The following is a 280,441-nucleotide window of genomic DNA, read 5'->3' as shown; positions in this document are numbered from 1 at the left end:
CGGGAGCTCAGCTCATTGGACAGCGCCACGGCAAACAGGGCGGAGCCCAGACTCTAGCCCCGCCCCAGACCGACAGCGGGACAAGAGCGCGGATGATTAGGCGGCGCGACGGGAAATGGGGCGGGACCTGGCCGCTAGCGGATCGCGGATCGCCGGGGGCAGGCACGATACCGAGGCTTATGGATTGGACGGCGAGACGAGAAACGAGGCGGGGCCTGGCCGCTGGCCCCGCCCCTAGCACGACCGCGGAACGCCTCGGGGAGGGAACAGGAGCGCGGCTAGAAAACCTTACGCGAAACGGGGCGGGACCTAGACTCTGGCCCCGCCCCCAGGTTGATCAGGGAATGCCGGGGGCGGGACGGGGCGGGAACGGGAGCGCGGCTGATTGGACGGCGCGACGGGAAATGGGGCGTGGCCTTACCGGTGACCCCCGCCCCCGACGCCTCGCCACCTCGCCTCTCCGCCTCACCGTGTCGGACTCACGCGCCAGGCCGCTCAGTGCGCACGCGCGGGCTTCTTGCGCGCTCTTTTTCTCCTTTTCCGTCAGGCCTGCCGGGCCTCCTGGTGAGCACTGCCCGGCTCTTTCCAGGACGCATGCGCGGGCTCCCTGCGAGCTCTTTTTCTCTCCTTTTGCGTCAGGCCTGCCGGGCCTCCTGGTGAGGAAGCAAGGGAGGAGGAAGGAAGGAAGGGTCCTGTGGGGGGGAGCAAACTCCGAAGCCGAGCAGCACTCCTGCAAAGCGAAAGAGAGAGTCTGAGTTCCTTTGGCTGCGTGCAACAAGTGCTAAAGTTTGTGGCCATGGAGCAAAGAAAACTTCCTGTAAAACTTCGAGGAAGCTGTTTTCCTCCACACGGTAATGCAGGAAATCCAAGAAAACGCGTCCCTGCTCACTCATGCCTTCCCTTGCACACTCGTGCTCATGCTAGCATTGTGCGCGCGCGCACACACACACACACACACACACACACATACACACACCTTGCTTTCACGTACATATATGTACCCTTTCCTTTGTACACCACTTTGTACAATATTAACATGCAAAAAATCCATTGTTTTTCCATATACAAATAATGAGAGATATTTAAAAAATCCCATTCACAGTTGTGCCTCAGAAAATTAAGTACCGTGGAATCAACTAACCAGGGATGGCGAACAAGTTCAACACCAAGACCCAACATTTTAAACTGAGAGTCAGAGAGCCACACCACGCAGTGGCCTGCCAAAACAGACAAACACTCACACAAAAGCATCTCATTTCAACAAGAATCTATTCAACACATACTGCATTTTGCACTTTTGAGTAAGGGTAAAAGTCCCGCAGTGGTGGTGAGGGTGTGCTGCGTCCTCCACACTAAGAGCTAACGTTAAGCAAGATGTGACCCAACAAGTGACACACGGTCGTGTGCCCCACCCCCACCCCGCTCGCTGGCCCGTGCAGTTGTTTTCGAGGGATGGGAGACAGCGAGTCGGTTCTGCTAGTTCTGAAACGTCTAGAACTCCAGAGAAGAACAGTGTGAGGTACTTGTCTAGACCATGTCGCCCTTTGGGGAGCTGGAAAGAGTAGATAGGGTAGGGCACTTGCCTTGCACCCAGATGACCTGGGTTCCATCCAAACTTCACCAGAAGTGAGCTCAAGGGAGAACGGTTTTTGATGTGGCCCCAAAATCAATTTTAAAAAAAGTATGGCCATTTATATTAAAAGCAAGCTGCCTGCATGAACTGTTGTTTTATTGAGAACATAGACCACCCCCATGGGGGGGATAAGGACAGATAGTTCATAACTAAAATATGAAAGCTAAAGTTCTTATAAACAGAGGCTGGAATAAATAAAATGTAGTTAGAAAATGTAGTACAATCATATAATGGAACAATTTACAAATATAAATAAGATGGAATTTTGCCATCAACAACAGAATTGCTATTAACATTAGAATAATACAAAACAAAATCAGAAGAAAAAATGTTGGATTATTTCATCTATGTGTACAATAAAAGGACATGAATTGATAACAGACCCACAAAAACCCATAAGCCCTAAATTTATAGACAAATTAACAGATAAGCCAAAAGACAATAATAAAACGATCTGCCAGAGAAGAACATGATTGGAGGGTATTGGTAGGAACTTTTTTATTAAAAAGAAAAAAAGGAAAAGGAAGAAATATATATATATTTCTTCTATTATATATAGATGACTTTAAACTTAATGGAAAAATAATTACTAAAACAGGGAACAAAAGAAAAACTACTGTTTATCATTTTACTGGAATAACAAGAAATGAATGTAGGTAAAATATAACTCTTTAGAAAATATTGGTTATATAGAAAAGCAAATCATTTAAAAAATAATAATAAATTGAAGCCAGTTTGAATCGAGCTATGGTGTGTGAGCCCAGCAGAGAGGGGAGAGAGAGAGAGAGAGAGAGAGAGAGAGAGAGAGAGAGAGAGAGAGAGAGAGAGAGAGAGAGAGAGAGAGAGAGAGAGAGAGAGAGAGAGAGAGAGAGAGAGAAAGGGAGGAAGGAAGAAGGAAGGAAAGGAAGGAAGGAAGGAAGAAGGAAGGAAGGAAGGAAGGAAGGAAGGAAGGAAGGAAGGAAGGAAGGAAGGAAGGAAGGAAGGAAGGAAGGAAGGAAGGAGGAAGGAAGGAAGGAAGGAGAAACACTATTTGGAATTTAGAATTAAACTGATGTGTATGAGCTCATCAGCAGAATCTTTTAGGCTATGGGTAGAGTTCAGACTAAAAAAAAAACCTCCAGTTTGAATTGATCTGAGCTTGTCATGTGTGCTGTGTGCCAAGTTTCAACTAAAAGAATAAGCCAGTTTGAATTGAACTGATGTATGTGAACCCAGTGGAAGCATCTATGGGCTGTGGCAGTGTTTGGATTTAAAAAAAAAAAAAAACTAGTTTGTATTGAGCTGAGGTATGGGCCCAGCAGCAGTAGCTGTGAGCTTTGCCAGAGTTTGGACTTTAAAAAGTGCCAGTTAGAATTGAACTGAGGAGTGTGAGCCCAGTGACAGCAGCTGGGGACTGTAGCTGGAGTTTGGACTTAGAAAGAGCAGCAGTTTGAATTGAAACTGAAGTATGTGAGCACAGCAGCGGCAGCTTGAGGGCAGTGGGCAGAGTTTGTACTAAACAAAAACAAAAACAAAAAACGAAACACCACTTTGAATTGAGCTTGAATTGAGTGAGCTGAGATATGTGATCACAGCAGCAGTGGCTGAAAGCTGTGGCCAGAGTGTAGGCTTGAAAAAGTAGCATATGGAATTTAACTGAGGTGTGAGAGCTCAGCAAGGGCATGATGCTCCACTTCACACCATCACTGCTTATTTCTTCTAGTCAAGGAGACCCACCACAACAAATAAAAAACAGCACCACACTGCAAAGGTCACAAGGAAAAACAACTCAGAATACCACAGCACCTGTGACTAATGGATCTCGTTCTGAAGGCCTATCCAAATTTAGCCACCTACATAACCCTTCTTTTGTTTTTGTTTTTGGGTCACATCTGGCAGCCTGGCTCTGCACTCAGAAATCATTCCTGGCAGTTCAGGGGACCATATGGGATGCTGGGAATCGAACCAGGGTTCGTCTTGGGTTGGGCAAGTGCAAGGCAAATGCCCTACTGTGCTATCTCTCCAGCCCCTACTTGACCCTTTTAATCAGGACTATAGAGAGGAAATGTTAAAGCTGTTTAGAGAACTCAAGGAAACCATGTAACAGCCTGTGAGACTCAACAGGATGTGAGGGCAGCGATGAAAAAACTTCAAAGAAAAATATGAGTTGAAAAACATGATAGGTGACATGTAAACTTCACTAGAAAAACTCAGCAGAGTAATACCTGCTGAGGAAAGAATCAGTGAGCTTGAAGGTGAACTGAATAATACCTCCAAACAGCGTAAGAGGCTGAAAAAGAGCCTTAAAATAAATGCTCAGGGTCCCGGAGAGATAACACAGTTGCTTTGCCTTGCAAGCAGCTGATCCAGGACCTAAGGTGGTTGGTTCGAATCCCGGTGTCCCATACGGTCCTCCGTGCCTGCCAGGAGCTATTTCTGAGTAGACAGCCAGGAGTAACCCCTGAGCACCGCCGGTTGTGCCCAAAAACCAAAATAAATAAATAAATAAATAAATGCTCAGAAGATGAAAAAAAATTCCCAAAGAAAGCAAGCAGATAACAACAGAAATCTGGAATAATCCCAGCAGAAACAACATAAGAATCATTGTGGTCCCTCTAGGGGTAGCTATGACATTTTTCAAAGAAGTGGAATCAACACTGCTAAAATACATTTGAACAATAAACATCCATGAATAGTTAAAGCAATCCTTGGGGAAAAGAATATGGAGGCATCACTTTCCCCACTTAAAATTGTACTATAAAGCAATAGTCACTGAAGCAGCATGGTATTGGAAAAAAGACAGACACTCAGATAAATAGAATATACTACAGTATTCTGAAACTGACTGCCCAGGTTTACAACCAATTAATCTTTGATAAAAGGGAAAGGAAAAATAAGGTGGAGCAAGTAAAGTCTCTTCAACAAGAAAATACATCTAATCTTATAAAAAATGCAGAGAAGAAATGGGCACTTCCTCAAAGAAAAAATATAGATGGACAAAAGTTACATGAAAAAAATTGTTCCACACTATTAACCATCAGGGGTTTGCAAATAAAAACAAGTTATCACACACCAACAGAGTCTGGCATACATCACAATGAACAAGAACAACCAGTGCTGTCTCGGAAGTGGAGGAAAACGTACTCATTCATTGCTAGTGGAAATACCTTCTAGTACAGTATTCTTGGAAAACAATGTGGTTATTCCTTAAAAAACTGAAAGTTGAGCTTCCTTATGATCCAGCAGTAACATTCCTAGGGGTATACCTAGAAACATATAAACACAATACAAAAATTCCCTTTGCATTTATCATAGCACTATTTACAATAGCCAGAAACTGGGAGCAACCCAGGTATCTGACAACAGATGAGTACCTGAAGAAATGTGGTATATCTACACAATGGAATAATATGCAGCCATTAGTAAATATGAAGTCATGAAATATGCTTATATGTGAATGGACATGGAGTTTATTTTTTGAGTGAAATGAGTCAGAGGTAGATAAATAATAATAGAATCATATCACTCATCTGTGAGACATAGGAAAATAAAAGACAATGTGGTGATGATATCCAGAGACTATAGAGATGAGGATTAGGAGGACCAGTCATGGTAGGAAGCTTGCCACAAAAATCAGAGAATGCAGGTAGAGAAGGGTCTCTTATGTAAGGGACATGCCTGGCACTCTTCATCACCAGTAGTGCAAACCATAGTGGGGGAGGGGTGGAGAGTGAGAAAGAGACAGTAGAAGTAAAATGCTTGCCCCAAAGGCAGGTGGAGGAGGGCAGGTGGCAGGGAGGGGCCATTAAGAAGAGTGAGAGGAAACGACATTTATGGCAGGAAATGCACACTGGTGACGTTTGTTGTACATTGTATGACTGTAACTCATTAATGAACAACTTGATAGTTAAAAGAACTGTATTATGAACAACCTTGTAATCATGGTTAACTACAAAAAATAAAACTCCAGAAAAAGAAAAAAATTAGATAAATATCAGGGTCTGAGCGCTAGCACAATGGATAGGGTGTTTGTCTGGCCCATGGTTGACCCAGCATCCTCTAGTATCTCCCAAGCCTGCCAGGAAAATTTTCTGAGCACTGAGTCAGGAGTAATTCCTGAGCACCACTAGTTGTGGCCAAAGAAAACCAAAAAAAACTTAGTGAAATACAGATACATCTTTATTTATATTTTAAATGACAAGAAAAGTTAGAAGAGTTTATTAAAAAAATTGAAAATGTTATTTGTGGATTTGGCAGGCCTCCGCCATGCCGGAGGCCTTCTTAACCAGGCCTAGTGGGGGTGCGGGACTTGGGTAACCCCAGCACCCCTCTACCGCCTTGCTCCAGATCTCCAGGGCTTCCCCGGGCCACGTGCCTGGGCAAGCCGGTGAGTTGGGTCCCTTGGTGGAGCTTGAAGTTACCCTAGGCTTTCCCCCATTATCCATTCAGCTCCTTAGGGAGGGTCTGGGTGGGGCTCTGAACTTCTGGCCTCCCAGTTTCTTGAAGTCACTGGTAATCTCTGTCCAGTCTATATTTTCAAAATCGCATGGAGGCTATTGCCCCCGCGATCACAAGAAACATTAATAGTACTCACTATCATTGAATTATGTTTTTATGTATGCAGAATGTCCATTTTGTACTCTGCCCTTTTGCATACCCCTTCATAAGATCATATTTCTCTTTAATTTCCTTAACTCCTATCATCATTACTCCTCATTTACCCTTTCTAACTTAAGTACTGTAGAGTCCTAAGTCACATACCAAAGTTGTGCCCTGGAGTTAACACCCACCCAACTATCTTAAAAGGCATAAAGGACATTTATATCTTTTCAACATTTTATGGGTGTTTTCTTTTTTTTTTTTTTTTTTTTTTTTTTTTTTGGTTTTTGGGCCACACCCGGTGACGCTCAGGGGTTACTCCTGGCTATGCGCTCAGAAGTCGCTCCTGGCTTGGGGGACCATATGGGACGCCGGGGGATCGAACCGCGGTCCGTCTCCTAGGCTAGCGCAGGTAAGGCAGGCACCTTACCTCGAGCGCCACCGCCCGGCCCCAATGGGTGTTTTCTTTGATGGCTATAAACTTTTGCTGAATATTTTCTTATACAGTGACGATCCCCCCCCCCATGTTTTTTATCTTCTTTTTGTGAACTGCTCAATATGGAATTTGGTGTGAAAGAATCCCTCAGTTTAATGCTTACGTTTGAACCAAGTCATGGGTATTGTTGGAAATGTTCTTACGCCCCATATATCTGATAGCACCACCTGGCTTTATTTCTTGTTTGCTTAGGCACACTAAAATGGGAAAATACTATACATACCAATAAGTTCTTATCTAATAGAGATGGGAACGCACAAATCTTGTAGTGCAATGAGACCTTACACCCTGAACATTGACATAAAGACCTGGCACAGGCCTCAGAAGAATGGGCATTCTAAATTCACCCCTGATCTACAGAAGACATTTACAAAACATCCAAGGTTGTATATAACATCACCTGGATTCCTCTACCAGGGAAGACCCTACAGCTGCTCTGACATCGATCTACTCAAAAGAGACTTCCCTTAACACTGAGAAGACTTAACAAGAACAATGACCTGCTTACTGGACATGGCTTACTGTATTGCCCCTTAATTGTGAGGTTTGTCTATAACATCACCTGGAAGCAATCCTCTACCACGGAAGACCTTACTACTGCTCAGACAGGAAGACCCTACCACTGCTCAGATATCGTCCTGCTCAAAAGAGACTTCCCTTAACACTGAGAAGACTTAACAACAACAACCTGCTTACAGGACAGGGCTTCCTGCATTGCCCTTTCATGGTGAGGTGAAACGAGAAGACACTCCACATCATGACTTCAATAGGATATGCAGATTCCAGAATCTTTAATACAGAAACATGATACCAACAACAGAGACTGTGTGAAAAGTGTGTTGGCACTACGGACAATGTCTTGGATCAGACAATAACTTGCCTGAAGCCTAGAGCTGGTCTTATGCCAGGAAACTTCCGGGGTAGGATCTCTTTGTATTGAGGCCAAGGTTATTCCTTTCCATGCCTCTCATATTTTGGTGGGCCTACGCAAACAACAATTGCCACTCTAACACCGTTTTTACTGTGCTCCTTTGACTCTAATCCTTAAAACGCACCCACTTAAAACTTGAGGTTAACTTAAGCTAATATGCATGTACATGGAAATGTAAAAAATACTATGCCTCTAATGTTTAAGGAGTTACGTAAGTTTTATGGCTTTAGATTGCCTTGTGTGCTGTTAAGAAATATTATAATGTGCTACAATCTGGAGACTTGAGGGACAAAGTAATTGCACATGGATTCTGTTTTATTTATCTTAACGTTCTTTGGCTGAAAGTTCAAAGTTAAGTTATCAGCAAGGGGACTTCTTCTGAGAATTATGTTATGGGTGATTGTCCTTCCACTGTAACTTTACCTTGTCCTCTTTCTTTGCATCTTTTGTTCTCATAATTCAAAATAAAAAAATTAAAAAATATTTTTATTGCAGTGTCACTGAATCATGACATTACATATATTTTAGGCATGTACCTGAAATGCATCATAAACCAACATGCATATATGACACATACATTTACCACTGAAATTACAAGTCAACCAACCACCGTAGAGTTGACCCATTTCTTTATCCACCCTTCACCTTCTTTCTGGTCCCAACCACTTATAATCTAAAAGTCTATAAAATCAATACTTGTAGTCTAAAAGTTAATATCATTTTATTTGATGTTATATTATGGAGGTTTTCTTGAAGCTAATAATCTGGTGCACCCAACCTACCCTGGCCCTTCTACAACCCATCCCCATTGGTAACATTTGACTTAGGGCTTTGTTTGTCTGGCTTCCTAACATATTCCCAGTGCTTATTTCGTCAATATATATTGCTCAACTCACAAGAACAGGATTTCTGTTTAGCACAAGGAGACCTACTGATATGCCTACTAAACTATTAACAGTGTCTACTAGACTACTAGACCACTGACATGATTTCTTTTTAGCCACAAGGAGACCACTGACATGTCTAGTAGATTACTGAGATCTCAAGTTGAGTGAAGTGAAGGCAGGCAATTTTCTTGGGTCTGACCACAAGGTAATACTGGGATTATTAATTTTATGTTTGTTTTGCTTCTGATTCATTTTTCTTTCCTCAACTATATGCATTTCAAAAGGTAAAGCTACTTTAATTTCTTTTGTAAATAGGTCTGTTATCAAATCATGTTCCTACAAATAAAATCTAGGAAACAATCTTGGGAAAAAAGAAAATGTTATTTGTCTGAGTAGTGGTATTAGATAGTTTTAAGTAAACAGTATGGTCAAGCTAATAAGAACATTAAATTCAATGGAGAAGAACTACAATGCTAATAGACTATCTTGCAATAGTTTCCAACTGATGCACCAATACTAATTAATGATGGTAAAACTATTTTTTTTCACAGTATTATGTTCTCTGAAAGGTCTGTTAGGTTGTTGGCACAGATTGGGCATATTGGGTTAAATATATCCAAGTATAACAGAAATACTTTAATGTCCATTTTCTCATAAAGACATAGGAGAATATGAGTGTATAGATTCTGTGTGCAGATAAAAGAACGCTGTTTAGAACAACCCTGCAAACTAAGAACTACAGGGTTTAGTTTAGGGGACTTGGTTCAGCAGGAGCCCAACACAACATTGGCAAAATCCCTGAACCTCACAATCCGCACCTGACGAGCCCCCCCCCCAATAAGTGAAGAAAAGGGAACATGAAATGTTCCCATTAAATATAGTGATAATATTAATATTAATAGATATATGCACTAATTTGCACCACAAATATAAACACATTCTTTTGGGGAGTGGCAGATACATTCTGAGCACTAATAGAGGTTACTCCTGGAACTGTTCTCAGGAATTATTCCTCACAGGCTTGCTGAACCATATGGGATGTTGGAGATTGAACCTGGTTTGGCCATTTGCAAGGCAAACACCATTCAAAAAAAATTTTTTTTTTATCAGGGCCCGGAGAGATAGCACAGTGGTGTTTGCCTTGCAAGCAGCCGATCCAGGACCGAAGGTGGTTGGTTTGAATCCCGGTGTTCCATATGGTCCCCCGTGCCTGCCAGGGGCTATTTCTGAGCAGACAGCCAGGAGTGACCCCTGTGGCCCAAAAACCAAAAAAAAAAAAAAAAAAAAAAAATCAATCCACACATTCTTTTTTTTTTTTTGGTTTTTGGGTCACACCTGGCAGTGCTTAGGGGTTACTCCTGGCTGTCTGCTCAGAAATAGTTCCTGGCAGGCACGGGGGATCATATGGGACACCGGGATTCGAACCAACCACCTTTGGTCCTGGATAGGCTGCTTGCAAGGCAAACGCCGCTGTGCTATCTCTCCGGGCCTTTTTTTTTTTTTTTTTTTTTTGGCAATCCACACATTCTTAAGCAGAAAGATCTTTCTCAATCAGAGATCATAGATTGGGATACAAATAATACCTTAACAGATATGTCAAAATTTAACTCATATAAGCAAATAAGCAATTTCTGTTTAGAATGATATGCAGCCAGAAATCAGTAATATCAAATAGGAAACAATGGTCAAACATGCAGAAAGAAAATAACATTAATCAGAAAAATCTTTCAAAGAAGAATTCAAGGAAATAACAGTACCAAAACTGTCTATATGCAACATATAAATAGCTAAAGTAAAATAATTTTTATTAATATATTTATCTAAGTACCATGATTGTAGTTGGTTTTTAGTCATATAAAGTACACCTCCCTTCACTAGTGCAACCTTCCCACCATCAATGCCCCCATTTCTTTCTTTCCCCACTCCTTGCCTGTCTTTAAGACAAGCATTCTATTTCTCTAACTACCATTGCCATGATAATAATATAGTTATTTATCTATCTGCGCTTACCAATTTTGTGGAAGCTTCATATATGGACTAGTCTTTTCAAACCTCATCTCTATTGTCTATGGGTATTATTACCATATTATCATTTATTTTTTATAAAGCATACAAATGAGTGATACTATTCCATGCCTGTCTCTCTCCCTCTGACTCATTTCACTCAACATAATATTTTCCATGTTCATGAATAGTTAGGAAACTTTTATGACTTCATTTTCCTGACAGCTGCATAGTATTCCATTGTATATATGTAGCAGTTTCTTTAGCCAATCATCTATTGTTGGGCATCTGGGTTGTTTCCAGATTCTGGCTATTGTAAATAGAGCTTCAATGAATGGAAGCATGCAAAGGGCATTTTTGTATTGTGTTTTTGTGTTCATAGGATATATCTCCATATTGTTTTCCATAAAGGCTAGACTAGTTAGCATTCCCACCAGTAGTAAATGAGAGTTCCTTTCTCCCCACATCCCCTTCAGCATTGATCCTGTTCTTTGTGAAGTGTGCCAAGTCCCTATGGTGTGAGGTGGTACCTCATTGTTTTTTGATTTGCATCTCCCTGGTGATTAGTGATGTGGAGCATTATTTTTCATATGCCTTTTGGCCATCTGTATTTATTCTTTGAGGAATTGTTCATTTCTACTCACCATTTTTTATGGTGTTAGATTTTTTGGTTAAGTTCTGTCAGTACCTTGTATGTCTTAGGTGTTAGCCCCTTATCTAATGAGTTATTGGGTGAATAGTTTCTCCTACTCTGTGGGTGATTGCTAGTCACTATTTTCTTAGAGGTGCAGAAGCTTTTCAGTTTAATGTAGTCCCATTAGCTTCTCTGCTTCCACTTGTTTGGACAGTGGTTTGTCCTCCTTGAAAATGTCTATAGTCACAATCATGGAGTGGGTTTTTTGTTGTTGTTTTTTGGATCACACCTTGTGGTGTTCAAGGGTTACTACAGGCTCCATGCTCAGAAATTGCTCCTGGCAGGTATGGGGGACCATATGGGATGCTGGGATTGGCTGTATGCAAGGCAAATGTCCTACCACTGTGCTATCTCTCAGGCCCCCAGTCATGGAGTGTTTATGTTTAACCTACGTGTTGTTCTATATACCTTATGGTTTCTTGTCTGATATCAGGTGTTTACTCCATTTGGATTTAATCTTTGTGCATGATGTTAGATTGAGGTCTGAGTTTACTTTTTTGTATATGGGAAAGGCTTTCCTTTTTTCCATTTTTTCCATTTTTCCTTTTACTCCATTTTGTGTTTCTTGCCATCTTATCAAAGATTAATTGTATGTCTTGGGAACATTTTCATAATACTCCAATATATTCCATTTGATGTGAGGGTCTATCTTTATTCCAGTACCATGCTCTTTTAATGATTATTACTTTGTAATACAATTTTTTATTTTAATTGGGCCATACCCAGTAATGCTCAGAGATTACTTCTGGCTCTGCACTAGGAAATAGGTTCTGACAGGGTTGAAGGACCATATGGATGCCAGTGATCAAATATGGTTCAGTCCTAGGTTGGCACATGCAAGGCAAACACCCTATCACTGTGCTATTACTCCAGTCCCTGTAATCCAAGTTAAAGTTGGGGGAATCGTGCCTCCAATATTCTTTTTTTGTAAGAGTTGCCTTAGCTATTCATGGGTCTTTATTGCTCCAAATGAATATCAGGAGTGTTTTGTTTACTTCTTTGAAGAATGTCATGGGTATCCTTAGAGGAATTTCATTAAATCTGTACAATGCTTTGTGTATTATTGCCTTTTTAATTATGTTAATCCTTCAATTTCATGAACAGTGTATGTGTCTTCATTTTCTTGTGTCCTCTTTTATTTCATGAAGCAGGGTTTTGTAGTTTTATGTGTATAGGTCCTTCACCTCTTTAAGTTTATTTCAAGATGTTTGAGTTTCTATAGCACGACTATGTATGGAATTGTTAAGGTTAATTTCTTCTCTATCATTATTTGTGTATAAGAAGGCTATTGTTTTTGCATGTAAATTTTGTAGCCTGACACTTTGTTATATAAATCTGTTGTTTCTAGAAACTTTTTGGTAGAATCTTTAGGGTTTTCTAAATATAGTATCATGTCATAGGCAAACAGTGAGAGCTTGACTTCTTCTTTTCCTATATTATGTCTTGATATCTTTTTCTTGCCATATTACTATGGCAAGTACTTCCAGTACTATGTTAAATAGGAGTGGTGAGAAGCGGCAGCCTTGTCTTGTACCAGATTTTAGAGAAAAGGCTTTTAGTTTGTCTACATTAAGTATAATATTTGCCATGGGCTTGTGTTAAATGGCCTTGACTATATTGAGAAAAGTTCCTTCCATTTCCATCTTGTTGAGAGGTTGGTGGTATTTTTATATTTATCATAATTGGGTGTTGAACCTTATCAAATGCTTTCTCTGCATCTATTGATATGATCATATGTTTTTTTCTTTTGTTAATATGGTGTATTGTTTTGATTGATTTATGTATGTTAAACCATCCTTGAATACCTGCAATAAAACCTACTGGATCATGATGTATTCTTCATAGATAGTGGTCTGTAGTTTTATTTCTTTTTTCTTTTCTTTTCTCTTTGTCTTTCTTTTTTTTTTTTTCAGCATCTCTGTCTGGTTTGGTAACAGGGTGATATTAGCTTCATTAACCTTATCTGGGAGTGTTTCTGTTTCTTCAATGTCCTGGAAAAGCCTGCAAAGTATAGGCAGTATGTCCTCTTGGAAGGTTTAAAAGAATTTGTGACTGAATATATCTGGGCCTTGGTTTTTGTTTTGGGGAATACTTTCAATTACCATTTTAATTTCCTCAATAGTTATGAGTCTGTTTAGATATGTTAGATCATCCTGGTTCAACCATCAAAGATTATGAGTCCAAGAATTTATCCATTTCTTCCACTTTCTCATGTTTTGTGACATAAAGTTTTTCAAAGTCTCTGCTGTTTGAATATCTTTAGAATCTGTGTGATCTCCCTATTTTATTATTTTTTTGGGGGGAAGGCACACCTGTTGACACTCAGAAGTTACTCCTGGCTATGCGCTCAGAAATTGCTCATGGCTTGGGGTACCATATGGGACACCAGGGGATCGAAACGCATATGTCCTATGTTAGCACATTCAAGGCAGATGCCCTACCACTTGCACCACCGCTCTGGCCTCCTCTTTTTATTTTTAATCTGGTTTATTAAGTATCTCTCTCCCTTTCTTTGTGAGTTTTACTAGTGGTTTATCGATCATGCTTAATTTTTCAAAGAACCAATTTTTGCTTTCATTGATTCTTTTAGAATGATTTTTGGATTTCAACTTTATTAATTTATGCTCTAATTCTTGTTATTTCCTTTTGCCTACTCATTTTGTTCATTTTGTTGAACACTTTCTAATTTTATAAGCTGTGTCATTATTTATATAGGCCCCTTCTTTCCTGATATGTGCTTGCAAAGCTATAAATTTTCCTCTTAGTACCACTTTTGCTATATCCCATAAATTCTGATAATTTGTGTCTCCACTGGCATTTATTTTCAGGAATGTCTTGATTTACTCTTTGATTTCATCCCTGACCCACTGGTTGTTCAGTAGTTAGCTATTTATGTCTGTTTTTCTTTTATGTCCCTCTGTAGTTCACTTCTAATTTCAGTGCATTGTGACCTGAAAAGTTTAATCCATACAATTTCTATCCTCTTGATTTTAAGAAAGTATGTTTTATGGACAAGCATAGGTTATATTCTGGAGAATGTCCTATGTGTATTGGAGAGAAATATGTATCTAGTTTTCTGGGAATTAAGTGCCCTGTATATATCTATTAGGCCATTTTCTTACATTTCTACTTTCAGAGCAGTATATTCTTGTTTTTATTCTAGTTGTCCTATCAAGGGTTAACAAGGTTGTGTTGAGGTCCCCACTATTATTGTGTTGCTATTGATGTTTACTTTTAGTTCTGTCAACAGTTTTATTAAATATTTTGCTGGTCCCTCATTGGTATGTTTATGTTTAGGAGGAGTGTGACTTCTTCCTTTTGTACAAATTACTTATTATGAAATGTCAATCTTTGTTTCTTATAATATTTTTAAATTTTGTGTCATCTGATATTAATATGACCACTCCAGCTTTTTTAAGGAAGTTTTTTGCTTGGATGATTGTTCTCCAACCTTTGATTTTGAGTCTAGTTTTCTTCTGACTATTCAAATATTTTTCTTGTAGGCGGCAGAATATTGGATTCAGCTTTTTGACCCATTTTTGTCACTGTATGTCTCTTAACTGGTGCATTTAGTTCATTGACGTTAAGAGAGATCATTGTCATGGAATTTAGTTTTATCTTTATGTAGGACTTTGGTGTGTCTCTTTGTTTGTCTTAACATAGACCTTTCAGTTTTTCTTTTAAGGCTGGTTTAGAGTATCTAAAGATTTGAGATGTTGTTTGTCCATGAAGCTATGTATGCTTTCTTCAAACCTGAATATGAGCTTGGCTGGGTACAGTATTCTTACCAAAGTACTCATTTCATTGAGTTTTTTCACTATATCCCACCTCTACCTTCTGCCCTTGAGGGTTTCTTGTGATAGGTCTATTGTAAATCTTAAGAATTCTCCTTTGGATGTAATTTCCCCTTTTGATCTTGCTGCTTTCAGTATTCTATCCCTATTTGTGTGACTCATCATTGTGACTAGGATGTGTCTTGAGGTGCTTTTCCTCAGGTCGCTTTTGGCTGGTACTTTTGGGGCATGCAGGATTTGGTTGCATGCAGTCTTTAACTCTGGGAGTTCCTCTGTAATGAAGTCCTTGACTGTTTATTTTTCCTGGGGATTTTCTTCCTTGTCTCTGGTACTCCAATGATTCTTAAGCTATTTCTGTTGAGTTTATCAAAGACTTATGTTTTTATCTATTCACATTCTTTGAGGAATTTTCCTTTGTTAGATCATTTGTTTTAAGGTTCTTTTCCAATCTTCTGTTGTAAGTTGTTTTGTATCTCATCTTCCAGCTCACTGATTTTGTCCTTAACTATTGTTACTCATTGGAGAGGCTTTCCAGTGAGGTTTTTTTCTTCTTTCCTTTTTTCTCTTCTTTCTCTTTCTTTCTTTTTCTCTTTCTTTCTTTCTTTCTTTTTCTTTCTTTCTGCTTTCTTTCTCCTTTCTTCCTTCCTTTCTTTCTTTCTTTCTTTCTTTCTTCTTTCTTCTTCTTTCTTTCTCTTTCTTTTCTTTCTTTCTTTCTTTCTTTGTTTCTTTCTTTCTTTGTTTGTTTGTTTCTTCCTTCCTTACTTCTTTCTTTCTTTCTTTCCTTTTTTTCTTTTTTTCTTTGTTTCTTCTTTCTTTCTTTCTTTCTTTCTTTCTTTCTTTCTTTCTTTCTTTCTTTCTTTCTTTCTTTCTTTCTTTCTTTCTCTTTCTTTCTTTCTTTGCTTACTTTCTTTTCTTTCTTTTTCTTTCTTTGCTTTCTTTCTTTTCTTTCTTTCTTTGCTTTCTTTCTTCTTTCTTTCTTTCTTTCGTCTTTCTTTCTTCTTTCTTTCTTTCTCTCTCTTTCTTTCTTTCTTTCTCCCTCTCTCTTTCTTTCTTTCTCTCTCTCTCTTTCTTTCTTTCATTTTTTGGGTCACACCTGGCTCTATGATCAGAAATCTATCTATCTATCTATCTATCTATCTATCTATCTATCTATCTTTCTTTCTTTCTTTCTTTCTTTCTTTCTTTCTTTCTTTCTTTCTTTCTATCTATCTATCTATCTATCTATCTTTCTTTCTTTCTTTCTTTCTTTCTTTCTTTCTTTCTTTCTTTCTTTCTTTCTTTCTTTCTTTCTTTCATTTTTTGTGTCACACCCAGCTCTATGATCAGAAATCTCTCCTGGCAGGCTTGGGGAACCATATGGGATGCTGGGGTTCGAACGACCATCTTTCTGCATGCAAGACAAACGCCTTGCCTCCATGCTATCTCTCCAGCCCCTCCAGTGAGGTTTTCATTTCGCCTACCAACTTTTTCAATTTTGTTATTTCAGTTTTGAGTGTTTTTGTTCCTATTTTTTTTATATCTCTTTATTCTTAATTGTAGGTTTTTAGCTTGTTATCTGCTTTCTTTGAGTTCTATGAGGATCCTCCATATTGCTTCTCTAAACTCTTTATTTGAGTAGCTAAATAAGTGGTCGGCACTTTTCACTTATCACAACTACCATCTTCATTTTCTTTCATGGTGGAGGCCTGCATTGTTCTACCATCATCACGCTTGTAGTATGGTGTTTTCTACATGTTGTTCTACATGTTGTTTCTACATGTTCTGGTGTTCATTGGCTAGGAGATGTGTGAAGCAAAACAGAGCAGCCAGGCTTCTTTGGCTCCAACATTCATGGTTGCAGACAGCTCACCTCTGTTAACAAATCGTCAGGAGCTGTTTTGCGTGGAATGATTCAAGGCTGCAGCAGAGTCAGTTCAAAATGGCCACTATGTGCAGGCACACATGGCTGGCATCAGCAAGTAAATTTTTAACAAATAAATTAATAATATATTAAATATATTTACTACATATTAAATATATATTTATAGATATTATTCATTATATATTATTTATTCATATATTACATTATTTATATGTATATTATTTATTATATTTAAATATATTTATATATTATACATTTTAATAAATAAAATTTTTTTCCTGGCTCTACTTTGGTTGTCTAGGGATACTCTGATTCAAACTTTGGTTGTCAAGGGCGTCTTTGGTTGTCAAGGGAGCATTATTAGATAGAATATTCTGAGCTCACTCGACCACTAGTTCCTCATTCTTCAAGGGCACCAACTTTGGTGTTATTTCTGAGATAACTCTGCTTAACCTGTCTCAAGAAAGAACTACTTCACTGGGGTAACTGATTGAACCCAGGGAATCTTGGTTCTTACATTGCTTGAGTCTTCCTCTGGTTCCTGAACTCCCACCTAGCTCCTGGATTGCTCTTATGTAACCCACCACTTCTTCCTGGTGGCTGAGGAACTAGAGACACTGATATTACTTTTCCCGTCTCCCCACAGGTATGTCTCCTGTGTGCTTGGATGCTCCTACAAAGTGAAGATCTCCCCAGCTAAAGTAGCTGAGGTGTGTGTACATTCTGGGGCAGGCCCTCACTAGGAGCAGCTCCCTTTTTTGCTCTGAGTGCACATTTCCTCCTGTCACCCTTTCTTCATGGGTCACTGAATTCATTTGTTCCTGGCCTCTGTGAGCATTGCCCAGCCTCTGCTCGAGGCAATCCAGCCACAAGCCTGGCATGGAGACTCTGAAGCCCCTGCCCTCAAGCTTAGGATCCAGACTTAGGATTCAGTTTTTAGCCTGGCCAGTGAATAGGTGAAAACTCTGGGAAGGGGGGCTCATCACCCTGGGTTCCCCACAGCTACTGTGCTGGTTAGCTTGGCCCTGCCTTCACAGAAGTTGAGCAGCTGTTTGTTCTCAGCACCACTATGAGTCTGGTGATATTCTTTATCTCACCCAGCACCTGATTTACCTCCAAAGCCCACTTGCTGTTCCCAATCTACACAACCTTCCCTAAGGAGAGTAGTGAGCTAGTAAGCACTTTATAAGAGTGGTGCCATCCCTCTGTCACCTCCAGTCCTCATCACATTCCTAAGGCTCACTTCTGTCTTCTCAGGTCAGACATGGGTACTCAAAAAAGTTTAGTCCTTTCTGGCAGAGCTGGGAACTTAATCTAGAATCATTATATCCCCGATCCCATCTTTCTGTCCATGACTCCTGATGATGTGACAGGTTCATTCTCACACAGGTGCCTGTGACCCTTGCATAGGCCAAGGACTCCTGAACTTCAGGGATCTTATATCTTCTGTGTAGCTTCTTGTTTCCAGGTCTCCAAGAAGTTGTACTCAAATGGGCTGCTATGAGATCTTGCTGGGTGACACCATCGGCGTAGGCACACCTGGCATCATGAAGGACATGCTGTCTGCAGTTATGCAGGATGTGCCATTGACTGCCCATGCTGTGCACTGCCATGATACCTATGGCCAGGCCCTGCAGATAATTGGAAAAGCCCTAGGACAAAGGCCTATTTTTCCAGAATATCTGGCAACAGGACAATTAAGTTTGTTTTGGTCTTTTTTTTATAATTCATATTTCTTTTTTTAAGTTTATTGTCTAGCATTTTATATATTAAAAAAAAAAACCCTTCACCAGTGCAACATTCCCATCACCAATGTCCCAAGTATCCCTCCTCTCCACCCCACACCGGCCTGTACTCTAGGCAGGCTTTCTACTTCCCTCATTCAGTTATATTTTGTTATGATGGTTCTCAGTGTAATTATGTCTGTGACTGCACCCAACAATCTCTGTGATGAGCTTCATGTCATGAGCTGGACCTTCCAGTTCTCCTCTCTTTTGTCTCTGAGACAATAAGTAATTTTAATAAATACTTAAGTAAATAATTTATTTTTTTTGGTTTTTGGGTCACATCTGGTGACATTCAGGTATTACTCCTGGCTATGTGTTCAGAAATCGCTCCTGGCTTGGGGGACCATATGGGATGCTGGGGGATTGAACCGCACGCAGTCTGTCCTAGGTCAGCACATGCAAGGCACTTGCGCCACCTCTCTAGCCCCTAAATAAATAACTTTTCAAAAATAAAAGCTAATTTCGAAATTTGATGGAATTATGAAATATACCAGAGAGATGAATGAGAAAATGTTTACGAGTGGTATTTTTTCCTTGAAATGACACTGGGACATTGGTGGAGTGTCTTATAAGTCTAAAAACATATAGAAAAGTTAAACTATATGCCCATAATTCTATTTTGGTTTCTCTTCAATGCCACCAATAAATTCTAGTAATTCTTAGGGGATCACTCATCACTATGCACTTAGGTATAACTCCTGACAGTTCTTATATAGACATTTAGGGGATGCTGGGTATCAAACCTAGTTGAGCCACGTGTACTTGCCTTATCTTTTGTACTATCTCTCTGAACCCTCTATATGCCTAAAATCTATAGATGTATGAACCAATGAAAATAGAGAAGCTACATCTCAAGAAAGTCAAGCTCTTTCATATTAAAAAGATATAATTTCAGCTATCATTTATACTATAAGTGTGAAATTATCTCTGCCACCCAATTTCTAAGGGAATCAGGGTATTGAGGCTAGAACAAGGGATTGTTCTGAGCAGGAAAGGCAGGCCTCAATTTATCCAACCTTTCCCAGGACTATTACCTTGCATCATAGCAAAGAACTTCAGGAGGAGACAAATAGAAAAGTAAGACAGTTTTTAGAGATTATAAGGAAGGAAAGAAAGAATAATGCACCCAAGGAAAACTAAGAGCTCTAGGAACCACAGGAGATACTGTGAATTTAACCCAGGTTCACTGCATGCATGACAAGTACACACACACACACATCCGTAGGTTCTCTGGTCCTCATATTGGTTTTATAACATCCCCAAAACTCAAGACTAGCTAGCTCTTCTCCCATATCTACCTGAATGCTTCACTGCTTCATTATTTTTGTTTGTTTGTTTTGGGGCCACACTCAATGGCCTCAGGAAAAATTCCTGGTGGTGCTCAAGGAATCATAGGGATGCTGAAGCTTGAACCTAGGTCAGTCCCATGCAAGGGAAGCACCCCATACACCCACTGCAGCCCTGCTTTATTGTTTTAAATGATTGTTTAAAGAATATTATATACCTCTCAGGAGGAGAACATTTTTATTCTGGGCCACGACTAAATGACTGCAGCCCAGAAATCACCTTTCCACTGGAGCCTTGAAGAATGTTTCACCTGCTGACATTAGAAAAAGGCTGAAAATGGCAATGCCCCATGTTGTTTTTCTATGATTTAATGCATCCAAATTATGATTCTTAGCGAGTTCATTTCTAAAAACAAAGAAACATAAACCCCAAACACTGGCCACTGAGGGAGGCCAGTCCGTTTTTGAAATCTCTTGTGTTTTCCGACATTTATTCCTTACTCTATGATGGCAGCTCTTGGTGTGAGACAGTACAGCTCGTGAAACAATAGAGACCTACAAATATAGCAACTAGCCTTGAACAAAGACAATTCTGGTGGGATAGCCAGACTAAGAGCCCGCCAAAAATTAGACCGCTACAGTAGAAGAAAACATGATGCATGGCAGTAGCTTCTAAGGCTATTCTAACCACTGCGTTTCCTTCTGCACATCTGCTTTGCTTCAGATATGGTAGGAATGTGGACTTGTCGCCCACAGCCTGTGTAAGGAAGACTATATAATGTCTACGTGAAGGAAGCTCTGTCTATATATGTCTATATCTATCTATTTATCTATCATCATCTACCTATCTACCTACCTATCTATCCATCTACCTATCAATCTATCTAATCTATCAATCGATCATCTATTTATGTATCATCTATTATCTATCATTTATCCTATCATCTATCTACCTACCTACCTATTTACTTATCTATCCATCTAATGTGTGGATATATGTCTCTCAGAGTCACTCTGGCTCGAGGATCCTCAGCGCTGAGCTCTACAAACTTTCTTTAGTTTCACTTACTTCTGTTTTTGGAGTTTGTGTTAAACAACGGCCTAAGGCTGGATCCTCAGCGCTGAGCTCTACAAACTTTCTTTAGTTTCACTTATTTCTGTTTTTGGAGTTTGTGTTAAGCAACGGCCTAAGGCTGGATCGCAGGAGCTCTCCGGAATGTCTCCCAGGCTCTCCTGCAGATTCCCTCATAAATCACGAATTCCTTCTGGAGGTTTTCCGGCTCGGTTTGGGTCAAGGGTCCAAAACCGTGTCCAGGGCCGGGTTCCAGCCAGTCCAGGGTTCAACTGAGCCAAACCTAAGGACCAGCCAAGAAAGGCGCTGGGGCTTGTGGGAAATGTAGTCCTCCTGGTCCGTGCTCTGAACAGTCACGCTGGGAAGTGTAGTCCAACCTGACCGCGCTCCCGCAGCCCGTGCTGGGAAATGTAGTCCGTCCTGGCAGGGTTCCCATAGCGGAATCCATGTAGGCGTATTCCGATAAGGCAGCTGCTCCACCACGGAGCCACATTCTGGCCCCTCAACTGGCTTTATTTTATCTTTATTTATTTTGGGGTACACCCTGCATATCAGGGCTTATTCCTAGTTTTTTTTGGTACAGGGAACACTCCTAGTAGGGTTCAGAAGACCCTTGGTTCCTACAATGTAAGCAGCACAGAGATCTTTTGTTCTTACTTTATATCAAATTTATTTTGCACAGGATGTGACCACTCAGATCACTGTTCTTTTCTTTTCTTTTCTTTTCTTTTCTTTTCTTTTCTTTTCTTTTCTTTTCTTTTCTTTTCTTTTCTTCCTTCCTTCCTTTTTCTTTCTTTCTTTCTTTCTTTCTTTCTTTCTTTCTTTCTTTCTTTCTTTCTTTCTTTCTTTCTTTCTTTCTTTCTTTCTTTCTTTCTTTCTTTCTTTCTTTCTTTCTTTCTTTCTTTCTTTTTTTGTCACTGAAAAGCATATTCTGCAATCTAGTTGAAGTAATAAATACTTGCTTTTCTTAGTAAGCATAAAAAAAACAAGAAAAGAAAAAGAAGACCCTAGAAATGTTCATGAACTATAAAGCATGGGCCTCTCCCGCTAGTCAATCCCGCTAATCTATAGCTCTGGCCCTAAAACAAAAGAAATTCTAAAGGAGAAGCCTTTGGGGCTAAGTCCTAGGACGGAGGTTTGCACGCCAGATTCCCGGGTTCCATTCGCGGCATCATCATTTCCAAGACCCCCAAGAGTGACAGAAGAGAAAAAATTTCTCAGAACTTTTTGTCCCTAGAATCTTTGATTGCTAGATTAAAACCACTGGGAGTGGGAAATCATGCTCAAGATTTGTGGCGGGCCGCCCTCGTGTGGCCATCGCTGGGCAGTGCACTCACGCAGTTCTCAGCACCTATGGAGAAAATTCCAGTACCCGGTCTCTCTCTGTGAAGCCTCACTTGGCCACCTTCAGCTGCACACAAAGGGGTAGGACGCTGAGCTTCCTGGGACTGTCCTCCTGTTGGAAGCCATAAGACTTAGAGAGCAAAATGGAGTCTCTGATGCCTGAGAAACCAGAGGCCTGTGTACCTGACAGGCTGTACTGTGGCATTTCCCCCATGGGCCTAAAGGAAAGAACAGCCACATAGTTCAGTTAGCAATAGCCACAAGATGCTCCAATAAACCTTCTGAGTTGATAAGATATAGATCACATCCTGTTAAGCTACCACTGTGAAAGAATGTCTGTATGATCTAAGGGTATGCTGTAAAACTGGAAAGTCTGTCCTGTACGACCCCCCCTACTTTTCTATAGCCACCATGGAAAAGTACTGACTGTTACTTCCGTATTTTGCTTAACTATAAAAGCTAGCCCCCTTTCAATAAACCTTAGCTCTTGATCAGCTCCGTTTGACTTGAGCTCATTTCTTTCTCAGCCTCTTTCCTCCATTTCAGGTCGGATCCCGCTCGTGACCCACGAATTACTTCGTGATCCTCATTCTCACACCCCCGCGGGTCGGGGGTCCCCCATCGGGGGTCACAAGTGGCGCCCATACGAGGGGCACGAGACACGGACCACCGACCGGACGGCAATGCGTGAGAGAATCTCGAGAGCCTGATCGTAAGACACTGGTAAGACCCAAATTTGGGCGGAGTGCAGATAGGTTAGCCTAACAGTTGCAACTAAACAGAGCCGTCCCACAGTCCCAGAAAAATGGGGACCACTATAAGTAAAGATATATATAGTCCCTTTGAAGATAGGGACCACTATAAGTAAAGAGGAAGCCTTTGTAGAAAACATTAAAAAGGCACTGGCTGAAAGAAATGTTAAAATCAAAAAGAAAGATCTCATAAAATTTTGGTAAAGAATTAGCAGAATATTTTGAAAAATATGGAAAAGAAGAGGATAAGAAGGTCATGCAGTTCTATTGGAATATTTTAGGACAAATAATCACTGATGCAGATTCTGACCCCTTTAAAAAATATATATATATAATTCAAAAAATAGAGGCACATATTGAGGCTGCATCATGAAGCCAGTCCAGTGCAGGTAGCCTAGCAGAAATAGACCCTAAAAAAGAATCTCCTAATAATCTCTTATTGGATAATTGTCAGGACTCCAAAAGCCTTTCCAAAGGTTTCTACCCCATTCTTGCTAATGCCTTTCCCGCTGATGATCACAGGCAGTACCCTGCTAGGGCAGCCCCTCCTACCTACAATGAGGATTTGACCCCTAAACTCCCCAAAAATATTCATGTCCACCATCCAATATAGACCTTGATCAAAAACAAACAAAACAAAAAAATATAGGAGTTGGAGGATCTCCTGCTAAAACTAAAAACAATCAAGAAACTAGATTTTCAAGTCTCCCAGCTTCAAGCTGGCCTAAAGGGTTGTAAGCTCCAATTCCCAATGTTTGCTTCCCAGGCACCAGTCCCCCCAGGTGAACAGGCTGCAGCTGGTGCCACAGGCAACTCGGCTGGGGAAGCCTAAATGGCTAATCCCCCAAACCCAGATAACAGACCCATAATGAGAGCAATTCTCTTTCATGCTCTACGAACTTATGGCATCCAAGCTCCTTTCACCTTGTCCTGCCTTGATGCAGTCAGGATGGGAGAACTGCTCCCACATGAATGGAGAGAAATTGCTAAAGCCACCCTCTCCCTTTCTAATATCCCTTTACATTGGGCCGACTCCTGCCGATCTAAGACAGACATTGCTGGCAACCCCCTTCCACCCTCACAGGGAAACGGGGGAGGGCCCAGCCCCGGGGCCCGACTATGAACAGACAAATGAGGGACACTCGGATGGCACAGCCCTTTGTGGCTCCTGCCCAAAGCCAACCAAACGCCTAGCCCAAGCACTCCCGCTCCCTCTTAACAGCACTCTTCCAGCACTGTCAGCTACTAGAGGTGCCTCCTCCCCTGGGTCCTCTGAAGTTTTTTGGATAAAAGCCATTAGTAAAATTAGACCTTCACTAACTATTACTATCAATGGTCAATCTTTTACTGGATTATTGGATTCTGGGGCTGATACTACATGTATGAGTCCCCAATTTTGGCCCAACTCCTGGCCAGCCCATCCGACCTTAGACAGTGTTTCTGGAGTAGCAGGCACCGTTAAACAGGTCCTTTTAAGCTCTCAACCATTAACCTGGGTAGATATGGAAGGAGACACGGAAACCATAACCCCATACATAATACCTGACCTCCTCATTAACTTATGGGGAAGAGATCTCATGGAACAGATGGGTCTTTATCTAATAAAATGCAAAAACCCTGAAGTACTACAACAAATGGTAGCTCAAGGCTATGATTTACACAAAGGATTAGGAAAATCGTTACAAGGCAGAATTGAGCCTATAAAAACCAAACCCAAATTAGACAGGCATGGATTAGCATTTTCTCCAGAAAAATTACCTTCAAAAATTCACCTTTTTAGTGGCGACCACTTGCACTCCTGCTACCCAAGCGGACAAAATAAACTGGATTTCTAACACTCCCGTATGGGTTGGCCAGTGGCCGCTTTCCTTGGAAAAACTCACTGCTGCCCGACAGTTAGTGCAGGAGCAGTTGGCAGCTAGACACTTAAAGCCCTCCAATTCTCCCTGAAACACACCTATTTTTGTTATTAAAAAGTAGTCAGAAAAATGGAGATTGTTGCATGACCTTAGATATGTAGCATAGGTAATAAATTTTGTAAAAAATATTTTGAAAATAAACCTAATTATCCTATTCAACCTTAAAATAAAACAGCATATTAATTGGCTGATGCAAAATACAAATAATTGGCCTTTGGCATGTGCCTCTTTTAAGGAAAAAATTGATATTCATTATCCAGCAAATAAGTTTATACAGTTTTTTAAAAAGATGCATGTGAAGAGAAAAAGAGTCGTAAGCCAGTGACAACAACAACAACAACAACAACAAAAAGAGCTATCTCCAGCGGAGAAGGTACCCCCTACCTCCAGGTCTTAAAAGTTCTCGTTTTGAATATCAAAACCTCAGGTCAACACAAACAGAGAAAGATAAAGTCCTGGCCCCCCAAGGGAAGGGCCATATACCCCCAACTCACTCAAGGTCTATTTTTCTTTAAGATCCCTTAGGGTAGGAATGCAGCCCTAACTTTCCTTAGGTTTTTATGGTTGTCTCTCTGTTGTGACAAATGTTCCTTTCTCCTGAGTTAGGATGCCTGAGTTAAAATGTTTTTCTAAGATAAAGGCCACAGTTGGTAAAATTATGAGGTTTTAAAAGTGTTCAAAAATATCATAATAAGCCCTTTAATCTATGCAGAGGTAGTGTATATGTGGCATATTCTATACCTGTATTTGAGACAGTAAATTTCTGTGTAGTCAAAATGCAGACAAAAATTTTGGAGGAAAAAATATCACTTCTCGGGGCCGGGCTGTGGCGCTAGAGGTAAGGTGCCTGCCTTACCTGCGCTAGCCTTGGACGGACCGCGGTTCGATCCCCCGGCATCCCATATGGTCCCCCAAGCCAGGAGCAACTTCTGAGCACATAGCCAGGAGTAACCCCTGAGCGTCACTGGGTGTGGCCCAAAAAACAAAAACAAAAAAAAATATCACTTCTCTCAAAGTTTTTGTGTAATTAAGTTTTGTGCATTGGGTGTTGTAAAGTAATTATTAAAACATTGAAAATTAGAAAACCTTTTAAGTTCAGGTCTGTAAGGGTTAAAAAAAATTCTATAAACAGAAAAAGCAACAGGGAAGTAAATGCACTAAACTTTCCTTGTTTATGCCTCAGGAATTTTTAAGCAAGATAACAACTCTATCACTTGATCAAAAAACAAAACAAAACAAAACAAAACAAAAAAAACAACTTTTGGTGTTTTAAAATTCCAAAGGACACAAAAATGTTAAGAATTTGAATCTTTTATATTTATTAGAAAATTATTTTTGATCTTAAGAGTATTATATGGAAAATGTTGTGGTTAGCCTTTTTAAAATAATATTGTTAATTAATATTATAAAAGTAACTAAATTTTATAAGCAGGACAACTAGCATCAAATATAATTTTGGTCTTAAGCTCTAGGTGTGGAAATGCATCACATGTCTTTAACTATATTTTATAATGATCTAAACATTTTGTTGATTTGGTATATAATATTTTTTACAAATTATTCACTTGAAGTCTTCAAATTAGGAACAGTTGTTTGTTTTTTTTTAAAGTCAGTTTTTTATACCTTTAATAATCATAGTTCATGCTCTTGTGTTTGATCATAAAAATTTTAACACTTTATTGCAGCTGTCTTACTGTTTTCTGTGAAACTAATTTAAAGAAAACCTGTTCATTTACAACAAATGATATCATTCGTCAGAGTGTAGACTCCTTCTACAGTGCTCATTAACCATTTTACTTAACAATTTTTTAACTGCTTACATTTTACTTAATGTTTTAAACTTCAAATTAGAATTGTTTTAAAAATGTTTTGTGTTAAATCTAAACCTTAAAATTTATTTTCAGCAAAGTTCCACTCCAGCTACATTAAGTACTTCTAAAAATTAAAAGTTTTTCTACAAAAATTTTTTTTCTTACAAACATGCTGGCTAAATATTTAAAAGTGCTTGTCAATTTTTCTAATGCAAGTTTTAAGTCAATCCTTTTGTCTGTTCATGTGTGTGTTGTGATGTGGCCACAATGTTGTGTTTAGTGTTGTTTTGTTTTGTCTGTTTATTTGTTATTTCTACATTTCATGATAAATACAATTTTTAAAGCCTTATCCATTTTTGAAATTTCAATTAATTTTTTTTCAACCTGGTTCAATCTGGTCATCTGACAGACTGTGACATCCTGCTAATAATCATGTGTTAAAAATTATGTGTTAATGGGCCCGGAGAGATAGCACAGCGGCGTTTGCCTTGCATGCAGCTGATCCAGGACCAAAGGTGGTTGGTTCGAATCCCGGTGTCCCATATGGTCCCCCTGTGCCTGCCAGGGGCTATTTCTGAGTAGACAGCCAGGAGTAACCCCTGAGCACTGCCGGGTGTCACCCAAAAACTAAAAAAAAAAAAAAAAAAAAAAAATTATGTGTTAAGCTAGCTTTGTCCTTCTGAGAACATGGCAGAAGGTGTAGGGGATGGTAAACCCCACATTTCTCAATGGCCATCGGGGATTATTTTTCCCTGGAGACTTTCTGGACTTTGCAATCACCCAGCTTTTCTGCTATGTGTAAGTTAAGGCCAAAAGAATATGGATATGTGGCTAGAGAAAGAAGCATCTAGCTTTAAGATAATAACTAAGAAGTTTAAGAAAAATCATTTAGGTTCAGTTTTAAAGTTTTTGAAAAATTGGCGATTGTTAATTATAAAATTTTTTGAATGCTGAAGTCTGACAGAAGTCAGGAGGCATTCCCGTGGCATTCAAAAATAACCATTTTGCCTCCTGCCAAGCAGTTTCCTTAAGAGCCTGTCACCCCTCCTGCTAGCCCACCATTCCTGCCGGACCTGTTTCTGACTGACTCTGCCTAAGGGGAATGCTGGATGATACTCTGCCTGGCAGCCCTTCTATAAACCTTCAGCATGCCCACTGCTACCAACGACCCTGCTGACCTCCACTGGGGAGCTGAGACTCATCAAGGCATACCTTTGACACAGGTCATGGGCGTGGGACCTTGCTTACTCGGACCATATATGTGCCCCCCTGTCCAACTTTCAGACATTTGCAATCAAACCATTGTGGTTAACAACACTTCCATCTTCATTGAAGCCCCCAACTCCACTGGACATTCTCCCCATATTGCTACTGAAAGGTTTCTTGCTTATCATGACTATTAGCTTTGTTAATGCCTAGATTAACCATCAAACCTGTTGGTCCAGTTTCCACCTCGAACCTCATCCTGCAGATGGTCAACGCCTCCACTGTCACTGACCCTGCCTATCTGCTATTCATCTCAACCGCCCTTCTGCTTTGGCGACCCCCTGCCTGTCTCTGACCCCTTATCTCTGCGATGCAGCCCCGAGCCTCACTTCGGCATCACCTTGGGACAGGTGGTGGGACTTGGACTTTGCCTTTTGGTACCCAATATGCTTCCCCCTATTCCCCTTATTAAAAATTGTAATCAAACGCTTGTTGTTAATTCCTCCTTTCAGTTTATAATTGCCCCCAATTTGACGTTTTTTGCCTGTTTTACTGGTTTATCTCCCCACATTGTTTCACATTTGTTTCTTGAGTCCAAGGACTACTGTGTTTTGGTTGTTTTAATGCCTAAATTGACTGTTAAACCAGTCACTGCTCTTACCCTAGCCTTATTGTTAGGCCTGGGTGTTACTGGGTGGGCACAGGAATTTATTCATTGGTGCATACTCAAAAATCTGTTAATGCCTTAACTAGAACTGTTGTTAGAGATGTTGAGGAACTTAAGAGAGGTTTAGATTATTTGGAACAAACTGTTGGCTCTTTAGAAAAGGTAGTACAGCAAAATTGCTGTGGCTTAAATCTTGCCTTTCTGCGGGAGGGGGGTATGTGCTTTATAGGAAGAATGTTGCTTTTTTAAAGATAAATTAGGTTTAGTCAGAGATACTATTAAAAGAGTAGAACAAAGCTTGGAAGAAACAAAAAGAAAGATAGATAAAGATGAATCTTGGTACAAAAACTGGTTTTCAACCTCTCCCTAGTTGTCAACATTGTTGCCTAGTTTGCTGGGACCGTTTGTAGTATTTCTCTTGCTCATTTCTTTTGGTTCATGGGCGTTTTGCCATTTTACCAGTTTTGTTAAAAATCAGGTGGACGAGGCTACTAAACGCTCGGTCAGAGTCCACTATCAACAGCTCACCCAGCATGAACCCCACTCTTTAGAATACGATCCTCTAGGAGATGGTGAATTCCACCACCTAGACTTTAAGGAGTTTGAGCACATTGCTAAACGCAAAAAGTTGCTCCTCTCTCGGCTGTGGAAGTGCTTAAGACGGGGATAGCTTGGCGCCCAGTGTTTGGGGTCAAACATGACCTACTGATTTATTCATTGGTTCATACCTTGTCATGTCCAAACCTGGAGGCACGTCAAGCAACCTAAGACAGGCACCCCACCCATCCTCTTCTTTTGTCTATTTTAGAGAAACGGGGGAATTGTTGGAAGCCATAAGACTTAGAGAGCAAAATGGAGTCTCTGATGCCTGAGAAACCAGAGGCCTGTGTACCTGACAGGCTGTACTGTGGCATTTCCCCCATGGGCCTAAAGGAAAGAACAGCCACATAGTTCAGTTAGCAATAGCCACAAGATGCTCCAATAAACCTTCTGAGTTGATAAGATATAGATCACATCCTGTTAAGCTACCACTGTGAAAGAATGTCTGTATGATCTAAGGGTATGCTGTAAAACTGGAAAGTCTGTCCTGTACGACCCCCCCCTACTTTTCTATAGCCACCATGGAAAAGTACTGACTGTTACTTCCGTATTTTGCTTAACTATAAAAGCTAGCCCCCTTTCAATAAACCTTAGCTCTTGATCAGCCCCGTTTGACTTAAGCTCATTTCTTTCTCAGCCTCTTTCCTCCATTTCAGGTCGGATCCCGCTCGTGACCCATGAATTACTTCGTGATCCTCATTCTCACACCCCGGCGGGTCGGGGGTCCCCCATCGGGGGTCACATCCTCCCTTGTGATGACTCGATCCTGGTTTACAAAAGGTTTTGTTTTATTTAAACACCACGGTTGCAAGGTGGTTTAGACTATAGTTACTTTTTCGCAAATGAAGTTGTTCAGTATTGAGTTACAGTCATACAATGTACAACAACGGTCACCAGTGCCTATTTTATACCACCATGTCAACAGTTTCCTCTCATTTTTTGACATTGTGGGTTGCACTACTGTTAATGAAGGGGTTCTAGACATGTCCCTTTTTATAGGAGACCCTTCTCTTCATTCATTGTGGCAAGCTTCCTATCATGATCCTCTTAACCTTTATCATCATTATCTCTGGATATCATCACCACACAGTCTTTTATTTTCCTTATATCCCACAAATGAGTGAGATTATTCTGTTTATCCCTCTCCCTCTGACTTATTTTACTCATCATAATAATTTCCATGTCCATCTTTATATAAGCGAATTTTATTACTTCAATTTTCCTAATGGCTGCATAGCATTCCATTGTATACCACAGGTTTCTTTAGCCACTCATCTGTTGTTGGGCACATGGATACTGGTTATTGTAAATAGTAAAGCGATGAACATAGGAATGCAGTGTTAGGGTCCAGAGTCGAAGGACTAAACCACACAATTGAAATAAATTAAAACAAGGTTTTATTCCATCTACCAGCAAGCCCGAAACTGACTGGTCAGGGTCATCTTTCACAGGAAGTGACCGCCCCATAGGATAGAGACCAGCTGACATAGATTTTTAAACAAATAGCTACTTGATTCTGTTATCCTTTATACTGATTGGCTAATATTAAGGGGACTTTCTAAAGTTCCTGCTATCTAACAAGAAATCTGCTAAGGCCAGGTGTCCTGGGATAGTATGTGTGGTTTCTAACAGCCTTAAGAGCACTGAGAGAGAGCTGTGATTATTTTTCAAATGGAAATTTAACCTTGTTGGCCTAACATTGGGTCAACAAAATGAATTCCCTTCTGCTCTAGGCTTCACACATAGGACATTTTTGCACTGTATTTTTGTGTTCTTATGTTACATCACTAGGAGTTGAATGCTGGGATGTTTTTATTGCTATAAGTTCTGTCAGTACTTTATATATCCTAGATATTAACCTTTCTCAGATGGGTTACATAAATGGTTTCTCCCATTTTGTTGGTAGATTTTGAAGTGCAGAAGCTTCTCAGTTTAATGTACTCCCTTTTTTCTAAAATCTCTGTTTCCACTTGCTTGGACAATGGTTTTTTCTACTTGAAGATTCCTTTAGTCTCAATGTCATGGAGTTTTTGGCTATATTTTTCTTTATGTGACCTATGGTTTCAAATCTAATATCAAGTCTTTAACCCATTTTGATTTGTGAGCTCTTTCAACTATGGCTTGTCGGGGGCTGTAAAGATAGCACAGTGGTAGAAAGTTTGCCTTGCAAGCAGATGGCCCAGAAAGGACCTGGGTTCAATTTCTGGCATATCATATGGTCCCCCAAGCCTGCCAGGAGCTATTTCTGAGCACAGAGCCTGAAGTAACCCCTGAGCACTGGTGGGTGTGGCCCCAAAAGAATCAACTATGGATTATCCTTGCAGATTATATAAATGTTAGTGATATGTTTGATTTGTCATTTTTTAAAAGTGATTGAACAATTTTACTGGTGTAGGCTGGGCCATTGTCTATCTTTATGGATCGGGAGATGCCCATAACAGAAAAGCACTGAAGAATGAAGGTGCAAACTGCTTTAGCTTGTCTGAAGTCATTGGAACTCCCCATATAAAGTGAGAATATGTATCTACCACTATAAGAAGATAGGGTTTCTTTGAAAAAAAAAGTCAATATGTGTAACCTCTATTTGCCACAGTTCATTAGTCTGTAACCCCCAAAGGTTGGTCTCAGCTATATGTGATCTTTTATTCAAGAGTACACAAATTGTACATGTATTGACTATGTATATGGCCTGCTTCTAGGGAATATGATAGTTGATAGAAATGATGGCTATTTATATGAAGAGCTACATGTTTTTTCTGCAGGTGACTTAAATGTTGGCATGGCCAAATAATCAGCAGTTTCATTCACTAAAGCCCTGAGAGGCCAGAGTGGGCTTTTATGTGAATGATAAATATTGGCTCAGAACGTTTTTGCAGAAGGGCTTGTAATTACTGCAGCAAATCTTGAACTACTTGGTTATGTGCATTTAAAGTGGCAGTTACTATGCCTGGGAACAATCCTATTATATAAGCTTAATCACTTACTAAGTTGCACAGCTATGAAACATGTGATAATAAATAATTTAAAGTATCAAGTTCCACTTGTTGTGCAGACTTGCAATTAGAGTGCATTATTGTGGTCAGAGGAGGGCCATTAATACCACCTTTTCCTGATGAAGACCTATCAACACAAGGGCATCAGAAGTTATAGGGGTGAAGCAGATAACAGATGAGATCAGAAACTATGTCCTCTTAAAGAAGTGTTAGGTTTTTCCAGCAGAATAATGGGAGGAAACTTCTCCTTAATAATCAGATAGTGCTCATTGAAGTCTTTGGGCTTATAATAAAGCCACTGTAGGAATTGTTGGCTTATTATCTTGTCCTTAGGCCCCAATAGTATCCTATGGCACCATTCCTTTTTCATGGATGCATTAAAAATATTAGAAACTAAGAGGAGTCATTATCTATTAGGGATGAGGACTCAATAATTTCTTGCTACAGGGGGCCTTTCATCCTGAACATTTGTCTTGGTGATTTAACTTAGACATATGTAGTTTACCCCTAAACCTTAGGTCTAGCACGATTCTCTGCATCTACACCAGAAATCAATCATCTACCAGTACAGACCTTGGATCTGCATTGATTGGCCACAGCCTGGTTTCACCTCTCAGTATTTCTCTCTTCTCAGAATAGTTCTGGAGACTGTAGTCTCTCCCAATCTTGAAGAGGGATGAGACAGACCCCCTTCTAACAAGACACTCATACAGAGGAGTAAAGGCCCAAGGGCACTTTTTGGCTCCTCATTTTGATTTGACTTTTGCATCTTTAAATCGGTCAAGCCAAGGTAATCTAGACATTACAGGGAGAGCTTAAAGTAGATTGGCCTAGGATTGAAGATCATCTAGAAATGAATGGAACTATCTTGGCACTTACTTACTCCAGGATGGGCTAACCTGCTAACCTACAGCAAAAATGTGTTTAAGGAGAACTTTTGCTGAGACCTTGAAGAGAGACTATGGGGTTAGACAAGTTAGTGGGCCTGTAGCCTGTAGGTGGTTTTAAAGCAGGATACTTCATAGGTAGGGATATCCTGTTTTTTAGACCAAAAGTTTTTCTTTATATTTTCCTAACTTTTTCTGTGCCTATGCAAAATATTGGCAACCTTTACCTTTATCTTTAGAGGCATCTGTCCTAATCTTAGAACCATGGGGTGTGAATTATTTGTTTTTCTATAAAGTCAATTAGGGGAGTTTGCTGGATTACTAGTCCTACCCTAATCAATATTCATAATCCACCCTAGGATCTGATATGGTAATGGGATTATTGGATTGTTCCCTATTCTTCTCCCACCCTAGAAGGTGACCTGGTTTTTGTCAATAAAAGCAAAGGTCTAAGGGAGGCAGGTGCTCATTCTTCAGTCTTCCTGCACTAAGCTGCACTAGCAGCTATATTTTCCTCTAGCAGCAAAGGAAGATATATTTTATATATAATATATAAAATAATAATATAATATATAATATATAATCTTATATATATATATCTTCCTCCACTAGCAGATGTTGTTGGCAGGTAATGTGGACTGGTAAAGAATGGTGTTTATTGTATGACTGAAACTCAATCATGAACAATTTTGTAACCACAATGAAAAAGCAGATCACATGCAGTGCCAGGATGAATCATACTAGCTGATCTCCCAGAGAGAGTTTTGTTCCTACATGGCTCACTTTCAGACTAAAGGCTTAAAACTCATATATAGGTTTATCTTCGTTTAATTTTTTTGTTTGTTTTTTGGGCCACACCCATTTGACGCTCAGGGGTTACTCCTGGCTTGGGGGGACCATATGGAACACCAGGGGATCGAACCGTGGTCGGTCCTTACACTAGTGCTTGCAAGGCAGACACCTTACCTATAGCGCCACCTTCCCGGCCCCAATTCGTTGAATATTTATTATTCTATTATTATTCTAGAGTATTAATTTATGGGGTAGTTAAGAGATGACTCTGTTCAATATGCCATGTAGACCTAACTTAGACTCCATGTGATTAGACAGTGACCATCCAACCATGAACCCTAGATTTCAGACAGAACCAACACAGTTCTCCGCAACAGCTCCAGGAACAAAACTCTCTCTGGGAATTCTTAATACTGCTCTGACACCAATATGCACCAGTTTTGATATGACATCCTGACAATGAGGAAATGGCAACAACTTGATCTAAGAGCAGGTTGTCTTATCTCATCACCTAATGATAAGATGAAGTCAGAAGACACATAATCCTTTGATCTGTGCAAAAACCAAGATCGCTAACTATGGAAGACTGTCTGTGACAATCATGACTGGGCAGAACTTATCTTGGGACCAATAAGAAAGACCCTAGCCTAGGCTTTGGCCTACGATCTGCACAACAACCAAGATCTCTAATTCCAGAGGTCTGACTGAGACAACTGCAACTGAGCAGAACTCCTGGAAACATAATGAAAGACTCTATCCTAGGCTTCATCCTAGGATTGGTGCAAAACCAAGGCCACCAATTACAGAAGACTGATTAAAACAACAGTGATGAAATAGAATTTCTAGAACTGTAAAGAAAGACTATCGAGGCTCCATCCTATGACCTGTGCAAATACCAAGATCTCTAGTTACAGAGGCCTAATTTGATCATCCACGACAGAGCAGAAAGTTTCCAGACACTACAAAAAGAGTAAAAGAGCGTGTACGGAGTCTGTAGTTATTCCCATGACAGTATACTTCAATGGTGGAGAAACCCTGTATTTCTTAGGCCAAGGAAACTCCCTTTCTAATCTCCCCAATATTTACTGTGCCTATGCAAAGAAAGAAAAAAAAAGGAAGCACAATTTTTTTTTCTTTTTATTTCAGGCTCGTCATTATTGCTGTGTCTATATTGCAGTAGGGTTTTTTTTTGTTTATTTTATTTTTTGTCATTGTAGTTTTGGTGATTTTGTTTGTTCTCTTGTTTGTTCTTTTTTTGTACATTTTGTTATTTTTTTTTTCATTTTTCCCTTTCTTCTCTTAAATTGATATTTATAACCCTCCCGTTTTTTTTGCTTGCTTGTTTTTTGTTTTTTACTTTTTTTTCTTTTCCTTCAAACAAAACCACATAACTTGAATCATCTTGTTCTGCCTCATAAATTGAGGGGGGAAATGGATGGTACCAAGACCAAACAGTTGTATGAATATTGAGTAGAAATTTAAAAAAATGCTCAGACTTAAACACCAAATACAAAGCCAATGACAACAGAATTGATACCCAATCTACAACAAGCTAGACACTTGTACTAGCAGACATTTATACAATTAATACACTTATACAGTATTTGTGTACACTTGTACACTAGCTAGACACTTGTACAAGATCGACACTTATACTAGCAGCCCAGGGGGCAAAGGAGAAGAATATAGAATGCATGCTGAAAGTAGGGGTAGAGGGAGGACATCACTCGTGGAAGGAATGTCCCTGATTCATGCCACTATGTAACTAAAATATTACTGTGAAAGATTTGTAATTCACTTTGGTCACAATAAAAATTATTAACAAAAAACCACCACCACCACCAACAACAACAACAAAAGAGATGACTCTGTTTATAGGGAATGAGGTTAGTGAACCAAGGAGAGTTTTTTGTAGAAATCATCTGAATTAGAATGCAGGTAGGGACTGAGTCTGAGGCCCTCTTCAACAGCCTCCTTTCAACAATTGGACCATTAGAGGTACACAATGGTGCAAAATCCTGCAACTCAAAGGCGGCAATGAACACTATCTGCACCTTTGTCTGGAACCTCTGCACTTGGCATACAGTTGAAGGGCAAAGAAGAGTGCAGAAAGAAGACAAATGGTAGAGAGGCCCTTCCCTAAAGCTAACTTTTTCTTTAGATAAATTCAAAAACCTCATAGGACTGTAAGTTTGGGGGGTTGCCTTCATACTATTTCCAGAAAAGAAACCTTTTACTTAATAAAACCACAGGGCTGGAGAGATAGCATGGAGATAAGGGTTTTGTTTGCCTTGCATGCAGGACGGTGGTTTGAATCCCGGCATCCTATATGGTCCCCCGAGCCTGCCAGGGGCGATTTCTGAGCGTAGAGCCAGGAGTATCCCTTGAGCACTGCCGGCGTGACCCAAAAATCAAAAAATAAAATAAAATAAAAACACAAAAAATCCTCGCATGGAGGAGCAGTGACTCACCAGTTACTGGCACAAAAGGGTCTGGGCAGCTTGGTTTAATCGTGAATTGACACCTCATTTCTTGGGGCACCAGATCCATGTGCAAAAACTCCTGTAGGCTGTTAATTGGGGTGTCTTTCAAGCCCTGAACCATGATGCTAGCCTGAATGTGATTCATTTGTATCGAATACGGACATTCATGGCCTAGACAGAAAAAGCAGAATGGAGACTTCAGGCTGACTGGTGCTGGATGCAGGACACTGCAGTATACTAGGATGTCCTCCAGACCGTCAGCCACTCATCACTAGCTCCATTCAAGTGACTCTAAAGCAGCTTTAGGTGAGAAGGGGGAGTAAAAGCAAAGAGAAAGGAAGTGTTGCCTGGAACATATTTTTCCTATGTTGGTATTAAAAAGTAGTCTAGTTTCTCCTTTGATATCAATCAAGAATACCTATACCTCAAATTCGTGTCACTCTATCTCAAATTTATGCTTTAATAGAACTTACCCCTATTATCACATGGTATTATGAAGGTCAAACTACCAAATCTTAATGAGTCATCTTACTTAATAAGGGAAAAGAACATACATTTTGGTTAAAGATTATTTTAATTCTGCAAAATATTTCTGAAAGTCTGAAAATGGAAGAGAAAAATCCACATTTATCTTCTCAACTATATTAGGTGCTTGAGAGATTATATGATGACCGCACAGGAAATGCTTGAGAGGTAGTTAAGCTTGGGGCTCTGTGGCCAATTCTGAGCTCTTTGAAATGTTCAAAACTTCAATTTTATCTCATATTTTTTTGAAACTTACCTATTAATGGGTAAGGTGCCAGTTTTCTCCCAGAAGAGTCCCACAGTTAGTACTCTGATTCTGAGACCTCGGAGATTAAAAAAAAAGAGATACTTTTGATAATTGAATGAGGCCATTTTCATGCATCCCACCACCAAAGGCACAATATTAATTTTAGTCAGGTTCCTAAGGGGAGCTTGCAGTTTCTGCCTTTGCAAAGCCAAAAGTACTGCTTCTTATACCCTTTCTGCTGTGCCTGAGAGGCCTCAGGAATGATGCCATTTTTTCCTATGTGATGATTAGGAATCCATGAACTGTGATGTCATCAGGGCCTTACTACTGCAGGTAACAGACAAAAAAAATGACATCATGTGTATTTTTTCAAAGAAAGGAATGTCTTGGTTTTCTATATGGTTACTTTGTAGTGTCCTAACTTCTCTGTCTCTTTCCAGCTATCTCTGAGAATACTGAACTTAAACTCCAACAAGCCCATACCTGAGCTGTTTGTTATCCAGGGAGCTACAACGTTTGTGCAGAGACAGGAACATTTCAGAGGCTGGTTATCAGCCTTAATTACTACTTTGCAGATGAAGAATGACTGACAGACTTTGAGGAGTAAGGAAACTGCCACAGAATCTATATTTGTTTCATTCTGGACAAGTCCAGGACCAAAATTCTGTCTGGAGAATAGGCCTCGTCATGAAAATCAATGAAATCGTTCACTACCAACATCATAATCCGACAGTATTAAAAATCAGAATCAAAAGAAAGGAGGATTAGGTGTATTCTGAGAAAATAAAACAATGTTTTAAGTGGCATTTAAATAGACTGATAATAGTTTATACTCTCACCTTGACCTTTTGATTTAAAAAATTTGATATTTGAAAATTTTGAAATTTGAAAAATTTCCTTGAATGGTTATGAAGAATTAATCCTTACCAAATGATAATTTCCTTCTCCATCCTCACCAAACATTTTTGTTGCAAGTAGGAAGAACAAACTAATAAAAAGTCTTCTATTTTATGGAATGTTTAAAAACATTCAATAATCCCTAAGACTATTATAGCCAAATAGCCTAAATTCCAAATTAATTGAATTGCAATATTCAGTAATCTATTTTTTTTTTTGGTTCTTTGGCCACACCCAATGATGCTCAGGGGTTACTCCTGAATATGTGCTCAGAAATCACTGCTGGCTTGGGGGACCATATGGGACGCCAGGGATTGAATTGTGGTCCGACCTAGGTCAGCGCAAGCAAGGCAAATGTCCTATCGCTTGTGCCACTGCTCTGGCCCCCAGAAATATTTTTTTTGTTTTTTTGTTTTTTTTGGTTTTTGGGCCACACCTGGCAGTGCTCAGGGGTTATTCCTGGCTGTCTGCTCAGAAATAGCTCCTGGCAGGCACAGGGGACCATATGGGACACTGGGATTCGAACCAACCTCCTTTGGTCCTGGATCGGCTGCTTGTAAGGCAAATGCCGCTGTGCTATCTCTCTGGGCCCCCAGAAATATTTTTAATTATATTTAGTCTATTATGACTTCTGTAATTGATAACTTTATGCATGTAGAAGCATAAATAAGAAACTGAGTCAAGATTAATCTGCCTTGTTTTGTCTTCACTAACTTACTTTAATTACTTAATTACTAAGATGTAATGATTATTGATTTAAAAATTCAACGCGGAAAAAAAAATCAATGCGGACACACCTACTTTACCCACTACTATAAACATAAATTACATTGAATTAGATTAATACTAAACTTTATCAAATTTTCCTATTCTAAGTTTTGTTTATACCCTCATTGTTTATTTGTTGTACAAGCAAATTTAATTACAATAAAATGAGCACTTATCTTAAATATGTCACATCTTTGTAACAACATTGTTTTCACATTTATAAAGAATCTCACTCAATAACTGGTGATGTTCAAGAGTTTTATTTATTTATTTATTTATTTATTTATTTATTTATTTAGGTTTTGGGCCACACCTGGTGGTGCTCAGAGGTTACTCCTGACTCTGCACTCAGAAATCGCTCCTTGGAGGCTCAGGGGACCATATGGGATGCCAGTAATCAAACCTGGGTCAGCCCCAGGTTGGCCTTTAGCAAGACAAATGCCCTACCACTGTGCTATTGCTCTGGTCCCTCTAATGCTTTCTTTTATTTCTATCCTTCTGAAAGTCACACAAACTATGGGGTGGCATTTACAGGTAGAAGAGCCAGGGGTAAGAAATACAAATCTTGTACCTGGTAAAGGAGTTTCGACAGCTTAGAGTAAATTCAGAGCTGATAGAAAAAATTGTCTGGGTGCTGAAAATTTTCCGGGCAAAGAGAATTTAATTGAGGCTATATTTTGGCCTCTAAATACACAAGGGAGAATAGACCAACTGTATGTGAAAAAATATAATGTCTGAACCATAACATGAATCTCAAAAATATCTCTATGGAATTTCTCCAACTCTCCACTCTCTGTTTCCACAGCGGGCCTTTTGGTGAAGATCTATGATGGTAAACAGCCATCCATGCTAGAGATGACTTCTAGTGGGCCTTCTGTCTGTCCCCCTAATAGAAATGTAGAAATTCATATCAATGATGCAGACACATCCCAATTTCTGAATCCACTCACAAAACTGATCTGACATCTACCACCAGGACTTTCTTTCCAGTCATGTCGTGTGACAGCTGTCTATCATAATTAGACCAAGGCTGCTAAGCACAACACTGACATACCAGTGCTGATAGGGCTACTTCTGTTGCCAGTTGGAAGTTTCTATGTAAAACTATGCTAGGTATGGAACATGAGACTGAAAGCAAATTATAAATGATCTGGTTTGTGCTATCTTTACCCTCCTTTACTGGTAGCTGACAAAGGCAGTTTCCTTGCCACCTTTCCTGTTTCCCATACTGAGGCGAAGCAGGGCAGAGGAACAAAGGCTGAAGTTGCCACCAGAAGTTGAAGTTTCACCCTGCAGGTTTCTGTCTGCATTAGACACTGAGACACCAACACAGAGAGCCAGAGAACAATCTTTCCTCAAAGTTACTTTAGACGGTGTCTCAGGGATAGAATAGAAAAATAACAGTCTGAGGAAGGCAGACATTTGTTTCTCAATGTCTGAAGACAGGGAAGTCCCAGAGCAAGGTGTGAGCAGATTTAGTTTATGGTGAGGACCTTCCTCCAGACTGGCAGACAGCTTCAGTCCTGTTAGCTTATCAGAGGACAGAATGGAGCCATCCAGCCCTTTGCTCCCTGGAGAGCACCATTCCCATAACAATAAGTTACTTCAGGACCTCATTTCAACCTTTTTCTCTCCCAAGATCACCCTATTCTCAAACGCTGCTAAAATGGGTGGCTATACCTTCAAAACATTCATTCTACTAGGAAGATTTATTTACATTAAATGCTGCAGAGACATAGGCTATGAGGAGAGAACTATGCAAGAATAGCAAATATATATATAAAATTATATAACATATATAATATAAATATATATACTTCAAATCACTGTATACTCATTAAGATTTTTATTCACAGAGGTGTGTATCCATTTATATGTGTATATATGCACACACTGATATAGTATTCCTGTTTATTTTCTGACAATAATTTATTCCATTTGTAAGGTGATTAAGTTGGAACGTAATGATTTCAGTTGCTGATACTTTCTAGGAAGGCAAATTTTTATATTAATTATTTTGTTAGATTGCTGTACATCAGGCCCGGAGAAATAGGTGTTTGCCTTGCAAGCAGCCGATCCAGAACCAAAGGTGGTTGGTTCAAATCTCGGTGTCCCATATGGTCCCCCATGCCTGCCAGGAGCTATTTCTGAGCAGATAGCCAGGCGTAACTCCTGAGCACCGCCGGGTGTGGCCCAAAAAACAAAAAAAAACAAAAAAAAAAAAAAGAAAATTGCTATACATCTTGGATAATGGGATGAAACTGTGAAAGATATGACTGAAATTGTGAGACTTTGTTTCCTGGAGGTGCCCATTCTCTATCTTCTTCCCAGTCTACTGAACAAGTCTCACCTTGGTCTTGCAGACATTTTACCCTTTCACAGCACAGGAGAGACTGAAAAGTTCGGACGACCCGACCCCCCCAGTTGCCCAGCACAGAATAGTGAAAAAGGCACGTGCTCAGCAAATTGCAGGCAAGTTCCAATTTTAATCTGATCGATCAGAGTTTTGAAACGTGCTCAGAGCAGAGCAGAGGTTGCGAACCCCAAGGTCTGAAATCAGGGGGTTTTTATACAGTTTTCAGGTGGGCTGTGTTATTTTTACAGAGGAAACAGGAATGGGCTTTGATATGGGGGAATCCGGAGGTTTTGGGGTAGGTGTGAGTAGGGTCCAGACTTCAAGTCTCCAAGTGAGCGGGATTCAGACATTAAGTCTCCAAGATGTCTTCAGGACGATTAATGCAGGGTCTGTAAAACCATGGGGAGCCAGCAAATGGATCAGCACCTGTAACTCAGTAGATAAGAGACAAGCAGGTAGTTAACACAGAGGGGACTGTGAGGGGGGAACATTGCATTGCATGAGAAAGAGACAGACAACTCCCATCAGGAATGTGTAGGGGAAAATATGTTTTTCACTTCTTTCATTTCCCACTCCTTCTTGTTAATAATTCTAATCTTAGAATTAACACAGAAGTAACCGAAGTAACCACTGCTAGCCAAGAACATTGAAGGGATTTTGGGCAGACGGTTTCTCTTCTGTAACTACTTCCTGCTGAGGTGGGGCGGAGTTGGTTTCAGGGGTTAAGTTCAAGGTGCAGCAAGTGGTTACTCAGAGTTTTGTGGGTACTTCCTGATATTGCTGTCTTAGCACCATTAGCTTAACTTCCCCCACTTGAGTGCGGATAAAAGTTACAACTCTGTTTACGATACAGGGTCCTACTGCAACTACTAAGAGTACACTTAGCAGTGGACCAAGTAGAGGCAGGAGGTAGGGGAGGATTCCTCCCCATAGAGACCATAACGGTTGATCATAGAGTTCCTCCCTTCGCTTTGCTAATTCTTCCTGGTGTTTCTTTATTCTGTCTCATACTATTCCGGATTTATTAACATAAAAGCAACATTCTTCTTGTAAAGCTACACACAATCCTCCTTTCTCGGCTAGGATTAAGTCTAGTCCCCTCCGATTTTGCAGGACCACCCGGGCGAGTGAGTCATGCTGGTCTTGTAGGTCCTGGATAGACTTGTAAACCTGCCGGATGTCTGAGGCCAGTCGATCAGATAACTTATTATACCGGTCCAATGAAACTCCTAACCCTGCAGCTCCCATTCCTAATCCTCCGACCACCCCTTACGCAGCCAGCAGGGGTAGTAATACTACAGCCCTACGAGTTCGGTGTCCTCCCAGGAGGTCTATGCTGGGAAGAGGGACTGGTTCAGTTCCTGGGAGAACATCAATGTTGGGTAGCAGGAAGGCAGGTGCACAAATGCCTGTGCTATTTCTGGGTAACACTGGATAAGCCAAATTTCCTCCACAGACCCAGACCTGTCCTGGGGGGAGGCATCCCAAGTCCAATGAGACTTCGAAGATGTTAGAGCACCTTGTTGTTGGTACTTGCCCTAAATCTATGGTTAGTGAGTAATTTCTAACATAGCAAGTGGAGGAGTCAAATTCCTGAGGGATTACTTTAAAGGGCTTGGTATAGGTGCAGTTTGAAAAGCTACTTATATTTGGTTTAGGCACAGGTATTGCTAATGGCCAATCGTTACTCATTTTCATGCATAGCCAGCAGTCAGCCGCTAAGCTTGGGTTGGTTTGATTTAAGAGCTTGTGAGTGTACTTTAGAATGTCGTGTATATTTGAATCCAGATCCTCATTTAGCACCCTAGCTTGAAGGGAGGGGTGCTTGGGCCAGTTTGGCATTAGGTTATAAACTTCCTTTTCGGCCCATTTTATGGCTTCCTTTTCTTTTTCTTGATCTGTGGGCCCTCCCCCATCTGATATATGTAAAGGGGCTTTTAGAGGCCAGCAGACCACATCTCCAATATTTGTTAGACAATGTGCTGCCCCGTATGGAGTTTTAAAAGTTTCAGGACCCCACTCACCTCCCGTGCTCCCCTTGTAGGTATCAGTTAGTTTCGCCACCAGGTAGAGTTGGCCATTTTTAACGCACTGCTGATAGGTTTTATAGCACCGTGAGTGTACCTGAGTTAGCTCTACACATCCTGGGGGGCAGGTTCCTTTCGTGTCCGGGGGAAGGGGTTGGGGTTTTTGCTTACATACCCACTGAGCCTTGATTTCACCTGTGGAAGCTGATGGCTTGAGCTGGAGATAGGCCGTTTTAGTGCCACAGTTGACTGCCTGTGTAGCTCGGTACTCAGGTTTGAACTGATGACCTCCGGGGCAGTCACAGGGGTTACCGTAGAGAGTCCTTAACAGCTTTTGGTGTTCCACTGGCCGATCAAACCCCCCTAAGACTGGGGGCATTAGAAGTAACCACAGGAGTTGAGGCAGGAGGAGCAGTTTGCTGGCGTTTAAGCCGGATCTTGAGCGGGTTTTCTGCTCGCTCCACTGCCCACTCATTCTGATTAATTCTATTGGTGCTGGCTTTAAATGTGAGGCGTGTATCCATGCCGCAATACCGTCTACCTTAACTGCAGTAGGGGTCGTGAGGAGGACAACATACGGTCCCTTCCACCTGGGTTCTAGTGTTAGAGCACGATGTCGCCGCACGAGGACTGAGTCTCCTGGCTTGTAGTTGTGTGGTACTGTCAGGTCCCCGGGCTCGTATGCTTGCTGAAGATTTTTCCAGATGCACTTTTGCAGCGTGGTGACAGCAGCCAGTCGGGCAGTCAAGGGGGAAGAGGAAGCAAGAGAAGGTTCATAAGTATCAGTTATAACTTTTACTGGGGGAGGAGCCCCATATAGGATTTCAAAATGGGTTAAACTACACTGGGAGGGGAGAGGGGTGTTTCGAGCCTGGAAAAGGGCTGAAGGGAGGAGGGAAATCCAGTCACTTACGCCAGTCTCTAGAGATAATTTAGTTAAAGTCTCCTTAATAGTTCTATTCATACGCTCTACCTGTCCTGAGCTGTGGGGATGATAGGCACAATGTAGCTTCCAATTAATTCCCAGAGCCCTGGCCAATCCCTGACTTACCTGGGCCACGAAAGCAGGTCCGTTATCGGACCCGATTACCTGGGGAAGTCCGAACCTGGGGAAAATATCATCCAGAATTTTCTTAGATACCATTTGCGCAGTTTCATTTTTACAGGGGTAGGCTTCTACCCAGCCGGAAAAAGTGTCCACAAAAACTAATAGGTATTTCAGTCCATATTTGGTGGGCTTGATCTCGGTGAAGTCAATCTCCCAGTGCTGTCCAGGTCGTGTTCCTCTTAATTGTTTTCCCATTTTGATTCTTCCAGGGTAGGCATTTACCAGCTGACATGGCTGGCACGACTTAACAACTTGTTCTGCAAGTCTTTTTATTTCCTCGGGGCGCGTGCCCCCCAGCCAGTCTCTTGCAATTTCTAACATTTTCCTGGGCCCTAGGTGGGTGAGGCGATGGAGTGTTTTTAGGTACTCTTGAATTCTTGAAGTTTTCTCTTGTCTAGGTACTTCCTTGAGTGGCAACAACCTTCTTGCCTCTGGGTCAGGCTCTTCTATTTCTTCCGGATCTAGTCCAGCAATTTTTGTAGTTTTCTACTCTGGCTTGAGTGGAGGTATAGGGATGTCTTCTCTGACCCATACTAATGCCTCCTCCTGAAGTGGCCTTGGTCCTGCGACGGGGCAGGGCAGTAGTCCCTCAGCTGCAGCCTTTGCCTCTGCATCTGCTTTTCGGTTCCCTGCTGCTACTGCTCCATTTCCTTTTTGATGTCCGGGGCAGTGAACGATGGCCAGTTCTTTGGGGAGTTGAAGGGCAGATAATAATTCCAGTATTTCCTTTTTATTTTTAATGTCCTTTCCCGCTGAAGTCAGCAGCCCTCGTCTTTGATAAATTATGCCATGGACGTGGGCGGTTCCAAAAGCATACCGACTATCTGTGTAGATGGTGGCTTTCTTCCCCTTTGCTAATTTTAAAGCTTTGGTTAATGCAATTAGTTCTGCCCGCTGAGCAGAAGTTCCATCTGGCAGCCGTTGGGCCCAAACCACTTTATGATTGCTTACTACTGCTGCTCCGGCTCTTCTTTCTCCTCCTTTTACAAAACTGCTTCCGTCTGTAAACCATATCACATCTGACTGCTTTAACGGCTGGTCCTGGAGGTCTTTTCTGGTACTGCTTTCCTCAGCCAGTATGTCTTGGCATTTGTGCAGTACCGGCTCTGCTTCTTCTTCAGGCAGCAGAGTGGCCAGGTTTAAGGTGGCAGGTACTCCGATATGAATTCTGTCTTTGTCTAGCAGAATACTTTGATAGTGTGTAATTCTTGCGTTTGAGAGCCACCGGTCCGGAGGCTGGCGGATGATGCTTTCCAGTGCATGTGGGGCTACTATAGTTAGCTTTTGCCCAAGGGAGATCTTGTCAGCATCTTTTACCAAAAGGGCCGCGGCTGCAATTGCCCTAAGGCACTTGGGCCAGCCACTGGCTACTGTGTCCAATTTCTTTGATAAGTAGGCAACTGGTCTTTTCCATGGCCCGAGTGTTTGGGTTAAGACGCCTCTGGCCACCCCGCCTCTTTCTTCCAGAAATAAAGTGAATGGCTTACTCACATCAGGTAGAGCCAGCGCTGGGGCGGACAGCAGGGCCGTCTTGATTGCATTGAAGGCTTGTTGGCAATCAGGAGTCCATTCAAATGCTGCATCTCCCTTTGTGAGATGGTATAGAGGTGCTGCCAGGTTGGCGAAACCCGGAATCCATAAACGGCAAAACCCTGCTGTTCCCAGGAACTCACGCAGCTGACGCCGTGTTGTTGGTGGCGGGATTTGGGCAACTACTTTTTTCCGAGCCTCCGTCAGCCATCGTTTGCCATCACGTAGGGTGTATCCTAGGAACGTTACCTCCTGTCTGCATAATTGGGCCTTCTTGGCAGAGGCCCGGTATCCCAGCTGGGCTAGCTCTTGTAGCAAATCTAGAGTGGCTTGCCTGCAACTGCCCTTGGTTTCGGCAGCGATCAACAAGTCATCGACATACTGCAACAGAGTTATCTGTGGGTGTTGTTCGCGAAAAGCACTTAGGTCCTGATGCAAAGCTTCATCAAAAATGGTGGGGGAGTTTTTAAATCCTTGCGGGAGTCGTGTCCATGTCAGCTGGCCTGAGATGCCGGCCTCCGTTTCTGTCCACTCGAAAGCAAACAACGGCTGGCTAGCTGGGTGCAAGGGTAAGCAGAAGAAGGCATCTTTCAAATCCAACACAGTGTACCAAGTTCTGTCTGGACTGAGGGTACTAAGCAGATTGTAGGGGTTGGGCACCGTAGGGTGAATGTCTTCCACCCGGGCATTAACTGCCCTCAAGTCCTGTACTGGTCTATAGTCCCCGAAGCTAGGTTTCTTGACAGGGAGGAGTGGAGTATTCCATTGGGACTGGCATTTTACCAGAATTCCTTGCTTAAAGAGCTTTCTGATGTGGGGAGTTATTCCCTGCTTTGCTTCTTGACTCATGGGGTATTGCCTGATTCTTACAGGGGTTGCGGTTGCCTTTAATTCCACCACTACTGGTGCCTGTAGTTTCGCCAGCCCTAGTCCAGCAGTCTCGGCCCATGCTGCTGGTGCTATTTCTAACCACCAGTCCAGATCTGTTTTGGAGGTATGGATTTCTTCCTCAAATATTCTATACTCGTCTTCAGCTCTCATGGTTAAAATGGATGTTCCAATAGGTTGGACTTTTGGATTCCTAAAAATTACCTCAGGGCCTGTTTCCTCAAAAGTAATTTGTGCCCTTAATTTAGTTAATAGGTCTCGACCCATTAAAGGTGAAGGACAGTCTGGAATGACCAGGAAGGAGTGCTTTATTTCTCCTCTCCCCAGATCCATTGTACGACTAGTAGTCCAGGGTCTGTACTTGCTTCCATTTGCTCCCTGTACTAAAGTTAGTTTGTTTGCCAATGGCCCTAGTGGTTTCTTCAGGACTGAATATACTGCTCCTGAATCTAACTCAAAATCCACGGGAGTCCCCTCCACTTTAAACTTAGCCCTGAGCTCCGGGAGGGGATTGGAGCCCCGACCCCCTCATTCGGAGTCTATTGCTAGGGTCTTTGTTGAGCGAGGTTTCGGGGGTTGGGAGCACTCCCGTGCCCAGTGCCCTATCTGTCCACATCGAACACACTGGTCCTTCTCGAGCTTGCGCGGCTTCCGTCGTGATCCTAAATCACGACGCGGGCCTGAGCTCCATTCCGGGTTCTTACGTGGGCCCAGGTCCCTGTCTGCCCTTTCTGCACTGAGTGCTACGGCCAGGGCTCTTGCTATTTCCTTAGTTCTCCTGTAATCTCTCCAATCTTCCTTCCGCTCTCTCTCTAATCTTTCTTTCTCTTCCTCTTCCTTCTTACGCTTTTCTCTCTCTTCTTCCCACTCTCTACGTTCCTTTTCTAACCTTTCTTCTCTCTCTTCTTTTGTTTCTCTTTTCTCATATATCTTTTCTGCCTCTTTTAACACATCCTGCAAATTTTTGCCTTGTATGTTTTCTAGCCGCTGTAACTTCCTTCTAATATCTGTTGCTGACTGTCCTACAAAAGCCATGATTACTGATGCCTGATGGACCTCAGAAGCAGGGTCAAATGGGGTATATCGCCTATATGCCTCCATTAGTCTTTCTAGGAAGACAGCTGGTGGCTCCTCTGGCCCTTGTATTATTTCTTTTACCTTGGCTAAATTTGTGGGCTTTCTAGCAGCTTCCCGGAGACCTCTCATGAGTGTCTGGCGATAAGTGGACAGATGTTCCCTACCTCCAGGAGCGTTGGGGTCCCAGTCAGGTCTGCACAAAGGAAAGATGTCATCTATTTCATCAGGCCTGTCGGTGATTAGACCACCATTCCCAATCACATTTTTCCGTGCTGCGGCCAGGATTCTATTTTGTTCCTCAGTAGTAAAGAGGGTTTTTATCAGTTGCTGGCAATCATCCCAGGTTGGTTGATGAGTGTTCATTAGGGAGTCAAAAAGGTTGATTAATTTAGTAGGGTCCTCTGAAAAAGAAGGATGATTTAGCTTCCAATTGTACAAATCAGAGGAGGGAAAAGGCCAGTACTGTAAGGTAGGCATATTTCCATCATGCCCATCGGGCAAAGGAACGTTGGGGACCACTGGTCTTAGTGGCATGATAGATGCTGCAAGAGGGGCAGAGCTTTGTCCTCTTAGCTGGCTCCGGGTCCCTGCAGCTGGTCCTGTGTGTCCATCCCCTCCCTCTGAGTCAGGGGGGGAGGGTGGATAGTATGATTCCTGTCCGTCTGTTGTTAAAACAGAAGGCAGGCAAGGGGCCCGGTCATGCCCCTTGGTTAGTTGTGGTGGTGGTGGCTGGGGAGGGGCAGTGGGAGCTGACAGTGTGGACGGTTCCCCTCTCCCAAATGCAGGCGCTGCAGTGAGCCGCCGCGTCCCCTGGTCTGCACTTCCTGCATTCCCGCAGATCGAGGCAGGAGCTGGGGTGGGCTGTTCCCCTCTTCCTAGTGCAGGCGCTGGGGTGACCCACCACGCCCCCTGGTCTGCCCTTCCCTTCTCCGAACTTTCGCAAGTTGAGGGAGACGCAGGGGGGGCAGACGCTCCCCGCTCTGCAGACCCGGGAAGCAGCCACGCCCCCTGACCTGCTCCCTGCTTCTCCACGCCCTTACAGGAAGACGCAAGGGGGACAGATGCCTCCCGTTGTGTGGATGCGGGCAGGGCGAATCTCCGTTCTGTGGGCCTGTAAGGGGGGGGGGCTCGAAAAGAAGAAGATCAGTTGTATCTGGATAAATGTTGGGGAACTGTGGTGGGCATAGAGGTGAGCCGGGAGGGGCTGGCTTCGTTATCTCCTCCGGGGCGCCTCCTTCTTGGGTTCTTACGGGAAGAATGCTATGGTTAATAGGTGAAGGTAAGGAAGAGTGCTCAGGGTCAGGCGGCAAGGCGACCAGGCTGTCGGGAGCTGTTGGAAACAGAAAGGGGCGCATCCATTCCGGGGGGTTTTCACACAAATCTTCCCAGACAAGAATATAGGACTCCTGTTCTGGGTGTCCCTCGGGTTTGGCGTGGTAGATAACGCTTTTTACTTTTCGTACGGATGGCAAATGAAAAGAGCCTCCCTGAGGCCACCCTACACCAAAGGAGGGCCATTCGGAAGAGCAAAATGCCTGCCATTTTCTCTTCTTTATAACCCAAGACTGTTTCTTTGCCCTTTTGTTAACTTCTTTCCAGTGCTCTAGTGTAAGAGCAAGTGGTGTGGATTGTACTTGTCCCATTGCTGCCTGGTCTCACCAGCCTTATGCACAAGCAGCTGTTACCAAGCCTCTCTTTCACACAGAATACTTGACAGCAATATATCAAGCCCTCTTTCCACACCTAACAGTGTAACAACCAGCAAGGAATAAAAAAAACACAATACAGAGTCCGATTTGAAACACGAAAACAAGGGTAGGGTGTTCCGTAGAGAGAAAACAACAAACTGGGATGAGTGTACCAGAATACGAGGCTGGATCAGCCCAGTTACAGGTAGAAGGACAGAGAGAATTAGTTGCAGAAGACATAGAAAGTTTTTCGGCTCGACAGTCAATGGACGAGCCCCAAGGGACTCACAATAGAGAAACACAATGACGATATCAGAATTGCCAGATATTCAACTCAAATCGCAAGCCAATATTCCAACAACAGTTTCAAATCCAATAATAGCGGCGGAAAGCAAACCTACACAGACAAAGACAGACCTCCTTCCTGCAATCAGGGAATGTCTCCCCTGTTGCTTTAAATCGCCTCCTAGGCCCCCTGGTGCGCGCGTCCAGGGATGTGACTTTGCGTTGGAGTTCGTCAACTCTTGCTTGCCACTCGGTATACACGTCGAGTGGGAATCTCAATCTGGGATTCCAAAGCCACACTTCCACGACTAAGCCTCCTTAGTCGAATTACCAGGTCTGTTTACAATAGCAATGCAAAATGGCGCTTCCCACAGATAAACCCAGAGCAAAGCACACGGGGAACTAGAGAGTGAGCTAGAGGGAGGAGGAGGGAGAAGGGATCCCAGGGGAACTTACCAAGCAGACCTTGTTCACTCGTCCGGCTCAGGCGGGGTGTGTAAGGGTCTCCTGGTGGCTCGCCAAAAATGAAAAGTTCGGACGACCCGACCCCCCCAGTTGCCCAGCACAGAATAGTGAAAAAGGCTCGTGCTCAGCAAATTGCAGGCAAGTTCCAATTTTAATCTGATCGATCAGAGGTTCGAAACGTGCTCAGAGCAGAGCAGAGGTTGCGAACCCCGAGGTCTGAAATCAGGGGGTTTTTATACAGTTTTCAGGTGGGCTGTGTTATTTTTACAGAGGAAACAGGAATGGGCTTTGATATGGGGGAATCCGGAGGTTTTGGGGTAGGTGTGAGTAGGGTCCAGACTTCAAGTCTCCAAGTGAGCGGGATTCAGACATTAAGTCTCCAAGATGTCTTCAGGACGATTAATGCAGGGTCTGTAAAACCATGGGGAGCCAGCAAATGGATCAGCACCTGTAACTCAGTAGATAAGAGACAAGCAGGTAGTTAACACAGAGGGGACTGTGAGGGGGGAACATTGCATTGCATGAGAAAGAGACAGACAACTCCCATCAGGAATGTGTAGGGGAAAATATGTTTTTCACTTCTTTCAAGACAACACATCTCAGATTATGACAGTACAACCATACTAAACAAGTAGCTGTGACTGAGACTTTGTGGTCTGGAAGATATAATTTTTCCCCCAACTTGGAGAAAGAAACTTTCTAAATTTAAGAAAAATGTGTTGAAAATAAGATTGCTATTATGTTAAAAAATCATATTAGCCTTGCTCTCACATGAATTTTAGAGTCACAGAATAATGACTCTTCTGTAGTCAGTAATACAGAAACTATGAAACCAAGAATTTTCCCCTATCCCCTGGATAGAGTCATGTTATTAAGATTGACTAAATTGAGGAGGTTTCAACTGAGTTTCATACACTGTGGTTTTCCACAGTGAACTCACCTGAGGTATAGGGTCTGGTGCACCTATACAGAACTTTAGAATATAGTTCTGTAAGTTGGAGGCTTTGGCAAGGCTTCCAGCATCTAGTAAAGCATTAGCCTGGAAAGCAGGTTTGACTGAAGATGCAGGAGCCTTAGATAAAATGTTGAAACGAACTGAAAGCCAGGATATATTTTCTGTATTAAGAGTAAAATAAAGCTTTCATATTAAAATGTTTCATGTAGACCCTACTAACGCACACTTATACACACACAGTGAGCTGTTGGGGATCATGTACCATGGGCAAATGAAGAAATTTGGACCCAGAGAATAAAAATAAAAGACAAAGGATGCATATATAAAGGCAACTGCTACCTTTGAAAAATAGTGGTGTTATTTTAGAATCCTTTTCTGTGGCTATCAAGATTTATTCCTTATCCTAAACCCGTTCTGTCCTTTCCATTTTTAGCAACATTGTCATTGCACAAGGGTCACTCCCGGTAATACACAGGAGACTAGACAGTGCTGAGGTTCAAAGTAGGGACCCTCCACATGCAAGGAAACCGCTATACCCCTGGACTATCATCTCTTGGGCCCCCATCCATCATCAAGTGTCTCCAACTCATGCATTGGTTAGATTGCTTCATATAAGCCATCACTAACTGAAAGGGGTATCTCTCAGTTAAATTTCCACTTCAGTGAGGTTGGTCCAAATGTGTGTAACTGGAAGGATGAAGTTTCCATAATTCTACTGGGAATGCAGTGTCTAGCAGCTTTTTCTAGCCTCTTAGAAGTTACTGTACAAATATGTTGTCTCTTTTTAAACATTTTTAAAACACTGTGATCTACCAAAGTTATTCAATCATAGTTGTTTTAGACATACAATGTTCGAGTACTGCTCCCACCACCAGTGTCAACTTTCCAAGGGGACTTCAGGGTGGACCAGGTCCCAGGCGGCCAGGCAGAGGGGAACATAGATCGGGCTCTGACAGAGAAGACAATGACAGCAGCCAGAAGCGAGACCCAGCCCCCCATCTGGCCCTAAGCTCCAACCCCTGGCCCCAAGAACCCCCCCACCCATCGGGGCCCTGAAGTGACCTGGTTGCCTGCTAATACCCACTGCTTTCTACTGATCTTTGCCCTCCATCTCCTCTCGGCACCATCGGCATGTCCTTGGAAGGACAGAATGTGACTCAATACACTGGGAGGTTCCACGTTCCGCCACGAGGCTTCAAGGCACAGCTGGTCAGAGCCTGGGTGCATCAGGGAATTCAGGCATCTGGCTGATGGGGAAGGAAGGCTACAGCACCAAGGGGTGCTGGAGCAGATCGCATAGGGGTGCCCAGAGCCTATCTAGCTTGTGGCAAGTTGTAAAGTACGTCCCATGAATTGAGAGATCAGCCCACGGAACCTATTTCTATCCCCACGCAGATGGGTCTGAAGAAGCAGGGTGGTGGCAAAAGATGGCAAAAGATGACTAGGTGAGATTCTAGGAGTTAGTGGTTTCTTTGTGCTTAACATCCTCTATTCAAACCTGGAGGCAGAAGGTCAGGAGGTCAGGAAGGAGACAAAGGTCTTTCTAGGTGGGCTTTTACATATCAAAGGGGAGATTGAACTGAAAGAGGAAGATGGGGGAGGCCTTAGTTTTGGACTAATAGCGAGGTGTCATCTTACAGCAAATTATGTTTTAGGGCAAAAAAATCATTTAATTTAATTAAAAAATTGGAGGGAGGGGATTTGAAGTCCACGGGGTCAACTGAAGCGGATGATTCTTGAGGTGAATGTGTCTTCTCTTTGAGTCAAGATAACAGAGACTGGAGTAGTCACACCACTCTGTAACACTAGGATGGGAGGGATTTTTGTGTGTGATGAGGGAAAAAAATCCAAACTTAGCACCGCAGGCTTTAAATTATTTAAATTTAATTATAAATTAAATTATACTGGCCTGCTACTAGAATAGCCTATTCTGGCTCTGTCAGGAGATGAGATTCAAACACACACTGCTACCACCCTTAAACCTCAGGGACCATATCTGGTTCATCTTTAAATTTTCAGTAATCTCTAAGATTTCAAATAATTTACTTACTCAGACAGTTTAGTCTTCCAGAAGTCAAATATCTTTATTTTGATTTTTGTTCATTGTTCTATTCCAAATGCCTGGAGCAATGTTTGTTGGTTAGATAAATGAGACACAAAAAGTGTCAGGCAACCTAGAGGGCCAAACTGGAGCTAGTTCTTTCACCAGTTCCAAGTGCTTCTTGGCAAGATCAGTATTGTACACCCCAACTATGTATAGTATTTTACCCCAGGTTCACAAGCTTTCCTTATTTGAATCTCTGGAAAGCTTTCACCATTCTTGATGTCCTTTGAATATTACTGATAACATGGTTGTAGGCCAGAACACAACCACGTCAGTCACAATAGTATAATCTGCAAGGGTGGATCCCAGGCAGCATTATTTTTCATGTTTGTTCAAGTGATGCCAGCATAAAATCCACTTTGAAAAATCATCGCTTTATACAACATTCTAGGAAAATTTATGTTCATGGTTTTTCCTGGCTTAATTTGTCACTGCCTTAATTTCCAAATTCTTTGGTTTTAATTTGCACAGAAATCCATCCTGTGCTTTTCCTACAAGTTATGAGGCAGCAGGTCTCATTTCCAAACAAAATTTGAGTTGGTCTGGCAACATATTGTCATATGGGCAAGACATCAAGTCCTCTCCAAGGTGACTGTGAGCCTGTTTCAAATATCTCCAACCCCAGGTGAATGAGTCTGAATTAGGTTGTGAATGAAATAATCCAAACCAGGTTGAGGATAAATAATCTGGCAGTCTTCTGGAGAGCCTACTGCCTGCCAGAACTACTGTTTTTATTGACCATAAAGGCCATCCCAAGGTGGGGCAGCTATCTTGAGTCTGTTCCACCCAGGTTTACATATAAGACAATCTTTGTTTTGGTGAAACCAAGTTGTAAACAAAAATACTAAGAACTTCGTTTTGGGTAAAATAAGGTGTAACCCAACAACTACCCCCTCTGTTCAAAAAATTGAAAAGGATACATAGGTCGTGTTTTATTATTTTCTGCAAGAGGCAGGAACCCCAGATCAGAATTTAGAGTAGTGGCTGCCTTTTTGCATAGGCACAGTAAAAGTTGGTTGTAATAGCATAAAGTTTAAACTGTACACATTATTCTCAAAACAATCAGCTTTTTACATGTTTGTCTTATACATCTCACAACACTTTTTCATAGACTTCTCTGAACAAAAACAGGACTTTCTATAGATATACTTAATTAAAAAAATTCTTAAACATACTTTTAATGTAACACATTGTAATATGTCTAGAATATCCAAGTTCCTATCCAAAACTTCTCTAGAAAAGTCACAAGGTCATTTCTACAGAGAATAGTTTGAAAATAAGTTACTACATAATATACACAATAAAATATCATAACAATTGGGAAACATCCACTAGAATAGCTAAGAACTTTTAAAACTAACAACCTTATGCATTTCCCCAGAATTGTGCAAACTAATTTTAAACCACTAAAGTAAGATATAAAATTTTCTATTTTCAATGGGGCTTAAAACAAAACAGTAAGATCCATACATATAAAGCATATTTGGACCACAAGATAATGACCAATGCAAATAGGGTCAAGAAATTAACCTGAAAGTAACACAGTTAAGATGCAGGAGGTTCTGAAAAAACCTCAGTTCTCCTCAGTTGAACTTCAGATGGGCTTGTGTTTGCAATCTCCTACTTCTGCTGTGTTAGGCTGCTGGCGTCTCCTCGATAAGCTGCTGAGGGTCAGTGGGTCCTGGTCCTGGCAAAAACCACCTTTGGTAGGAGAAAGGCTGTGGGTCTCAGCCTCTGGAGGGCATTCCAAGTTTTCAGCTCTTCCCCTTTCACCATCTGCTCTACCGCCTGAAGTTGTCTCCACCATGTTCAGAATAGGCACCACGTGGGCCAATATCCTGGGCTCGCCATTCTCCATCCAGGTCAAGAAAGCTGAGATTACCCACCAAAAAAATCAAGGCACTCGCCATCGCTGAGGTCTTCTTGGATTCTCAGGTTCTGTGTCTGTGTTCTAGTGCCAATTATTGATTTAATATAAAATATAATGTCTAATGTCCACATATCTGGGTGAGGCCTTACTCGGCACAGCAGGGCGCCTGTAACTTCTTCTGCTAATGGGTCTGAAGACACAGGATAACAATGGAGAAATAATCACAAGCAATCAGTTAAAGTTTCATTGGAAATAGCTTGGTTTATTCTATGGCCCTATCCACCATGTGAAGACTCTGCACCATATATGCCTAACTCTTCTCTTTCTCTCAGGAGCTCTCTGTCCCTTTCAGCTACTCTCCATGCTTCCTCATTTCAAGATCAGATAGAGGATTTGCTTGCTTTTCCTTTGTTCAGTATCTTCCTTAAAGAACATAATCATAGTTCTACAAGTGGAAGCTTCTGAAATGAGGGGAGGATGAAAAGAGAGAGGATGGTAGGAGCTGACTCTGCAAAAAGTTCTAGGGTGTCGGATTATGAAGGATTTTGAATGACATGGTCATAAGAATGAACATGAATCTTTATGGCAAGCATTAAGAAGAAAACTGGCATTAACTGAGTGTCTGCAATGTGTTAGGTATCGTATATTTCATAGAGTAGCTTCATAGCCAAAGACATGGTTAAAGTCTCAAGAAACAAAACAAGCAAAAATAAAAAAGGGAGGGAGAAGGGAGGGAGGTTACTTGTACATATGAAGATAAACACTAAGAATTATACTATTAAGGAAATGTGTCTACAGAAGCATACAAAGAAAATATAGATATCCCCATTAAGTTTTTTGAGATAGTTTAAGTGGGGAATAAGATCCAGGGCACATTTTCATCCTGCACCTTGGTCTTGTGGAGTCTGAGAAATGGTTTGCAGCAGTCAGGGATCAGGTATTGTATGATAGCTGGGGGTCCCCTTGGAGCTGAATATGGTAGGAAGCAACAGTCCACATTGAGGGGAGGTGTGAGAAAAAGGGCATCATAGAGTGAGTCATTAGGAGCAGTGACTACAGCTTCTTGTTGAGACTAGAGATGAGGTGTTAAGAGGGTGTCCTTTGAGAGCCAAGTGGCAGCTTGCTAGGACAGGGGAAGGTCCTAGTTCCTGAGAAGTTAAGAACTGAGGAGGAGGAGGAGGAGGGGCTTCTGGCCTGCAGTGGCTGGAGACACAGACCCAACTGAATATTTTTTAGTGAGTTGAATTTAAAGCATCCTAAAAATGATAATCAACAAATATATTTGTGCATTTAAAGTGTTTCCCTTATGAAATTATCTGAAAGAACAGAAATGTATGCAGGTGATTATTAAATATGATAATGAGTACACTGGGCAATAAATTTAAATATTTTATTTAACATATCTTCTTAGTTTATATTGAGTTAAGTATAAAGACCCAGTTAATGAACTCATTGATTGGCCAAGGCAAGACACTTGAACTACACGAGGATTGAAAAAGTGGTTGGTCTTTTAGTAGTTCTCTGGTATTCTATATCCAGAGTACTCTACCAATTTGTGTGCATGCACGCACACACACACACACACACACACACACACACACACACACAAATTGTTAGAGTACTCTGGATATAGAATTCCTGCCCCCATATTCTTGTTCAATGCAATGTTCACCATCTATAGTGGGACATGACCAAATTGAGATGTCTGATAAACTCTTATAAAGTTACTTGATAACTTTAATTATATTCCCAAAAAGATTGGTTCTAAACTACCTCCTTCCTCTGGTGCTCCAGGGCTTTTCCTGGCCACATGGCTGGGCAAGCCAGCGAGGTGTGTCCCTTGGAGGAGTTTATTAGTTTTCCTAGGCTTTCCCCCATTTCCCTCCCGGCTCCAAAGGGAGGGTCTGGGGGTGGGGGCTCTGATCTTCCGGCCTTCTAGCTTGGGAAGGATATCCTTCCTTCCTGGGAGCCAGGAGGACTAGCAGCACAATAGGTTCTGGCAATAGGACTTACCAGGGAAGTTTCCTTATTAAACCTATGCATTGTGAAACTGCGCAGGGGCTCTATGACAAATATATGGATATCATTGTGTTTCATTGCTTGTCATTATCTGAACGCCATCCAGGAGTTCGTTTTATTCCTTTACTCCTTCACTCCCATCTCTTGTTACCCCACATTTAACCATTTTTTGTACTAATGATTTTTATTTTGGCAAGGTGGATTACATATCTTTCACAGTAATTTTTGGGTGGAGTCTGAAGCTTCAACTGGCAATGCGTCATGGCAAGGTTTCATGCTGTAGGCTTTTTGGCCAAGATAAGTTGAAGGTGCAGCCTCAGCTGCCCTCCACAGCTTTCTCTCTCCTTCCTCCCCGCCCCCAGGGTTATTTCTGGACACCTGCTCAGGGTCCCAGCAAGTGGGTTCCAGTGAGGTGCAATTTAAAAGAGACCCCAGGCTTCCTTGCTCCTGCAAGGGGCTGGGAGGGGACTGGTGAACTTTCAACTTCCAGCAATTAGGAAGCAAACACCTCTTGAGGAGTCGGAAGCTTCAGCAGGCAACAAGGGGAGGACATGACTCCATATTCTCTTCACTTGTCCAAATCACAGACCTAAGTGGTGTCTGGGAAATACCCCCCTCCCTCTTTACTATTTCTAAAACACAAAAGGGACACGTGTATCTCCTTTGTAAATCTCAGATGTATTCCCTTAACATCTATAACTCTTTTTGAACATCCTCATATAGTGACAATTTTGTCCACTGGATTTGTTATTTGATTATTTGATTTTCCTCCTTTGAGATCTGTTTTATAAGCAATACTGGTAGAAGAGTTATCTCTGTATAGATTTCATGTTTGAACCAAGTTACGGGGAATGTTAGACTTTATTCGTTGGCACCCAGATGCACCAACAATATCTTGTGACATTGCTTCTCTTTTGCATAGGCACATTAAAATGGGAAAATAATACATATGCAAACAAGTTCTTATCTAATAGAGATGGGAACACAAATTTGGTAATGTAATTAGGCCTTTTACCTTGAACATTGGCATAATGATTTGGCTTAGGCCTCAGAAGAATAGGCATTGCCCACACACACCTGAACAATGGATACCATCTATGGAAACAACCACAATTGTCTATAACATTACCAGGATCCAAGCCTCTATCAGGGAAGACCTACCACTGCTTTGGCATTGACTTACTCCAAAGAGTGCTCCCAACACCCAGGCGACTCAGCAACAGTCTGCATGCAGGGCAGATCGCTCCGCATTTAATGGTATGCTGAAACTAGAGGATGCTCCACATCAGCCTGACATCAATGAAAGAAATGCACAGAATCCAGAGTCTTTAAATATAAGAATCTGATACCAACAATAGCTAAAGTGTGAAAAAGTTTCACCAGGACCTTGAAAATAACTCGAGTTGGACAGACTGGTATGCCTGGAACCCAGAGTCAGTCTTAATGCCAATAAACTTCTGGGATGAGGCTTTTTTGTAATCAGGTCAAGGATTTTTTTCCATTTTCCCATTTTTCTGGACCTATGCAAACAACGGCGATTACCACTACCGCACTTTTACTATATATTTTTTACTCTTATCCTTTAAGGAAAAAAAAAAAAAACCTTACTGAACTTAAAAACAAATAACTGTAGTAGAATGCCTGTCTCAAATACAGGTAGGGAATGGTGAAGGGGGGTGTTCTGGTTATGACTGTAACCTAACTATGATCATGTTATTTAAATTAAAAATATATTAAAAATTCATATAAAATTACAGCAGATTTAAATAGACAACTTTCAAAATAAAATATAAATGTAACTATTTTACTTTCTAAAATATGACTAAAAAATAAAAGGTACAAGTAGTAATGTCATATTTTAAAATCTATTAGCTGAGGGCCCGGAGAGATAGCACAGCGGCGTTTGCCTTGCAAGCAGCCGATCCAGGACCAAAGGTGGTTGGTTTAAATCCCGGTGTCCCATATGGTCCCCTGTGCCTGCCAGGAGCTATTTCTGAGCAGACAGCCAGGAGTAACCCCTGAGCACTGCCGGGTGTGGCCCAAAAACAAAAAAAAAAAAAACAAAAAAAAACAAAAACAAGAAAAAATCTATTAGCTGAGTAGATTTGGGGAAGGAAAAAAAAAAACAGCCATACAGTATTATGGCATGGATGCTGCCACCAGGAAAGCAGCAGATGCTTCATCTTAATGGAGACAGCCATGATAGCCACCCTACACAATCTCAACAACTAGTAAACTCTATATCTCACAGTGATTAAAAAACCTTTAAAAGCAACAACTTTCTGAATTATTCAAACAAAAAAGTGGCAGAAATGGTATCTGAATTCAGACCTGATGAGCCCAAAAGGTCAAATATTTGATGCGAACAATGGTATTGTGAATGGAACATTGAGAGTTCTCTTGGAAGGATAAGAGACACAGATGTAGAAGTTAAGCTCTGTGCTATTGAAGCACTTTATACACCAAATCCATAGTCTTTGGTTTAATTTGTGTTGTATATCTATGCTTCAGTCTGAATTGAGATTATGTTTCTTGTGTCTGATGAGTGCAAGGACCAGACTCAGACTATACACGACAACATTGGCCAGTACAAAAAGAATCTCCTTTTTGATACAGAAACCACGAATTATGTATTAATTTCATATGAAATCTAACTAGATATGACCCCAAACTCTTCTACTTAGTCTACGGTCAGCTAAAACCCTAAAAAAGAGAGAAAAAGAGAGAGAGAGAAAGAGAGAGAGAGAGAAAGAGAAAGAGAAAGAGAGAGAGAGAAGAGAGAGATGTTTTGCTTTTCATCAAAGTTTAGATTGCTTCTTGAGGCAAACTACAAATTAACAACTCATTTTTATGCTTCATCACTGGCTTCATGCTCCTGCCTATTCTTCATGGGCAAGTTAAGTCTCTTGACACTTTTCTCCTCCACAATAATGTTTCTTTTTTGTCTCACTGAAGCATTTCAATTGACTGCATGTTTTAAGTGTATTCCACTCCCTTTGTGTGTATGTGTGTGTTTATTGTCCTCTAAAGAGATGTGAAAAATTGCCCCATTAATTATACTCCTCATTCACTAATACTACCATTATGCAAGATTACTCAGCTAATAAGTTCTAAAACAATATTCCAGTCCAATTCTGACCCTCAGAAGTATGTGACTTCAATTCTCTTAAATCATATTCAAATTATAAAGAAAATAATGTGTACATGTGTAGGGGTGGGGAGGGAGAGAGGGGGAGAGGAAGAATGTGTATGCAGGAGTTACAGTATGTGTCTTGCATGCTGCTAATACCAGTTTGATATATGGCACCTGAGCACTGCCAATGCAATTCTGGAGGCCGATAGTAGTCCCTAGGTGGCTTGTTTTGACGCTATAGGATCTGAACACCACCACATCCATAAGCCCTTGCATCAGACTGCTGGCCTGGTTGGCTGATAATTACTGGCAGAGGACTTTAGGCCTTCTCAGCAATATTCTGAGAGACTTCCTGCCTCCAAACAAACCAACTAACAGAAAATACAGCTTTCACATTTATAAGAGAAAATGACAGAAAAAATGATACTTATAATTAAAACTTGACTTATGTTTTAAAAATGATGTCTGTCAAAGAAAAATAAGGAGACTAAAGAAGCAGTGTAGGGTAAGGTACTTGCCATGGATAGGGCCAATTTTACTTCAGTCCCTAGCACTGAAGATGGTTCCTCTACCCTCAGATAGGAGAGATCCCTGAGTATAGAGCCAGGAGTAAGCCCTGAGCACATGCCAAGGCTTATCTATAAAAAAGCAATGGTTTACAAAGTTTTTAATAATTGATTTTTAAGCAAACACTATTTTGACACTGATCCCACCATCAGCATTAGTTTCCCTCCACCAGTGCTCCCATGCTTCCTCTTGTACCCCCTCCCCATACCTTGTCTTTTTGACTTGCAATTCCCTAACACAAAATAAGGACTGTCTTTACATGAACTTGCTAGCCATAGGTATGCTTTCTTTGGACTGGATTCAGTTGCTCTGCCCATTTTGATTAGGTTGTTTTCACTGTTGCTGAGCTGTTTGGGGGTTTAATAAAATTTAGGCCTCATCTTTTGGGGCAAGTAGATACTCCCCAGCAGTGCACAAGAAGTCCAGGAGCCATTTCCAGAGCTACATAGCCAATGAAGCAGATCATTGCTAGGAACCACCTGGCATCTGTTACTGCTCAGGCCCTTGGTGCCTGGGCCCCCAGAGTCATATTAGAAGTGCTAGGGATGATGTGCAGTGCCAGGTACTGACTTGCAAGACCACCACATGTGTCCTTAAATAACCTCCCAGCCCTACAATTTGGATATGAATGCATGTTCATATTGATTTCAAGTGTTTTTTTTTCATTCAGTGAAATACTTTATATTTTGAAATTAGTTTACTTGTCCATACTGAAGGTTTTTCGTTTGTTTGATGCTTGCTATAGTCCTGTCACAATTTTTTAAAACTTTTTTGTTTGTTTTTATTTCTCTTGCTGATAGAAAAGTTTCCAATGATATCTCTAAGGCTGCTATTAAAGAGCATCTTGCCATAGTAATATTTTTGCTCAAGTTGACTTTATAATTCAGTCTCCATGCAAGGTAGGTCTAACTGGGAGCCCTTTGCTAGGCTGATTCCTGGAAGGCAGACATGCTACCCTGAGCTAACATAGAAAGGGTCAGATATCAGCTATTGCTCTGTTCTTTGGATGCAGAGAAGCAGCATTAAGGGTTAAAGATATTTATTAGTTCTCTTTGTAGGGTGGTTCAAAAGGACTTGTAAAATAATCACTTGACTATCTTAAGGGAATGAAGTGCAAGAAAGAGGGTGCCATAGGATTGAAGTGCAAACAAGAGGAAGAGGCAGAGCTCTGTTCGCTGGGCTGGAGTGGAGGAAAGACATTTATAATACTGTATACTCACTGGTAAGTTCTGGGAGTCTTTTGTGAATGGTGGTTCAAAACATTTGAAGAATGTAAAGAGTTCTTAACATCTGAAGGAGCCATTTTGCTTAAGGAATTAGGAACTAAAATTTTTCTGCCACCACATGAAATACCCTCTGGGTACAACTATTGCTGGAGCTAGTCAACTTTCTCTCAGCCTGCTTACAAGTGTAGTCTTCACTCTACTATTCCTTAAAACTATTCAGAGAAAATATGGTCTTAGAAGAACAGCATAAAGGACCTGGCACAGGCCTCAGAAAAATGGGCATTCTCCATTCATCCCTGAACCAGGGAAGCTATCTATGAAACATCCAATGATGTTTTTTATAACATCACCTGGAAGCAATCCTCTACCAGGGAAGACCCTACCGCTGCTCTGACATCGACCTGCTCAAAAGAGACTTCCCTTAACACTAAGAAGACTTGACAACAACAATGACCTGCTTACAGAACGTGGCTCTCTGCATTGCCCTTTAATTGTGAGGTGAAACTAGAGGACGCTCCACATCCTGACTTCAATGTAGGATATGCAGATTCCAGGATCTTCAGTACAGAAACATGATACCAACAACAGAGACTGTGAAAAATAAAAGTGTGTTGGCACTACAGACAATGATTTGGATTGGACAAACTAGTTTGCCTGGAGCCTAGAGTTGGTCTTATGCCAGGAAACTTCAGAGGTAGGGTCTCCTTATATTTAGGCCAAGGCTTTTCCTTTCCATGTACCTCATATTTTGTTGGGCCTATGCAAATGATAATTGCCACTCTAACACCGATTTTTTTTTGTTTGTTTTTGGGCCACACCCTGTGATGCTCAGGGGTTACTCCTGGCTATGCGCTCAGAAGTCGCTCCTGGCTTGGGGGACCATATGGGACGCCGGGGGATCGAACCGCGGTCCGTCTCCTAGGCTAGCGCAGGTAAGGCAGGCACCTTACCTCGAGCGCCACCGCCCGGCCCCTCTAACACCGATTTTTACTGTGCTTTTTTGACTCTAATCCTTAAAAAAACCCACTTAAACTTTTTAGGTTAACTTAAACCAATATGCATGTGCATGGAAATGTAAAAAAAATACTATGCCTTTAATGTTTAAGGAGTTATATAAGTTTTATAGCTTTAGATTGCTTTGTGTGCTGCTAAGAAATATTATAATGTATTACAATCTGGGGACTTGAGGGACAAAGTAATTGTACATGGGTTCTGTTTTATTTATCTTAATGCTCTTTGGCTGAAAGTTCAAAATTAAGATATCATCAAGGGGACTCCTTCTGAGAATTCTGTTTATGGGTGGTTGTCCTTCCATTGTAACTTTACCTTGTCCTCTTTGCATCTTTGTTCTCATAATTAAAAATAAAAAATTAAAAAAGAAAACAGCATAAAGGTAGACAAAGATGGATGTGTAAGGATGTTCAATACACTCTTGTCCATAAATATAAAAAATGGATGAAATCCTGATAGTATAATTGTTTATCAATAAGATAAAGTGTGAGACAATCATATAACAAATGTTACGTGTCCTTAGAAGTCGTGTTTTTATGTATTCACTGGCACACAATGAGCTTTTCATACTACGAAGTCATGTTTTGACCACAAATTTCCCATTTATAGCAGGATTATGTTTCTATAAAATGTTAAATACACTTACCACATGCATATTTCTCCAAAGAGCAGTGTCACAAAGAATGAGTTCATGATGTTCAAACTTATGTGATATTTTAGAAAGTCTTTCACTTTTTTTGGGGGGGTGGGCCACAACTGGTGGTGCTCAGGGGATACTCATGGCTCTGCTCTCAGAAATAGCTCCTAGCAGTCTTGGGAGACTATATGGGATGTCAGGGATTGAACTCAGTCTGTCCTGGGTTGGCTGCATGCAAAGCAAACACCCTACTACTGTGCTATCTCTCCAGCCCCAAGAATATTTCACTTTTTAAAATACTTTATTACACATTTGGTATAATAAACAACCTTTGTTGTTAGGAGAAATAGATTGCTTTTATTTACTGAAGTGCATTGAAGTGGGGGGGGCATAAAAGGAAAGGAAGCCTTTAAATGGTCATAAATGTTAGTTTTAATTATAGCTGCCCTGTCTCTTAGATGTCCCCACATCCCAGTCTTCGCACCCCGAGGCCCCCACATCCTATAGACTTTACCCCCAAAGTCCCTGCTTTCATGTGTCTGCACCCAGAGATTTCTACGTCCCAGTAATTGCAACCTGAGGACCCCATGTCCTAGTGTTGATATGCCACAGCACTCGCATCACTGAGTCTGCACACAAGGACTTGTACATCAAGTTGTCTGCAGGCATGGCCCTGGCATCCCTATGACTGTAGGCCGTGGTCCCAAAGTCTCATCACCTGCTGGGTTTTGGGGGGAGGGGGGCTCTGCGGGTGTGTCTGGTGCAGGGACGGGGTCTGATGGTTTCCATCCTGCAATTGTTTCCCAACCAGATGCTCCTCATCAGACTCTGAGTGTGTCCTGAAGACACTGAGCTGATAGTTCAGGGAAAGATGCGTGTGCATGTTTCTCTCAACTTCTCTCAGTAGGTGCGCACAGAGCACCAGAGCAGAGGATGTTTCATAACGAAGTTTGGGAACTGGATGCTTCCATCCTTGCAAGAGGCTAATTCTGATTGGGATCCTGGCACAGGATTTATCTTCCTTGATCACCTCCAGGGGTCACTGCTGAGCACAGAGCTAAGAGTGGCCTCTGAGTATCACCAGGTAGGACCCAAATACCAACCCCCTCAAAAACAAAAATGCAAAACGGATACCAAGTTTCAGTTTTTTTCTCAGCATCAGAAAAGATGGGCTGGAGAAGGTGAGGAGGGGATAGTACTTGGTGCCACACCTCTGCTCTCACCTCCCAGCCTGGTTTGTTCAGGTTTTACCTCATCTCATTCTGTTTCTAAGACTTTGCCATTTTATTAATTTTCCTTCCTGTTTTAGATACATTTCTTTGGGCAAACATATATACATATATATACAGAAATATATAATGCAAAAATGTACATATATTATATAATACATTTTTGTATTGTGTTTACATATAAATTTGGTTGTATGTGCAGAAGATAATAACTGAGCCTTGAAATGAGAGCTAGAGGAGACTTAGGTCTCTGTGCATTAAATTAGATCCTGTGTAAAAATTCAAAGCAGAGTTTAGGGGTCATAGGAACTTTGGGTTCAATCAGTTCAAAGCACCCAGAAGGTCTTTAGAACTACATGGGAACACATTAGTGGTGGGTTTTTATTTCTTCCCCTGCCACTTGTGGGGAGGATGAGGAATACGACAGTCTCTGGCATCATATAGGGATCCTGCCCTAAATGAGTGGTTAACAGAGACCATGAATGCAGAGTGCTGTCTTCCCTCTGGGAGAGTTGCTGAGGCTAACATCACCTTTTTCAGGCATCACTTCAGAATATGCTCTTGATTTTAGTGAGTCCAATCGATGGTCTTGGTGGAAACCAGGAAGGTGAACTTAGTCCCTCAGTACAGGCAAGGTAGCCTTTGGGAGTGAGACTTCAACAGCATAGGAGCTAAGAAGAGAATTCTCTTCCTTTTAGGGTTACACTAATTGCTTTCAGGAGCCTAATAAGCATACTAAATGGGCAGGAAGTAACAGAAAATACAGAGTGTGGGGAGAAAAAGCAGAGGGAAGGTACATCTGGAAAGGAAGAAGATTAGAACCATTTTCTAGAGCTTTCTAGAGCTCAGCCAGTCATGGCTCTGGGGTGAGACAAAGAGAAAACCACCAGGTATAGGAGATGGTTTTCCTCAAGAACATTTTTTGAGTAGTCATCACAGGCAGAAACAGATTCCTGTAGCAAGCAGATGGACCTTATTCACATTCTCACAGATTGGTGCTTCCGGGCCCACTAAATGTGTGCTTATTTGGGAAGACTCTCTGGTGGCCATAGGATAAGTCTAGTTGAGAGGGGGCATCTCTTGCCTCTCTCAGTCAAGGAGAAACTCAAGGTACATATAAATCTTCACTTTTCCAGAATGAGTCCTGCTCCAGAACTGTTTCTAAGCAGCTGAGTGGTTGTATTTTCAAAGACATGCATCCATTATTCACCCATTATCTGTTCATCTTTGATCCATTCATCCATCATCCACCCATCATTTGTCCATCATTCATGTATCCCTCCATCATCCACCTCTCCTCCATCCATCCACCCACCCATTCATCCATCCACTATTCATCATCTACCCATCATCTAATCATCGCCCATTCATCATCTACTCATTGTTGTGTATATAAATATTTTAGGGGATTACTATGTTACTCACCCTAACCTGATTGGTGATTGTGCCCTACCCTAGGGTGTGACCTGGCATTCTGCCCCCACCCTAGGGTAATGCCTGATTCTGCTTCCACCATTGGTTGGTATCTGATCCCACCATTGGGTGGTACCTAATTCTGGGGGATAAAAACAAGGGTCTGTGGAAGGCGAGGGGCTTTTTTGCTGGAACTGAGGCTGAGTCTTTGGACTTCAGTCTTGTCCACCGAATAAAGCTAATATTTCCACAAGCCTGACTGCGAGCTGTTTTCCTGCCGTTTCACCTCAGAACCATCGGCTAGACAGGGTGGCAGACGTGTGCTCTGAGCTGGAAGAGAAAGGCCTCATCCTCCATCCCTCCATCAGTCAACCTCTTCAGAGACTGACTTGCAACACTCATAATCCAATCACCTACCATTCACTCGTCATCCATCCATCCATTCAACAGTCATCAATCCATCCATTCACCCACAATCATTCATCCATCAATTTATCCATCATACATCCATAATCCATATATTCATTTATTCATCTATCATCATCCATTGTAACTTTCCAAGTACACAAAACTGATTTTAACACAGATGACTTGTCTAAAATTTCCTTTTCTTTACTCTTCTTTGAATGATCCACATAAGTCACCTACATACTTAAAACGTTATGATGGGGAGGAACACACCTAATGGTGTTAAGGGATCACTCCTGGGGACCATTTGTGGGATATATAGGGGATCAAACTTGGGGCAGTTGGAAGACATGAGCAAGAGATGCAACCTACATGAGTACTAGCTCTCTGACCCTGTAACATTTTTAACAGAGATTTGAAATTTATTTTCAGTGTGTTTTTATTCAGACCACCAATTTACTAACTGCCCTTTTAAGTATAAATTATGTCCAAGAAACTGTCTTAAGATGGAAAAGGGTAGAAAGGTTTTTACAAAAAACAACAGGATCACTGTTCTAGCAATATCTTAGGATGTTCATATCTGACTAACAACTTATGATGTCTTGCCTGCAAACATAAAAGTTTAAAAGTAGCAAACAAAACAATGTCAGATCACTTCCAATGGTTGGTTGGCTTGGTCATCACTCTGCTAAGATCCTTTGCTGCAAATAAAATCTGCTACCAATATGCCTACCCTTCATTCCTGGCTTCAGATGTCATTAACAAACAACCCGTTTTCACAATGGTACCAGGGGTCTCAAACTTTTTAAACAGGGGGCCAGTTCACCGTCCCTCAGACCATTGGAGGGTCTGACTATAGCAAAAACAAAACTTATGACCAAATTCTTATGCACACTGCATATATCTTATTTTGCAATGAAGAATCAAAACAGATACAATATGTGGCCCGCGGGCCATAGTTTGAGGACCACTGGATCCACAGAACTTATTTTAAAAGGGCAGATGTGGAGACCATTTTTGTCTAGCAGAATTGTGACATGTTTTTCCCCAAAGAACCCTAACATTAGATTCTTAGTATTAACTAAAAATGTGCCAAGGTTTTTAAATAATCTTTTTTTGTAAATAAGTCCATCGCCCTCAACGTGCTGGTGTAAAGTTGAACCAGAAGCTAAACTGTTCACTGTTACTGATGCTTAAAGCGGCAGCACAGATTGGTCCTGGCAAAGTTGAACAAGCTCTGCAAACAGTTGCCACCTCCTCAGGCCCTGGTACTCTCACAGTCAGGAGTAACAAATGGAAGGTAAAAAACGTCTGGTGGATTTCAAGGAAAGAAACACTCGCACTATCATATCTACAGTAGGTTCCTGTATCTTTTTTTTGTTTGTTTGTTTGTTTTGGGGGGCCACACCCATTTGACGCTCAGGGGTTACTCCTGGCTATGCGCTCAGAAATCAACCCTGGCTTGGGGGGGGGGCATATGGGACGCTGGGGTATCGAACCGTGGTCCTTTCCTTGGCTAGCGCTTGCAAGGCAGACACCTTACCTCTAGTGCCACCTTCCCGGCCCAAGGTTCCTGTATCTTTAAGACTTGCTTTCTACATCATTGATATTATAAATCTAAAAACCTAAAATCTAGAAATCTTTGATTGCTAATCAAAAGCCCTCTGCACACTAAGGATGATCGCTGCCTAGGAGGAAGTGGGGAGATGCTGCCCGCAGGAAAAGTTGGAATAACTGGAGACAATATAGACACAACATCAGGGGAATACTACTGACATCTAGTGGGCAGAGAGGCCAGGCCTGCCAGGTGCATTTCAGCCCATAGCACAGTTCCAAACACTAGACCAGGGGTCTTCAAACTACGGCCGCAGGCCACATGCGGCCCGCAGAGGAGTCTGATCCGGCCCACCAGCAGTGAACGCTGTTTGGTTGCCAAGATACCTGCCAGCATATACACTCAGTGTCACGGTTTCTCAGGGATGATGTCAACCGCCTCTGCCCACGGCATGTTGTGTGCTGGGAGGGTGGGCGTGAAGGCAGTGTTGAGAGGGACACTGATGCACCCTTGTGCCTGGCGCTTGGCACCTGCATTGCTGATGACGTCACTGGAGGGTGCCGGACGCAGTGTGGCGAGGAGTACCACATGTGGGTGACTATATGATGTAAAAAGGCGCCTGTTCCACCCCCAGGCAACGTGGTGTCTGTGTGCTGTGCCTGCCTGTCAGTGAGGTTTTCCTCCACTCCCTCCACTGCCAAAGGTCAGTCAAAAGTGCCATAGAAATAAATTTTTGCCAGATGGGAGGTTCTGCCTGATTGGGCTGTGGATGACTCATATGAAAATTCCCCTTTGGGGGTGGTGAGGCGTTCAGTGCTGAAATCAAAGTTAGGGGGTGGGCGGTGGTTGGGAGGTTAGGGGTTCAGTGCTGAATTGCCCATGTGGAAAATTAGGGGTTCGATGCTGAAGCATTTTAAAGGGGTTACATTGAAAATTTTATATGCATTTTGCAATTCCTTTTCAGTGTTCACATGCTGATTCCGAACATATCAATTTGGGCATTATATAGGGAGATATAACTGAACTATCAGGAACTGAGCTGGTCTGCTTAGAAAAGCCTGCAAGGGGTAAGTGTTTACATCAGGGACTAATGGGGGTTCATATACTGTGTGTATATATACACACATATTTGTATTTCACTAATATCAGTTTGGAATCCCTAGGAAACAATGATGTCAAGAAAAAGAAAAATTGACAGCGAATGTAGGATATTCAAAGAACAGTGGACTTACGATTACTTTTTTATGTGGTACAAAGAAAAAGCTGTGTGTCTGATATGCCAGAATATAGTTGCTGTATTCAAAGAATACAATTTGCGATGCCACTATCAAACTCAACATAAAGATAAATATGATTGGTTGGAGAAGTGAGAAAAGATAAAATATTACAACTGAAACATACACTGACGACTCAGCAAAATACTTTTGTGAAGCAGAAGCAGTTAAATACTTCCTCACTGCGGGCAAGTTTTCAAGTTGCCAAGCTAATAGCGCACAATGGCAAACCATTTGTGGAGGGAGAATTTGTTAAAGAATGCCTTATTTTTGTTGCCAAAGAGATGTGTCCAGAGAAGGCCGATTTATTTAGTTCAGTAAGCCTTTCAGGAGTTACAATGACACGAAGGATTGAAGAAATGGGAGAAAGTTTGCTGCACCATTTGCAAAACTCTGCAAAGAAACTTTGCTATATTTCCTTGGCACTCGATGAAAGCAATGATGTTCATGATTCCGCCCAACTTCTCATTTATATGCTTGGGACAAATGAATATTTTGAAGTCACAGAAGAGCTTGCTGCACTGCAAAGTATCAAAGGTACAACCACAGGAGTGGATATATTGAAAAGGTTTGCCAAACTATGAATGGTTTGGAGCTGGACTGGGTTAAACTAGTCAGTGTAACAACTGATGGTGCTCCTAGCATGGTGGGGTCTAAGAGAGGAGTAATTGCTCACATTACACAAGAGATGGACAAACATAACCATCTTCATCCAATTGCCGTACACTGCCTCATCCACCAACAAGCGCTGTGTTGTAAATCACTGAAGTGGGACTCTGTTATGAAAATTGTGGTATCTTGTGTTAATTACATTAGAACTCATGCACTAAACCACAGACAATTTCAGGAATTTCTATCTGAGGTAAATCTTGCCATGAAGATGTTCTGTACCACACAGAAGTCTGTTGGCTGAGTAGAAGGAGAGTTTGAAACATTTCTATGACTTACTTCTACAAATTACAGCTTTTCTACTTTCAAAAAACCAAGAAGTACCAGCGCTCAATGATGCAGAATGGAAATGGCACCTTGCCTTTCTGACAGATATAACAGAGCTACTCAACAGTTTCAATCTGCAACTTCAAGGCAAGGAGAAGCTCATCTGTGATATGGCATCGCATGTGAAAGCATTTGAAGTAAAATTAGGCCTTCTCATCAAACAAGTACAGGAGGAAAACTTCAGTCATCTCCCAACAACTCAAAACCTGTCAGTGGACAAACCATTGGTTGCATTCCCAAAGGAAACATGTCTGGCTTCACTAGAATTGTTGCAAAAGGAGTTTCAATTTAGATTCAAAGAGCTTCATCTCCATGAACAGGACATATAGCTTTTTTGTAATCCATTTTCTGTTGAGATCGAAAATGTCTTTACAATTTACCAAATGGAACTGGCTGAACTGCAGAATTGTGACTCTCTGAAAGACGCATTTAAGTCAAGTAACCTTTTGAATTTCTATGCATCTCTCCCCTCTGAGACATATCCAAATATCAGGAACCATGCACTCAAAATGGTAACCATCTTTGGTAGCACTTATGCCTGTGAACAGATTTTTTCAAGAATGAAACATCTGAAATCTCCAGATCAAGATTAACTGATGCCCACTTGCATCACTTGTTATGGCTGTCAGTGACAAATATGGAACCAGACATTGACCATCTCATTAGCCAAAAGCAGGCCCACAGTTCCCATTGAAATACTGGTGCGTAATTTGTTTATTTATAAATGCTTTTCATTTTATTTATATAAGATAAGTGCAGTGTGAGTAAGAATTAGTAGCTCATATAGTCCGGCCCTCCAGCTCTCTAAGGGACCGTAGTCTGGCCCCCACTTTAAAAAATTTGAAGACCCCTGCACTAGACAGTGGACCCTGAAGGAGATGTAAGATGCTCTGGGAGAACCTGCAATGGTTTAAAACAAAAGAGATTCACTGTACATGGTTTTGGCTGACAAGTATAAGGCAATGACTACTTAAGCCAAAGCCGCTGCCCTTGTTGAGCTTATGCGCTAGTTATAGTACTCCTGCTCATCAAATCCCCCAGACTCCCAAAGACACAAGTTGTAGATCCTATTTTATAGGCTTGGTAGAAAACTACATACTATGACTACCCTGAGGAAGAGATAAAGCCAAGCTACAGAGCATGACAGAAGCACAGAATTAGGATCTGTTTGCATTCTACCTGAATCTGTTGTCATCATTTTTTTTCTTTCTTTAAAAAAATTTAAAAAGCTTTTTATAGCCACATTCAACCAAAGCTCATATTCCTTCTGGTTCTGCACTCAGGACTTACTCCTCGTAGTGCTCAGGAGAACCTATAGGATGCTGGAGATCAAGCCCTGCTTGGCTACATGCAATACAAACACCCTATCCATTGTATTGCCACTCTTGTTCCTAAAATAAAGATTTATTTGTCACTACACAACTTTCACTACTACAGAGCTCATGAAACCACCCAGGCTGAACATGTTTGTATTGGCTTCACACTCAGCAGTGCTCAGACACCTACCCTCCCTCCCTCCTTCCATCCCTCCATCCCTTTCTTATTTCCTTCTCACCTAAATTCAGTGTTCTTCATAAAGTTATATTGAATGTTCACAATAAAAATGAGAAAATATCTAGAGAAGAGCGACCTACAGTGAAGGGGTCAAGAATGAGGATCTCTGGACTTGATTTCTGGGAAGAAGAAAGTTATCAACTGAGCCAGGGAAAGAGGAATGGTCTGTTCAGGAAAAGATGTGCTTTCCCTCTGGGGACTCTCCTCTCTTCCACACTAGACATTGGCATTCCAGATCTCCATGTTGGGGAGAGCATGGCAGGTGGAGAGTGTCTCACATATCTATACAGTCACGTGACACACAGGTGGTGGTGGGGCTCAGTCCCCATTGTGATGTCATCATCACACTGACATGGAGGTAGGGTTCAGAGCTCGAGCAGGGTTCTGGATTTCTCACTGACCAATGAGATTGGAGACAGTGAGCTCTGCCCATGAGCTGACATATAAATTGCATGTTCCATTTCTGTGGTAACGTCGTTGTGAAGGATCCTGGTGGACAACATGCACCCCAATCCCCCTCCTCGAGGAGCTCCTAGAAGAAAAGTGGCAAATGGAACCGAATGGGGCCAAAAAAAAAAAAGTAAAAATTAGATTGCTGGGCTGGATGGCTGGGCAAGCCTAAGTGCTGTCATGGCCCCAGGGGTCAGTGTGTGTGGCCAGTGCCTCTGGATTGAGCCCCATGGCATCTTAGAATCCTGCCTGAGTTTTCCACCAGTCCTTTCCAACTGCTTCTGCCCTCAACCAGTACAGCCCAGGAAACTAGGCTGGTGACCCCCAAGTATCCCCTCTACTGCATATACCATGGATTTGCCCCATAATTTGGAGGTAAGAAAAGCAAGTTAAATTACTTAAATGCATCCCCACTCCCCATTCAATTTAATTGATATTCATTGGGATTATATCACCTGGCATGTCAGTGTTCTTTACATGGGCAATTAGAAAAGAACTTTTAGAATAGGATGTCAAAAAGGAGATGAGGAGTATCATACTGCCTTGCTTTTCTGCAGCTCAAAGTATGAAAGAGAAAATGATTACATCCCTGGCAAGAGGTGCAAGAAAAATAGCAGAGGTGGTGGCCAGGACTGCCAGAAGTCCAAAGGAATAAGTCTTTCCCTGAATGGCTTTCCAGGAAGTGGGGAGGGAATTGTACCTAGAGGAATCACTGGTCCCCACATGACAATAAAATGTTTTGCTCAGCCTGATATGGGAAAAACTGCCTCTGTGTGTTTCCTGTTTCTCGGGTGCTTTTGTCCTTTGGCACTGAGTTAGGACCAGATGGGCAGGAGTGTCCTCTGACCACCTGCTTGGTGGGCAACCTAAAGAAACTAGGCTCTTTTCTCTTTTAGTCTGTCATACACAATATTGGATTATATTGTGACCTGTCAGATGAACAATTCAGCAGTGGCACTTCTGTTTAAGCAACCCCCTTCATTGGAAATATGGTTTGATTCCAAAAATGGATATATTTGGAGAGGGTGTATTGAGCCCTTCTGGAGTCCTATCATCCTCCTGGGCCTAATGAGTCCCTAATGAGAGGGACTTGAGAGCCCAATGATCTTCAACATGGTAAGAGAATCTTAGAGGCAAGGCCGCACCTGGTGCTGCTGATGGGTCTCTTCAGGATGCACTCCTTGTTTTCACCTTGCTTTCTGATGTAATGAAGATGTCTGCCCTTTGTTATATACCCAAGTATGACCTCAGGGCTCCTGGTCTCTCATATTGTCCTCATTCTCCCTTGTCTGCTCTGCCATTCTCATCTCCTTGATGCACCCGACCTGCTTTGTTGGGGCAGTGCTCTCTCCATTGGGTCAGTGACTGGGTATAGGTATCCCCTCCCCCAACTTATTTATACTACCTGAATGATCAGAACTGCCCACACCTGGAATGAGTGGGTAAAGGAGGTTGATTTGTGGGGAGAGAGGTATTAAGAAGAATTAGAGGTAGACGTGCGGTAGAAGTGTGAATCAACAGCAAGATTCAACAGACTTAGTATCAGCAATTCTGCAATAGTAGCATCAGCAAATGGAGTTAGTTAGCTGGAAACCAGTTAGGAAGCCTGGAAAAAGCAGCTGAAAGGGAGACAGAGGCTGAGAGAGCCAGACGTAGAGAAGTAACTGCTAGGAAAAGGTCTAGCATAGAGGCCATGTGAGAAGGTACATGGCAGTAGGGACTGTGAAATCAAGCTGGCTGACTCCTGGAACTTCATCTGACTGCTTTGTGAATCTCTTTGCCCTCACCCTGCACCCTTCAGACCTGTCAGGCCACAGGAGCTGCAGGAGCCGGGTCGAGTCTAGAAAGGCCTCACCATCCCCACACCAACTCTAGGATTCTTTATTAATATACTAGAACAACAACTGGGGAGGTAATGCTGCCTCCAGTGCCATCCTTGTCCAGCTCTAATGCCCTTCAGGTTGAATTCCCAATTTTGTGTTGTGGCTTTTGTTCCTCTGTTTTGCTGCCTTCTGCACTGCTTCCTTGAGTAAGAGATTTGGTTTACCTACCTCTCCCTATTCCAAGAGGAAAGAGACAGAAGAGCAAAGAGCCTTATTCGCACAATAAGAACGAGTCCACCAAGGAGGGTCTGTTGAGGTGATGACTGGCCCACCTGTGTCTTTCAGTGTGAAGGGAATGTCCAAGAACTGATGGCAGCAAAAGTTGCATCGCTGCAGGAAGTGCTGGTGGATATAAAGAAGGTAACTCCTACTCCAGCATGGCAGGAGGAGGGAGGTACCATTGAGGGACTGAAACGACGCGCTCCTGGGGTCTAGCACAAGAGTGAGAACTAAGGCAGTTCTATCAGAAAATGAAGAGTGGAGATGCCAGGGTCTCTATGACAAAGGCCTGGAATTAATGGTCAAGAATGAGGCAGCAGGGGAGATACTGAAAAGTGATGGAGGGATGATATCAGCCATGTGCTAACATGGACTTTATCACACACAGTTCACACAGCAGCTCTGAGACTCAAAAGCCTTAAACCCGGGTGGAGGTTCCCAGGAGGTGGGAGAATGATGGATGAAGAGTGGCCTTGAGATAGACCTTAGTCCAATCACTTAGGTCTTGGAACCTCATCACGACTGGCACAGGGAACTGATAGCTCCATGTTCTATCTGCCTTGAACTTGTGAGTGGCCTCGCACATCCAAACTCTGCATCATACTATAACTGCTGCTCATCATTTCCAGCATTATGCCCACAGATGCAAGAGCAGGACCTGCAGGCTCTGAATCTCTGCCAGCATCAGGACAACAATCTCCAGGAGTTTCAGCAGTGCATGGCTGGATTTCAGGATCACCTGGCCTGCTAGCATGAACTGAGAGCACAGAATAGCAGCTGCAGCAACAGAGCAAAGTCCTAGATGACATGCAGCAACAGAAAGTAAAGGACAAATAATTATCAAGCTGCTGGAAAAGGAGCTCAGCAAGGCCCAAGTGACAGAGAGAGGCCCTGCACTGTTGAGAGCAGGATTTTGTTTTCAAACAAAGTAACTTCTAACATCGAAAAAATTATTTCCTTTCTCCTGTAGTTTATGATTAAACTGATTTAGATGTGAAGTAACATCACCATGAAATACAGTTTTTGAATCCACTGATCGTTTGTTAATTCTGGATAGTGAACACCCTTCTCAAGGAAAAATGCTTTGATTTCTGATAATAAGTAAGCAAAACATTTCAAAACGTTTCCTCTTGATAACCAAAATGTGCTGAAAATTTGAAACCCTACAATATGGAGATGAAAAAGGTAAAAGAGAAAAACCTTTTAACAATCTTTAAAAGCAAGGACAGTGCTCCAGAGAAAAGTAATGATTTCACTGAAAGGAAAAAAATCTATTGACACTTTAGTGTGTGCTGCAAGAAACCAAACTAAAATACACACAAAAACGGCACTTCGTTAACAGCATATGATATCATATCATAAAGGAATTATGATAGAGTACCTGAAACATTATAAAAATAATTTTTACTTAAGCATATTTGTTACAAAATTATTCATACTTGAGTTTCAATCATAGAATGTACACTACCCTTCACCAGTGCACTTTCCCCACCACCAATGTCCCTTGTTTCCTTCCCCTTCATCCTCCTCTGCCTATGTCAGGGGCAAGCATTTTGCTTTTTTCTATCTCTCTTTTCCTTTATGACACTAGGTTTACAAAATTTCCCTTATGACACCGTGGTTTGCAATATTGTTAAAGGGTACCATGCATGCCCCTTATCCATTTTCAGCATCCAGTTCTTGTCCAACGACATGTTGGACATGATATGTTCCAACGATCAATGTCATAATGTACCTTTCTCTATTCTAACTGAACTCACCACTTTTATGGCAAGCTTCCTATCATGGACTAGTCCTCCTGTCCCTGATCCCCATTTTTTCTAGATATTATTACCATATTGCCATTTATTATTCTTATAAGCCACAAATGATTATTCTGTGTCTACATCTCTCCTTCTGACTCATTTCACTCAGAATAATCTGATGTGTTGATGTATGTACAGATGATGCACTGTGCATGGCTCAGTGTTTTTGTGTAGTCACAAGAAACAGAAGTTGCACACCTGTACATTGTATCCACTCATTGTATGATAGACAGGATTCAAAAAAAAAAACAACTCCCTGTTGAACTAAACTCTGTAACAGATGACACAGTAAAGATAATTTGTGAAATTCACAATTGTGATCAAATCCAGGCTATTCACCACCCTGGGTGAGAGTATAGATGCCCACTCCTAGCATCTTCTCCATGAGGAAGTGAAGTGGCTGTTCAGGGGAAGGGTGCTCTCTCGCCTTGTTGGCAAGAACGGAAGAAGTAGTGCAGTTCCTGTGAGAGCAGAACTCTGACTTTGTACAGCCCCAGTTGGACAAAGAATGAATAGCTAATCTTGTGTATTTGGCAGACATTGTTCATTTTCTCTATGAATTTAATATTTCTCTGCAGGGGAGTTTCACAAGTAGTTTTTAAAGTGAGACATAAGATGGATGTGTTCAAAAAAGAATCTGATTCTAGGATAGCTGTGTCTGAGAAGGAGATATTGAAATGATTCCACTCTTGCAAAAAAATTTCTGATTGGCACTTACATTATGCAGAAAGTAATAATCAATATGAAAAACAGCATTTAAGGGCATTGGCTCACAACTTTAATCATGAGTACTCTGCCCATGAGAATCCACGGAAAAGAAAACTCTGGGTTGAGAATCCCTTCATGGAAGATGCCCACTCTTGTGCAAAATAAAATATGTGTTTTAAGATCACTCCAGACACTGTATTTCTAAACCCCAGCCAACCTGGTCTGAAGAAGCAGGGTAGCAGGAAAGAAATAATAAACCAAGTTAGCAGGAAAGGATGATCATGGAGTCCATGGCCTTTTACCTTGTACTCTCTGCTTTGAGCCCAAAAAGCTAGAACACTTCTTTCTTTATTAAAACCAATTCCCAATACCAGGAGGCTTCAGGTCAAGAGAGAGAGAGACAAAAGTACATATTCAGTGGACTTTTACATATCAAAGGAAGAGGTTTAAGAAAGGATGATGTTGAGGGAACACCACCTTTGTTTAGGGTTGATACTGGGCATCATCTTACACTCTTGGAGCCAGCCTCCGGGGCTGCACACAGGGCGCACACTGACAGAGGCTAGGAACAGAGTCCTGACTCCTGGAGTGGCTGCCCAGCACACAGAAGAGCCAAGTTAAAAGTGTAAAGAGCCACATGTGGCTCGGGAGCCACAGGTTGCGGATCACTGTCCTAGGGCATATCCCTAGGAGTGATATAGCTGGATCATATGGGAGCTCAATTTCCAGTTTTTTGAGGGATATCCATATTGTTTTTCCATATAGGCTGTATTAGACGGCATTCCCACCAGCAGTGAATGAGAATTCCTTTCTCCCCACATCCCCACCAGAACTGATTGTTCTGTACTTTTTGATGTGTGCCAGTTTCTGTGGCATGAGATGGTACTTCATTGTTTTGATTTCCCTAATTATTAGTCACTAAACATAAGCATACTTATTAAAAAAAGAATTAAACACACTCAGGATCTTCAAAGTATTTTAAATATTTATCAGTACATAAAAATGACACATAAAATAAGTTACATAAAAAGTTAACCATTATATTTGTAAGGAACAATTTATTAGTTTATACAATTTGTCCCCTTGTTGCTGAACTCTAACAAATTATTTAAATGTTTTCCATAAAATAATCAAATGTGTTCTAAGTTTAATGAAAAGTAGAAGACAGTCTCCTTTCTTTGACACCTACATTTACAGCTAAACACATTATCAAAAATGATAATATAAGTAAAATATGGTATGTTTGTCTGCTTTTTATTGGTCTTTACTATATGAGCACATGTAACTTTGTTAGAATTTTATTAGTTAATAAAACTCTCCTTTAAAAATTTAATTTTAAAAATAGCTCCTAAAACATTACTTAAATTTTAATTTTCAGTGCTAAAATGTTCTATCTACTTTGCACCTTTGTTTCTTTCCTTCTTTACCCCATATGCATTATTTCTTGAAAATGCTAATAGAAATAAAATGTGGCATGTGCTTTGCCCCTTGCATTGAAATCGTATTCCAGTATAAAAATTTGAATTTTTACAGGTTCCCAAATATAATCTACTTAGTAGAATTCCACTAATGAACAGAACTAATTATTTTTCTTATCTCACATGTAGAGGCAAAACCCTTTTAAGGCAATATAAAACTCCAAGATACTTTGAAGTAGATGCACACTAAAATACTATAGATGTAACATACTTAATACCAAGGAGATAAAACAATGCTTAACTTTGCATTTGGAAACAGTATCAAAGATGACCTTACTATTGGGCAGGTTTTAAATTGGGTGGCAGACTTAGAAAATGCAATTTTCTATCCAACCCCAATATAAATGACATAAAAGGTAAGTTATTACAAAAATGGGGCTGGAAAGACATTCAGTGAGCTAAATTATTTTATTTTAATCATTCACAAGATCTAGCACTATAATCTTACTATAATCGTACTTGGTAAATTTAGCTAGACTTTCTTGTTCTGTTTAATCCCCAATTTGGTTTTATACCATGACATTTGTTACCTGAACATTAAAAGAATTATATAGGTTATATAGACTAATTATATATAGATGATATAGATTAATTATCTAGATTAATCTTACATTTAGATTCAGAACTAACCAGTAGTAAATTATTTAATTGGGCAAATGAATTTCAAGATATTCAACACAAAATATATGTTGTTTAGAAAAATAATTGTCATGTTATAAAATTAGTTACTAAAAAGACATTAAAGATCATTCCTGCGGACAACTAAAAGCAAAAGGGCCTTAACAGACTGTTGGTTATAAACAGAAAGTCTCCTCATAGAGGTAAAGATGTTGTGACAAATATTATACAAAAACTACTGTATTCTAAGTGATTCTGAGAGTCCAAGCCACTCATTTTGGTACTACAGAAAGTCTGAAGGAATTCACCTAGAAGGACTTACCGATTGCTGATTTTTAAATTCCTCTGTTCTTTTACATATATTTTCTTTAAGACAGCATGTATTTATACAATTGGAAATAATTTAATCATTTATGACATGAAGGTTTCTAGTCAATGAAAAACACTAAAATGATTTTGCTCTTTGGTAATTAGGAAACTTGATGTAAGTCTTAATATCTTATTCTTAAATGTCCCTTATAAAACTTGTGAATTTTATTAGTGTATGCAAGCCCCAAAGTGATTGCTTTACACACATTTCTCTATACCACAGTGTAATGGATAGACTCATGGTGCGTTAACCTTCAATACTCTGTACACGCTATTCTGAAAAACTGTGGTGAAGTAAGGCTTTGCATCACTGAGCAAGATACTGCATAAGGGAGGATGAGCAGCATTGGAAGGATCTTCCAGATCCCAAATCTCAAGCATACTGCAACCAGGTCTGAAAAAACAAACAAACAAACAAACAAACATACATACATATATATTCATTTGAAATGCATTCAAATATGAAGGAAATTGATAACAAAGTCTATCCCAGACTTTTAGAAACTATTGAATAAAAATTTGTAAGCATCATTTCAGCAAAACTTTTAACATTTAGAGATGATACATATAAAATTACTTCATGGCATCTTTATATCCCATATGACAAAATAATGAAATGTGTGCTAGTAAAGTCTCAATAGTCATTCATATATATGAAAATGTTTCAGATATTCAAAACTATTCTATATATTTATATATTATATATGTATAAAGTTCATTTCTTGTGCCACAAACTGGGCTCTTTTTAGCCCAATTTTCCTGAGGTGCTGAGGGCCCTCACAACTGTGCCTGGTGATAATGGAGCTTTAAAAATGCTGCCTCTCTCCTTCTAAGAAATTTGGAAGATTAAGACTCAGACATGCAGGGTAGGGGTTGAAAAAAAAAAAAAAAAAAAAAAAAGAAAGCCTGTCTAGAGTACAGGTGGGGATTGGGTGGGGAGGAGGGAGATTTGGGACATTGGTGATGGGAATGTTGCACTGGTGATGGGTGGTGTTCTTTACATGACTGAAACCCAAACACAATCATGTATGTAATCAAGGTGTTTAAATAAAACATATAAAAAATATATAGCCTCCACTGGAGCCTTCAGAAAGGAAGGAAACTCTAGTAACATGGAATTCTAACTCCCTTAGACCTATGTCAGACTTCTGACACTTAGAACTTCACATAAATAATACAGAGGGATAAGAAAAATACCACCTGATGTATAAAAGAAAGGCAAAGTAGTATGCAGTGTCCAGTGAAAATAAATTCTTAAAGTCTGACCATACAATGGAAGTTACTTAAGAGAAATAGAGGAAATGGACAGGAAGGGTTCAGTGGATAGTAGTAGAATGATTTGGTACCTGTGGGGCTACATGTATAAGTAAGTGATTTTGGATTGCCATATAATAAAATCTGCTGTCAAAGTCACTAAAAAACAAAACAAAACAAAAACAAACAAACAAAAAAAAACCAACAAAACCTCAAGGGCCCGAAGAGATAGCACAGCAGCGTTTGCCTTGCAAGCAGCCGATCCAGGACCAAAGGTGGTTGGTTCGAATCCCAGTGTCCCATATGGTCCCCCGTGCCTGCCAGGAGCTATTTCTGAGCAGAACCAGGAGTAACCCCTGAGCACCGCCAGGTGTGGCCCAAAAAAAACCAAAAAAAAAAAAAAAAAAAAAAAAAAAGAAAAAGATTCAAACATGCAAGTCAAGTGATGTATAGGGGCAAGATCCAAAATATAAAATTACTTAAATACAAATGTATTGGGTTTAATTTATCCTAGTTATAGACCATAGTAACATTTCTACCTGTTTAAATAAATCTATTATAAAAATAGGTATAAAAATAACATTTCTATTAATATTTTATTTTCAAAATATGATAAATGTACTTTATAGATTAGGTCATCATTCAAACACAATGTTCAGTATTAGTAGACTAAGACAATAGTAGTAGTAGGTAGTAGTATAAGATAAAGGAAACCATTTAGTTCCTGGTATATTTTCTCTTTTAGTTTATACAGCTTCGGTTAGCATGAAAATACATAGAGCAATGCAGGGAAGGGAAACTCTTATGCTCTTTAGCCTTCTGTCCATTTACTTAGTTGGGTGGCCCCAAGACTACACTGAGATAATGATAGATTAGAGATGGTTTCCTCTGTTTTTTGAGACTCATTAAGAAATCAAGCAATACCAGTTTCTAGGTTTAACTGAAGTGCAACAACATCTATCAATTTATTGTATCAACTTTGAGAAGCTCAGCAAGCAACTCCACATAAGTGTGTAACTGCTCTGCATGAAATAGAGAGCATGCCTACAAGCCAACAAGTCCCTTATCCCACATGGCAACCATGGATCCATTTCTGCCTATGGCTTGCTTTGCCTGTGTTCAAATGCTGCAGGGATTCAGACACAGCCATTTCAGAGCTCATTTACTCATATGTTGGCAGTTCTATCATTTCACCTGCAAGCAGTAAACACTTGAACTTTGCACTTTGCGCTCAAGCCACCAATTTCTGCCTTTTGACAGATGTATTTGGTCTCCATACACTTTTGTAATGATGTACCTGTTTTCACTAATACATGCCATTTTCTCTATTTTAAATGTTTTGACTTTTTATGTAAAGCTATATTTTATTATATCATTTAAATTACTGATCTATTAATTGCATTATTTATTATTACATTACTTTGATGCTTGCTCTAAGGATTACGACAGACATCTACCACATATCACAATTTACTAAAATCGGATTATAGCCAGTAAATCATACATTTTATTTCTTGTTTTTTGTTTGTTTTGTTTTGTTTTTGCTTTTGGGTCACACCCGGCAGCGCTCAGGGATTACTCCTGGCTCTATGCTCAGAAATTGCTCCTGGCAGGCTTGGGGGATCATATGGGATGCCAGGATTCAAACCACCGTCCTTCTGCATGCAAGGCAAACAAACGCCTTACCTCCATGCTATCTCTCCGGCCCACATTTTATTTCTTGAAACTTCCTTTACCTATGCTATTTTTTATGATTATTAAGGATGTTTACATAATAGACTTCAAAAACAATAACATTACCTTTACTCAAATAGGATAAAGATTTCCAATGAAGAAATATGCATAAAAGTAATATAGATCCAAATATTTTCTATTTCCAATGTATTTTAGTACATTGGTATATCTGCATTACTATCTTGTACCAAATACCATAAGTTTAAAGGATTCTATTCTATCTTAAACTGTTAAGTCTATAAGCTACATGTTTCTTAGATTTTTGTTTTAAATGTTTATTGACATTTATCCTAAAAAGATAGTTTCACTGGATATATAATTTATGGTTAATATTTTTCCTTGAATATTTTGAATTATCCAATTATTAATTACTAGCTTATTGTTTAATAAATTAACACAAATTGCCTAATAACTAGTAGTAGTTATATGACTATATGCAACAATTATCAAATTATTCCAAAACTGCTGGATCCTTTATTATTCTGAAGAAATCAGACATTTTAGTACAAGTGTATCACATTTTCTCCTTACTTTGAATACTTTCTCTTTTGTCTTTGTTTTTCACTATGTTGTGCCTTAATGTGATTTTCCTTCAAATATTTTTCATTCTTGTTCTTAAGATTTAATCTGTTATCAAATTTACCAGTTGTCTTTTGCTATCATTTCAGATTTTTTGTTAAATATATTCAAACAATTTTTATTTCATTTATATTTTTAGTTACACAATTTCCATTTTTCTAAGGTTGGCATTTTATTTTTCTATTGAGGTTCTATATCTCAACATGTAAAAATATTTTCTGGGTGGGACCTCCTACACAGTGCCTAGGGGTAACCCTAGGCAATACTTGGTCTACCTAGTCAGTAGTTCAAATCAAGGGCCTGATTTTGCAGTGCTGTGAAGATCATCAGTAAAAAGGTTCACTGGGCATCCAAGGCCACAGCCAGTTATTCAGGTTGGAGGTACATACTGGTGGTGGGTATCTCAAGTCCCTCAATCACTTTTATATACCAAGTTTTCCTTTAGTTATTTGAGGTTAACAACTTTGTAATAATGCCTTTACAAATGCTAGCTGCTAAATCCAATATTGGAATCAGTTGAATCCATTTCTACAAATACCTTTTCCCCCTGAGAATTGGTCATATGTGCCCATTTTTATTTAGGCCTGCTATTCTTTTTTGGGGGGAGGGGGCACATCCGGTAGTATTCAGGGGTTACTCTTGGCTCTGGACTCAGAAATCACCCCTGGCAAGCTTGGGGGACGATATGGGATGCCGGAAATAGAACCCAGGTTGACTATGTGCAAGGCAAATGCCCTACCACCTTACCATTGTGCTATAGCTGAACCAAAGCCTGATAAAATTTAGTTTAAAACAGTAGTTAATACATCATAGCAATTCTGAAGCATTTTAAAATTTGTTGTTACTCTACAATGGAATTTAAATATGGAATCCTTGTCATATACAGTAACTATTTCTATATCATACTTTTAGATTACTGTTACCTCCTTTGTAGAATCTGTTTTTAAAGATTTGAACATAACTATGATCAAATATGAAGGCCCTTCTCTATTTCCTTCAATTCTCTGTTTTTCTTTTCTTTTTTAAGGCCACATCTGGCGGTGCTCAGAGGTGACTCCTGGCTTTACACTCAGAAATCATTCTTGGCAAGCTCAGGGGTCCATGTGGAGTGCCGAGGATCGAACCTGGATCAGTCCTGGGTTGGCCACGTGTAAGGCAAATGTCCTATCCACTGTACTATTACTCTAGCCCATATTTCTCTCAATTCTTGAGAAGTTCTGCCTGAATGTATATATGTTCCACTATACCTGACTGTTTTCTGACTTCTTGTGCCAGTAGTCATGATTCTGCTTTCTGATACATGGATGTGTGCAAGTTTGGAAATGTGCCAAAGTCTAAGAACTCTGAAAATTTCCCTACAAATCTTTTTGTTTAGTTTTGTTTTGTCTGGGGGCCACACCCGGCAGCGCTCTGGGGTTACTCCTGGCTCTACGCTCAGAAATCGCTTCTGGCAGGCTTAGTGGATCATATGGGATGCCAGGATTCGAACCACTGTCCTTTTGCATGCAAGGCAAATGCCCTACCTCCATGCTATCTCTCCGGCCCAAGTTAAGTCTTTTGAGAATAAACTCTTCATGCTAGGAATGAACTTCCCTTAACTCAGGTCCCCTTGGAATTACCCCACAGATATATGTAGAATTATGGATTTCACTTTCCAATCTTATTTTAGATATCTAGTAAAATTAATTCAAATCTATATTTAATAAAAACATTAGATGCTATAATTATTTCAAAAGATAAATTTATGATTTTAAATGAAATCAGAATACTACTATAATTATTTGAAAATATATTCTACTTAACTATTTTAACTTTATTTTTCTACATGAAATAAATATTAATATAGTGCCAGGGATATAACTTAGTGAAATTTATTTAGAATAAAATGTTTTAAAATAATATCTATTATAATAAAACATCTCACTTAATATACCTTTATCATACTTACTTAGTTCTCACAACACACCATGCCTCTTCAAAAACATAATAATTCACATATAAATCCTTAAGTTTATCTCTCACTTCTTTTGCAGACTTTCGACTATATGTGGAATAAACTATTTTTGTCCGAGCCCTTTAAATTCAAATGAGAGTTTTAAAAAAATTAAATGAAAGCAGTAGAAACAAAAATAGTATAATTCAAAATATAAAGCCTATTTTGAATAATAATATAATTAATAGCATAAATAATCTGCTCATGGAACACATTCAGCTAGAGGCTGAACATAATGAACATAGATTTGCAAAGGCAATTTTATCTCTAGAATCTCTAAAAAGTAAAGAAGTTGTAGGGCCAGCTCAGTGGCGCTAGAGGTAAGGTATCTGCCTTGCCAGCTAGCCTAGGATGGACCGCGGTTCCATCCCCCAGAATCCCATATGGTCCCCCAAGCCAGGAGTGACTTCTGAGCTTATAGCCAGGAGTAACCCCTGAGCGTCACAGGGTGTGGCCCAAAAACAAACAAACAAACAAAAAAAAAGAAGTTGTGACTGATTGTAGAAAATAGAATGTTAAAGATAGTAAGCTGTGGGGAGGGGATTAGACGCTTGAAAAGCAGAAATGTTCAATAAAATATGACAACATAGAAGATCTGACCTTACATGAGAATTTTTATATAATTCTGAAAAAATTACATTTATACATTTTGTTTCTGGACCACACCCAGAAGCACACAGGGGTTACTCCTGGCTCTGAACTCAGAAATCAATCCTGGTAGGCTCAGAAGACCATATCTGGGAATTGCCACATGTAAAGTAAATGCTCTATCTGCTGTGCTATTATTACTCTGGCTACACTGTTTATATATATTTTTCTTTTTTTTTTATTTTGGGTCACACCCGGCAGTGCTCAGGGGTTACTCCTGGCTCTATGCTCAGAAATCGCCCCTGGGAGCCATAGGGGACCATATGGAATGCCGGGATTCAAACCACCATCCTTTTGCATGAAAGGCAAATGCCCCACCTCCATGCTATCTCTCCAGCCCACTGTTTATACTTTTAACCTTAGAATATCTATCATATAGAATTTTCAACAACCAGCCTTAAAATTTAAATAATTAAAATATTACCTATAATGACTGACCATAAAAAGATTACCCTGGCAATTATCAGAAAAAGATTTTCTAGAGGGTGAGCCACATCTAGCAGTGCTTCAGGCCTACTCGTAGTTCTACACTCATAGTTGTGCTTGAGGGATCACACATGGTGCCAAGGAGCAGACCCAGGTTAGCTGTATGCGTAACTAGCACCATAATCCCTCCCTCTCTATCCAGCTCCAAGAATTAAAATATTTTAATTCAGCCATTTAAGGAAACCTGAACTTGAACACCTTAATGAAAAAAAATTATTTTGATCAGTAAAAAACACTTTTCAAAATGCATGCAATATAGCACATTTTAAGTACTATTCTTATTTGTTAAAAGTGTAGGTAAACAGTGGAACTGCATAGTTATAGCCTGAGTTAGCTACTGGAATTATGGCCACTAGCCAAATCTACCATACTCTTACTACTTAGGACCTATTATATTGGAACACACACACACACACACACACACACACACACACACACACACACACACACACACTCACACACACAGATATACACACTATTGTGTTCGCAAACCTGTCAACAATTTATCTTTAGAAAATGATATTTGAGTATTTATTTTCAAATGTCTATTAAGCTTGCTTTAGAAGCCTCTTGTTCAATATCTAAGAGTTGGATAGATAGCCATTTTTTAATATCTTCCAATACAAGGGTAGGAGACTATTGTGCTGTATGATTTTCTCCTCTATTTCTAAGAGTTACTAAAATTCCCAAGTATGGCTGACTGAAATATTCAATCAGTTACCAACCTTAAGTCTGCATCCTCATAATGTGGGTGATTCACAATTGGGCGAAGAGTAGAGAGCTTGATGCTTGCCATTGTAGGCATGGCACCAGCAAAAACAGCATCTGGAAAACAAGATAATATTCCCTGAAACATCTTTTACAAAAGCTCTATCTATAATATTTGAGCCCAAATTAGAAGGATATTAAAGCATTTGCTACTTGCAAGTATGGGCAGTGGAGCCATGGCTATGTGTTGTTTGCCCATGCTTTCCTGTATTTGTGAAATATATAATAAACAAAGTAAACAAAATAATTTCTAAACAACCATTTTTCTCTCCACTCAATGTTGACTGTTCACAAGTGCCAGCTGTTGTTAAATGCTAGTTACCTTGAAGCCAGGGATTGTGCTAAATATAGTATTGGAATTTGCTTTCTTAGATGGGTTCTATGTTACTCTATTTTAGAAAGTAACATAGCCACTGAGACACAGCAAAGTTGAGAGACTTGAGTAGTTAGAAAACATCAGCATTCTATCTCCTTTCCCCACCTAAGCCATTTTATAGCTTCACAGCTTCTGGTCAGGTTTAAACATTATGACTTGAATAATAGCGAAGCAGTAGGCTTTACAGCAGGGGTCTCAAACTCAATTTACCTGGGGGCCGCAGGAGGCAAAGTCGGGGTGAGGCAGGGCTGCATAAGGGATTTCGCTTACCGAATATTTGCAATAAAAAATCGCATTAGTAAGAAAAAAAACGCGTTCGGGGTATGCGAATGTTTAATGCGATATTTTTCTTACTAATGCGATTTTTATTGCGATTATTCGGTAAGCGAATAATCGTGAATACTGTGATATTTGAAGGCCGGCTGCGGGCCACAAAATGTTGTACGGAGGGCCGCAAACGGCGCGTGGGCCGCGGGTTTGAGACCCCTGTTTTACAGGTTCCATCCCCAGCACCACAAAGCCCCACCAGGAGTGATTTTTTGAGAGCGAAGCCAGGCATAAACTGGCTTACAAAATTAAACAAAAACAAAAAAGAAACACTATGAGAGTATGAAAAGATACCTAGGAATAGAATAACCTACAGTTTTTATAGTTCATTCTAATTCACAATTCTAAGAACTAAATATTTTAAAAAACAAGTATCATAGTACACTTTGTAGACTATGAGCAGTAGTCCTAAAATTTTGCCAGAGGAAAACTTTGTTCTTTCCTCAAATATCTTTACATATATATTTTAGTTTTTGTTTGACTTTATAAAATTTATGCATTTCATGAAGTTATTTCATTATCTGCTAATAATTCTTCAGAGGTAAATGACAGTTATAAAGCTATTTATGGTAGGAATATACCAAAATCTACTAGCCAGATTACATTTCTGTTTTAACTTAATTTTCTCTCTCAAATAAGACTAAATGCTTATTTTTGGATAATAAATTATTACATAATTTTAATTGTACCCAATAAATACACTATGAACAGGACGTTAACCAGTTTTATTGTAAATAACAGGATATTTATTTTGAGAAGCTATAAGCATTTTCTATAGCAATTCTAAGTAAAGCTTTACATTTCTCAAATTTAAAATATAAGTCACCAGAATATAAATGGCTTTACTGCAAAATTCCATGATTAATGATAAAAAAAACTCCTAGGCCAGATCAATGATTCTCAACTAGGTATGATTTTATTTACTACAAACATTAATGACTCTGGGAACATATCTGGTTGGGTCCAACCTGAAATAGGTCAGGCAGGGATCCATTGCATCTAGAGAATAATGAGAAATGCGATTTTTACATAGTCTACAAAACACAAAATATACAGTGCCATGTAAAGAACTCTGGGTTCAAGGATCCTAAACCCAAAGGCAGTGCCATACTGAAGAGACCAGGAAGGTCTGTTCATAGAGAGCTGAAAACATGAGGCAAAAACATGTATGGCAGAGACAGGCAGAAACAAAATCTATACAGTTGTCTTTCCTCTTGGTGGTAAGATAAATGACTATAACATGGAAGAAGTAAGGTATTTTCTTATAAATATACTTAATAGTCACTTAGTCTACTAGAAAAAACTGGGTAACTTCCAAACACATGACTTTGTAAGCAGACCAACCGGTGATTTCAGTGCCTGTCTTCTCAATGAAGCATCTTTGTGTAGTGCACAAACTACACAGTTGTACCTTGTGGGCCTTGGTATAAGAACAGTGATCTCACATGTTTTGTGAGTCATTAACTCCTGATGTTAATTAAAATTGTCCTGACAAGTATCTAGTATGATCAGTTTTGAGAGAGATAAAATTGGTTTTATGACAAGTTGATTTTGTGGGGAGTGCAGAGTATGCTCAAAATCTGTGAGAGTGGGGCCAGAGAGATAGCATTTGCTTGCATGTAGCTGATTCAGGACAGACAGTGGTTCAAATCTCGGCATTCCATATGATCCCCCGAGTCTTCCAGGAGCGATTTCTGAGTGTAGAGCCATGAATAACTCCCTGAGTGCCACCAGGTGTGACCAGAAAACCAAAAAAAAAAAAAAAAAAAAAAAAATCTGTGAATATAAAAGTGCATGCATTTTAAAATTATTCATACATATAAAGTGATAATCTTTATCACTTTATACACATGTCTGTATATATACAACAGAATGCTGTATTACCTTGTCTGGTATTGTATTTTATCCATTGTATCAGCTCTTCCTGAGGCAAATTACTGAATTCTCCCATTATGGTCCATTGATTATGGAGGTTTGCACACCCTTGTATTGACATCAATACAAGAACGCCAAAGATAATATTCTCAAAACGAAATTTGCTAAAAAGCCATCCAAAGAGCTAAAATAAAAGAAGCCATTTATTTGTAATTCATAAAGAGTTCTACTTCAGCTAAGTAGGTTTTCATTGATACTAACAGTATACTAAAACAGAAATATCACCGATTATTCAAAAAATATTTAGGAATTACAGGACTCAATTAGAAATGGATTTTTCCTTTTTTCTCACAATAATTAAGAATATGTGATCTGTTAAGTGTTGATTTGCTACTAGAAATTAAGCTGAGCAAGTCACAATTTTGAAACTAAAACCTTTTACCTTTTATGAACATATTACAAAATTTAGAGAAACTCCATAAATGCTAGCATGTAAATTCCTCTCAGGAAAATAAGCATTCTGATACTATGATAAGAAATTATAAACAGGGCTGGAGAGATAGCACAGAGGTAGGGTATTTGCCTTGCATGCAGAAGGACGGTGGTTCGAATCCTGGCATCCCGTATTGTCCCTGGAGCCTATTGGGAGCAATTTCTGAACATAGAGCCAGGAGTAACCCCTGAGCGCAGCTGGGTGTGACCCCCAAAACAAACAAACAAACAAAAAAGAAACTATAAACAAAACTAAATAAGGTACCTCTAGAAATGCCCTAGTCTCCAAATTTAGCAAGTTAGTTATTTGTATTTAATATAATGATGGCACTGAATTGATAACTTTTTCTAAGGATTCTCTAAGCCAAATAATATAAGGACAACTTAGAGTATATACTTTTAGTCTTTGATGAGCATTTTGTGATATAATTTTAATGGATCAAGAAACTCAAGCCAAACCCTACCACTCCAGCACCCATACTTTTTCTTGTTTTGTTTTGATTTGTTAGTTTTTGACTTTATTTTCCTTCTCTTTTTTCTTCCACTTTTCTCATTCTTTTTCACTCTTGTGGTTATTATTTAGAGATTAAGTTTTATTTTTATTTGCTGGGTCCATTTTTTTCTTTTTTCTTCTATTTTTCTTTTCTTTTTTTCTCTCTCTCTTCTTTCTTTTTTTGGTAATTGTCACCAAATTTTTCCCTCCCCTTTTCCTTATCCTTTTTATCTCCAATGACCGTGGAATAGATGCTCAATCTACAACAAGCTGTAAAGTGGAGACCAGTTGCACTAGCATACTAGGGGGTAGAGGAGGGAGATATGGGATGCATACTAGGAACAGGGGCGGAGGGAGGACAGCACTGGTGGTGGGAATGCCCCTCACTCATTGTCACTATGTACCATAAATGATGCAGTGAAAGATTGAGTTGACAGGGCTGTTTTAAGGCCAGCAGTTTTAATTTGACAAGTTTTTCTGAGTTGACATATTGATGACCCAGGTTTGATGCCCGATGCTTATATGGACCCCCAAGCCCTGTCAAGCGAGATGCCTTGCACCCAAAACCAGATATAAACCCTGGTAACTATTGGGTGTGTCCCAAAAATCAAAAAAGGGGGAAAAAGAAACTAAGTAAAAAGCTATGTTTTTCAGGGGCCCTTAGTATTCAAAGGGCTGAAGTTCATGCTTTATATGTGAGTCCCAGCTTGGACTGCTGGGACCAAACTGGGAATTGTCTCTGAGTGCAGCCAAATATGGGCCACAGAATAAATAACAAAACAAAAATGGGATAATACCAAACTAATTGAGTGACCATAAAAATAGCAGTTAAAATTCAGTCATGGGAATTGCACTGTAGGTGCTATAGTTGTTAATAAGGTAGTTACATTACAAGAAAAAACTTACCTGTTGAGAGCAAAACAAGGAAGCCACAATGCACATGTGTGGTGTCAAAAACAGCTTCATTCTCAAAATTAAAATGGCAATGATGGTAAACGATATCAACTGCAACAGGTGAAACGTTAGCTATAAAACAAGCAAAACGACTTTCACTTCATAGATTTATAAATGAAAATAAAATATTAGATTCATTAGGATCTTTTAACGTAGTACTAAGTCTTTATTCCACAAAAATTGATCAAATCTTAGTATATGTAAGATACTGCTCTTATATATATCTATATATATTAGTATCTGTACTGTAGATACAACAGTAAATAAACAATAATTTATATGAGTTTTTACAGCATTTGGTCTATGTTGTTGAAAAGAATTATGGAACTGAAGAGGTAACAAGGGAGAGAGCATTATCCATACACAAAGTGGACTTGGAATTGATCCCTAATAATGTATTTGATCCCCGAACACTGCCAGTAGTGATTGCTGAGCACAGCATAAGCCCTAAAACAGCTAAATTGAACTAACAAGCAAATTAACAGAAGCATAAAAAGTCATGAGTCTTTTATAAGGACTATATGAAATCTGTAATCGCTTTGTAGGATTGGCATTTTAGAAAAATGAGCCTTGGAATACAGGATCAGGGTCTGTGTTTCCAATTTCTTGTGTCTCTCTCCTTTTCCTTCTTCAGAAGTGATTCAAAGTTTCCATTGTATGAGTCTTGCATTTCTTTTGTTAGGCTCACTCTAAAAGTACTACGTTTTATGAGGCATAATTTTGAAAAATAGGCATTTTATTTCTGTGTCATTTATTTCATTGATGGCATTAATGAATACAATGAAATTTTGTTGATTTTATAGCCTGTCATGTGACTGCACTAATATTTTTAGATTTATTTCAAGAATATCTAGGATTTTCTTAATATGCAACATTAAGAAAATATCACTTCATATGCAAATAGCAATAGTTTGATTTCCTCTTTATGAATCTGGGTGCATTTAATATCTTTTTCTTGGCTACTTTCTATGACAAGTATTACTGATACTATGTTTTTTTTGTTTTGGTTTCTCGGGTCACACCCGTTTGATGCTCAGAAATTGCCCTGGCTTGGGGGGACCCTATGGGATGCCGGGGGATCGAACCGTGGTTGCGGTCCTTCCTTGGCTAGCGCTTGCAAGGCAGACACCTTACCTCTAGCGCGCCACCTCGCCGGCCCCGAAATAATAGTGGTGAGAGTGGACAACTTATCTCATGGCTGGTATTAAAGGAAAGCTTAGTATTTTCCTGTTGGATACTAGCTGTGAATCTGGAGTGTCATGCTAAGTGAAGTTAGTCAGGGACAGAGAAGATGACTTTTCAAATATGAGGTATATAAAGAAAAACAATAGGGGCACAAACAAAAGCCCACAACAGAAACAGACAACTAGTCATCAGTAGGAAGCTTACCATGAGTGGTAGGAATGGAGGAGGGACTATAATTTCTGGGGCATGAGGAAGATTGACACTGGGACAATGGTAGAAGGAAAAGAACACTCTGAATGAGGGAGTGGTGTTAATACTATAATTAGTAGTATTGCAAACCATACTGCCTAAAATAAAGTAATAAATGACTGATAATCACAGTCACATATAACAGAAGCACTCAAAAGCAGATACTTTACTGTCAACAGTGTGAAAATATCTAAAACTCAGATCAGACCCTTATCCACAAAGTTCCTCATGAAGACCAGATTCTTTGCATATAGTTATTTCACTGAACTGGTTTAGTTTTCTCATTTTCTGCTATTTTTTTGACCTTTTTTAAGGCACCAATAATATGAAGAAATCACACATCTAAACATATATGTACCCAATGATAGGCCAGCAAAGTACATAAATCAACTGCTGCATTATTTGAAGAAAGACATCAGTAGCAACGTAATAATAATGGGAGACTTCAACATAGCCTTGTCACCACTTGATAGGCCAACCAGGCTAAAACTTAACAAAAACATACAGGCTCTAAAGGAAGAAATAGAAGACAGTGGTCTAATAGATAGGTATAGGGCTCTTCATCATTAGAAAACTGGATAAACATTCTTCTCCAATGCACATGGGTAATTCTCCAAGATAGGCCTCATACTGGGTCATAAAACAGACATCCATAAATTTGACAGGATAGAAATAATTTCTGCAATCTTCTCAGACAATAAAATACTGAAGATATATGTAATTCTACAAGCAGATATGGAGATACTACTTTAAAATCTGTCAATTAAACAGTTCACTACTGAACAGCCAGTGAGTCAAGAGACAAAATCCAGTAATAAATTGAAAGATTCCTGGAAAATGAGAATAAAGACATGAATTATCAGAGTCTGTGGGACACAACAAAAGTATCAATATCAAGAAAAAATTTATAGCATTACAAGCATTCATCAGAAAGGAAAAAAGACCTACATATATAACAAGACACATCTAAATATACTGTAAAATGACCAACAAAATGAGCTGAAAATAGCAGGTGGAAGGAAATAATAAAACTAAGAGCAGAAATTAATAAACTGGACATCAAAGAAACAATCCAAAATATCAATGAAAGCAAGAACTTGTTCTCTAAAAAATAAACAAGATTAATAAACCATTAGCAAGATTTATCAAGAAAGAGATAAAGAGAAATTTAATATGCAGAATCATATATGAAAAGGGAGAAGTCACTGCAGACACTACAGAAATTCAAAGGGTAATCAGAAACTACTTTGAGAAACTCTATGCCATAAAACAAGAGAACCTGGAAGAAATGGATGAGTCTTTGGACTCTTACAACCTTCCAAGGTTCTAGAATATGTAAATACAACTATCATTATGGAGTAAATTGAAAAGGTAATCAAAAGGGTTCCCAAAATCAGAAGCCCAGATCCAGATGGATTCACTAGTGAATTCTATCAAATCATTAATGAAGATCCACTGCCAATCCTCTTCAAGCTCTTCCAGGAAATTGAAGAAACATAGTTTCTATGAAGCCAAAATAAACCTGATACCAAAATTAGACAAAAATACCACAAAAAGAGAATTATAGGCCATATCCTTGTTAAACATGGATGCAAAGACCCTCAACAAAGTACTAGCAAACAGAATCCAACAATTCATCGAGAAACTTGTACACCATGACAAAACAGGATTCAATGTCAGAATGCAAGGATGGTTTATGCAAGTCAATAAATATAATAAACTATATCAATTAAATAAAAATAAAAAACATATGATATCAATAGACATAGAAAAAGCATTTGACAAGGTCTATCACCCATTAAAGACAAAAATTCTCAATAATATAGGAATTGAAGGAACTTTCCTCAATATTGTAAAGCCAATAAACCCAATTATCCACTGCAAACATTATACTCAATAGGGAAAAACTAAAAGCTTTTCCACTAAGATCTAGCACAGTGCAAGGTTGAGCACTCTCGACAGACACTTCTATTCAATACTGGAAGTACTTGCCATAGCAATTAGGCAAGAAAAATTCCTCAAGGGCATCCACACAGGAAAGAAAGAAGTGAACTCTCATTGTTTGCAGTTGACATACCTTATCTAGAAAATTCTAAAATCTCTACAGAAAAGCTTTTTAAAACAATAGACTTGTAAAACGGCAAGCAACAAAGTTAATACACAAAAATCCATGGCTTCCCTATACATAAATAATGAAAGAGGAAAAAAGATATTAAAACAATCCCATTCACAATTGTGCCTCAGAAAATCAAGTACTTTGAAGTCAATTTATCTAAAAAGGTGAAAGAATATATAAAGAAACTACAAAAGACCCGCTTCAAGAAATAAAAGAGGATATCAGAAAATGTAGATATATACCCTGATCCTGGATTGGGAGAATGAACATCACTAAAATGCCAATGCTTCCTAAAGCATGTTACAGATTTAATCTGATCCCTAGATAAATCCCCATGACATTTTTCAAAGAAGATCAAAAGAGCTCCTGAAATTAATACAGAGACAGAAATATGCACAAATAGCTAAAGCAATCCTTGACAAAAAATACAATGGGAGGAATCACTTTCCCCAACTTTAAACTATAAAGCAGTATTATAAACTTTAAACTATAAAGCAGTATTATAAAGCAGTAGCTATTAAAGCAACACTGTAATGGATGATATGAGATATGATATGGAGATAGACCTTCCTGTTTATAAACAATTTTTCATAAAGCATCAAAAAAAAAACCCACAAAGTGACACCAGGCTTGCTAATAACACATCAGCACCTATGTGTTTCTGGTATAATTAAGATCTTGTCTGAGAGAGCTCTAAAAAGGAAATCACCAACCTAAATTAAGCTTTCCTAGCAAAAAAATTTTGCACATAGTTCTTCAAGAAACCTTTGATAATCTTATTACTGGGGACATATGAACACAACACATTGAATGACGGGAAGGGCTTATTCCAGTTTGGGTACTGATTGGGGATTTATTGTGATGACACACTGCTGAGTCTTGGCCCTATAAATTTTGTAGTAGATTACTGTTTATCTTTTTTTTCTGGCCACACCCATTTGATGCTCAGGGGTTACTCCTGGCTAAGTGCTCAGAAATTGCCCCTGGCTCGGGGGGACCACATGGGACGCCGGGGATCGAACCGCGTCCTTCCTTGGCTAGCGCTTGCAAGGCAGACACCTTACCTCTAGCGCCACCTCGCCAGCCCCGGATTACTGTTAATCTTAACTAAAGAATGACAGATCTCTTATTTTGTGGTTGCTTTTTAATGTGTAGTGAAGTGACTTATAGAAATCAAACAGCAGCTATTAAAATGTCAGATGCAAACTTGATGCTCTTTACAAGTTTGGCTTCTGGAGTTTAATAAACTGTGAGCAAACAGACTTGAATTTGTCTTTTATTCCACTCTATAGCTTGCAACAGAAACATTCATCTTAATGCAACTGGAATAATGTTTTACTGAAATCAACACACAAATAATACGTGTGCCTAACAGTTGTAGACGTTAATGATAGTGATAAAGCATGAAGTAATAATATCCTCGTTGATGAAAAAAAGAAATGTAGATGAACTCTCATGTTGTTTGTATATGATAAATGACAATATGATGTTTGATATGACAATCTTTTTCTGTCAAACACTGAGTTATTCCAACAATATTTTAAAAGACAAAAAACTTATTTATCTACTAAAAAATATAAACACAAATTGGAATAAGAAAAGCCTTTTCAACAAGAAGTACTGGGAAAACTGGTCAACTACATGTAAAAAAAAAAATGAACTAAGACCTCTCCTTAACACCAAGCACAGGGTTAAGTTAAAATGGATTAAAGACCTCAATATCAAGAAAAAATAGATTCATATAGCAAAGTGGCAGGTTACAAAATTAACATGCAAAAATTAATGTCCAATAATTTATACACCAATAATGATAGAGAAGAAATGAAAATTAAAAAACAATTTCATTCACATTATTGTCATACAAATTCAAATACGTTGGAGTCAACTTAATTAAAGAGATGAACACCGATACAAAGAAACTATAAAACACTGTCTCAAGAAATAAAAGAGGACACATGGAAATGGAGACATATATCCTGCCCATGGATTGGGAGGATTAACATAATTAAAATGGCAATACTCCCCAAAGCAGGGGACGGAGAGATAGCACAGTGGTGTTTGCCTTGCAAGCAGCCAACCCAGGGCCTAAGGTTGTTGGTTCGAATCCCGGCGTCGAATCCCCCCCCGTACCTGCCAAGAGCTATTTCTGAACACCGCCGGGTGTGGCCCACCCTCCCCCCCCCAATATTCCCCAAAGCATTGTACAGATTTAATGCAATAATCCAAGGATACCCATAACATTCTTCAAAGAATTGGATCAAACACTCCTGAAATTCATTTGAAACAATTACCCATGAATAGCTAGAGCTATTCATTAGGTAAAGGAATATGGGAGGCATCACTTTCCCCAACTTTAAATTGTGTTACAAAGCAATTGTCATTAATACAGTATAGTATTGGAATAAAGACAGACTTTCAGATCAAAGAAATAGACTTTAGTATTCAGAGAATATTTCCCAGACACACAATCAATTAATCTTTGATAAAGTGGTAATAAATACAAAATGGAGCAAGGAAAGCCTCTTCAACAAGTGGTGCTGGAACAAAAACATGCAAAAACATGAACTCAGACCTCAATCTAACACCATGCACAAAGGTCAAATCCAAATGGATTAAAGACCTTGATATCAGATCCCAAACCATAAGGTATATAGAACAACATGTGGGTAAAATACTCCATGGCATAGAGACTAAAGACATCTTCAAGGAGGAAACATCACTCCTCAAACAAGTCAAAGCAGAGATACACAGATGGGACTACATTAATCTGAGAAGCTTCTACACCCCAAAGGAAAAGTAATTAGGATACAAAAGCCACTCACAAAATGGGAGAAATTATTCACCCAATACCCATTAGATAAGGGGCTAAGATCTAAGATATTCAAGGTACTGACAACTTAACAAAAATATCTAACCCCATTAAAAATATGGAGAAGAAATGAACAGCCACTTTCTCAAAGAAGAAATACAAGTGGCCAAAAGATACATAAAAAATGCACCACACATCACTAAGTATCAGGAAGATGTAAATCAATAAAACACTGAGGTACCATATCTCATGCCACAAAGACTGGCACACATCACAAAGAAGAACAACAATAAGTGCTGGCAAGGATGTGAAGAGAAAGGAACTCTCGTCTCATTCATTGCTGGTGGGACTGGCATCTAGTCCAGCTTTTATGAAAAAAAAAAACAAAAAACAATAAGGAGACTCCTTAAAAAACTGGAAATAGAGCTCCCAGATGATCTATATGGATTTTATATATATATATATATATATATATATATATATATGCATATATATATATATACCATTCCTAGGGATATGCTTTAGGAACACAAAAACACAATAGAAAAATTCTTTCTGCACACCTATATTTATTCAGCACTATTTACCGTAGTCAGAATCTGGAAACAACCAAGATGCCTTTCAACGATGAATGTCCTCAAACTTTTTAAACAGGGGGCCAGCTTACTGTCCTTCAGATTGTTGGAGGGCCAGATTATAGTAAAAAAAAATTATGAACAAATTTCTATGCACACTGCATATATCTTATTTAGAAGTGAAGAAACAAAATGGGAATAAATACAATATGTGGCCTGCGGGTCATAGTTTGAAGACCCCTGGAAGAAACTGTGGTGCATATACACGATGGAATATTATGCAGCCATCAGGAGAGATGAAGTCATAAAATTTTCCTATACATGAATGGACATGGAAACTGAGTGAAGTAAGTCAAAGGGAGAGAGACACACAGAATAGTAACACTCACCTATGGGTTTTAAGAAAAATAAACATTATTGTAATAATGCCCAGAGACAACAGAGATGAGGGCTGGAAGGACCATAATGTGAAGCTCACCACAACAGTGGTGAGAGCAGTTATAGAAATAACTACACTAACAAATATCATGACAATGTTAATGAGAGAAGTAGAATGTTTGTCTCGAATACAGGCAGTGGGTGGGGGAGGTAGGGGTTGGGGTTTTTGGTCGTGGGAATGTTGTAAGGGGTTTTCTTTTTATGACTGAAGCCCAATCACAAACATGTTTGTAATCATGGTGCTTGAATAAATAAATCACTCAAACAAATACCAAAAAATAACATTGATATCAGACCAGAAACCATAAGATACATAGAGGAAAACATAGGCAGTAATAGTCTATGACACTGAAGCTAAAGGCATATTCAAGGATGAACCACCACTGGCCAACCAATGCAAGCAAAGATAAACAAATGGATTAAACTCAGATGCTTTTGTACCTCAACAGAAATAGTGACTAGGTAACAAAGGCCACTCTTTGTTTGGAAGAAACTATTCACACAATACCCACAAGGGGTTAATATCTAATATATACAAGGCTCTTACTAAACTTTACAAGACAAAATCTAAACCCATCAAAAATGAGAAGAAAAAATAAACATTTCCTCAAGGAAGAAATACTGATGGCCAAAAAGCACATGAAAAAATGTTCTAGATCAGTAATCATCAGAGAGATGAGATGCAAATCAAAACAACAATGATATATCATCTCACACCACAGAGACTAGCAAATGTCACAAAAACAAGAACAACCAGGGCTGGAAGAAAAGGGCTCTGATTCACTGTTGATGGGAATTCAGGCTGCTCCAGCTGTTTTGAAAAAGAATATGAAAATTTCTTAAAAAGCTAGCAATTGAGCTTCCATATTACCCAATAATACCATTCCTAGAGTTATACCCTGGGAACACAAAAACACAATGCAAAAATAACCTCTGCACTCCTCTTTTCAGCATAGCACTATAGACTATAATAGCCAGAATCTGGAAACAACTAGGTGCCTGACAATAAATGAGTAGCTGAAGAAACCATGGTACATCTACACAATGGAATATTATGCAGCCATTAGGAAAAATGGAAGTTGTGAAATTTTCTTATACTTGGATGGACATTGGAGGCTATTATGCTGAGTAAAGGAGCCAAACAGAAAGGTATACACATAGAATAATCTATCTCATTTGTGGAACATAAGAAAACAAAGAGATTATATGATAATATTACCCAGAGACAATAGAGATAAAGGTCAGGAGGTCCAGCTCAGGGTAGAAAGCTTTCCACAAAGAGCAGTTAGTGTAGATAGAGTAGTAAAGAGTTTACTAGGACAATAATAATTGGAACTGATCACTCTGACAAGAACTCAATGCTGAAACCTTGCCCAACAGGCAATGCACCTCTCCATTAACAATAGTGTAAACCACAGTGTCAAAAAAGGAAAGTGAGAGAGAGGAAGAGAAAGAGAGAAGCAATTTTCCTGATCTAGAGGAAGTCAGGGGTTGGGGTGGGGAGTGGGAGGAAAATGGGAGGTATCCGTGATGGTGATGGGAAGAGTGATGATGAGAAATGTGTACATTGTATGACTTAAATCCAACAATGAACAATTTTGTAACTATGGTGTTAAATAATTAAAAAAAAGTATATATAAAAAGAAATATAATTTCTTCTATTTTTCAAATATTTTCCACAAATTTTTTTTTGTTTTTGTTTTTGGGTCACACCCATTTGACGCTCAGGGGTTACTCCTGGCTATGCGCTCAGAAATCGCTCCTGGCTTGGGGGAACCATATGGGATGCTGGGGGATCGAACAGCAGTCTGTTCTACACTAGCGCTTGCAAGGCAGACACCTTACCTCTAGCGCCACCTATCCGGCCCTTCCACAAATATTTTTATGAAAATAAAAATTATAACAAAAATATTTAAAAAGATACACCCTGCTTAATATTATTTAATAATAAACTATTAATAGTTTAATAGACACATATCAGAGATGAAAATAAAAGCTTTACCTCACCATGTTCAAGGAGATGTTTTCTGTAATAAAACAAAAATATTCCCTATTTAATGAATGTACATTATACTATATCACATATAAATAAAAACAGATTGGTTCTTAGATTTTAAATTGTTCTAATTGGTGAGCATTATTTAGCACCCAATTTATAAGCATAAACTATTAAAGGTCACTAAAAATCTCAACAGCTTAAAACAAATAATTTATATGATTCTGAAATATACTATTTGTGGTAGATAAGAAGTTAATTCTTTAGATGAAATAGGTTTTGCTGATGACTAAAGGGTTGAACTTCTAAAAAAATAAATAAGAATTTATATTAAATATTCAATCATTTGCTTAACATGCAAGGTAATCAATGAACTTATCATTTATTTTTATTTCCACAATTACAATAGCATATGTATCTCATACAAAAATCTCTGTAACCATCATTGAGTATATCCTATGACAAATGTCTAGAAGAAAAGTTGCTGGATAAACTAAAGTATCTAATGTACTCTGGTACTTGTTGGACAGCACATTTGTCAAGCATCCCTTGAAGATCAGTACAAATCTAGAGTATATAAAATATATATTTTGATGCTAGCCTCAAAGAGTTTATATGTATAAAAAGAGAAATTTATAAAATACTGTCTTATAAGATACAGAAACCTTCTAAATAAATTTTAGGATAAAAAAGTAGATAGTTTAAAAAGTAAGCAAATTAAAAAATGCAGAGATCCATATCATTTTTTGATTCTTATGATATTTTTCATTTATCTATTTAATAAACACATACCATATGTACTCAATAAACATATACAAGCTTACTTTAATCACTATTAGTTCAATAAAATTATAGGCCATAAAATTATAATAGAGTAAATTACTCTTCAATATACATTTAAATTTATTAACTTTAATTTTTAATTACTATAGTTTAGGTCACATGTTTACAATTGTTAAAATAGAAAATACTTTGCTACATTTTTTTTAAATTATATGTCTCTGTGTACATGAAATCTATGTAATTTTTGTGTGTCAGCTATATCCAGTGAGCGATGCTCAGGTCTTACTTCTGGCTCTGTGCTAAGGGATCACTCCTTCAGTGCTCAGATGACCATATACAGTTCCAAGAACGGAAGAAGGATCAGCCACAGAAGAGGCAGTGTGTCTTAAGGCCCCTCCGCTTTTTCCACAGCCCTGAATATGTGTTTTGGGAAAAGCAACCAAATCACAGGCAATAAAAAAATTTAAAGTGGGGCCCGGAGATATAGCACAGCGGTGTTTGCCTTGCAAGCAGCCAATCCAGGACCTAAGGTGGTTGGTTGGAATCCCGGTGTCCCATATGGTCCCCCTGCCTGCCAGGAGCTATTTCTGAGCAGACAGCCAGGAGTAACCCCTGAGCAACGCCGCGTGTGGCCCAAAAACCAAAAAAAAAAAAAATTTTTTTTAAGTGAAACTACATTATAATTTAAAAAGCTTCAGCCCAACTAACAATAACATTAAAGGAAATTTAGAGCATAGGAGAAATTATAAACTATTATTAGATGTAAGGGGTTACATGAAGTGGTGATTCCAGAACTTATATGACATTCCATATTCTTTTTAGAAAAGAAAAAGTATCCAGAATGCCTCTGAAAAAATCTACCGTAAGAAACAGAAAGTACCCCTTACACCAAGTGTAACCAAAGCATCACCACCCCTAAGGCATCACTAGAAGCAGTGTTGCCTAATTTGGCAAAGATCAATTTAAATTATGGAAGAAACACCTACAATGTAATGGTTAAATAGCAAAACAGGACTGTGCTTTCATTACTTAGTCATTTGGGTCATTCCCATCACCAGTGCTTGGGGACCATTAGGATCATACCATGTGGTACTTGGAGGACCACACAGTTCAAAACCCAGGCTTTGCACAAGCAAGTCATATGTTCTACTGAGTGAGTTACAGTCTGACCACTTAAACTGATTTAAAAGTGATTAAAGAAGGACTGGAGAGAAAAATCAAGAAGCAGAGGAGCATCCAGCATGTGCCAGACCTGAGTTTCATCCCTGGTAAAATGCACAGAAGAATCCCAGAGAACAGGTGCAGGCATCCCTGGAAGTCCTGGCCACTACTGGCAAGAACAGCCTGCATTACTCTGGACAATCTCAGAGACCACTGGGCACACCTAGGTGTGTGCTATCGCCCATCACCAGCTGCTGAGTGTGAACCCTATAAAAGTTTATAAAAATTACATTTTCAAAGATCCCTGGGTACAAGAGAATGTGCTCAATAGCACCAATAGTTAGATATTATCTGATACTTCAAGACTTGAACAAATTATTACCTTGAGTTTTATAAGGATGATTCATAAAAAACAACAATGATAAATGTTGAGGAAGATATAAAGATATAAAAAAGTGAGGCAACAATATACAATGCAACAGTATATAAGTTCTCCAAAAAATAAAATTGTCATATAATTCAGCCCTCTCACATTTGAGAATTTATCCAAAGAATCTGAAATAGGTATCTCAAAAAGATATTGTATTTACTGAAGCATTATTCATAGTAGCCAATACATGGAAATATATCTATAGATAGATGAATTAATAAAGAGATAAACATTTAGCAATATGGAAAAGAAATTCAACAAATTGTACAATATAAATGAACTGGGATGGCACTGAGTATAGAATGACAGTTGCCAATAGCTAAGGAGCAAAGTTAATGAGAAGACGCTCAACATATTGACTTTTAGGTATGAGATGAAGTTCTGAAGAACAGCACTGTGACTATTATTAATCTAATTATATGTGCACTTATATATGTATTTAGGTTCTGCATTAATGTAATTATATTAATAAAAGATGTCATATCTAAGAGCCATACTATTAAAAAGATGATTGGGAGGTTATATATGCTATTTCACAATACCTATGTGCATCAAATCATACTGGATACTGTAAGGGCATACTATTAACATGACCAAAAAAGCATGAAAGAAAATAAAGAGTACAATTTTAATAATTCTGATGTGGGGAAGTGTTTTATTTGAGTAATGAATACATATATAGTTTGTAAAAATTTGTAACATAAGGGGGCCGGAGTGGTGGCGCAAGCGGAAGATGTCTACCTTGCCCAAGCTAGCCTAGGACAAACCGAAGTTCTATCCCCATTGTCCCTAATGACACCCCAAGCCTGGAGTGATTTCTGAGCATAGTCAGAAGTAACCCCTTGTGTCACTGGGTGTGGCCCAAAAACAAACAAAAAATTTGTAACATAAAAAGTTAAAAATTTGATAAGATGTTTACAAGGATATAGGAACTCTCATCACTCTTAATCACACATATTTAGCAAATTACAAAGTAATCCCAAACTACTGTCCTAGAGTACCATTTCAAATATCCAAATATTAAATTTTGTTTTGTTTTTGGGCCACACCCAGTGACATTCAGGGGTTACTCCTGGTTATGTGCTCAGAAATCGCTCCTGGCTTGGGAGACCATATGGGTCCCTGGGGGATTGAATCGCAGTTGGTCCTTGGCTAGCGCTGGCAAGGCAGATGCCTTACTGCTTGCACCACAAATATTCTATATATTAAATTTTATCAGCTATTCCCAAGACTCTGGAAACAACCAAGATGCCCTTCAACAGACGAATGGCTAAAGAAACTGTGGTACATATACACAATGGAATATTATGCAGCTGTCAGGAGAGATGAAGTCATGAAATTTTCCTATACATGGATGTACACGGAATCTATTATGGTGAGTGAAATAAATCAGAGCAAGAGAGAAAAATGCAGAATGGTCTCACTCATCTATGGGTTTTAAGAAAAATGAAAGACATTCTTGCAATAATAATTTTCAGACACAAAAGAGTGATGAGTTTAGTTAGAGAAATAACTACATTTTGAACTGTCCTAATAATGAGAATGTATAAGGGAAATGGAGAGCCTGTTTAGAGTACAGGTGGGGGTCGGGTGGGGAGGAGGGAGACTTGGGACATTGGTGATGGGAATGTTGCACTGGTGATGGGTGGTGTTCTTTACATGACTGAAACCCAAACACAATCATGTATGTAATCAAGGTGTTTAAATAAAATAAAAAAATTTTATCAGCTATTCCAAATAGTATGAAAATACATATACGGGGATGTTCACTATTCATAACAATGGATTTTGTAATAAAAAGAAAATTATGATCTAAATATTTACTAATAGAGAAATACTGAAATACATGCTATTTATTTATAAATATAAAATGTGGAAGAAATGGAGGCATATGCCCAAGGTACATTGTTAGCAAAATTAAAAGTTGCAGAAAAATAGTATTTCTAGGAAGAGACATACAAAACCAATGATATCAATTAGATGTACTTCTAAGAAAAGAAACAGTCACTCTTTTCTTGATGTTTGCTGGAATATGTTACCACAAACATGGACTGTCTTGTAATTTTAAAGATCCTCTGCCCTTACATACATATGTATAAAAGAAGTCACTTTTAGGTTCATCTCTAAGAAAAACCTTATCTTCCCCACATACCCACTCTCAGCCTAACCTCCATATTACATCCTTCCAAGTTCTGAAGACAGTTGCCATGGATCTTCTCTCCTCTATTATAAAATTAACTATCCTAAATCCATTAATGCATTCCTTATATGAAAATATTGCAGGTGTTAATTATATATCATCAGGAGGAGAAGGCACATTTTCCTGAGGAAAGAACAGTTTATACTAAGCTCCTTAGCTTGGAATGACTTTCAACAAATGTACTATAATATTCTTAATCTTTCTGCAACAGGAGTTTACTAAAAACACAAAGGTAAAGGGCTTATGAAAAGTTTTCAGTAAATTTAAGAAATTCCCCACCAAATTTACTTAGGGTAATATATTTATGGTACATCTATAAATTTTAAGTGTGATTTAAGACATTCCACTGAAAGAAGCTTTTTCATGCCTTGCAAAAATGTAATTTAAGTCATGCTCTATTTTTCTCACATAAGTTTATGTCTTAATTGTAGACATATAATCCAAAAAATGTGATAAAATATTTTAATAATAAATGGATGAAATCATTTTAATTTAAAAAAGGCAATTTTGCTTTTTCTAAAAGTGAAAATTTCAAATTGAACTTTACCTTTCCTCTGTTTACTAACTTTAAATTCTAATGCCATTTTAAACTAAAATACATTTAAACTTTGAACTAGTTTACAATTATAGATAGCTATAAAGTAAGTCCAAATGTAAAAAGCAACACAGAAACAATACTGTCTTTTACTAAGAAAATATTTAAGTATGGTTCATATCACTGATCATAATCATAACACTCTAGTTTAATATATTCATTTAAATAATTGATAAATCAGTAAATTATTTATAATTGAATATATTACATCTTATAATTACCTTAGGTAAGTGTTTGAAGATAAGACACATGATATATCACGTAAGGTCTGTAAAAAGAGTTAAATCAATGATAATTTTCTAGAGAATTATATAACATTAAATTTTTTTGTTTTGGGCCACACCCGGCAATGCTCAGGGGTTACTCCTGGCTTTGTGCTCAGAACTGGCTCCTGGCAAGTACTGGGGGACCATATGGGATGCTGGGATTCGAACCATCAGTCCTGGGTTGGGCACTTGCAAGTTTGCAAGGCAAACACCCTATTGCTGTGCTATTTCTCCAGCTCTAAAATGTTCTGATTCAGTAATATAAGCATTCCCATTAAATTGAAGCATATTTTTTTGGAATGATATTTTAGGACTGACAGATATTTTAAAAGGTGAGCACATGCTTTGGACAGGAGTGAGTTCAATTGCGCATCACTGATATGCTTCTACATACTCCCCTCCGCCCCCCCCACAAAGGTCTCCTTAAGAACAAGTTAGCCTTACCTTGGCCAAAACAACTTGTCTATTTTTTTAAAGTAAGAAATAGCAGCTATACTATCATTTTATACTATAATTTATGTTTCACCCACTTAATACTTAACTCCTGAATTACCTCTCCAAGTATAGTCCTGAAAGAAAATTAGAATTTGAGAGGACTGAATAGAAAGAGACTCCAGGAGACAATCTGTAAACTGAGCTAGGCAGGGCTAGAGGCTAGGGAAGAGGCTACAGGAAAGAAGCAAAAGTGTGTGATATTTATCAATTCCCCCCCCCCAATATATCTACCCTGATTCTTTCCAAGGGCCCCTCAAAAACTAAACTAAGGGAAAAACAATAAAAGTGATTCCCTTGTTATTTCATCTTCTATATAAAAACAAAGAAATTTACACTAAGTCACATAATCACACTTAGTCACACTAAGTCATAAGACAGAAGACACGCATTTGGACTTTAAATATAAAAACTGGTTTCAGGGGTCAGAGTGATAGCACAGCAAGGGCATTTGCCTTACACACAGCCGGACTAGGTTTGATCCCTGGCATTCCATTTGGTACCCTGAGCCTGTCAGGAGTAAATTCTGAGCACAGAGCAAGAATAACCCGAGCACTACTGGGTGAGGTCCCCAAACAAAACAAAACAAAACAAAACAAAACAAAATACCCAGACAAACAAAAATGGTTTTAACAGGCCAGGATAGTGGTAGTGATGGAGAAATCATGTTATTCCTATTTGCTTAGAGAGATAGTAAAATTGTGATAAACAAAAGATAGTAAATTTGTAATTGTGCTTATCTTGCATAACATCAACATCATTTTATGCATCTGTGACAATTTAATATCTTTTACTCCAGTCAATAAGAGAAAACATCTTATTTGTCCTAGTGTTCAATATATAATTTTAGAAAGGGGATTTGTTTTATTATACAATGTATAACACCCTTCCCCAATAAACTAATTTTTAATAAATAAAATATTTATTTAAAAAGTTCTTGATGCATACTGGAAAAAAGAAAAATTTTTTGAGGGAATAACTAAAATTATCTTTTCTAATGTGACTTTATAAAACATGCATGTTATTAAAGATCTGAATAAAAACTACAGTTGAGGAGGAAAAAAGTGGTATGTGGTATGTAAATAATTCAAAGGAAGGGAGAACACCCAATGATGACAACCCCTTGAATTTGAACTATATGAACTGATTCTTAAGCATGGGATAAAGGAGTTAAAGGAGCAGGAAAGGAAGAAGCGGACGAGAAGTGGCACACAGAGCACAATGGTGTTGGTGGTGATGTAGTAAACAAAAGCAAACTATCAAAAACATAACTATTGACACAATTATAATCACTTTAAATGGTGGAATTTTGAGCCTTAATATATAATAATATACTGTCTTCACCTTGACCTAAAAGCAAATATAAAAATTTAGAGTACCTTTTTACAGATAAAATAAGCAACCATCATAACAAGTGGAAGCAACAATGTCTTTGTATATCTCACAAGTGTCTGAAATACAGAAAATTATTTAAAAACTATTTGTTGTATTTTATATTAAATTTAAAGTTAATGTCAAAATAAAATTTTTCAAAAAGAAAACTTTTAAGAATATGAAACAATATTTGTTTTGATACATATAATTATGAAAATATTTAAACAAAAATCCTAATTAAACTAATAAACTGAATGATTTGCCCTATTTATTTATAAATTACTTATGCTGCTTAAAGTCACAGAACTAAATATCCAAACCAAGTCAACAACAATAGAATCAAGAGACTCAAGCTATAACAATCTAAACTTAAAATGGGCCTGTTCTATTGTCAGGCCCTGGGACAAAAGGTGGTTGTATAGGATGCACTCTGGAACATTGATAGGAGGAGGTCAACAGTGGTGGTGGGAGTTGCCCTGATACACTGTACGTCTGAAATTCAACTATGAAGGACTTTGTAAATCACAATGGTTTCAATAAAATAAAAAAAAATGAAAAATACTGCTTTAATTGTGTTTTATAGCCCCTAGATCCTACACTGTCATTTCCTAGGCTTAAAATGTTCCATTATTCTCATTCATGAAACTAGAACTAATAAAGAAGCTCAGTACCGTATGTAGTTAGTACAAAAATAATACTAGATAATGAGTTATGATGACCAGTTACTACTAGAGATAATTTACCATGATATTAAATTATTTGTTTTTGAAGTAGGAATGAAATTAATTTCCTAGGAAATTAAAAAACTAATTTCCTATGAAATTAAAAAATAAATGACTCATAATCATCAGTAAATTTTTGAATACTTGGTTGAGAGGTTAATATACAAAAGGATAATATGACTATGGGTACACTCAGCAACACCTTGTTAAAAATTATTTTTAGGAGCAGAGCAAAAAATAGCATAGTGATAGAACATTTACCTTGCATGCAAATGAACCGGAACAGACCTGGGTTCAATCCTATATGGTCACCCCATATGGTACCCAAGCCTGCCAGGAGTGATTTCTGAACACAGAGCCAGGAGTAACTCCTGAGTGCTGCTGGGTATGGCCCCAAAACAAACAAAAAAATTGTATTTGAGGTTTTAAATGTAACAGAATTTTTTAAAAGTAAAAGTTAAAACTGGTATTTATTTTTGAATGCACCTATGTCTTCACATGACCTACATTCTCAACAACAGAACTGTATACTAACAACTTATTTTGATTTACAATAAGTAGATATCTTTTTATAATATAATACTATAAAATTTGGCATGCTAGACTCTCTTTCTGGGCTACTTCATTTAAACTATTACTTTAAGACAGATTTAAGAGTTTTTAAACTGTTTTAAAGACTGTTTTAAACAGGACACTGTTTAAAAGAAAATGTGGGAATGACCATATGACTTGCAAGTATTGTACTTTTAACATACTAATCTTAATTTACAATAATGATTTAATATATAATGACATAACATTTAACTTAATAAAAAGTATTAAGTAAATAGTATATTTACCGCCTTTTCCATAAAGTCAAATTCAGGAGCACATGTGTATAGTAATGTATCAAAATCTGAATACCTCAAAATTCTGGCTGCTATAAGATCACTCATACGAATCTGGAAATAAAGGAATAAGGAATTAATTATCTTGTGTAACAGTAGTAAATTTTGAAGAACAGATAAACCCAATGTGCATGGATACCTCTCAAACATAAATCACAGCAAATCATACAATACTATAAAGAAAATTGAAAATGATATAAAAAGCTGAAAGAGATACAAAAACTAGGCAGAGAAGACTATCATGGTAAAAGTGAGTTATATCATTTGTCATGTAATTTAAGGAAGTTTTATGACTGACTCAGTTGTCAAGGGAAAAAAAACTTCATGTCAATTCAGATAACTCCATATTGTAAATCATGAACAAATAACTTATGCATTGCAATACTCACAAAATCTGATATACTGATTAAATTTTTGATTCATTTTAACTTCTAGACCTATATGTAAGCATTAAATCTAAGAGCTATGCTTTGTAAGAATTCGGACAATTAAGCATATAGAGATTTAGTTACTTGATCTCCAAGACCTTAAAAGTACCATTAACCAAATATAACATTCTTGTTTCCTACTTTCTTCTTTCATTTTCCTTCATATAGGGTCCATTCCTAGTGTTGCTCAAAACCACAACAATGATACTCAGGTGTTCATGCATGCCAGGGATAGAACTCGGGGCTTCACACATTCAACATTCATTCTCAACCACTTGAGTCACCTCTCCATCCCTTTTAATTGTTACTAATGTTGGTGAGACAATTACTTTTCCACCACATTTTCAGAAGGAAAACAAAAGAAGATATTTGAAATATAACCTTAACTAAATTAAGTTACATACATTAAATATTTATTATTTATAAAACAAAATTATAACAACTCTGATCATTATTAGTGACTTTTATTTATTTGTGGTTCCTAGAATTTATAAGCAGCAAAGATAATTTAGAATTTACTTAATTTTTCAAATCTCAGTGTTTTCTAATTTGACTTAAAAATTTTAAATTTTGATTTTTTTGACTACGAAAAATCTGACCAAGCCATTTTAGTTCCAAATTATATTCTATTATATACAGAATAAGTCACTAAAGATTGCTAGGAGTACATGCAAAGTATGTGTTGAAGAGATTTTTTTAGAAGTTGTATGACAATGTAGGATAAGTAAAACAAATAACAGATTAACTTAGTAAATAAACAACATAAAAAGACAAAATAAGGTTTCTCATAAAGCATAACATGTGTATATATGTATATATATGTATATATTTTTTCTGTCTTGATTCTGTTTTCTTCACTTCCTTAACTTCACTTCTTCTGGTTCTTTTTGGTACAAAAACATATTCTAGGTCAAAACCAGGGAACAAAGAGGAGGGAGCCTGATACTCCCACCCCCAAATGCATCAGCAATATAATATAGTACCATTTCTTCCTGCAAAGACATACTACAAAAGGGGAAATTTTACACATAGAAACAAGCTCTTATCTACTAGGGATAAGAACTCATACTTCTCTACAATACAGGGGCACCTCCCACCTTGAACATATGTCATGTGGGCCCAACTTAGACTCCAGGTGTTTAGACAGCAACCAGCCAATCCTGAACCCTAGATCCCAGACACAGAACCGATACAGTTCTTCGCAACAGCTCTAGGAACCAAACTCCCTCAAGGGCATTCTTAATATTGCTCTGACACCAAACATATGACAGGTTCGATATGATAGCATGACAATGAGGAAATGGCAACATCTTGAGATAAGAGCAGGTTGTCTTATCTCATCATCTAATGATAGGATGAAGTCAGAAGACTTGTCATCCTCTGTTCTGTACAAAAGCCAAGATCGCTCCCTACAAAAGACTGATGGTGATTACAATGACTAGGCAGAGCTTATCCTGGGACTAATAAATAAAGCCCTAGTCTAGGCCTTGACCTACGATCTGCACAACAACCTAGATCTCTAACTCCAGAGGTCTGACTGAGATAACTGCAATGGAACAGGTCTTCTGGAAACATAATATAAGACTCTATCCTAGGTTTCATCCTAGGATCAATGCAAAAGCCAAGACCACCAACTACAGAAGACCGATTAAAACAACAGTGATGGAACAGAACTTCTAGAACCGTAAAGAAAGACTTCATCATAGACTCCATTCTTTGACCTATGCAGATACCAAAATCTCTAGATACAGGGGTCTGATTTTATCATCCATGATGGAACAGAAGTGTTCCATACACCACAAAAGGAACTAGGGGAGAGTAAATGAACATGTGTGGAGTCAGTAGTTATTCCCATGACAGTATATTTCAAGGGCAGAGAAACCCCGTATCTATTAGGCCAAGGGAATTCCCTTTCTAATTTCCCCAATATTTACTGTGCCTATGCAGGAGGAAAATAAAAGCAGCACAAAATAATTTGGGGGGTGGTGGTGGTTGTTATTGTTGTTGCTGTTGTTTTTTTCATTTTAATGCTCTGTTTTGTTTTTATTTCAGGACCGTGATTAATGTGTGATGTTTGTCTTTATTGCTGTTTTTGAATTTTTTTGTTTTGATTTTTTTGTTTGATTTTTTTGTATTGTTGATGTGTTTCTTTTTTTTGTTTGTTTTGTTCTGTTTTTCGTTTCTTTCATTTTGTTTTTTGGTCACACCAGGCAGTGCTCAGGGGTTAGTCCTGGCTGTATGCTCAGAAGTCGCTCCTGGCAGGTTCGGGGGACCATGTGGGATGCCTGGATTTGAACCACTGTCCTTCTGCATGTAAGGCAAATGCCTTACCTCCATGATATCTCTCCGCCCCCTGTTGATGTGTTTCTCTTCCTTTTTACTTCTCTCAAATTAATATTTATAGCCTCTAGAAGGACTCCACCCATTCTTTTCTTGGTTGATTTTTACCCCATTTATTTATTTATTTATTTATTTATTTATTTATTTATTTATTTATTTATTTATATTTTTTTTTCTTTTCCACAAACAGAGCCACATAACTTGAACCAATTGTTCTGCCTTTCAATTTGAGTGGGGGGAAATGGAGGGCACCAAAACCAAACAGTCGTAAGATCAGTAAGTAGTAATAAAAACGATCAGACTTAAATACCAAACCAAATCCAATGACAACAGAATAGATACCCAATCTACAACAAGATAGACACAGAGGGGACCACGTATACTAGCAGCCTGGGGGTAAGGAAGAGGAATATGGGATTCATGCTGGGAACAGGGGTGGTGGGAGGACAACTTTGGTGGTAAGAATTCCCCTGATCCAATGCCAATATGTACCTACAATATTACTGTGAAAGATATGTAATCCACTTTGGTCAAAATAAAAATCATTATTAAAAAATATAACATACAAATAAAAATTTGAGAACAATAATCAGAGAAAAAATGTGTATCATCTGGACCAGAAAATAGAAACTAAATCGAACAAACCAGTATGTACAAAAAAGGGCAAATAAATGCTTACATTTGGAATTTTCTTTTACATGAACATCTGTGCAAATTCCATTATACTGTATAGTAATAGAACCTGAACTAACATGATTGTATTACCATAACACAGTTAAAATGTAAATAATTTCAACTTGAAACAGGATTAAATAGAAGATATAATAGTTATTGTATGATACATTTTTCTATTCAAACAGCAACTGCTTAAATCCAAAAGTAAATTCATGCATTGTTTTCTTATCCTTAAACTACTTAAGTAGAGGAAACACTTTGTAAAAAGCCAGTCTTCAATATTTCAGATATGACTACCACCCACAAAAGACAAGCAGTTCATGTTTTCAACTTTTTCTTTTTCGTATTACAAACAAGGCTGAAACTAGGAAATCAGGGTCCAGAGCGTAGCACAGTAGTTAGTGCGTGTCTAACACGCATTCAACCCAGGTGTGATTCTGTACTTCACATGATTCCCCAAGCAACACTGACACCACTCCCCTCAAACAAAACAAAACAAAAACAAAAACAAACAAACAAAACAACATTGTGGCCTGGCCCCTTGACTCTGCAGGGACTAGTTGGGTACTTGTGTGTGCGCAGTGCTGGCCCCATTGGATAAGACTCATTAAGGTGGCCCCCTATGCTTCTGAGCATTCTTGGGATTCTTGGATTATTGGGATTCTTGGATTCTTGGATTGTCTCTACAAATACACACATTTAAACACATTATATAATACTTTAAGTCCATAATTATAAATAAAAGTAAATTGAGGGATGAAGAGTTCTATATTTCAAAGATAAGCACAGAATGCTTATTATCTGCAATAAGTGTGCAGTTATTTCATTTTAACTTATTATTTATTATAATATATTATAATATATTAATAATTAACATATCCATGTAATATAATAAATACAATATTAATGATACTATATACCAATAACTTAATAAGTTCTTTATGTTTTATTTATTTTAACACATTATTTGCATTTTTAACTTATATTAAATGACTAATAAAATCTTATTTTTTTCTACAAGACTAAGTCAATACTGACTTCTACATTTTCCTTGGTTTGTTGAAATAAAGAACATAATTTTATAGTTTTAGCTCTGATTCTGACAAATAACTAGCTTTGGTACATGAAGAAGGCACCTAGATACAATGAGAGGTAGATATTTTCATCAGCAAAACATGTATATTGATAGAAACTTTATATTTTAATTAGAAAGTACTTACATGGTCTGCAACACCTAAGATTTTAGATGTAATAAATTTCAAAAATATTGTCCCACACAGCCAAGCAAAACCTTGGATTAGCTAGGAATAAAAAGACAGAAATAAATAAAAATTTATTTAAAAATTATACACTACCCAGTTAAAATTAAATTATATTAATAAAGAACTTATGGAAATGTTAACAATGTTAATATATTTGTCATAATATTTAAATGAAACTTACTGATTTAGAAACTTTTCTTTAAAATCAATGGATTGAAACTGATGACTCTGCTATACAATAATTATAACAATATTGTTCTATATATCCAAAGTCAGAGAAAATATTTTAAAGTCCTATTTATTGGGGTCAGAGAGATAATACAGTGGATAGGCACTTGCCTTTCATGTGGCAAACCAGACTCAATCCTTGGCATCCCAATCTTCAACCCTGAGACCACCAAGAGTGATCCTTGAATGCAGAGTTAGGTAAGTCCAGAGCATTGATTAATGTGATTCCACAACAAACATCAAACAAAACAAAACCCTGCAAAATTTGAATAAGGTTTCGAAGGCAACAACACTACAAGAATGATAATGAGATTAAAGAAATACAAGACTCGAAGAATTCCATTCAAAATAAATGCAATAGTTTGAGAACTTGAAAAAAAATAAAAGCAAAGCAAAGCAATAAATCAGAAGTAGTATTAAAATGATGTCCCAGGAAAAATTTCTCCTTTCATTCAATGAACCTGAGCTTACATTTCCTTCCTATGCAAGTAACTATATATTAAATTTATATTAATTCTAAATCAAAATATTAATATATTATCTATATTTAATTTACAGAAATAAAAATGAGTTTAAATATGTTTTATAAATATTGAGCCTTACCCAAAAACTAAGCTCAGATGATCCCAATTTTTGGATTTTATTTCTTTGTAGAATTATCACCTAAAACAGAGAAAAATAAAACAAATTTAGTATCTGTATTTTATAGTAATGATACAAGTTAACACTTAGATTCTTCCACCTTGGTGGTGGGAATGTTGCATTGGTGAATGAGGGTGTACTTTTTTTTGTTTGTTTGTTTTGGGGCCACACCCAGCGTTGCTCAGGGGTTACTCCTGGCTGTCTGCTCAAAAATAGCTCCTGGCAGGCACGGGGGACCATATGGGACACCAGGATTCCAACCAACCACCTTTGGTCCTGGATCGGCTGCTTGCAAGGCAAACACCACTGTGCTATCTCTCCGGGCCTGGGGGGTGTACTTTTTATGACTAAAACCCAACTACAATCACGTATATAATCATGGTGTTTAAATAAAGATATTATTATTTTGTTTGTTTTTGGGCCACACCCGGTGACACTCAGGGGTTACTCCTGGCTATGCGCTCAGAAATTGCTCCTGGCTTGGGGGACCGTATGGAACACCGGGGGATCAAACCGAGGTCCATCCTAGGTTAGAGTGTGCAAGACACACACCCTACCGCTTGCACCACCGCTTCAGACCCAAATAAGGATATTATTAAAATAAAAGAACTTTAAAAGAAAAAACATCTAACCCTATAAAAAATGGAGAGAAAAAAATGAACAGATATTTCCTCAAAGAAGAAATACAGATGTCCAAAAGGCACATGAAAAAATGTTCCACATCACTAATCATTAGGGAGATACAAATCAAAACAACAATGATATATCATCTCTCACCACAGAGACTAGCATACATCCCAAAAACAAACCAACTAGTGCTGATTATGGATACAGGGATAAAAGGATTCTCACTGCTATTTAGAATGTAGATTGGTCTATTCTTTTTGGAAAACAAAATGGACATTCCTCAAAAAGCTAGAAATTGAGCTTCCATATGACCCAGCAAAAACATTCTTAGGGATATACCCCAGGAACACAAAAACATAATAAAAGAAATTCCCTCTGCACACACAAGACTGGCTATTTACAAAAGTCCAATTCAACCTTGAGTAATGAAGATTTGCAACCACTAAGATTATTCTTTAAGGTATGGTAATTCTTTGATGGTAATTCATGGTGTTTTCAAAAATGCTTTGGGCAGTGGCAGTGTTAATCAAAAAACAGTTGGTTTACTGAGGTAATTTAGAAGAAAATAGCTGATTTTTTAAATCATAAATAGCTCATATGTTGAAAGTCTTCCTATCTTAAGACTAATTATAACTTCATACTATTATTTTTCTCAGACAAGGCAGAGATAGACCATAACTTGGGGAATCTTTTTCATGTGAACTATCAGGAAAGGGCCCTATTTATTTTTTGACACCTATTTTATATGAGTAACCTGTTATTTGATGAGTCAATAATAATGGCCATGAGTTCAACAAACACTTACAAATGTTATTAACAAAGATGAAGAATAATAAGAAGATAAATACATTGGATTTCCAAACATCAGTACAAAACACAGGAGAACAGAAACCTGAAATTGGAGAGGAAAAAGGCAAAATTTTTAGTTTGGGGATATAAAATTTAATGCATACTTGGCATCTATGACTATATGCTACTTGTATTACAAACTATATATAGAAATAAAATTGAGAATATACCTTACAAAAATGATAATAAAATTTCAATCTACCATTGGGTTTCTATGTATTTTCAGTACCAGAAATGCTGTGGAGCAGGATTTAATTTTTTCTCTCTACATAGTACTTGACAATAAAACCTATTAATAATTGTTTCTGACTCAATAATGGAGTAATGTAATAAGAATAGTTAATAGTACTATTTTTCTTAATATTATTTTGTTAAACTAATTACAATTTATTACTAAAAATTTTGTTCTCATCAAAAAATTTTTATCTCTGTATTTTTATAGATTTGTTCAGAAACTAAAAATTGCAAGAATTGCAAAATTATATAATTTACAGTCTAATACTCAAGAAAGTATAAATTCTCAGATCTCAATATATAGGTCTGCAACTATTAAACTTTGTATAATGTGTCTGTCAAGGTAGCAGGCAAGGGCGGGAATGAAGTATGGGAAATTTTGAAGCACTAGTTGAGGGAAGTTGATACTGGTAGCGAAATCCATGTTGAAATATTATATGCCTAAATCTCATAACTGGTAAACCATAGTTCTTTAATTAAATAAAAATTTTTTTTGATATTTGGGCCACACCTGGTGATGCTCAGGGGTTACTCCTGGCTATGCAGTCAGAAATCATTCCTGGCTTGGGGGACCATATGGGATGCCAGGGGATCGAACTGCATTCCATCCTGGATCAGTCACGTGCAAGGCAAACTGCTGCACCATTGCTCCAGCCCACAAATAAAAAAAATTTAAATCTCAGATTTTGGGAAATTAATTTCAGGAGTAGGGTAAATATTTAAAAGCACAGTTGTCACTATGTACCTAAAATATTACTGTGAAAGATTTGTTATTCACTTTCGGTCTCACAATAAAAATTATTTAAAAAAATTTCAACATCAATGAATAACAAGAGTTGACAGGATGTAACAAGAAATCAATATTTATTTATAAACCAAATAAATTAAAAATTAATTTCCTAAAAAACACAATAGTGTAAAATATACTCTAGGTGAAAATATCTGCTACAAAATGGCATCTATAATTTAAATTAAATTTAATTCTTGATATAATCAGCAAAATATAAAATCGCATGAAATATATATTCAATAAAACATAATCAGTTTAGTAAAACCTGAGATCTTATTCCGTACTTGAAATATTAGCATTAAAATATTACCATGTTCATGTAAATGATCTTCTGAAATTTGCTTGGCTCAATGTATCCCACAACAAACATGAAAAACAATGAGGCTATCTGAAAAAAATATATAAAAAATAGAAGGTAGAAAGAACATAGGAAGTATCATTACTCATAAGCAAAGTAAATATAGAGTATAGTTTTATATTTCTAATAATGACAGGCAAAGTAACTTAAATCACTTTCTTTACAAGAAATGGAATATCTAAGAAAAAAGATTAAAAGCCATAGGAAAGCTATAGACAAAATAAATAAATAAACCTACAAGACAAAAATCACAAGAAATCTAAGATCCAAGAGAGGATGGAAAAAATTGGGTAGTAATGAGAATGACATGTTGGAGCCTTTTCTCCCAGATACTGATCTTCAATCAAAATAGAATCAACAAAGAAATAAACAGTATCAAAATAAATAAATAAATAAAGCTACAAGACAAAAATGATAAGGAATCTAAGATCCAATAGAGGATAGAAAAAATTGTGCAGTTATGACAATGACATGTTCGAGCCTTTCCCCCAGATATCCTGATCTGTAATCGCAACAAAATCAAAGAACTACCATGCACTGAGAAACAATATGAAACATTGTCAATCAACTACAACAGGATACCTGGTAAATCCCAAGGCTTGGCTTAGTTTCAAAATCTAAAACCTCAAAAATCTGAAAATAAAGTAGTCCCAGAATGGTAGAAGTAAATCTTTGAATCATCTTAATTGTCAGGCCGCAAGAAATTCAAGATTTTAGCCTTTATTTGCCTATAGTAAGCAAATTAAATTTTCTCTAGAAGTGTCAATTTACGTCAAATTAAATCTGTAACATTTAAAGTATAGTATGGAATAAGGTGGGAAGAAACAGTTCAGGGGTTTAGGTGCTTGTTTTGCATGCAGCAAACTAAGGTTTCACATCCTGCAGTACCACACAAGGTCCTCCGGGCTACACCAGGAGTTAACCCTAAGCAGAACCACGAATAAACCCTCAATGCCCACCCCAATGTTGAGCATCACAAAAACAGATTAATCAGATACAGAAGGTAATGGAACCTTAAAGAGCCTAGGACAGATGTCACTAAACATTTTATGTAAAGAGTCAGATAACAAACACATTGCACCTTTCTGTGTATCTATCTTCTAGTTCTTAACCATTGCACCTTTCTGTGTATCTGTCTTCTAGTTCTTAACCATCCCTTAAACTGTAAGAACCATTCTCTCACAAACCACTCAAAAACTTTCTGGCTTCATTCATCACAGAATTCATGTTTTATATGGGTATGAAAATGCCAAGTAGAACTTCAGAATCCCAGGATGATACTGGAAGGCATAAAAAAGTAAACAAACTGATAAATTTCAACTAAATAGAAAATCACATTGAGAAATTAAAAATTGGGTTTCAAAATTAGGTTAAATGAGTCAGAGAAATAGTACAAGAGTTAAGCCTCACACACAGCTGAACCTCATTCTATCCTGGCACACTCTCTTGTTTCCCTAGGCACAAGTTAGGAGTGATCCCTGAGCATAGGTAGGTGTTGCAAAAAACAAACAAACAAACAAACAAACAAAAAATGGGCCCGGAGAGATAGCACAGCGGCATTTGCCTTGCAAGCAGCCGATCCAGGACCTAAGATGGTTGGTTCGAATCCTGGGGTCCCGTATGGTCCCCCGTGCCTGCCAGGAGCTATTTCTGAGCAGACAGCCAGGAGTAACCCCTGAGCAATGCAGGGTGTGGCCCAAAAACCAAAAACCAAAAAAAAAAAAACCCAAACTATATCTATATATACATCTACATAGATATGTGTACACATGTATAAGTATATGTATATTTACACACACACATATATAGTATGCACACCATGTATTTGTGTGTTCTTTGTTCACAGAAAAACAAGTGTTGAACTGGGAGGTAGGTCAGAAGAAAACATTTAGAAGCAATCATAAAATGACAAAGCAAAGAAAAATATATGAAAGACACTACACTGAATTATAGAAATGAATACAAAGATGTAACAAATTTGAAGGCCAAAGGGATAGGGCATCTGTTTCGCATATGTCTGAATTAGAGTCTATCCCTGGCACCTTACCTCATAGAGTCCCCTGGGCACCACCAGGAATGATCCCTGAGATGGAGGCAGGAGTAAGCCCTGAGTGGTCCACTAAGAGTGGTCCACCAAAATAGAAAAAAAAAGGTAAGCCTATTCTTCTCATCTTAAAGAGGATGAGGAAGTAAAGAAACTACACTTCCAGTTAGCAAAATAAACAACAAAAAAGCAAAATCATTTAAAACGAATTTCATAAGACCCTCTGTCCTAGTATCTGTGCCAAAACCAAGATCTCTAATTACATAAGACTGACTTTGACAAAGGTGACTGAGCAGAATGTTTCCTGGCACTCTATTTATAGCTTCTAAATAGAGGCTCCTGCCTTTTATTTTACATAACCAAAGAACATGAATCATCTTGCCTCATATTTTTACATCTTCCTACAAGTGGAGAAAAGAAAAAAAAAAGTGGGTAGGACCCAGGGGCCAAGCAGTCTCAGGAGCATTGAGTGGAAATCAAAAATGGTCAGCCCTAATACCCAAACCAAAGTCAATGACAGCAGAATCAAGAGACCCAACTTCTAACAAGCTATACACAAAAATGGACATATTACACTGGTAGACCCAGGGACTAAGGGTGGAAGTATGGAATACATGCTGGGAAATATGGAGGGAGGTCAACACTGGTGGTGGGAATGGCCCTAATTCACTATCACTATGTGCTGTGGATGTATTTGCATCCCTAAGCAAAACCTTAGTGGGTCAGATAAACTCTCACTGGGAATAAGCGGAAACACGAAGCGGACGAATATGAAATATGAAATAATGATACCACACGCAGTATGTGTGGGGTCAACACATCTCTGGCAAGGGTGCGACAAATTTTAATCTATAGGCAATGGAGTATATAAAGGGAAAAGAGAGGCAGTAATAACATGAAAGGAAAGCAATGTACATTGTTTGATTTCAGAACAAATACACATAGCTTAGGGTGTTTAGTAACCTTAGAATAGGTTTCAGTTAGGAGTGAGAGGATAAAAGGAAGACTAAATTCTTACATATCAAAGAAGTTCCTGGCCCTAAGTGTCATTACTGATGTAAATTAAGGGATAGCAGGAATCCTGGTTTACTCCTGATAACAAATATTCTAAACCTGAGGGAAATAGTATTCCAGCGAGGGGCTAAGACCCACTTTCTATGATCTGGTAATAGAAAGAAAATAACACTAAAGAAAGGGATACAATAATTATACCTAGTGAAATAATCAAATTCTACACTGTTTGCAAGCAGGTATTCAAAGTGACAGGGAGAGTTCCCAAGACAGAAATCGTTCTGCTTTGAAGCTCAAAAGCAGGGAGAGAAGCCCATTGTGTTGAAGATGTTATGTTTTGACTTGGCCTTTGGAAGTGAGAAGGCTGACAGAAAAAGAGAGCTGGCTGGACTTTAAGTTGCAAATATGCTAAGCCAGCAGGGAACTTTTAGCAGCTTGCTTTGGTACTGAAATTCCTTTAATGACTGCAAGATAGCTAAGGCCGAATTTCTGTAGTGGCCAAAGAGACAAAATTCAAATAAAGAGAAAATGTGATGTCACAGCCGTGTTAGAATTATAGCCAATAATCCACGCAAAGGGTCAATAATTGACTTCTCTGAGTGGGCCTTTTGGCAGATAATTCTTGGGAGGAAAATTAGACACTGCACCAGGAAGGCAAAAGCCATGTCTGGTGCGTGTATCCTTATGTGGGGGGTAACAACTATGTGCCTGAAATACAACTGTGAAAGACTTGTAATTCACATTGGTCTCTATAAATAAATCCAAAAAAAGTAAAGAAAATAAAGTTTATAAATTTATTTTATTAGAATATTGATGCTAATTATGACAAATGTGTCACAAGTCTAATCTATGAATGCAACTGCACAGTAATGAAGGCTTATAGTTTAAGTACAGAAGTAGTCTTCAAATATAGTATATTGTATTAATGCTCATGAAAGTGGGAGGCATTCAGCAAGTATAGCTTAAGTATATCAGATAGCCAAGTATGTAACCTTGATAAAAGTCTCGAAGGCCCACTATGCAAGGTTCTCTAGAAAATGCCAGTGCTCTGGAAATAGCTTTATCTGTCAGCTTTGGTGTCTTCATCTGTAGAGAAAGCTAACAATATCCATCTGAATGAACTCCTTGGGGATTAAATAAAATAAACTCTGATACTGAAGTGTGGCACTTGTTAGTTGTTGTTTCCTTTCTCTCATAGACCAACACTGTTGAAATCCAGATTTATACCAGCCTTCTTAAATATCACAATAGTTTATTTTGTGGATTTTGGATCAGTGGATTCTTTTGATCCTTAAGTTCTGTTGTTGTATTATTTCTAATCTCATTTTCAGTCTCCTGCTAATTGGTTTTACAATCCAAAATCAAAACTCTCAGTGAAGGGATAACCCTTACCAAGGCTTTAGGGACCATATGGGACATGGGCACTAAGAATCAAACCCAGGTTGGCCACATAATAAACAAATGCCCTACCTTCTGTACTACTGCTCTGGCCCTATGAAAATTAATATACATAACAGAATAGTAGACCACATAAAATTTATCAGAGAAGCAATCACAAGAGAAATTGCTTATATTTTAGGAAACAGAATATCAAGTGGCCTATACTTATAAAAACTTATAAATAAGCTTATAAGTTTATAACTTGTTTTGTTTTGTTTTGTTTTGGGCCGGGGTGGCCGTTTGATGCTCAGGGGTTACTCCTGGCTAAGTGCTCAGAAATTGCCCCTGGCTTGGGGGGACCATATGGGATGCCGGGGGATCGAACCACGGTCCTTCCTTGGCTAGCACTTGCAAGGCAGACACCTTACCTCTAGCGCCACCTCACCGGCCCCAGTCTCCTGTTAATTGGTTTTTCAATCCAAAGTCAAAGATTAATCATTGTTCAATACTGCCTATTCCCTTTGTTTCATCTCTATATTCCATAGATGAACTAGATCATCTAGTATTTATTCTCTTCCTCTGACTTATTTTATTTAACATGATACCCCAGGATTTACTCTTTTCTTACATCTATACAATATTCCATTTTAGCATTTGCTTATACCATTTTGGGGATGGCCTCTACAGATCATGGCCAGATGGGGAAGGCTCACTGCCATTACCACTCACACCTCTAGGATGGCAGCCCCAGTGGCTCTCAGTTTTCTCTCAAAAATGGCAGCTCCCAGCTGTGGCATAAAGACAACTATACACTGTGCCATGTACTGTCAGCTCCAATGTCTCTCTCCTACTGTCTTTTGATTTTGCTGCTACAGGCACAAAATGGAAGCTTTATGAATCTTCACACTATATGTACTTACTTTAGGCTGGAAATCTGGCACACCCACTTTGCACTAGCATTCTTTAATTTTGAGGTGGCTTCTACTACAATCTTGTTGGATTGTTGGGCAGTTGAAACCTGAAGGTGAGGCCTGCCAGAGCAGAGCCAAGGAGCTGAGCATGTCAGCATAGGGCCAGAACAACTGTGAAGCCTGTCAAGGGAACACAGTGGCTAAAATTCCCTGGTAGGAGCATTGAGATCAAGATCCTTCAAGGAAGTGTAAACATTTACACTGTACTATTCAATATTAAGTAGATTTTTTAATCTTTCAAATTTGAAAACAAACAAACAAAACCCCCCAAAAATCACATTTTTTTTTATCTCCAGAACCTAGTTATGTGAGCTGGCGCACTCATGACAGAACTTGGAGAGAGAAGATTGGGAAAGAGAAAATAAGAATATTAAGTGCATGAGAGAGAGTGGCTCCCCCTATATTCCAGACTCCAGAAGGAAACTTGCTCCTAAATCTTGGGAAAAACCCGGTGATGCTAAACTACCATTCCCAGCATGATCCAATTGCTGGGTACTCCAGACCTTCCATTTCACTGTGGTGGTAACAGCCAGCCTGGTAGACAAGAAACTGCTTTAAAAAATGGTTAGAATCTGTGGAGGAGAGAAATCCACACTAGAGTTATAGTGACACCTTCCAGAAATAAGAGGTTTCAGCAACCAGAGTGTTAAACCACCTTTGTCCCCTTTTCCTATCTGAAGAAAAGAGGTTATTTAATATTCAAAGATGATAAGAAACGCCCAATAGTCAGGTGCATGTGGGGGGTTGACTGATGGACAAATTTCCGTTTGATCCCAAACACTGTAAGATATTGAAAGTACATAATTTAATAATTCTGTCACAAAGATGAAGACAAGAAACATAGAGAAAGTAGCTATATACAAGGTAAAAGAAAGTTTTAGAAAAATGCAAGAATAAAGAACATGTTCTATTTAAAAGTAATGGTAAAAACTGAGGGGACAATTAGTTAAAATGCAAAAACAGCAATACAAAACTAAAAAAGGGAACTATTAAGAAAGCATAACATTAATTTAAAAAGCTAAATAATATCCCAGGAACCAAACTTAAAGATGAAGAATTCTGATTGACCCATAAAAATTTAAAAGTAGGTATTTAGGAAATTCAACAAGTGATAAAAATACATATATAACATAATCAGTAAGATAAATAAAAATGAGAAATTAAGCAATGAAATCATTAGGAGAATAAAATTGTGAAGCTAAAGAATATCATAAATAAAATGAAAATATGCAATAAAACTTTGACATATGAGGGGCCGGGCGGTGGCGCTGGAGGTAAGGTGCCTGCCTTACCTGCGCTAGCCTAGGAGACGGACCGCGATTCGATCCCCCGGCGTCCCATATGGTCCCCCAAGCCAGGAGCGACTTCTGAGCGCATAGCCAGGAGTAACCCCTGAGCATTACCGGGTGTGGCCCAAAAACAAAACAAAACAAACAAAAAAAAAAAAAACTTTGACATATGAATAACAAAGCAGTACAGAAAACACTGAGTTAGGAGACAGGAACTTTGAAAAAATTTAACCAGAGGAAAAAGAAAATAAAAGGGAAAGAAGAAAGTTTGTGAAACCAGTAACTGACCTAATATCAGAATCATGAAAAATCCAAAGTAGTAGAAGGGCACAAAATGTTTATTTAATAAAGTGTTATCCAAAATTCCCAAGCCATGGTGAGAGACTTGGAACTTTACAAAGCAAGTATGTAACTCCAGGATCTGAAGTGAAAGTAATCACTTTTAAGACAATATAATAGCACCATCAAAATCAAGGAAAAACACCAAGAGGAAGATACATTATAATTTACAAGGCACTCCTGGTAGGATCAGCTCTAATAATGAAAAGAACACTATGCTAGCGGAAATAAGATATACCAACAAAACCAAGTCAAATGCCCAGAAATCAAACATAAAATACAGGTAACTAATATTTGGCATGAAAGCCCAGAATACAATAGTCTATGGGGAAAGGAGAAGTCTACTCAAACAACATCATATAGAGTGGCTATTCAGATAAAATGGAACCTCTTTCTTATACCACTCCCCTAAATGAACCTGGAATGGGAAAAAAGCTCTAAACAGAAGACCTCATAGAAGAAAACTTGAGTTTTCATCTTTCTTTTTCTTTTTGGGACACATACAGCGGTACTGAATGTTTTTTCCTGAGTCTGTACTCAGAAATTACTCCTCGCTAGGACCAACTGATGGCCAACAAACACGTGAAAAAAATGCTCATCATCATTTATCCTTAGGGAAATCCAAATCAAGACAACAATGAGATATCCTCTTACACCAGTGAGGATGTTGCATATAAAAAATACCAGGAACAGTGGCTCATCCAAGTAAGAAAAGGTTCCCTGTTGTGGTCCCTGGCCTCTGGGCACCTGGGCTGGCTCCTGGCTCTGGTATTTTTAGCGACAGAGCCAGCCTCCCTAGGAGCTGGGTCTGACTCAAGACACATTTTCCCCTGCTGGTGAGACCCCTGCAGCTGTCCCACCTAGGTTTGAGGGTCCCCCCCACCCCCTCTATTTTGCTACACTTAACATTTTTGGCTTCATCCCTACTTTAGCCCCCACCATTACTCAGATAGAAAAGGTGGAAGGTTTGGAAGAAAGTTGGGACATTCTTTCCTGCCTCCAGTACTGTTCACAACTTAGTTTCAGGGCTGTCTTCTCCATCCTCCAGACCCCACCCCAGCCCCTCTTTGTCTCAAGAGTACCCAGGCCCTAAAGGGGAGATTCCCTGGACAGGCTGCTCAGGTCAGTGGCCTCCTCTCTGCAGTACCCACTCACTGGGGTTTCCTGTGGTCCCAAAAACCTCGCTTCTGGCTAGTCTTCATCTGGTACCCTCTTGTCAGCTAGTCTGTAAAGATGCCATGACCTGCCCTGCAGCAGTCACAGCTTCTCCTTGTAAGGAACCTTTTGTAAGATCCCTTAGTCCTTTGTAACTTTGATGCCTGCCACTCCTTTGTAGTCATGTCCCATTTCCCGCCACCTTCTCTCCTCACCGCAGCCCCTGCCACAGGGCTCACAGTCACCCAGCATTTACTGCCGTTACCCTGGGTGCCCTCAATTGCTCCAAGTCTTCCCGGAGCCCCTCTTTACGATCTGGACCCAAAATTTCAGGCCTCTCAAGCCCCGTGGATTGTGGTTTCTTCTAAATAAACATGTGCTGGTGTAAAAAAAAATAACAGGAATGATCAAAATCTGATTGTGAGAAAGGAACTCTCCATTGCTGGTAGAAATGCTACTTGATCCAACCCCTATGAAAAAGCTTGGAGGGTTCTCTCTAAACTCAAAATTGCACTGCCATGTGACCCAGAAATCCCTTTTTGGATATATATTCCCAGAATAGAGAAAAATTCATCTAAAAGAATGTATGCACACTGCTATTCATTGAGGCACTCAGTACAATAGCTAAGACTTGGAATCAACCTAGATGCCCAACAACAGATGAGTGGATCATGAAGATATGGAACATATATACAGTGGAATATTAAATAGCTGTAAGGAATGATGTCACCATGCAATTTTCAACAACATGGATGGAACTTGAAGATATAATGCTAAATGAAGCCAGAAAAAGAAGGATAAATACAGATTGATATCACTGATATGTGGTATTTAGAATAACTGCACAAAGCAACACAATGTCATTACAACACTGAGTCCTAAAAGAAATATATATAGCTTTCGAACAATAAAATAAAAGTGGAATGCTGAAAGTAAAAAAAAAAAAACTCGTATTCTCTTCTATACTTCAAAAAGAGTTTAGATTGAGGTGTCCAATCATCTACTTTTTATAGATGTCTATAATAATATTCTAATGCTTTTTCCACAGAACTGGTGAAGAATGTTTTTGGAAGACATGGATTCCCACAACAGTGCTTTCTATAAGAAATTTTAATGTCTTAATTTTACTATGTATAATAATAACTCCTTGATCTTTCTTTCCACAGTGATACTTGGAGACATAGGTTGGTTGCCCTAGTTCCACATTGCAATGCTATACTATATTAGACTTGGAAGGCAGTGCTCATAAGATGCTATGACAAAAATTCTAATCTATTTTCTACTTGATTATACTTGCTAATATAATCTAATATGTATGTCCACAAATAGTAATAGGATATGCAATTGCAAGCCATATACTCCTGCTACAGAGCTCATTCATTATGTTATTGTAATCTGTTTTCGACTGTAATTAGTTTACCATTATACCATAATGCTAATTATCTTACTTTGCTTTTAGGGAAGAAACCTGGATGCTTAAGACCCTCTTCTGCAATGGTGAACCTATGGTATGTGTGTCAACAATGGCATGAGAAGGCCTTGTAGCTGGCATGCAGGAAGGCCCACAATTAAGATATGTGGCGGAATATAGGACATGGATTACTTTATTTTACCACATATTCCCTCATTTTTCTATAAAACTAAGAAGAAAGGGCTCCGCAATTACCACAGCTGGAGTAGGTGGTGCAGAGGTGAACCACACCTTCTGACAGATAAAGGAAAAGGAAAAATCTGATCCAGGCCCATACCAGTGGTGCTCCACCATTACTGCAGCTGGGGAGATGGCACGCAGAGGTGAACCACACCTTCTGACAGGTAAAGAGAGAGGGAAAATCTGACCCTGGCCTACATTGGTGGCGCTCTGCCATTACTGTGCAGGTGAAGGTGGCATGCAGAGGTGAACCACACTTTCTGACAAGTAAAGAGAGCAGGGAAACCTTGCCGTCTTCTGGCATGTAAAGTGAGGGTTAGTGACCACAGCCATCATACGCGCCTAGGGCCGCACTCTAGAGAAGGGACCCAGCCGCATGCCACAGATGACAAAGAAGGGCTTAAACTTGAAGGCAGAACACTCCAAGCCAAAACATCAAATGAAAAGAAATATGGGTAAACTGAAGAATATGCTAGCCACCAGAGATATAGAGAGTAATCCTAGCAAATTTCCAAGTCTACCAAAATGCATGGGTCCAATAGATGAGGACCTAAAAGTGGCAATGAAAGCCATGACAATAGAAATCAAGGAATCACAAGCCAGCAAGTTCAAGAAATCCATAGATGAACAAATCAACCAATTCAAAGAAGAACTTTTTACAGAAGATGAGAGATTCCATACAAACAGAACTAAAGAAAATAAAAAACTACTTAGAAGCCATAATAGCAGAATTACACAGTTGGAGAGTCACATAGAAGAAATTGAAGAAAACTATGAACCCAAAATGACAAAGAAGTCAATAAGGATATAAGAGATAAAGCACTGGAAGAAGATGTTAGGTATTTAATGAACAAAGACAAAAGAAATTATTTACAGATTGTGGGAATACCAGAAGGGGAGGAAATAGGGAAAGGGGAAGAACAAGTGTTGAGGAAAATGATAGCAGAAAACTTTCGCACCCTCTGGAAAGCTCTGGTGCAAATCCAAGAGATGAAAAAAGTCCTTCATAAAATAGACCCTAATAAAACAACATCAAGACATATAGTAATCCAAATGGCAGAAGAAAAAAAAAAAACGAAGAAAGATGAACTCCTTAAATCAATAAAGGAGGAAAATACCCTCAAGTACAAAGAAAGGAACTTAAGAATAAAACCATATCTCCCATTGAAAAAAAAATCAAGCAAGAAGACTATGGAACAACATATTTCAATGACTGAATGAAACTTCCAACCTAGAGTCCCACTACGCAGCAAAACTCTCATTCATATGGGAGGGAGGACTAAAAATATTCTCAGACAAAAAAAGAACTTGTGTTATTTGCACAAACAAAATTGATTCTAAATGATCTACTTAGAGATAAACTACACAATCCAAACACCCAATTGTAACACCAACCATCCTACATAATACAACTGCACAATAGCCCTCTCTGTCAATAATCTCCTTAAATGCCAATGAACTAAACTCTGACATTAAAAGAAACATAGTAGAAAGTTTGATCAGAAAAGAAAAACCTCGGGGCCGGGCGGTGGCGCTAGAGGTAAGGTGCCTGCCTTGCCTGCGCTAGCCTAGGACGGACCGCGGTTCGATCCCCCGGCGTCCCATATGGTCCCCCAAGCCAGGAGCAACTTCTGAGCGCATAGCCAGGAGTAACCCCTGAGCGTCACAGGGTGTGGCCCAAAAACAAAAAACAAAAAACAAAAAAAAAAAAGAAAAACCAGATTTCTACTACCTGTAAGAAACACTGATTGTAAATAGGGCAGCAATGAATATAGGTGTGAGGAAGGGATTCTTGTATTTTTTTGTTCCTAGGGTATATCTCTAGGAGTGGTATAGCTGATCTTATAGGAGCTCAATTTCCAGGTTTTGGAGGAATCTCCATATCACTTTCGATAAGGTTTGACAAGATGGCATTCCCACCAGCAGTGAAAAAGTTTCTTTCTCTCCACATCCACACCAGCACTGCTTGTTCTCATTCTTTATGATGTGTGCCAATCTCTGTGGCATAAAATATTGTTTTGATTTCCATCTCCATGATGATTAGTGATGTGGAGCATTTATTTATGTGCCCTTTGGCCATATGTATTTCTTCTTTGACAAAGTGTCTGTTCATATATTCTCCCGATGGTATTAGATGTTTTTTTCTTGTAAAGTTCTGCCAGTACCTTGTATATTTTGATTTTAGCCCTTATCTGATGGGTATTGAATGAATAGTTTCTCCCAATCAGATGGTGGCTCTTGTAACCTGGGCACTATTTCCTTTGAGGTGCAAAAGCTTATCAGTTTAATATATCCCCATTTGTTTATCTCTGCTTCCACTTGTTTGGAAAGTGCCGTGTTCTCCTTGAAGATGCCTTTAGTCTGTATTTCTTGGAGTGTTTTACCTACGTTTTGTTCTGTATACCTTATGGTTTCAGGTCTGATATCAAGGTCTTTAATCCATTTGAAATTTACATTGGTCCATGGTGTTAGCTGAGGTCTGAGTTCGCTATTTTGCAAGTGGCTATCCAGTTGTGCCAACAGCACTTGTTAAAGAGGCTTTCCTTGCTCCATTTAGGATTTCTTGCTCCTTTACCAAAAATTAGGTGATTGTATGTCTGGGGAACATTCTCTGAGTACTCAAGCCTATTCCACTAATCTGATGGTCTGTCTTTATTCCAATACCATGCTGTTTTGATAACGAATGCTTTGTAACACAGTTGGGGAAAGTAATACTTTCCATATTCCTTTTCCCAAGAATTGCTTTAGCTATTTGAAGGTGTTTATGGTTCCAAATGAATTTCAGAAGTGTTTGATCCAGTTCTTTGAAGAGTGTCATAGGTATCTTTAGAGGGATCAAATTAAATCTGCACAATGCTTTGGGGAGTTATTTCCATTTTAATGATGTTAATCCTGCCAATATATGAGTAGGGTGTGTGTTTTCATTTTCATGTGTCCTCTCTTACTTCTTGGAGCAGGGTTTTATAGTTTTCTTTGTATAAATCCTTCACGTCTTTTGGTCAAGATATTTGAGTTTGTGTGACACTAATGTGAATGCGGTTGTTTTCTTAATGTCCACTTCTTCCCTATCATCATTGGTCTATAAAAATGCCATTGATTGTGTGTTAATTTTGTAGCCTGCCACATTGTTATATGAATCTATTGTTTCTAAGCTTTTTAGTAGAGTCTTTAGAGTTGTCTAAGAAGAGTATCATGTCACCTGCAAATAGTGAGAGCTTGACTTCTTTCCTATCTGGATTCCCTTGATATCTTTTTCTTGCCTAATCACTATAGCAAGTACTTCCTGTACTATGTTGAATATCACTGGTGAAAGAGGACAGCCCTGTCTTGTACCAGAATTTAGAGAAAAGGCTTTTAGTTTTTTTCCATTGAGGCTAATATTTGCCATTGGCTTGTGGTAGATGGCCTTATCTATATTGAGAAGGTTCCTTTTATTCCCAACTTGCTGGGAGGTTTTATCAATGTTGGACCTTATCAAACACTTTCTATGTGTCTATTGATATGATCATGTGATTTTAATTTTTCTTGTTTTTGATGTGTATTATGTTGATTGATTTATTGATGTTAAACCATCCTTGCATTCCATGAAACCCACTTGATTATAGTGAATGATCTTCTTGATGAGGCATTGGATCCTATTTGCCAGGATTCTGTTGAGGATCTTTGTATCTATGTTCCTTAGGGATATTGGTCTGTAATTTCCTTTTTTGGAGCATCTCTGTCTAGTTTTGTTATCAAGGTGATGTTGGCTCCATAAAAGCTATTTGGAAGTATTCTCAGTTTTCCAATTTCATGAAAGAGTCTGGTCAGGATTGGTAGTAGTAGTACCTCTTAAAAGGTTTGAAAGAATTCATTAGTTAATCCATCTGGGCCTGGGCTTTTGTTTTTGGGCTTTTGTTTTGATGACAATTTTAATTTCCTCAATAGTGATGGGGGTGTTTAGATATGCTACATCCTCCTTATTCAACCATGGAAAGTTATGAGAGTCCAAGAATTTATCCATTTCTTCCAGGTTCTCATGTTTGGTGACATAGAGTTTTTAAAAGTAGTCTCTGTTTAGCCTTTGAAACACTGCAATATCTGTAGTGATCTTCCCCTAGTCCCTTTTTCATTTCTAATACAAGTTATCAAGTTTCTCTCTCTTTCTCTTTCTTTGTGAGTTTTGCCAATGGTCTATTAATCTTGTTTATTTTTTCAAAGAACCAACTTCTGCTTTTGTTGATCTTTCAGTTTGTTTTTTTTGGGGGGGGGTTTACACTTCATTGATTTCTATTCTAAGCTTTGTTATTTCCTTCTGTCTCCCTAATTTTGGTTCCTGTTGTTGCTCATTTTCTAATTTTGTGAGCTACTTCATTAGACTATTGAAGTATGTCCCTTCTTCCTTCTGATGTGTGCTTGCAAAGCTATAAATGTTCCTTTCAGTACTGCTTTTGCTGTGTCCCTTAGATTCTGATAGTTTGTGTCTTTATTGTCATTTGTTTCCAGGAAAGTTTTGATTTCCTCTTTGATTTCATCTCAGACCCACTGGTTGTCCTTTAGCAGGCTGTTTAATTTCCAGTTGTTAACGTTCTTCTGTGTCCCTTTGTAGTTCACATCTAATTTCAAAGTCTTGTGATCAATGAAGGTAGCCTGTAAAATTTCTATTCTCTTTATTTTATGGAGGTATGTTTTATGTACCAGAATGTGTCTATCCTGGAGAATGACCCATGTACATTGGAAAAGAATGTGTATCCAGGTTTCTGTGGTTTCAGTGTCCTATATATATCTACTAGACCTCTTTCTTCCATTTCTCTTTTCAGGGATAAAATATTTTTGTTGGCTTTCAATCTGGTTGACCTATCAAGTGTTGACAGGGCCCTGCTGAGGTCTCCCACAATTATTGTGTTATTATTGATGTCCTCTTTCAAATTTGTCAATAATTGTATTAGATATTTTGCTAGTCTCTCATTAGGTTTGTATGTATTTAGTGTGATTTCTTTCTGTTGCACATATCCCTTGATTAGTACGAAGTGTCCATCTTTGTTCCTTACAACTTTTCTGAGTCTAAAGTTTGTGTCATCTGCTATTAATATGGCCATCCCAGCTTTTTTAAGTTTGTTGTTTGCTTGGATGATTTTTCTCTAGCCTTTGATTTTGAGTCTATGTTTGTTCTGACTATTCTGGTAGGCAGTAGAAGGTTGGATTCTTCTTTTGGATCCATGTAGCCACTGTTTCTCTTAACTGGTGCATTTTGTCCGTTGACATTGAGGGAGATCGTTGTCATGGGATTTAATGTCATTTTTGTGTATACGTTTGGTGTGTCTGTTGGTCTGTCTTGTCTTAAAGTAGATCTTTCAATTTTTCCTTGAAGGCTGGTTTTGCATCTGTAATGTTTCTGAACTGTTGCTTATCCATGATTCTATATCCTTCCTTTAAACCTGAACTGAGTTGGCTGGGTGTAGTATTCTAGGTGAAGCCTCCATTTCATTCAGTCTTGTCACAATATCCCATCACTGTCTTCTAGCCTTGAGAGGTTCTTGTGACATGTCTGCTGTAAATCTTATGGATGATCCTTTGAATGTAATTTCCTTTTTGGATCTTGCTGCTTTCAATATTCTATCTCTATCTTTGGGATTTGTCATTGTGACTAGGATGTGTCTTGTGGTATTTTTCTTTGGGTCTCTTTTAGCTGGTATTCTTTGGGCATGCAGGATTTGATTGTATGTAGTCTTCAGCTCTGGAAGTTTCTCTTTGATGTCTTCCACTGTTGATTCTTACTGAGGATCCCCTTTCTGGGCCTCTGGGACCCCAATGATTCTTTTGTTTCTGCTGAGTTTATCAAAGACTTCTATTTTCATCTATTCACATTCTTTGAGTACTTTTTCCATTGTATAATCGTTTTCCTTAAGGTTCTTTTCCAATCTCTTCTGCTGCATGGAGTTGTTCTGCATTTGATCTTCCAGTTCACTGATTCTACCTTTGGCTGCTGTTACCCTGCTGGAGAGGCTTTCCATTGAGTTTTTCAGTTCAGCTACCATGTTTTTCAGATCTCTTATTTCAGTTTGGAGCTTTCTGATTTCTGCCTTTGTGTTCTGTTAAGCTAGATCTATGTTTTCTTTGATTTCCATGAGAATCCTCTATATTTCTATTCTAAATTACTTATCTGAGAGATTAATCAGATGGTTGTTATTTTTTGGGACATTAAAGCTATCATCTTCATTCTCTGTGTATGATGTTAGCCTGTGAGGTTTCCCCATTGTCATGCTTGTAGAGTGATTTTTTTTTTCTGCCTGTTATGGTGTGGTTCATTAGTTAGGAAGAGCATGTGGCCATGAAGCAAAGCTGAGGGACCATTCTTTTCTGGAGCCTCTAGGAGAGTGATTTTGCTGTGCCCCTCTCAGCCGACTTAGGAGAGGTTCGGGATACAGAAGAGTAGAAAACATGCACAGGAAACATTCCCAATTGGTAATCTCCCAGCAGGGCAGGTTCCTCCTGCCTGACTTCACAGACAAAGGATCTGCCTTTCTGCCAGAGTGCCTCTCATATCTGGTATTCACTCACTGACTTGGTCTTTCCTGGCTTTTGGCCTGGATACCTCTAAGAGAGATTTTGCTGGGCCCTTCTCGGCCCACTCAGGAGAGGTTCAGGATACAGAAGAGTAGAGAAACATGCACAGGCAACATCCCCCCTCAGATTCTCCCAATTCTTGATTTGTTTTTGATTTTGTATTTTTTGTCTTTTTGTTGTTTTTCTTCCTTTTTTTCTTTCTTCCCTTAAATTCAAATTTATAATCTCAAGATGGACTCCTCTTGGGGTTTTTTTATTTTTGCTTTTTTTAATTTGTTTTTGTTTTTCCTTCAAACAAAATCATGTAACTTGAATCATCTTGTTCTGCCTATAAATTGAGAGAAAAAATGGATGGTACCAAGACCAAACAGTCATATAAACATTGATTAGAAATAAAAACATGATCAGACTTAAACACCAAATCCAAAGCCAAGGGCAACAAAATCGATACAAAATCTACAACAAGGTAGACACAGAGGGGACCATTTATACTAGCAGCCCGGCGGGGGGGGGGGGGGCAAAGGAGGGAGTATGGGATGCATGCTGGGAACAGGGTGGAGGAAGGACAACACTGATGGTGGGAATGCCCCTTATTCAATGTCACTATGTACCTAAAATATTACTGTGAACAGTTTGTAATTCACTTTGGTCGTAATAAAAATTATTAAAAAATAACTAAGAAGAAAGGATAAAAGAAAGGCTGGGGGTCAGGATCCAAGTGGTCTTGGCCACATTGGTGGGGAAATAAATAAGGATTGAACTAAATATCCACGCCAAAGTCAATGACATTAGAATCAAGAGACCTATATGTTAACAATCTAAACTTAAAGAGAGCTATTACATTGGCAGGCCAGGGTCAAAGGGTGGAGGTATAGGATGCACTTTGGGGCCATTCACAGAGGGAAGTTGACACTGGTGATGGGAATGGCCCTGACTCATTGTATATCTCAAGTTCAATTATGAAAGATTCTATTGATCACAATTGTTTCAATAAAATATAATTAAAAAAAAACAGAAAAAAATGATTACTCCTTGAAGGCCTGGGGAATCATATAGGATGCCAGTGATCGGGTTGGATGGCTGTATGCAACGAAAACGCCTTACTTGCTGTACTATCATTTCAGTCCCCAAAACACAGGTTTTCTTCTTGAACATGCTCTTTGACACAAGTTTTAGCTGTAATTCTTTTGACATGACATTAAAAGCACAAGCAAAGAAAAGCAAAAGTATAAAAATGTAGCATATTTCTGCATATCAAATAAAGCAAGAAAAGGAACCTGTAAAATTATAAGGTGGTTTAAGACTGTGTGCAGATAAGAACTAAAATATACGAAGTAATAACCAAAATTATATTTTAAATAGGTAATAAAAATGAACAGATGTTTTTTCCAAAACATCTTCCTTGTTTGAATGTGCTCATAAAAAAGTATTCAGTATTATTGATAATTAGGGAAATACAAATTGAAAAAATATTGAACAAGCTTGAATTAGAATTACAGAGTTACTTAGTACATTTCAGGCATATATTGTTCCAACATCAATCCCTTCACCAGTGTCCACCTCTCTCACCATTTTCCCTACCACCGAAGTCCCTTTTGCTTCCACCAATGTCCTAGTGCTCCCTTCCCTAATTTCCAGAGCCAGCCATGGTCAGTGGAAAGCATTACTCTGAAGCCCATTCCTCCTGTTCTTTGTTTCTAGTGCCTTTGGGAATTTGCTATTGCCTTATGAAAGAAGTTTCTGTATATCCCATATATAAGACTGTCACTCTCCTGCTGACTTATTACTCAGCATAATACTCTTCAGATTTATCCACACAGCAGTAAACTGTATGGTTTTTCATCTTATATGTACCATAGTTTCTTTGTCCAGTTATCTATTCTTGTTGTTTCCAGTGCTGGCTATTGTAAATAGTGCTGCAATAAATATAGGAGAACAGATGCCTTTTCTAGATTGTGCTTTTGATCCCTTGGGTATATTCCAAGGAGTAGAATTGCTGGGTTGTATGGAAGCTCAATTCTTAGTTTGCATATAAAATTATAATATAATGAAAAATATAACTTGTGTTAAAATGACCTTATTGATGATAACAAGAAATAAGAGAATTACAAAGGATGTGGCAGAAGGAAGCCCTCTGCATTGTTGGTGAGTGTATACTGATATGACACCTACGGAAAACAGCATGAGAGTTCCTCAACATTAAATTGTTATCACATGATCCATTAACACTTCAGTGTTAGGCTCCACATGCTATAATCCTGACCCAGGAAAGAAAGTCTGGAGCAGGAGATACTGCAGGAAATAAAGAAGCCCTCTGCACTGTTGGTGAGTGTATACTGATATGGCACCTACGGAAAACAGCATGAGAGTTCCTCAACATTAAATTGTTATCACATGATCCATTAACACTTCAGTGTTAGGCTCCACATGTTATAATCCTGACCCAGGAAAGAAAGTCTGGAGCAGGAGTTACTGCAGGAAATAAACCAGGGAAAGCTTGAAAAGATGAAATACACATGTGGTTGGTAGCTTTCTATTTTCTCAAGCAAGAGAAAAAGAACTACTTGCCAGAACTGCAATTTTGATTAAGTACAAGACCACCTTTAGGTGGGGAGTAAGGACAAAAGGTCTATCTATCTTGAGCCAGAACTGCCCAGGAATATTTTAGACATGTAGAGCAAGATAGTTAGTAGGAAAATCTGTTTTGGGTGAAACCAAGTTGTAAACAGATACAAAGAAACTAGGGATTTTCTTTGTTTTGGGTGAAACCAAGTTTTAAGTTATAAACAATTCCCCCTTTGCTGTATACTGAAATGCAGAAATATGAAATAAATTAGAATAGATTGTGTTCCAAAGTTCTCCACAAGAAATGAGAACCCCCAAATAGAAGCTGTAAAAGTGGCTGTTATTTTGCATATCCATGGTAAAAAAAATGAGGAAATAAAAATAAATTTTAGCCTAGATAGGAGCAGGGTAGCCTTTCCCAGGAATTATTCGTTCATACAAGCCAACTGCAGGCTCCAAATCGATCAATCCAGAGATATTTTCTTCTAGGTCTTGGGAAAAGTACAAGGTTCTCTCTCCATCTTCTCTTTGGTGGCTCTCATTGATAGGCACTGCATTAGAGTCCTTCAGCTCTCACAAGCCCTATGTCATTGTTTGGGCATCATGAGTATACAAGTCATTTCCAGATCATCATGAAGCATGCTCTGGTATCAAGCTGTAGCCAGGGTGGAGCAAAGCTTGTCCCTGATTCCTTTTGTCAGGGTGGCTGGCTAGAAACAAGCCCTTGATTTTGGTGATAGGACTTAAAGTTTGGGAGTATACAACCAATAACAGAGCAACTGAAGCTTAAATGAAGTCAGCATAGCAGACATTCAGGGTAAAGGTATACCTACAACATATTAATTTTGGAGTTCCTATTCTTGATATGCAGGAACCTCTCTCATAAGATTTCCCCATTTTACGGGATCTATGCAAAAAAAAGGTATGCCACAAGGTAGATCCTTTATATTTTTATTATAATATAATATATATGAATAATTACAATAATATAATACCAGGGGACTATGGTTAAATTGTATTTAACTATCTATGATTAGATTGTAGTAACTTCTTGGATGAAGTTGTCATACTCTTAAGTCCAAGATACACAGGTATAGAAACAACACTGTTCTTCAAGTAGATACATATACTGTTTAACAAGTACAAAGAAACAACAAAGTTCCTCAATAAAGAAATATACAATAAAAATACACATAAAGAAATGCATATATCCACTTTAGTCCATTGTACCTAAATTCAAGATGGGTAGAATCTGGATTACTGCTTCAGCTGAAGTGATGTGCCAATAAAGGATAGTCAAGGAGGCAGAAGATATGTCCTGCAGCTGTCAGATTGAATCACAGGCCAAGACCAGTTCCCAAACCAGGCCCACTCAAAAAGTTGATTCTGGGGGCATGCGAGACTGGGACATTGCTCAAACATACAGGGGTGTTGAGCTTTAGGAGAAATGAGGTTTAATGAAGGAATTAAACAAAAACAGAATAAATGAGCATAAGGAAAATAGAAAAAGTTTTGCCCTTCAACAGGAGAGCAGGAGGAATGTAGAAGGAGTAAGTACAACAAAGACATTATGCATGACACAGATGAACACTCAACATCCCGATACTTGAAGACTGTGGCCCAACTGGTCTCAGCGCCCCAAGTCTGACCCAGGTGAGAAACTTTTGGGGGGGGTTTGGGGGAGTCACACCCGGCGGTGCTCAGGGGTTACTCCTGGCTGTCTGCTCAGAAATAGCTCCTGGCAGGAACAGGGGACCATATGGGACACCGGGATTCGAACCAACCACCTTTGGTCCTGGATCGGCTGCTTGCAAGGCAAACGCCGCTGTGCTATCTCCTCGGGCACAGGTGAGAAATTTTTAAGATTATATTCTTTTGAGTCCCCAGACATGGAAAGCAACTGGCACCTGGCCTACAGCTCAGAAGGGAATTGTCAGGAGGGCTAGCCAGCAGTGTGGCAAGTTCCCCTAGTCTCCAAGAGGGGGAAAATGACCAGAGCCCAGCCTGCATCCCCGAAGAGAACCAGAAGTGGGATGATCAGCAGTGTGGCAAGCTCTCCCAGTAAACAGGAGGTGGAAACAGCAGACAGGCTAAACAGTAGTGTGGCAGATCCCCCAGTACTCCAGAGATGGCAAGCAACCAGCACCCACATTCAACCCTGAAGTAAAACCAGCAGGAGTAATGACAGTGATATGGCAAGTTCCTCCAGTCCTCTGGAGTCAGCAAGTAACCAGGGCCCATAGCCCTGAAGGGAACCAGTATGACGGCCGATTAGTGGCATGGTGAGCTCCCCCAACCCCAGTCCAAGGTGCATGCATTTCCTGTATTTAATGAACCCTAGAACAACACATAGAAAATACCACACTGCAAAGGACACAATGGGGAAACAACACAGAACACTACCATAATGATGGTAATTCTGCAGACCCAACCAATGCTATCCCCTATATATAGCCTCTCCAATAAAGACTTTAGAGAAGAAATCTGGAGAATGCTCAAAGAACTCAAAGGAACCATGGAACAAACCGAATGACCACAAATAAGAAACCAGAGAATATGAAAGTAGAATGAGGAAACTTCAAATAAAAAGAACAAGACTAGCAAACTTGGTAGGTGAAATGAAAACTTCACTGCAAAGCCTCTCCAACATGGTGGCTGAGAACAGAATCAGTAAGCTGGAAGAGGAGATGAATAGAAACTACATACTAGAAAAAATATTGGAAAAGAGCTATAAACAAAAGATCATACAATGAAAAAATCCTCAAGTAATGTGAATAGATGAATACAGATGTCTGGGATAAACTCAAAAGAAACAACATAAGAATAATTGGAGTCCCAGAGACCTAGGAAAAAAATCACCTTGAAGGAAAAACTGAAGGACAATGTAGAGAAATTGCCAAATGTAAAGACTGTATGTAACCAAATCCTGCATGTACAAAGACTACCAGATAAAAGAGATCCAAAGAAAAGCATCCCAAGACACTTCTTTGTTACAATTACAAATAACATAGAGGAATACTGAAGGCAGCAAGATCAAAAAGGGAAATTACATACAAAGGAACATCCTTAAAATATATAGCAGATTTGTCACAAGAAACCCTCAAAGCCCAAATGCAGTGTGATATATAGTGACAAAGCTCAATAAAATAAATGCTGAGTCAAGAGTACTTTACTCAGCCATACTAACATTCAGGATTGAAGGAAAGATACAGTTTGACAGATAGACAACAGCCGAGAAATTTTACAGACTCAAAAATAACCTTAAAAGAATAACAGCTAAAGGTCTACATAAAAACAAGGCAGACCCAACAAACATAAAAAAATGACAGACACTAAATACCATGACAATCATCTCTCTGAATGTCAATGGAATAAATGCACTAGTTAAGGGACACAGAGTGGCAAAATGGATCAAGAAGCTGAATCCAACATTTGCTGCCTATAAGAAATACACCTGAATAGTTGAAACAAACATAGATTTAAAGTCAAAGGTTAGAAAACAATCATTCACACAAATAACTTTCTTTGAAAGGCTTAAGTTGCTATACTAATATCAGATGACACAGACTTTACACATAAAAGGCTATAATGGACAAAGATGGACATTTCTTAATAATCAAAGATATGTAACAAAAAGAAATCATACTCCTAAACATAAAAGGTATTAAGGGGCAGAGATGAACATTTTTTAATAATCAAGGGATATGTGTAACAAGAAGAAAACACGAGGCTGGTGAAGTGGCGCTAGAGGTTAGGTGTCTGCCTTGCAAGCGCTAGCCAAGGAAGGACCTCGGTTCTATCCCCTGGCATCCCATATGGTCCTCCCAAGCCAGGGGCCATTTCTGAGTGCTTAGCCAGGAGTAACCCCTGAGCATCAAACGGGTGTGGCCCAAAACAAAACAAAAAACAAAAACAAAAAACAAAAAAAAGAAGAAAACATACTCCTAAACATAATCATACCCAAAGAAGAACCAGAAAAATATATAAAACAATTGCAGATAGATTTGAAGGAAGAACTCAATAGCAACAAAATGGGAGACTTTAACACAGACTTGTCACCCCTTGATAGGTGAACCAGACTAAAAACCCAACAAAAATATATTGGTTCTGAAGGGAGAAATGGAAGATAGTAGCTTAGTAGATATATAGGGCTCTCTATCCCCAGCAAATTGGTTACATATTCTCCAATGCACATGAGTCATTATCCAAGTTAGACTATATTATATACTGGCCCATAAAACATACCTCCATAAAGTAAAGAAGATAGAAAGTGTAAAAATTACCATCTCAGATCATGATGCACTGAAATTGGAATTGAACTGCAAACAGACACACAGAAAAAATGTTAACACCTGGAAATAAAACTGCTCACTACTGAACAATCAGTGGGTCAGAGACAAAATTAAATAGGAAATCAAGATTCTTGGAAACATACTAAATGAAGACATTTATATATGTTTTATATATTTTTCTGGTCCTTCTTTGGGTATGATTATGTTTAGGAGTGTTTTCTTCTTTTTTTTTTTTTGTTTTTTGTTTCTTTGTTTTGTTTTGGACCACAAATTCCAGAATTTGTGGACACAGCAAAAGTAGTACTGAGGAAAAATTATAGTTCTGTAAGTACTTATCAGGAAGGAAGAAGGGGCCTTCATTAATAACTTATTGGGACAGCTTATAAATTTGGAAAGTGATACACAAAATGAATCAAAAATAGGCATACAGAAGGAAATAATAATGCTCAGAGCAGAAATTAATGAATTAGAAATTCAGAAAACAATCTGAAAGATCAATGAAAGCAAGAGTTAGTTCTTTGAAAAAATAACATGATCAATGAACCATTAGAAAAATGCATAAAAGAAAGGGAAACTTAATAAACTGAATTAGAAATGAAAAGGGGAGATTACTACATATACTACAGAAATTCAAAGCATAATCAGAGATTACTTTGAGAAAATCTATGCCACAAAACATGAGAACCTGGAAGAACAACTAATATAACAGCCTAAGGTTAAACCAAGATGATCTGGCATGTCTGAACACACTTATTACTATTGAAAGAATCAAAATGGTAATCAAAAGTCTTCCTAAAAATAAAAACCCAGCCTAGATGGATTCTCTAGTGAATTCTTTCAAATATTGCAAGAGAACCTACTGCCAATCATTTTCAGGCTCTTCCAGGAAATTGAAGGAACAGAACCAGTCCCAAATAGTTTTTACCATACTAATATCACCCTAATAAAAAAAAGTAGACTGTTGCCTCACAAAAGAGAACTGGACAAATATTCTTGATGAACACAGTGCAAAGATCCTCAACAAAATCCTAGCAAATAGCATTCAACATATAATCAAGAAGGTTATGCACCTTGACCACATAGAATTCATTTCAGAGATTCAAGGATTGTTTAACATTTACAATTCAATTAAGATAATACATCATATCAACCGAAGGAAAAATAAAAACATATGATTATACCAATAGATGAAAGAAAAAAGTTTATAAATTCCAGTATCTCTGCATGATAAAAACTCTCAAGATAGGACTGGAAGGAACTTTTCTCGATATATTAAAGGCCATTTACCACAGCCCATGTCAAATATTTTACTCAATGGGGATAAACTGAAAGACTTTACCCTAAAGTATGTCAAAGACAAGGTTGTCTCCCCTTACCACTCCCTATTCAACATAGTACTAGTATTTCTTGCCATCAAAATTAGGCAAGAAAAAGATAATTGAGTGCATTCAGATAGGAAAGGAAGAAGTAAAACCCTGTAGGTGATATATACTATATTTAGAAAATTCTAAAAACTCAACCAAAGAGCATCTAGAAATAGATTTGTATAGTAAAATGGCAGGCAATAAAATTAACACACAAAAACATATGGCATTTTATATACAAGTGATGAAAGAGAAGAAATAGATTTTAAAAATAATGCCATTCACAATGATAACACAGACATTAACATACTTTGGAGTCAACTTAACTAAAGAGGTGAAGAACTTATTTAAAATAACCTACAAAACACTGCTTCAAGAAATAAAAGAGGAACAAGGAAATGGAAACATGTAACCTATTCATGGATTCAGAGGATTAACATTATTAAAATAGCAATAATTTCCAAAGCACTGTATGAATTTAATGCAATCCCTCTAAGGATACCTATGACATTCTTCAAATATATGTATCAAACATTGCAGAAATTCATTCAGAACAACACATGCCCACAAATAGCTAAAGAAACCCTTAGAAAAAATAAGATGGGAGGCATCACTTTTACTAACTTTAAATTATATTACAAAGTCATAGTCATTATAACAGCATGGTACTGGAATAATGACAGACCCTTAGAGCAATGGAATAGAATTTGGTATTCAGAGAATGACACAAAAAAATCAATAATCTTTGATAAAGGGGCAGCAAACACAAGATGGAGCAAGGAAAGCCTCTTTTACAAGTGATGTTGGGACAACTGGCCTTCCACATGCAAAAAAAAAAAAAAGTGAACTCAGATCTCTAACACCATACAAAAAAGTTAAATCAAATGGTTTTAAAGAGCTTGATATCAGAGATATATAGAAGAAAACATAGAAAAACATTCAAGGACACTGAGACTAAAGATATCTTCAAGGAGGAAACATCAATGGCAAAATAAGTGTAAATTGAAACAAATTGGACTACATTAAACTGAGAAGTTTCTGTACTTCAAAGGAAACAGTGACTAGGATACAAAGGCTACCTACCCATGGAATGAGAGAAACTATTCACCCAATATTCATCAAATAAGGGGTTAATAGATAAGATATACAAGACACTGATATAACTTACCAAGAAAAAAGCATCTAACCCCATCAGAAATGGGGAGAAATAGACATTTGCTCAAAAAAGAAACAGATGACCAAAAGGCACATGATAAGATGTTCCACATCACTAATCATCAGGAAGATGCAAATCAAAACAACAATAAGGTATCATCTCATGCCACAGAGACTAGCACACATCAAAAATAACTAGAATAACCAGTGGAGAAAGGAACTCTTATTAACTGCTGGTGGGAATGTAGAGTGATTCAGTGTTTTTGGAAACAATATGAATATTCCTCAAAAAACTGGAAATTGAGCTCCCATATAATCCAGCAATACCACTCCTAGGTACTCTAGGAACACAAAAATACAATACAAAAATGCACTCTGCACTCTTATATTTATTACAGCACTATAACAGCAACGATCTGGAAACTATACAGGTACCTGGCACAGAGGAGTGGCTAAAGAAACTGTGGTACCTCTATTCAATGAAATATTATACAACTGTTAGGAAAAATGAAGCATAATATTTGCCTATATATGGATAGACATGGAAAATATTTAGTGAGTGAAATGAGTCAGAGGGTGAGGAATAGACACAGTCTCACTCATTTGTGGGAAATAAGAAAATGAATGACAGTATGGTAATAATATCCAAAGATAATAGAGAAGAAGTACATTGAGTGGTGAACACAGTTAAGAGTCCTAAATGTGGGGCCGAAGTGACAGCATATTGGTAGGGCATTTGCCTTGCACATGGCTGACCCAGGATGGACCTGGGTTCGATCCCTGGTGCCCCATATGGTCCACCAAGCCAGGAGCAATTTCTGAGTGCATAGCCAGGAGTAACTCCTGAATATCACCAGGATATCACCTGAATATCCCCAAAACAAAATAAACAAACAAACAAAAAAGAGTCCTAACTGTACTGACAGCTACAATGACAATGATAGTGGAAGAGAGAAATAGAATGCCTGTCCCAAAGACAGATGAGGTGGATGAGAAGAGAAATGGGAAACAATGGTGGTGGGAAAGTTACACTGGTGAAAAACTGTGTACATTAGATGACTGAAACCCAACTACAAACATTTCTGTAACCACGGTGATCAAATAAATTTAAGATAGAAATAAAACAGCACAGATAAATAGTAGTTATATAAATGTGGCCACCACACATACACACATGCATATCTGATTGATCAAAATGTTACAGTTGTATAACTGATCTGTGTAGGTTGGCAAATGGAACAAAGCGCTGCATTAACATAAATCCGGCAAGAAAGGTGGTGAGATTTAAAGCCAGTTGCTGTTGTCCCTAATTCCTAGGAATCACTACTGGTGAGGGTAGACTTGGCTGTAAGAGCATCATAGGTGAGATTGTGCATATACAAACCAACTGGCTTTTCCATATCTTGTAGTAAACATATCATAAAATCTTTTTTAATAAGTTGCTAAGCATTCTTATACTGAGCATTGTAATATGAATCTTGAACACAGTACTGTAATCTGAGATTAAAGTATCCAGGTTCCTTTTCCATAAACTTCTTGAACAAAAACATTAGAACATCGTTGCAGACATACTTAGATTAAAAATAAGTTGCTGAACATTTTAAATGAGAACTGTAAAAAGATTACAGCACCTAGCACTGTTACCAGTCTAGAATGTCCAAGTTCCCTTCCACAGATTCTTTAACAAATACATTAGAAAATAGTTGCAGATATACTTAGATTGAAAATAATTTACTGAACATACTAATAATGAGAACTGGAAGAGTCTAGAGCAGTGAGCACTATAATGAGTCTAGAGCACCTATTCCCTTTCCATAGACTTTTTATTAACAAATATATTGAAATATAGTTGCAGATATATTTAGAAAATAAGTTGCTACAACATTCTTACAATAAGCACTGTAACAAGAGTTTAGAGCACAAAGCTCTGAAATGCAAGTCCAGAGCATCCAAACTCCTTTTCTGTGGGCTTCTTTGAATAAAAATATTAGACTGTTGTAGTCAATTTGAAAATAACTCGTGAGAACTTTCTTAAGAGCACTGTAATAAGAGTTTAGAGCATTCAAATTCCTTTTCGATAGACTCCTGTGGACTAAAACAGCAGATTAAAGAAACCATACTTGATTTGAAAATAAGTTATGTGGCTAAATCAATTGCACTTGGTCCCATGAGTATAAAAGAGGATATAAGCTGGTGAGGATTTCAGAGAAGAGGTAGGGATATCTGAAACTCCATTGTCATCTAACTTAAACCAGCAATGTCTTGCTGCATTTACAATAGGCAGTATAGTCTCCTCCATCCAGTCTATAAGAGTGGTTAGACACAGACAATAAATTATATTTCTTTGAATTGTTCTTTTAATCAATAACATACTGTGGCAAGTAAAGATTTTCTAAGGAAAAGTCCATGTCTGTAATTTTTGTTTTTACCTACCATCATAGAAAAAAATGTTTCATTGTACTAAAAGCACAAGTGGTAACTTCCAAATTTCTGTATTTTTAAAGAATCCCATTGAACTCTTCAATGACTGCAGTAAAAGCAGTTGTTATCTGTTAGTTTTTCTTCTTTGGAAAAATAACATAAGTTAATCCTGTGTATATTTACTTGCAGATGCTAGTGGCAGAGATAGCTGCATCTAGGCTACAGATAGGCTATGACAGGCTGGATTAGACTTTTTGTCATAGGTGAGGTACTGGACTGCAGATTTTAACTGACCCTTAAAAAAGTCTAACAAAGGGCCCAGAGAGATAGCACAGCAGCGTTTGCCTTGCAAGCAGCCGATCCAGGACCAAAGGTGGTTGTTTGGAATCCCGGTGTCCCATAGGGTCCCCCGTGCCTGCCAGGAGCTATTTCTGAGCAGCCAGTCAGGAGTAACCCCTGAGCACCGCAGGGTGTGGCCCAAAACAAAAACAAAAACAAAACAAAAAAGTCTGAACAAAATAGACTCATTGAGGTGCTTGTTTTCAAGCCATCAAGATTTTCTTTATCTTCTTTTCTGACTATCTTCTTTGTTCAGGTCTTCATGGAGGCCATTCATCAGGAATAGAAGCAGTTCATGTGAATCTTTTTGGCTATATCCTGCAAACTGATCACTGATTTTTCCCAACGGTTATTTTAAAATCATTTGAACTGATATACCTATACTCTCTTGCCCAGGGGGTTTTATAATTAGGCAAAATTCTTCTGCTACTTTACCTTTATGTTCCAACAGATTCGATCTACTATATTCCTGGCAATAGTTTCAGTTGAAATAATCAGCGAAACATAGAGCATAATACAGGGACTGTAATATTGAGCTCATGTAACCAGTATTTCCTATATTACTAAGTCCAATGAGAATCAGTTCCTCCAAAATCAGGACTGAAATTTTGAATGTGATTACTCCTAATCCTTGTCATCTCTGCTTTAGGGTGACATGTTGGCTTGTTATTCTGATTACATGTTGGAGTTTCTATTGGTTTCCTTTTACCTTCCCCTTGAAGAACCTCTGTTGTACCTAGTGATGAGCATGAATGCTTCAGTTCAGAGGGTTCCATATCCTGCTCAACAGGAATCTATGGCTTTGTTTTTGTTTTTATTATCTGTAAGAATTCTGCTTGATGAGATGTAATGGGACCCAGAATTTCTTGCTGGAGCTGCCATCTGTAGAAATATAAGCATATCCTTTTCCTCAAATAAGGTTACCTGCTATCCATTTTTTGTCATTTTATTACCCAAATAGGTGAATTATTTTTTGTCTGTACATCTTCTCAAAAGTGTCATTTGCCATTAGTAGGGCTATCGTAGGGGTAAATTAAAGAAATTTATTAAAATAATGTTAGGAATAAGCAATCAAGTGTAGACATACCTCCTTTTCCATATTTTAATAGCTGAGTTTCGAAGGTTCTCTGAGCATGTTCAATGATGGCTTGTCCCTGAGGACTGTATAGGATACTGGTGACATGTTTAACCTGCCATTCTTTACAGAAGGATTGAAAGGTATTACTTGTGTAGGCTAGGTCATTATCAGTTTTGATAATGGCAGAAAACATTGTAACAAAGAGAAATAAATAGCTTTCACTCTTTCAGAAGTCATAAGGACAGCCCATATAAAATGAGAATAAATGTCAACTACTACTCCTATGAAGAAGAGGTTTGTTTGTAAAGGTTAATAGGTGTAATATCCATCTGCCACAATTCATTTGTATTCAGCCTTGGGGTTTATTTCTGACTATATGTGGTACACAGTGTAATGGAGCATAGATATGACATGTGAAAAGGATCTGTCTGGTTTGCCTACATGGAATGTGAAAATGCACATGAAGGTTGTGGGCATTTGTGTGTAGAGGCTCGATGCTCTTCTACAGGTGATGTCAAAACAGACTGTCAGGTGATAAGCAATCTCATTTTCTTGAGCTACTGGCTCAGGGAGGCCAGCATGATATCTTACATGAGTGATGAAAATGGGTTATGAATACCGTTGTTAAAGGGTTTATTGGCTTCAGTAATTACTGAACAACATTGTTATAGGAATTTAGGGAGGCAGTGACAATTCCAGGGAAAAGGCAACCATATATGCTGAGTCACTCACTACATTACATGGGCCTGGCACATAAGAAAATAATTAAATCAATGTGGTGAATTCCACTTGTTAGGCATACATATAATTTGTAGACACAGTTGTGGTCAGTGAGGATCCAGTGATACCATCAGTCCCTAACAGCCATTTATGTAAAATACCAGAACATCAAGAATGGGAGAAGAACAGATTATCAAAGAAATTTAAAAAAGGCATCTTTTCTGGCCTGGAGAGATAGCACAGCGGCATTTGCCTTGCAAGCAGCCGATCCAGGACCAAAGGTGGTTGGTTCGAATTCCTGTGTCCCATAAGGTCCCCCATGCCTGCCAGGAGCTATTTCTGAGCAGACAGCCAGGAGTAACCCCTGAGCAACACTGGGTGTGGCCCAAACACCAAAAAAAAAAAAAGGCATCTTTTTGAAAAATCAGCTGAAGCATTTTGAAGAGCATTAGTGAGGAGCAAAATTATTAAATTTCCTTTTTTTGGAACAGGCAAGTTTACTATAGATGGGGATCATAGCCCTCTAGGGTATGAGCCTACAGTCTCCCTTTAATTATCAGGGCAGGCAGCTATAAACTCCAAATATGGTACAAATGTGTGAGGCTCTTTATTGTGTAAATAGAGCTATCAAAATAGGCCAGATATTTTAGATATAGCAGCAGTTGGTGATTGGGGCTTAGCAAAGAGCAGTAACCATACTTTTTCTCTAGTAATAAACGTGAAAAGATAGGACTGTTGGAGATGGTACATAAAAAATTCTAATTCCTTTTGTTAGCTTCAGGGCTAACTGCCTTGGGCTATCCAGGGAGAATATCATGGCTTTAATACACCAGGGAATAATGTCACTCACTACTGTGTTGAGGTCTTTCTTCCCAGGTCTCTTTTTGGGGCACCAATGTTAGGTTCAATATGCCATAATCCCACACGGGGAAAAGGGTCTGGAGTAGAGGTTGGCACAGGAAATAAACCAAGCCAAGATTGAGAAGATGAAATACACATGGTTGAGAAGCTTTCTTCTTGTTGAGCAAGAGAGGGAGAGCTGCTAGCAGAACTGCAGTTTTTATTAAGTACCAAGACCACCCCCAAGTGCAGGAGTAAGGACAAAGGGCCTATCTTAAACCAGTCCTGACATGGCATGCTTTAGACATGTAGAACAAGATGGTAAGTAGAAAATCTTTGTTTTGGGTAAAATCAAGTTGTAAACAAAAACAAAGAAACTAGTGATGCTCTTTGTTTAGGATGAAACCAAAGTGTAAGTTGTAAATCAACACTTCAGAATACATGCCTGAAAAAAGTAAAGCAAAGCAGAATAAGAGAATACTCCTCTCACTCCCAAATTAACTGCAATATTATTAACAAAAAAATACAAAAGCAACCTAAAGGTCTGTCAACAAAGGAACAAGAGAACATGTGGCATATATACACAATGCAATATTATTCAATCAGTAACAAAGGACAGCCCTATTGTTGAGAACAACACAGATAAATCTAGATTGCATTATAAAAAGTAAAGTAATTAGGACAGAAGAGAGATGCCATATGAAAATGATTTACATATGAAGTCTAAAGCTGAATCCACAGAAATAGGAAAATTGTAGGTACCAGGATCTGGTCTGGGAAGGTAGGAGAAAGTCTAGCAAGTAGAAGGTGATTACGTTTTAATGATCAAATGTTGTGATTATAGTCAATACTTCAGTGTATTCTGAAAAGTCTCCAAGAGACTGAGCTCAAATATTCTCACTACAAATAGTGTTGACTTTAGAGTTTTAATGAAAGCAATTGTAATTATATGAAATATAGTATAGCTTAAATTTACATAATAAATTTATCAATTACATCTCAATGACAAATAAAAAAGTAAAGACAAAACCCTATAAGACTAGTACACAGTTTAAATACCTAGAAATTCTTTGAGAAAATATAAAAATTACCCTAAGTACTACTTAAATAATTTCATCAGTATCTCTGAATCAAACCTCCGAGTGTGAGGCAGTGATGCTAATTATAGATCTATTATACTATGTAAGACTGTGCAAATCATGAGTACCATAAAAAACTTCTGTTAATATATAAAATAGAAAACTGTAAGAAAGCACATCAGAGATTGTTCTAAATATGATATGGCAATTGTTAGTACAGGTATATTTTTGGTAGATTTTTTTTCACTGTAAGTTTCAATGGGAAGTCTTGGAAGCATATATTTTCTTTAAAATGGTCCTATCTGCTTCACCCATATGGTTGCTTATCATTGATTACTTAAATTATTTTGAAAAACATACCATGACAAATTCACTCAAGTAAAATCCTGTTGAAAATAGTAAAAAATGGTATGCTCTGACAAAACGGACAATATTTATTAGCAATTTAAGAAGCAAAACTATTATTCTAAAGAGCAGAACTGGCCCATAACCTTCAGCATCCAACAATATTGCGAAGTAAAAAAAATATATTTATATATCTATGTATATATATATGTATATATATATTGGCTGACCTTTTTTAGCTACAACTTCACATTATTAAAAAGAAACCCGAATTAAGATAATAGCATTAGTTTTCTGTATGTTAAGGACTAGTACCTGGCTAAAATAATAATATAGAAATTTTTAATGACACATTTTCTAAATTTTATAATTCTGTATTTTGAAAATTTTGGGGGCAAAAATGCAATCACATATTTACATTTTTTACAACCTCTATAAAACAATCAAGTACATTTTGCACTAATGTAAATCACTTTAAAATCATCTTACCTGTGTAAAAAGTATGAACTGAGCAAACTGCCAGGGGAGCATAAAAGCAACATTGGACACACAAAGTGCAATGAAATGCTTTTTATTAAGTTTCGAGTTCCTTGATGGAGAAAATTGGCATCAGTAAGTTTTAACACAAAAATAACCTATCACTACACAGAAAGATATTTCAAAATAATAAACACTAATCATCCTTTATCTTGATACAAAAATTATTGTTTACTTTAAAACTCATTTAACAGAAATAAAAATGCCTGTCACACACAAAAAAAATACAAATTAGGGTTGGAGAGGTAGTACAGTGGCGACCAGGCTAACTAATCCCAGCACCCTATTTGATCTCTTCAGCTCAGCAGAGAGATCCCTAAATGCAGAGCTAGGAGGAAGACTTGAAAGCAGCCACCTGTGGCCCATAAACAAACAAAAACAGAGTTTCCAATAAATATGTTCTATCTACCACATCAGTAAATATTAGACATAAAAGTTTATTTTCTTTTATGTATGACAATACTAATTCAAAACTCCATCAAGATCAGACAGTGAACTGGTATATCAAGGAATTTACCCTGTTCAGTCTTCCCCCCACACAATGGCCATGTTCCATCACAATGGAGGTCTGGGACAAGACAAAGGGTAAGAAGTAACCTCCTTTATGATTGCCATGTAGTACCAGAACCCCAGGAGTGATCCCCAAGTGGAGAGCCAGGAGTAAGCTCTTCCACACCCTTCCCAAAAGGCAATGAAGTATAAGTGATGGTATAGAAATAATTCAAAACTCAGAAAAATCTAAGTAAAAAATTGTAAAATGAAGTTGTTTAAAGCAACAGCTTAAGGAGAATAGTTCTTGCATTATTCTGAATATCACAGTGCCACTGCTTACTAAATTTAAATTATTGACAAAGTTTTTCTGTATCAGTACCTTTTACCAATGAAGACTAGTATCTTTTAGAATTCAAAAAAAGTTCAGATTATATAAAACTTAAATCACGTTTTATATGTTCTTATATGTATTGAACTTTGGTAAATAGAACAAATGACAACATTTTAGAAGCAAAATTTCAAAATTAATACTTTTAGTAACATTGTAATATACATTCATTAATCACTTAATTGCCTTGTTTTTTTTATCAAACACATTACTTTGGTTATGGCAATTGCACTAAAAAATTCTCAGATGTTTACATAATTAGCGCACTTATAATTTTAATAAAGAAAGAAAACATGAACAGAGATGATTTGTACTTAAATGTGGTCTGAAGTTCTCCAGGAGCACAGAGGATAGAGTGGACTCAGTTTAATTAGTAAGAGATTTTACTAATAGCCTAGCAACTAATCTCTATGGTCAAGTTTACAGTATCCTACTAAGTCTTTTTATAATCTTTTCAGTTGTCTTAAATTTCTGAAATGTTTAGAAATCTAGTTAATTCCAATGTCCCCTAAGAGGTTTGAAAAAAATAGTGTGATAAAACTGCTAGAAATATTAATGGTCAGAAAGACAAGTACAATTATACATACATATATAGAGTTATGTATACATATGTGTGTATGTATGTATATATATGTATATATATATATGGAGAGAGAGAGAGAGAAAATATGGTATCTGTTCCTTATACAGCAAACATAGCATTTCCCCAAGCTCGTTTGTGCATAGGATACTTAGTTAAGAAAGCATACATCATTTTTCATTTTTTTTTTTTTTTGGTGTTTGGGTCACACCCAGCAGTGCTCAGGGGTCACTCCTGGCTCTATGCTCAAAAATCCTGGCAGGCTCAGGGGACCATATGGGATGCCATGATTCGAATCATCGACCTTCTTCATGTAAGGCAAACGCCTTACATACATGCTATCTCTCCGGCCCCATACATCAATGTTTTATGAAAATCACAGACTGGGAAATTCCCTAAAATTGAATCTTTGAACAAGTAAATATTTGAATCTTTACAAATCTATCTGAATATCTCTATATATGTATATTTATAAGGACAAAATTAACTACCTCAGGGTGTAGAATAGCCCTGTGAGCCCTGTGAGCCCTTTATAAAGCCTACGATATCATTATGGTCTAGCCCTGGTAAGGAACAGGACAGACACAAATGCTTCTAAGTTAATAGCACATGAATAATGCTATAAATATCCGAATGACCTTTGACAGAAAAGGGTTCCAAACTTTAGAAATCAATCCTTTTCTTTTCAATGTGTATTGGACCACACCCAGCTGTGTCTCTGCCCTCATCATTCCTAGCAGTGCTCAGGGGACCAAATATGGTACTATAGTGAATAGACCAAATATGATACTGTAGTGAATAGAACTCAGGTAAATTTCTTATATGCTGTCCTGTCTTTCTGCACCCTCTCGAAAGAATTACTCAGTAATTTTAGATTAATTTCTTAATATTCTATCATAACAATTACAGAAATTTGGTAAACTAATAACAGATATAGCAATTTGAAGTATATCCTAAGATATTTAAATTTGATTTCTAATTCGCTTTCTAAAGAAAAATTACCTAAGTATCATACTTAAAATATACATCTGAAGTACAAGAAATGGGTATGAAAAACTTTCCCGGAGAGGCGGTGTCCACATCACACGAGTAGCCTGAAATTAACAAAATGCTTATTTAAATTTTATTGATTAAAAGAAAAGAATTAAAATATCTATGTTAGAATAATTTTAATAACTTTAAGTAAGTTTTGATTGAATCACCATGAGATAGAATTGTTCATGAATAAATTTCAGTAATAAAGATTCATTTTTAATAATTTTTGTACTATGAGGCCAGAGTGGTAGCACAGTAGTACGGTGTTTGCCTTACACGCAGCTGACCCAGGACAAGTGCAGGTTCAATCCCCAGCATCCCATATGTCCCCCGAGCCAGGAGTAACCCCTAGGCACTGCCAGGTGTGACCCCCCATTTTTTTTGAACTCGGGTTGAAATACATAGTAGAGGTTTTCAATTACAGTAATTCTCTTAATGAACCCTTAGCCATTAGGTAAAGCACCATTTACTAATTTGTTCCTAAGCAAATAAAATATGTATTAGGTCAATCCGAACTAAGAATGGTAGGTACAGGGACAATGAAGAGTCCAGGACTGAAAAACAGATCCACATTCAAGTCTTGAAATTAGGATCAACACAGCTTCAGGGCTAAATACACACATGTTCAGAAAATTACCTAAGCAAATGTGACCTAAAATATACACAGACAATAACAGAAAACAAATATATATACAGTACAATATTTTAAATTATTTATATATATAAAATATATATTATATATTACATTATATTGTATTATATTATATATTTGAAAACTATTATATATAGTATTTTATACTTTAAAATATATCATATACATATATAAAATATAAAAGTATTTCATATTTCTTTAAAAATGACAATTTTGGAAAAAGCATTAAAGTTTTAATGCTGGGCGTGATTCCCTAGCACTACAAAAAAAGTTAAAAACAATTACTAAGAGTCACTATTAATAAAATTGTAAATATTTATACCAAGTATTCTGAAAATATCAATCATAATTTTAATAACTGCTCTAACTTGTAATTACATATTTTTTATTTTCATTTTTCCATTAGTTTAAAAATTTAAAATACTATAAAAAGTTATTTTGATATGCAAAATTGCATTCTACCATCACCCCAGTGACTCCTTACCACTATCCTATACATCTGGTCTACTCTGGTCTTCTCTCTTCTACCTCCATCTTCCACACTATTTGAAAATTGGTTCTACATATCAATGAAAACAGTTTATGATTTTCAAAAATGTCTTTTTTATTATATTTTCCTCCTATATTCCAGATGAGTAATTTAGTATTTGTCCTACAACTTATTTTGTCTAACATGATACCTCGCAATCTCATCCATGTCGCAGAAAACTGCATTTTTCTTTTCTTACTACTACATAGTGTTCAAGTGTGCATATGCACCACAAGTTTTATTTTAATTTAATTTTTTATACAGTCATAACCTTTATTTTTGATTTTTGGACCACACCCGGTGATGCTCAGGAGTTACTCCTGGCTATGCGCTCTGAAATCGCTCCTGGCTTGGGGGCGCCAGGGGATCGAACCTTGGTGTGCATGGGTAAGGCCTTACAGCTTGTGCCACTGCTCCAGCCCCTAGTCACAACTTCTTGACCCTGCAGTTAAACATTTGAAATGCTTCTATATCTCAGCACTGTACTAAGCTTTGTAATGAACATGCGTTTAAATGTATATTCTTTTGAATTAACATTTTTGTGTTTTTGTTAGTAACTGAAAAGTGGAATTGCTAAATATTTATGGCTCTATTCTTAAATTTCTGAAATCTCCATATTGGTTTCCATAGAAGTTGAACTAGATGATAATTGCCACCAATACTGAGCTAAGGGTTTCTCTCTCACTATATTCCTTCCCCTCAATACTGGTTGTTTACAATATTTGACATATGCCACTCTCATGGGTGTGATAGTATATCTGATTTACTTTTGTTTTTGTTTTTGAGTCATACCCGACAGCGCTCAGGGGTTACACTCCTGGCTCTGTGCTCAGAAATCACTCCTGACAAGCACAGTGGACCATATGGAATGCTGAGATTAGTACCACCATCTGTCCTGGATCAGCTGCATGCAAGACAAAAGCCCTATCACTGTGCTATCTCTCCAGTCCCAGTATACCTGATTTTTTTTTATTTGCTTATCCCTAAGAACAAGTGAGAGATATTTATTCATATGCCTTTTAGCTTTATATATGTCATCTTTGAGTTTAATCATCCCTACATATTTTGGATAAAATTCGAACTTTAGTTACAGAGCCGACTGCCTTATTGATCGTGGATATCAACACTTTGTGTGGTGTTGTATGTACATATGGTTTCTTCCATTCAATAGGATGTCTTTTAATTTTAGCTCATGTTTCTTTTGCCATGCAAACTATTTTTAATTTGAGGTAGCCCATAAAATAATTCTATAGTTTTTGCCTTTGGAGTGAAATCACAGTAGACCTCTAAAACATCTAATTCTGGGAGACTTCTGTTAATGTTTTCTTCAAGAAACTTCATGAAATCTGGCACATTCTCAAAGTCTTTCAATCACTTGCTTCAACTTCAAGTTGTGTCTTGAAGACTGTCTTTTACTGTACCTAGCACCTTTGTCATAGGCTGTCCATAAATCTGAGGGTTGTCATGGTTCCTTAAGTCTATTCCACTGGTCTGAGGCTCTCTTTATTTCTAATATTACATTTTTATTACAATTGTCAAATGTTATAATTAAGAGGAAATGCAAATTTTCCTATTCCATCTTTTTTTAAGACTTGCTTTGACTGCTGCAGTTATCTCAGCTATTGTGTTATAGAGTAAATTGAGAATATTTATTTATAATTTATAAAAATTGACAGTAAGCTATCACTCCAATGAGAATGGTCTATTTTAATAAGATAAAAGCCTCAAGTATTGCCAGTGTTATGCAGAGAGAGGAATCCTTAATCACTGTTAGTGGGAATTAAAACTGGTTCAGTCCCCATGGGGTGGGAGGATATGACCATTTAGAGATAATTAAAAGTAGAACTGCTGTTGTGCTCCAGCAGTTCCAGTCTTAGGTGTCTACCTCAAGAACACAAAACAGTAACCTGAGAATATATATACACATGTCTGTTCTACTTAGCTATTCTTAGCTAAGATCTGGAAAAAACCCACGTGCTTAGTAAGTTAGGGGCAGAGAGATAGTACAGGGTTACAAAAAAAAAAAAAAAAAAAAAAACCAAAAACTTATCAGTGCCTTTTCTAAGACTGTGAAGAACATCATCAGGATTTTGATGGAGATTACAATGAATCTATGCAATATTTAAGATAGGATTGTCATTCTGACAATGCTGAGTCTTCCAATGTAGAAACATGGGATACTTTCCACTTCCTATGGTCTATTTTATTTCTTTTTTCAGTGACTTGTAGTTCTCTGGGTAAAAGTCACTTAATCACATTAACTTTAACTTTATAACTTCTACAGAGAGGATTACAAGCACCTCACCAAAACATTAAGGTAGGAGTAAATGAAAATATAAATATATGGGTATATGTCAGGGGTGGCGAACAAGTTCGACACAAAGAGCCAAAATTTAAACTGTGAGAGTCAGATAGCCACACCACGCAGTGACCTGCCAACACTCACACAAAAGCATGTAATTTTAACAAAAATATATTAAACACATATTGCATTTTGCCATTTTGAGTGAGAGTAAAAATCCTGTTCGCCACCCCTGATATATGTAATTATATATTCATATGTATATATAGTAAAAACCAGGCTAGGCATTTCATGTAATAAATTATATAATGAGTATATACAAATATATGGATTAACATGGTTGAAATATTAAATTACAATATGATTTATTTTACTTAGTAGCAGCTCTATGTGGCACTCATGAAGTTTGGTCACAGAGTCATTGTAAAGAGCTGAATATGCAATACTGAAAATACTAGGGCCACCCTGTCAGTTCCAAGTGCTTCTAGGACTACACCAGGCAATACTCAGAGGAACCATGTTGAGCTGGAAATCAAATCCAATTGTTGTACTATCATAATGGGAAGCCCAAATATTTATTGTTTATATGAATATATTTCACTATTCCTTAATATCCCTTCAAATGAAAAACTGTTTTAGAAACAAACCTCTCCATGGTTGAAAAAGTAGCATAATACTGTGATTAGGCCTCCAACTTGAGTCCCACTGTAAAATTAAAGTTTATAATCATAACTCATGCAATTAATTTTTAATTAAATTGTATCCTAAAATTTAAAATCACATTAGCATATAATATTAAATATTAAAAACAGTAAATTTATAAAAGCCTATGATAATTTAGTATTCTTGAAAGATTAAATTTAGACATCAATGATATGTAGGTTCAACAGTATTGTAAGAAAGCTTAATAATGCATTTTGTATAGAACAAATATTCTTACATAGGTGATTATTTGAATATTATTTCAATGAGGAATGAAAGTTAAGTCTGGTGGCATGAGCTGAGCACAGGATGCTAAAGTAGACATTTTGGTACATTGGCAAATTTCTCTAAAGGCTTAAAAAAAATACAAACTCCAGAGTAATAACACAGCATGTAGGATGTTTGCCTTTTATGTGGTTGATCAGGGTTCAATCTCTAGCATCTCATATGGTCCCTTGAGCTCACCAAGAGTAATTTCTGAGCACAAAGCCTGGAGTAACCCAAACACTGCCAGATAAGACCCAATTAAAAAAGTCAGCAATTCAAGGGGGTCATATACAAGAAGAGCAGAGGAAGGTGAATCTATCCTTCTATGGAAAGGGTAACTGTAATTAAGGCTTATAAAATCTTATTGTTTACTGGAAAAGCTAGCTTATGTGATTATGCCAAGAGTAGAGAGCTGAATGCATGAATTTGATAATGACAACTTATCCTCATTGCTCCTAATCAAAATTATAAATATTACTAATAGCAAAGATAGGCTATCAATATTTGAAAATTTTAACCACAGGGAAAAAGCCTTTGATCAAGATTCAGCATTCATTTATTATTACAAACTGAGTTACAGGATGAAGAAACATGCCCAATTATAATAAAGACCACATATGACCAAGCCTTATAATAAAGACACATATGACAAAGCTTTAGCTCATCCCACTCAATAATGAAAGACTAAAGTATTTCATCTAAGATCTGGAATGAGACAATGAAGACCATGTTTTAACACCATTAGTTAACATGCACTAGAAATCCAAGTCTGAGCAGTTAGATTATGAAAAAATGTCAAAAATTTCAGAGACAAGAAAGAGAGTACAGCAGATAAGGCACTTGCTGTGCATGCTGCTAACCCAGATTATGGAAAGAATAATTCCTGAGGGCAGAGCTAGGAGTAACTCCTGAGAATTGCCAGATGTGGCCCTAAAACAACCAAATAAGACATTCAAATTGGAAAGAGAGAAGTATGTATGTTATAAGTAAAAGACTTATGTATGTATATGTCCATAAACTCCTAGAATTAACTTAGTAAGTTAAAAATTACAAATTATATTGCTTGCTGTATTTATATGTATATAATTAAAATTACAAGAAAGATAAGTGAAAAAACAATACCTTTTAAAATAAAATAAAATAAAAACGATTTTATTCCATATGAGCCCTAAATACTGCCACGAGTAATTCCTGAAAAGCTAGAAGTAATCCCTGAACACCACTGGGTATGGCCTCCCAAACCACAACAATTAAAAAGTATTTTAAATATCTAGCAATATATTTAACTAAGAAAATACATACATACACATGAAAATCTCTTTAAGATATCAATTAATTAAATAACATAAGAGATAAGAAGACATTCTCTGCTCACAAACTGGCCAGGCTGGCCATTGTCAAATGTTCATTTTTACCTAAAGCACTATACAGATTCACTGCTAAGAATTCTCTTTAAGATCCTGTTGGTGATTTCCACAGAAATGGACAAAAATCCTAAAATCAGTTATGAAGCCATAAAAGGCATCTAAAGCTTCAAACTATACAACAAAGATATCATAATTGAAAAAGTATGCAATAAAAACATACTTGCAGAACAATGGAATATAATTAAGAGCTCGGAAATAAAACCACATATATAATTAGCAAAAAAAAATCCAACAAGGAAAAATATGTTAAAGGCACTTTAATGACAGCTATAATTTGTTACATAATATTGTCTAAAACTCTCAAATCTTCATACTTCCAAGTTAATAAATTTATTTTTACTAAATCGTTTGTTTCAAAAATATATCACTGCCTATAATTATTATAAAAAGTATTAATATTTTTAATTCAGTAATCTTACCTCAGGAATGTGCCATATAAAAAGAATAATGCCATCACTGATCCATTTAAAATAAAGATCACACCAACATAAAAGCAAGCAGGGTCTCCCAATCCTTTGAAAAGATATATAGTAATTAATTTTCATAAAGTACAATTGGGTCCAATTACCTCAGTACTTAACGACTACGTACTTCACAATTATTTCATAATGTGAATAATAAAATCAAATAGAAAAATAACTATATAAATGTCGCTCAGGTCCCTATATCTTATTTTTTAATGTGTATGCATAACTAAATAATTACTACTATAATAGCAAGATATTATATGTTAGAAAATATATCTTTCACATTAATCTAGTTCAGTTACAAAATAAATCTCTTAAATGTCACTTGAATAGAAAATTAAAAACATTATTTTCTATGGCACCATTGAGGACCAAGTTTACATCCAACAATATATTACTGCATGTAGTAAGAATGGTTTATATATGATAATATATTCTATAAATAATATATAATAATATAAATAATATATAAATATTTATCATACTACATATAAATATATTTTGTATATTATATAAATTTTATATATGACAATATTATATGATATTGAAAATATATCCCTGATCCCTTTGTATTGTATTCTGAAATTTAATAATTACTTAGATGTAAGATTGCTTTACATTGGGGCATTTTGTACTTAAATTTAAAGTTAATATTTCTAATATACAATATCTTTCTCAGAAAAAATTCTTTATAAGGTATATTTTCTTTTAGGTGAATCAGTTCTAGAAAAGTAAATCAAAGTTATAGAAATTCTTAAAAAGATTCAAAATATTAAAATATGATGATGTAAAGATAAATGAAAAAGCAATAGGTACTTTAGGAAGAAACATGCCTTCACAGCTTTGAATTTCACTTAGAGATTCTTTTCTGGTGACATTCCAGCAAGTCTTAGTTGTTATCCCAAATAAATTTGTTATTCCCACAATAGTACGATACCAGAAGGCTATAATCACCTACAAAAGATAAAAGAAAAGGTATTAGAGAAAAATAATCATAAATTAATAAAGTTTGTTAAATCATATCATAATAAAGTTTCGTAAAATAATCCAAAATATAATTTGTAGTGACTGCCTTTGTCATTACAAAATTTTGCTGAGATTTATTACTTAACTTGAGGAAATAGTTACTTAGAATTTGCAATGTAGGGACTGGAGCAATAGCATAGTGGTAGGGCATTTGCCTCGCATGCGACCAACACAGGATGTACCCCAGTTCAATTCCAGGTATCTCTTATGTCCCCTGAGCCTAACAGGGGCTATTTCTGAGCACAGAGCCATGAGTAACCTCTCTGAGCGCTATCAGGTGTGATCACCCGCCAAAATATAATTTGTAAGGTATATGGGTATACATGTTCATGTACATAAACCATACATAAACTATAAACCAAGGATACATATCACTGAATAATGTGCATCTATAAAAAGTTGTTGTGATCAGTGTTTATATTATACCCTTGTAATTAGACCTGTAACATAATAGTTATATAATCAACTATAAAAGTCACTAAAATATAATGGTATTTAATAGGAAAAAAAAAGATTTAGAGGATGATTTAAAGGTAGTGAAGTGAGAGAAATCCTTGCTTCTTGTAAACCACAGGAAAGTGGATAGAGAAAAAAGCCCCTGGCACTGCACCAAAAGCATGCCAGGGTGAATTTAGTACCAGTGCAGGTACTTGAATACTTGTCCAGCAACCAACCATCCTTCTCACTGAGGAAGCAAGATTCCAAGTAACATTAAACACTGATATGTCGAGCACCAGCCTTGGATTAAGGGAACATCAGGAAAAATGAAAAAAAAAAAAAAGACAAAAAACCAGGAAGATCCACAATATCAGAGAGTCATAACCCACCTATAAAAAGAAAAGATTTAAGAGTAGAAATCATATCAATGCTCAAAACCTGAAAATGACATTTGGAACAAAAAATCAGTAAATTTGAGGAGAGCTTGACATAATTTTAATAGAAATAAAGGTGCTAAAGTGTGAAATAATTTTAGTAGAAGGATCCAAAAAATATTGCATCAAATCAATAGACTGGATAAAACAAAAGAAAAAAACACCCATCTCAAAGATATAGAAAACAGCTCCACCTCACCAGGAAAGAAGAGGAAAAGAAAAGAGGAACAGAAGATAAAAGAAACAAAGATAATGTAAAAAGATATATTGACAGTAGCATAAGGAACAAACTCAATCATATGAATTCCAGATAAGGGAGAAAAGAGGCTAATTGAAAAAATATAAATGAGAATGTCCCAAACTTCAAGAGGGTGATGAGACCACTGATCCAAGTGATCCAAAGACTATGAATTCAAATAAACCCAAGCAGAACAACACTAAGACATAATGTAAACAAAAGGCAAGAACAAAAGACAGATGCCTTACAGCAGAGACAGAGTCTGGAGAGAGTCAGACTTGCCGTGCACATGGCTGATCCCAGCACCATCCATATATTATCCACTGAGCACCACCAGGAAAGAGCCCTGAGCACAGAGGTAGGAGTAAATCCTGAACACTACTGGGTGTGGCCCCAACAAACAAACAAACAAACAAACAAAATTCAGCACACATTTAATGAAAAAAAATTATAGTACAATTCTCTAACAGACTCCGCAAGCAGGAGGATAGAGTGACATATACAAAGAATGAATGATTTATCTAGTAAAGTTATCACCAACATTTGAAGGAGGATAAAAAAAAATATTCTCAGATAAAGAACTACTAAGGAAATATTTATAATTTAAAACAGCTCTGGGGGGCTGGAGCAATAGCACAGCAGTAGAGTGTTTGCCTTGAATGCAGCTGATCTGGTACAGACCTGGTTCAATCCCTGGCATCCCATATGGTCCCCCAAGCCTGCCAGGGGCAATTTCTGAGCACAGAACCAGGAGTAAGCCCTGAGCATCACCAAGTGTGTCCCCAAAACAACCAATCAATCAATAAACTATAAAAAAATAATAAAACAGCTCTGAAGATATGATGACTGGACTCACAAAAAAATACAAAGATCAGAGCATAAACAGTCAAATTTGTCAGAAATACATGGCAACAAATACCTTTATATTAAAACTTCTCTAAATGTCAATGGACTGAGCTCTCTCATTAAAAAAAATGTTACAGACAGAATGGATGGATTCAGAAATAAAACCCAACCTTTCTTTTGCTTAAAAGAGATAAATTTATGGGCCAGAGTGATAGTAAAACTTATAAGGTGCTTGCCTTGCATGTGGCCAACCCAGGTTCAATCCTCGGCATTCCATATGGTCCTCTGAGAACCTCCAAGAGTGATTCCTGAGTACAGAGTTAGGAGTAATCTCTGATCATTGTCAGGTGTGACCCACAAACAAAACAAAAAACAAAACCAAAATGACAAATACTTAAAATTGTAATCATAAACATGAGATTCAGAATAAAAGGCTGAAAACTGAGATTTAAAAATAGTAATGGCCATATTTATATCAAATACATAGCATTCAAGCTAAAGAAAATAACCAGAGATAGAAATTACATACTGGTTAATGGACCAGAGAGAAAGAGGTCTTAACTCTTATTCACAAACACACATCAAAGGAAGGGGCAGCAAACTTCACAAAGCAACTGCCAACCATCTGTGCAGATACATGAACAGAAATACAACAGTAATTGGGGTCTTTAAGATCTTTAATATCCAATCTTCATCACTAGACTCATAGATCAGGAAGAACAATAAATAAGAAGAATAAGAGAACTAAATAAGAAATTAGAAGAACTAGGATTAATAGGCATCTACAAGACCCTCCATACCCCCAAAACCAGTACATATTCTTTCCCACTGCACAGGAAATATTTTCCAAGAATTACTACTTGAAGGAATAAAATTCATCTACCATAAAGTTACAAAAATGATATTAAGTGGAGCCGGAGTGGTGGTGCAAGTGGTAGGTCCGCAGTTCGATACCTCAGCATCCCGTATGGTCCCCTAAACCAGGAGTGATTTCTGAGTGCATAGGCAGGAGTAACCTTGAGCGTCACCAGGTGTGGACCAAAAAGCAAAAATAAAATAAAAATCTTTTTAGAATACAATTCCATGAAGGTAGAAATTAATAATAAAAGTCTAGAAAAACTTCAACATTTGGATACTAAATAACCATATTGTTTAACTATTTTTTTGTAAAAAAAAAAAAAAAAAAAAAAAAGCTCAAAACTTCTTAACTTGAGAAACTAGAAAAATAGGTGAATCCTAATATAGAAGAAAGAAAGTGATAAGAAATAGAATATAAATTAATGAAACAATACAACAAAATAACAACAAAACCAAATGGTTTAAAAAAAACTGACGAAGGAAAATAAAAAGCCTTAGCTAAAACAAAAAAATCTGGCAAAAAAAAAAAAAAAAAAGAGGGGCCAGGCGGTGGCGCTAGAGGTAAGGTGCCTGCCTTGCCTGCGCTAGCCTAGGACGGACCGCGGTTCGATCCCCCGGCGTCCCATATGGTCCCCCAAGCCAGGAGCGACTTCTGAGTGCATAGCCAGGAGTAACCCCTGAGCGTCACTGGGTGTGGCCCAAAAACCAAAAAAAAGAAAGAAAAAGAAAAAAAAGGTACTATATGAATTAAGTCCTCAAGTTAAAACACCAGAACACTGGAGACATGGGTCTGGAATTGGATGTTGGTCTGGAAAATATTTCACACATACAGGCATGGAGAGAGAAAAAGATTTTCAGGAGTTACCCAATTTATCTTTAGATTCTCGAAAGCAGTAGCTCCAAGGATATCTGGAAATGTAAGGTGACTTCCTTTTCCATCCAAGTATTTAATCTGAGAATAATTGTCACACCTGGAGGTGGGACTAGGTATTCTCACCACCATGACTGAAACCCAATATAAACATTTCTGTAACCATGGTGCTTAAATATTTAAAAGAAGGGTGTCTGCAATGATGTTCTAATGTTTTTGTCTACAAAAAACAATGGCAAAGGAATTTGGATGCTATGGATTTTTATTATAGTTCTCATTATAAGAATGTTTTATTTATTTTCTAATTAAATGTCTGTGAAAATGTTTTAATGATTTTTCTCCACAGATGTCTATGGAAAGGGAACTTGGATGTCTAGACTCATATTGCAGTGCTCAGTACTCTAAACTCTTACTACATTCAGTATAAGAATGTTTAACAACAAGAATAGAAATCATAATAATTGGAAAGAAAAAAATGGCAGAGATGACAGCAGCAGCAGCACAGAGGAGCCTGGAGACACTGAGAGTAGTTTGTCCCTGTGCAACCCTAAGTGTAAAATTCCCAAAATCCTCAAGTTGTTGGAGAAACAACAGCATATGAACAGATCAAAATTCAACCTAAGGAGATTGCAGGATAAAAAACATGGTGGCAGGCTGTGTTAAGAAACAAAGGCAATGCTGGGAGTAGCTACAAGGTGGTAGCCTGTAGAAAGATAGGAGTCTGGCAGTAAGAGGCTCCCTGAATTAGTTGAGTGGCAGGGCTGGGAACTGTGGTGAGCATCTTTGGAATCAAAGGCTCACTGTGAACTCAGGCAAGTGCCCCCAGGAAATAGCATGGCTGATCCTCTTTCTCCACAGTCACACATTTCCTCTAGGAAAGTAGTCCCATCACAATGAAGCCATTACATTGCAAATGTCACAATGGGAAGACACTTAGTGAATGAAGATGGTAGTTCTGAGAACTCAACTAACATCAGCCTCCTGTATATCCTGTGAGATAAATGTATTGTGGAGGAAATGTGGACAGTCAATAAGACTCAAAAGGATACAAAAATAGAAATGAAAACAAACAAAAAATAATAGGTCTGAAAAACTTGGTAACTAAAACGAAAAACTCACTGGAAGTACTCATTAGCAGATTAACTGCTGCAGATGACAGAATCAGTATGATGGAGGATGAGCTGCATAATATCTCCATACAACAGAAAAAGTTGAAAAAGAGCCAGAGAGGTGAGTGCAGTTAGAGAAATAACTATACTGAGAACTATCATAACCATGTGAATGAATGAGGGAAGTGGAAAGCCTGCAAAGAGTACAGGTGGGGGTGGGGTGCGGTGGGGTAGAGGGAGATTTGGGACATTGGTGGTGGGAATGTTGCACTGGTGAAGCGGAGTGTTCTTTACATGACTGAAACCTAACCACAATCATGTTTGTAATCAAGGTGTTTAAATAAAGATATTATTAAAAATAAACAAACAAGACAAAAAATACTCAAAATAAGTAAACTAACAACAGACCTTTGGGATAAATTCAACAGGAACAACATAAGAATCATTGGAATCTAACATCGGCAAGAAGAAAACACCTACTAAAAATCAACAATCATTGTTGAGAAGTTCCCAGAAGTAAAGAGTACATGCACTAACATCCTATGTTCAAAGAGTAGTAGCAAAAGAGACCCAAATAACAGCACCCAAAGCATATCTTAGTCACAATGATGAAAACCATAGAAATAGAAAACTGAGGTTCTGGAGCAATAGCACAGCAGTATGGCAGTTGCCTTGCACGTGGTCAATCCCAAAAGACCTTGGTTTGATTCCTGGCATTCCATATGGTCCCCAGAGCCTGCCAGGAGCGACTTCTGGAAACAGAGCCAGGAATAACCCGAGAGCTGCTGGGTGTGGTCCAAAAACCAAACCAAAAAAAAAAAAAAAAAAGGAAAAGAAAAACAAAAGAAAAGAAAAACAAAAGAAATAGAATATTAAAAGAAGCAAAATCAAAAAGAGAAATTACAAAGAATTATCCTTAATATTTATAGCAGATTATCACAAGCAACCTTCCAGGACCAAAGGCAACAGAGGGATGTAGTGGAAAAAAGACAATGAAATGAACACCTCACCAAAGCTGAACTTTCATTCATGTGTGAAGGAAGGATACACAGCTTCTTAAATTTAAAAAAAAAAAAAAACAACAAAAAAACACACAGCTCGAGAACTTTGCATACTCAAGCCAACATTAAAAGAATAGAAGAGTCTACTTTAAGGCAAGACAGACACCACTAACACACGAAACTTTTATCCTCCAAATGGCATAAAATCCTATGACAACTATCTCTCTCAATATCAACAGATGCAAAGTTCCTCAACAAAATACTATCAAATAGAATCAAACAGCTCATCAAGAAACATGGCCAAGTAGGATTCATTCTAAAGATGCAAAGATGATTTAACATACACAAATTAATCAATTAACATATGAATAAAATATTGAAAATCATAATCATAACATGCAGAAACCATTTGACAATCTCCAGCACACACAGAATGGGAGAAAATTTTCACCCAATACCCACCTAATAAGGGGTTAACATCTGAAATTTAAGGTACTTTTAGAGTTTAATAAAAAGAAAAACTAACCCCATCCAGAAATGGAAAAAAGAGCTGAACATTTCAAAGAAATACAGTTGGCCAAAAGGCACATAAAAAGTACTCTATACCATTAATCATCAGGGAGGTGCAGTGTTTTAAATTTAATTTTTTAATTTTTTATTTAAACAACTTTATTACATACATGATTGTGTTTGGGTTTCAGTCATGTAAAGAAAACCACCCATTACCAGTGCAACATTCCCATCACCAATGTCCCAAATCTCCCTCCTCCCCACCCAAACCCCACCTGTACTCTACACAGGCTTTCTATTTCCCTCGTACATTCTCATTATTAGGATAGTTCAAAACGTAGTTATTTCTCTAACTAAACTCATCCCTGTTTGTGGTGAGCTTCATGAGGTGAGCTGTAACTTCCAGCTCTTTTCTCTTTTATGTCTGAAAGTTATTATTGCAAGAATGTCTTTCATTTTTCTTAAAACCCATAGATGAGATCATTCTGCGTCTTTCTCTCTCTGACTTATTTGACTCAGCATAATAGATTCCATGTACATCCATGTATAGGAAAATTTCATGACTTCATCTCTCCTGACAGCTGTGTAACATTCCATTGTGTATATGTACCACAGTTTCTTTAGCCATTTGTCTGTTGAAGGGTATCTTGGCTGTTTCCAGAGTCTTGCTATGGTAAATAGTGCTGCAATGAATGTAGGTGTAAGGAAGGGATTTTTGTATTGTATTTTTGTGTTTCTAGGGTATATTCTAGAAGTGGTATAGCTGGGTCATATGGGAGATCGATTTCCAGTTTTGGGAGGAATCTCCATATTGCTTTCCATAAAGGTTGAACTAGATGGCATTCCCACCAGCAGTGGATAAGAGTTCCTTTCTCTCCACATCCCCGCCAACACTGCTTGTTCTCATTCTTTGTGATATGTGCCAATCTCTATGGAGTAAGGTGGTGCCTCATAGTTGTTTTGATTTTCATCTCCCTGATAATTAGTGATATGGAGCATTTTTTCATGTGTCTTTTGGCCATTTGTATTTCTTCTTTGTCAAAGTGTCTGTCCATTTCTTCTCCCCATTTTTTGATGGGATTAGATGTTTTTTCTTGTAAAGTTCTGTCAGTGCCTTGTATATTTTGAAGATTAGCCCCTTGTCTGATGGGTATTGGGTGAATAGTTTCTCCCACTCAGTGGGTGGCTCTTGTATCCTGGGCTCTATTTCTTTTGAGGTGCAGAAGCTTCTCAGTTTAATATATTCCCATCTGTTAATCTCTGCTTTCACTTGCTTGGAGAGTGCAGTTTCCTCTTTGAAGATGCCTTTAGTCTCAATGTACTGCAGTGTTTTACCTACGTGTTGTTCTATATATCTTCTGGTTTCGGGTCTGATATCGAGGTCTTTCATCCACTTGGATTTAACCTTCGTACATGATGTTAGCTGGAGGTCTAAGTTCAATTTTTTGCAAGTAGCTAGCTAGTTGTGCCAACACCACTTGTTGAAGAGGCTTTCTTTGCTCCATTTAGGATTTCTTGTTCCTTTATCAAAAATTAGGTAATTGTATGTCTGGGGAACATTCTCTGAGATTCAAGCCTATTCAACAGATCTGAGGGCCTGTCTTTATTCCAATACCATGCAGTTTTTATATCTACTGCTTTGTAGTACAGTTTAAAGTTGGCGAAAGTAATTCCTCCCATATTCTTTTACCAATGATTGCTTTAGCTATTCTAGGGTGTTTATTGTTCCAAATGACTTTCAAAAGTGCCTGATCCACTTCTTTGAAGAATGTCATGGGTATCTTTAGAGGGATTGCATTAAATCTGTACAATGCTTTGGGGAGTATTACCGTTTTAATGATGTTAATCCTGCCAATCCATGAGCAGGGTATGTGCTTCCATTTCCGCGTGTCCTCTCTTATTTCTTGGGGCAGAGTTTTATAGTTTTCTTTGTATAGGTCCTTCACATTTTTAGTCAAGTTGATTCCAAGATATTTGAGTTTGTGTGGCACTATTGTGAATGGGGTTGTTTTCTTAATGTCCATTTCTTCCTTATTACTATTGGTGTATCGAAAGGCCATTGACTTTTGTGTGTTAATTTTGTAGACTGCCACCTTGCTATATGAGTCTATTGTTTCTAGAAGCTTTTTCATAGAGACTTTAGTGTTTTCTAGGTAGAGTATCATGTCATCTGCGAACAGTGAGAGCTTGACTTCTTCCTTTACTATCTGGATTCCCTTGATATCTTTTTCTTGCCTAATCGCTATAGCAAGTACTTCCAGTGCTATGTTGAATAGGAGTGGTGAGAGAAGACAGCCTTGTCTTGTGCCAGAATTTAGAGGAAAGGCTTTCAGTATTTCTCCATTGAGGACAATATTTGCCTCTGGCTTGTGGTAGATGACCTTAAATATATTGAGAAAGGTTCCTTCCAGTCCCATCTTGCTTAAAGTTTTGATCAAGAATGGGTGTTGGACCTTATCAAATGCTTTCTCTGCATCTATTGATATGATCATGTGGTTTCTATCTTTATTGTTGTTGTTGTTGTGTAATTATGTTGATAGATTTACGGATGTTAAACTAGCCTTGCATTCCTGGGATGAAACCTACTTGACCATAGTGGATGATCTTCTTAATGAGGTGTTGAATCCTATTTGCCAGGATTTTGTTGAGGATCTTTGCATCTGTATTCATCAGCGATATTGGTTTTTTTTTTTTTTTCTTTTTTGGTAGCATCTCTGTCTGGTTTAGGTACCAAGGTGACGTTGGCTTCATAAAAGCTATTTGGAAGTGTTCCTGTTTTTTCGATTTCATGAAAGAGTCTTGCCAGGATTGGAAGAAGTTCCTCTTGAAAGGTTTGAAAGAATTCATTAGTAAATCCATCTGGGCCTGGACACTTGTTTTGGGGCAGACATTTGATTACTGTCTTAATTTCCTCAATAGTGATGGGTGTAAATAGTGTGTTTAAATATGCTACATCCTCTTCATTCAACCATGGAAGATTATAAGAGTCCAAAAATTTATCCATTTCTTCCAGATTTTCATTTTTATTGGCATACTGTTTCTCTAAGTAGTTTCTGATTATCCTTTGGATCTCTACCATATCAGTAGTGATCTCTCCTTTTTCATTCTTAATACGAGCTATCAAGTTTCAGTCTCTTTCTTTGTTATTTTTGCCAGTGGTCTATCAATCTTGTTTATTTTTTCAAAGAAACTTCTGCTTTTGTTGATCTTTTGGATTTTTTTTTGGGTTTTCACTTCATTGATTTCTGCTCTCAGCTTTGTTACTTCCTTCTGTCTCCCTATTTTTAGGTCCTTTGGTTGAGTACTTTCTAATTCTATTAGCTGCATCATTTAGCTATTCAGGTATGCCCCTTCTTCTTTCCTGCTATGTGCTTGCAAAGCTATACATTTTCCTCTCAGTACCGCTTTTCCTGTGTCCCATAGGTTCTGATAGTTTGTGTCTCCATTGTCATTTGTTTCTAGGAAGGTTTTGATTTTCTCTTTAAATTCATCTCGGACCCAATGCTTATTCAGTATTAGGCTGTTTAACTTACAGGTATTAAAGTTTTTCTTCTGTGTCCCTTTGTAGTTCATATATAATTTCAGGGCTTTGTGGTCAGCAAAGGCAGCCTGCAAAATTTCTATCCTCTTGATATTATGGAGGTATGTTTTATGTGCTAGCATGTAGTCTATCCTGGAGAATTTCCCATGTACATTACAGAAGAATGTGTATCCAGGATTCTGGGGGTGGATTGTCCTGTATATATCTACTAGACCTCTTTTTTCCATTTCTCTTTTCAGGTCTAGTATATTCTTGTTGGGTTTCAGTCTGGTAGGCCTGTCAAGTATTGACAATGCCGTGTTGAGGTCTTCCACAATTATTGTGTTGTTACTGGTATTATTTTTCAGATCTGTCAAAATTTTATTATATATTTTGCTGGCCCCTCATTCGGTGCATATTTATTTAGGAGAGTGATTTCTTCCTGCTGTACATATCCCTTGATTAATACAAAATGTCCATCTTTGCCCTTACAACTTTCCTAAATAGAAAGTTTGCATCATCTGATATTAGTATGGCCACTCAAGCTTTTTTATGGGTGTTGTTTGCTTGGATGATTTTCCTCCAGCCTTTTATTTTGAGTCTATCTTTGTTCTGACTATTCAGGTGCGTTTCTTGTAGGCAGCAGAAGGTTGGATTGAGTTTTTTTGATCCATTTAGCCACTCTGTGTCTCTTAACTGGTGCATTTAGTCCACTGACATTGAGAGAAAGTATTGTCCCGGGAGTTACTGCCATCTTTATATCGAAGTTTGGTGTGTCTTTTGGTCAGTCTTGCCTTAAAGTAGGCCATTCAGTTTTTCTTTTAAGAATGGTTTTGAGTCTGTAAAGTTTCTGAGCTGTTTTTTGTCTGTGAAACCATGTATTGTTCCTTCAAACCTGAAAGTGAGTTTTGCTAAGTGCAGTATTCTAGGCGAAGCATTTATTTCATTGAGTTTTATCACTATGTTCCACCACTGCCTTCTGGCCTTGAGTGTTTCCTGTGACAGGTCTGCAGTAAATCTCAAGGATGTTCCCTTGAATGTAATTTCTCTTTTTGATCTTGCTGCTTCCAGAATTCTGTCTCTATCTGTGGGATTCATCATTGTGACTAGGATGTGTCTTGGGATGTTTTTTCTGGGGTCTCTTTTAGTTGATACTCTTCGGGCATGCAGGATTTGATCGCATATATTCATTACCTCTGGTAGTTTCTCTTTAATGATGTTCTTGACCATTGATTGTTCCTGGAAATTTTCTTCCTGGGTCTCTAGGACTCCAATGTTTCTTAAGTTGTTTCTGTTGAGCTTATCATAGACTTCTATTTTCATCTGTTCCCATTCTTTGAGTAATTTTTCCATTGTTTGATCATTTGCTTTAAGGCTTTTTTCCAGTCTCTTCTGCTGTATGGAGTTGCTATTTTTCTCATCTTCCAGTGTACTAATTCTATCCTCAGGTGCTGTTAACCCGTGGGAAAACTCAACCATGTTTTTCTTCAATTTATCTACTGAGTTTTTCAGACCTGTTATTTGACCTGAAATTTCAGTTTGGAGTTTTCTGATTTCTATCTTCAGATTCTCTTGGTTCTTATTAGTGTTCTCTTCTATACTTTGAGTTCTTTGAACATCTTCCATATTGCGATTCTAAACTCCTTATCTGAGAGACTGACTAGTTGTTTGGTCATGTTCAAGTCATCAGAGTTGCCATCGTTATTCTCTGCCTGGCGCTGTCCTGAGTTGTTTCCCCTTTGTCGCACTTGTATTGTGGGTTTTTCTACGTGATGTCGTTGTATTCATTGGCTAAATGATGTGCATGGCTGGGAAGTGAAGTGGAGTGGCCATGCTCCTCTGGCTTCATCCTTTCTGGGCTTGTAAATTCACCTCCAGGGAATGCTCCAGGGAAGGCGAGTCATCCGCAGATGAGCCACACACAGGATGAAATCAGGCCAAATATGGAGCACAGCACAGAAAACAGGCAGATAGGAGTGCTGGCATCTGAATTCCAGCAGGGTTCAGCGGCTTTCCCTTTCTGGGCTTGTAAACTCACCTCCAGGAAAGGCTCCAGGGAAGGCTCGTCATCCGCAGAGTAGCCACACACAGGATGAAATCAGGCCGAAAATGGAGAACAGCACAGAAGACTGGCAGATAGGGGTGCTGGCATCTGAGTTCCAGCAGTGTTCAGCGGCTTCCCCTTTCTGGGCGTGTAAGCTCACCTCCAGGGAAGGTGAGCCATCTGCAGATGAGCCACACAGAGGATGAAATCAGGCCGAAAATGGAGCATAGCACAGAAGACAGGCAGACAGGGGTGCTGGCATCTGAGTTCCAGCAGAGTTCAGCGGCTTCCCCTTTCTGGGCTTGTAAAGTCAGCCATTTCTTACATACTCACTCACTCGCTGGGTAGCTTCAGAATGCAGTTTTTATGGGGGTTCGCTTCCCAGGGCTCTGAGGAGAGCTTTAAGGATTCAGAAAAGACTGAGAAGCACAGGACAAGGCTTCCTTCAGGTCTCCAGTTCCTCAGAAGAAGCACAGCAGGGCAGAGACTCCGCAGGTAAAGCAATCAGCACTCCACCTGGAAATCCCCACAGTCAGCCATTTCTTACTCACTCGCTCACTGGGCAGCTTCAGGATGCAGTTCTTTTGGGGTTCACTTCCCAGGGCTCTGAAGAGAGCTTCAAGGATTCAGAAAAGACAGAGAAACACAGGACAGGGCTCCCTTCAGGTCCTCAGTTTCCTCAGAAGAAGCACAGCAGGGTGGAGACTCCGCAGATAGAGCAATCAGCACTTCACCTGGCAATCCCCACAGTCAGCCATTTCTTACTCACTCGCTCGCTCGCTGGGTAGCTTCAGAATGCAGTTTTTTGAGGGTTCGCTTTCCAGGGCTCTGAGGGAGAGCTTCAAGAATTCAGAAAAGACAGAGAGCACAGGACAGGGCTCCCTTCAGGCCCTCAGTTTCCTCAGAAGCACAGCAGGGCGGAGACTCCGCAAATAGAGCAATCAGACTCCACCTGGCAATCCCCACAGTCAGCCATTTCTTATTCCTTAAATTTAATTTTTATTGATACCATTGTGATTTAAAAAGTCCTTCACAGTTTTGTTTAAGACATACAATGAATTAAGGACAATCCCACCACCAGTGGAGACCTCCCTCCACAAATGTTCCTAACGTGTATCCTATACCACTGGCCCTGATTAAAGCGTGCCAGTATAACAGGCCCATTTTAAGTTTATAACGCTAAAATTTGGGTATCTTGATTCCATTATTGTTAGTTTTGGCTTGGATATTTAGTTGTCCTTTTCACCACCACCAAAGCACCTGAGACCACTTAGCCCCTGGCCTCCATATCCTTTTATATGTTTTTCTCCTCTTCAACTCAACTTCTTTCTCCTTGCTCTACTCTGGGGCCAAGAGTGTTTGAGACTACTCCCATTTTAAGCACTGTATTTCTTCATGCAGTTATTCTAAATACCACATATATGTGATATAATTCAGTATTTATCCTTCTTCTGGTTAATTTAACATAATATCTTCCAGTTCCATTCATGCTGCATAAAACTGAATCATTGCATCAATACTTATGACTATGTAGTATTGTATATATGTACCACATCTTCATGATTCATTCATCTGTTGTTGGGCATCTCGGTTGATTAAAAGTCTAGCTATTATACTGAATAGTAAAATGAATAGTGGTGTGAATATATCCTTTTAGAAAATTTTTTCTTATCTTGAGAATATATACCGTATTTTCCAGTGTATAAGACGACTTTTGAAACAAAGTCAACCGAAAATTGGGGATCGTCTTATACGCCGAGTATATCCCGAAAAATGTTTCAATATGCCGCTAAACAAAAATTGTCTGAATATTGCCACAAAACAAATTTTCCAACTCAATCCCACACCAATCACTGCAAGGCTGCTCAGACCGCCTCTCTAACTCAGCCAATCCAAGCAGGCTTATTATGCATGCAAATTAGACAATGTTCTGGACCCAAATCTACACTGTAAAAAGCCTGCTCAGATTGGCCAGAGTCAGAGAGGAAGTATAACCTTTGAACCTTTGCTTGTTGTGATTGGTTCACTGTGGTACATGAGCACAGGAACACATGCAGCACAGGAACTTTCTGTCTGATAGAGCGAATATAGGCCTAAACCTATGTTTTAATGGCAAAATTAGGGGGTTGTCTTATACGCCGGCAAATACGGCACCCAAAAGTGGGATTGCTGGGTAATAAAGCAGCTCAATTTTGAGTTTCCTGAGAACATTCCAAACTATGTTCCATAGGGCTTTGAACAGGCAGCATTCCAACCAGCAGTGGATCAGAGTTCTTTTTTTGCCAGTCCTGCCAACATGGAATGTTCACATTATTTTTATATGCATCATCCCCACTATTGTAAGATGTTATCTCATTGTAGTCTTGATTTCTATTTCCCTAATAAGTGAATTATGAGCATTTATTCATGTGCCTGTTGGCCATCTGTTGGTCTTCCTCAGAGAAGTGTCCGTAGGTTTCCTCTCCTCATGTTTGAAGGGGTTTTTATTTGGGTTTTGTGGAATTAACCTTTGTGAGTACTTTGTATATCCTAGATATCAAACCTTTATCTCATGTGTTGAGGCCAAATTTTTCTCCTAGTAAATTAGCTGTCTTCTGGTTTTAGCCCATGTTTCTTTTGCCATGTAGAATTTTTTTTTTACTCTGATATAGTCTTATTTATTTAGATTTGATTCTATAGTCCCTGCCACTATCATCAAAGACATCTTTGAAGTCTAAGACTTCCTATGTTTTCCTAAATGAACTTGAAGGATTTGGGTCTACAGGTCTTTAATCTACTTTGTTGGCTTTTGTGTAAGCTATTAATCTTTAATTTCTTACATGTGTTATCCAATTGTTCTAACACTACTTTGTTGAAGAGACTGCCTTTGTTTCATTTCAAATTCTTACCTTTGTCAGAGATTAACCATATACCTGGGGGGTTGTTAATGAATATTCTATCTGACCCACTGGTCTGAAAGTCTCTTCCAATACTATTCTGTTTTGAAGTTTCCGTTGTATAGGTTTCTCATCTCTATTGTTAGGTTGATTCCTAGATACTTGGTAAGTTTTGGGCACTACTTTAAATGGGATATTCTTTATCTATTTCTCCGCTGAGTCATTATTTGTATAAAAGAATACAATCATCAGGGCTGGAGCAGTGGTGCCAAGTAATAAGGCGTCTGCTTTGTGCAAGCTAGCCTATAGATGGACCATGGTTCAATCCTCTGGCGTCCCATATGGTCCCCCAAGCCAGGAGCAATTTCTGAGCACATAGCCAGGAATAACCCAGGAATAACCCATGAGCACTACCAGGTGTGGCCTAACCCCCCACCCAAATGAATAAATAATTAAATAAATAAATAAAAGAAAGTAAAAGAATACAACTGTCTTATGTTTTGACTTTGGCCATTATGCTGGCCACTATGCTGTATTGGTTAATTGTTTTGGGGAGCTTTTTTGTGGACTCTCTCATCTTTAATGTAATGTTTCTATTCTTCTGTTGTTACCCTTATATATGAGGTATTTTCTTTTATTGATGTTTTAAGTAGTCTTTGTCCTTAGAGTCTACCAATTTGGTTACTCTGTGTCTTGATGGTGTTTTGTTGTTTGGTATTCCTGATTCTGAGCAGGAGCCTCTTCCAAGAAATCAGGAAAGTCCTTGATTATTTATTTTGCTAGCTGTTCTTCCAAATTCATAATTTTCTCTCCTGCTACTCCTATAAGTTAAATATTATTCCTCTTATGATTAGCTATCACAAATCTTAGATTCTCTTCCATCATTCTTAGTGATTAATATCATTAATATGATCCTCTGCATGTTGCTTTTTTTTTTTTTTGGTTTTTGGGCCACACCCCGCGGTGCTCAGGGGTTACTCCTGGCTGTCTGCTCAGAAATAGCTCCTGGCAGGCACGGGGGACCATATGGGACACTAGGATTCGAACCAACCACCTTTGGTCCTGGATCAGCTGCTTGCAAGGCAAACGCTGCTGTGCTATCTCTCCGGGCCCACATGTTGAATTCTTAATTTGAATGTTGAATTGTTAATAGTTGATTGTGGTATTTTTTTTAACTCCTTCAATTCTTTTTGTATGGATTCTTTAACACCTCGAATTGTTGTTTTTTCCAGTGATTTCCTTATTTCCATGGTCAGTACATCCAGCATATCTTTAAGTTCCTCACTGATGAGGGTTGAGGCTTTATTGATAATTTAAAATGACTAGTGTCCCTGTATTACCAGACAATATGAATTCCTGTTTCTTCATTGTGTTTAAAGATTTTGGGTCACTGTAATTTGAGTCAGATTTCCAACTGTCTGAGATCTGAACTGTTTCTTTGTATTTTAGCAAACTATTACTTTCTATAATCTGTTAATCTAACTATATCTGTGCCCTAACATGCTATTTCAGTGTTCATACAGGAGAATAAACTAGTGAGTTCATTGGTATTGAGAGCAATTGTTGAGGTATTTGAGTCAAGATATTAAAACCAGAAACACTTGGCATTAGTAGGTTGAAAGAAGAGAAGCTGCCACTATTTGTGCAGTTTAGGGTTTAAGAGGCTTCAAGATGCAGGTCATACCTAAAATTTTACTGTGAATGATTTGTAATCCACTTTGGTCAAAATAAAAATTATTATATATATAAAAATGTCTCAGGTCAACGGGAAGTGGCATACAGCATGAGGAACAGAATACTGAATACAAAAAGGTCAACATGGGCCCCTCGGAATGTGTCCTGGATCCAGAGTGGGTGCAGGGGTTCCCCATGCAGGGCAACCAGGGAGAAGTTAGCACAAGGAACAGGGGCAGTAGAGTAGGCATGGACTGAAGTCCTGAATGCACCTAGAACCTCTCAATTGTTGAAATAAAATTGTTCATTTGCTGCAGTTGAGATTTGTGTCATACACAAAGAAACATTAGTTTTTTTATCTGAAATATGAAATATGAAAATATTTTTCTCATTCACGTTATCATCAGTGTTTGCCAATGTTTCATTGCCATGCAAAATCTTTTAAAAGTTTTATACAAACTTATTTGTGGTTGTCTGTCAATGGAGCCCATTTAGAATTTTTTTCTGGCTCTTTCTCATTGGCTTGTCTACTAAACTGGTCATTATTTCTTCAATAAAATTATTTTATTATCAGTGCCAGAATGATAGCACAGTTTCAGGGCATTTGCCTTGCATGCGTCCAACATAGTCCCCCCAGCCTGCCAGGAGTGATTTCTGAGCACAGAACCAGGAGTAACCTGTGCACTGCCGGATGTGGCCCAAAAAGCAAAAATTATTTATTTTTTTTAATCAGAGCATGGATTCTAGGTCTTTAACAGATACATTTATAGTAGTCTTCTCAAAAAGAGACATGCAATCATACCTTAACTTGTACCATTGGGGTGGCTCAAACTTGGCTGTGGTCAGCAGATCAGATGTTTAGAGGTCCCTTCTTATAACATCATTTTTCTTACAATGATAAAAATAAAATTAAAAATAGTTATTCTATAACATTTGTCCTATACATTACTCACCTCTGGATAAAGATAGAAGCGTTTCACTGCATTAATTACAAGTGGATATTCAGTGATCCTATCATTCATAATCATCCACAATCCTTGTAAAAATGAAGGTGCATCAATAATGGTCTTGAAGTAAGAATAATAAAGACCCTTTAAAAAGGCACATATTGTCAACATAAGTAAAATCTGATATTTATACTAATTTATTAACAATTTCTTTTGGATAAAATAGGACAACATGAACAATTGGACTTCTTAATTACTATGAGTTTTTTAAATACATTTTTAGTTTCTGTAGATTAAGAACATTTCAAATGAGAGGGCTGAGGGAATGATTGCATTACTTTTAGTTTGTAATTATTTTTAGTTTGTTCTTTTTTTTTTTTCCAAATCAGAATCACCTTTGATAAATCAACAACCGTGGAGGCGAACCTTCGGGCCTTGTCTATCTGATCAATCATCACATCCGAGCACTGGATCCCTTGGAACTGACTCTGGGCCGGGACCGAACTAGAGTCTCAGATGATGATGCCACCGCCTCCAGGAAGGCCTCACTGCACAGGGCCCAAGCAGGGGAGCTTCGCAGGAGGGAGGTTTTTCTCATCTCCAGTCGAACCTGGCGGGGCTAAGGGGTGGGGGTTCGACCCGATCAAATAAGATCAAGGTGTAGGCGGGGGAGGGGCACTGGGGTGGGCGCACACACTCGCCTTGCACACTCATTCACACTCACATACTCATCACCAACCACACCCCAAGCCCATGTTTGTTCTTTTTTGTTTTGGGATCATACCTGGCAGTATCCAGGGTTTGTTTACTCCAGGTTTTGCACTCAAGAATCATTGCTAGTAGTGCTCAGAGGTGCGTATGAGGCACCAGAGACCATATTTGGGTTTCTCTTACACAAAGCAAGTGTCCTAACTGCTTCTCTATCTCTCTGGTCCCTGATGATATGTTTTAAGACATTTTTATAACCATGCCTTAATTTTAATATTCTATTTTCATATGACCATCAATTAAAACCAACATAAAAACTGTGTCAAGATGATCTTGGGTAGAAAAAAAAGGAATTACTCCTGGCAGGCTCATATGGACCGTATGGGTTGCTGAGAATCGAACCCAGGTCTACTGCATGCAAGGCAAACATTCTACCATGTAAGGCAAACATTCTACCTGCTTTGCTATCATTAAAGCCGTGTGTGTGTGTGTGTGTGTGTGTGTGTGTGTGTGTGTGTGAGAGAGAGAGAGAGAGAGAGAGAGAGCGATTTTTTAAGCAGCATATGAAATGTCTGGGAGTCAAATTTATATATATAAATATATATAGATATATATATATATATATATATATATATATATATATATATATATATATATATATATATATATATATATATATATTGAATAGAGACAAGAGCTAGGGTAAGAGGAATGGGAGCTGGTAGAGTTCCTATTAGAGAAAAATAATCATGGCCAGGAGTAATTCCTGATTTCAGAGCCAAAGTATCACCTCTCACTATCTGAGAATCTCTTCAAAAGACTTCTCACTGAGAAGTCTTCCCTCAGCATTGATGGTTGACCAAGTTTTTTGATAGTGAAGGTGTTATTTTTCAAGCTTAGTAACAAACATTTATTTGGCCTAAATAGGAATCTCCCTTTTGTTGTACCAAGTGTGTATATATTTGAACTTTTAACTTCCTAACGTAAGGACTTTTACAGGCAAATATAGCCTTGATTAAATTTCTCTTTACCTGGAAAACTCAGCACTAAAAGACACTTAAAAACAATTTCTATTTCTCTGTCTTTAAAATGCCCTTGTAATTTTTAACAAAAAGGAATATTCTGCTTTAGGGACACCTCTAAAGGATTTTGAGTACTTGCTAACTAGTTTTGACCTCAAGATTAATATCCAAAAAGTTTGGCAAGGATATAGCATTGAGCTTTGAGAACTTTTACCAGGAATATATTTGCATCCCTTTTAAATATAACTTGTCTCCTTTATTTGCCCATAATACAAAAACCTCTCCCCTCAGAAACAGAAAGTTTGATAGGGAAACCTAGCTCCTTGCTAAATCCCCTAATTGACAGGACTGCTTTGAGATGTTAAAATTCACCTTTTCTTTTTAACTCTGGACTCTTATTTGAAATGTATCTATTCATCAGGTCTGCATACCACCTAAAGTTGGGGTCTCAAACTCGCGGCCCTCCATACAACATTTTGTGGCCCTGCCCTGGAGGAATCTCTTTTGGTTTTGTTTTAGTTGTTTGGGTCACACCCCCTAATGTTCAAGGCTTACTACTGACTTTGAACTCAAGGATCACCCTGACTTTGCATCCTGCGGCCCCCAGGTAAATTGAGTTTGAGACCCCTACAGTCAGGTGAACTGTTTTGTAGATCTAACTATGTATTCTTACAAAACCTCCATTTAAGAGATGTTGTACTTTGCATAGAAATAAATGTGAGCTTTCTTTCATACCTATGACTGGAAAAATCCTCCATATATACCCATGATTCTTCACTTTAAAATTAGAACATCTTGTTCTCCTACATAACCTGATGTGGTCCCTCATTTCTTCATATTTCGCCGTCCATGCAACCACTATCCTAGAGGGAACTCAAAGAAGTTCTCTTACATAACCAGACCGAAACTAGCCGCAGCACAGGAGTAACCCCCCTGGTTTGGGGATAGCCCCAAAACAAACAAACAAAAAGTTGAAATGGCAATTTTCTACTTTAGTAATTTTTCCATTTAAACGTTTTTTTTTCAATTAACAATGTTTTTTTTTTAAAACCAGCGACTGCACAAGAGGCCATCTGCATTCTTCATTCGACCCCCAAATAACCAAGTTGAAGGGATCGTACTTCTAAATCCTAAATACAAAACTCTGCATTCTGACATCCATTATCTCAATTAAAGATTACAATGCTTATGAGACAAGTATGGCAGATGATATCTATTTGATAGCTTTTGCAATAAAAGAAAAGAAATGAAAGAAATCAGATGATCAGTCTCTTTTAAAACATTGTCTGGAGGGGCCACGATGATAGTACAGCAGTAGAGACCTGGGTTTGATCCCTGGCATCTCATTTGGTCCTTTAAGCCTCAGTAGAGATTTCTGAGCACAGGACCAGAAGGGACCCATGAGAACTGTGGAGTGTGGCCCCAAAACAAAACAAGACTGAAATCTTGTGAAATAAAATAAATTAGGAGAAATGAGGTTTCCCAATTCTAAATCAAAAGAAAGAAATTTTTACAGCATGATACCCTTATATATACTTTCTTAAAACGGTTTGCACTATAAAAAGATAATTTTAAAAAAGGAGGCAGCACTGGGTCATAGCTGGGGTTATGGTGAGATGACCACACTCCAACTTGGATCCATTTACAGAAATGTATGGGGTTCCTTTCTACCTGCAGTACCTTTCCCACTGGCCACAGTACTTCACTGCTACAGAGGCACCTGGTGAAGAGCTAATGGGTTACATTACAGTTCTGGCTGTGACATGTCACAATTCTGTCTGTGTCAGCCAAACCCAGGCACCAGGACTCAGGTTTGGCTGAAAACTCATGAAATTATTAGAGGAAATTTCAGAAAGAAAAGATGGATTTTTCATGGATCTCTTTGTTAGTGTCTAAGCAGGTTGCAGTGAACACATACAAGCAGCTGGGCTACAGAGTGTACAGGATAAAGTACTATTCAGCCAGCCATAGAGGGCCCAAAAAGAATGCCTATGGTATGCTCCTATAGCAAAACTGCCATAAGGGAGCTGAAACTCTGCTGTTCTTTCAACAAATGGAAAAATTCTATTTGAGAATATATTCAAATAAATAAAAATTAAAAACAATAAAATTGGGGACAGAGCAATAGTATAGCAGTAGGGCATTTGCCTTCCACGCAGCCAATCCAGGATGGACATTAGTTTGATACCCAGGATCCTATATGGTCTCCTGAGCCAGGAGCTATTTCTGAGTGCATAGCCAGGAGTAACCCCTGAGTGTCACTGGGTGTGGCCCAAAACAAAAAGAAAAAAATTAAATTAAAAAACTCAACATTCCTCTAAATGTCATAGTGTGAGAAATGGAATGGCTTACCAAAAATTCATCTTAGTTTCTAATTTCTACTTACAATGTTTATTATTCATTCTTTTTGTCTGTTTTTTGGTTTTTCAGGCCACACCCATTTGATGCTCAGGGGTTACTCCTGGCTAAGCGCTCAGAAATTGCCCCTGGCTTGGGGGGACCATATGGGATGCCCAGGGATCGAACCGTGGTCCTTCCTTGGCTAGCACTTGCAAGGCAGACACCTTACCTCTAGTGCCACCTCGCCGGCCCCTACTATTCATTCTTAAACTATGAAATGTCTCACTAAAAATTCACCTTAGTTTATAATTTCTACTTACAATGTTTACTATTCAATCTTAAACTATGAATTAATTTGTTAGAATAACCTAACCATTTCAGTGCGAAAAGTCATCTCCCGTTCCAAAGATGAGAGGTGTGAAAAATGACGATCATTCTCAAAAAGTGTCTTTAAGTGCACCCTAGGGGAAGAAGTGGAAACAGAGCACTATAAGAATTGATAACAAGTTTCAAAATCTAAATAAATCTGTTATTAAAAAGAAGTGGAAACAGAGCACTCTAAGAATTGATAACAAGTTTCAAAGTCTAAATAAATCTGTTACTAAAAAAATCAACACATTTCAAATAGAAAAATATTTTTCTTACGCTGAAATAATTTTATAATCTAACAGGCACAATTATTTTTAGGCATTTATTACCAAGTATAGCACATACTGAAACTCATTAGTTCCCTGGTTCTTAATCTTAATTTTATATCTAAAATCCCTGTAAGCCTCTCAATTCCTACTCCATTTCCAGATCTCTAAGTCAGAACAAAGGAAGTTTTGTTTGTTAAATTTCACAAATAATCCTAATGTACCACGTTTGAAAATTTTCCTAGAAAATAATTATAAATATAAAACTTTAAATTAAAATTATATTATGTAAGGGATCAACTTTCAGATGCCATAGGCCTTGGTATTGTACTCCAAAATATTTTATACATATAAATCATACTATTGGAATAGCAGTAAAATAATACATGTAATAAGAAAATTGTGATATGAAATATTTAATTTATATATACACTTTTTAATGAAGCATGAAATAAGCTTCTACATATCAACAGTCCCACTCACCTGCATTTCCATATAAGATTTTTAAAAGGCATCAAGAGCAGCTGAAAACTTCCTATCATTATCTAATAACAATTAAGATCGAGAAAAAATATTTTCACTTTACACCTGACTTTTCCAAATTGATCACCTATGTAGAAAGGTTCATTTAATAATTACTACCAGAACTGTCTTCTTTTCTACAAGATTTCCAGTTGGCAGGTTTCTATCACTGAACCTTTGTCTCTAAAAACAGGCAGGGAACTTTTTAAGATTAAGTATAAAATATGTAATAGAAAGCCTACTGGAAGAAAACTAGAATTACAATGAATCATTTTGAAAACAAAAATATTTTATTCGTAAGCTACTATATCCCCTTATTACATATGCTACTCACTTATTTTTATGTTTGTAAACTGGTGTATACGCAAATGCTCTATACACTTGAAGCAATTACTGTTTCACTGAGTGCAGAAAGCAATACTATTTTTACTGAAACCCAAATACAATCATGTATGTAATAAAGTTGGTTAAATAAAAAATATAAAAAAAGTCTTTGAATTCAAATATTACTAATTTCAAACAAACTAATCTTACCAGTGCAAAAGTGCCACAAAGAAAGCTGGAAAAAAGAAAACACAGCATTAATAGCCGCTTTATTATGATACCTTAAAAATATTTGAATACTCAGAAAACAAGCAAATTAGCTATTCAAATTCATTTAGATAAGTGCAGGAAAAATTCCAAAAGAACACAAATTGTGCATAATACTCTCAAGGGGAGATCTGAGGAGCAAAGGGAGAGATGTTCTACTCAAGACTTTCATGTCTTGAAAACATCATTTTGACATCCTTATGATTTTTGTCTTTTTTCAATGTTATTCCTAATATACTTGTATACAATTTTAAAGCATGTATACATATATATGTATATATTATGTTATTACATATCATTATATTGTATTATATTATGTATTATTATATATTATAATGTATATAAGTACATATATACTTATACATTCATAAGCACCTCCAATTTTATTGTTTCTCTGCATAAGAAACTTGGCTGTACTATTTCTTACCATCTCTGACAAGCAAGTATCTTTTCCTCATAGATTCTTGAATTTATGGCTTTAATTTTAGCTTTTCCAAAGTACATCAATTATTCCGTCTCTTAAATATTTAATTTCACTCTCACCCCCAGTTCCTGCCCTTGATTCTTTCCTGTAACCTTTAGTTATCCCTAAGCCTTGAAACACATGCCCTGACTGTCTGCCATTCAAACTGTGAAATATCCTCTTCTGCCATCTCCAACCTGCTGACAATACTCTTAGCGAATTATATTTCTTAAAAGTTTTCATTTTTGGATTTGAGCCATACCCAGCTATACTCAGGTATTATTCCTGATAGTGCTCAGAGAACCAACCATATGTGGTACATATGTGGTACCAGGTCAGCAAATGCAAGGTAAGCACATTACCCTTGTATTGTATATCCACCCAAGTTCTGGTTAACTTTTTAAAATAAATCAATGATCTCTGAATAACCATCAATGACCTCTTCAATTATCTTTATAGTATTTCACCAGATTCTTGGATTTCTTTCACTTGTCATTTTCCATCATACCTACTATTCCTATTATTCCCAATGCTATATTTCTGCCCAGTATCTGGCTCCTTTTCTTTGTTTCCTCCTTCATTATAGTGTAGCAATTAAAATAGCAAAGTATACTGGGGCTGGAGAGATAGCATGGAGGTAAGGCGTTTGCCTTTCATGCAGGAGGTCATGGGTTCAAATCCCAGCGTCCCATATGGTCCCCCGTGCCTGCCAGGAACAATTTCTGAGCATTGAGCCAGGAGTAACCCCTGAGCACTGCCGGGTGTGACCCCAAAACCACACACACACAAAAATAGCAAAGTATTGAAATAAAAACACATAAGTCCTACTTCCTCTACTTTGGAAGCCCACACTCATATCCCTTATCAGCTAATGGGGCCCAGCTTCACATGCTCACTATTATCATAAGCCAAGTTTCAAAAAATTGTTTTAATTTAAAATTTTTACATTAATGCTCTTATTATTTTTAATTTTTTAATTTAAGAGCCATAATTACAAAGTTGTTCATAATAGTTACTTTCAGTTATTTATGATTGAGTTACAGTCACACAATATACTACAGCCTTCACTAGTGTGCATTTCCTGTCACCAATGTCAAAAGTTTTCCCTAACACTTACCCTGCCCTCTTCCCTACCTCCTACCTTTCCCAGTCTGGGTCAGTTTGTTGGTCTGTCTCTTTGTCTCTCTCTCCCCTATCTTTCTGCTCTCATACTGTGGTTAGCACAACTGTTAACAAAGGGATGCCATGCATGTCCCTTTCACAGTATAGACCCTTCTCTTCATTCTTTATGGCAAGCTTCCTACCATGGACAGGTCCTCCGAATCCTCATTTCTATTTTTATTGTCTCTGGATATCATCCCCACACTGTCTTTTATTTCCCTTATATCTCACAGACTATTCTATGTTCATCCAAGACACAAAAATTTATGAGAACACTATTGCTCCTCTTCTGGCTGAATACTATAGGGAGCACACAGGAGAGAGGGCAAGCAGAGTCCCTGTCTTGTTTAAAGTCCTGGCAGCCACATTCACACACCAAGTTTCTGCTATGCCAGAAAGAGGCCCAACTTCATAGCTTCACAACAAATTTATTTCGAACCAATAAAATTTCGATACAATTTGAGGCTGAAAACTAGGGTCTTCTCAGAGTGGAGACGGGCAGCCTCACCCACTCCATACTATTGGAAGCCCCTGCAGCCACATGTACATCCCACTCCACACCCCCACTTCTATAGATCCCAGAGTTTCTAGAATAACACTCCCAAATTCCTGAACACTGCACACTAGTAAGAAGTAGCATAACAAATAGCATGAGAAAGTAACACTAAAGACAAGTAATGTCAATAAACAAAAACAACATAGGAGGCTAGGAATATATAGCCCATTAAACCCTCAAACAATGACTTAATGATCCCATTGCATTATTTTCTTAAATATTATTTGATAATTGCATTAGCCACTAACTGCAACAAGCAATATAAGATAAATTATTTTGTGTCTACAAGGAGGAAGGACTGGGTAGGGTGAGAAATGGAAAATAATGTGCAAAGAATTGTCACATTGTGGTGGGAATGGTGTAGGAACACTGAATGAGGGAAAACTACTATAGTATGAACAACTTTGTAAACATATATCGAACTAATTTTTTTTGGCTTTTCGGGCCACACCCGTTTGATGCTCAGGGGTTACTCCTGGCTAAGTGCTCAGAAATTGCCCCTGGCTTGGGGACCATATGGGATGACGGGGGATTAAACCGTGTCCTTCCTTGGCTAGCGCTTGCAAGGCAAACACCTTACCTCTAGCACCACCTCGCTGGCCCTAATCTAAAGTAATTTTAAGTCAACCTAACAATTGGGAATCAGACATAAAACCACACACACATGAACATGCACACACACAAACATGCACACACATACACGAACATGTGCACGCACTCCTAGTTAATGACAAAGAAGTCAAGAAAAGTCTGCAACAACTGGTGATGAGAGACTGTTATGGCTGGATATAAAAGAATCAAAGTATACCACTTACACCATACACAAAAATGTAGTTCAAAATGAATTCATGGCAAGAATATATCACTCAAACCATAATAGAAATGGAAGAAAACTGTAGTAGAATGCCTGTCTTGAAAACAGACAGGAGATGGGAAGGGTGGAGGGGGTAATGTTGCACTGGTGAAGGGGGGTGTTCTGGTTATGACTGTAACCCAAATATGATCATGTTACTTAAATAAAAAATATATTTAATAAAAAAGAAATGGAAGAAAACACAGGAAATTTGCTCCTAAATATTTCTTCAAGGGTGTATTTGTGGAATTTACTGCAGAAGCTAGTGAAGCAAAAGCTAAAATCAAGGGAACTATGCCAAACTATAAAGTTTCTATATTGCACATGAAACTTGCATCAAAATGACAAACATACTAATGGAAGATATTTGTACACTGTATACATTTGTCAAAGCAAAAACGTCCAAAGAAGTACTGATAAAACTCTATACAATGGGAAAGAAGCTGTTAGTTACTTTTCCAAAGAAATATCACCATTACCCTTTGCATAAGAACACTAAAAGGGGAAAATTTTATGTATAAAACAAACCTATCTACTAGGGATGAGAACCCATACATTTTATTTTTTAATAATAATATCTTTATTTAAACACCATGATTACAAACATGATTGTAGTTGGAAGAACCCAAAAACTTTATAAAACAGGGGTACCTCCCACCCTGAACATTTGTCATGGAGAGATTCTGCTTAGAATCCATGTGATCGAGCAACGACCACCCAACCCTGAACCCCAGATTCCAACCATAGAACCGACACAGTTCCCTGCAACGGCACCAGGAACCAAAATCTCCCCAGGGTGTTCCTAATTCCACTTTGTCACCAACTTGTGCCAGGTTGATAAGACACCATGACGAGGAGGAAATAGCAACAACTTGATCTAAGAGCAGGTTGCCCTACCTCACCACCTAATGGTAAAATTAAGTCAGAAGACACTATCCTTTGATATGTGCAAAAACCAAGATCACTAAGAACAGAAGACTGACTTTGACAATCAAGACTGAGCAGAACTTTTCCTGGGCCCTTTAAGAAAGATCCTAGCCTGGGCTTTGGCCTAGGATACATATAAAAACCAAGAACTCTAATTCCAGAGATCTGACGTTGATAACCATGACTGAACAGAACTTCTGAAACCATAAGTAAAGACTCTATGCTAGGCTTTGTCCTAGGATCTGTGCAAAAACCACTAATTACAGAAGACTGACCACAACAACCATGACAGAGCAGGACTTCTGGAACCATAAAGAAATACTCTATCCTAGACTTCATCCTAGGATCTGTGCAAATATCAAGATCTCTAATGACAGAGGACTGATTTTAACTACCACAACTGAGCAGAACATTTCCTGACACCATATAAAGACCTTGGGGTTCAACATTGAAAAATGTCTGGAGCCTGTAGCTGTTCCCATGACAGTATGCTTCAATGGTGGAGAAACTCTATCTCTTAGGCCAAGAAAACTCCCGTTTTAATTTCCCCAGTACTTACTGTGCCTATGCAAAAACAAAAGAACAAAAACAAACAAAAAAACCTTTGCCACATCAGCTCTCCTTCCTTTTTTTTTTTTTTGGTGGGTGTCACACCTGGTGGCACTCAGGGGTTACACCTGACTCTACACTTAGAAATCGCTCCTGCCTGGCTCGGGGGACCATATGGGATGCCGGGATTCAAACCACTGTCCTGGGTCAGCTGCATGCAAGGCAAACACCATACCACTGTGCTATCTCTCCAGCCCTTTTATTCTTTTCTTATCGTTCTTTTTTCTTGTTGCTCTTGTTTAGTTGTTTACTGTTGCTCTTGTGTTTTTTTGTTGCCGCTTGTTTTTCTCTTCCCTTTCTTCTTTTGAACTGATACTGATAACTACCTAGACAGACTCCTCTCAGCATTTTTTCCCTTTTTTCTTTTTGATCCCCCACAGAACCACCGAACTTGAATCATTTTGTTCTGTCTCAAAAATTGAGGGTGTGTGTGTGTAAAAAAGTGATGTTACCAGGAGCAAACAGTAGCATGAACATTGAGCAGAAATAAAAAATTATCAGACCTAGATACCAAACCCAAGCTCAACCACAACAGAATCAAGATTCCCAATCGACAACAAGTTATATACAAAAGCGACCTGTTATACTAACAGTCAGGGGGCAAAGTGGGGAGGTGTGGGATGCATGCCTGGAACAGGTGTGGAGGGAGACAACACTGGTGGTGGGAATGACCTTAGTTCACCGTCACTATGCACCTTAAATATAACTATGCAAGACTTTTAATTCACATTGATCACAATAAAAATTAAAAAAAAAAAGGAAAGAAATCTCAAAGTTAGACAACAGCCCATAAAAATTATGTTCAGCAGGTTGGAACATGTTTAGCATGTGGTCAACCCAGATTCAATACCTAGCATCTCCATGTGGCTCTCCAACCCTTCAAGAATGATTCCTGAGCAGCACTGGGTGTATATCTTATTAGGTAAATGCATATGAAAACAACAAAGAGATATCATTCGCACCTATGAGAACGTCTATTTCCCCCAAATAGCCAGGATACTAGAAGACATAAAAAGAAAACCTGTATACATTGTTCAAAAAGATGTAATTAGTAAAACAATTATCGAAAACACCATAGAAGTGCATCAGTATACAGAAGATATATACTATCTAAAACTAGTTAGTCCACTTCAGAATATTGACCCCCCCAAAATACTGTCTATGACTTCAATGACTGAAATTTGTGCTATTATGTCCTTTACAGCATTACTTGTAATAGCCCAGAACTGGAAACCAGTCATCAGATGCCCATGACTAATAAATAAAGATGTGCAGTGGAACATTGCTCAACTACAAAAAGTAGTAAACCGTAAGGATATCTTCTTAGTGAAAAAAGTCATAGAGACAAGCATCATACATTTATTTTCATGTTAGATAAAACTAACATGTAGAATAAAATCAAAAGGGCCTTTTGGATGGTAAGACCGATTAATTAATGATTATCATGAAGTAAGAGGTTAAATTAGGTCAAAGGGGACAATTATGTGAAGGATAAAACTGGGCTTTTAGTGGTGAAATCAGTCTAAACTTCAGGGCTGCATGCCTGAATTTAACATAGAATACCACTAACCTATTCTCTTTAAATGGTTAATCCTGTTATGTGCATTGCACCTCATTGAGCATTTCTCCCAAATAGTCCTAAAATGACTTCTTAGACGATCAAGTCCCATGTCCTTCACGTAGAGTCCATAATAATGTCCCAGAGTGCACCTTTCCATCTCCATTCTTCCTTGTCCTTGGGAGCCACGTGGCAGCCCCACCTAACAGTCAGCCCCGTTTCTGGCCCAAACACCAACCAGCCTGGCTGTTCCCAAGGGTGAAACTCCATCTTTGGATGAGACTCCATCTGTGCCCTGGCTCGGAGCTGTGCAAAGGGGCTATCTGTCAAGCAGGACTGTGACCGTGGCCTTCAATGCTCGAAGTTGCCATGCACGGAGAGCCCCACCTGGACGACAAGTGGGCCATCCACGTGGCCTGAGCATCAAGTACCTTGGACGCCCTGAAAGGGCCTTTGTCAAGTACAAAGTCTCAACCAAGGCACCTCTGGCCAGGTCCTGGCTCGGCTCACCTCACCTCATCCGAGTCAAATGCGGTGCCCACAAGCAGCGAACTGGTGACACAAGACAATGCGAGAGAGACCAGATACATGGAATCTATTATGCAGAGTGAAGTAAGTCAGAGGAGAGGGGCAGAGAAAGGCACAGAATAGTCTCAATCACCTGTGGGTTTTAAGAAAAATAAAGACATTTCTGCAATAATCCTCAGAGACAACGAGAAGAGGGCTGGAAGGTTCAACACAGAGTGGTGAGTGCAGTTAGAGAATAACGCTGAGAACTATCATAACCACGGGCGAAGTGGAAAGGCGAGGGTGGGGAGGCGGGCGGGCGGGAGATTCGGGACACTGGCGGTGGGAATGTCGCAGCGGTCAAGGGGGGCGTTGTTCACAGGACTGAAAGCCAACTACAATCTTATTTGTGATCAAGGTGTTTGTTTTACGGTTTTGGGGTGACACCTGGCAGGCTGGGGGACCGGAGGGGGTGCGATGACCTTCTGCGATGACCTTCTGCATGATCACAATCTTATTTGTGATCAAGGTGTTTGTTTTACGGTTTTGGGGTGACACCTGGCAGGCTGGGGGACCGGAGGGGGTGCGATGACCTTCTGCATGAATGGCAAACGCCGGACTTCAGACTGCCTCTCCGCCTGGAATCAAGGTGTTTCCATGAAGCAGCACAGCTTTTGAAACTCGTGTCAAACCAACCCAAACCAACAAAGGGGAGCGCCCAGGGAGCAGGCGGCCGGGGAGACCCAGGCGGGACGGCTCGAGAGGGTTAGGGTTAGGGTTAGGGCCGAGAGCCGAGAGCCGCTAGGCCGCGCAGCCGCTCACCTAGGCCGAGCAGCGTCTGCCCGGAGACGCGGCGCGAGCGCAGCCTCAGCGCCCCGTCGCGGAGCAGCAGCAGCAGCGGCCCGACGAGCGGGAAGCGGTGCCGCAGCAGCTGCCGGGCCAGCGCCTCCGCCTGCGCGCTGCCGGGGCGGCCCGGGCCGGGGCGCCTGCGCGGGGAGAGGCCGCGTCGCCCGCCGCCGCCGCCCTCCCCCGGCCCCTCGGCCTCCGCCCCCGGCTCCGCGGCTCTGCGCGGCCGCGGGCGGCGGGGAGCGCGACGCGAAGGGCCTGAGGGCTCCGCGCCCGGACTCCTCGTCCGTCCCGCCATGGCGCATAGTCGCCGGCCGCCCGCCGCCCGCCTCAACGTCTCCGGCCCGCCGCCCGTTGGCGCGCAGGCCCCCGGGGTCGCCTGGACGACGGACGGCCTCAGGGCCCGGAAGGGGCGGGGCTGCCGGCGGCCTCCGCGGCGCGCATGCGCCCCGAGCGCCCCGCCCACTCGCACTCGCTGCTCCCGCCTCGCACGTGCCTCCCACCCGCTCTTCTGCCGCCTGCACTGGCGCGGCAAGCTCCGCCCCAGCACCGCAGGCCCTCGCTCGCTCGAGGCCCTCCACTGCCGCGTGCGCCCAACGCAAGCTCCGCCCTAGTCACATGCTGGCCCCAACCCACTCCACTAGCCCTCAGGCCGCAGGCTCCAGCTGCAATCACGCATGCGCACCCTGCTGCTGCTGCTGCTCTCGCCTGAGCCCACGCGTGCCACAGCTTCTTCCTCTCCCCTCCAGATCTTGTGTAGCTCTGTCTCCCTTTTTCTTCATGTTTAAACTTTTAAAATTGATATCTTTATTTAAACACCCAGATGACAAACATGATTATGGCAGCTTCTTCCTCTCCCCTCCAAATCTTGTGTAGCTCTGTCTCCCTTTTTCTTCATGTTTAAACTTTTAAAATTGATATCTTTATTTAAACACCCAGATGACACACATGATTATGGCTGGGTTTCCCTTCACCACTGCAAATAGACCTCCGTTCTCCACGGAGCCCTCCCACTGAGACTGGCCCAACTCTGAGCAGCTTCCTCTGCCAGCAGAAGCCGCCCTGCGAAACTCGAGGACAGTCAGAGCGCTCGTTTCCCAGCACATGGGAATCTCATCTACCTGTTGACGCCTGGGCCACAGCCCCCCATTCCCACTGAACCCAGCTTAGAGAAAGACTAAAGCGAGGGAGCGAGGGAGTGCCCCGTTCTCTGCAGCGGGGGGGGGGGGACACCTTGACAGGCCTCACTGTCCGAGTTCATCCTCTGCACCACGTGGGCCCCCAAACACCACAGGGTGCAGTCAGGAGCAGAGAGCAGAGAGGCACCCCTTGAACACCACATGCCAGAACCTCAGCAAAGTAAACGGAAAACAGGGAAAGGGGTTTTAAAGGAGTCTCCACAGGAAGGTCTCATTTCAGGGCTCCCTCTGGGCCTGAATCATGTCCTGTTGGGCATTAGCACACAAATCCTCCTGGAGAAGCCACCCACACCTCTTAGATGTCCCCCTGGCCTGGAAAGACTGCCCGAGCTCGGGTGCCCTTTCCCAAGAACCACTTTCCTGACAAGGTCACTAACATGGGCTGGAGATAGACGCACGATGCCAAGTGTCATTGCTTTTCAGTATCAGACTGTCCCGTGTCCTCGAGCTGAGGTGTTAAACCTCATGTTGTGCTACACTTGGACCCCGTTTCACACCCTCCAACATGGATTGCACATCTGCCCTCTCCTCTGTGTCTGTACAGATCAAGAGATTCTTCTCTGAGCGCTTATGGCAGTACCACTGGCCTCTGATTAGCCTTAGTAAGGGCTGCTATCCATTTTCTGGAGTTCTTTTTGTCGTGGTGTTTGTTTCGTTTGGGGCAACGCCCAGTTGGATGTAGGGCTTACTCCTGCCTCTGGGCTCAAGGAGATCACTCCTGACATACTCCTCAGACCATGGGCTCAAGCAGGGTTGTCTGTGTACAAAGGTAAACATCCTACCTCCTCTATTAGCAAATTCAATTTTCTGTTTTCTAAGCTATTTCTAAGCATTCCTCCATTGCTGGCACTGTTTTTCATTTGTTTTCCATCATTTCTTATTCATAAATTTGTAAAGATTAAGGAACCAAGGATGCAGTAATGACTTCCTTAAGTATTAACAGCTAATAATTTCCAGTTTTCATGTTAGGTGGCCAGCCACCATGCATATATATATATATATATAATATAAATATATATATAAATATATATATTTAATGTTCCAAATACTGTTTAGTTCACAGAAAAGGAAAAGGATGTGACTATGCAGAAGATCACCTCTAGGAGTGCAATTGATAACAGCAACATACATGGCCAAAGTCCTAAAGACCAGCACCCTGTCACCACTACTTGAGCAGTGGGGTCGTCCAACTGTTCAGGGAACAGAGGTGGACAAAAGTGACCATGATAACAGAGAAGAGTACAAAGATAGATCTATAAGACTTGGTGTTGAGGGCCCATAAATCAGAGACTTTGAGCCCCAAGCATGGGTTAGACACACAATTTATACATTTTCAACCCACGTGTTCAAGGCATACATCTGCATTCCTAACGTCAGTGAAACACTTGTACAGAAGCAAATGTAGGAGTTAGGACATTCTGACCAAATTAAGCCATACCTCATGTTTACAAGTACTGTCTGCTAGTTAATGTCTGTCTGCCTGTTATACCTGTCCTCACAGAAACCCAGGGTGGCAGTGGGTTTCTGAACATTGGGTGGACCTGGGTTGCATTTTGTTTTCCTAACTTCAGGCCTAAACTGTATAATAGGCACTGCTTTAGTTGACATTCAAAACAGGGTGAATAAAAATGTTCTATGGACAACAGGCATGTAAAAAAAGTGCTCATCATCACTCATGATTATTAGATGTGGCAATTTACCACAATAAAGCTAATCAGAGTGGCACCTTTTAGCTACATCCCGCAAGGGGACCAATGTCAGAGAATGAGAAAAACAAATATACTAGAAAACCGAAAACAAACACACAAGAACAGTCTAAGCTTTAGGGCCACCTGGGTAACCCTAAATAAGAACACAGACTGGCCATTTATTCCACACAATGTCTCCCCAGCCTAGATTCCCAACACCTGAGCCACTGTTTAAATAGACAGTCATTAAGGTCAGTTATTAAGTACATCAAAGCTTAATTGCTATTATAATCTGAAGCTGGGATATTTCACATAGCTGATCAACAGGCTTCCTTTTCTGAAAGTTCCTATTCTATTTTTGCATATGTTGCTCTATACATCTAAAATTATCCAAACTATTTTATTCTAGCATTTCCTTGATGCATACTTGCAGCCCCATTATCTATAATGTTCTTTCCTGGGCACACGTTTGCTGTATAATTTTATACTGAAAGACATAAACTGTTTGGCCTAAAAACTGTCTTGATCTTGAGAGTTTTGTTAGGGGATTATTTCAGTTAGGGAACTACAAATAAAATCAACATAGAGGTTTTATATATCAAAAAGTCAGGAAGCAGGCCAGAGCAATAGCATGGTAGGTAACACCTTGCATGCTGTTGACAAGACTTCGAGGCTGAATACCCAGTAGCTTCCCGGAAATAACACCAGGAATGATCCCTAGTCCTGAGCACTGCTGGTTTAGACTCCAAAACAAAACAAACAAAATGTCTGGAAACAATCACTGTTGATGGGCTGTGGTGAGAAAGGAACCCTAGTCCACTGTTGGTGGGAATGTTGTCTGGTTTGGCCTCTGGAAAATAATATGGAGAGTTATCAAAAAATAGGAATGAAAAATCCCATATGAGTAGTCAAACTACTTCTTGGCATCTATCCTCAAACCATAATTTAACACACACACCTCTGTTCATTTCCACATTCAAGGCAATAGCCAAGGCCAAGATATAGAAAACAACCTAAGTGTTCAACTACAGATGAATGGATCAAGAAATAGTGGAATATAACTTAGGGGCCAAAAACACAATGTAGACAATCCCTATGTTCATCTCAGCACTATTCACAATAGTCAGAATCTGAAACAACACAAATGCCAGACAACAGATGAGTGGATAAAGAAACAGTAGTTCAGATTCACAATGGAATACTAAGCATCAGTTAGAAAAATGAAATAATAAAGTGTTCTTATATATGCATGAATATGGAGAGTATTATGCTGAGCAAAATGAGTTAGAGGGAGAGAGATAGATGTAGATATAGATATAGAGATAGATGTGGGATATAAAATAAAATGTAGTATGGTAATAATATCTAGAGACAATAGAGACAAGGGCTAGGAGAACCAGTTCATGGTAGGAAGCATGTCACCATTTGTTTGGGAGTGCAATTAGGGAGATAATGGATCACTATGACAGTGATAGTTGAAATTGATCACCCTGGACAAGAACTGGGCGCTGAAAGGGGATAAAGTGACGCGTATGGTATATCTTTATGTAAATCACAGAGTCAAAATGGAGAGAGAGAGAGAAAGAAAAAGAGAGAGAGAGTGATAGAAGAAAAATCTCTGCCCCAGTGGCAGGCAGGGGGGAAGGGGAAAGAATGGGAAGGAAACTGGGGACATTGGTGGTGGGGAATGTGAACTGGTGAAGGATGTTGTACATTGTATGGCTGAAACTCAATCATGAACAACTTTGTATTTTTGAAAAATATTACCAACTATATTATGAGCAGCCTTTAACTATGGTGTCTAATTAAATAAAGTAATTAAAATGAATAAAATGAAATTTGCATTTATAATTGTACAATGGAATATAATTATAATTATAATTTATAATTGTGCGTTTATAAATGCACAATGGAATATATGTAGCTCTAAGAAAGAACAAAATCTTGCATTTTGAGCAACATATAGGGAATTATTCTGAATGAAGTCAATTAGAAGGAAAGGAATAGATACAGAATGATTTCACTCATATGTAGGACTTAGATACACAGCAAGTAACAACAAAGGGGCAAAGGCAACACAGAGGAGAGCTGATCCATACAATCAAATTGAAAGGAGGGGCACTGTATACACAATGGAGCTTGTGTATACTTGTGTTGGAGCTATGTACTAGCAAGACCATTATCAATATTGTAAACCACGTGATCTTAATTAGTCAAATTTTTTACATGCATGGTATAACACCATGCATGGAATATCACCACCACAAGGAGAGACCCTGGCCCCTGAGCACCACCAGATGTGGCATCTACACTAAAATAATCATGATAATAATAATATCAAATTAAAATTAAAAGTGAACGTTAAGAAAAAAATATTCTTGAATAAATGTGGAAATTAAAAACATCTTATTTGTTAATTATGAACATTTAGATACTGCTTTTGGAACAGTAAGAGAAAAGCAATAATTGTTTACTTGGGGCCTTTTTATTTTGTTTTGTCTGGGGGCCACCTGTAGCTGTGCTTATGGTTTACTTTTGGCTCTGTGCTCAGGGAAATCTCCTGGCTCTAGGGACCATTTTCATTGAACCAAGGTGGCAGCCTCATGCAAGGCAAGCACCTTAAGCCTATTAGTTCACCTAGGCCATCTAGTTTTGTTTTGGACTTTTGATGTCCTGAAGCAAAATAAATCACATTCTCCTGCTTGATCTACCTCTGAAGACCACAAACTCGATGATTTAAATTTCTGGTAGTGAAACATTGTCTATCTAAAACTCAACTATGGGTAACTTTGCAAATCACAATGCCATAATAAAAAAAATTTTGAATAATGTTATAAGAATTTTTTTGTAATATTTACATCAGAGAAAATGAAGAGAGAGAAGCCATGTTTTAAAAGATGACAAAGCAGGAAGATGCACATTTTGACTGCTGCATTAATATCAAGAGGGAGGAAAAGGCCTGATGAAACCAGACAGTAACTCAGTGTAGGATCATGAAATCTGTCTCCATAAGGTAAACTCTATGGAAAATGTAAGAGCAAGTAGTAATACATTATGGCATTATAATAATTTCCTTATTATCCTTCAAGATTGCAAAAAATACTCAAATGTTTGAAAATAACTATGGAATGGCATTATGGCACAGAACCAATAAGGCTGTCACTTGTGATGTGAAGAATTAAAAAAAGTTAGTACTCATACAGTGAAGCATTACAGCTATGACAATCATTTTGAATGAATATTTATATTACATAAAAATAGTCATGATAGAATGTAAAAGATCAGAGCAACAATATATATTATTTGGTTCAGGTGTATGTATAAGAGACATATTAGATGGTGTTCTAGGCACCATTTTCAATCTTTTCCCTGAATGATTAATATGGAAGCTTCCAGTGTATGACCTTGACTAATTTTCCATTCTAATATCAATATCCTGTTGATGAAAATGAGAAAAATGACTTGTCTTAACATTATGATTTAGGGACTGGAGTGATCATACAGCAGGGAGGGGTAGAACATTTGTCTTGCACAAGACACAAGACCAGCAGAGTTCAATCTCTGGCATCCTATATAGTCCCTAAAGCCCACCAAGGAGTGATTACTGAGTAGAAAACCAGAAGTATTTAACCCTTGGACACATAGGGGTTATCCAGGTTACCCAAAAACCAAAACAAATAAAACTTATGATTTAATGAGATAATTCTAAGACATCATGCTTAAACAGCAATTTCTCTCTTACCTTGATCTAGAATAATTTTATTTAGATTATTTTGACTAGTGTGATTACTATTAATATATATAGGTTAACTAGAGCTATAATCTATCATTGTTTATAATTGGCAACATCAATATTAGTTCTATATTCCTTAGTGAATTCATAAGATGGAAGCATAGTTTTTTAAATATACTTGTCAATAAAAAGGAAATAATTTATTTAAACAATTATGAGTTCTCTTACTAAGGAAAATACATTTGTGTACAGAAGAAAAACATTGCACATAGTTATATTCAGTTGATTAGAGCCATGGAATATTTTCACTTCATGAAATAACCTTTATTATCGTTGTCTTATTTTGACTACATTATTTTAATAGCTATTTGAATCATGTTTTAGCTACAGAATTATTAATGACAATTTTAACTTGTATGCTTGGTGCATATTTGGCAAATGTATCATTAAATGATTGTCTTAAAGTACATTTTAAACTATATTATGCAATACATTATACGTTTTAATGTCCTATTTTAAATAATAGAGGCACAACTGCAGGAAACAAACCCCATCCGGGACAACCTTAATACCACTGGAACACCAACGAGTGCCAGCTCTAATACGATATCCTGACAACGAGGAAAATGGGAACAACATGACCTAAGAACAGGTTATCCTACCTTACCAGCCATCGATAAGTCAAAATCAGAAGACTTGTCACCCGTTGGTAGGTCCAAAAACCAAGATCGCGATTTACAGATGACTGACTGCTAGAACCATGATCAGACTGTATATATCTTGGGACCAATAAAAAAGCCCTAGTCTAGGGTTTGAACTACGACCTGCACAACAACCATGATCCCCAGTTCCAAAGGTCTGACAGAGACAACTGTGACGGAATGGGGCTTCTGGAAACACAAGGAAAGGCGTTATCCTAGGTGCCATCCTAGGTTTAGTGCCAAGACCAAGACCACCAACCACAGAAGATGGATTAAAATGACACTGAGGGAACGAAACTTCTAGAACCACAAAAACTGACTTCATCATAAGTCCCATCCCTGGAACTGTGCAGATACTGAGATCGATAGATACAGAGGTCTGATTGTATCACCTAGGACGGAACAGAAGTCTTCCAGACAACACAAAAACACCACCGGGAGAGTAAAGGATCCTGAACAGAGGCTATAGTTGATCCCGTGACAATATACTCCAAGGGCGGAGAAACCCATATCTCTTAGGCCAAGTGAATTCCTTTTGGAATGACCCCAATATTTACTGTGCCAGGGCAGGAGGGAAAGAAACAAAACACAAAATATTATTTATCTTTTTATATATTATATTTTATCTTCATTTATTATTATTATTATTATTATTATTATTATTATTATTTACCTATCTATTTTTGGTTGATTTCTTTGTTTTGGTGTGGTTATTGAAGCTGTTGTCCCCATTTACACTTTTTTTCTTTTCTTTTCTTTTCTTTTCTTTTCTTTTCTTTTCTTTTCTTCATTATATGCTCTGCCATGTTTCTTATCTCAAGACCGTGGCGGTTTTTGTTGTTGTTGTTGTGGTGGTGGTGGTGGTGCTTAGCGTTATTGTTGGAGTCCTCACTGGATATTTGACACTTCTTTTTGTACTGGTGGAGTGTTTCACCTTTTTCTCCTTCGTCTCTCTAACTGAGGATGAGACCCTCTAGAAGAATTCCACTTATTTTCTGCGTATTAGACCTTTACCCCAGTTTACTACTATTCCCTTCTTCAAACAAAACCACGTAAATTGAACTAGCTAGTCCTGCCCCCCAGTTAGAGGGGGAAATAAAGGAGGCACCAGGACCAAACAGGTGCAAGACTACTAAGTATTATGCTAGATACAGAGGGAACCACATATTCTGGCAGCCCTAAGGGTGAGGGAAGAACATATGGGAGGTAGGACAAAAATGGAGGTGTAGGGAGGACAAATTGGTGATGGAAATCCCCCCTGATTTTATGTAAATATGTACCTAAAATATTATTGTCAACAATATGTAAGCCACTATGATCAAAATAAAAATTAAATTAAAAAATAAGGTTGTAAAAATAATAATAGAGGCATTTGGTGATTTCACAAGTACTCTTTGTCTATATTTCTATTTGTATCTGACATCTTTCAATAGAGCAATGGACAAAAATTTACAATAGATGCAATAAAACATTATGCCAGCAGAGGGCAACAATGACTTGTAAATCAAAATTCAATATTTTTGGTGTGGTTTGGTTTGGGTGCCACACAGCCAGAAGCCAGTCCCAGTGATGCTCCTGCTTTGGGATGCAGAGCAAATAGGGACCATCAGGGCAACACCTAAAGGTGCCAGCAGGAGTTGGAGCTAGGGGTGACAGTGAGATGCCAGCTACAGTATTCAAAGTCTGACACTTACTAGGCTTATCCTAAAGCACTATGAGCTCTCTCCCTCTAACCCCCAAATTTACATCATTTTGGTATTTATTTATTTATTTTGGTCATGCCTGGCAATGCTCAGTGGTTACTCCTGGCTCTGCACTTATGAGTTACTCTTGGCAGTGCTCAGGAAGTATATGGGATGCCAGAGACTGATGATCATGGTCAGCAGCAGTCAAGGCAAGCACCCCACCGATGTATGCTATATTATCTCTTCACCCTGGTGGCATTTATTTTTAAAAAGAAAAATGTCCCATAATGGAAGAATATAATCGAGTTGTTGGAGGGAGAGAGAAAGACATTGAGGTATTGGAGGACAGAGGTGGTAATGGGCGTTAGAATTATTATCATGAGAAACTATTATTAACAGTATTTAAATAATAAAATTTTAATTAAAAAGAAGGTAATATTGCCATTCTTGTAATAAGTTTGCTAAATAAAATTTAAAATGAATACACATAAAATAATTATATTGCATGTTTTTTATATATCAAAACAATGAACCACGTCCCTTGATTTTCCAAATACTAACAGCTTTGCTTTAGTTGATTCAGATGTTTCTATTAAATATGTTTTAATTTTACATACCATTTTAGGTGGACAGCTAAAGTACAACTCTATCTTAGGCTGCTATATGAACAGGAAAAATAAATAGGTTAGTGAACTTTGTTTTGAAAATGTTATGCACTTTTCCACTTTTAATTGAATAGAATATTAATTTGACTTTAAAGGAATTATTGTGTGTAATGGAAAATTTTTTTTGTTGTCTTGGTTTTTCTTTTTTTTTGGGGGGGTCACTCTGCCTGCACTCAGGATTTACTCCTGGTTCTGCACTCAGAATTGATCCTGGCAGGCTCTGGGTACTATACGAAATGCCAGGGATCAAACCCAGGTCCATCCTGGGCGGGCAGCATGCAAGGCAAACACCCTACCGATATGCTATCACTCCAGTTCCAATAGATGAATTTTTATTTGTACTGTTTTACCATTTATATTAAGGTACTATATTTTCTATTTTTGGTGCAAGGAGTTAGAATTGTCAATGACATCTAGAAGAATTAGATATTCTAATTCTCACCAAGTTCTTAGAGTCTCACCATTTTGTTAGTTGTAATGGAACATATTTTCAAGACCTTGACAAAATTTAATTTAGTAATTGCTTTAAAATTTGTATTACTTTTTAAATAAACCAAGTAGAGTTCAATTTTCATATTGTGTAAGATACCCTATAAATTTTAAAATATAAAAATACATTGAATGATTTACCAATTATTTTAGCTTCCCAAACTTGGGAGTCATAAATTTGACTTAGGACTATTGACTATTTCCAATTTTTTCTTATTTTATATGTTAAAAAATGCCTCCCAAATTCTTCTTCAGCAAGCTTTCTCCATGAAAGGAAATCTTGGCACACACTCATTTTATAAAACAATTTCTTCAGTCTAAAATTATTCCACTCTTGCATTGATTCACTTTAAACTACATCTTTTGATTTTGAATTAAGCAATCTGGAGCCTTCTAACATTCTAGGTGAATGCAGGTATTTATTCAGAGGAAATAGTTGAAGACCATGTGGCAGTGAAGTAAACAGTTTGAATGCAAATGCTTGTGTAAATGATATCTCCAGAATTGCTTTTGTGCACAGTATTTGTGATAAATTGGATTTTTTTTAGGACTATCTATTTTCTGGGTCCTTGAAGAAGCTATTCTGCTTCTTAAATATGGAGCTCTCACAGTGCCCTAAGTAAAGTTAAAAAGAAATAAATCAAAATATAAAACAGGGCTCTGTTCAATTCAAATCTGTCTTAGATTAAATGACTTAACCAAAATGTTTTGATTAAGAACCACAAACATATATACCTAGACCACACCCAAACTCAATTTTCCATACTCCCAAAGATGATAATTTTGTGTACAAACTCCTACATAATGAGATTATTTATACTTACTATCAAAGTAACTCACTTAAGAACTGTTACGTTCAATATGAATAGGCAGAGGTCAAATATATTAATAAATGATTTATAGAATATGAATGGGCAGGTTAAATGCAATTCATGCCAAACAGTAACTGTACATAAATCTTCTGTGTGCCACTTTTAATATGACATAGTATTTCGATGTATTTAACTTTGATTGTGACATAGTGGTCTAGAAATATTACTCATCTGAACTCAGAATGTTTGTGACGTTCACTTCTCTAGCTCAGGTTTCCTCGACTACAAGATGCAGACTTTGTGCTACAAGATCTTATTGAGGTTTGTAATTGAGTTTTGTACATATGTTTAGGCTACTGAAACTGTTAAGTCTTAAAGTATCCTGTACCCTTATCAGTTCTTCCCTTCTCAGTCTCAAGTTTACCCTAAAGACCTTACTCAGGTTTTCTTCCCAATTTGTCCTCCAAGCTGTCCTTTTGTGACTGCCTTCTCTCTCACCAATGAAGTTTCTGTCTGTCCATTTCTCTCTCTCTCTCTCTCTCTCTCTCTCTCTCTCTCTCTCTCTCTCACACACACACACACACACACACACACACACACAATTCCAGTCATAATCTGGGCTTCCTGGTACCATTTTTTTTCCTGGTGCATCCCACCCTCTCCTTTCTGTCCACTCTCTGTGCAGTGAGCTTCATCATTCCTATTTTCAATTATTTCTATCCTTCGGTAGCCTAAATGACCATGTGTAAGAGTATGAGAGCAATGCCCCTAAATAAAATAAGCATTTGCACAAGACCAGGGGACTTTTGTTTGGGGCAGCCGAGTTCTGTTTCCATATAGATCAATACCCATCCCCGAAAGATAAATGTGGAATTTAAAAATTCTATGATCTGTGCTTCTTAAAACTCAATTTACAACCTATTGAAAAGAAAATTGTTTTTATAAAAGTCTACTTTTATTTTCTTAAAATAAGAAAAGAGTTAGAAAAAGTGATGGTAAACTTTAAAATGTTTTTCTTAAAAATTTAAAAATATTTGAAAAATTGTGCAGTGTTTTAATAATGAATACATGCAAGCTTTTAATTCTTTCTTATTATGGTCTCTGAGCACTAACCTCATTAAGCCTTAATTTTCTCATACATCAGATGGAAATAATAAATAGGTCCTGCTACAGTCATTGTTAAGATTAAATACAATAATGCATGTAAATAACATTTTCATAATAGATAGAAATTGTCATGTCATTCTCAAAACGTATAGAAAATTATTAATTTCACTTATGCTTTTCCATGAGTCAAAAAAAGCTATTCTTTCTAAAGGAAAAATAGAAGATTAAAAAATCTAATATAAGGGGGCCGGAGAGATAGCACAGTGGCGTTTGCCTTGCAAGCTGCTGATCCAGGACCAAAGGTGGTTGGTTTGAATCCCGGTGTCCCATATGGTCCCCCGTGCTTGCCAGGAGCTATTTCTGAGCAGACAGCCAGGAGTAACCCCTGAGCATCACTGGGTGTGGCCAAAAAAAAAACCAGAAAAAAAAATCTAATATAAGAATCTAAGTCCATCTAGGGATAGTTTGTTTGCTTAATTGAACTAAGTGGAAGATTCTGGGCAAGCTAATTGATGAAATGGTAAGTGGTCTTTGAAAGTTCTGAACGTGTTTTGCAAGTATTTTCTCTCAGTTGTGACTATTCTTTTTACTTCAATAGTATGTTTTGTATGAATTTAATTTGAATGTAGACCATCATGTTTTTCTTTATGAATCCTACTTTTAGTGTACCTAAAACACAAGTTTACTAGATTTTCTATAATGCTATTGTCTCAGAGTTTTATGGCTAATATGTAACATGTAGGTATATAATACATATTGAGTTAACTTTTGTAAAAGATGTAATGTCTATATTGAGATTTATGATTCTGCAAATGGTAGGTTTTGTTTTATTAAAATTGTTCCTCTACTTACTTGCCTCTTTGTCAAAGGCCAGTTAACTATAATTGTATTATTTTTTTATTCTGTCCTATTGGCCTACTTAACTGCTCATATTTTTACAAATACTTTGTACTATTTGATAACAAATTTATATTGTTTTTACGAATATCACTGTGGAAAATTGCCTTGCTAAAACAGACTGCAAGGTTTGAATGTTCTCATGGGTAAAGCAAGCTAAAATATGGAAAGATACAAAAGTGTGGCAAAGCAGGAAACATTCCACTCAGAATAGTTTGGTTGGCGTTAAAGATGCAAAAGCATGAGACAAAGCAGAAATCTTCCTGTTAGGGATATGAGGCTTAAGTAGGTTTATGAGAATTGTAAATCATGCAGCCTGGCAAACAGTATTCTGCTCAGAAAGATAGTCTCTAAACTTTAAGATTACACACTAAGAGTACAGAGTAGTTGCTTAACTGTACTATATCCATATACCTTTGCTATGTAAATCCTTTGTTATATGAAGAATGGGGTATTTGAGGGAGATGTGGGGGAATTTCAGAAGTTTACCAAGTAAAATGGCCAGGTGGCCCCTCTTTGGGATCCCATTTCTGGACAGCTGCTTGATCTGCTTCACTCTTTGTAACTGACCCTGTGGGACAAATGGAAATTACTGAGAGTGGGAGAGTGCCTCCACATGCCACATTCTTTATTATGATAGTTTCTGAATTTGGCTATGATGCATCATCAATTTTTTTGAGTATTTTATTAGCTTCTTGGAGCATTTTTCCTTTCCATACAACTTTTAGAATCCATTTGTTGATAACCACAAAAATTTCCGGAATTTTGATGAAAATTTGTTGATTCTTCAGATCAATTGGAAAATAATTTACTTCTTGACTGCATTGAGTCTTTCTCAAGTTTAGAGCTTTAATCTGTTTCACTTGAGTTTTGTCATTTTCCTCATGTAAAGATCTAAAATATTTTATTAAGATTTTTCCTTAAGTAACTTTTTCCATTTTGGGGTGTGCAGATATAGTGGTATTGCCTTTTTTAGTTTTAAACTCAAATTGACCATTAGTGTTATAGGAAACTGCTGACTTATTTATATAAACCATGACTCCCACAATCTTGCAATAATTGCTCATTAGTTCCATGAATTATTTTAAATGAAAGCATTGATAATCTATGTTTTCTTAAAACTAAAATAAAGAAAAAATGCTCAAATTGAAAATTAAACAAATGAACGCTTGGCTGTGCTAAAAACTACACCAACCGCTACGTAAAGAGGGAAAAAGGAGGAATTTCCTCTGGGTATGGACTTCTAGGAGAAAGAATTGCAAACAAATCATGAGCACTTTCTAGGTTTGTTTATTGTTTTATGAGTGAAGCAATATGAAATTATTAGTAGGAGGCTTTAAGGTAGGAAGCCATAGTTCTTGTTAGAAAAGAAAAGAACACAGATGTGAAATTGAATAAAGCAATGAGAAAAACAACTTCATGATCACGCATTGCAATTTGAAGTATCAGTAAAAACAAATTTGAATACATTTTATGCACATAAACTCCCACATGCATATAATAAAACATGTGCTTCTATATACATATACATATTTTAACTAGGTTAGCTAAAATAGCTTTTATGCAAACACTCCAATGGGTACATCTGGTACAAAGATTTTGATTCCTAGTGTGGTTCCCCCCAGCTAGAACAAATCTGGTCTCCTTTTAGAGATGACTGGTTCCAGGGCTGGGGTAGTGAAGGTTAAAGTAAGTTTGAGCTTGTTATGTGAGAAGCTGACAAAGTGATAAGATAAAAAAAAAGGTATGTCAAAAGAACACAAGAATCAACTGGAGAGAATATTAAGCCTGGGATGGTTGAATCATGAGAATAAGAATGGTAATAAATTTAAACCCACTCAAAAATGTTTTTGCTATAAAAGATAATGAGAGCCTTGACAAATACACTAGACTAAAAGAGTCCAAAGACACAAGACAAATAAATGCAGTATTTAATTTTGATTTAAATTTGAAGGGGTAAAGATATCACTAGGTCATTGGACAATTTTGGAATAAGTTGTACCAGTTTTGAAGTCCCTGCAGTTGCTAACACAACTGTGGACATTTTATTAAATTTCTCATCTTTAGGACAGAACCTTAAATTGCATAAGTGAAGCTTATGTATTAATACATGTATGTGTGTATGCACCTGCTATTGTAAATTCAAAGAATAAGACAAACTGAGGCAGAGTTAACAACTAGAGAATCATGGTAAAGAGTATATAGTGTTTCTTTTTACTATTGTTTAAACATTTAAGTTTGGAATCATTCCAAATAGAAGATTTGTAGAAGACTTGTGTTTGGCATGCACAAAAAACAAAGGTGAATTGACTTCTGAAAGCAGAAAGTATGATAATGTCAATATTTTTGAAAGACTGTCATGTGGAAGACGAATTAAGACTGAATTGGCTAATCTTATTTGTGCCAGCCTGCTTAATGTAATAGCATTAGAGCACATACATCCAAGAGTTCATGAGTAGAATGAGAGGCAGAAGTTCTTTAAGCTTTATGGAGTCTTCACAATCACTCAGCAAAATGAAGCACATAGTTTCAAAACTCAAAGGCTTCATTAAGAAGAGAAAATCAGTGAAGGGGACTGCAGAAATATGGGAGCTGGTGCAGACTTGAGAGTTGTCTTCTTTGAGGACTTTGCAAAGAAACTTAAAATAAAACAAAGGCCCTGCACAGTAATCCATTGGGTTGGTCTGGCTGGATTGTAGTAATGACAGTTGTAACTTTCCTCATTTCTTCCAGGTGATAAAACAGGCACAAAAAAACGTATTTAGCCAAGTGTGTAGAATAATGAAAAAGTGTAATATGTGTATATGTATCAAGTCACACTGCTCTTAATGAAAGAAATTAATATTCACACATTGGTACTTATGTACAATTCTGGGTAATATATAATTTTAAGCTGTTTACAAATAACATGTAATGCTTCAAATATTACATAATGTTGATAATACATTTCTAGCAGAAATAAATATATTGCACTTAAAAAGAACTTCATTTAGCTGTAATTTCATAGTATTGGGCTTTCTTTTCTCATAAAATATTTCCCATGCCCTTCCCCCACCCCTTCCTCACACACTCCATTACAACGACTGTTCTCACACAATTGATTCATTAAGCAAATAAACACAGCAAACAATGAAACTGTGACAGAGTCTACTACAAAGATTATGTCTATACAATTTTATCCTACAGGAAATAAAACAATCTTCCTTTAGTTTTTATAACGTATTAAAAAACAACTAAATATTGTGTTTTAATGAGAAGTAAAATACAACCATGTATTTTTTGTCCACATATTATTTTGTCAAAAGCTTTTAATTTTCTTCTTATTAAAGAGGGGAAGCATAATGGAAGGAAAGACAGATAAAGAAGAACCAGAAAATATCTATAGGTTATTTAATCTATCAACTATTCATATATGAGTCTTTGCAGATTTAAACATGCGGAAGAAATATTAAAATATATGCAAATATCATGGATTGTTTTTAGTGTTGTTTATGGTTTCTAGCTTTCAGAATTTGTAACTTTTCCCTTTGGTTTGTTTATAAAAATGTGTAAATTTTAAGTTGATATTAAAACCTCCATTTCTCTTCCTTAGCCTAGCTTCCTAAATGAACCAGTTGAAAATCTTTTCAGATCAGTGCTTTATTTCTGTCCAACTCTTTATGTTGGTAATCATTTTAAAATTTTAGATATCATACATTTCATATACAATAATAAAAAACATTTTCCTAGTTGAATCTATAGAAGATTTAGTAAAATGCTGTATTTTCTTGCCATAGAAGAACCTGCACATTTCAGAATTGGGTTTTGTTGCTTTTCTTTCTTAACTAAGTTTTAGTTACTCTGGTATTACTAAACTTGGTATTATATAATGAACAAATGTTCCAGAGGCATTAAAGGATTTCTTTTCTTATTGGGTGAAGAATGTTGTGAATGGATGAATGCCATTGCAGAGATGTGGATGCGTGAGAAAAGGGGAATGTTGGCACCCAGAATTTCATCCTACCATAGACAAACACAGGGTTTTTACAGAAATCATCAGCTTCTGATCATCTCCCAGTCTGTACCTACCTACAAGGAAAAGGAGCTTTGCAAAAACAAATATCATTATAAACTGCTATATATGAAGGCCAGCAAGTCAACACAAATTCACTGAGAGCTTATTACCTAACAATGTGTTAGAAACAAACATATAGCTTTATCTTTATATTACTTAGAATGCATAAATGTAAATTTATAATTTACATTATACATGTAGAATCTACTGAGTTATGAATAAATGGCTCCAGTTCAGATAAAGCAGCCCTGGAGGGCCTCTTACAGCTCTTCATATGAGTGAAAGCCAACTTCTGAGTCTATGATATATTTGAGGGAACCCTGAATTTATCCCAAATATACTGTAATTTAAGCTCTTTATTACTCTATTGACATACCTGCTAATTATCTATATATTATTTTATTCTTTCAGATGTCAGAAGTTAGAATAAAGAATCAGAATAATTTAGAAAGGCTCATTTAGAGTTAAGTATCTAGCCTATCTTCATGCTCAACTGGCTCAGATTGAATATTTCACTTGTACTGCTTTTTTCTGGTTCAAATAATACCAGATACTTTAAATATGTATTCAATTAAGAATCTCAGGATTGGTTTTATAAGGACATGCTTTGATAGTTCATTCAGTCTTTCTCTAAGTACTCTATTTTTAATCTTCTATTCCAGGGGTCTTCAAACTACGGCCCGCCGGCCACATGCGGCCCACAGAGGAGTCTGATCCGGTCCGCCAGCAGTGAGCGCTGTTTGGTTGCCAAGATACCTGCCAGCATATACACTCAGTGTATATCCAAATATCAGGAACCATGCACTCAAAATGGTAACCATCTTTGGTAGCACTTATGCCTGTGAACAGACTTTTTCAAGAATGAAACATCTGAAATCTTTAACCAGATCAAGATTAACTGATGCCCACTTGCATCACTTGTTACGGCTGGCAGTGACAAATATGGAACCGGACATTGACCATCTCATTAGCCAAAAGCAGGCCCACAGTTCCCATTGAAATACTGGCGCGTGATCTGTTTATTTATAAATGGTTTTCATTTTATTTATATAAGATATGTGCAGTGTGAGTAGGAATTAATAGCTCACATAGTCCGGCCCTCCAGCTCTCTAAGGGACCATAATCCGGCCCTCTAGCTCTCTAAGGGACCATAATCCGGCCCCCACTTTAAAAAGTTTGAAGACCCCTGTTCTATTCCATAATTGTGAAATAGAAATATGGAATCAGGAGGTACTTATGTAAAATTATATTTAAGAAAAACATACAAACCTACTTTTAGGCACACAGATCAGGGAAAATGCTAAAATAAACCTTTCATTCCTATTTTTAAAAATTCAGAAAATGATACTTTAGTAGACCAATAATTTACCAGAATACAGGGTCATCATTATGTTAAGATAGCATTTGCTTTTGTTATTCCTGCTTTAATATTTATTAAATATGGACCACTGGCAATAGGCCAATTATTAAGTGTTAAACTCCTATGTGGTTATATGAATAATTACATTCAACATTACTTATTTTTTAAATAATTGCACACCTGTGCTTTTTCTTGAAAATGAGCTGTTTGTGGATACTATATCGTAATATGCAAGAAATTAGAAATTAATCTGAAGGGGCCCGGCGGTGGCGCTAAAGGTAAGGTGCCTGCCTTGCCTGCGCTAACCTTGGATGGGCCGCGGTTCGATCCCCCGGTGTCCCATATGGTCCCCCAAGGCAGGAGCAACTTCTGAGCACATAGCCAGGAGTAACCCCTGAGCGTTACTGGGTGTGGCCCAAAAACCAAAAAAAAAAAAAAAAAAAAAAAAGAAATTAATCTGAAGTATCTTTCATAAGACTTTGGGATACTTGGTTAATGCAGCCCATGCTTCTCTGTAAGTAAACTTTGAGATACAATGAAAGGCAAGTGCTAGTCCAACAATGGCAACACACAAACAAGTGATGCTAGTGTGCCTTGTTATGCAGGCTGGAAATGCCAAAGAAAGGTATTTGATGCAGAAAAATATAACATTAGGGGCCGGAGTGGTGGTGCAAATGGTAGGGCATCTGCCTTGCATGCATTAACTTAGGATGGACCACGGTTCGATTCCCCGGAGTCCTATATGGCCCCCAAGCCAGGAGCAATTTCTGAGTGCATAGCCTGGAGTAACTCCTGAGCATCACCGGGTGTGGGCCAAAAACCAAAAAAAAAGAAAAAATATATAACATTAAAACAACAAAATAAAATCTCACTGGAGACTGATGTGATGAATACACTGTTTATACTCTCAAGGATCACTACAGCAGTCACAGATTCCATATTTCTATAGTCAGAGAAAAGCAAAATGAGTGTTACATATAACCATGAAAATAAGTATTTGGGGAATTTTTAAGGACAACAGGTCAAAGCCTATAGCTAGAATGTACAGTATCTAAAATTGAAGGAGTATACAATCCAGGAATATATCATGAGGGAAATAAACTGTGGAGAAATACAAAATGAACTATTCTGGCCATAAATGCTAGGATGTAGAAAGAATAGAGATTTTATAAAACTAAACTATGATCCACTAGTATTATATATGCTAGAAGACAAGTGTTAAAAATAAAGTGGATAAATGCTTTACATTAACTCAAAAGCACTGGCTGAGTTTCAGTCAGGGGATCACTGAATCTGCATACAATTCTATATGATAAACATAGAAAAGTGGTAAAATACGAGTTGCTGAATGTGAGACAAGATGAGAAAAAGTCATATAAAAGGGCACTCTAGTCTTCACAAGCATAGGTTAAAGGATGGCTCAAAGGACAGATAGAAAGGTCATTCAAAAATTCTTATTTAACTACAAACCTGACATGGAAAACAAAGTTCCTCAAAGTTCAGTTCCTAAAACTGAAGGGGCTTGTGACCCCCATGACAGAAAAATTCCTTTCAGAATAGGACAAACACTTTTTATTGCAGTTATAAGTGAAAGCAAATCTAATGTGTCACCACATAGAAATTGTAGTGTTCCTGGTGAATAAGTTAGTTGTATGTTTTAGAACACAACACAGAACAATAATATCTTTTCTTTTTTAACATAAACAGCCTCTTGCTTCAAATATATATTGAAGATTTTCCCTCTTATAAAAGGCAACAATTTCTAGAAAGAGAGTAAGGAATAAAAGAGATGAAACTGAAAAAAAAAGCTCTTTTCGTGTATTGGCCCATAATTACTAGAATAAGAATTTTGTAAAGTCATTATCATCTGTCTGCCCATCCACCCATTCATTTTTCCACAAAACAGGATGTCCCAACATAATCTCACCTCCTTCCTCATTAAACTTACACAATAGAAAACTGACCATGCTCAACTATAGCACTACAAATACTTCTCTATTGGTTCTCATTTCTATGAAGAGAAAGGGACCTAAGTTAATCACTATGCATTATGGTATGTTATACAGTATTGCCTCTTTGAGAATTGTTTTTACCTGTGGAAAGCAGAAAGAAAACCTATATATGTTGACTTTATACAGTACTGCATCAACACAACATTTGAAGAGAAGAATAATGCACCTTAAAGTTCATCTGGTTTGTTGTTATTCACTCTTGGGGGAAAACTGATAGATCACTGTATGGCTTATGCTGGCTGAGAACTTGACAAAAATTCTCAAACACAAAAGCTATCCCACTATTCCAGATGAATCCTGGTCCATGGTGTCAACTTCAGGAATAGGTATATTGTGAGCCCAGCTTTCCTCTGAATAAGTCCCTCTTGCTCCAACAACCCAGATCCCACCCACTCGGCCCTGTCCAACATTTCCATCCCCATCTGCACATTCTGTGTCAGATCTTCTCCTGTTTTCAGAAGAGTCATACAAATGGTGTCATCACAGCAGAAGAATGGCGCAGTCCCTGGAGAGCAGCATAAGGGCCCTGCTGGAAGTAGTGATGATACCTGGGCATGTGAAAGGAAGGAAATGTTGGGCCACTTCCTTGCATGGAGCTGGCAATGGCTGATGGGGTCAAAGGCATCCCAAGTCGGCTATATGGAGGCAGAGAACCCTGGATGGGGTGAGGAATGGGTGCTGCTATGGATGCTGTGCTGGTACCAAGAGCAGTCAGGGACTGTGGATGTTGAAATCCAGGAAAACTGGATGAAGAGGATACCCAGGAGCTCAGAGACAAGTTATCAGATGTTGTAAAAGCTGATCCTGTAAGGAAAAACAACTCATTACACTAGAAACTCTATTTCAAGGAATAAATCAAGAACAAAATCATGTGTTAAGATCCATATATTTTCACATACCAATATGTCTGTATATACACATGTATGTGTATGTATAAGTAAACAAAGGTGCCATTTTAGAAAATAAAGCAACCATGAGATAAAACTACTTTTTAGGGAAAACAGCTATATGCCTATACAAGAATTTACTAAATAGAAAATGGCCTAACTTATTAGACAGCCTACATATTCAAACAGGGTGGCCAAAATGTGAATAACCATGTCTGACAGTATTGACCCAAATCCCTTGGAAGAAAGCCCAAGCTGATGGAATTGGTCCTGATCTCTGCAATATAACTTAGGTTCTTCTGGTTCTTCATACAACGACGCATTTTCCTAGTTATAAGTACACATTAGATTTGCTCTTTTGCTTTTCTTTGAGACAGGGAAAGGAGATTTGGGCCACACTGCCAATACTCTGGGGCTATGACTGGTTCTATTTTCAGGAAGATTCTCTAGTGCTGCTCAGAAAACCACAGGTAACTACTTCTGCAGCCTCTTTCATCATTTTTATTAAATAATTAAGAAGTTACGGGATTAATTTTTCTTACATCACTGTGTTCTAGAGAAGAATGATTATGAAACTTCCTGAGTAAAGAATCACTAGCTGGTCACTGGGATTTCACTATAAGAAAACCTAAACTTTGCTAAATATGTTCTTTTGCTATATGGACATAAAATATGCCATGGCCTCTCCCCCACATGAACAGTGCTGCTCCCAGGACTGGTCACTGTGGGTGCTTTGCTTGGAAGCCAGGGACTAAGGGTCTCCTAGAGACCCACAATAGGGGCTTCTCAGCTCTGCCCAGTTTGGTACCACAGTTGCTGCCTCTATATTGTCCATCAAAGAAAAAACCCTCTTTTCAGAGAAGCACTTCCATTATCTTCCTTAGGTAAGCTGAGTAGATATATTCCTTGATTTCTAAATTATAAAGCCGAGGTTCAGAAAAATTAAGGGACTTTCTCCAGAGTCCTTAGAGTCTGTTAAATAGCAGATCTTGGACAAGTAACTTGTGAGACTTACTTTTGTTATTAGCCTCGCCTCCCCGCCAAAATCAAAGAAAATCTTCAGCAGCATAATTACTTGAGATGCAAAAGCAAAATACAGAGTTGGGTGATACTCGTGGGGCTCATTCCCTCTAAGGAGACACCTGAGATACTGGGGCCCATTGACATGGAAGTCTCATCCTCTATCTGCCTTTCATTTCCCTTGGGTGCCCATGCTCAAAGTGACTTCACAGCTAGCAGAGCTCTTACCTCGATTTTGTGCCGTCTGACCCTCATCCCCCAGCACATCTTCTTCTCCTCCATAGGTACGGATGGGTGAGCGGGCATAAGAATGCTTCTGAATCAGGCTTTCAACACTTTCCCTATTGAGAGAGACATCCTGAGTAAACTCAGAAGTTAAGCAAAGATGGAGATTATTTACTGGGTTGGAGGGAATAGGAAAATTGCTTGCTTTGCACACAGCTGACCCGGATTCAATATTCAGCACCCCATATGGTTCTCAGAGCACTGCCAGGAGTGATCCTTGTGCACAGAATGTGAACTAAGCCCGGAGTACCACTGGTTGTGTCCCCCAAATTAAAAAATAAATTTATTAGCCAGTGAAACCTTTTTCAAAGGCAGAAAAACAATACAAGCAAAAAAACACACAACAAAACGACAAACCAAACAAAAACCCTTCAAGGAAAAACCACTTTCAAATACATTTAGCTTGTTGATTCTTCAGAAACATGATCTTATGGAAATAAACACAACATAATTGCACAGGGCAGGGACATTCACCTAAATGAGAGAAACGAAGAGAACTGAGAGCTTTGGAGTCTGATCACTGAAGCAGAGTTCTGGGACATGAAAGATAATGTGTGGCTGCATCAGAAAAAGGGTGGTGATCAAAAACAAACACTAAATTGTTTCGAATTACCCTGGTTCAACTGGTGAAGAAATGTTGCCAAAAAGCTCAAAACATCACCAAAGAGTTTCACTAGCAAACCTAGTGCTTGTAGAGCACTTGAAACATTATGAAGTAGTTTGGAGACTGGTCGTTCTAAAATTCTTGTCTTGAGACTGGAAAAGACAAAGGCAACGTGTCATTTTATTACTGGGACATAAAAATAAAATTTATTTAAAAACACTGTCCTGTAACCTGTCACTTTGTGACACCGGCTTGTTTTAACAGGTAACTTTCATGGAGATTTTTATTTTCTACAAAAATAATCCAGATGTCTTGTGAACAAAAGTAATATTACTTCTTTCTTTCAATAGCAATGATTTTTACTTTTACAGTTATCTGCCAATGTGTTCGTGTTACTGGCTGAAATTCAAATGTTAGCCCAACATTTAAATTATTGAACTCAACTAATCAATTGTGATTTTCTGTTTCTGTGGGTGAGAGATTCAGTTGTATAAAAGTTTGCTCAGAATTTTTTCATCCACTTTCATGATGGACATGGGGAGGTGAGGTCCATTTCCTATTATTTATTCTCTAGTTTTAGTGTCAAGGTAATGCTGGTTCCACAGGATTAATTGGGAAGTATTACTTTGCTCTTAAATTCTAAAAAAGTTTGATTAAAATTGTTATTTATCCCTTGAATGAATCTTTCTGGACCTAATTTTTATTTTTTAGGGAATTCATAGCCTTTAATCCAATTTTTCAAGAAGGTTTAAAAGGACTTCTTTTTTAAAATTACTTTATTTAAACACAATGTTTACAAGGTTGTTCATATATACAGTGACGTTCTTTAGTTACAAAGTTGCTCATGATTGAGTTTTAGTCATAGAGTGTACAACACTCTTTACCAGACCACATTTATGACCACCAGTGTCCCCACTTTTCCTTCTGCTCTCTGCCATACCCTCTTCTCTGCCTGTCTTCATCCCCACCTGCCTCTATGACAGACATTTTCTTCTCTCTATCCCTATCTTTCTATTTCTCTCTCTTTCCCTCTCTCCTCTCTTTCTTTTTCTTTTTCTAGATACTTTGAATATTTGCAAGATTGTTATTTTGTGATATTGTTACTGAAAAGGTATTATACATATAACTTTACTTTTTTTAAGTACCAAGTTCTTGTTCAGCGGGATCATTTCCAACAATCATTGTCCTATATAGTGTTCCCTTCTCAATTCTAACTGCATTACCCTGTGATTTGTAGCAAGCTTCCTACCAGGGATTGGTCCTTTTGGCCCTCATCTCTGTTGTCTCTGGATATTATTATCATATCCTTTTATAATATTTCATAAATGAGTAAGTAAAAACATTATATATCTATTCCTCTTCCTCTGACTCATCTTACTCAGCATAATACTCCGCATATCCATTCATGTATAAAATTTCACCACTTAACTTTCCTAAGAGCTACATAGAAATTCCGTTGTGTAGATGCTCCATCGATTCTTGATACACTCATCTGTTCTCAGGTAGTTCAGTTGTTTCCAGATTCTGGCTACTTGAATAGTATAAGAGAACTCCTTTGTAATCACTACCAATCAGTTCATAAATCCTCAGATAATGACTTCAGTAACACCAACCCAGGGGCGATTTCTGAGCACATAGTCTGGAGTAACCCCTGAGGGTCAAACAGATGTGGACCCAAAAAATTGAAGCTGATTTTTTAAAAATTTTTATTGTGACCAAAGTGCATTACAAATCTTTCACTGCATCATTTATGGTACATAGTGACAATGAATGAGGGGCATTTCCACCACCAGTGCTGTCCTCCCTCCGGCCCTGTTCCCAATATGCATCCCATATCTCCCTCCTCTACCCCCCAGTATGCTAGTGCAACTGGTCTCCACTTTACAGCTTATTGTAGGTTGAGCATCCATTCTACCATCATTGGAGATAAAAAGGATAAGAAAAAGGGGAGAAAAAAATTGGTGACAACTACCAAAAAAAAAAAAAAAAAAAAAAAGAAGAGAGAGGAAAAAAAGAAAGAAAAATGGAAGAAAAAAGAAAAAAAATGGACCCGGCAAATAAAAATAAAAACAAATCTCTAAATAATAACCACAAGTGTGAAAAAGAAAGAGAAAAGTGGAAGAAAAAGGAGAAGGAAAATAAAGTCAAAAACTAACAAATCAAAACAAAACAAGAAAAAGTATGGGTGCTGGAGTGGTAGGGTTTGGCGTTCCCCCCACTTTTTTTTTTCTTTTTGCATAGGCACAGTAAGCATTAGGGAAGAAAGGGAATTCCCGTGGCCTAAGAGATTTAAGGTTTCTCCATCCTTGAAGCATACGATCATGGGATCAACCCCTGGCTCCATATATACTCATTACCCCCTCCCAAAGGCTTTTTTGTGATGCCAGGAAAGTTTCCTCTCAGTTGTGTGTGAGAAAATCAAGCCACTGTAGCTAGCGATCTTGGTATTTGTGCAGGTTATAGGTCAGGGTCTAGGATAGAGTCTCTAGGTTCTAGAGGTTCCTATCCATCATTGTTGTGTGTTCAGTCTTCTGTAACACTTGCTCCCTGTTTTCATTCAGTCCCTAAGCCAAAGCCTAGGATATTATGAATCCAAAGGTTCTGCTCAGTCTCCGTTGTCCAAGTTGGACCTCTGCAATAAGATATCTTGTTGTTGTTTTTTATGTGTCCTGGACTACAGCCTAGGGTAGGGTTTTCCTTAGTAGTCCCAAGGTAGGCTCTGTTCAGTCACAGTTGTCAAAGTCAGTTTTCTGTTGTTGGTGCTCTTATTTTTCACAGTTCAAAGGATGATAGCTCTTCCAATTTCCATTTTGTTAGGTGACGTGATGGACAGCCTGGTCTTAGGTCAAGTTTTCCTTTCCTCGTTGTCATATCAAAACTGGCACAAGTTGATGCCAGAGTAGGTGTTATAAATCTCCCAATGGAGCTTAGTTCCTGGTGGTGTTGCCAGGAGCTGTATCATTTCTACATCGGGGATCTGGGGTTTCGGATTGGACTAACACTGTCCAATCTCCTGGGGACTGGTTGTATCCACATGACACATGTTCAGGATGGGAGGCACACTTCTGCTATAAAAAGTGAGTTCTTATCCCTAGAAGATAAGTTCTTGTTTCTGTTTCTATGGTTTCCCCTTTTTTTACTGTGCCCATACAAAAACGTATGGTGTAATACTGTGTTGCTGGTGCTATTCTGGGTAAGGATGACAGGCTGCACACACAGTCTCTGTCATCTGGTTTTGTTCTGAGGCTTTTTGTACCAAGCAGCACCAAAAATGGTAAGGATAGAGAAAAAGTGTATATATTAAAATAGAACAAATAAATAAAACTGGGTTAAAAAGAAATGGTATTCGAATATAAACAAGTGGTGGAGGAAGCTACTTGTATATTTAAAAATACACATTTTAAGATGTATTGTTATACAGGTATTGAGCTTCCATAGGCAATATAAGACTCCCAATTAAGTCTTTTGATATATTCTTGTGGGGAGTAAAAGCCAAGGTACTTTTTGATTCACAGGCCTTGGAATTGAGTTTGAGACATGCTTTGCTGCATTACAAGACCATATAGTGTCTTTGAGCTGGGAGTTTTGCTGAGGCCGATTCCTGTATCGTGCAACAGTCCACGATTTGGTGGGGGTGGCTCATCAAGCATGAGTCAGCTGGTTGTAGTTCTTTGCTGATGCATGAGAACGGGGACCCAAAATGTGTCTTTCACTGAGGAGCTGGAAAGTGGTTTGTTGGGGCAGGAGGTCAATCTTGGTGCCTACCGAGTTAGGAACTGAGGGTAAAGAGGGTTAAATTAGGGGAAGACAATGGGTCAGGATTGAAAAATGAGGGGATAGAGGAGACACAGGTGTAGGGGAGAGGTAATACATGACAGGGGCTATATACAATACATATATATGAATTGTTTGTGATTTCGGCTTGGACTCAGTATGGAAAGTCACGTCCATAAAGACTGACTTTAAAGATCTATTTGAGTGTTATCATCCAAATCTTTGGTATTTTGTTTTCTTTCCTAGGAAATATCTAGAATGAAGAACATTTTTAGATAATGCTTGAAAAGTATATTTGTCACATGGGTGCATCAAAAATGAGTACTAGTAAGAAAAGACACCGCTACAGGGTGTTCAGTATGAATACAGGAGGAGTTTCCCTCCTCCCCCCTTCCCCCAGAGCCCAGTTGCCAAACCTGGCCCTGAAGACCAGTTTGCCATGGGGGGATCTCGGTCTCCTGGACTAGGTGGTCAGCCCAGGAGGCCATTGGCCAGCTGTCTACCCAGATTCCCAGCCATACCCGTAGGAGAGGAGCAGGAATCCTGGCATGTGGGATCGTCTGGGTCCAGCTGCAGCCTCCCTCTCCAGTATGAAAAAGCATGGGGGAGGAGTTTGCCTCCTCCCCATCCCTCCAGAGCTCAGATGCCAGACCTGGCCTTGAAAGCCAGCTTGGCGTGGGGGGCTCTTGGTCTCCAGGACTAACTGGTCAGTCCTGGGGGCCTTCGGCCAGCTGTCTGTCCAGGTTCCCAGCAATGCCAGTAGAAGATGAGCAGTAATCCTGGCAAGTGGAATTTTCTGGGTCCAGCTGCAGCCTTCCTCTCCAGTTTGAAAAAGCAAGGAATTGGAGTTTTTTATAAAAAGGTTTCAGAAGCCAGCCTGGAAGCCGGTGAGGGACCAAGCACCACAGGTACCCCTTGCGCTCACCCCAGACCCCGCATGCCGGACCCACACACCCCAGGCCCAAAAGCCGGCCCAGAAGCTAGCCCAAAAGCCCTTCAGGAACCAAGCACCACAGGTACCCCCTGCGCTAGCCCTGGAACCTCAGGACCAGGACCGTCATGGTGGCCTGGAGCCAGTGGGGGAGCGAACACCCAGGGTACTCCCTGCGTGCACCCTGGACCCACACACTGGCCCAGACACAGGTAAGGAAGCAACCATCCCCAGGCGTCCCCTGCGCTCAATCCACCCGCCGCACCAGACACGTGCAGACACAGGTGAGGAAGCAATCACCCCCTAGGTACCCCCTGACTGGCTCCCGAGCCACCCAGCTATGCTGGGACAGGCTGGGATCTTTGGAACAGAGGGGAGGGTGGGACCGCCCCCCTAACCTTTGGGTGGGCTACAGAAGCCTGCCCCCCTGAGTCCAGGAGTAGACCTCAAACTCCAGGGGCCGAGGAAAGCTGCCGGGGGTCTGATTGAGGAAATTTCTTTGGCTGAGACCTGGAGGGGCAAAGCTCCGCTGATTCCCAGACAGGGGAGAGAGGCCAGGGCCCTAGTCTCAAAGCACCCTCCACCATTGTGGCCAGGAGTGGAACTGCACCAGCTGGCAGGAATAAGCAAAGGGAATCAACCAGGCCCACTGAAGAAAGTGGCAGGGCTGACTCTCAGGTAGGGGGGGGTGGGGCATTGTGGCCAGGAGCACAACTGAAATACCTGGCACCAAAAGGGAAGAACAACTGAAGAGGCCCCACCAGAGAACACACGAGGAGCCAAACCTCAGCGACCTCACCCAACAGACCCGCTAGAACCACGCTCAGGGAGGGGATCCATCCCCAAGCCACAGGGGGCCAAAGCAGGCTGAATCTGGAAGGCACTGCACTCCAAGCCACACCAATAAATGCAAGAAAATATGGGTAAATCAAGGAGAACCCTAACATCTGGAGATACGGAGACAAACCCTGGCAAGTTTCCAAGTCCACCAAAATGCACAGATCCATGGGAAGGAGACCTAAAAGCAGCCATGAGGAAGGAAATGCAAGACTTGATAAGGAAATGAAAGAAACGCTAGCCAATGAGTATAAGAAATCTATGGATGAACAAATCAGCCAAATTAAAGAAGAAATGTTAAAGAACATGAGAGAGTCCATATAAAAGGAATTGAAGAAATGAAAAGACAATGTAACAAGCCTTATGAACAGAAACACACAGTTGGAGAAGCACATTGAAGCACTCGAAGGAAAACTGCAAACAAAAAATGACCAAGAAACCAACAAAGAAATAAAAGGCAAAGCACTGGAAGGAAAATTCCAGTATCTAATGAACAAGGACAAAAGAAATAACCTAAGAATTGTGGGTATACCAGAAGGGGAGGAAATAGGGAAAGGGGAAGAACAAATAGCCAGAGAAATAATAGCAGAGAACTTTCCCACCCTCTGGAAAAAAACTTCAGTGCAAATCCAGGAAGCAAAGAGAGTCCCTAATAAAATAGACCCTAATAAACCAACACCAAGACATATAGTAATATAAATGGCAAAAACCAAAGAGAAACATGATCTCCTTAAATCAATAATGGAGAAAAAAAAACCCTCAAGTACAAAGAAAGGGACATAAGACTTAAAACAGATCTCCATTTAAAATAATTCAAGCAAGAAGACAGTGGAACAACGTATTTAAATGCCTGAATGAAAGAAATTTCCAACCTAGAGTCCAATACTCAGCAAAACTCTCATTTATATGGGAGGGCAGACTAAAATCATTCTCAAACAAAAATGATCTTGCATTATTTGCGCAAACAAAACCGATCCTAAAGGACCTACTCAGAGACGAATTACACATCCCAAACCCCCGATTGTAAAAACAACCACTCTACACAATATAACTGCAAAACAGTCCTCTCTGTCAATAATCTCCCTAAATGTTAATGGTCTAAACTCTACCATTAAGAGACACAAAGTAGAGAACTGGATTAGAAAACACAAACCGAACTGCTGCCTGCAAGAAACACACCTACAACTACAGGACAAACACAGACTTAGAATAAAAGGATGGAAATTAATTATTCAGGCTAATAGAAAACAAAAAAGAGCAGGGACAGCCATTCTTATATCAGACCACATTCCATTCAACCTCAAAAAAGTGATCAGGGACAAAGAGGGACACTATTACTGATCAGGGGAATACTAGATCAAGAAGTATTAACCCTGGTCAATATTTATGCACCTAATGTAGAGCCAGAAAAATATGTGAGGTAACTGCTTGCAAACCTGGAGAAACACATGATGGGAAATGTGATAATTGTAGGAGATCTCAATACTCCATTATCACCACTGAACAGATCCACCAAACAAAAGGACAGCAAAGACATAAGAGCCCTAAATAAAAAATTAGAAGATCTAGAGCTAAAAGACTTTTATAGGATGCTCCATTCCCAGAAAACAGAATAAAGCCCACATGGAACCTTCTCCAGAATAGACCATGTCCTAGGATACAAATCTACAAATCTAACCTATATAAGATCATAAATGTAAGGATCATTAGAAGCACCCTATCAGATCACTATGCAACAGAGGTCAAAATTGACTACAAGAAGAAGCAATGGAGAAAAAGTAATACCTGGAGATTAAACAAAATGCTGCTCAACAACAGCTGGATCAAAGAGCAAATCAAGGGAGAAATAAAAAGATTCCTTGAAACAAATGATAATGAAGAGACAACCTGTCAAAATCTGTGGGACACTGCAAAAACAGTAATTAGGGGGAAACTCATAGCAATACAAGCCTATGTCAAGAAAAAGGAAAATGACAAAACCAACAGTTTAAAGGATCACCTCAAGGAATTGGAACAACAGCAGCAAAGAAATCCAACCACAACCAGAAGGCAAAAAATAATAATTAAAAAAAACAGAGCAGAAATAAACAACATAGAAACTAAGAAAACATACAAAAAAATCAATGAGACCAGGAGTTGGTTTTTTGAAAAAATAGACAAGATAGAAAAACCACTGGCAAATCTCACCATAAAAAAGAGGGAAAACACCCAAATCAGTAGGATCACATTGAAAGGGGAAAGATTTCAACAGAACCCAAAGAAATACAACATATCATGAGATCATATTATGAACAACTATAATCAGTTAGGCTAGAGAACCCAGTAGAAATCGACAGATTTCTGGGAAAAATACCATCTTACAAGACTGGATAAGGAAGACCTAGAAAGCCTAAACAGACCAATGACTTCAGAGGAAATTGAAGATGTAATTAAGAAACTTCCTAAGAACAAAAGTCCAGGTCCAGATGGATTTAAAGGGGTATTCTATCAAACATTCTGAGAAGACTTACTACCACTTTTCCACAGGCTCTTCCAAACCATCGAAGAAACAGGAATCCTCCCCACTCCTTTTATGAGGCTAATATTACACTCATTCCCAAAGATGGCAAAGACACCACCAAGAAAGAAAACTACAGACCCATATCACTAATGAACATAGATGCAAAGATTCTAAACAAAATTTTAGCAAACCGAATTCAGCACTTTATCAAAAAGATCATACAACCTGACAAAATGGGTTTCATCCCAGGAATGCAAGGTTGGTTCAACATGCGTAAATCAATCAACATCAAACATCACACCAACAACTAGAAAGACAAAAACCACATGATCATATCAGTCGATGCAGAGAAGGCATTTGATAAAATCTAACACCCTTTCATGTTGAAAACACTCAGCAAAATAGGGTTAGAAAGAACCTTCCTCAAGATAGTTAAAGCTATCTATGAAAAGCCCACAGCCAACATTATCCTTAATGGTGAAAAAACTGGAAGCATTTCCACTAAACTCAGGAACAAGGCAAGGCTGTCCACTCTCTCCACTCTTATTCAATATAATCTTAGAAGTCCTAGCAATAGCAGTCCAACAAGAGACGGGTATCAAAGGAATCCAAATTGGGAAAGAGGAACTCAAACTATCTCTTTTTGCAGACGATATGATGATATACATCGAAAACCCTAAAGAGTCCACAGTAAAACTCCTAGAAACAATTAACTAATATAGCAAAGTGGCTGGCTACAAAGTCAATACACAAAAGACAGTAGCGTTTCTCTACACAAATAAGGAAGTTGAGGAGAGAGAGATCAAAAATACAACTCCATTTAAAATAGTATCAAAAAATTTAAAGTACCTAGGAATCAACCTTAGAAGGGAAGTGAAGGACCTATACCAGGGAAAGTTCAAAACACTCAGAAAGAAATTGAAGAGGAAATGGAAGAACATCTCATGCTCATGGGTAGGTAAAATCAACATAGTCAAAATGACTATCCTACCAAAACTACTATATAGGTTTAATGCAATCCCGATCCAAATTCAGACACAATTCTTTAAAGAATTAGAACAATCAATCATAAAATTCATCTGGAACCACAAAAAACCCAGAATAGCTAAACGCATACTAAAAAACAAGAAGTTGTGTGGCATCTCGCTACCTAACCTGAAACTATACTATAAAGCCATAGTGACCAAAACAGCATGGTATGGTACAAGGACAGAGCCTCAGACCAGTGGGTTTGAACAGAATTTCCAGACATAAACCCCCAGATATATAGTCAACTAATATTTGACAAAAGAGCCAAGAACTTGAAATAAAACAAAGAAAGTCTTTTCATAAATGGTGTTGGTACAACTGGAAAACCACATGTAAGAAATTCAAAATTGACCCATACCTCACTCCTTGTACAAAAAATCAACTCAAAGTGGATCAAAAACCTTGAAATTAGACCTGAATCTATAAAGTTTATAGAGAATACGTATATAAACGAGCTCTTAGCAGCACACAAAGCAATCTAAAGCCATAAAACTTATGTAACTCCTTAAACATTGAAGGAAAAGTACTTTTTTATATTACCATGAACATGTATATTAGTTTAAGTTAACCTCAAAAGTTTTTTTTTGTTTTGTTATTTTTTTGGGCCACACCCATTTGACGCTCAGGGGTTACTCCTGGCTATGCGCTCAGAAGTCGTTCCTGGCTTGGGGGACCATATGGGACGCCAGGGGATCGAACCGCGGTCCGTCCTAGGCTAGCGCAGCAAGGCAGGCACCTTACCTCTAGCGCCACCGCCCGGCCCCAACCTCAAAAGTTTAAGTGGGTTGTTTTTCTTAAGGATTAGAGTTAAAGGAGCACAGTAAAAACGGTGTTAGAGTGGCAATTATTGTTTGCATAGGCCCACCAAAATATGAGGGACATGGAAAGGAAAAGCATTGGCCTAAATACAAGGAGACCCTACTGAAGTTTCCTGGCATAAGACCAACTCTAGGCTCCAGGCAAACTAGTTTGTCCAATCCAGGTCATTGTCTGTAGTGCCAATACACTTTTATTTTTCACACAGTCTCTGTTGTTGGTATCATGTTTGTATTAAAGCTCCTGGAATCTGCATATCCTACATTGCAGTCAGAATGGTGCAGAGTGTCCTCTAGTTTCACCTCACAATTAAAGGTCAATGCAGAGAACCCTGTCCTGTAAGCAAGTCATTGTTGTTGTCAAGTCTTCTTAGTGTTAAGGGAAGTCTCTTTTGAGCAGGTCGATGTCAGAGCTGTGGTAGGGTCTTCCCTGTTAGAGGATTACAATCTGGGGACTTGAGGGACAAAGTAATTGTAAGTGGGTTCTGTTCTATTTTTCTTAATGTTCTTTGGCTGAAAGTTCAAAGTTAAGATATCAGCAATGGGACTACTAAGAATTCTGTTTATGGGTGATTGTCCTTCCACGGTAACTTTACCTTGTCCTTTTTCTTTGCATCATTGTTCTCATAATTAAAAAAAATTAATAAAAAATGAATTACAAAATTAAATGAAAATAGCATAGGTAGGGACCTGGGGTGATAGATAGTACAACTGGTAAACTTCTATGGAGGACTCAATTTATAAAACGCTACTTTTTGCTCAAAATAATATGCATTTACCCAAGAAAAGTATAGGCTATTTCTGTTCTTACCCAGATATGTGCCCAAGTTCATTGGTAAGCAGAGGATTTTTTTCTTCTTCCTTAGTTCACAATAAAAATTTTGTAGTCATCAAAAGAAAAAAAAACCGAACTCTTATCTATGAGGGATAAGAACTCATACTTGTTTACAATACAGGGACATCTCCCACCTTGAAAATATGTCACGTGGACCCAACTTAGTCCCAAGGTGGTTAGACACCATCCGTCCAGCCTTGAATACTGAATCCCAGACATAAAAACGACACAGTTCTTCACGACAGCTACAGGAAACAAATCCCATCCGGGACATCCTTAATACTGCTCGGACACCAACAAGTGCCAGCTCTAATATGATATCCTGACAATGAGGAAAATGGGAACAACTTGACCTAAGAGCAGATTATCCTGCCCCTCCAGCTGACAATAAGACAAAATCAGAAGACTTGTCACCCTTTGGTCTGTCCAAAAGCCAAGATCGAATTTTACAGATGACTGGCTGATAGAACCATGACTGAACTGTATGTATCCTGTGACCAATAAAAAAAGCCCTAGTCTAGGGTTTGAGCTACGACTTGCACAACAACCATGATCTCCAGTTCCAAGAGCTATGACTTGCACAACAACCATGATCTCCAGTTCCAAAAGTCCATCTGAGACAATTGCAACAGATTGGGTCTTCTGGAAACATTAACGAAAGATGCTATCCTCGGCTCCATCCTAGGATCAGAGCAAAGGCCAAGACCACCAACCACAGAAGACAGATTAAAATGACACTGGGGGAACAGAACTTCTAGAACCACAAAGAAAGGCTTCATCATAAGTTACATCCCTTGACCTGTGCAGATACTGAGATCTCTAGATACAGAGATCTGATTTTTATCACCCAGGACGGAGCAGAAGTCTTCCAAACACCACGAAAGCACCGAGGGGAGAGTAAATGAACCTGAAAGGAGTCTATAGTTAATCTCATGACAATATACTTCAAGGGTGGAGAAACCCTGTATCAAGCACAAAACAATTTTATCTATCTAAGTTTTGTCGATTTCTTCGTTTTGGTATGGTTATTGAAGTTGTCTCATTTATATTTATTTATTTATTTTCTTCTTTTCTCTGCCATGTTTTTTTTATCTCAAGACCATGGCTTTTATGCAGTGTTGGAGTGCTCACTGGATATTTTATTTGACACTTCTCTTTGTACTGTTGGGGTGTTTTGCCTTCTTTTTCTCCTTCATCTCTCAAACCGATGATGAGAGCCTCTAGAAGGACTCTGCCCATTTTCGGCATATTTGATTTTTATCGCTTTTCTCTTCTTCAAACAAAACCACATAACTTGAACTATCTAGTCCCGCCTCCCAGGAGAAAACAATGGAGGTACCAAGACCAAAACAGGTGTAGGATCACTAAGGAGTAAGCTAGGCTCAAAGGGGACCACGTATTCTAGCAGCCCCAGGGGTGAGGGAGGAGGATATGGGAGGTAGGATGGGAATGGAGGTGGAGGGAGGATAATTCGGTGATGGGAATCCCCCTGATATTATGTTAATATGTACCTAAAATATTATTGTCAACAATATGTAAGCCACTATGATCAAAATAAAAATTATATTAAAAAACGTTTTCAAAGTATAATTTCAAAGCTATCTGATATCTTTGTTATTTAAATACATTTTGTTTCTGGGGGCAGGGTGCACCAAAATGAGTTATTCTCAGAACTTACTCTTGGCTTTGTGCTCAAGGCTCACATCTGGAAGTGTTTGGGGGACTAATGTCTAGAGAGCTGTAAGCAAGGCAAGAGTCCTACTAGCTGTACTACTTTTCCAGCCCCTTACTTAATCAATTTTGACTATAAATGTCTTCAATACATCTGTTCATTTCATTCAAACTATAAGCTTAAGTGTTTATAATATTTCTTTTTTTTTTTTTTTTTTTTTTTGGTTTTTGGGCCACACCCTGTGACGCTCAGGGGTTACTCCTGGCTATGCGCTCAGAAGTTGCTCCTGGCTTCTTGGGGGACCATATGGGACGCCGGGGGATCGAACCGCGGTCCGTCCTAGGCTAGCGCAGGCAAGGCAGGCACCTTACCTCCAGTGCCACCGCCCGGCCCCTATAATATTTCTTTATAATACTACTGTGGGCATCTCTAGTGATTCTGGTACATTCTAGTAGTGGCAATTATTTTTTTTTTCTCTTATATGCCTAATCAGCTTGATGGATAATGTCCATTTTATTAATCCTTTACTTATTTTAGTACCACTTACTTTGTCTATTGTTTTTCCATTAACTGATTTCTACACTTCTATTTATTGTTTTCTTCTATTTACATAGGGTTTTATTTGCTGTCCTTTTCCTATTTCTGAGATGGAAGTTTGAGGGTTTTTTTTTTTTTATTTCTATCAGGGATAAGCACTGAAGATTTTTCTTAACGGTTTAACAGCATTCTAAAAGTTGTTATATGTTGTACTTTCATTAAGTTCAATTTCTAAAAATTACTCAGGAGACCATGTGGGACATAGGGATCCAACTGGAGTCAGCTGCATGCAAATCAAGTGCTCTACCCACTGTACTATATCTCCAGTCTGCCTCTTTTTTTTTTTTTTTAAGATCTTTCCTGTCTCCTGAGTTATTTGAATCTTTTGGGCTTTAGTATTTTGAAATACATGAAATAGTTTTATAGTAATTTTCTTAATACCATTTCTGTTAATCATAATATTCATGACAGTTCTGGGATTTTTCAAAAGATTAATTTTATTGTTGTTGTTTAGATTTTGGACCATACCTAGGGGTACTCAGGCTCTAATCCCAACACTGTGCTGAGGGGTTGCTCCTTGTGGTGGTCAGAGAAACATAGGGAGCCAATCATCTGGTTTAAAACAAGTGCTATTCCCAGACTTGTATAAAGACTGACACTGTTTTATCTATTTCAGGTGTATTTTCTATCATACTCTCTGGTAGTTTCCTCACATACAAATGCTAATCAAATCTAAACTGAATGCTTGCGAGAGACTTCCTATTATTCTTCAAGATTGTTTTCTTCTGTATAAGAAAACATGTTGAGTCCTCACTGTTATTTATTGAACTTTCATTTCTGGTTAGTCAAAACAGAGTCTCAAACTGATTATTTCCTCCTCTCTGTATCATGATCTAGGTATTCTGTCCGGCAATAAGCTGAGACCAACATAAAACTCAGTTTTCCCTGCTTTGGGGAATTACTTCCCTTCATTGTCTACCTATCAATGTCATAAAACACTTTTTTTTTCCTATTAACTATTTAAAGTAAAAGAAAATAATTTATTTTGTTGCTTTATCTTAACCTGAAAATACTGGGGAGTCTTCCCAAAATCCCAATTCTATTCCCACAATAAGCAAATGATAACTTCTGGGGATGATACATATTCAAAGTCATTATTGAAGTTCTCAGATGATTACAATTGAGATGAAAATTTAGTAATGATAATAGGCATAGAACAATACTGTCTCCTCTGCAGTACTTGAATATAACATATAATTTGTTAAAATTCACCACAAATCATAAATTATCTTAAGACTATATAATTTACCAATTAATAAAAAGAAAAACTTTCTGGTCTAATATTAATAACTGATGAATAACTGATGAACCTATTCACCAAATTGGTAAAACACTGTCATCATTAATTTAATATCAATATAGTAGATGGGAGGAAAAGTTGTATGTCAAAAGTAATAATTTTTAAACTCATTCATTGAATGGATGAATTAATATATGAAAAGGGAAGCCACCTAGAATATTTTTTCCACTTTGACATAATTACTCCTCTTCATATGTAACCTGGGAAATGCATCTCTCTCAAAATTTAGCATTCCCTGTCTAATTATTCTATCCACTACAAATAAGCAAGATTCTGCAATGTATTAAAAAGGGGATTTACTTTAGATCATCCTTGCCTTTGGATGAAGCAAAAGGACTTCTAGGGAAAAAGCAGTGGACAGGAAGTAATGGGGATAGGAATCAAGGCCTGTGACTACATCAGTGGTATAGACTATTAGATTACACAGCTTTCCCAGAGCTGATAATTTGTCACCCACTACTGGCACTAAATTGGAGACACCCATCTCCCAAGGATGATGAGCTGGTTACCATCTCTGCAGACTCAGAGTCTGAAAATAGCTCAACTTGAGATACCCCTGTACCCCAGGCCTGGAGTCAGGTGGCAATCCAAGTCCTGGGCACTGTCAAATGGCTCATTGTCCAGAATGGTTATAGATTTATTGACAGAAATGACACCCAAAAAAAAGCATCTTTGTTCACTGGACTGCTATTAAGAGAAAAAAATCCCAGGGAATTTCTGTGTAGCTTTGGAGATAGGGAGCCTGTGCAGATTGATGTTGTAAAAATAGAGATGGGTACAGAAGCTGCAAATGGATCTAGACATAGTGGTTGTGTGGATTCATTTCCCACTTTTGCTCAGCTGCCCCACCACCTGTGGTGGCAAAGGCCCCTCAGATGGGACAGAAGCAGACAGTGAATGGGAGAGAGCTAAAGACTGTTCCAGATGCTGAAACCCATTGCCTTTTTTCTACCAAAGGCACTTTGTATGAGGATCTCCGCCCCAAACCTACAGTAGCTTATAGAGATCACTGATGGGGTAGAAGCCAAAGAGCAGCCCCATTGGAGGGAGGAGCAACAGCATGGAAATGAGCACGTTCCCCACCCAGATTCTGGCTCAGGTACTGAAGGCCTTTCTGTTCCAGGTGGCCTAGCAGCCTATCACCGAAAGTGAAGATGAAGAAACCAAGCCTAGGCAAAGCCCAACTGAGGAGAAGCTGCTTTCAGAGCTCCAGCACCTGAGTCACCACCAAAACTTAACTTTCCTCTAGGTTACTCTCTTGATGCTATTTGCACCATCAATATATTGCTGGTTAAACTGTGTGTTTTACCTGTAAAGATCTTAATAACTACTCTTTTGATTTATGTCTCATTGCAAGCAGATAATTAAGTATCCAACTATAGTGGTTTGCTCAGTTCTGGGGTCATGCATAATGTTGTTAGATCTTTAGTGGTTCTTGGCTATCCCGGTGAATGTTTCCCAATTACTATGTTTGATTGTGTATATATAATTTAGCAACTTATTCTCAAGTATGTTTTCAAAAATGTTCTAATGTCTTTGTCCACAGAAGTCTATGGAAAGGAACTTGAATAGGATAGATCTCTTATTACAGTGATCATTATAATAAAGTTTTAGCAAGATTATTTTCAAAATATGTATATATGCAGAAATGTTAAGATTTTGTTTAGAGATGTTTATGGAAAAGAAACTTGAATCTCTATACAGTGCTCAGTATAAGAATGTTTAGGTAATTTTTTCAAATTAAGTGTATCTGCAGAAAGGTTCTAATGTTCATGTTCAGAGAAGTCTATGAAAAATTTTGTGATATGTATAATACAAGGATATGGAAAAAACTGATTGCTTTAAAAATGATTATGCACAATCTAAACCTATGACGTTTTTAAAGCCAAGCCTACTCTCACAGGCAGTAGTAATTCCTAGGAATTCAAAAATTTCCTTACCACCTTGTTTGTTACTAAAAGTTTATTTTTCTTTTCATTTCCCCAACTTTTACTATGCCTATGCAAATTAACAGCCACTTTTCTAGCTCCTTTCTGAGGGTTCCCACCTCTTGCTGAGAATAATAGAACATAACTTCTGTGCCCTTCTTAATTTTTGAACAGAAAAGGGTGAAATTAGAGGAACAGTAACAACAATTAAAAAGTTAAACTTAAAAAGTTTACTATCGGAGCCAGAAAGATATCACGGAGGTAGGGCATTTGCCTTGCATGCAGAAGGACAGTGGTTTGAATCCCAGCAACCTATATGGTCCCCCGAGCCTGGCAGCAATGATTTCTGAGCATAGAGCTGGGAGTAGCCCCTGAGCGCTGACAGGTATGACCCCAAAACCAAAAAAAGCTTACTATCAAAGAGACAAGCTGGAGATGAGAGGATGAAGGGAGAGAACCTGGGACACTAGTGCAAGGAACTTGACAATAATGGTAGGACTGGTGCTGGAACATGGCATGCCTAAAACTCAACTAAGAGTAACTTTTGTAAATACAGTGTCCTAATAAAAAGATAAAAAAATTCAAAGAATATTTATTAAATACCTACACAAGGCACTATATAAAATGAACAACATAAAAATTGTAGTCTATTAAGAAATAGATGAGATACAGAGATACTTTGTGTTCATGGACTGAGAGTAAATACTGTTAAAGAATTATCTAAATTATCTAAAGAAATTTACAGATTCAATATAAAATCTACAAAAAACCAATAACATTTTTCAAAGAAAACATACAATACAATTCTGAAACATGTATGGAACCATTAAAGATCCCCAATACAAAGTAAGCCAAAGAAACAAAAAAAATTGGAGTTAATTTAAAACTAATTCTCTAATTTAAAATTCTATTCTCTAATTCTCTAATTTAAAACTGTAACACAAAGCAATAGCAGTAAAAATAGTTTTATATTATACAAAAATAGATACAAATACCAATGAAATGGAAACAAATCCACACACACATATACACACATTTAATTTATGACAAAGTATTTGAAACAATTTAAGGGGAACTGAAATGGTGCTGAAATAACTGGAATAAAAGCAAATAAATAAAATTGAATCACTATTACCATCACAAAACTACACTTAAAAAGGATCAAATATTTAGATATTGGACAAAATCATAAACACACAAAGGAAATAGATGATATATTCCTGGACACTCCTCAGGAGTTAGGGATGGAAAGGAAAAACCATATAAACATTAAATGGGATTATATCACATTAAAGACTGATGCAGTAGATTACCTCATAAAAAAGGAAACTAGCAATGAGAGAAGAAAATTTCATATTATACAATCAATAAGCGTTTGATATTAAAAACATGTAAAGACTTTGTACAACTCAATAAATAGAAATTTATATATAGATAGAAATAAAGCAACTGATGGGCCTAAGAGATAGCACAGTGGTAGGGCATTTGCCTTGCACACGGCCAATCCAGAACAGATGTTGGTTCGATTCCCAGCATGCCATATGGTTTCCTGAGTCTGCCAGGAGCGATTTCTTTTCTTTTTTTTTTTAATATAAGTTTTATTTGAATCATAGTGGGTCACATATCGTTCACAGTAATATTTTAGGTACGTATTAACATTGAATAAGGGAAATTTCCATCACCGAATTGTCCTCCCTCCACCTCCGTTCCCATCCTGCCTCCCATATCATCTACCCTCACTCCCGGGGCTCCTAGAATGAGTGGTTCCCTCTCTGCCTAGCTTACTACTTAGTGATCTTACAACTATTTGGTCATGGTACCTCCATTATATCCCCCTCTAATTGGGAGGAGGGACTAGGTAGTTCAAGTTATGTGGTTTTGTTTGAAGAAGAGAAAAGTAATAAAATGGGGTAAAAATCAAATACGCCGAAAATGGGCAGAGTCCTTCTAGAGAGGCTCTCATCATCGGTCTGAGAGACAATGGGGAAAAAAGAAGGCAAAACACCACAACAGTATAAAAAGAAGTATCAAATAAAATATCCAGTGAGCACTACAGCAATCAAGATAGGCACCACATAATAGCCATGTTCTTGAAATAAAAAACATGACAGAGCACACATGGTGGTGCTCAGGGGTTCCTTCTGGCTCTATTCGATTTAGGAACCCCTGAGCACCACCAGGTGTGACTCAAAAAACAACAAACAAACAAACAAACAAAAAACCCAACAAAGAAATAAAGCAACTGAACAAAACAGGCAAAATACATCAATAGTTATGTCCATTAACACATAATACGAGCCATTTACTGAACAGGCAAATAAAAACTACAATCAAATATCTCACACCCATAAAACAGCTTCTATGGAAAATATACTCCTTGAGTACTGTCCAGGTGTGGTTCCCAAACAAAGCAGCAACACAACAAAATTAAGACAAAATTTCATCATATATTATTCTCTTAGATTGTGTTTTCCTGCAGTTTTTCTACCTGACTACATAACACTAGTGTTATGCATTTAGTCCAATAAATATGACACAAATAAAAGTATGTTCCTCAATGATTCATAGTAAGGTCAGCAAAGAACTCAGCTACTATTTGCAATTCTATTACAAATTGATTGAACTACAAAAGATCAAAGGTTATGCTTTAATTAGTCTTTTACGACTGGTTTTAAAGTTTCCCTGAGTTTAAAAGAATCTTTTGTTTTTCTTTTGGCTTTTGGTTTTGGGGCCATACCCGGTGGTGCTCAGGAGTTACTCCTGGTTCTGCTCTCAGGTGACCATATGGGATGCCAAGGATCAAACCCAGGTCTGACCCAGGTCTGACCCAGGTCAGTGAGTACCAGGCAAATGTGATCACTCCGGCCACTAAACATCTTCTTAACAGTTTTGTTCAAATCCAATTTTCATCCAATTTTTCCTTTACAGAAATATTTAATAACTTTCAAACTACATTCGGGGGGTCCTGGGCCACACCTTCTTGAAAGGCAAACGTCCTACATCTATTGTATCTCACTCAGGTGCTGACTTCCAAACTAAATTTAAGAATGTTTTTTTCTTAAATTCTTTTGGTTTTTGGCTCAGGGGTTCCTCCTGGCTCTGCGCTCAGAAGTTGTTTCTGGCAGGCTCGGGGACCATATGGGATGCCAGGATTCGAACTGAGGTACAACCAGTGTTGGCCACGTTACCGCTGTGCTATTGTTCTGGCCCTAAATTTAAGAATTTTTAAATTTGTTAATAAGAATATTAAGTTGACAAGGGTTGGGGACATACCTGTTGGGGTTCAGGAGACCAGCTGCAGAGGGTGTCTGGGGCTCCATATATAAAATATATGCTCAGGACCTTTGAGCCATATCCCAAACCCCATGAACCTTTTTAAATTATCTTTTTGATTTTTGTTTTTTAGAGCACTTATTTTTATATCCCCAGACTGAAAATGCAGAACTCCCAGCAGCCTTAAGAGATGATATCACTAAAGAACTTAATTCAACAATATTAGAGAGTAATAGCCTCTCTAAATAATCTGGGTTATTGAGAAAAAAGTCAAGTGAAGCAATCCACCATTAAACAATTGCTTAAGTGTATAAATGTCTTAGAGTCATCTGAGCCATATGCTAAATTGTTAATACAGAAAATAAATTCAGAAAAGAATCACATTGTGATTTTTCACAAAAGGAAAAAAGCAGACTTCAAATATTCTAGAAATCTTTTCTTTGTACAATAACAAAGGAATGAAAATCACTGGGATCCAATTACTTTTTAAACTTTATTAATGGATTGATTGGTTGGTTTTGAGCCATACCCCGCGGTGCACAGGGGCCACTCCTGGCTCTGAACTCAGAAATAGCCCCTGGCAGGCTAGGGACCATATGAGATGCTGGGAATTGAACCGGTACCTCCCTGGTCTGCCTGATGCAAGGCATATGCCCTACTGCTGTGATATCTCTTTGGCCCCGGGATCAAATTATTAATAGCATATTTTAATACTATGCACATGCACCATATAAAAAACACATATGCTGCTCACTTCAAGCAGGTATATTCAGACATATAGTATTTATCTCACTAAAGGACCTTACATAAAATGACTTCAACATATTTCACTTACATATATGAAAAATATAATTTTCAAATAACTCAATAAATCACTGCCTTCTGAAACTTGGCTTTTTTTCTAGGAAGTAGATTATATTCATTTTGCCCTTGGAAGATTACTAGTATCATTATTTACTCTCATCTCTAAGAAGAAAATAGGGATTTTATCAGAGTGATATACTTGTGTCAGGCCTGGAACTGAAAGCAATGGCAGCTCTTATATAAAGAACAGTATAATCAAATTATTGCATTTTAAGTGATTGAAAACAGTGGTACATATCAGGCCCATCTCTTCAAAGACATTACAAAGAGTAGACAAAGAATATTTGTTTTTCTGTCTCGTTTCTGATTTCAGCAGACTGAAGAGTGCAAAGAATTTATTTAGTTTGGAAGCCTAGAAGAAAATTTTCTAATATACTGTGTACTGAAAAATATGGATGGTTCTCCTAACAGGTTAGGTGATTTAGGAATTATAAGTTACTAAGTATCTTACAATGCTCAGTTGTGTTATATCCCAAATTATTTTTCTAGGGAAAAAGAGTCTATGAGTATTTCTTTCAACTACCTTTTCACCACCAACTCCAGGGATATATACATATAAAAGACCTAATCAAAGCTAAAAATGGGCAGGATTGCTACAATAATATGTAGGTTCTGCCAAAATCCTTTGAGGTCATCTGAACAATTTGTTCAAACACTCGCTAAGCAAAACTAACATCCACTATCAGTATTGGGCTGAATGTCCTTCCCCTACCTTTAATATGAGACTTCAAATTTCTCAATAATCATAAAGTGGCACTTTCCTTTCTCTTCACATTTGCTTTTCACCATCACTATATTGAACAGATTTCTCTTCTATATGTACAAGATTAGCAGCAATTATGTTGCTTCCTGTCATCATTATTACACTGATGATATTAGTATCAGGAAAAGACATATTTTATCTAGGCAGCATTTCCTAGACTAGAGGGATATTAGAGGCTCATGCTGATGTCTCCTTCCCCCAAATTTATATGCTGAGATAACAACCCCTCAAATGATGGCACTGTGAATGGGTTCATTGGAAAGAAATATGGTCTTCAGTGTGGAGCCCTCACAAATTGGATAAATGTTCATAGGGAAAATAGGAGAGATCTGAGCTCGGGTGTCCTGTTTTTGACTTGAGGACAGAGGTTTTATTTGAACCAGGAAACAGATTCTTAGCAGAGAAAGTTTCTATCACCTTCACCAAGAACACTTATACTAGCAGTCCGGTGGGCAAAGGAGGGGCGATATGGGATACATGCTGGGAACAGGGGTGGAGGGAGGACAACATTGGTGGTAGGAATGTCCCTGACTCAATGTCACTATGTACCTAAAATACTACTGTGAAAGATTTGTAATCCACTTTGGTCAAAATAAAAATTATAATTAATAAAAAAATGAACTGCTCTGGTCCGCTCAGTCTTTTGGTGTTCTTGCTCAGTTGTCCAAAGAGAATAGACAGAATTATCTGGTGAAATCATCAAAACACAGATCTAAGGTTCCACCTTTAGAATTTCTCATGAAGGAACTTTAAGGCATGCCCCAAGAATATGGTTTTCAGAGGGTTTTAGGTAATGTTGTTACTCGCACAAAGGCTACATCTGGAGGATCCCTTCTATAGAGTAGGAGTAAGGAGGAAACTCAGAGTAATGAGTGCAATAGAGTACAAGGATAAGTCAGTGTAGCAGTTAGGAGGTTCTTGAAGTAATAGTAGCTCAGTACTAAGAGTACTGAATGTAGTAGTTCAGAAGATACTCTATTCTACAGCTCTGTCATATATTGATTGTATGACTGGACGAATTCAGTTTTTTATGCCCAGGTTTTATCAACTATAAAATGAGAATACTATTATATTCTAGCTCTTAGACTCATTAAGATTTAAGAAATACAGAGTTTCTAATTGAGTACCTGACATGGAATAGGTGCTAAACATTTTTTAAGTAACTAAGTCAAATCATCTTGCATTGTGAATTCTTATGACTAATTACATAATCATAATCACCTTAAATGAATTTGAGACCACTAGTTACTGCAACTTGCTATGCTTTGTGTAAGCCATCTTGTATAACATGTCAGAGAGAAAATTAAATTAAAATAATTTTATTCCAATTTATGTGCTTTCTCTCCTTCATAAATAACTGGGTAAAACTATATCCAAGGAGAAAATGCTGGATCTATTCCAGTCAAATATAATTGAAAAAAATACAAAGTATTTAAATTTAGGTTTGCTCATCAATTTCTCATATTAATAGTGTATCTTTCTGGGTTATAATAAATAACTTCTTGTCTCAATATTTTAAATATTTATGCAGATTATATTATAAATTATAGGAAGGTAATATATCAATATTTTTAGTTTACATAAAGTACTTAATAAATTAAAACTTGAAATAATCTATTTTTATATATTATAAATCATTATTTTTAATTTAAGACCTAAAGTATATTATGCAATTCATTTAGTAAAATAAAATAACTTTACATTAATATTTCAAAAGCTTTTAGACTTCAGTTTACTTTTATTTGACTTAATCATACTGTTTCTTTAAGTAGTAATATATATTTCTACTTTTATATTAGCAACTAAAATAATTGAATTGTACCACTGGATAAAAATCCCTCAAAAATATTATGCTTAGTCATCTAAATCTTTTGGTTATGAAAACTATGGGAAAAGTCTCATGCAGAGTGAGATTACAGAGCTCCTCATGACAAGTTCCTAAATTTATTTGTCCTACTACTACCCCTATTCTGAAAAAAATTATGCATTATCTCCTAGATGTTTACCTTCCTTAACACAAAAAGAAAGAGAAGTTGCTTCCAGTAGTAGCTAGAACTACCCGCAGCTCCTACATGATAACTTTAGCTATTTGGGAGAGTGAACAGTTTCCCCCATCTTGGGGATAGACTGCTATAAATAAATTTCAGTGAATGGTGAGGCAAGAAATACATGTCCTTCAGACACAGAAAGACACAAGCAATAAAAAAATAATTTACAATAAATTATGTCATGTTACTTTAGCCGAGGTCACTGATTTGCTTTATACTGTTTTATTAAAAATGCCCCCTTAGAAAACTTGGAATAAATAATTGAACAGAAGCATAGCTGTGTAGTGAAAGGGCTATCATGATTACTACAATTTGAAAAAGTAAATATTTCTGTTAAAAATCTTCTCTCCCTCAAAACACTAGAAACTGAGCTTCCTAATAATCCAGAAATTCCTAAGTCTATACCCTAGGAACACAAAAAAACCATGCAGAAAGCTCTCTGCATTCCTGTTTGTCGCAGCACTATTTACAAAAACCAGACTCTAGAAACAACCCATGCATCCGAGAACAGATGAGTGGCTAAAGAAACAGTGGTACATCTACACAGTGAAATATTGATGTTGCTGTTAGGCAAAATGAAGTCATGAAAATTAGTTATACATGGATGGATATGCATATGACTTAATGCTGAGTGAAATGAGAGGGAGAGAGATAGAATAGAATAATCTCACTTATTTGTGGAATATAAGAAAAATAAAAGATAATAGTAATAACTGCACCAACAACTACCTTGACAATGATAATGATAGAGAGAGAAATAGAATGCCTGTCTCAAAAACAGGCTGGGAGTGGGAGAGGAAGGAAGTGGGGAACATTGGTGGCAGTAAAGTTACACTGGTGAAGGATGGTGTACATTCAATGATGGAAACAAAACTATGAACATTTTTATAACCATGGTGCTTAAATAAAAGAAATATTATTGAAAAAAACAGTTGGTAATAATATTCCGAGATAATAGATACGAGGATTAGGAGGACCAGTCCCTGGTAGGAAGCTTGCCACAAAGAGCAGTCAGAGGGGTTTCTTATGACAATGATAGTTGGAACTGATCAATCTAGACAAGAACTGCATGCTGAAAGCAGATAAAGTGATATGCATGGTACCCCTTTGTTAACAAATGCAAAGCATGTTGTCAAAAAGAATAAAAAAGGGTGAGAGAGAGAGAGATAGACAGAAGTAAAATGTCTGTCCCAGAGGCAGGTAGAAAGAAAACTGGGACATTGATGATAGGAAATATGTACTAGTGAAGAGTGTTGTACATTGCATGACTGAATGTCAATCATGAACAATTTTGTAATCACAGTGCCAAAATAAAGTAATTATTTAAAAATAATCTCTTCACAGGGGATGGGAGAAAGGGAAATGGGGGCATTGGTGGTGGGAATGTTGCACTGGTGAAGGGAGGTGTTCTTTTTTATAACTAAAACCCAACTACAGCATGTTTATAATCATGATGCTTAAATAAAGATATTATTAAAAAATAAAAATAAAAATCTCCTATTTTATGGTTCTTGTAAACAAATCATTTTAATTTATTGATAGCTTTTATTGAAAAGCAAATTTTAAGCTGAAAGAAAAAATATTGCTTCCATTTTCAGTATTCAAGGCTATTCTTATTCTAAGTCACTTTTATTGAATTCAAAAGACTTTACTTCTAAGATGGTATTCATCCAGTCAGACTTTGAGTATCTGGGATTTAAAAAATAGTTCTATAAAATAAGAATGTATTAGGGATAGATAAGATTCTAATCTTAAAATCTCTATAATTTATGACTCTAAAGAAGATGTAGGTAAAAGTAAAAATTAAAAACAGCAGTTGTGAAAGAGCCTAGTAGTAGTTAGTTGCAAATCCAAACCACTATTAGCTAATTGCATGATTCTAATAATAACTGTACTTTTTGAATTTTAGATTCCTCATTGGAGTAATGACAGAGAATAACTATAGCATTCACATGTTATTTCACCTCCAAAAAATATCTCAGTGAAGGTTATCTACATTTCCTTTGAGGGCCAGAGAAACAGCATAGGGGTTAAGGCTCTTGACTTTATATGGAAGGCCTGGATTTGGGCTCAAGCACTGCAATGTGGTCCCCTGAGCATCAATAGGTTCCATCCATATGAACCCCTAAGGTCCCTGGAGCCTCATCAAGAGTGATCTCTGAGCACAGAGCCAGGAACAAGCCATCAGATATGGCACCAAAAACAGGAAATAAATTAAAAGAAGTCTGTAAAGTGGGTTTTGAGCTATAATAATCTAGATATTTATTGAGTTTATTTTCTCCTTACCATAAAAACTATATTCATATTTAACAATGACATTATTTCAGGTTATATATATTATATGAATTTAAAATAGAAAGCACACTTAAATGACCATCTCCTTTGCCTCCACGTTTTTGATTTACTTCTAACGTTAGTCTCAGAGTGATAGGATAATTATGGGGTTGATTGTCAGGGTCTTAATTATTGACCCACATGTACCATGTATAACTTGACTTCAGGACTCAGGCCTCCTTTGTCCAAAACTAGCCAGAATGGAAGAGAGGGAGGTGATGGTTTCAGTCTCTCTAATGCCTACTTTCCCAAGTGCCTTTATTAGTTTTTGTTTGGGGGACCACTTCTAATGGTACTCAGGGGTTATTCTTGACTCTGCACTCAGGGATCATTCCTTTAAGGTTTGAATGGGAAAACATTCAGGATGTCCAGAATCAAGTCTTGATCTGTGTCCAAGGCAAATGCCCTATTCACTGTAATATTGCCCATATCATTAAGGTAATATTATTCCCATAATGTTTATACTCTTTGGCATATAATGTTACTTCACTACAAGCACCATCAAAGCCTGTCACACTTCTCTTTAAGGTAATGTAAGTAATACTCTAAAAGAGAATAGTGATTTTAATCTATACTTCAATTGTTCATAAGAGCTGAGATAGACATCAAAGGACAAACAACGCAAGTAGTTGATATATACAAAGAATCTAAAAAGTGTGCTTCATAAAGTGCTTGTCACCCTCCTCTGTCATCTTACTTCTGACCTCAACAGCAAGTCGTTGGCCCTGATGAATGTCTCAAATGTCATTATAGAGATAAGAAGAAGAAGAGTATTAGGATAGACTGGATCATGCCACCTTTGTCACAACTATCAGGAAGTGGGCCATGTAATGAAATTTTGAGTTATTCATTTTAATCCAGAAAGAAAAAATAATTCTAAGAATATATAATTTGGGACAGATTTTTCCTTTCCACCAATGCTTTCACAGTCCTTCAAAACTCCAAGCCAGGGTATCATCAAACTTGCCATGTGAAGGGTCAGGCAGTATTTGAAACTTAGCCAACCTCCTGGTATGTTGAATGGCTTCACATTTATTCCTGGGACATGAAAGCCACCACATATAACATATACAAAATACCTAACAGTGCCCTAATAAAATTTAATTCATGCTCAAGATGACTTAAATTCATATTACATATTTTCAAATAGCTTGAATAATTTTCTAACCTCTTAAAATAGTGAAGATCATCATTCCTTAAGGGTGATAACAAAGAGGACATCATATATACATATGTATATGTATATATCTTCATTGGAACTGAGATAAACCAAATTGTTCCCAAATTGATCCTATTGCAAATATTACTCTCTGAAATTCTACAAACCAGCCTAAAAATGCATAGACCCTAACACTTTCTAGCACCAAATGTCATGTAAAAGAAACCACCCATAATCTTCAAGAAAATCTGCCTAAATGTGTGCTGCTGCATGCCTGGATGTAGAGAAAATGTCTATAAATTTCCCTTTTATTAAATTGACCATTTTCTTCTCTTAAGCTTTCTTCCCCATCTAAACTAGCAGTGTCTCTGAGCTCTGAACAAAAATATCTGACTACCACTGGCTGGTGTCCAAATGGTATGTATTTGAACATTTTATTCAATGCCGAGTTTAAACATTTTATAGAGACTCTCAGAATTCTAATTAGTAAGGTAAGCTCATTTTTAAAATAATTTTTATTGTGCCCAAAAGTGAATAACAAATATTTCACAGTAATATTTAAGGTACATAGTGACAATGAATCAGGGTCATTCCCACCACCAGGGTTGTCCTCCCGCCACCCCTTTTCCCAGCATATGTCCATATCTCCCTACTTTAATTCTCTACCCCACTGACATGACTGAGAAAACAGTAGGAACTCAAACTATCAGAGAGAAGACCAACTACATAGAAAATTAATGAAGAAAGTATTAACGTGCTACTCATCAAAGTGCAAGGAAGAAAGCTACTTAGGTCAGGAATAAATGCAAAAGCTTCTTTCATAGCTTTACCTACATGCTATCTTAGGTACCTCTGGTGAAAGGAATGGGTAGATATCTAAGCACTTATAAAAAGCAGACACCAGAGGTCTTGGACACCAGAGGCCAGGAGGATGGAATCAGATCAGATCAGTGTGTGGACCACATCCATGACAGCCCTGGAAAAGTACTGTCAGGTTGCTGTTTGCTGGATGTGGTAAGAAAGCAATGATTTCTTGCTGCTGTCTAAAAGCAGAGGACAGCATATCAGTGTCTGTGAAAATTCTCTTCCCAGATCATCCCCACTTCCTGACACAACGCCCTAGTTCAAACAGAGTGATTCTATTCCCACCTTGGCAAAATTACCTTAAATTTAAATTATTCCTCCTACTTTGATAAGTACCTGAGAGCTAAAACAAATGCCCACATTTTTGAAAAAAAAAATATGGAATGCTTCACGAATTTGCGTGTCATCCTTGCGCAGGGGCCATGCTAATCTACTCTGTATCGTTCCAATTTTAGTATATGTGCTGCTGAAGTGAGCACAAATGCCCACATTTTTATTCAAAATTAATCTTGGCTCCTAACATTTAGACACATGTTATATATATGCTAGAGAAGTGACCAGACATTACAAAAAGTTCATTACTTCAAAATAAAAATTATATTTATAAAGAAGAATGTGTTTCTTTTCTTAAAACAAATTTGTTCCAAGAAATATGAAATCCCTTAAATCTCTAATTTGTATTTTCAAATTTTAGCAAGTCCCAGGAAGATTCTAGTAGAAAGAAAACAATCTGGATATGTAAAGGTGTTATTACAAGTCACAAAATAATGAAAAAAAAATCAATAAAGGGTGGAGAGATGACAAAGAGAGACTGACACAAGCACTCCATGTTGGAGTCTAGGGTCAGTTTCCAGCACCATGAGATCCTACAACTACATTGGGCTACCTATCCACTAAAAAGTAATTATAAGAATCATATCTGAAATGCTACCAAAATTCAGATTAAGATACTGTAGGTGTGGGCTGGAGCAATAGCAAAGCGAATAGGGCATTTGCCTTGCATGCAGCTGACGCAGGTTCTAATCCCCAGCATCCCAGCATGAGATCCATTCATTTGTTACATTAAGAAAAAATTCTGAAAAAGGCAATGAATGAACAAAAGGCTGGATTTAAAGGTCCCAGTCCCCTAAACACTACCAGCAGTGATTCCTAGGCACAGAGTCAGGATTTTGATTACAAAGTTTATAAATGAACAAATATCATAAAATTTCTAAATTTCAAAGCATAGTTTCACAAAGCATTTTATTCAGGCAGAGAAAAAGTGATGAGTTACCACCAAAAGAAAAGACAGTGACAGGATTTTGATTCCACAATACTTGAAGACTAAACAACAAAGAATAACGGTTCAGTGAGTGTGAAGAGAAAACTGTGATCTAGTCATTTTTGTTCATAATACAAGCTGATTCTCTCAGATGTGCAATCTGACCCAATATTCACTTATTAATTCTTGAAAACAATGGTAGAATTGAATGTAGTCACAGGGAGTATATCGAAGAAATACGCAGAAAATGATGAGGTTCATAGTTGTGAAGTCAGATATAACTCTAGATTATGATCGATATATAATGAGAGCCATCCATTTCTTACATTAAGAAAAATGCTGAAAAAGGTAATGCAAGAACAAAAGTCTGAATTTAAAGGTCCCCAATTATTTAAGTCAAAATATGGGTGAACAGGAAGACACATCTACAAAATACCTTCTATTCACAAGCTAAGAAATGGGCTACTTTCATTCTTGACAGTGAAAGAGAAATCATCAATGTTAAATTAATGCCCCTCAGAATTGAGAAACTGATTATTAGGAAGAAATAAAATCAACATTAGAGACAGCACTTTGATTTCAGACAAACTAATTGGATTTAAGGCTTAACTGTCACAAATCATGTGAGTTTAGATGAAGCATTCATCCCTACAAACTTCACTTATCTCAGCTACAAAAAGGAACCATAATGGTTTCTTTATTAGAAGATGATTTTGATGGGCAACTGAAAGTGTACAAAGTAGATAACTTGCTCTCTAAACATCGTAGTGTGGAATGTGAGTCATAATAACAATTTGATGACTGAAACAAAAGACAGATTGCAAAAGTAAAAGCAAATAGTCATATGATGCATAGAGAGTTTAAAAGAAACAATAGTAAACATATCAATTATCATAATACTTGGAAACAATTACAATATTTTTGTACCATAAGACACACTATTTTCCCCACAAGATGCATTTTAGGAGCGAATGCAGCCTGGAGCTGAAGCCTGAGTGCATGGGAGGAGAGCATCTAAAAGTTATGTGCATCTTATGGTCAGCTGCGTCTTATAGAACAAAAACTATGGTAAATTTTTATATCAAAAGACAAACTGCTTATTAGGGGAAACAGGATGAGCCACAGCATTATGTCCTTTCTCTTAGATATTCTCTCTGTTGAAGGACTTTTATTTTTTATTCAATATTTTAAAAGAAAAACTCTTTTCTTAAACCAAGTACAATGCAAATACTATGAATTTCTTTTTGTTTTTTGTTTTGTTTTTGTTTTTGGGCCACACCCATTGACACTCAGGGGTTACTCCTGGCTATGCACTCAGAAATTGCCTTGGCTTGGGGGAACCATATGGGACGCCAGGGGATCCAACTGCAGTCTGTCCTAGGCTAGCGCTTGCAAGGTAGATATGCCTTACCTGTAGTGTTACCACTCTGGCCCCAACTATGAATTTCTTAAAGGAATCCTATACTAGTATGACAAAGTCATGGAAATAATGAATAACTTGTTAATATTAGTAAAAATGCTCATATTGGTTAATTCTGTTTTCTTCTTAAATGTCTTTATGAATGTGGTTGTTATAATTTGTTTATCTTCATGTTAGCAATAATCATTTCTGCAAAAAATTTCTTCAAAAATCAGTGCAAAAAGGAAACATCAAAGTTCAGCTATTTGAAAATAAAAAGGTCAATTCTATTTTATTCATGTCATATGCCTTGTTATTTCTCTACTGAACTAAGTTATACACTGTTTTTTTCATTGCATTTTGAACTATAGCAGATTATCTTGCATCATTTTAACATATAAGCAAAATAATAAGCTTTGTACACTATCATCTCAGCCACTTCAAACTTTATATATTTGAGGCGGAGAATCAGTCTGGAGAGAATACAATAGACTTTATTGCAGCTGATCACTGTCGGATCCCAGCAGGATGTAAGGTGTCCTGAGTACCACCAGGGGCCATTCTCAAGACAGAGTCAAGAATAGCCTCAAAGTATTGCCAGGTACAGTTCAGGAGAAAAATAGAAGTAAAACTTCATGTATTTTCTGAAAATTTAATTTTACTTTTTTTAAACTTTATTGATTGATTGGTTGGTTTTTAGGCCACACCCAGAGGTGCTCAGGGACTACACCTGGCTCTGTACTCAAAAATCGCCCCAGTAGGCTGGGGGACCATATGGGATGCTGAATTGAACCGGATCCTCCAGCTGTGCTATCTCTCCAGCACTAATTTTTAATTTTTAATTATATTCAAATTATGAAAGAACTTTTAAAGTCTAATTTTATTAATAATACTTAAAACCTAAAACCCACAAATTTTTAAAACTACAGAAAACTGGTGCACCTCTTTAAAAAAAGATGTCACTAGGGGCCAGGGAGAGCTGAAAGGGGAAGAAGCCTGGGTTCTGCCCTCAGCTCCAAAGTATCCCATAGTACTGTGCGGGGTGCAGCTCCTCCCTCCACTGACACACTGCTGGATGTTGCCCAAAACTAAACCAAGAAACAAAAGACACCATTATTTACACAACAAATAATTGACATATACTATGTACTGGACTGACTCCACATCTTGAGTATATGATAAGAAATAAAACAGGAAGCCTTGGTCCATTCAATACTGAATAAATACCTTAACCAAAAACCAGCAATAGGGGGTTAATGTGAAAGAAGATGCTAGAATGGACTGGAGCTTGTTCACAGCAGAGCAAAGAGGTCACTGTGACTTAAAGAGTCTACGCAAGAGATAAGTAGAGGAGTTCATGAACATGACTGGGAGGGGTGACTCAGATGCTTAGGCCCTTCCAGGCTCTGGATTTAATTGTGATGAGAGAGTTGGTCATTGGAAAACTCTGAGCAAGAGCAACGTGCTCTGATTTTCTTTATTTGTCCAGATCATTCTTTCTTTGCCAGACCATTTCTCTAAGAATGTACTTTAACCAAGTACATTCAAGAGTAGACATGAAATAACCAATCTGAAAACCAAGACAAACAGTCTAGAGGAGAGGGGGCAGTGTCCCAGATGAGGGTGACAGCCATAGAGATGAAAGCAACAGTTGTGCTCCTCTGGGTGCATTTTGACTGGATGCAGGAAGTGAGAGGAGGGCCAGGTGACTCCAGTCTTGGAAGAACAATAGGAAATTGTCAGCTGCTAAGAGGAAAGCACCAAGAGAATTGTAAATGAACACTGTGTGGCTCTCCATTTTGGATATATATGTATATGTGTGTGTGTGTGTGTGTGTGTGTGTGTGTATTTGTCTGAAAGGTCATGAGGAGAAAGAAGTGAAGTCAGTCCAGAGACCAGAATAAGATATAAATCTGATAGTAAAAATTATATAATGGCATTCATAAGGAAAAATTTCGGTCAAATCACTTAGAGAAAAGGCTGAGAAGTGGTCCATGGATTGTCACATATGCATTCTATTTACAGACAGAAAGATCTGAAAGAGACAAGGAAATAGAGAAAGAACAGCCAACTAAGTAAAAGGTAAGTGATGCTGCTGGAAAGCCAAGTAAAATAACTGAAAAGTGAGTGGGGTTAGGACTTTGAGCAAGAGGAACATCTCTGGGGATCTGCACAAAGCTGGCTTGGTGAAGAAGTGAGGGAACTATTATGACAAAAGAGAGGAACAGAGAGAGAGAAACAGAAAAGTGAAAAACTCAAAGATAAATAAATCAAAAGGTTGTTTTTTTCTTAATGTCTTAATATCTAAATATCTGTGTGACACTCAACAGAGGAGGATCTATAGCTATAGATAAGTGCATTTTTATATAAAAGGCAATAAGAAAGCAAAATGTTTCAAAGGATCAAAATATAAAATTAGATACATAATTAAAGATGAAAATAATTGAATATGGGAAAAGGTTAATATAGAATTGCTATGATTATTCTTCAATTATATTCCAATACCCATGTGCATTTATGATCACAGTGAAAATCTTCAGATAAGTCAAAATATCTTTTACATTTAAACTAATCAAGATAAAAAATAAGAAAGAAATGCTCAATTCTTTAAAAAAAAAATCACCAAAACTGATAGTAGAGAGAAAAATATCCAACTAATGAAAAATAATATAGTCGCAATATATGTACAAATCAATTCCCAATGCATAAAAGTAAAAGAAAATATCTGAAAGGAATGTAGTCCAGAAATGAGAGAATTTTTCAACATAGAAATGACCATAATCGGGCCCGGAGAGATAGCACAGCGGCGTTTGCCTTGCAAGCAGCCAATCCAGGACCAAAGGTGGTTGGTTCGAATCCCAGTGTCCCATATGGTCCCCCGTGCCTGCCAGGAGCTATTTCTGAGCAGACAGCCAGGAGTAACCCCTGAGCACTGCCGGGTGTGGCCCAAAAACAAAACAAAACAAAACAAATGACCATAATCAATATTTTATTATTTACAGTATATTAAAATAATATAATTTCAAACAAAAAATAATTAAAATAAATTTAGTGGATATTGAAAGAAAATTTAATAAATAACATTTGTAATAATGAAGAACTCTAAATGTAGTCATAGAGGGATTTACCCTATTAAGATCAAGACTATCCATCTAAAGCCAATAATCAATGAGATAAACAAGAAAAAAGTGCTAATATCATTACTTTTCAGTATTTTGAGAAATTTTAAGCCAGTGAATGAAGCAGGTATAAGACAATTTAAAAGTATAGCTATTAGAGAGAACAAGATAGTATTATCTTTTTTTGGCAAATGATACTGCAATTTAACTAGAAACTCAAGAGACTAACGTAAAGTATTATTAACACAATATTTTTTAATTTAATAAAATGGCAGAATGACAAAGACCTATAGGGATAAATAAATTTTATAGAATAAAGTAGATAAATATTTTATTAAAATTTTTATTTTTTTAATTATTTTTATTTATTTTATTTTTTTTTTTTTTTTGGTTTTTGGGCCACACCTGTCTGTGCTCAGGGGTTACTCCTGGCTGTCTGCTCAGAAATAGCTCCTGGCAGGCACGGGGGACCATATGGGACACCGGGATTCGAACCAACCACCTTTGGTCCTGGATCGGCTGCTTGCAAGGCAAACGCCGCTGTGCTATTTCTCCGGGCCCTAAAATTTTTATTTTTAAAAATAACTTCTTACCTACTAAAATCCACTTGGAAAAGTGTTATTAAATACATAGGAAATGTGAGCCACATGTGTTAAAAAACAAGTTTTTAAATTTTAAATAATTCTAACATTTTTATTTATCCAAAACACTGCAGTTCAATAGCCAACTAAAATTTTTAGACTATTATTTATATGCATTCATATTAAATCTTCAAAATCAGTGGGACTGGGTTTTACCATTTTATTTTCTTCTTTAAAATTTATTATTCTTGGGGCCGGAGAGATAGCATGGAGGTAAGGCGTTTGCCTTTCATGCAGGAGGTCATCGGTTCGATTCCCGGTGTCCCATATGGTCCCCCGTGCCTGCCAGGAGCAATTTCTGAGCCTGGAGCCAGGAATAACCCCTGAGCACTGCCGGGTGTGACCCAAAAACCAAAAAAAAAAAAATTTATTATTCTTTTATGTAAAATTTCACATTCCACCTCAGCATGTAACAGGCACATTTCAAGTCCTAACTAGATACTGGTAGTCCTTCTGACACTGCGATAACAAAAAGTAATAAATCTAAATATAGAAACTAATAATCAAATAAATTCTGGTACACAACAGAAATTAGGAAGTCACTAAAAAGCAGGCCATGGATCTTTTCTGGAAAATGATATGGACAGTTCTCAAAATCTAGGAATTGAGCTTCTTTATGGACCCATAAAGAAATAGACTGATAAAGTCCATTTCTTGGAATATATTCATTCCATGGAGAAAACAAAATGGAAAAAAGACAACTTCACCCCTATGTTCCTTGAAGCACTATCCACAATAAGCAAAATTTGAAAACATCCCAACTGTTCAAGAATAGATTACTAGATAAAGAGACTATGGTACATATGCACATGAATATTATTCAGCCATAAGATAAAGTCATGCAGTTTGCTGATGCATGGAGGGAACTGGAGAGTAACATTCAGAGAGAATTAGTCACAGAGAAAGAGATGACATAGCATGATCTTTTATATGTAGCATATCAAGAAACATCAAGAATAAGAAATACCCAAAAACAATGGAAACAAAGAACATGAGAACTGATATTCAGTAGGAAACCAGCCACTTGAGGGGTGGGGGATAGAAGAGCAAGCGGCAAAGTCTATTGTGTAGAGAAGCATTGAACAGTGAGGAGGTGGTACTGAAAGATGTAAAAGGTGGTAAATTGTTATGTATGAAACCCTATAAGCAATAGGACTGGAAACCAGAGTGAAAAAAAATGTATGAATAAAAGAAGCCTCTTACAGAAGCGAATTGGTGGGTGGGAGGCACATGGGAGTAAAAGTATTCCTTATATAGAAAACTGGCAGAGACCTCACGTATTACTGGACATGACTTCCAGTAAAAAAAAATACAAAATAATTTTTAAAATTATATATTTGCCATGGACAAACATTGATGTTTGTATTTGAATAGAGAAATATCTGGAAGAATATATAAATTTGGGGCAATAATTATTTGAATGTATAGGATATTGTTACTTTAAAATTATTTTTTAGGTCATGGGAACTTTTTTATCACAAGTATAAGACACTTTATAAAATAAAAACCTTAAAATTTATGGAAACAAACTCATTTCTTTTAATTTCTCATAATTTCTCATAAATATTTCTCATAATGCATTTGCTTATTGTAAAAAAATGTTTCTTTTCTCTCCCACAAAAGAAAATGCCAGCGGAAAGACTGATTCTGCAATGACAGACTGTGAGCCTGGACGCACATGGAATGAAAGTTCTCCCCCTAAATTAATAACTATAAATCTGATTACATTAAGAATTCTATAGAACTGTTGGCTTGATGATAGCCATCTCCTGTAGGTATATTTGCAAAATATCTAATAAAATACTTTCTACTTTTGGTAATGAGAGTTTTGCTTTAGCAAACTAAAAAGTGACTATGCAGAGAAAGGCTATGCATGAAATATGAAACATTCAAGTGCAAACATTCGATGGAACCTAGTGAAATTAAAGCAAGAAAACCTTTTAGAGTTTCCCAAACATTTATGCAACAGTAGAAGGAATAATGCTATGAATTTAGAAGTATAAGGCAAGCATATCCGATCTTAACAGCATTTTTGTTTGGATATCCTGTTCAGTAGTTGTAAATCTGGAACAGGAAACTTGAAATCATTAAGGTCACATATTTATAACATCATATTCAATTAGGTTGGAAAAGTGCAATTTCTGTCATCATGTCATAAAAAGATGTGTTTTCCTCTCAGATCTCTTATAAAGAAAAGCTCCATATATTGTTACAGATAGGGCTGTTTTCAATCAGTTATAAGGAGCAATTTGATTACTAGATGGTTTGGTGCAGTAACTGACTCCAGACTAATTTAATTTCTTTAGGTCTCTAAAGATCAATTGATCTGATTTGTCCCATCCCCAAAGGCTGTTTAGGAAAAATTCAGACTTAAATACCTGGAAATGAAATCCAAAGCCTTGGCCAATTTCACACTACTTAGGTCATCTTGCAAACTTTCAGCTAGTCACATCAGATGCTCTCTTGGCCTTCAGACTATTGAAAGCTCCTTAGTTTCATGGACATGTGAGTGCTTCCCCCACCCAAGTCTTATTCAATCAGTGGAAAATGAGCCTCGCTGGCATTATCCAATCTGTCATGCTAAAGGGCACTCAGTCTGGAAACTCACCTGTCATGTACAACAAAGGGACTATTTACTCTAGGCTTAGTTTATTAAAACTAGGTGTTTTGTAAAAAGCATGTTTGTACACAGTACTTGCAAGTCCATTCTAAGCATATGAAAATAAACTTCCTGTTTGACTTAAAGTTCTATTTAGAAAGTGCTTTCAGAAATGTCTTCTTTCTTGACTCTCCTACTTGAGCTCTGAAAGGAGCTAGTTTATTCTCTCCATTTCTTAGAGGAAGATATAAATTCAGAGGTAGATGACTTTTCTGGGGTGACTGAGCCAGCAATGGTGCGAGCTGGGATTTTAAGTCATGCATATGCTTTCAAAGGAGCCTGTTTATCCCTTAACAGACAATTATTGACTGCTCGACAACAACCTACCACAACTGAATAAAGGTCTTTATTTTTATCGTATAACCAGAGAAACCTAGTCTGAATCAGTGCCTGAGGATCTCAGAAAAAGGAGACAGATAGAGTCATGGCCAAGTGGAAATCAGTCCATGAAAAAAAGGCCTTACTTGTTAAGCATATTGCTGCTACCACATCCTTCTTCCCTCATTGTGTCTCACTCAATGAAAGCGTTTTCTCTCCCATTGTCTCTGCATGCTGCAGTGGATTTTCAAACAAGCTCAAGCTTCCCCTCCAATCTCAATATCCTAACCACTTAAAATAATGCCTTCTCACTAATTTTTTTTTAGATCAAAACCCCCTTGTTCTTGCCCAAACTCTGCCACATTTATTGGCTTCTGTGCCTCCCTTTGAGCCTCCTACTCTCTGCTCCCCAGTTCAAAACTACATCCCACCTAGATTCTGTAAAATTTGGAAAGGCTTGGAGAAAATTAGACCAATGTTGCTAAAAAATGTTATTATTTTTTAATTAATATTTTTATTTAAACACCCTGATTACAAGCATGATTGTGGTTGGGTTTCAGTCATGTAAAGAACACCCCCACCCCTGGGCCCGGAGAGATAGCACAGTGGCATTTGCCTTGTGAGCAGCCGATCCAGGACCAAAGGTGGTTGGTTCGAATCCCGGTGTCCCATATGGTCCCCCCGTGCCTGCCAGGAGCTATTTCTGAGCAGACAGCCAGGAGTAACCCCTGAGCACCGCCAGGTGTGACCCAAAAACCAAAAAAAAAAAAAAAAAAAAAAAAAAAAGAACACCCCCCCTTCACCAGTGCAACATTTTCATCACCAATGTCCCAAATATTCCTCCTCTCCACCCCACCCCTGCCTGTACTCTAGACAGGCTTTCTACTTCCCTCATTCATTCACATTGTTATGAATAACAATAATAATAACTAAAATGTTATTATTCATTACTTTATCTTGCCAGGACAGGTTGGGGAGATGTGTTACTGTCAGGAAATTTGATCATTGGGTGGGTAACAAAGAGTGTAGCAGAAACATAGAGCAGTTCATTGGGAAATCACAAAAATATGGAAATATAAGAGAAGAGCAAGTTTCCTCAAGTTTCTAAGACATGATGTCTCTTCAATTAAATATAAGCATACCACACTAAAGGTGAAATTATGTGTGTTGAATTAACCTACTCCTAGGTTCATTCAAAATCCCAAATTGCCCTTGTACACTTTGAGTTGGCAAAAATATACATTTCAGAAACCCAGAGCTACCATGTTTTCAGTTCTTTACAGATTGTCAATCAGCATATGAAGCCTAACATCATCTAGAGCACCGTGTTTTGATAACAATACAGTCCAATTTTTCACAGTTGAATAAATGTCATAACCAAAGAAACTACACACAGAACAGATCCAGCTTCAGCAGCTGCCAAAGCTTGCATATCACAAGAAGAAGGGAAGGGCAAGAATCAGAGAATGTATATACTAAAACTCTGATTCTTTGGCATCAAAAGGAAAGCATTATTGGGCCCAACTGATAGTACAGTGGGTTGAGGGCTTGCCTAGGATACAGCCAGCACAAGTTCGATCGCTGGCACTTTAAATGGTCCCTCTGAGTCCTCCAGGAAAGACCCCTGAGTACAGAGCCAAGAAAAAACTCTGATCACCACTGGTGTGTTCGAGTCTCCCCCACTCCCATCAAAAAGGAAAGCATTTTTACAAACTTGCTTTCTACTTTATCTTATCTGGGCACAGAAGTAAACAGAAATCTCTCATTACCTCTCAATATCAGTGAGCCTGGAAGAGTCCCGAAATCCTTTGGCAAAAGGGTTGCTATCTATTTTCAGCTTGGTGATCTGGAAAGGAAAGACATAGGTAATAGCACAAAATCATTCGGCATCAAAGAAGAAAAATTGAAAATAGTTTGTTCATTTCCCATGTCAAGAATAACTAAAATTTCTCAGCACCTGAGAAATGTTGAAAGTGCTAATGACACTGCTAACAAGGAAAGAGAGAACAGGGCTGGATGCTCATGGTAGGGGCAGAAGGCATGAGGGAAATGGAGGACTTGTGAATAGGATGGTGGAAAGCACTGGCTGGAAGTGAGAGAAAAGAAGGAAGATGTTCTTGCATAAACAATATGCGAGACCAGGGAGACAGCACAGTGTAGTAGGGCATTTGCCTTACATATGGCTGATCTGGGACCTACCCAGGTTTGATCCTTGACATCCCATATGGTCCCCTGACCCTGCCAGGAGAGACTTCTGAGCACAAAGCCAGGTGTAACTCTGAGTGCTGCTGAGTGTGGCCCAAAAACCGAAAGAAAAAAAAAAAAAGAACAATATGGACCAAGTGAGCAGAGAAAGGGCAGGCTAATTGAAAGGAGTAAACTACTTCATAGATCTGCTATTTAGAATGTTCGTACTAGCAGATAATTAGGGACAGAAGCATAATGTTATCTCATGCTGATTTGGCTAGTTCATTTGTTAATTATAGTGCATATATGTACACCATTAAGGAGAAAAAGAGAAAATGGCCAATAATGTCCTATTTAATACTATATTGAAATGCCTGACAGAAAGCTTTCAGAATACACATTTGCCTCTAATCCCCCTTTCCATCTAACTTAGAGTCAAACTAGTCCACCTTTAGTAATTCTTTCATTTTGGATTATTTCGAGAACTCAATTATATGAAAATCAAGTCTTACTGACAGTGCCTCAGAAATGCTTGTTTTGGTCCATTAATATCAACGGTAAAAAAAAAATCGGGCCCGGAGAGATAGCACAGCGGCGTTTGCCTTGCAAGCAGCCGATCCAGGACCAAAGGTGGTTGGTTCGAATCCCGGTGTCCCATATGGTCCCCCGTGCCTGCCAGGAGCTATTTCTGAGCAGACAGCCAGGAGGAACCCCTGAGCACCGCCGGGTGTGGCCCAAAAAAAACAAAAACAAACAAACAAAAAAAAAACACAGGACAAACAAAAAGACAGATAGTTAATAGGTAGGGTGTTTGCCTTATATGCATCTAACCTGGTTTGATCGCTTGCACCCCATAAAGTCTCCTAAGCCATCCAAGAGAGATCCGTGAGGCCAGAGTCAAGTCATCACTTAGTGTCACTCTCCAAAAGAAAACCCCAAATTGCTAATTTTCTTTTCATTTTTGTGGAAAATAGTAAACTAGGAAGGAAATAAACTACAGAAAAAGCTTGATTTTTAATAGGTATTGTTATTTTTAAGTTATTACCAAGAAATAGTTAAGCAACCCATTGTAGTTGTTTCTAAGTGTGGCCATCAAAAATTTAAGCAAATCTTACTGAGCCAGAGAGAACACAGGGGTTAAGGTACTATGCTGCCAATTCCAGTTCAACCCCCTGGTGCAAACCACATACGTACCCTTACCAACTCCAGGAGTGTGACCCCCGAACATAGAACCAGAATAGCTTCTTGGCACTACTTCATTAGGATCAGAAACTACTACTACTACTACTACTACTACTACTACTACTACTACTACTACTACACACACACACACACACACACACACACACACACACACACACACACACACACACACACAATAAGAGCATAATAACATATAATGGATACCCTACTCACGGGAAATAATTCTTTTGAGAAAAGAAAAATGCTAAAAGGATGTTCTATCACTAAAATTACCTAGGATTGATACATTTTGAACAGGTTTTATGGACTACTGCTCAAAAGCACAAGGTCTATGGGGTAGTGTTATATATTTTTTGTTTGTGTTGGGGTTATGTCTCAGTGTTGAGGACTCACTTCGAGACTACTCAGGGCTCACTCCCGATGCGCTTGTGGGCATTATGGGTGCTGAACCCATTGGCTGGTATCTGGTGCACGATAAGCACCTAACTCACTTGATTATGCCTTAGATTAGCTTTTTTATTGCTTGATATCCTGAGCACTGTGATATCACAGATCCTAAACCTCATGGGCTATTATCAAAATGGCCTCAGGAATGTTTGTTGAACTTGAACTTCAAGAACAAGCAATTAGAACTAGGACCTCATTGTTCTTTCATATATTATTGCCTATGCAAAACTCTCCTTGAGCTTATACAACATTTTATTTTGTTTACTGATTTCAAGAAAATGATAGCAAAAATGAACATGTTTGGAGTTTTATGTCATTTTAAATGTCAGGCATTTTGTTTTATCCATAGATATTTAAATAAAAACATTAGTTTTCTAGAAAAGAGTTCATTCTGAATAAAATTCCATATCCTTTTATAAAATTTGAGATAACTGTAAATGTATCACACTGAGAACTGAAGGATCTAAAGGATCTGAAGGATCAGAATTCCCCTTGGACATCCTTCATTTTCCCTGACAGAGAACTAATGCAAACTTGCAATACTGCTGAACAGTATCACCTGTTAAAAGATGCTACTTAAAGATCCAAGAATAGGCTTGCTCTTAGTTGCTTCTCTGAATTTCTGAGTTTGGTCATATCCACTCTGTTCTCTCTTGATATGCACTTCTCCCTCTCCCTCACATTTTTCTAAATAAGTTTCAATTAAAACTACTTGCTCCACTAAAATAAAAAAGAAAGAAAGGAAGGAAGGAAGATCCAAAATTAGTAAATCACCAAATATAATATGTAGAGGAACCATGTAAAGCCACAAATATAGTTTCTATAAATTCAAAAATAATATTTAAAGGCAACTGTGTTTCTCACTTTGAGATGGGAAAACATTTACAAGGACAGAAGTACTTGCTTGTAAATGCTTAAAAAAACCTGAAATTTGAGTATATTTGAATACTTGTGAATAACCAACCAGTTCAAAGCTGAAGTCTTTCCCATAATTCAAACCAGTTCAAGCCAAATTCAAATTGTCTTTGATGTATCATCTTAATAATATATAACGATATGGGGCTGGAGCTGTGGTGCTAGATGTAAAGCATCTGCCTTGCAAACACTAGCCTAGGATGGACCATGGCAGTTTGACCCCCCCCCCACCCGCGTCCCATATGGTCTTCTGAGCACATAGCCAAGAATAACCCCTGAGCGTCACCGGGTGTGGCCAAAATATATATATAACAATGTGTTTCTTAACCAAAAACTTCAGTTTTAAACATATCCTTTATCTGAAAATAAATGCATATATAACTGGAGGGGAAATTTTTAACACTAGAATCTAGAATAGTGGTTATTATTCCATTTGGTATCATCAGACTGAATCCAGCGGGGGTTCCCTAACACAGCAGACTTGGTTCTCAGAAACCATTTCTCAAATTATCAGAGAAAAATCTGTCTGAAGGCATTTAAAAATGAAATCAGACCTTCACTTCAATTCCACAGCAATGGTCTGCTTGTTGCAAAGCAACGTATGACCTTTAAGTCTTAAGTTACAAATAGTTTGCTGAAAGTGTAATGTATTTAGCTTTTATCTAATAATACGAAGAAATGCAAACACCAGAGAAAGAAATAGCAAAAAAAAGTCCTATTTATTATGCCTAAATAATATTGCTAGCCATAAACCAATGAAGAATTTTTTCACAAATTTGATTCGATACTTGGATTTGGGTCTTAATAGATATAAAATAAGAATTCTTTCTAGGGCCCGGAGAGATAGCACAGCGGCGTTTGCCTTGCAAGCAGCCGATCCAGGACCAAAGGTGGTTGGTTCGAATCCCGGTGTCCCATATGGTCCCCCGTGCCTGCCAGGAGCTATTTCTGAGCAGACAGCCAGGAGTAACCCCTGAGTACCGCCGGGCATGGACCAAAAAAAAAAAAAAAAGAATTCTTTCTAAAGTTTAAATGTGACCATTTAAATCCCTTCTCAATGAAGGTATTTTTAAATATATTAAAAGTAATAAATACAAACCATGAACTTTAATTGATCTAGTTCTGAGTGGAAAAGGTTATAAAAGATATTTGATGGTCCATACTGGAAATTTTAAAATAAACTAAATTTGCAAATAAGGAAAGATTGTAAACATTTTTCCTACCTGTGATAGACTACAAACATATCACTGTCTTTTTATACTTGCACAAGTATTTATCAATAAAATATCATGATGAATACAACTTAATTTCAAATAATTCAGAGAAGGGCATATGTACAAACAGAAACTGGGGGCGAAGTGAAAAAAATATAACAAAATATTACTTAAATCATCTTTCTTCATGGATTCGTTCACTAGTGTGTTTAAGCTTTGGATTGTTCTTTTCTTTTCTCTTTTTTTTTGTTGTTGTTTTTGGGTCACACCCAGTGATGATCAGGGGTTACTCCTGACTCTGCACTCAGAAATCACTCCTGACAGGTTAGATAGGGGACCATCTGGGATGCCAGGAATCAAACCTCAGTAGGTCCTGTGTGGGGCGTGTGCAAGGCAAATGCCCTACTGGTGTGCTATCTCTCCAGCCCTCTAAGTTTTGGATTTCTCTAAATAAAAAGTTGCATGGGAAATAAATCATTAAGTGAAATGATGCCATTCAGGTCTGTAGCTTTTATGAACTACCATTCTCCTCACTAGTCCATCTGACCAGCAGTTTAAGATGGCTGCTCACTGCTCATTGTATAGACAGTGCACATTACACAGAACAAAGAATCAGCCAGGATTCCTTCAAAAGACAAAGATGACCATAAAGACTTGACTCCTTCTAAAAAGTCTGTCTCAAGATTACCTAAGGATCAAAAGCTGAGAGGAAATAAAAGCTTTGCTTTTTTAGGGATACCAAGTTTAAGAAGATCTCTTAACCTCAAATCACCTGGGGTTAAATCTGGGATGGGAATAAGGGCATTTTGGATGGATTATTGGACTGTGCCTCAAAGTCTTCTATTGTGACATATGCTATAGAAATGCTCTTACTATCTCAGTACCATGAGAGTTAAATAAGATAATGTACTTCAAAGCAGGCCTTGCACATAGTAAACTTCCAAACTGTCAATTACTTTTATATACATAAGAACTTATTCCAGTTTTCTATGTTAGAAAAGAGCTGTCATTTCCTATTTAGAATTTTTAAAAAAGCTATTCAGCAAAATTTACTATGTTAGAACAACATTTAATTTTGTTCTGTTATTTTCATATAGAGCTAATTTACCTTGGTTCTCTTTCACAAAGACCTGATTAAAGCAGTGCTGTTTCTACACAATGTTTTATTTCATTCTGAACCATGAAGAGGTTATATTAGTATAAAATAATATTTCATAGTATAAAACTATAAATTCACTTAGTACAAATCCTCAGGAATGTTTTAGGAATCTTTTCTGGACCTAATATTTGTATTACTTGTAATCATAAGTAAGTAATTATTGGTGTTGCTGTTCCAGATTCTCAGAGAAAGAGAATTCCTCTTCTTTCAAGGCCTTTCCCTACCTAGGTTTTTAGTTTTGAAAATCTCTGCATGGGGCCAGAATGGTGGCTCAGCAGTAGAGCATTTACCTTGCATGCAGCCAACCTAGGACAGATCGAGGTTTGATCCCTTGGTGTCCCATATGGTCCCCCAAGCTGGGAGCGATTTCTGAGTGCATAGCCAGGAGTAACCACTGAGTGTCACTGAGTGTGGCCCAAAAACCAAAAAGAAAAAAAGAAAAAGAAAATCTCTGTATGTTTCCACTCTTGAATTAGCTTGGAGAAACTTCAAAAGTTAGAATATCTATTTTACTTTAAGTTAAATTACAAGACAACCTTTTTGATTGCAGTAAAAATCACACCACTTAGAATTTATAAAAAGAAATGATGACAAAACCTCTCTGTACATTACAGGGTTGGTTGGAGAGTAACCTCGGGTCTTTCTTAGAGAGCTGGGAGTCTCCAACGCACATTTATACACAGATTCTCATTGGACCCTTACAGCAGTCTCTGGCAAGGCTCTGTACTCTGCTGAGCCCTAGCTTACAGATAAGGAAAACAGGCCCCAGGATGGATATGTGAAATCTGCACAGTCACATGGACAAGGCAGGAACTTGTGCCTTTCACGAATATGCACTGCACTGCCTGCTTACATTCCCTTCTCTGGGTTCCCATTCCCTTGTGATGTCTACTACTCATGTTTCCATGCCAAGATCTAGCTCTTCCGGTAGATTCTGCATCTCAGATGCAGCACCCGAACAGAACAGTCACTCAGATCTAAATAATACATCATCGAGATAAACTGAAAGCTAAAGCATTGACTACTGCAGGACATCAAATGACAACATAAAAACAGGACATGAAAGTCTAGTAAAGGTGCACAGTTAGATTGTAAAAGAATTAACACATGATCTTCAATCAAGTCCAGCAGAAGGATCCTATTTTTGGTCCTTTCTAGTCATTACAGCCACCATCTTCCTACATTAACTATTGGTCAGTGCTGCTTACTGTTACTACAAGTTCTGCAGACATTCAAAGAAGGAAATCAACAAGGACTTATTTGATAGCAGGACTTAGATTAGTATTTAATGAGTTGGACAAAACCTTAGGAAGAGATTTGTAAAATATAAATATGGTATATAAGAAAGACAATATCTAACTCAATATTACAAATAAAATATTCTGATACTAATTACATACCAGACACCACAACTTATAATCTGAAGAGGCATTTAAAAATCACTTCTAGAATTCTTACTATAGATTTGAGCTGGAATATATATATATATCTATATGTATACATATAGATATATATACATACATATAGATATAGATATCTATATATATGATAATGTAACTTCAAAATGAGCTCCTAAATTTTCTGAAGCAAAGAGTGTATATGTACATTCACTGTAAGTCTCTATCAGGAGAATAAAAAAGGTCGTTTTCAGAAAAAGGTACTCAAAGAGGAGCTTCCCACAGTGTGCCTCCTTGCAGTAGAAACGATGCTCTAGAATCATCTCTAGGTCACAGAGCTCCTAAGAGGTAGTTGAGTGGAATCTCCATTTGAGTACTGGGTTAGACTTCCTGCTAGGAATACATGAAAGTCCCTGAAATCTTCTTCTTGGCCAGAAAATTAAAAGGCCTACAGAAAAAAGTCTGCCCAGAGGGTGAAGTGGCTGGGAAGGGGACCTTGAGACTGGTGGAGGTATGCTGACATTGGTGGTGGCTGTGACATGTATGTGTAAAACTCTCTTATTATGATTCACAATGCCTAAGTAAGAACTTGACAAAAGGAGCCTCGGACATCAGCATACTCACCAGCTGATTCTGGTAGGCAGTCACTGCTGTAAAGACTGTTTCTGGGAAGATGAATGTTCTGAACTCTTCAGACTTCAGATTGAGCAAGGAGGCTGTATGGTCTTTCTTCTTAATGATGTGTACTCGAGGCTGGTACTTATGCATAGAGTTCAAAATTATCTAGACAAAGAAAGGGCCGAATTTTAAATACTGCCCTGCTAATTAGGTAAAGTGTCAATGAGGCAAAGAAAGGGCTATGCAACCTACAACTTGTAATTTAGCTTTGATTTTTTTTTGGAAGGGACAGGCCATAGTTAGCAGTGCTTGGGGCTTATTTCTGGATGCATGCTAGGAATCATTCTTAGCAGTGCCCAAGGAACCATCAGGGGTGCCAGAAATTGAACTCCAGAAAGGCAGCATGCAAAGCAAGAGTTTTAACTCCTATACTACTTCTTCAACAGGTATTCAGTTCTAAGAACAGGAATGTTCGTTTCTCTTATAAGACAAATTATTTCCCAAACTAAAAAATCATTCCTGTGAATTACACTTTATTATTTACTATTATATTGTAAATGTAAATTACATTTACAAACACAATGGCAAATAATGTTGTCTTCTATGAATGTCCTTTCTAAAATAAGGGGGTGGGGTCATCATATGACAGCTAAGTTGATTTATGCAAGCATTGCTTATTTGACATTTACTTCGCTATGAAGAACCACTCTGGACAAACCTTCTGGTCAGTAAGCAATTCAGTTCAATCACACAGTGTTTAGCCACCAAGCTTCTTTACTTATTTATTTATGTATTTTTTAAATTAAGTATTTATAACTTTTTCTTTTGTTAACTAGTCTTGATAGACTCAAGGATGTATATCTAAATTCTCTAAAGAAAAATAGCTTTATTCTGGGAAGCCATATGAAGTGTGTGGGGAAAAAAAAGACATAAGACTGCAATAATAGCCCTGGTTACAATACTGATTCTACTACTTTAAGGGATTTCACTGCCCCAACAATAATTTCCTTGAGTTTCCACAATGTCAACCTACCAAGGTTGTGGGGAAGACTAGAGGATATAATCTTTGAAAACTAAATAACATGTAGGGAGTTTTTTGTAAGTAAAAAATATTCTTATTCCTGACCTGAAAGCTTCACTGATTATTAATCCCAGGTATAAAAAGAACATGTCTAATGAGTGATGGCTATCTTCCATTCTTTAGCTAATATAAACTGCCCATATTCAGAAATCACACACCAGTTACTAAGACATTGCTCATGCTTCTTTTAAACAAAGTAAAAATATGTAAAGTAAAATGTAAAAATTAAAATATGCCATTATGAAATCTGAAAGAAATTCACTTTCAGATATACCATATTTTTTTATACCATAAGATGCACTCCTCGCCTCCCTCAAAGGGCGCTGAAGCCTGAGTGCAGGGGAAGAGAGCATCTAAAAACTGTGTGCATCTTATGGTCAGGTGAATCTTATAGAGCAGAAAATATGGTAAAGGATTTTCCACATCTTCCTTTCTGTACCACATACAGTGGCCCTAAATCTTCCAAATCTCTGTCTGTCCTGGCTCACACTGAAAGGAAGCCTGTCCCTGTAGAGAAAGAGGCAGGGGTTATTATCTGAACTAATCCAAATTCAAGGAGTGTTCTGCTGATCTGACTTTGTCAGAGTTTAATACAATCACAGCAGGACTACTGAGTGATACAGAATCTAATATCACTGTGTGGAGATGTAAGATAGTTAAAATCACAGAGCATTAACTGCTGCTCAAACACTAAATCTTTGGGGCCTGGCCCCAAAATAAAATTACAAAATTGGGGAGAATCTTTTTATGATTTGAAACCTAAATATTAAAGAAAGAAATGATACCTTTCAAATAAATTCAAGTAAGTTTTTAAGAGCTATTGCCATGTTTAATTCCTTTATTCCAAAAATTACTAAAAGTATAAAATCAGAAAAACTCAAAATGAGTACCTATCTACTACTAGGAAATATTATTAAGATATACTAATAAGAGAGGTTGGAGCAGTGGCACAAGTGGCAGGGCGTTTGCCTTGCACGTGCTAACCTAGGACTGACCGCGGTTTGATCCCCCAGCTTCCCATATGGTCTCCCAAGCCAGGAGTGATTTCTGAGCACATAGCCAGGAATAACCCCTGAGCATCAAAGAATAAACCTAAATATTATATATACTATTTTAAAGAGTTAAAAATTTAAAGAAATTTACTTAGAGAAATGTGAAGGGAGAGAGCTTGTTCAAGAGCGTACATGAAGATTGCTTCAGAGAGTGAAAAACCTCATTTTATATTCTGAGAAAATAAAAATAATTTTCAAATCACATGCACGCATGCTTGTGCACGCACACACACATAGCCTGAAGATTTACGTAAGTTTTTTCCCTCCCATTTCTACCATGCCATATCAATTTCTTTTGGGAATAGGTTCAGATATATTTATCCCCAGTCTGGATGTAAGACCCAAGGGTACACGACTCTCTATCAAGACCTCCGGGGGACAAGTACTAATAGAAATGTGGACTCCATTCATCCCAACAAGGAGATGAATTCTAGAAATAAGAAAAATTCCAGTTACAAATTTAAAAATGCAATTATTAGAGGGAGGCGTTCTTCAGAATTGATTCAAAACACCTAGCTAAATGACACAACATTTAAGTCTCCAGTTTTCAGTTGAAAATATTTTCTGTTTACAATGAGTTATAACAAATGACCATAATATAACATGGATAATTTGTCCAAGTTTAATGTTGACAAAATTGTATAAAAAACAGATGCCCAAAAATTCAGTTCAGTCTACTCACATAAAGAAAATATCAAAACTATAAAAAAAAATTTCCCTGTAAAGACAGATATCAATGAAGCCCAGGAAATTTTAATAAATTATGACATTAAGAAAGGCTTACAGAAAATGTCAGATACTTCATAAACTTCAACCTGCATAAAATTTTTTCAGTTGAAGCAAAAAGGAAAAATAAAAGGAAACTTATGCCAACAAATCTTAAAAATAAATGTCAACTATTTTTTTAACACAAAAAAGAACAGAAAGCTCTACTCTTATTTCCAACATTTCCACATTGTTAGCAGGAGTCATGAGTTCACACAGTCACTCTAGTTTGCTCATGATAAATAGTAGGTTTCTCTAAGCAAATAGGCAGCAGCTAATACTGGAAGTAATTTATTTAGTTCTCAAGTCAATCCAATATTTTGAGATCATGTATACAACTTACTAATTTAGTATTAACATATAATCGCCTTTCTTTTTTTTTTTTAATTTTTATTTTGACCAAAGTGGATTACAAATCTTTAACAGTAAATTTTTAGGTACATAGCGACATTGAATCAGAGGCATTTCCACCACCAATGTTGTCCTCCCTCCATCCCTATTCTCAGCATGCATCCCATATCCCCCTTCTTTACGCCCCGGGCTGCTAACAAAGTGGTCCCCTCTGTATCTAGCATGTTGTAGATTGAGTATCGATTCTGTTGTCATTGACTTTGGATTTGGTGTTTATGTCTGATCATTTATTTATTTATTTTTAAAGTTCATATGAATGTTTGGTCTTGGTACCCTCCATTATTTCTCCCTCAATTTGTGAGGCGGAACAAGATAGTTCAATGTATGTGATTCTGTTTGAAGAAAAGAAAAGGAAAATAAAGTAAAATGGGGCAAAAATCAAACAAGCAAAAAATGAGAGGAGTTCTTCTAGAGGCTATAAATATCAATTTAAGAGAAGAAAGGGAAAAAGGAAGAAAAACATAACAACAATACTAAAACATATTTTTAAAAAATCAAACAAAAAACTGGAAAAGCACCACAGAAATAAAGATAACAACCACACAATAACCACGGTCCTGAAATAAAAACAAAACAAAGCACACACACACACACACACACACACACACACACACACACACACACACACACAAAACCACGGGGAAAAAAACAACAAACAACAATAACAAAACAAAAAAAATTAATTTGTGCTTCTCTTTTTTTTCTTTTTTCTTGCATTGGCACAGTAAATATTGGGGAGATTAGAAAGGGAATTCCTGGGGCTGGAGAGATAGCATGGAGGTAAGGCATTTGCCTTGCATGCAGAATGACTGTGGTTCAAATCCTGGCATCCCATATGGTTCCCCGAGCCTGCTAGGAGCGATTTCTGAGTGTAAAGCCAGAAATAACCCCTGAGCGCTGCCAGGTGTGACCCAAAAACCAAAACAAAATAGTAATAGTAATAAAAACAAAATAAAATAAAAAAATTAAATAAAAGAAAGGAAATTTCCTTGGCTAAGAGATGCAGGGTTTCTCTGCCCTTGAAGTATACTGTCATGGGAATAACTACAGTCTCTGTACATGTTCTTTTACTCTCTCTTAGGTCTGGAAACTCTCGGCTCCATCGTGGATGATAAAATCTAACCACCTTTATTGAGAAAAGTTTTAAAACTAAGCTGCTAAAACCTAATAAAAGCTAAAACTTTAAAGTAGCATCAACCTTATTTAAGGGTCCAAGAGACCACCTAGTTATTAAAATATCTAAATCACAGAACAACTATAAAAATGCTGATATGCTTTGGGCAACAGTAGAAAAACAGAAACAATATTCTTTTGATAAAAAGTAATTAATTTTCTGATGTATTTTTTAGCATTGAAACTAAAAATGTCTGTAAATTTTTACTTAAGCACATTATTAATGAACAAATAGTTGCCTTACAAAGAAATGTGATCAAATTTGTAAAGGCTTGGATCAAAGCTAGCTGACTGATTTAACTAATGTTAACTCAGAATTCTAATTTCTGTTTTTTTTTTCTACATTTTAAACTCATGTTTTTGACACAATTAAGTTACTTGTTTCTTACTGTCAAGATTCCCTTGCATTTTAGCATTCTTAAGATTTAAAAAAAATAAAGAAGGACCTGTAGTGAGAAAATAACACTTTCTAAAACTTCAGAAAAACATATGGAAGGAAGGCCCTGAGTCTATCTCTGATACCCTTAGCATCATAAGTTGTGGCTCCTAATATCTGGGGTGGGGGGAAGTGTTCCTCAAACATAAACCCCTCTTGTACTATATGGCATCTTACATGGAAATGTTTTCTGGAACAGAGATGAGGTTCTACTCCTTTACCACTCTGTTATCTGAGAGTTTACTCACAGCAAGTAAATGTTTATTCCAAGTTGGCTGCAGTAACCCCCAAAATGCGCATTCCTTTTGCTTAGCTGGTAAAACATTTGCACAAATCTCAGAAAAACCATGATGCCAGAGCTCTGTCCTTCCTACATAGAAGTGGCACAAAATACCCTGTAAAGTGACCTCTTTGACCACACAGTTAAGGTCTTCTAAAGGATATATAAATAATCTCATGGAATGACTCAGAGACTGAGGGTGAGAAGAAATACTTCATGATTCTCTATCCATCCCAGGAAACTGTTATATTCTGAGATGCCAGACTTACATGTCCATGTTGATCCAATTCATTGTTAGTGAGTTTCACCTTTTCAAAGGACACCATTTGTTTGAGGAGCTGCTCGCCAGTGAAAGGAGAATCAGGATGCACATAAAGCCTAAGAAAATTATGAGAGAAATTCATTGCGACATTATAAAATCTGTTCTTTATGAATTGGATATTCTGACTCTAAAGACACACAAAACCTCCTGTAAGTGCTGAATTGTATTTGCCCTGATATATCTCAAATTTAATTACATAGCAAGACCAAAATAACTCTAAAACAACTGTTTCTTTGTGTGTCAGTGAACTAAAGGTATCAAAGAACTTAATAGTATCTACTAAACCAAAAATTTGTAAAGTGATTTTTCTTCCACTTATGTAGTTAATTGCTAATCTGATTTTGTCATGTATAAAAATACTGTACTTTTTAAAAATCTAAACTATACTGATTTTATCTAGAAGAAACGTTGCTAAAATGCAATGACAACATTTTTTTAAAAGAAAAGGTTTTAGAAATCTGCGGGGCCAGAGAGATAGCATGGAGGTGAGGTGTTTGCCTTGCATGCAGAAGGACGGTGGTTCAAATCCCGGCATTCCATATGAGCCTGCCAGGAGTAATTTCTGAGCATAAAGCCAGAAGTAACCCCTGAGTGCAGCCAGGTGTGACCCAAAAACCAAAAACAACAACAACAACAACAACAACAAAACAATTTTAGAACTCTGCTAAGGGTCAATCAGCTCACAATTTGTTCTTTAATAATACATGAGAGAAAATAATTATATCTTTATTTAAACACCTTGGTTACAAGGTTGTCCAAAATACAGTTGGGTTTTTATTCAGTTACAGAGTTGTTCATGATTGAGTTTCAGTTACACAATGTTCCACACCCTTCACCAGTGCACATTTCCCCCCCACCGATGTTCCCAATTTATCTCCCACCCTTCTCCCTGTCCACCTCTAGGACAGATAATTTCTTCTCTCTCTGTTCCTTTCTTTTTTGTTTTAGATATTGTGGTTTCAATATTTTTACTAAAGGGGCTTCATGCATATTCATGCATATCACTTTATCTCCTTTCAGCAGTTACTTCCAACTTCATTGTCATAGTGGTCCCTTCCAAGAGTGAATGATTTTATGTGACCAAGGAAACCTTCAGTAGTCTACAGATAAAGTTTGCTGCTCCTTCCAGATTACCTACCTTCTTACTACAACTTTCACAAAATCTAAGCACTCACTGAATGAATAAAGTGAGCTTGGCTTCAAATTATTTATTGTGTACCACTGTAAATAACCAAACTACAAAATACTGGTTACTAATAGTAATACTAGTTACTAATAGTAATACTAATCATCATTACCATTACTATTAATAGTTACTAATAGTATAAGCTACTAATAGTAAATACACTACATGTTTACTATTTATTGATAAACAGTCCATTTGTTCTATGATCATATTTAGTACAACTCTTTGTAAATCATAATTCTAGCATCCACTCAACTGAAGCATTTACAAAGTTGGGGGATATCAGAGAAGTAATGATGGGGAAGGCAAAGCTTGAAAGAACAATTCTTTTTCTCTATGCAATAGGCCATTTCCATCTAAGGTTTGTTCAAGCTCCTTATAACTAAAGAAAAATATTTTTGGGGGGACAAATGCAAAGGAAAACAATATCACAAAACCTTTCCTTGCAGTACTCAGATAAGAATAGGAAGTCTAAGGGGCCAGAGAGATATTATGGCATGTAAGGTCCTTTCTTGCATATAACAAGTTTTCTTAGCAAGTGTTCAGTTCCAAAAGGTTCCCAGAGATCCATCAGGAGTGAACCCTTATTGATTTTCTTTTTTGAATTCTTTTGTTGTTTTTTTCTTTGGTTGGGACCACACCTGGTGTGCTCAGGTTACCCAGGTTCAGTGTTTAGGAATAACTCCTGGCAGGCTTGGGGGGCCATGTGGGATGCTAGAAACTGAACCTGGGTTGGCTGCAGGCAAGGCAAATGCCCTACCCACTGCACAATCACTCCAGCCCCTGTGACCCAGGAGTAAGCCTCGAACAAAGTCTGATGTAACTCAAAAACCAAAGAAACAAACAAGCAAGAAATTTTGGGGCCAAAGTGACTGTGCAGTCATTAGGTAGGGTGTTTGCCTTGCACGTGGCTAACTTGAGTTCAATCTCTGGCATCCCATATGGTTCCCTGAGCCCTACAGTAGTAATCTCTAAATGCAGAGTCTGGAATAAGCCCTTTGTACTTCTAGGTGTAGCAGAAACAAAACAAAACAAACAAACAAACAAAAAACAGAAGTCTATTCTCATTTGTCACACAGAGGACTAAACAAAAATCATGGGCACATGCTGAAACTTACCAAGTACGCCAGAAGTAAAGCACAATAAAGTCTGCAGGATAAATATTAGTACTAAAACTAGAGAAAAACTTTAGAGGCTTTAGATGTTTGTTTGCCTGTTTGTTTGGTTTTATTATGGAATGTTCAAAACTTCCTTTCCAATTAAAATATTCTTGAAGTACACAACATTTCAGAACTATCCCTCCAATGTATCACTTTATAGGGACATGGTGATACCCATCATACCATCTACTGCCTAGCCCCCGAAAAGGGGTGGAAAACTTTGCTAAAATTCTAAAAGCAACAAAATGTTCTCTTTTTAATTATTAATACATCATGTATAGTCACATTATATGTAATATGAATTACTTTAAAGAAAAGGAAAAGTCCTTTATGAAAACTTAACGTGAAAATATCTTGCCCATTACTATGATCAAATGATATTGTCTGTGAGCTTACTTCTTCTGATTAGGAATGACTGACTGATAAACTTCAGACAGAAATAAAAACGCTTCAAAGACCTAAATCCATGAGGAAATTCCACTGCTATTACAAAGAGGATTATCCTCCAAAGCCTTCCCTTTCACAACTGGAAAATGTAGCAAATTATTTCATCTAATGCTAATAGGAATAAGTAGTGTCTTAAATGATCAATCAATCATACTTCTATCTTATGATGCACTATGTTTATCTAATATCAAAAAATTTAGAAGTAGTACATATCATAAAGTATTCAGGAAGAGCTGCTTTTCTGACGTCCCTTGGGACTTAAAATTCCAGCAATAACTTAAACAGACTTCAGTTAAGATAGTACATTGGTCATGCTTTCCTTCTCCAACCAGAACAGATCAGTAACATAAACAAGGCATGTCATATTTTCAAAGCCCTACACCATTCCCAATACCTCCAGATAGGAAGAATATGTGTGCTTAAATAAGTCAGTAACTTTTTAGAGGACTTTTAAATATATATATATTTGCTTATAAAATGGTTTATTTATGTAAAAAAATTTGATCTGTTAAAATGTACTGCAAAGGGAAGAGAGGGAAATTGGGAAAATTTGTGGAGGTTTTCCCCATGCACTAGTGAAGGGATGGTGTTGAAAACTGTCTGACTAAAATGTAATCATGAACAACTTCATGATTATAACTCATGATAAGTCAATTAAAACTTATTTTTATTTGGGGCCGGAGAGATAGCATGGAGGTAAGATGTTTGCCTTTCATGCAGGAGGTCATCGGTTTGAATCCCGGCGTCCCATATGGTCCCCCATGCCTGCCAGGAGCAATTGCTGAGCCTGGAGCCAGGAATAACCCCTGAGCACTGCCGGGTGGGACCCAAAAACCACACACAAAAAAAAATCTTATTTTTAATCATTTGTTAAAAGTTGGAGACTGGAGAGATAGTATGGCTGCTAGGGTACTTGCTGTGCATATTGCCAACTTTGGTTTGATCCCCATATCCTCTATGATCCACCAAGCCCTATCAAGAGTAATTCCTGAATAAAGAGTGTGAGGAGTGAGCCCTGAGCACTACTGAAGTGTTCCCAGCAAAATATGTTAAATGCTTCTCTCCCTTTGTAGTGTTCTCAAAATTAAAATGCTTCTGAAAAATCTAAAAAGGAACTGGAAAGTAAAAATAAATGGACTAATACTAAATAACAGAGAGACAGCATAAAGTCTATGCTTTTTTAATATCAATTGTAAAATGGTAAGCCTTTACCCACATTTTAAAATAACTAACAAGTTTTCAAAAGTTTCTTAGTCCTGACTTATTTAATATACTGATGTATCTACTCCTCGGGAAGATATACTGTCCGATTTTCATTACCAGGATGAAAATGACTGACACCACTATTTTAATCTATTCCCTGGTGCAGTTACTAAGAATAAGAATACAGAATAAGGTTAATATTCTAACTGACACGTATGTAGACTGTGCTGAGTTTGTGCTTCCACTTAACTTCCAAACTGGACACTTAGACTTAGCCTGGACTTCAAAATTCCTAAATCTGTATATTTAAATAAATCCTACCTTCAGTATGAATTTTCAATTAGTTACAAAAATTAGTCTTAAAGCAACTTAAAAGCATTCAGGCTTTGTTTTAAATCCTAATTGTAAAATCAGTGAGGATGTATTGTATTCAAGTATACAGATACATTCCAGCAACTTCAGCTTTTACAATTCATATATGTACATGAATGTTCATCAAAATCACGACATCAAATCAGAGTGCAACATCAAAATCAGGGTTTGTGATTTTATCAAAGGAAAAAATATTACCAGCATTAAACAGTACAAAAATTCACTCAAGTGAACATAAAATAAGTCATTGAGATGTTTCATAAAATAATATCAAACTGATAATAAATCCTATCACTTATTTAACTTATGGAGGGGGCAAATGGTCTTTTTCTTAAAATCTCCAAGCCCCTTCACTGTTTAAAACTAGTACCTTCTACCCACATAATATCATCATGTACAGGTATGACCACATTATTAGTAGATTTTTACTAAGCAACTACTTTACTAAAATATATTCCTTGGAAAGAAATTTAAAGCAATTCCTTGATTTAGTCTAACCCATCTGGCATTAAAGAGCCACATAGAAATAACAGCTACTATAATATAAAATAGATTAGACTGCTAACAGACATTCAAGGAAAAAATTTAGGAACACTTAAAATAAATCACAATGAAAGATAAAACCAAAGATAATGCATAAACTCTACCTTTCTCCAGATTAGCTTATACTGTGTATAGTCAGTCCTGAGTATCTGGGCTTAGACTGTTCTCCTGACAGCACACTGCTTGAAAAACAGACTGCTTAAAACACAAACACCAGCACCAGAGACAGTCTGGGGGGTCTCAGTGGGGATAAGAGGTGGGGAATCTACAGGCACGAACCTGGCTGGAAGCGGAGGGTCCGCTTTGCCGGCCACCAGCCAGGAAGAGCGGTGGTAGGCGTAGCGGTACCTTTTGTTGTCCACAGGCACGATGTCCATCAACACTATATACTTGGCCTCAGGATCCACGCCCGAAAACGACACCCGGATGGTGGGAAACATCCTCCTGGCAAAGGAAGACAAAGACAATCTGCTGGGCTCTCAGGGCCTTGGGACCCATTATTGGACAGGATTGGGTCCCACGCTGTTCATTCAGTCCACACAGCTGTGACTCTAAGTAAAGCCACAAGGCCACCAAGAGGCAGAGGGGGAGCCGGACTTGCTCTCAGAGCTGGAGCATTTTTAGATGTCACTTTCACACAAATTTTTATATCTACATGAATTTTTTAAATTATATTAGAAAGAAGCTCTCTGATGATGACAAGGAGTCCTACACTTTTTACTAATGAAACACTTGACGTTCTCAGACCCAAGTTGAGTGGGAAGGAGAAGGAAGGAGGGGAGCTGAGTTTCTTGAGACCCCAAGTGGGATTCCTAGAGCCCTGTTGGAGTTGGACAGGACAGACTTGCCAACAACCTGCCCCCAGTACACCAGAACCTCCCACTTGCAAACTCCCATGCTTTCTGTGGACCCCTGCCTGTCTGTGCAAGAGGCCTTCCATGCAAGAGTTTCTGTCCCGCTGGGAGACTTCTTTTCAAATTCCTTTTTGCCACCTGCGGGCTATTAACTTATTAATTTGATTTTAATGGGAGCTAGAGACTTTGCAAACTGAAATCAATAAAAGAGAAGCCACCCATTTATAGAGTAGTCCATCCTACTCTCCACACCTTTAGATGACTGCTCTGTAACCCTCCAGAGCCCCCATAAATCCTGTCAGGCAGCAGAGAGCTGAAGTCTACATTCCCTCTACTTATCTTCAAGGAAGTAAGGGGCACCCCATGACCAGACTGGCAAAAGCCAACTCCTGGTTGTCAGCAGAGCATCCCAAAAGACATCCTGGAAGGGAAGCTTCTGAGGAAGGAAGATGTGTCCTCTCTGAAAGCCCCTCCCTCTCCGACTTCCCGCCCCCAGCCCCTTAGTGGCATTGAGGTTCCCTCTCCTTCCCAGATTCCCTACCCACCCAAGGCCCTACCTGCCGGACTTCGTGATGATCATCTCTGTGCCTAGTTCGTGAAATTTGTCCCAGAGCTCCTTGGTCTCCAGGCTGCAGGAGATTTTGGCCATTTCCTCACTGGGGATGATGGGGGTCGTCGGGATTAGCGGCTCCGTGCAGAGAGCAGAAGAGGGGGAGCTGCTGCCACCACTGCCAAACTCCCCATGGGCGTCCAGGCTGGTCAGTTCCCCAAGAGGCTGGGCACAGGAGGACTTTTCAACAAATTGTTCTGCAGACAAATAAAAAAAAAAAAAAGGAAAGAATGACAAGGAAGACATGGGAGGGAATGGTGCATGCAGAATGGAAAAGATTCTGAGAAATTAGATTCAGAAACCCCAGGTAGAAAGCCATTCTTCTGCAATCCTGGATTGGATATCCCGGAGCATCCTACCCAGCTGAACTAAATTTTTCCCAGAACCTCTACTACTCCTCTAAAAAAGAACATGCATGGGAATTACTAGGAACAATAGAGATTCTGAATTCTGAAGAAAGACAAAAAACGTTCCTTTTTGCTGTCAATCAAGTTCTAAACTCTGTAGTCTGTAGGATCTAATCCTGCCTTTCTGACAACAAAGCAAGACAATTGCCAGGGACTCAGGGACCTGTACCTCCACACTTTGAGAGGAACTTCCCCTTCCCTTCTGGAAACTTTGTAATTGGGAGACATGGGACTGGAGTGGGGGTGAAGGCTCCCAAATTAACAATAATCATGGGAGTCACTTCACTTCTTTGTTTGGCTCCCTGACTCTTGAACTATAAATAGTTCCTTTAGGATATTTTTTTTACTGGGTTCCTCCAAGCCTAAAATCCTAGGAATTGTTCTGTAGTGTTGCCCGTTAAGGCGATGGGGCTAAGAATGCCTCCACCCACCCACCCAATAGGCTTGAAACAACTGCATGAGGAAGCAATGTACAGGATTTTCCCTCTACCTCAAAGAGGTCTGAGAATTGAGTAAAAAAAAAAAAACAGCAGAATTCAGGAAAACAGGCAGAATTTAGTCTAATGGAATACTGAAGTTACACAAAGGCTTTGCCCCCAGCACCAGGCTATGCACACATTCTCCACCGCTGATAAGAGTCTGGACTACAGCAGTCACTTTGATGGAATACAGGGGGACTTCTGTAATTGTCCCCATTATCTTGCATCCCTTAAAAAAGAAACCACTTGAATCTGCAATGTGAAGCTGATCTCCAAACAACTCCATTCTAAGTGGCCTGGAGGGATCAAAACAAGGTCTAAATGTATGCACATAGTTCTGTGATGTAAGAGGCATACATTTAGTTCTTATGTCATATAAAATGTTTCACTTTGTATTTTCCCTCATAGAGGCAGATAATCTGGAAATTGAAAACTTTACCTTTTCTTGCCTAACAAAAGTCACTATACAAATGTTTTAGATGAAAAAAAAAAAAACAAACCCACAAATGATCCTATATTTACATACTCAAATTCAAAGAAAAAGAACCATACCAGACACAATTTTATTTTCTACTAGTAATTTTAGGAATTTATTTACATTGTGCCTTTTAAAGGAATTAATAAGTGGTCTCTGAAATTTTCTTATTTTCTGACAACAGAAAAGGGCAGATATCTTAAGACTTGGTTGAAATAGTACTTCGAGTTTGGGAAGTAAAAGTGGAAGAAAATGATTTACAAATGCTACAACACAATTCTCCAATATATCAGTGAAAGTTTTTTAAAAAACAAATTGTTTAAAAAATGCTTCAGCTCTCCATGTCAGTATAAAATCAATTTATAAAGCATTTAATCGGGTAACAGGAAACACTTTGTTGCTTTAGACCTCTCTGCTGTTTTCCAATTTTCCCAATCTCCTTACAGAACTTTCATACTTCCGTTGCCAGAGCCCTCATATTGCCAGCTCCTTGTGCTCTGGCCACCTGACACCTTCCACTTCTCCCCAAGTCCATTTCCAAAGGCACAGCACAAAGCTCTTTTCAGACTATGCATCCCTCTTGTAGGTGTGAGCTATTGGCCATTTTACCTGGAATTTACTGGGCAACAGCTTCTCCAAAAAAACGGAAGAGGCACTGAAATGACTCATCTGGCGGTAGTATTCCCAACAAGAATTTTAACCTTTTTCCTGTCCTTACCAGAGACAGCGGAGTTGATACAGAATTGGGAGGGCTGGTCATAGTGTGATAACTAGACAAGTGTCAGAGTGTGATGATGGGAGGTTCTGCTTCATGGATAGTTTCTATTTAGGTGGAAGGACAAAAACCAGGGGAAAGAGAGTAAAAACCTTGGAAAGGTTTTTCACAGTACTGTTTCCTAGATATCTGAATATCCTGATGCCAGGTTCCTAGGGACTGGAACAATTTTCATTCACTCCTCTCCTCTGAACGCCCGGGCCCAGATTTACCAACTCTTCCCCAGTCATTCCAGTTCCTTTTCCCATGTGAGAGAGAAGTTCGAAAGAGGAGAAGGGAAAAAATGGAGAAGATCAGAACAAAATTGGACATCTTCGCTGTTCTTAGGGGAACCAGATGATAAGACATTCGATAAATGTTCTCCAGGTACCAAGAGCTGTTGCTAAGAACATTTCTTGGGAGGGAACTTTCAGACAGGCACAGTCTTTCTTTCCCACACAACGCACTAGGGCTACAACCACCATAATCTCTGTTCTCCCCTCACTCCTCCTGTGGCGTCTTCTATAAATGGAAAAGGTCGTTACATAAACAGTATAGCTAAAAGTTGAGGAATTTGGGAACGTGACTGGTCAATGTTTTTGCCAACCTCCGCTGAGCCCGATGGCAGCTATAAAACGTCGCCTGGTTGCTCCGACCAGTGCTTCTGGGAAGAGAAGCGAATTCGACGAAGAGAACCTATGATTTGTACCACCCAGTCTCAAAAAAAGCAGACTCGGGGTTTACTCCTTAGAAAAGCAAAGCCCGTTTGCTGCGAAGTCGCTTGGTTTCCAAGGCCGACAGACCCTGCAATTCGTACCCAGGGCCGTGCAGCAACTTGTCCCTCCCTGTCCGGATATTTTCAGCTCAACACGCGCACCAGCGCGCACACGCAGCGGTCGGGAGAGGAAGAAAGAGCCGAGATGCCAGGCTGGGAAAGTGGGGAGGAAAGGGAGAGTGGGATCCCTGGGTCGAAAAGGAGAGCACCTCGCCTCCCCTCCCCGGAGCCGGGTCCGCAGGACTCTGGCCGCCTCCGCCTCCAGCTCCGGGTGAGGATGAGGGCGAGGGCGAGGGCGAGGGCTCGCGGCTCTCCAAGCACGCAGGGGTGGGGTCGGACCCGACTTACCCAGGGGTTTGATGGTGCTCTCGGCCGCCTCCTTGTCCTTGGAGCCGCCGCTGGCGATCAGCGAGGCGATGGAGAAGGCGTTGGCCCGAGAGGACAGCTGGGGTTTGGGCGACGACGTGAAGTCCATAGTCTCCGCGGGCGCCGAGCGGGCCGGCCCGCTTCCCGGCGCGGGGACGCAGCCAGACTCGAGCTCGGAGTTCGGGGAGCAAAACCGGGCTCGGCGATGTCAGCGCCCCTGGCCGCGAGTGAGAAGCGGCCGGGCACCCCCGGGGCCGCTGGGCGCGCGACCGGGCACCCGAGCTGGGCATGCGAGGAGGGGCGCCCAGAGGCCCCTCTCCGGACGGGACCCGCTGCTGGGAGGCGACGGGGCGGTCGTGGCGCGCTGGGCGCAGCGCGGGGACTCTGGGCCGGGCGAAGGCGGCCCCGCGCCTTAACGTGCTGGTGGCGGCGACCCCCGGGGCCCGCAGCCACTCAGCAGCGCCGCACGTCACCGCTTCCTGGGGGCGGGTCCGAAAAGCGGGGCCACCGACCCGCCTCGCCGGGTGGGTCCCGCGCCCCTCCTCCGCCCGGCCCGGAGCTCGCGGCTCGGGGACGGCGGGCTCCAGGCGGCCGTCTGCGCTCTGCTCTCGGGCTTGGGACCCCGCAGCCCTGCGCCCCGCGGCCGGGGAGGCCTCCTCGGGGGCGCGGCTCCTGGCAATCTCTTTCTTTCCGTCCCGCCTGCACTCGAGGCGCGGATCGCTCCTGGGGTCCCCAGCGGCGCCGCGGATCTGGCGCCGACGGCCCAGGCGCCTCGAAGGGGAGGAGGAGGGTCAGGTTCCCACGCTCACCCGCCGGGCGTCTGGGTGACGGGGCCGGGGAAGCAGGCGGGCCGTGCGTCCTGGAGAGGATCGGGCGCGGGCGTGCGGCTGCAGGGCTCCCCAGCCCGGATCCCCTGCCCGGAGCGTACACCCAGCGCCTCACCCGCCCCAGAGGCTGCACCCAGGCTCGGCAGCAGTGTGCCCAGCCTCGCCCTTTGGGGCTGCACTTGGGACCCTGCCACCAAGGAGCCCCCGAGCTGGCTCCACGCGGGCACGGAAGGCAGAGGCCAAGCCTGGTAGCGCCCGGGAGGCGCCCGACTTCACCTAACCCTCTCCTCCGAGCTCGAATAGCTCAGATTCTCCGAATGCTTAAGATGATAAACTCTGGAGAACCGTAGACAGACAGACAGACAGACAGACAGACACACACACACACACACACACACACACACACACACACACACACACACACACACGAACACGGGAGCTGTTCCTAAGGGTATTTGCTCTGCCTTCCAACGGGCCGGTCTGGCTCCCAGAGCCTTCAGATGGGCCGTCAAAGAAAGGGGAACCCTCTCCATTTCCAAGAGTCCTCACCTCCCTACACATCTCCCCAGCTTCTGAAATATGCTTAAGGGGAGCTAAACACCAAACACATAAGCCCAGTGACGGCGCCTGGTGACTTTGGGACAAGTTAATCTCGGTCTCAGCGCGAAGCGTGTTGGACGAGTTTGAGTAGGCCGCGCACTCAGGCGCGGGTGCCCTCCAGCGGGTTTCCGACTCCTCCAGGTTCCCCCTGGCATAGAGACATTGGTACCCGCTGCTGCCCGCAGGGTGGGCGAGAGGAAAACGCGGCAGCCGGCAGGTGGGATCCCGTCTGCCAGCAGAACAGACCGATACAAAACATGCCACGGGATGCGCCCAAGGTCCTTGATCATCTAATCTTGGAGTTCGTGAATCTTTGCCCAGCCGAATAGAGTCCTTCCTTCCCAAAGCCTTACCCCGCAGACCTCACTGCAACTTGGGGGTGACTTTTTCCATCAGAATGGAAATGCGCGCTCTTCTTTTGAGTATGCAGGCATAAGGGGTTCAGAAAGAAGGCGCATGGTCTGGGGTTTGTCTGACGGCTCAGGTGGCCAGGGTGGAAATGGGGGCAGAGAATCGCAAAGGTCTTGGCTAGTCCAAGACTTGAGAAACAATCGTGGGCTTTCCAAGGTCGTCTCCGGGAGCTGGGGCTCAGAAACCTGCTGTAGAATGAAAGTTCGATTTTTAATAAAAGTCTTCCCCTTGCTTTTCGCAAAGAAAGCACCTAGTTTGGAGGAAAAGGGGAGTTTAATGGTTCCGACAAGAATTTGATATTTAAGAATTTGATATTAACTTAATATTTAATATTAAGACTATTTAAGAAAAATAAAATAAACGACACAGAGGACGCTGGATTGTCCCCAGTCGTTTCTGTTTTTATTTTCCATGACCTTGCGTCGCCTTAGCCCAATTTGGGATCTCTTGGCGTAGAGAACTTCCTGGATGCTGAGCGTCCCAGAAAAGATAAACAAGGAAGGAAAAATAAATAAATAAATAAATAAATAAAAATCAGGTTAGCTAAGGGAGAGTACAGGAGGGAAGGGGACAAAGCAGAGGAAGGAAAGGGGCTTCAAACAAATGGGCTCTTGGGGGTCCCTAGTCAGCCATGCGCTTTGTTGGTGTTGAAACAGTGGTAGTAAAAACACAGGCTACAATGTGATTATTGGGGAAGAGTGGGGGCCACTGTCCCCAGTCCTGAATTTATAGCCTTTACAAATCGATAGGCTGCGGTGAAAATTGGGGCGGGGAATGGACATTTTGCAGGGAGGGGCTCTTGGTGCTAATGGAATCTTCTAAGAACCCGGGAGGAAGTTCTGGGGGTTCCGGCCAAACCCGGTCTAGGGCCGGGTACTTTACCTATTAGTGGAATGAGAGGAACATCCCTGCAGGCCTCATGAGGGCCAGTAAGCCTAGGCTTGGGGTGCCTTCTCCCTTAGGAGAAGCCTTGACTTAGCGCGGATTTCGCAAATCGCCAGAGCCTCCGTTTCTTCTCCTTATTAAGGCTGGGCGAGGACTCGGTCCTACCTGGAGAGCGACTCTGCTTTCACCAGAACACAAGTCCCTTGGCTTATGCCGGGGTAGAACACAAGTTTTAAATCCCTTAGGAAGGAAGCATAGCACATTATTATCATTTTCTAGACCGCAATTTCGCGATTGCAGAGAGTTTCATGCTGATTTAATAGTTGAGAGAATTTTAGAAATCAGCGGAGTTGGGGGGACAGAAGCACGTGAAATTTGTTACAACTCAGCCCCTGAAGAGGTTGACTGATGGAGGGATGGAGGATGAAGTCTTTCCCCTTCAGCTCGAAACACCCGTCTGCCACCCTGTCTAGCCAACGGTTCCGAGGTGAAACGGCGGCGGGTAAACAGCTCGCAGACAGTCAGGCTTGTGGAAATAATTGCTTTATTCGGTGGACAAGACTGAAGTCCAAAGCCTCAGCATCAGTTCCAGCCAAAAGCCTCCTCCCCCCCCCCCCCCCGCCTTCCACAGACCCTTGTTTTTATCCCCCAGAATCAGGTACCACCCACTGGTGGAAGCAGAATCAGGTACCCACTCTAGGGTGGGGGCAGAATGCCAGGTCACACCCTAGGGTAGGGCACAATCACGGATCAGGTTAGGGTCCATAACATAATAATCCCCTAAAATATTTACATACACAACAAAATTAAGTCTAGAAGAGTCTAGAAGACTTGGAAGATTGAGAGTCAAGTTGAGGGCCAGAGGGGAGCCCCGATGGAGAGTTGATGTAGGGAGAGGCGGTGGTGAGCATCTCCTGGCACAATGCATCCTCTGGTGCTCTCCTTTGTGGACTCTGGGCATAGCGGTTGGTCTCACTCCTGCCTTTGCTCTTGGCTTAACTAACCCCCATAACGCAGAAGCCAGCGCTGAGAGGACGCTAGCTGGGCAGCAGGAGGCTGAGGCTCCCCGTGTACCCGGAATCCACTTGAGCCCTCTGGATCCAACATTCTTTCTGCTTCTGCGCCAGCGGCCTCCTCCGCACACCCCA

The 280,441-nt window shown here is 38.4% G+C and overlaps 2 protein-coding genes, 1 non-coding gene and 1 pseudogene across 3 annotated transcripts; all 4 read right to left on the bottom strand.

The window, feature by feature from the left end:
* Positions 1-79,953: 79,953 nt before the first annotated feature.
* On the bottom strand, positions 79,954-191,819 carry DPY19L2 (dpy-19 like 2). The gene is made up of 21 exons (XM_049781738.1): positions 191,747-191,819; positions 191,319-191,403; positions 183,307-183,394; positions 178,870-179,007; positions 161,305-161,425; positions 160,424-160,517; positions 158,256-158,313; positions 154,093-154,184; positions 151,583-151,682; positions 118,462-118,539; positions 115,613-115,672; positions 114,740-114,820; positions 110,029-110,130; positions 108,473-108,544; positions 106,557-106,603; positions 101,173-101,197; positions 91,751-91,870; positions 89,869-90,043; positions 87,239-87,338; positions 85,335-85,460; positions 79,954-80,213 (listed from the first exon to the last, which is right to left on the bottom strand). The coding sequence occupies exons 1-21, from the start codon at positions 191,817-191,819 to the stop codon at positions 80,057-80,059; spliced, it is 1,992 nt and encodes a 663-aa protein (XP_049637695.1). The 3' UTR covers positions 79,954-80,056.
* Positions 179,244-179,698, bottom strand: LOC126021287 (uncharacterized; annotated as a pseudogene).
* A 21,207-nt stretch (positions 191,820-213,026) lies between the features above and the next one.
* On the bottom strand, positions 213,027-276,679 carry TBX20 (T-box transcription factor 20). The gene is made up of 8 exons (XM_049782171.1): positions 276,553-276,679; positions 273,262-273,511; positions 272,130-272,294; positions 266,887-266,995; positions 261,426-261,584; positions 254,049-254,125; positions 214,699-214,811; positions 213,027-213,367 (listed from the first exon to the last, which is right to left on the bottom strand). Exons 1-8 carry the CDS (start codon positions 276,677-276,679, stop codon positions 213,027-213,029), a joined length of 1,341 nt encoding a protein of 446 aa, XP_049638128.1.
* LOC126021451 (U6 spliceosomal RNA) lies at positions 243,255-243,361 on the bottom strand. The gene has a single exon (XR_007499966.1). It is a non-coding gene; the product is annotated as a U6 spliceosomal RNA (small nuclear RNA).
* Positions 276,680-280,441: the final 3,762 nt, after the last annotated feature.

The sequence above is a fragment of the Suncus etruscus genome, chromosome 10 (assembly GCF_024139225.1).
Source record: "Suncus etruscus isolate mSunEtr1 chromosome 10, mSunEtr1.pri.cur, whole genome shotgun sequence".
Taxonomy (NCBI): Eukaryota; Metazoa; Chordata; class Mammalia; order Eulipotyphla; family Soricidae; genus Suncus; species Suncus etruscus.
The sequence above is the reverse complement of the archived record's forward strand: the minus strand, read 5'-3'. Positions and strand labels throughout refer to the sequence as shown.

Excerpts from the sequence above, each read along its gene's own strand:
- DPY19L2 (XM_049781738.1), bottom strand. The coding sequence starts at position 191,819 with ATGCAGAAGGTCATCGCAGAAGGTCATCGCACCCCCTCCGGTCCCCCA. Across the intron at positions 110,131-114,739 it reads TCTTAGGTGTTGCAGACCAT|ATTCGTATGAGTGATCTTAT; the intron begins GTAAGTACTTTC and ends CTTTATTTCCAG. Across the intron at positions 106,604-108,472 it reads CTTATTTTATCTGTAAAAAG|ACCTTACGTGATATATCATG; the intron begins GTACTCTAAATT and ends CTCTTTTTACAG.
- TBX20 (XM_049782171.1), bottom strand. The coding sequence starts at position 276,679 with ATGGACTTCACGTCGTCGCCCAAACCCCAGCTGTCCTCTCGGGCCAAC. Across the intron at positions 266,996-272,129 it reads GACCCTCCGCTTCCAGCCAG|GCTTTATGTGCATCCTGATT; the intron begins GTTCGTGCCTGT and ends TAATTTTCTTAG. Across the intron at positions 214,812-254,048 it reads AGGCTCACTGATATTGAGAG|GGAAAGTGTTGAAAGCCTGA; the intron begins GTAATGAGAGAT and ends CTCTCTCAATAG.